This window comes from Sarcophilus harrisii, chromosome 6 (assembly GCF_902635505.1).
Source record: "Sarcophilus harrisii chromosome 6, mSarHar1.11, whole genome shotgun sequence".
Lineage (NCBI taxonomy): Eukaryota > Metazoa > Chordata > Mammalia > Dasyuromorphia > Dasyuridae > Sarcophilus > Sarcophilus harrisii.
This window is the reverse complement of record NC_045431.1, coordinates 173,214,692-173,503,049: the sequence shown is the minus strand read 5'-3', so window position 1 is coordinate 173,503,049 and position 288,358 is coordinate 173,214,692. Positions and strand designations below refer to the sequence as shown.

At 37.6% G+C, this 288,358-nt stretch overlaps 1 protein-coding gene and 1 long non-coding RNA gene across 2 annotated transcripts; one reads left to right on the top strand and one right to left on the bottom strand.

The window, feature by feature from the left end:
• Positions 1-11,997: 11,997 nt before the first annotated feature.
• On the bottom strand, positions 11,998-22,048 carry LOC111721284. Its single transcript, XR_002770563.2, has 3 exons — positions 21,599-22,048; positions 21,085-21,087; positions 11,998-12,008 (listed from the first exon to the last, which is right to left on the bottom strand). It is a non-coding gene; the product is annotated as an uncharacterized LOC111721284 (long non-coding RNA).
• A 26,021-nt stretch (positions 22,049-48,069) lies between these two features.
• Positions 48,070-256,663, top strand: SYNPO2 (synaptopodin 2). The gene is made up of 5 exons (XM_003772778.3): positions 48,070-48,338; positions 205,091-205,242; positions 218,092-218,861; positions 224,648-226,818; positions 252,276-256,663. Exons 1-5 carry the CDS (start codon positions 48,096-48,098, stop codon positions 252,828-252,830), a joined length of 3,891 nt encoding a protein of 1,296 aa, XP_003772826.2. The 5' UTR covers positions 48,070-48,095; the 3' UTR covers positions 252,831-256,663.
• Positions 256,664-288,358: the final 31,695 nt, after the last annotated feature.

Below are 288,358 nucleotides of genomic sequence, written 5' to 3'. Positions count from 1 at the left end.
GACCCAAGCCTTAAGATCGCCTTTTCACTGGGACCAGCAGTAAAATTTGGCAGCCTCAGGGTGTCTGAGCAGCCTTTTAAGGATTTCATTGCCCACCACCAGGTGTGAGGAAGGGACTAGAAAAGATGCCATAAAAATTATCAGTTTACCTAACTTTACCACTGTAGGTGGAAATCCCATCCTGGGGTTGAAACAAAAATTGTATAAAAACTTCTGCAAAGTTGATTCTGCTCACCATCAGCACATGGAGTGTGTGCACACTTGTAGACAACACAAAATCCAGTAGATCTGAAAGACAAACATCTCTTGGGAGAGAACTCAACAGATATCACGAAGACTAGTTTACTGAAACAAGAGCTGGATACACATTTTTCTAGAGTGGCTGCAATGAAAGGAGTGCTTTGAAGATGGTATAGGTTTTGTAATAAAAACTAATCTAGGAAATAAAATTTTAAAATAATAATAATAAATCATAATAAATCTTCTAAAAGGAATAAATGATAAGTTCATGACAATGTGATTGCCACATGCAAGAAAATGCCATGCCACCATTATCAAGCCTATGCTTCTACCATGATGAACCCCAATGAGGTCAAAGGAAAATTTTATGAAGACTGAAAGACCGTTATTGTCAATGTGCTGAAAGACAACAAGCTTTTAATTCTGGAAGATTTTAATGCTAGAATAGGCTGAGATTACCAGACATGGAAAGGAGTTCTTGGGAGAAATGGAGCAAATACTGTCATTTTTTCCATTGGTAAGGCCAATGACAAGCCTATTGTCTTCTAACCTAATGCCTTCTAACCAATTTTATGAAGGTATATTTACTTCAAAGATATAGCAAGACCAAATGTCCAAACCTTTTCTTCACTACTTGAGGAGTATACTCTCCTCTACATTTCAATCTTGCTGGAGAAAGGTAAGGGAGAGAGGATGTAATGAACTCAATTTAGCTAAATTTGCTCCCACCAAATTTATGTCCTAAGGTAGCAGTGCTGCTGGTTTTTTCCTGGTCTCAACCACTGCTGGGCTAGAATCCTAAAGGTCACTTCCAGATCTCCAGTACCACATATCTGGCCTCTGAAAGGCTGAGGTGCCCTTCTGACCTTTCAAAACGCACAAAATTGGAAGAATTGATAAAAATTAATCCCTAAGGCAAGGAGGGAGAAAGTTCTTACAGAGATCAGTTTAGCTCTATGGTCCCATCCTCTGGAGACATGGTCTAGTCTCAAATCCAACTTATATCAGACTCCCACCTTCTATAGAGATCTTGAGCAGTCTCACTTTGCCATGCCCTATCAGAAATTCCAGTTATGTCCCTGAGGTTAAATTTTCCCTGTAAAATCTACTTATGGGCCATCCCATGGCTGTTGCCTTCCTTTGGGTCAGTCTGCCATGGTGTCTTTCTCCTTTCTCTTCCCCTATGGCACATAGTATATCTCTTAACTACACTATGTTTCTCAAACCCTCTTCTCTTCCTTACAGTTAAGTAGGTCTTTTAGGGTGCCAAGTCCCTTTCAGGATTTAGCCTACTAACTAAGGGTATGCCCCAACATCATGAGGTGCTCCCTTTCAACTGGGTAATCGGGGGTTCCACTGAGGAGCTTATCTTTCATATACTCTCCCACTCTATTTCATATATATCTCTTCATTTTGTTTGTAACCTCTTCCCCTAAATAAATCTACCTTTTGTCAAAGAGAATAGCTATTGTGAATTCTTCACATGACTGAATCCCAGCTTTGGGTGCCTACCATCATCTGGTGCCTTTATCATCCACATCATTTTGGTACAAAACTGATATACATCATTTCTGCTATTTTAACAACCTGTTCTAACACTACCTTCTGCCCATTTTGAGAACTATACTCTTATTTCTATCCTTCTCTTTTTTAAAAAAATAAAAGATATATTTTGGCTGTATATCATATTCGTTTTTGAATAGATTTCTCCCCCAATCCTTTTAACAAAGATTTAAAATGAAAGAAAGACAGGACAGTTCAACAAAACCAAACATTCTATCTGTATTCCAACCAATCCAACTGCATCTCAAGTATATGAAATACTTCATATCAATAGTTTCCTGCTTCTGTTAAACAGGGAGGGATGTACATTTTTTCAGTTTATTATCTTAATCACTTTAATTTCATAACATTCAGTTTTACTTTATTGTGTAAAACTTCCTTCCTTCCTTCCTTCCTTTCTTCCTTCTTTCCTTCCTTCCTTCCTTCCTTCTTTCCTTCTTTCTTTCCTTCCTTCCTTCTTACTTTCCTTCCTTCCTTCCTTCTTTCTTTCCTTCCTTCTTTCTTTCCTTCCTTCCTTCTTTCTTTCCTTCCTTCCTTCCTTCCTTCCTTCCTTCCTTCCTTCCTTCCTTCCTTCCTTCCTTCCTTCTTTCTTTCCTTCCTTCCTTCATTCTTTCCTACCTTCCTTCCTTCCATTTTTAAAGATTGCTATAATCATGCATTTTGTTTCTCTGATTCTGCTTCCTTTTCACCAATGTTGATTCCAATTATTTGCGATCAAAAGAAGAGTTGTCATGAGTATTTTGGCACAAAAATGGGACCTTTCTTTTCTCTCTTTGATTGCCTGGGGGGAAATGGGATCTTCGAAGTGAGATCTCTGGATTAAAAGAAATGACTATTTTTAGTCCCCTCCCCCCTTCCAGATTCTATTCCAGAATTTTTGAACAAAATCCCAGAATATATTAGCATGCTGGCTTTCCTCCCAAGTATGAACATTTCCATCTTTTCTTATCTTTGCCAATTTGATGAAACTTCATACTTATTTTAATATCTATTTATTATTAGTGATTTGGAACTACCTTTAATATGGCTTGTAACTCTTCTCTTGAAAACCACTTATATCTTTGTTCAATTAGAAATTGGAGAATGACTATTTTAGTTATTTGTCATAATTTTGTATTTTTTTCAGATATCAGATCTTTATCAGTAAATATTTTATGCAGATTTTTTTCTCAGTGGGTAGTTGTCCTTATTACACTAGTTACATTAATTTTTAGGCAAAAGCTTTTTAATTTCATGTAACCGAAATTATCTGTTTTATCTCTTGAGATCTCTATTTTGTTTAAGAATTGTTTCCTAAATATAATAATAAAAGAGTCATATATAATGGGAAAACTGGCCAATGAAAGCCCAGTCCTTAGAAGATGCTCAGACTTTCTCTTCCTACCCAACATATGAAATTTGAGTAGCCAGTTTCCAGTCATGAATGACTTAGATGCTTTGTTTTGATGAGCAGTTTTACAGATGAGAGGACTATGATGGAGCTGGGATTGAGTTCACAAACAAAGAAGCCAATTTGTGCTGGGGTAGGATGGGGAGAGGGTGTGCTTCTTCCTAATGACTGATGGAGGATGGGATGAGCAAATAGCAGAAGTCGTGTATCCCACATGGTTGCCATGTGATCATGATTGCATGACACTTTTATTTCTTTTGTCTCTATAGTGGTTTTTTTTCCCCACCTAATCTTAGTCAAATGAATATTTTGAGATGGCTGTATCTTGGTGGTAGTAATCCTAGAAGATCAAAGCTATCTCTGGTTTCATCCACAACCATAGTTCTAGAACTAGAGACAGCAATAGCTGAAGTCAGTGGGGAAACATTCCTGAAGATCAGCCTACTTGATTCAGACAAGTAAAGATTGACCAAATAGTTGAGATGCCAAAGGAGTTAGCCTAAGTGAGCAAGATAACAATTCATCCATCAGCTATGCCACATTTAGAAATAAAATTTGAGAAGCCTTTAGAAAAGGAGAAAAGAAATTCCAGGTCCAGGAGGAACACCTAGGCCACATATGTTCCATGTGTAGATTTTGGGCTTTAAGTTTGAATGTACTTTCCCCAGGCAATGAGCATGTACTTCAAAAAAAAGTTCCTTTCAGTTTGGCAGATTTTAAAAAATAATTTTTTGTCCTCATTATTTCTTTTTAGTAGTTATCCCTGTGTAGAAATTAATTGATTCAGCTGTTTTCTAAGGATTCAATTTGCTAGTCTAATGGGAGTTGGTTATATGAGTCCTAAGGGTATGTGACACAAATATCCATTTTCTTCCACAAAACTGTAATATTTTATTTAATTGTACTTTATATTTAACAAAATAAAATTCAAGTTATATTATACATTTTGAGCTTATTGTGATATATGGTATAAGATGCTGGTTCAAATATATTTTTGACAAATTGCTTTAGATGCTTATCAGTAGTTCTTATAAAATAGAGGGTCCTTTTCCAAAAGTTTATATCCTGAGATTTATTAAATAATAGGTTCCTGGATTTTATTCCTTATTGTTCTTGCATATTTATCGAGTTTCAGATAGCTATATTTCTATTTTTTAAAACAATATCACAATAATTAATGCCTTACAATATAATTTGAGATCTGGAAGTTATATTACCCCTTTATTCCTCCTTGATTTTTTTTTTTTTGACATTCTAGATTTTTTTTCTTCCAAATTAATGTTATTATTTTATCTTGTTTTACATGGTAAAACCTTGTTAGCTTGATTATATTAGCATTAAATCTATTATATTAGTTCAGTTCAATCATGAGTAAGAACTTTCCATCTACTTATTTAATGCTTTCTTTGATTAGTGTGTTATAATCATATTTATCTAAGTCTTGAATGTGTTTGGGTAAATTAACTACATTATATTTTATGCACTTAGTAGTTATTTCTACTTTCTTCATTCTGGGTTGCTCTGCAGAAATGGTGGTTTTGAAATTTTATTTTGCATCCTGCTACCTTAATAAAGTTATGTCCATTCATTTCTTTGCTGATTCCTTAGAGTTTTCTAAGTAAATTATCCAAATAGGGATATTCTTTATCTTCTCTCAATATTGATAACTTTGACCCATATTTTTTATCTTATTGCTCTCATTAATAATTCTTGAACTATGTCAACTAACAGCAGGAAAAAGAAGCATGTTTTCCTTTCTTCTTTATTTTTTAGGAAAACTTTTAGTATTTTCCATTGGAAAAAAATGGTAACATGATTTTAACTATAGCATTTTCATAATATTAAAAATTGTACTTTCTATATGTATGCTTTAAATATTTTGGTATAACTATCATTTTTAGTTTGTCAAAGGCTTACAATTATGTAGATTTGGTTACAAGCATAAAATAATTAATTAGGTTATCTATTTTCTTAATGTTGAATTAAGCTTTCATCATTTATATGAATTAAAATTGGTCATAACAAAGGAAAGAAACTCTAGGACCTCTGTCACATGTGTTCATTAAGCCCACTTTTCTCTGCTTCTACATGTGCTGCAGATATAGGGGAACTCTGGGTAAAGTATAAGATCCTTCAGCCCAGAGGGAACCTGCTGACAATGTCTGGTTTGGCTCCCCATCTCCCCAAGGGCTCTCATCCTTCCTGAGAAGTCAAGAGGGGCATGACCACCTGTGTTCTATTTGAAGCAAGGGATACTTACAGTAAAGAGAGACATTTACATATCAATAGCAGGGTGCTAATAGTTAGTACTTGTACAGTGTGCTGTGGTGATGTAATGGTTCTCTAGTTGGCACATGCTCAGTATGCTGTAGTGATGTAATCATACTAAGGTATTTAGGGGCTGCTAGGATTGGAAATAAATGGACTCCATCTTTTATTATCCTTGAGAAGCTCCTGCCTTCTTCACTCTTGCAGCCCAGCGTGGGTGCTCTAGAAAGCATAGTATATTTTGGCAACCCAATTTGGGGGCTCTAGAAAGCACACTATATTTTAGCGCCTAAATGTGGGACCTAGACATGAGGCTCTGGACATGAGGCCCTACACTCAGCAGCTCAACTGACCAATTGACGAGTTCAGTGGAGAAGTCCTCCTGACTGGAAATAAGATAAGTATAAAAATAGGCAAGTGGGAAGATTAGGTAAGGACTAAATTAATCACTTTCGTTTTTCAGCTGAAATGGGGCAAATACTAAGAAAAGAGCCTTCCCCACACTGAGGAAAGTATGAAGCATGTGTAGATAGTTAATAGAGAAGCAAGGTTTGTTGATAACTCAGAAGCAGACCACTGGGCTCTTAAATGTATTAGAGCGCATGTCTCCTTGGCTTTCTAAGGAAGAAAAATTAGACCCAGAGATGTGGAAAATAGTGGGAGAGCAACTAATTGAATATTACAAAGCTATGGGTCCTGATTCAATTCCTGAGAAAACATCCCTTATGTACAATATAATACAATTGGCTTTAAAGAATCCCACAAGTTTTAAAACAAGGAAATATTTTAATGTAGATGGCCAGACAAGGAAGTATGAGGAGAAAAAGCAGGAGGAGGATGGTACTGACAATGCAGCTGGAGCTGCCAGTTGGGTCAAGTTAAGTTTATCTTAAATACCATGCAGATAAGCTTAAAGGAAATAGAGCTTTTCATTTTCACAGCTCAGTTTCATTTCCCCTACACTCAAGTACGCACCATTAGGGCATTCCTCATCTCCTGATTGTCCTCCCTCAACTCTACCTTTGTGGAGAGAGGAGGGGTAGTGACACTATCAGCACCACCCGTGAAGCAGTTTTGCCCACTCATCCCCATGATGACATGGGTATTAGTTAAAGCTAAAGAGGAAGGACAGGATACATCTAATTTGAAAATAGAAGCATACCCTGTGATTGAAGAGCTTGACTCTTCAAGTCAAGTCAGGAGAAGATATACTTCTTTTAATATGGAAATTATCAAAGATATATGCACTCTTTATGTGTCTACATCATCTTATGTTAAGGTGCTACTAGAGAATTTGGTTTATGAAATTTTAATCCCTAATGACTGTAAATCTATAGCAAGAACAAGTTTAGAACCTGGACAAAATTTGTTGTGACTTTCTGTGTATAGTGAATTCTATAGAATACAAGCCCAATGAAATAGGCAACCTAGAGTTAATATAACAGTCACCTTTGACCCACTAGCAGGTGTAGTTCCTTATGCAGACACATTAACACAGATTAATTACCCTTGGCAGTGTATGAGCAAATTGCTTCTGCAGCTATCAAAGCATAGGGCACCCTTCCAGCAAGACAAGATAGAGGGGAAGACTTCACAAAAATAGTGCAAAGTCCAAATGAACCATTTGCTGATTGCATGAGACATCTGCAGGCAACTGTCACATGAACTATTGGTGAAAATGTAGCAACAGAACTACTGGGCTTATATCCCAAAGAAATACTAAAGAAGGGAAAGGGACCTGTATGTGCCAAAATGTTTGTGGCAGCCCTTTTTGTAGTGGCTAGAAACAAGAAAATGAATGAATGCCCATCAATTGGAGAATGGTTGGGTAATTGTGGTATAGGAATGTTATGGAATATTGTTGTTCTGTAAGAAATGACCAGCAGGATAAACACAGAAAGGCTTAGAGAGACTTACATGAACTGATGCTAAGTGAAAAGAGCAGAACTACAAGATTATATACTTCAACAACGATACTGTATGAGGATGTATTCTGGTGGAAGTGGATATCTTCAACAAAGAGATCTAACTCAGTTCCAATTGATCAATGATGAACAGAAGCAGCTACATCCAGAGAAGGAACATCGGGAAACGAATGTAAACTGTTTGCATTTTTGTTTTTCTTCCCAGGTTATTTTTACCTTCTGAATCCAATTCTCCCTGTGCAACAAGAGAACTGTTCAGTTCTGCACACATATATTGTATCTAGGATATACTATAACATATTTAACATGTATAAGACTGTTTGCAATCTAGGGGAAGGGGTGGAAGGAGGGAAGAACAAAATCGGAACAGAAGTGAGTGCAAGGGATAATGTTGTAAAAAATTACCCAGGCATATGTTCTGTCAATAAAAAGTAAAAAAAAAAATTAGGAGAAATCAATTGTCATAAGCTTTATGTAACTTCACAATATTATTACTATAGTAATTTTTGGAAAGTTAGTATGTTAAAAAATTTTTGAATGATATTAATTTTTTCCTGTCACAATTATCCATGTTCAATCATTGTGTGTGTGTGTGTGTGTGTGTGTGTGTATGTGTGTGTGTGTTTCATAGCAGAGTATATTTTTGCTATGGATTTCAAAGTGTACATCTTGAAATGATAAATATTCAATTAAAAGACATCACATTTACAAAAACAAACAAACAAAAATGAAAATGTAGCAACAGAAATGATGATAAAACAACTTGCTAGAGAAAATGCTTGAGGATTGTAGAAGAATTATATTAGGACCAAAAAAGGATGCTCCTTTAGATGAGATCATAAGACGCTGTGCCACAGTGGGCACAAATGCCTTTTATGCCCAAACTATGATGCTGTTTTTTCAAAATCTGAATATGGAAAAAAGGGACCCTCTTGGAAAGGGACTTTCAAAGAGACTTGTCAGTGCTTTCAATGTGGTAAAGCAGGACATCTGAAAACTCAATGTTGGCAAAAACATAAAGTGAAAGAACAGGGAGGCAGAATAAGACCCCAAACCCCATGTCCAAAATGCAACAAGAGCTTTCACTGGGCATCAGAATGCAGAGTGACTCAGGGAAATGGGAAGTAAGGCTCAATTCCAGGGCCCCAAGCAGAAAACACTTGGGGCATGATGGCAGCCACTGTTACACCTAGAGAGTCTTTAAAAGTTCAGTATTCCAAGATGATCAGTCAACTGAGAAGCAACCTGATGGGGGAAGGAGGTTGCAATTAGGGAGAATAGAGCTGTATGCTGCTGGGACTACTGAGATCCCATGGAGAGGTGAAATCTCTCCCTGTCTGGCCAATAGACCCCTTACCTCCAGGAACAGTAGGCTTGGCCATTTCACCTTCTGAGAATGCTTACAAAACAGTGTCTATCCCTACACTGATTTGGGAAACCGGGGAATATGTAGCTAATATCCCAGTCATTAATATAGGTAGGCAATGTGTGATCTATCACCCAGGAGAAGTAGTAGCATCAGGTTTCCTTATACATACTCCTGATATACAATTTGGTGATATTTAATATCTTTAATTAATCACCAAGTGATGTGGAGAGATCCAGAAAGTGATGAATGAAAGGGACCAGATAGGTTAACTCTTGGGGGAGAGGGTTTGCTTGTATCTCTACAGATGGAGAAGGAATCAGATGGGTGCCAACAAGCCATATTCACCTTGTCCATCAGAGAGAGACAAAAAAAGAGAAGACCCTTGAAATGAAGGAGAAGACCTAAGAAACATGTGGTGGTTCCATCTCTGACTACATATGCCATTGAAAGAGCATGGCTGTTAACCCAATGTTTATAGCAATTGACTCATGAACATCAAAAATTGTATGAGATGGTTGTAGGACTTCAAAACCTGTAGGAATCATTGGATTCCCTGACATGTGAAGTAATGGACAATGGAATGCTTTTGGACTACCTCTTGGCTGCTGAAGGGTGTGTATGTGTGATTATTATTTATATACCCTCCTTCTAGGACTCATGGAAATCTTTTATAATACCAGGTTGATTCATATTATTTGTTACATTACTACTTGCTTGTGTAATACCTACTATTCTGATGGATTTATGTATACCTGTTACAACTAAAATAAAAGAAAGAGGGAGATATAGAGGGCCACAGATAGTGGGGGAACTCTGGATAAGGTATAAATAAGATCCTTCAGCCCAGAGGGAGCCTGCTGACAATGTCTGGTTTGGCTCCCCACTTCCCTTATGCTCTCACCCTTCCTGAGAAGTCAAAGAGGGTATGAACACCTGTGTTCTACTTGAAGCAAGGGATACTTAAAGAGAGGCATTTATATATAAATAGCAGGACCCTTATATTTAGCACTTGCTCAGTGTGATATGATGATATAATGGTTCTCTAGTTGGCACATACTTAGTATGCTGTAATGATGTAATCATACCAAGGTATTTAAGGGCTGAGAGGACTTGAAATAAGGACACTTCATCTTTGACCATCAAATGAGGAATGAATGCCTGGACACTGAGATTGTGTTCTCAGGACTATGCAAAAGTCAAGTAGAGCAAACACAAAGTTGCTAGAACCATACTGGGGAATCTTCCCTTTCCCTTCCTGTTCTGCTCTCCTGGGGAAAGAAAGGGAGAAGAAATAAGTATGTATTTGCTGTCTACAATGTGCTAGGCATTGTGCTAAGCCCTTTACAAATCTCTTATTTGATATTCATAACAATCCTAGGGAGTTAACCCCATTTTACAAATGAGGAGAGTAAGAAGATAAGTAACTTGGCCAATGTCACATAACTAGTAAATATCTAAGGCTCTATCCACTGAATAACCTATTTGAGGTGTTTTGTTTGTTTGTTTTAGCTGCTGTTTCTTACAACTTTCCTTGATCTTATTTTACTCTTATATTTCCACTAACATAAAAACTAAAACCCAGGTCTTTCTGGATCCAAAGCTTGTCCTCCATTCATTATATTACCTTTTGCCATTGAGAAGGCATACTTATCAATTTTAAAGGTAAATCTGGATGGAGAAGGTCAAGACATGAGATGCTATCCTATTCATTCTCACTTACATTCTCATTTTATTGAAAATGAAGTAGCCAACTAAATGGTGACAACTCCTGTAAGCCTTGTGGGCCAAAGTCTTCTTATGGTGACTTCTAGGGATACTTAGTAATATATCCCACTGTTTTAGCTTAGTCATTGCTTTCAGGATAACTGAGGATCCCATGACATTAGGTTGGGTAAGCTTTTTATCTACAAATTCCCTAAATGCAACTAAGAATCAGCATTAGACTATGGAATATTATTGGAATATAAGAAACGATAAGCAGGACGATTTCAAAGAGGCTTGGAGAGACTTGCATGAACTGATGCTAAGTGGAATGAGCAGAACCAAGAGATCAATGTACATGGCACCAGCAAGATTATATGATGATCAATTCTGATGGATGTGATTCTCTTCAACAATGAGATGATTCAGACCAGTTCCAATAGTCTTGTGATCAAAAGAGCCATGCAGAGAGAGGACTATGGGAATTAAGTGTGGTTCACAACACAGCATTCTCACTCTTTTTGTTGTTGTTTGCTTGCATTTTATTTTCTTCATCATTTTCTTTTCTGGTTTCATTTGATTTTTCTTGTATAGCAAGATAATTGTATAAATATGTATGCACATATTGGATTTAATATATATTTCAACTTGCCATCTAGGGGAGGAGGTAGGGGAAGGGGGAAACTGGAGCACAAGTTTTTGCAAGGGCTAATGTTGCAGAATTATATAATGTAATGGGGAAATACTTTTAAAAATTTAAAAATTACAATAGACTTTAAAAAAAAGATTCAGCTGCCAAGGCTTAAAAAAAAGAATCAGCATTAGAAAATAATGTTTGGAAATCTCTGTTGTAAAATAACTACTGTAGAGATGAAGTTGTGGTATTAGTGATCTGAGATACAACTCAGCACATCTTATGCCATCGGAATGGAATTGCATGGAGCGGTTTATGTAGAATCTTGCCTAAAGCTTCTCAAGTTGTAGGCCTGGCATGTGCAGAGTCAGTCTTTTCAAAATCAGAATCAACATCAAAAGCAATGGGTGTAAAATTTGTTATTAATGAGTTGTTCTTGAATTGTTTTATTTTAGATAATGAGTTGTTTGTAAGCAATAGAGTAATTTGTTTAGATTGTTATGTATTGATTATATGATTGATTGTTATGTGTGATCCAGCATCTCTGGATAAATACATTAAAATGGATTGTGATGGAAGCTCAAAAAACCTACAAAATCAGAATCAACTTTAGGAACCTTAGCCACTATGTATAGTCATATTTTAATGAGAATTATGATCAAATTGCCACACGAGAATACTATGGTCAAGAGAACAGTCATGGTATTAAAATAATCCATTTATTCCAGACTTGGAACTAATCCTCAATGAAGACAAATATTTACCACCAGGTGGTGCTAGTGAACAAGGTAGGCAGAACTGTCAATCACACTAACCAGAGGGTTAGTCAATGCACAAGTTGTTTGAGTAGGTTATTTACTCCTTCCTTTATGGAGTTTAATTGGCTCACGTTTCTTAGCTCTCCCTCTTCCTTTCCTTCTCTTTCTCTCTGTCTCCCTTTTTTCTTTTCCCTCTCTCCCTCTCCCTCTTTTTCTCCTTCCCTTCTTCCCTCCCTCTCTCTTTCTGTCTCTTTCTCCCTGTGTCTGTCTCTCTCTTTCTCTGTCTCTCTCATTCTCTGTCTCTGTCTCTCTCTTTCCCTCTCTCTGTCTCTCTGTCTCTCTCTCTGTCTCTGTCTCTCTATGTCTGTCTCTCTGTCTCTGTCTCTCTCAAGTACGTTTTCCTCTCTATTATATATGTGGATCTGGAATTACTCTTCCCCCCATTATTCCCTTCCCTCCTCCAGGAGCTTACAGTGGCAGCTCCAACTTGAATTTATAAACTCTTCATAAATTTAGACATTCTTCTCCAAGGGTTTAATATCTTCCTTCCAATATCTCTAAATATGCAGAATTGACATGGATTCAATTAGCTACCTGGCTTTAATACAATTTAAAATGCTTCACAGGAAACCCCTAAATCCTTGCCCCCCAAAAGATAACATTAGACCTGTTATTACTCCTCCAATTAGACCCCCCACAAAGATAATAGATCTAATGTTAGCCCTTGTTCTGTGTTTTTTTTCTTTCTGTATACTCCCTTCTCTGACACTGGCAAATGTTGTTTGTCCTTTGTTCTGGAAGAGGTCCAAGGCATCAGGGAGGTGTTACCATGACATGCAGGTGAATTGGATTTGAGTAAGGGAGAGCTGTGCAAAGTCATCAGCCTCATTTTCTCCTCCAGAGCCATCTGGTTCTGGTGGCAAGTTATAGGAAGTAAAAAAAGGTAAATAAAAAGATAATGCGACTCCTTCAGACATACAGGAGCAGGTGTTGTGTGCTATCCTTTCCTCACAGTGGCAGTATGGTGCCCTAACCCCTAGCTATCTCCAATTAGAAAAATTCTGCATTCAGGACAGGGGCTACAGTTATCATTATCAGTGTTCCCTTCTGCTTTTCAGTCAAAGGTCCTCTTCTTGACACAGAGTTGTATCCTCTTCCCCAGGCCATGAGAAGTGGAAGCCCCTCCAGATAAAAATTACTATCAGTCTGGCTAAATTTCTTGATGGTCTCTGGGAGACCATTAAAGGAAAAAAAGAAAAGAAAAATTGTTTACATTCTAAAGTGTGTGTGTGTGTGTGTGTGTGTGTGTGTGTGTGTTTTGGGGTGTGGATAGAGGGCCTAGACCTGTAATTTTGTTGGAATAGGAAATTTCTGATGAGGAAGTACTCTATATCCATTCAGGTCAACATTTTCTCTGCCCTTTATAGTCTTAGAAAATGACCTGGAGCACAGAGAGGTTGTGACTTCTCCAGGGTCACATAGCCCATATGTATCAGAGGTAGGATATGAAAACAGGTCTTCTGCGTTTTGAGTATGGCTTTCTTTATACACTGAGGTATGCTGATAAATATTTAATAACTAGCTTTTTGGAAAATTTTTTTAAAAAAGATTATAACTAAGTTTAATCTGAATTATTTATGTTTTATAATATCAGTAATAATTATACCTTCTTCATTGCTTTCTTAAGACTAGACAATTAGTAAAAGACTAAACTAAATTTTAATTTGTAGCTTTGCCAATTTCCAAAGAATAAATATTCACATTGAAAATTTAACAACCGACTCTCAAAAAAAGATGGCTTTAACATATGCTGACACCATGTTGCCATTTATCACTTTAATTATTTTTTGTCGTCTTTTCTTTGCCTTCTTCCCTTAATTTTTCTTTCTTGCTAAATTATTGTAGATCAAATTTCATAAGTCATATCCAATAACAATGTTGAAAATAGGATACCCTTATTAGCTTTCTAAGTGGAAGAGCCTTTTATTCATGTCTCTATTATATGTAATGTTGATTCTTGGCTTTCAATAAGTATTTTTAAAAATCATAAATCTACATTTTTGAGTATTGTAATGCATAGTAGATCTTTTATGTATCTATTAATTTAATCACATGATTTTGTATTGTTCTTATTAATATCATATTGAACTAATTTTCCCTAAATATTTAAATATATTTATATTCTTGGCTATTCTGAGCTCCAAGAATGTTCCAATTGTATCATAATGAATCATTTTAAGTATACTGTTCTATTCTGTTAGCCAGAATTTTTTTTTTATTTTTGCATTGATGTTGATTAAGGATACCTGTCTACAATTTTCTTTTGCTTTGCCAAACTTAAAGGTCAGAATTACATTTGCCTCATAGAAATAATTGGGTAGAATGTCATGAATATCCATTTTTGAAAATAGTTTCTGTTATTCTTTGTTGAGTGATAATATTTGCTCATGAATCTGTCTGGTTTGGTAGTTCCTTATAGAATATCTTATTAATGGCCTGTTTCACTTTTCCTCTCATTGTTGATTTATTTAGGTTAACTGTTTCTCATTTTTTGATAGTTTAGATATTTTATGTTTGTAAAAGTATTCATCTACTGCTTTTCCCTTCTTAGTTTGGGAGGCATTTAAAGTCTCTGATGGTTTTTGTCTTTTTCTTCTACATTTGTTGTAGTATTTACTACAGTTTCCTTGGCCTTTAGTGTTTTTACTAATTTTATTTACTAATTAGGTTATTTAGTTTTTTACCCTTTTCCTTTTGAGAGAATTTGCTATTTGAATATCAGAATCTGAGAACTGGAAGGGAGTTCAGAAGGCATTTAGTCCAACTCATCTATTTAAGCAATCTTTTTAAAAAAAATTACAGCTTTTGCATTATTTGGTATTTATTTATCATATTGTTTTCTATTTTGTTGATTTCTTCTTTGACTTTAGCATTTTTTTTTTGATCTTTACTTTTAGTGCATTAGCATTTTCATTTTCTAATTTATGCAACTTCAACTGCAACTCATTTTTTCCTTTTTAAATCACTTAGTAACATAAATCATAGTTACAGCTTTAGATCATTAGTTCATTATTTAGCTTACATGTTATAAATTTAGATGTGTTGATATTTTTATCTTAAATAAAATATTTGCTTCTATAATTTTTTCTTAACTCAGACATTATTAATGTTACTAGGTTATATTAAGACTTAATACAGGCCTACAGAATTTCCCTATAAATGCCTACCCCAACTTTTAGTCTCTCTAGCAACTTGAGTCTTCAGAGAATAGTTTGATCCTTTCCCTTCTCAAAGTTCTAGGGATAATTCGAGTGGAGTGATTCTTATAGTATTATTAGCTCAAGTCCTTATTTTAATGTGTTTGTCCCAATAGCAATTGCCATTTAATATCTCTTCAATATAATCAATATCAGTTACAGTTAATATTTCTCCTATATAATAATATCTAGCATTTATGGAGTCTGTTAATATTTGTAATTTACTTTGAAATAATTTTTCATTTTATCTTCACAACAGTGCTAAGAATAAATACAATTATTATCTCTACAGGTGAGAAAACTGGACAGAGGTTAAGTGACATATCCACAGTCACACAGCTAGTAAGTATATGAGACAGGATTTAAATTTTTTTCTTTCTTACTCCAAGTGCTCTATCCACTAAGTCATTTATCTACCTTTATCTGTGATTATCTTTATTACTAATTGAGCCTGTAATTAATGCCCCAGTGTAATTTTAGCCAATGAACTTAAGTTATTAAAATAAAAGAATATTTATTAGAAGAAAATAGTAGGAACAGAAATTACAAAGTACTTTCCCTGGAACACTGGGGTTATATTCTCTCCTCTACCACCTCCATCCCAGGGGAGAATGGGCTCAAATCTAAAGTAATTCCCATGAAGCATTGCTCCCACCAATTTTGCTTCTGAATACCAACGTTGATACATGGGAATGTACCCTTGCTAAGTAGGTCATGATGTCAAGCTATTGAGTCACTGCTGAGCTAAGCCAAGAAGGTAGCTCCTTAGCACCATATAGGGGTCTACTTGGGGTGTAGATGCTGGCAAATTCTGATATAGTTTTCAGATTGTGGACCTCTTGCTAGTGGTTTTTCCAGATCTTTTAAATTTAGGAGATCCTTGACAGATCCATTCTGTCTTCAATATTCTGTTGCCAAGAGCAGGAAAGAATAGATATAACAAAGATTTTTTTTAAAAGCATATTCTTCATGTTCTTGACCACGTTAGCCCACATGTGAAGAGTGAGTCTCTGGAGCTACTTTTCTCTTCTCATCTTGACGCTTACAGCTGACATCAACTCAATCATCAAGAAAGGAAAATTGATTTGATCAATTAATGCTATCAATGTGCAAACTCACTTCTAGCTTAGAAGTCAACCAAAGAACAATTATTGTTTGTTTATTTTTGCTATGAGAGGACAGGAAATGAGTATAGAATATATGCATATTCATTGGTTAATTAAAAGTACCTTTTAGATAACTTGGCAAAGTCCTGGTGACTTGCCTTTAGCATTCTGAATTGGCATAGCTAGCACCAGTATAGACAATGGGCTAAGAAAAGAACACTAGTTTTGAAGTTAGGTGATCTAGATTTGTTCCTCCCATTTGCCCCAGGACACTTTTTTTATTTAAAAGAAAATCCTTTCTTCGGTATTTAAAATTCTTCATTATCTGGTTCTGACTTGCCTTTCTGGATGGATTTTTCATTATTCCCTTTTTTGAACACTAAAGGCCAAGGAAACTGGTATACTTGCTTTTCCTCACATAACACTGCCTTGGAGCTCACTCATTCAATTCACAATGTCACTGACTGATTGAGTCTCCAAAAGGATGGTTATTACTGCTCCTATGATTCTAGGGGATAGTCTACAAACCCTGAGTGCAGCTAATATAACACTCCATTTTCCTTTGTTGTAAGTATTGATGATGATGATGCAGCTATTGATAGTTAATGAGCTCCCAACCATATGCTTTCCCTTAACCAGTCAGTTGTCTCAATTCTTTAACTAAGGTGTTTTCTCAAATGGTATATCTAGAAAAGTAGTTAGAAAGCATTTTGCCTAAATGCCAGAAACACTCTTTCCTTAGGAGCATACTCTCTCACAAACCCAAAGGCCCAAGAGGGAGGAAAAGAGATATGAACTTATGATTTAATAGTTATTGGACACACATAGCAGAGTATACATATGGTTGAGATGATTTAACCTTGATGAATTTTCTCCAGAATCCTCAAAAGTTCAAATTTCTGGCTTATTTTCAATGAGTAGCTGTTTTCTTTCTTTCTTTCCAAAAAATGGGGCAAGGATAAGATTAATCTTTTTAAAAATATTGTTAGTTATTTTCTTTAGTATTACCAGAAGCTGATATCATTTGATTTTCTTAAAATATTTCTCCTGAACTTGTCACATTTTGACTAGAGAAGGGAGAAGGCTTTCCTCTCCTTTCAACAAATATTTTATCCTTCAAAAGTCCCTTCCCTACTTAAGCCATTCCTTTTTGTCTTAGGGTGATTAGTTTCAGTTTAGTCATCTTCACCCCTTGATACTCCCCTTATTAAGACAGAAAAAAAGTTTTTCTTTCTAGTCTTTACCCTTTACTTTCAACTACTCTTTCTTTTAACCCTTCCAGATCTTTAACTTTTGCTGAAATCTCATTAAATCACACATATACTTTTTTCTGTTCTTATTTCAAGTCTTTGTCCAATTCCAGAGCTGTCTCAAGACCTCCCCAGTTCTTAGTGCTCGCCAAATTCCTTTTTTCTTTGTATATATTTTATATTTGGTTGAGAGGCACTAAGCATGTAAATAGCTAGTCTTATAGTGAAGAATCCCTGAAGTCAAGTTTCACCTCTGACATCCTGCCTATGTGACTTTGAGCAAAATCACTAAATCTTTTGGCTTTCCAAGCAGTTCTCTAGGAATCTGAGTTGTGAAGTAAATATAGATCTTCATTGGTAGAATACATTTCACAGTCTCTCTCCCTTCCCAAGTTTAGTATTTGCTTATACGTGCACATGGAGCTTCCTCCCATAGAATGTAAATGTCTTGAAGTCAGGGACTTTTAAATTTTTATCTCTATAGCATTCGCGCTTTGCAGTGTACTGGGCACATTGTAGGTGCTTTAGAAAAGTGATTGTTTAATGACAAGGAATGAATGGGAATGAATTCTGACTCCAATACTTGTCAGTATAACCATAGATTGGCCTCCTAACCACTCTGAGCATCATTTCTTTGAAATGCTCATACAGGACAAAGTGTTTCAGCATCCCTTCTCCTCTCCTTTTTAGAACTATAATCTGTAAGTCACAAACTCCCCCAAGTCAGGAATCAGTGGTATTTGAACTCTATATCTCCTTCAAAGGTCAGTAGCCTGCTCTCCCCAAAGCAGATACTTAATGTTTGTTGAACAGGATTTTTCTCCCAACTTCATGATTCTTCTCTATTTTCTCAGGTGAGGATGACTAAATCTCAAGTTTATTCTTAGAACTAATGTGTAGGATGGAATTTCTATGATGGGGTTAAATGCTTTTTTCCCCCTTGGTTTAAGAATAAAAAAATGCCCAGAACATTTTTTTCTTTTTTTCTTCTCAAGTTTAATACCTTTTTTTTTTTAATACCACAGATATTTTTTAAATAGATACTCTCCTCTAGCCTCTCCTTAATAAACCTTTCCTTGAAATAAAGAAAAGGCAAAGTAACACATCTGAATAAAGGGGTTCCCTCTAATAGCCTATGCGGCATTCTGCATCTGGGGTATTTTCCCCTTCTAACAAAAGGAGGGATGAATTATTTCCTCACTTCTTCTCTGGAGCCAATATTGGTCATTATAATGGGGTATATCAAATTATATTTCTATTCACAAAATCTAGCAGTTTTGACGAGACATTTCTATCTCCTTATCTAACAAAAATTCCTCTTGTTTTTGGACACTTCAACAAAACAGCTTTTCTACCTTCCTCTTTTGATACCCACTATGGTTTTACAACTTGTACATAGTCATATAAACCTCTAGGTAGCAGTATTCTTTCCTTAATGGAACATCACACAATGAATCTGGCACAGAATGTGGAGCCAGGTAGACCTGAGTTCAAATGGTTTCTCCAACTCATACTAGCTGTGTGACTATATATAAATCATTTAAACTCTATTTGCCCCTCCTCACCAAATGAGATTAAACCTGATGTCCTAGGGTACCCCCCTAGAGTCTCTAAAGCAATGTTTCCTCCAAATATTATTTTCCAAATGCTTTGTATATACTTATGTTCATTTAGCTCCTCTTCCATCCTCCAGGAAGACACCATTTTCTTTCTTTTTTTTTTTGTCTTGCTTTTTGTTTTGTTTTGTTTAGTGTCCTCAGCATTCCTTGTGTAGTGCTTTGCACATAGCAGGAACTTTGATATTTGCTTAGTCCAATGCAGAAGAAATAGTAGCCTAGTAGAAGATTTACTGACTGTGGAGGTTTCCTCCAAGCTCTTGAACACCATGAAAATAACATCCTCTGTTTCCCTGTTGATGATAACAGCTAGCTAAAATTTATATAGTGCTTTAAAATTTATAAAATAGGTTTATATATTGTGTTATCTTGTTTGATCCTTACAACAATCCTTGGAGTAATTATGATTAAACTTCTCTCCACTTCCACCCCTGCCCCCTTTACAGATGAGGAAACTGAGGTTGGGAGAGATTCAATGACTTGCCTAGAATCATAATAAATAGTAAGCCTTAAGGATGGATTTGAATTCATATTTTCCTGACTATAGCCTGGTGTTCTTTCTGTAGTAAAATTCTGTTTATAGAATTTTTTTCTGAGTCCTATTGGGAAGAATCTGGTTTGCTGAAAAGCCAGATTACCTCACATTAAGTACTAGGTAAAGACAAATCAGTTGGCAGTGGTGGGATAGGGAGCTGTTCTCTCTAGTAGAAAATGTATCCCATTTGTTTCCAATTGACCTCATGTATTTTTACACCCCAGCGAGTTTCTGCATTCTTCAGAAGGAGCTACAAGATCAACATTCCAGCTGATAGTAGGCATCCTTGCCTAAGCTGGAAAAGGACATGGGCTAATAAGAGCTGCAACTTTGAGACTATTTGGATTCAGGAACCTGAGATTACTGCTGAGACTTGCTGCTGATTAATTTGATTTCTTTTACAGACTAGCTGGGGACATCCCATGACTTTGAAGTAGTTGATTCTCTCTCTCTTTCTGTCTCTCTGTCTCTCTGTCTCTCTGTCTCTGTCTCTCTCTCTCTCTCTCTCTCTCTCTCTCTCACACACACACACACACACACACACACACACACACATACACATACACACATGTGACCAAATACCTCTACAGTGACCACAGCCAATACCACGTGATTCAAAGAAATGTCTCCATAGTCATTTTGGACAGCCTATGAAAGGGAAATACACCAGGAAAATGAAATTGATTTTAAAATATACTTAGGGCTACTACCAGCTAGGAAATCTTTTAAGAGGAAAGGACTCAAGAAGGAAAATTGTGATAAACTTGTGCAGTTTCCTTCATTATTTTTTGTTGGATTTTAAAAAGAAGTTTGCATTTTCTTGTCAGCAAAGGTAACTGGGCATTTATTGTGAGGCAAATGTTTTGGAAATCTTGAAGGTACAGGTAATGAACTCTGATCAGAGAGCTTGGGGATGAGTCAAAGATAAAAGATGGCCATGAGGGAGAAATGAGATCTTGCTCCAGGATCTTAGGAATTAGGACTAGAAAAGACCCTGGTGATCACTTAATTCAACTTCTCATTTTACATATGGCTCCCTGGGAGCCAAAGTGGGAGAGGTCTTTCGACTCCAAATTTAGAACCCTTTTCAGCAGACCATTATAAGAAAGGAAAAGATAAGGAGTGAGGAGAAGAAAGGAAGGGACTAAATTTTGAAGCAATGGAGGCCCTTGCTTCAGGTTATGCTTCAGGTTATGCTTCCAGTGTCTATACACAGTGGGACATCTCTACCTCTATCTTCCCTTACAAAATCCTACATTTTACCCACAATTCCTCAACCCTCCAATCCCTTGACCCCTATATTCTCTTCTAGGCCACCTCTCTTAAACTTTGCACTATTTCTTCCCCACCCACCATCTTAACCTTTTTCTGAACTAATTCAACTCTATACTATCCTCTTCTCTTGAATCTTAAGCCCTTTTATCATATTATCAATTACTTGCTGCTAAGCCTCAGTTTTGGATCACTCTCACTTCCTATACATGTTCTTCTCAATGAATGTGAAGAAAATTATACAACTGTTCTGACTGGGTTAATTACATATTTGTAATATACAATGTCAAATGGGTCCTCATTGCTACTAGGCAATATAATTATATCTCCCTTATCAGTTCATTATCCTAGTCGCCACAGCAGCTTTTACAAACTTTTCATCCCTCCTCAAACCTCTCTTAGTTTCCCCTCTTCCATCCTCTCATCTGAGATACTTGCATCATATTTTATAGAAAAAACTGAGGTCATTTCCTATGAGCATCTTGTTCTCCCCTCTTCCTCATCTCCTAGCACTCAAATGCCTTCTGCCATTTTCTCCTCCTTCATTCCTGTCTCATGTGATAAAGTGGCCTAACTCTTTACTAAGGCTAAACCCTGCCATCTTTCAAGTGATCCCTTTCCAACTTGTTTCCGCCAACAGATTGCCCTTGCTGTCCTCCCCATTCTATTACCTTCAGTATCTCCCTGTCAACTGGTTGTTTTCTTGATGCCTACTTTCTTTTTCATCTTGCAGTGAGGTACCAAGCTTTTTGATGAGGACTGAGAGAACCTTATCCAATGGGTCCATGACTCCTCTTTGAAGCCATTTAGGAATAGTGGTTCTGGCATGATGAAAGCCCAATTTTTGAAGAATATAATCAACACCTACTGGATCAATTTTTCTTCCAGTCCAGGAAATTAGCCGTAGTGTAGGCTCTAGATGCCAAGTATTGCACATAAAATCTCTCCAGTCTACAGTAGTATATGAGATGCTTTCTTCTCTGTCCTTCTCAGAGGAATTATCATCATGAATGATGATTGGACTTTTTTGTCCTGGTCGAGTAGATAACAGTCGAGATGGGAAAATAGCTTTTTCTTTTTCTTTAAGGTAAGCTGACACTAAGTCATGAAGAAACATAATTAGCTCAGCATCCATAGTCACACAAATGTGGTCAGTGAATTCTGTTACCATACTACAGCCTACAAACATACCCATATCTGTCATCTTGGAAAAACCTCACTTTATTCTTCCAATCCTTCTATTATCCTATATTTTTTCTGCCCTTTGTAGTAAAACTTCTTGAAAAGGCTATCTATGTTAGGTGTCTCCCCTTTTTCTCTTCTCATTCTCTTCTTAGCTTCTCATGATCTGGCTTTATCATTTCACTGAAACTTCTCTTTCCAAAGTTGCCAAAAACCTCTTAGTTGCCTTTCTCAATCCTCATTCCACTTGGCCTTTCAGCAGCCTTCAAATTTTTAATCATTCTCTCTCTGATACTCTCTTATCTTTAGATTTCAGGAGCTCTTTCTTCTTGTTCTCCTTCTACCTATCTGACTGTTCTCATTCTCTTTTGCTGGACCTTCTTCCAGATCATTATCTCTAACTGTAGCTGTCCTACATGGGCCCTTTTCTCTTCTTCATCTAATGCTCCTAATACTGTTGATCTCATTGTATCCTATGGATTTTTTTTACCATCTCTATTCTGATTGTCAAATCTACCTGTCTTCCTCCAACCACTTTGCTGACCTCTAATCTCACAACTCTGTTGACCTTTAATCTCATCTCACATCTCTAATGATTTTTCAGACTTCAAAATGTATGTCTACTAGACATCCTAAACTGAATACCTAGTAGACAACTTAAACTCAATATATGTAAAACTTAACTCATTATCTTTCCTCCAAGCTCATCTGTCTCTTCTCTCATCTTCCTCATTATAATAAAGGATAGTACTATCCTTTTAGTCCCTCAGGTTCAGAACTGAGGAATCATCCTATATTTTTCACTATCTCTCATTTCCCATATCCAATCTATTGATTTTACCTTTGCAACATTTGTTATACATGCCCCCTTCTCTCTTCTGACAATGGTAACATTATTATAGTAACTATACCATTACTCTTCTGAGTAATGGTAACATTACTCTAATGCAGACCTTCATCACTTCAAGTCTGCACTATTACCATCATATGTAATGGTGATAAACTGGAACCATTTCCAATAAAATCAGGAGTGAAACAAAGTTGCCTACTATCACCATTACTATTCAATATTGTGTTAAAAATGCTATATTTGGCAATAAGAGATGAAAAAGAAATTAAAGGAATTAGAGTAGGTAATGAGGAAACCAAATTATCACTCTTTGCAGATGATATGATGGTATACTTAGAGAACTCTAGAGATTCAACTAAAAAACTACTAGAAACAATTCACAACTTTAGCAAAGTTGCAGGATATAAAATAAACCCACATGATTCATCAGCATTCTTATATGTCACTAACAAAATCCAACAGCTAGAGATACAAAGAGAAATTCAATTTAAAATAACTGTCAATAGCATAAAATATTTAGGAATCTATCTGCCAAAAGAAAGTCAGGAACTATGTGAGCAAAACTACAAAACACTTCCCACACAAATAACTAACCAATTAGAAAAATATTAAATGCTCTTGGATAGGCTGAGTGGATATAATAAAGATGACAATACTACCTAAACTAATCTATTTATTTAGTGCTATACCAATCAGACTCCCAAGAAACTATTTTAATGACATAGAAAAAATAACAACAAAATTCATCTGGAAAAACAAAAGGTCAAGAATTTCAAGGGAATTAATGAAAAAAAAAAGCAAATGAAGGTGGTCTAGCTGTACCTGATCTGAAACTATACTATAGAGTAGTGATCACCAAAACCATTTGGTATTGGCTAAAAAATAGACTACTTGATCAGTGGAATTGGTTAGGTTCACAGGACAAAATAGTCAATAACTACAGCAATGTAGTGTTTGACAAACCCAAAGACCCCAACTTTTGGGATAAGAATTCACTATTTGACAAAAACTGCTAGGAAAATTGGAAACTAGTATGGCAGAAACTAGGCATGGACCCACACTTAACACCATACACCAAGATAAGATCAAAATGGGTTCATGATCAAGACATAAAGAATTATATTTTAAATAAATTAGAAGAACATAGCATAGTTTACCCCTCAGACTTGTGGAGGAGGAAAGAACTTTTGACCAAAGAAAAAGTAGAGATCATCATTGATCATGAAATAGAAAATTTTGATTATATCAAGTTAAAAAGCTTTTGTACAAACAAAACTAATGCAGACAAGATTAGAAGGGAAGTAATAAACTGGGAAAATATTTTTACAGTTAAAGGTTCTGATAAAGGCTTCATTTCCAAAATATATAGAGAATTGACTCTAATTAATAAGAAATTGAGGCATTCTCCAATTGATAAATGGTCAAAGGCTATAAATAGACAAATTTTCAGATGATGAAATAGAAACTATTTTTACTCATATGAAAAGGTGTTCCAAATCATTGTTGATCAGAGAAATGCAAATTAAGATAACTCTGAGATACCACTACACATTTGTCAGATTGACTAAGATGACAGAAAAAGATAATGATGAATGTTGGAGGGGATGTGGAAAAACTGGTACACTGATGCATTGTTGGTGGAGTTGTGAATGGATCCAACCATTCTGGAGAGCAATTTGGAACTATACTCAAAAAGTTATCAAACTGTGCATACCTTTTGATTCAGAAGTGTTACTACTGGGCTTATATCCCAAAGAGATACTAAAGAAGGGAAAGGGACCTGTATGTGCAAAATGGTTGTTGTGGCCCTTTGCATAGTGGCTAGAAACTGGAAATTGAATGGATGCCCATCAATTGGAGAATGGCTGAGTAAATTATGGTATATGAATGTTATGGAATATTATTGTTCTGTAAGAAATGACCAGCGAAATGAATACAGAGAGACTTGGAGAGACTTACATGAACTAAATGAAATGAGCAGAAGCAGAAGATCATTATACGCTTCAACAACAATATTATATGAAGATCAATTCTGATGGAAGTGGCTATCTTTGGCAATGAGAGGATCCAATTCAATTCCAATTGACCAGTGATGAATAGAACCAGCTATACCCAGTAAAAGAAAACTGGGAAATGAGTATGGACCACAACATAACATTCACATTCTCTCTGTTGTTGTTTGCTTGCATTTTTGTTTTTCTTCCTAGGTTAATTTTACCTTTCTAAATCCAATTTTTCTTGTGTAACAAGAGAACTGTATAAATATGTACATATGTATTGTATTTAAGATATACTTTAACATGTTTAACATGTATGAGACTGCCTGACATCTAGGGGAGGGGGTGGAGGGAAGAAGGGGAAAAGTTGGAACAGAAATATTTGCAAAGATCAATGTTGAAAAATTACCCGTGCTTATGTTCTGTCAATAAAAAGTTATAATAATAATAATAATAATAATAAAAAGAAGATCAAGTGAAATTATAGTGTAAAAGTACTAACTGTATTAAACGAGTGAGTGTAAAGGTCTTTTGTTAATTCGGAAGCAAAGTAGGGAATTCAGAGTTTACCTATACCTATTGTATTTAATAAATTGAATTCTTAATATATAAATTGCCTTTTCTTAAACATTTTCTTAAAAAAAATAAAAGTCTGCACTATTACAATAACCTTCTAGTGGGTTTGCCTGTCTCTATTCTCTCCCCACTCCACTTCATCCTCCATTCAGCCATCAAAGTGAATTTCTAAAAGTGCAGTAACAATGTCCCCTCACCCCAATATACTCCAATGCCTCCTTATTACCTCCAAGATCAAATGCAGTATGTTTGGTTTAGCATTCAAAGCCCTTCATAATTTGACCGTTTCCTTCCTTTTCATTCTTCTTATACCTTATTCCCTATATGCTTGCATACTTTTCAAGTTAGTGACATCTGGTTGTTCCAGATACTTCATCTCTTGACTTCAACCATTTTCTCTGGTTGTTCCTCCATGCCTGGAATACTCTCCCTCTTCATCTTCCCGCACTGGTGTCTTTTGTTCCCTTGCTTCTTAAATTTCTTTTACAGAAAATCTTTTCCCATCCCTGTTAATTCTAGTGCTTTTCCCTCTCTTAATTATTTTGTATTTATCCTAAATATAGTTTGCTTTGTGTCTATTTGTTCTCTCCCTCATTGGATTGTGAGCTCCTTGGGTTAGGGAGTGTCTTATTCCTTTTTGTTTCTTTAGCTTGTAGTATAGTGCCTGGCACATAATAGTTGCTTAATAAACTTTATTGGTTAGTTTCTTTGAAGATAAGGGTATTTACTACTAGGAAGATTTTACAGGTGAAAGGACTAAAGAATCTTGTTTGTCTAGCCAGGAAGATAGGGATTTGTGAGTTGTCTGGACATAGAGATCCAAAGTGAATGTGTGTTCTCTGTTGAATAGTTCTACAATGCTTCTTTGTTGGAATCTTTACAAAGTGTTAAGCCATTGGAGTTGATTTGATCTTAGAAAGAGATATTTTGGGCCAGAACTTGAAACAAGGTACTAGGTGGAATTGATAGAAACAATGCTTGTGTTCACACCTCTAGAGAGCTCATAAGTATCTAAGTGCTCAATGGAGTTCATACGTTTGGGAGAATGCAGGGCTTAGTAGGACTTAGTCCAAATTCACACCTCCCTTAGGGCCAGAGAACACTCTGGGAGATAACCCAGAATCCCTCTCCCTCCAGAAGGCGGAGTTAACCTTTGGGAAATCACATATATAGGGAGCTCTTGGAGCTTGGGTTTTAGTTCTTCTTGTGGAACTGACCGAGTTAGTTACTTAAGGGAGTTTCTTGGAGCGTTTTCTTGTGAACATCGACTGGGGTGGGAGACAGAGCACTCTAGAAGAAAGCCTACAAGCCCTGTCTTCGAGGTAAGAGATTCATTGCATCTTCTACCTTGGTGTTGGCTGGAGGCTGAAAAAAGCAGAGGCAGAAGCCAAGGACAAAGCTGCAAGATCTCTTGGAACCAAGAAGATAGGGCTTGTGGGTTCCAAGAGCTCTCTCCGACTCCAAGTAAATCTCTCTCGAGCTCCCAGAGTTTCTATTAACTCCTCAAGTAACTAACTCCAGTTAACACTTGGTAAAGATTCCAACACTTCTTGGTTTCCTGGGAGAATATAATGAGAGTGATGGTTGCTGCTTCATGTTTTTACCATTTGCCAATGAGAACTTATGACATTTTTATGCTTTAAGTGTTCCTTTTGTAATGGAGGAAATAAGTAGTTGTCCTATACCTAAAATATGTGTGGCTGACTACAGGGGTGGTGGTGCAGGGAGGGGAAGCTAATGTATTCATGGGCTCCATTAAGAAGGGTCTAGTTTCCAGGAAGATGGAAATGAATTCCCACATTGGACCTTATCTAGGATATTTTCTTCAGATTTGGAGGATGCAATTTAAGGAATTTATTGATAAATTGGAGAACATCAAGGAAGAGCAATCAGGAGAAAGGTGCTCATGCCCATGTCATATGAAGATTAATTACAAGTCCTGAGGATATTTGTTGTAGAAAAAAGAAGATTGAATGGAGATGTTATAGCTATGTTTAAATATGTAGAAGGCTAACGTGGTAAAGAGTATCCATTTGTTCTGCTTGGCTCTAGAGATCAGAATCAGGTGACCAGAAGTTACAACAAGGCAATTTAGGCTTGATGTTAGGAGAAAACTCTTTAACAATTAAAGTTGCTTGGAAATTAAATGGACTGCTTTGAGAAATGGCGGGTTATTTAATCCTGAAGTCTTCAGAGGCTAAAAAGACCAATTGGTAGGTTATTGATGGTGGAAATTTCTTTGGGGTATTGGGTTGGACTCAGGGACATCAAAGTCTGCTATACTGGCTCAAAAGAACCAATTGGTAATTTTTCAGGTTAAACATGTACACTTTGGAAATTGCCCGTCATTCAAATAATTTCATGAACTGGTTAGATTTAGGAAAGTGATGGAGAAAATGTTAATAATGAAGATTAAACTTAAATATGTGACTTTTTCTCTTTTGAAAGTCAACTATTAAATTTTTTTTACCAGTGTGCCTCTGTTTGAATGAGATAGCTGCTAAATCTACCTTTTTACTTTTCAGATTCTATGAAACTATAGAATCGACTACTTCTTGTATTGGGAACCATTCCAGAAATATTCCATCTTATTTCCATTTGGGAAGACCATACATATATGCCACCTTAATATTTATTCTCTTAAATAAATATTAAGGTGGCATATATGTATGGTCTTCCCAAATGGAAATAAGAGAATTTCTCTGGGATAAGCTGAGGTGGAGTCAAGTATGGAGGAGAGGAGTGCAAGAAAAAGCTTGTATCCTTCTTTGGGGGGTTATATTTTCTATGTCTTCAAGAAACCCAGTTTGCATGAATTTAGGTATGAAGGAGCCCTTTTGTGGAAAGGGGAAACTTCTGGACTTGTGAGTGATATACTATCTGTTGTATTTACTATCTTTGGAGGAATATATGTGAGTTCCTTCAGGGCAGAAACTGTCTTAGAATCTTTAACATCCTGATGTTACATAGTAGGCATTCAATAAATTTCAGTTGAATTGAATAATAGAAACATCACTAGTCAGAAAACTTGAGTTTAAATCTGTCTCTGATTCTGACCTTAGGGAAGTCACTCACCTCCCTGAACCTAAATTTCCTAATTTATAAAGTAAGGTGGTTTAATTAAATGGTCTGTGAGATCCATTCCAGCTCTGGAGTTATGTTCTAGAAAATATCCACAATTCAGCTTTATGTGTCAACTCTTATCATTGTTATGAACTTCTTTCCCTTTAGTCAAAAACTTACCGAACTCATACTTGAAAGAGATAGACATGGGTGTTTAGGCAAGCATTTTTCATTGATGCCATTCTGGATAATTTAATACATCAAGGACAACCAAAGACTAGAAGAGGAGGGGGGTGGCAACTGCAAGTCAAAGAATTGTTTCAGTGTCATTTGTGCAGTGGAGAGACAGGTTAGAGACAAATACACACCAGCCTTTCTGGAACTCCTCCTTCCTCAGGAAACTGGTGGAAATGGTAACCAGATGGAAATAGTGAACAGACAAGTAGTGGTCCCTAGGAATAAAGCACAATAAACAAATAAATGGTAATCCAAGATGCATGGTGGGGCAAAGTGCCCTCATTTCTTCTAAGTAACCAGAGGGAATTGATCTGCATTCATTTACCTACCAGAAAGAAGCCGTCCCTGAAAACTGCTAAACTGACTTTTGTGGAACTCTTTCAAGCATTTGGTTTGCTAAAATAGAGTAAGGTTTAAAAAACAGAGTTCTATCTGAGAGAATTTCAGACTCAGAAATTTCTTGGAACAATGCAAAATGGAGTCAATGACCAAAGTGAGTTTGGAAGTCGTCAGACTTTATTTTTCAGTGAAGTCAAAAGGCTATATATAGCTCAACAAAACCATCCAGGTTTTCATAGAAAAACCCACTTCTTTATGAATATTGTTTCTTATTAAATCAAAACTAAACATCATCTTAGTGTTTGTTTTTTGTTTTTTGTTTTTTTACTGATAAAAGGAAAGAATAGCCTGATACTTACTTTTTGTTAAAGATCAACCATTGGGTTAAAAAGAAAGAGACTTGACTTTCAAAGTACTTATGCTTGAGTTTGGGAATGGACAAGTCACTTCCATTCTCTGGGTTTCAATTTTCACATCTGTAAACTGAGGAGATTGGATTCAATGTTTCCTTACAACTCTAAGACCAGAGCCTTCAGTAGATTTATTGGTTCTTAAACTTTATAGCTTTTATTCTGGCCAAATACATGCATCTAGGTATGCTTCATTTTGCTAAGATCTAGGTCTGTTTAGTTTATATAGTATCTTTATATTTCAAGCTTAGCCAGATCTGAAGGTCAACGGAAGATTCCCTTTCCTGGGGATGAATTAATTTTGAATCAATGGGGACTATCTTTGTTAAAACCAGGCAGCTGCCTTTTCTGACCAGTCAACATGAGCTAAGAGGTAGAAGGATCAGTTTTGCCATTACAAATAGCTAAAAGGTGTACACTGATAATTAGAATTTGAATACTCTCCCTATCTCATTTGGTCTCACTCTCCCCATCTGCACCAACACTGGTAAGTTAGATTCCAGTGTAATGGATGCTACGAATTTCAAGGTATTTATCCGATTCACCAGCCCCCTAAAACTTATGTGTGAGACTCCTACCTACCAGTGTACTTTTTCTTTGCAATCAGCCAGTAGACTAAATTCTTTAGCAAAGGCATTAACTCAAATAGCAAAGCAAGAATAGCATTTATATAGCATTCCCCACTCCCAATATAAAGGGCAAACTCTCCCAGAAGAACACTCAAAGTTCAGAAGGTGGGGAGAATGGTCATGAACTTAAAATACAATATTAGTGAGTAATATCTATAGAGAACATGTGTGGCCAAGGTAAGTCACAACTCTAAGATATCCTCATGATGTTTACTCTCACATGCAGTGTTGACTATGGAAGACATGTTCTACTGCTTAACTGGACAGCCTTTTCTAAGAGCATAATATCTTGGCTCAGGTCAATGCACTGATGGCCTGGGTTATCAACAGGCTTGGCCATTACTGAACTGAGCCAGGAAGGCAGCTTTGCTTTTGGCTACTGAGTTGATGGATAATGATGAGCTGTCCTCATTGTCAATGGGCTGCAACTTCCCATTGGGGGACAATGGGGACAGTCCCCCCAATGGGGGACAAGGAAAGCTACTCTGCCCCTGGGAAGCTGGTGTCAAGCTTGATCAGACTGGCAGCTCAGCCACTAGGCTCTTCTTAGGGTGAAGTGGCTTTGCTGGATAGAATCTCAAAATGCTTTCTTTAGACAAAACAAATAACAAAAAGATAAGAAAGAAATCAAAGGCCTAAATAGAATTTTACAAAAGGTAGATATGATAGATATTTGGCAATTATTGAATGGAAATAGAAAAAATATATACTTCTTTCTCAACTATGCATGATATCTCTGTAAAAGCTGACCATGTGCTGGGGCAACCCCCCCCCCCATAAATACAGAAAAGTAGAAATATTAAATACATTCTTGAGTGATTCATAGTCCAATAAAATTATAATTAATAAAGGGGATTTGAAGAAAGGATTCCAATATAAATGGAACCTAAATAATATTAAAGAATATAGAAATAATAGGCAATTTCATTAAAGAAAAGGATAATAATAAAACATAACCTTCTCTCCTCTCCTTGTTATCATATAGCACTCTCCTCTCATTCATTTATGACAGGAATAAATTTCACAAGCTTCCAGGTGTTAATTTGAAACAAATTGGGAACTACAGAACCTATTCCTATTTAAAACATTACATAGCATAAGAATAGAGTCAATGTTCTTTAAAATGATAAACAGTATCTATTTGAAACAATCAGGGAACATTGCACATGCTCTTTATAACCCACCAAAGAAAATTTATTGTGTATTCCGTAAGGTCAGGGAGCCAATGCAGCATTTTAAAAAGGAAGAAAATATTCTGTGTTTATAGGGCATGATTCGTATTTCTAAAAATACATAACTTCCCAGTTTTCTTATATTTTTTCTTCCAGTAACTCATAAATTCTAGTCTATTTTGATAGTTTGAATAAATAAATACATAAAATAATCTTGAAACCAGTAAAACCCCAACAAAACCCAAATTAATCAATGTCGTTGATCAACTTCCTACAAAAATGGTAGGGATTTAACCAATTCATTTACTCTCTGTAGTGAAAATGAACTGTTATTTTTGAAGGTGACAAATTACAGAAATGCCTCACAAATTTCATGTATTAGCACACAAGTTTTGTCTATGCTTGTAAAACACAGGAACCCTGGAGAATAATAAACACTTCTTTGTAAGATGTGTGTTAACCTTTTCTTATTCACTCTTCCCCTAAGCAGAGAATACAAAACATGTCCAGAGCAGCTTCAAAAGACTAAGACTTATGAAGCATGAAGCATGAAGACTAGGGGCTTGAATTCCAATTTGACCTTTGACACTTGTAGCTTTGTCATTGTGAATGACTCACTTTGCCTGCCTCAGTTCCTCTGTAAATTAGAGATGACAGTATACTTAAACAATGTACTTCTCAGGGTCTCTCTGAGACTCAGTTGAGATAATAAACATAAGTGCTATTATCATTATTATGGTCTGAGACTAGATATTGGGAGACTGTGCTTTGGGAGAGAGAATAATTTCAGCAAATGATGATGATCAGGTGGTATAGTGAACAGAATGATGAATTGTAGGCCTCAAGTTCAAAGGCAAACAGATGGAGCTCTTTCCAATTAAGTGTTGATGATGAGATCTTAACTTGAACCTTGGCAATCACTCTTGTGTTAAATGTCACATGTCCTGAAGGATTTGGGGGCAGGTAGTTATTATTATCTACTATTTAAATATGGAAAGATAAGGATCAGACCAGGACAGGCAAAAAATGACAACAGATCCAGGCTTCCCCATTGGTTTACAAGACCAGAACTAGACTGGTTGTCTCCCTACCCACTGGTTTTTTGGAGAGTTGATGCTTTCCTGTTTGCTTTCCCAATGCTTTCAAGAGGCTCCTAAGCACATCTGGTCTTCATTGCCACCTTTGAACAGTGTCAGTATCCTCTGGTTCTGCTGAATTTATAATGTTCTCTCATTTGGATGGTGAAATGGGTAAATTGTTAAACTTGGAGTCTTATGTCTGGGCTTAAGTCTTAACCAAGTTGTTTAGTTATATGGTTTTGGGCCAAGTCACTTGGGCTCTCTAAGCCTCTAAGTGGCTCTTCAGTGGATAGAACACCAGTACTGGAGGCAGGAGGACTTAAATTCAAATCTAATCTCAGACACTTATAAGCTAGGCAAGTCATTTAACTCTGTTTGCCTCAGTTTCCTCATCTATAAAATAGGCTGAGGAAGAAAATGCAACATTCTAGTATCTCTGTCAAGAAAAGTCCAAATAGGGCCACAAAGTGTTGAACATGCCTGAAACGATTGAACAAAAGTGAGGGATGATGACCTTTTTAATGTCTCTTATAGCTTTAAATGTATGATCTATGTGCTAATTAGAATTTGGAGCAGATAAGGTTTTTTTTTTAAAGCTTAGCCCAATGTACTTTTACACTAAAGAATGCTTATGTACACCTTCCCCACAAACCCCAATTAAAATGCAACCAACTTTTCACCTAAACTTTAAGCAAAGGTTACTTAAAGTTCTGAAATATTGGCATTTGCTTCTTTAGTAGTTGTTAATGAATTGCAGGGTCAGAAGTGGATTTTTATTTTTATCTCTGCATGGCTGATTATAAAATGTTTTTGTCTTTTAGACCCTACCTTTTATTCTACCCATACAAAACAACAATAATAACAACAACCAACTCCTCCCCATTCTCCTTCCTGGATCTGGAAGGATCATCCCTAAGAACAAGTGACCTGATTGGCATCCTTCTTGGAAAGTGATCCTAACCTTAAAATAGAGACTTGCTCATCATTCTCACATCTGGATTCCATTGATTTCTGGGGCAGGATCAAATAGATTCCAAAAGAAGCCAAGTAAAACCAGGCTTGTTAGAGTTTAGTTAGTTTAGAAAATGCTCTCCATGTCTTTGAGCAGCTTCTGCCATGTTTGACTTTGGGAAGGAGCTAAGTTTTGGCCTTGGTGCTATTTGCAAAATGAAAAAAAAAATGCTAACATGTTTCCATAGATACCTTATTACAGGAAGAATTGTTAGTGCCCATTGTAGCATGGGGCATAGTAGAAAGATCAGTCGGAGGACCTGCATCCAAATCCCTTCTGGTTGACTACCAACGTGACCTTTAATTTAATTTAACCTTTCTGGGCTTTAGTTTCTGAACCTGTCAAAAGGAAAGGCCTAGATGGCCTCAAGGCCCCTTTTCTAGCTCTAAATTGGTGATCATAGTCTTTCTGTTTAGGTTTACCGAGGAAATGAATTTGTTAGTGCTCTCAAAGGGCAAAAATGAGATTTCACTAGAATTAAATGTTTCTTGTTTGTCATTTGCATTTATTAAAAACAAACAAACAAAAATTGATCTTCCAGTGACTTGCAGAGTCAGATTACTTTCACAGTTTTTAGATTTAGTTCTTAAATGAATAATAATGTCACATTCACATTGCAACGTTTCCATTACTTTTGTCTTCATCTTCTTAACATCTAGCACACTGCCTGGCACATAGTAGGAAGTTAGTCATGTTGAATGATTGATATAACACTTAAAGGTTTATTAAGGACTTTCCTCATCTACTGCTTTTGAGGTTCATGCTACGGAGTCTTATTTCCCCCATTTTATAGAAAAGAGGAAATTGAGGGTCAGAGAAGCAATGTCTTGCCCAGCTATTCCCTTTTTGAGTTTAGCATCAAACCCAGGTCTCTTTATGCTAACCCTAGCATAACACCATATTGCATTTATAACCATTTTAAGAAGTAAATTTTTATTGATGAATTTAGTTTTTATAAAAATAACCATTTTTGAGTACTAATTCCCTGTGCTCTTAGAGATTGAAGGCTCCCTTGCAACAAAGAAGCTGAGTAAAAATCGCCAATTCTAAGATCTTGCCTGTCCTTATATCACTACCTTTATATTGACATAAGAGAAATTGTTTCATTAACTGTTTTTTTAGGACCATTTCTCCTCTTTTGCCCTTGCCCCTCCCCCACAAGTAACTCAGACTTTGACAAACCCTTAGTGAACTTTTCGTTTGTTTTTGCTCTCATGTGGTCATTGTGCCCACCATTCTACCCATTTCATTCTATATCAGTTCATACTAATCTTCCTAAAATTCTTGGAATTCCTTCTATTTGTCTTGGCCATTTAAAAAAATTTTCCAAAAGTAAAATATTCTATGAGGGGGAAAATGGAGCTTCCACTCATGTGCATAGTTATTGAATGAAGATCGGATCTGAGGATACTTTATATAAGTGGCTGCTCCTTCTCAAATATCAAACTTTCCTTATGTTTCTATAAAATCTGGTGGAACTTAGCCAAGCAGCTGTATTTCCTGAATAACATCATTTCCGGATATTCTTACAAGTAAATCCATCTATCAGTTTGAGAGGGAAAGCAAAATAGTTTTTGAATGATTGCCCAGGCACTCATTGGAGAGAGAGAGAATCCCTCAGGCCCAGTGGGTCTTGATCGCAATCATCTTTTATCCAAACGAGGGAATTAGCAATGGAACCCTTGAGAAAGGGAGGGACCAGAAAGAAAAATTGGAAGAGATTTGGGAGCTATGCGCTATTAGAAAAAATATTTTTGGTGGTAAAAATCAATGAACCATTGGCAGAATTACTTATGCTAGAAAGAAGAAAAATGACAGGAAATTTCTCCTCTTGGGGCATTTAAAAACAAGGTGCTAGGAAACAAGATACATGGAAAAGCTTCCAGAATATCATCTGGGTAAGCTTCAAGTAACTTTTCCTTCATGTTGAGGTTAAGTGTACTCTTGAGCTCTTTCTGGTATCAAGCACAGCGTGATACCAGTTTCTTTGTTTTTTCTTTAACTACAATATGACACTCTGTCATAAGATTTAATGTGTAGAAAGAACTTTAATCAGTTATAACACTTGTTGAACAGGACACACATGAATCTGACCTTTGTACTTCTAGGTGACATATGCCTGACTAAGTTGAGGAGAGTTGTCACATTGAGATTATGAGAATATCTCCTGATTGGTTGCTAATTAGGAAAAGCTGATGACTCAGTGGATATTTAAAAAAAATGGCTCTGTTCTTTGAATTTTCTTCCCTTTTGGTTTCAGATCATATTAAATCACTTTTCAAGAGCAGTAGGAGACAAGTGGCTTGCCTTGCCTCCCACCCCAGTCACTATGTGGCCATGAGCACATGGTTTCAAAAAGATACGTCCTGTCTTGACAAACTTAACACTGGGTTTGGGCTTCCTTTTTTATTTTATTTTATTTTTTTCTCAATAGTATTTTATTTTTCCAAATATTTATAAAGATAGTTTTTAACATTTTTTTTGTAAGACACTGTGTTCTAAAATTTTCTCCCTTCCTCCCTTGCCTTCCTCCCCTCCACCCCTAAAGACAGAAAACAAGCTGATATATGCTAAACATGCACAATCCTTTTAAACATATTGGGCTGCCTCTTTGTAATTTATCCTTTTCTGGTCTTAAGTTAACAGCTACCTGTGTTGGGATGGATTTGTTCAATGAGGCAACTTTGTGAGTTTGAGGCTCAGAGATCCAAGTTATTTTGGGATCAGAAGTAGCAGAGGGAGGAAGTTCTAGCACTTGTATACAGAAGACTAGCACCAACAAGAGAGTTCATCCAAGTGGACCCTGTTTCATTAGAATACATGTATTAGAAGTTGTTTGGACAGGGGAAAGCCAAAGTCAGATGAGGAATATTTAGTTGTGCTACAAAATATTTAATGTTCTGAAGTTTAAATATCATCCTCTTGAGATTGTGTAACTATATTATAAGCAAAACATTGAATCCTATTTTAAGTATATTTATGATATGTGTTGTGAATCTTTTTCTGTCTTTCATAATTAATTTTGCACAGAGGAGAGAAATACATGTTCCTTACCTGGTACATTCAGTAACCTATTAAAGGAATCCCTAGATGTGAGTCACTAATGCTTGAATAGTACTTATTGGAGCTATGACTATGAGAACTCCCTTCCCATTGTCATTGTAGGGGCCACTATTCAGAGATCACTGTACAGTGCGTTACTACTCTTATAGAGCTGTCATGGGTCAGAGAACCTATCATTTGGGCTCTATGAGTTGATCAACTGATTTGTAGAGTGTAGGAGTGAATAAACAAAATTGGTTTTTAAGAAAAAAACTTTTTTTCCATTGTAGGAAGGTAGAATCAAGATGGTGGAATGAGAGAAAGCAGTACAAGCATTCTCCCATTTTCTAAACAGATCTAGAAAATGTCCTGAATAGAATCCTGATAAGGAAATCCAGAGAAAGATACAGTGAGTTATTTAACTAGCACAGGTTAACATAAAGGGAGGTCTGGAGATGCTGGGGATAAGGAGGCTGAAAATGGGGTACAGAGAACGCTAACATCAGGGAAGAGAATGTGCACCAGAGCAAGATATCATCTCATATAGGAACAGAACTGCTTCTAGATCCGTACTGGGCCATTGTGATAGAGATAGGTGGAAAATGGCAGCTTGATTTCCCATTATCCAGTTCCAGGTCACAGATCCATTGTAGAGTGAGAAGAGCACCTCTGAAGGAGAATGACATTCCATGGTAGACTGGGCCATGGATCAGGTCAGGAATTTGCAGAGTTCAGACCAGGAAAGCAGCAATCAGACTTTACTTTGGATCAGACCCAGTGGGGAATACGAAAGCTTGCATTCAGTCTGTCTCTGAGACCCTGGAATAACATAACACTCCAGCCTATAACTTCCCTCCAGAAGTGTGGCTGAGCCTGACCCTAAGCATCAAGTATCAAGTCGTGTGTGTGTGTGTGTGTGTGTGTGTGTGTGTGTGTGTGAATTAGGATTAAGTGACTTGTCCAGTCCACACAGATAGTAAATGTCTGAGGCTGGATTTGAACTCAGAGCCAGTACTCTATCCACTGCACCACCTAGTTACTCCTAGCATTAAATTTTAAGTAGAAAGTTGGCTGGGAGAACGGGGGAAAATATTCCATCTTAATGAGTCATTATGGTAGCAGGAATACTCAAAGCACAAATATAGAAGAGAATGACTCTAAAAATAAGCTCAAACTCCACTCGAATTCTGTAAGAAAGAATTAAAGAAAGAGATAAAGTGCTTTTAAATGGAATAAGAGATCTTAAGGGATAAAATAGAAAAGAAGTGAGAACTATGAAACAAAGAATTGTAAAGGGAATTAATAGCTTGGCACAAGAGGTACAAAACCTTCCCAAGCAACAACTCTCTGAGAATTTGAATGAGACAATAGAAGCCGATGTTTCCATGCATCAACAAGAGATGCAATGTCATTAGGCTGAAAAAAAATAAAAGAAAATACATCTCATGCTAAAACAACTGGCCCAGAAAATAGATTAAGGAAAAAAGTATTTTAGCATCATTGGACTATCTGAATGTCATGTCTAAAAAAGTACCTTGGTATTATATTTCAAGAAATTTTAAGAGAAAATTGTTCAGAACTCTTGGAACCAGAAGGCTATGTATAAGGAGAAATAGTTCATCTGTCACATTGAGAAAGAAACTCTGCAATGAAAACTCCCAGAAATATTAGTCAAAATCTAAAGCTGCCATATCATAGAAAAAAATAATTATTGCAGGCAGTCAGAAAGAAAGACTTCAAGTATTGAGGAGCCACAGTCAGGATTACACACAATTGGCAGCCACCAGTGTTGGAATATAATATTCTAGAAGACAAAGGACATGAGTTTACAACAGAGAATAACTTACACAGCATAATTGAATATAATCCCATAATGCATAAAGATGAATCTTAAATGAAATAGAAGACTTCCAAGAATTCCTGATGAAAAGATCAGAGCTGCAGAGAAACTTTGAATTGCAAATACAGGATTGCAGAGAAATATAAAAAAGGTAAATATAAATGAACAACCCTATCATCGCTAACTTTCATAAGGGCAATCTGATTAGACAACCTGGGTTATGTATGGTATGTAATTCTGTAATATCTCTATGATCTTTTTTAAAAATGGAAAGAAGGAAGAAAAGCAAGGTGGAGGGAGAGAATTAGGGGAAACTCTCATATAATCACAATGTACAAATAGACATCTATACAAATAAGGAGGGTGGAGAGGAGAGCTGGCACTTGAATTTCACTCTTATATGAACTAGTCAAAAGAAGGAAAAATATGCACACACACACACACACACACACACACAGAGTTGGGTACAGAAAAACATTCCAATATAAGAAAATAGGAGGGAAAGAGGTGGGAGGTGGAAATTAGAGGAAGTAAAACAAACTCTAAATGAAAAAAAAAAGTTTATTCCTCCCACATTATGTGGGTTAGGGGTTCAGTTTCCTCCCACAATTTGAAAAATCCATGTAAATTTTTTTTGGCTCTACCTTTGCACCAAAGAAGAAATCTGACTTTTTTCTTTTATGGTGTTTTTACAGTACCGTACTGTAAAATTTGGGTTAAGTATTTAATCACAGGCTCGGTGTCATCTGCTGGTCTTCACACATTGTCTGTAGCGTCTGCAAAACTCCCCAAAATATTCCCATTTAATTTCTTATGCTGCTCTGTGAAATATCAAAGCCATGATGGGGGAAGTAACAATGTGGAAGGGATAACTGTATTGTTTTTTTCTGAAGTGGCAAAGAATGGGCATCTGAGGAGGTGATCAGAAATTGGGAAATGCATGTACAAATTGTGGTATATAAATGAGATCCAATATTATCGTACCAAACTCTTTTCAGCATAATGACCATTCATGATAATGATGAAACATGCTCCCCACCCCCCCGACTGAGAGAAGGATTCAGTATGTCAGAAAGTTTTTTGGATGTAATCAATATGGAAATTTGTTTTGTTTGAATATATATGTCAGAAAAGGCTTTTGTTTTTCTTCAGATCTTAATGATGGGGAGGAGAAGCAGGATTGGGGAAAGCAGATCTTGACCTGCAAAAACAAACAACACACACACACACACACACACATACACACGTATATATATATATATATATGTGTGTGTGTGTGTATATGTATATATGTTATATATATATGTATATATATACACATACACATATATATGCATTATGGTTACATATATAAACATATTTATGTACATTATATATGTGTTCATTGTTTGTTTTGGATAGATATGACTATATTTCTCTCTTTCTGTCTCTGTTTCTCTCTGTCCTCTCTGTGTCTCTCTGTGTCTCTCTTTCTGTATCTCTGTCTCTGTCGTTTCCCCCACCACTACTCCCATGTGGTGTGTGTGTGTGTGTGTGTGTGTGTGTGTTGTCTTTATGAAATCTTAGGAACTCTGATCAACACAGTGACCAACCACAATTCTCTAGGACTCATAATAAAACATGATGCTCATTTCCTGACAGAGAGATAGAAAATGCAGATTGAGATTTTTTTAGACAGGGCTAATGAAGAATTCCATTTTGCTTGACTATATATGCTTATAACAGGGGTTCACTGTTCATTGTTTGTTCATTGAGGGTGGGATTAGAGAGTGAAGGGGGAAAATTGATTTTTGTTTGAAAATAAAATAAAATTTAGTTTTTCTTTAAATCACCATCATCTACTATGCCTGTGTGCGTGGCCCACAATAGACATTTAATTATAGATTTGGAAATGGAAAAGATTTTAAAAAGTTATCTATCATGATCCTCTCATTTTACAGATAAAGAAACTGAGGCACAGAGCAGTTAAGTGACTTCCTTATAGTTACACAGGAAGTAAGTTCCATATGTGGGATTTTAACCCTAATCTTTCTTATTTCAGGCCTATAACAGGTGTTGCTGATTGATTCAAGTATGACGAGAGATTAAAAAAATAAATGAGATTTTTAGATAGGGCATTCTTGGAAAAAACAGCTGTCAAAAAGCATAAATATCTCTTTCACCTTGACTAGTAGTTCTTTGATTATTCTTACTCAATTTAATGCAATAGTAAACATATATAGATATTTGAGGTTTGCAAAGTATTTGACAAATATCACTCTGGGAGGTAGATCATACTAAACCCAATTTACACATACAAAACTGAGGCAGACAGAGGTGGGTTTTGTTTTGTTTGATTTAGTGACTTCCCAGTGGTCACACTTGGACTGGAATGGAATTCAGATCTTCTTGATTTCAGGACCAGCGCTCTCCTCACTGTGTCACTTAGAGCAAAGCTTCTTAAACCATTGGTCTTGACCCCATAAAGAGTCACATAACTGAATGTGGGGGGTCACGAAAAATTTGGCAACAGTAAAAGGCATCAAATATTCCACGAAGATTTAATTCTTTATGTAAAAATAAACAAGCACATCCATTTCATTAGTATGCAAATTTGCTTTCCTCATTAAAATGGTAAAATTATTTGTATAGCAAATTTTTTTAAAAAATAAATTTCTTTATGACTTAGTATCATTAAATGTTTGATTTATAGACCTATTTTATACACATATATCTGGGATTTTGTAAAAAATTCCTCAGGGGAAAAATGGGTTCTTTAGTGGCAAAAAATTTAAGAAGCTCTGACTTAGAGCTCTTTTTTTTTTCTGGGAATGAAACCTACTAAATAGGGACTAAATTGGGGCTCAGTTTTATTATTTATTTGAATTTGTGGAATTTCCTCTCCTCAAAATTCATTACTATGGCTTTTGATAATTCATACTTCTAGAGTGCCTTAGAAGCCTACAAAGCAATGCCCTTTCTTCCCTACCTCCTCAGCAACCTAGTGAATTAGGTAATGTAAATATTATTACCTGAATTTTACAGAGAGAGATGGAACTGGATTTCAAACTCTGGTCTTCTGGTCTTAAGTCCAGCATGCCTCCCATGGTTCTCATGGGTCAGTTCCATTACTATAGACATCACTCTTACCATATGCCTTTTTTTAATGGTGGAAAATCATCAAAAGCAAGAGAATCTATATTTTAACATCAAATCTAATCTATCCATAAATTGTTTGATTATTTGTATTTTTATCCTCAGCATCCAATACATAATAGGTGCTTAATACGTACTTATTAATTGATTGCCTGGGGTCACTCTTTTCACTTTCCTTTTGCTCTTGAAGGAGCAGTGTGCTGCTGGATAGTGTGCTGGCCTTGGAGGTGGAAAACAGGGTCTGGATCCACCTTGGATGATTCCTTTCTCTGTTACCACTGACAAATATTTTGAGCCTTGGTTTCCTCATCTGTAAAGTGATGATAATGATGATTATACTTCCTATCTCACAAGACAGAAATGCATAGCTTTTGTTAATATTTAAGTAAGGGCTTGAAATACCAGGAAAATTGGAGTTGGGTTCATTGCTCCAAAGCTCTTGTTTGTTACAACAGCTTGTGTGTGAATGAGTGGATAGCTTGACTCTTACCCATTGGTCAATCAGAGAAAAGCATATCTTTTCTCTGATTGTTACTATGGCTGGAAAGACTTCAGAGGTGCTCGGTGTACACAGGTGGCACCTGAAGCCCACAGAGATAAAGTGATATATCTAGAGTCATACAGGTAATCAGTGATTAGCTGGGGTTCTAGTTCACTCCCTCTGACTCCAAATCCAGAACACTTTTCTTTACTCTTGCTTTGCTCTTTTCAGGTGATGAGATAGATGCAAAGTCTTGCGATGCCTCCTGAAATATGGCAGGGGGAGAAAGGCCTTTTCTTTTTAAACAACAGATTCAAACCAATACTTGCATTTGTCATGCACAGCTAGGGAACTGTAGAATGGGCACTGGTCCTGAAAACAAGCTCGTCCCTTTGCAGTCCAGCTTCCAGCATCATCCAATTGACACTGCTCTCTCCAAGTTCCTGACCTCTTCATGGCCAAAGCTGATGGTGTTTTTCCCAGTCCTCATTCTTCCTGACCAGTCTGTAGGACTTCAAGCTGTAGGACATCCCTTTCTTCATTCCTTTTTCCTCTAGATTTTTATAACACTGCTGTGCCAGGTTTTCCTCCTCCTGCTCTGGCGACTCCTCAGTCTCCTGGTTGGATTATCTTCCATATTGTGTTCCATGATCATTGATGTTTTCTAAGGCTCTGTTTTGGGTCTTCCTCTCTTCTTTTTGCATCTTCTTCCTTCCTTACCTCCCTTCTCTTTCTCTATCTCTCCCTCTTTCCCTCCCTCTCTCTTTCTTTTTTTCCTGAGGCAATTGGGGTTAAATGACTTGCTCACAGTCACACAGTCAGGAAGTGTCAAATGAGGCCAAATTTGAACTCAGGTCCTCCTGACTTCAAGGCTGGTGCTCTCTCTATCTACTACACCAACTGGCTGCCCCTCCCTCCCCTTTTAATTGGCCTTCATGGTATTGAATTATCATCTCTATGCAAATGACTCTGTTCCTGCATCAGCTACACTTTTTTCTTTTTATTTTGGACTGTGGTATCTTTGTTTTAAAAAAAATTAATAATAGCTTTTTATTTTCAAAATATATGGCAAAGATAGTTTTCAACATCCACCCTGGCAAAATCTTGTATTCCAAATTTTTCTCCCTCCTCCTAGACAGCAAGTAGTCTAGTATAGGTTAAATACGTGCAATTCTTCTATACATATTTCTACATTTACATTGAACCAAATACTCTTTATTGGACATTTCCATTTGATTATCTTATGCCCCATTCTCTTTCCAGAGGCAGTTAAGTGGTACAGTGAATAGAGAATTGGGCCTAGAATCAGGACAAATTGCATTGAAATCTAGATTCAGACACTTGCTAGTTGTGTAACCCTGGGCAAGTCACTTTACTTCTGTCTATCTCAGTTTCCTGAAACATAAAATGAGAATAAAAATGGCAATTACCTTGCAGGGTTGTTGTGAAGGTAAAATGAGATAGTATTTGTAAAGTGCTAAGCCCAGTCCTGGCATACAGTAGGAGCTTAATAAATGCTTATTTTCTTCCTTCCATTCAGTTTGATAACTTTGGCATAATTCTCAGGGCCTCACTCTTCCTCATTCCAAATATTCATTGAGTTGGCAATTCTGGAAGATTCCCTCCCCTTTGTATCTTTAGTATCTCTTTTTTTTTTTCTACTCACATATTCAAGATTCTAGTTTATGCCTTTATCACCTCTTCTAGGATATTGTAATAATCTCTTAATTGGTCTCTGCAACTTCATTCTTTCTCCTCCTCCTTCCATCCTCCACACAGCTGCCAAAGTGATTTCCTTAAAGCATAGTTTTGACATGGTTACTCTCTGCTCCATAGGCTTTGATGACTTCCCATTACCTCTAAAGTTAAATACAAACTCTTCCACTTGGCATTTATTTATTTTTTAAAGCTCATTGCTTTCTGTCTCTGTCTCTGCCTCTCTCTGTCTCTTTTTCTCTCTGTCTCTGTTTCTCTTTGTCTCTCTCTGTCTCCATTTCTCTTTGATTTTCTCTGTTTCTCTGTCTCTGTCTCTGTTTATCTCCCTCTCTCCCTCCTCCTTTCTTTCTCTCACTTCCTCTTCTTCCTTTTCTCTAATTCTCTCTCCTTTCTTTCTTCTCCTCCTCCTTTTTCTTCCTCTCACTATCTCTCCTTCTCTGTTTTCTTCTTGCTCTCTATATATCTTTGTCTGCATCTGTCTGTCTCTTCCTTTCTTCCATCTCCCTCACCTTTTCTTTCTCCTCCCTCCTTTCTTCTCTCTATTTCTCTATCTCTGTCCTTCCTTCCCCCATTTTCTCTCTCTCCCCTATTTCTTTAATTTCCCCTCCTTCCTTCCCTCTCTCCATCTCTCTCTTTCTCTTGCTCTTTCTGTTTGTCGCTGCTTCTGTGTCTGTCTGTCTCTGTCTCTTCATGTCTAAACCAAGGTAAATTTCCCTGTAATGTGTTGTGATTTGGGGTTAGTAGTGCCCTATGAACATGAAGACTGTTCTGAACACTGTTAGCCTCAAACTGGCAGGTGCCCTGGGTAGTCCTTTCATTTGGCCTGTCATGGAATGCAGTTCAGCTATTCCTGGATCTCTTTTATGAAGCTGGATTTTATGTGGATGAAGGTTTTAAAAACTCAAAGAGTGACTGGGACATAAAAATGTCCCATTTGCCCAGTCCATGGTCCATCGTGTGTATACAGAGTGAAAATACCACAGAACTTTGGCCATGTTTCAAACCCACCCTCTGATGTTTGACTATTCAGGAGTGTGCTTGCTGATTCCTTTTGCAGGGAAGAAGGTGACTTTATAGGCAATATTCCAAAGATCAAAAGAAAGAAAGGAAAATGAAACACTTCTTTGAATTTCAAATATCTCAAACCATATAGCGGTCATGGTTGCAAGATGATATACAACCTCCTGCCCAATACATTTTCTCTTCCCTCTCATAAATATATTTTAAGCTGGAGGTGAAGGATGGGGTCTTTCCTTTCTGCTTGTGGGATTCTGTATGTCCACAGCAGTTGTAAATACAGAAAAATGCTTCTTATTTTTTCTCTTCATATTAGTTTACAATACATTATTTTGATTTAGTAAGATGAGGGATGTAGGGGCAATGAGTTGTAATCCCTGTTCCATTCTTTACCAGCTGTGTGACTCTGCACAAAGACTCTGATTCTCACTTTATTCCTCCACAAAATGGGAAAAATACAATGTTCATAAATTTCTTTGTAGCTTTGAATGTGAGTTGTTACTCTTAATACTCTACTTGAGAGCTCTGTTTATAGGATTATAGATTCAGAGACATCTTGGAGGTCATGAGAAAGGCCTTAAGTGAAGAAGCAGAGAAGAGACAGAGACAGAGAGAGAGATTCAGAGACACAAACACAGACAGAGATAGAGAGACAGAAACAAACAGAATATACATACAAAGAGTTAGAGACAAGGAAAGACAGAGATGGACAGAGATAGGGATAGACAAAGACAGACAGAGATACAGAGAGAAAGAGCGAGAGTGAGACAGAGAGAGAGAAAAGGAAGAGTAGTGAGAGGAAGAGTGAGGAGGAGGAGAAGAAAAGAGGAAGAAAGAGAGACAGAGAGAGGAAAGGAGAGGAAGTGAGAGAAAAGGGGAGGCAAAGAGGAAGGGATAGCAAGACAGAGACACACAAACAGACAGAAACAGAGAGAGACAAAGAGAAACACGGTCAAAAAGAGATAGAGAGACAAAAATAGATACACACAGAGAGAGAGAGAGACAGAGAGAGAAGAAGGAGAGGAAGGGAGGAAGAAAGAGAGAGACTTAGAGAGAGACAGAAACAGAAAGATAGACAGAGAGAGAAAGAAAGCAGAGAGAGAGGGAAGAAGGGAAAGCAAAAGAAAGAGAGGGGAGGAAAGATAGAAAGCGAGAGACAGAGAGGTAGACAGAGAGAAGGGGGAGAGAAGGAAAGAGAGAGAGAGACAGAGAGGTGGGAAGGAGAAGGAGGGAAGGACAGAGAGAGAGAGAGGGAGAGAGAAGCAGGCAAACTCCCACCACCATCTTGACTATAATCTTCCCTCATACTTGTATGAAAGAAGTATACAACACCCTGAATCCAAAAACCTTGAGAATATCTATGTCCTCCAAACAGGCATCAATAAGGAAAGAAATCATGGTGGAGAAACGCCTACCTTTCTATCCCTAGGAGCCATACCTGCTTTCTAACTATTATCAAATGGTAGATGAGCTCTGGAGTCCAGGGATTGTCATCACCTGTCAGACCATCAGTCCTGTTTCCAATCCAGTCCTATGGAGAAAGGTCCAACCATCTCCATCAATTGTCAGTCAACTGCCACTCACAGGGCAGTTAAATCAGCCTAGGGGAGGCATCTAAGGCATCCTGAGGATATTTGGGAAAACAGCACAGAGGCTTTTTCTCCAGGAAATCATACCCTCACTACATCTCCCCTCAGATCCTGCATCTAAAGGCCCTCAGTGATCATACTGGGCAGCAGCTCCGGGAGAATGCACCCTGGTATTAGGCTGAAGCCACACTTACTGAAGACCCCAAAAATAAGGTTCTTACCACTGCCCTTGGCACTGTCCAATGGTCCCAGACCAGAAAGTGTTTTGATTTGACCAGCAGAAAAGCACCATCAGCCCCCCCCAGGAGACTTTTCCATCTGACTTGCAGCTAAAGCCTTCCCTGTGTGATGTCATACATACTTCCTTGGAATGTGAGCTCCTCAAAAGCAGGGACTTTCTGCCTTTTCTTTTTGTATCTCTAGTTTTAGCACAATGCCCCTTCTCCCCCTCCACCCCCTAGTAAATACTTATAAATTCCTTATGTTCACTCATTCAGCTCCCCTCTCTTCTTTGGACAGGGGCAGTACAGGAACTGAATAGAGAGCATCTTGCGGTCACACACACAATATCAAGATTTCAATCCATATCTCCCGATTCCAACCTAATTCCTTTTGCTCTGCACTTACATGTTTGCAAGAAAGGTGCTCTGGGAATCCTGATGTCTCTGGAGACATGAGCTTTTTCTAGAAATATTGTTATTCCTTTAGAACCCTCCATCTAGAGCTGGAAATGACGTGGGAGACCATCTCATCCAAGTCCCTCATTCTGTAGATGAGGAAAGTGAGATTTGAATCCAAATCTTCTGACTTCAAAGTCAATGTTCTTCCCTGGTCCTATGCTGCCTCCCCCTCCCAATACTTAGTGCCATGGCTGACTCTTCCCTTTTTGCCCAGTTTGTGCTGAGAGTATTCTACAGAAAGTAGAAACTGGAATGGGTGGGCTCTTTCTGGGTATGCATATCAATGGTCTGAGATCCTGGGTTTTGATGGATTTCAGGATTACAGAGTCATTTTCCCCTTTCCATCAGATCAAGAGAGCCCGGGGATTCCGACTATTTTTGTCTCTCCCTTTTCTATCTCTGTTCTTCCCCCAGCCCTCCATAGTTTTTGTCTTTCCCTCTTCTATTTCTGCCCATTATTTTATATATCTGACTCTCCTTCCTTCTCTCCATCCCCCCTTCTCTCTTTCTTTCTCTCCTCATCTCCCTCTCCCCTGTCTCTCTCTCTTTCTCTGTCTCTCTCAGTCTTTGTCTCTCTGTGTATCTGTGCCTGTCTCTCTGTCTCTGTCTCTGTGCCTCTCCTGTGCTCTCTTTCATGCTTTCTTTCTCTGTCTTTTTTTTTTTTTTTTTTTTTACATAGCTTTTTATTTACAAGACATATGCATGGGTAATTTTTCAGCATTGACAATTGCAAAACATTTTGTTCCAACTTTTCCCTTCTTTCTCTCCATCCCCTCCCCCAGATAGCAGGTAGACCACCAATACATGTTAAATATGTTAAAGTATATGTTAAATACAATATATGTATACATGTCCATTCTGTCTCTGCCTTTGTGTTTGCGTGTCTCTGTCTCTCTCTCTCATTCTCTTTCTGTTTCTCTCATGCTCTCTGTTTCTCTGCCTCTCTCTTTCTCTGTCTGTCTCTGTGTCTGTCTGTCTGTCTCTGTCTCTCTCTGTGTGTCTCTGTCTCTGTCTCTCTCTCTGTCTCTGTCTCTCTGTCTTTTTCTCTCTCTCATAAACATATTCATGAGCTACAGCCCAGAGGGCGGCAAGCAAGGAGGGACTCAGAGATAGAGCGAGGGAGGGAGAGGAGGAAAGAGGGGAGGGAGATGAGGGAGGGCGCTCCATGCCTGCCCGCTCAGCTGATCCCTCTTTGGCAACAGCCCCGAAGCCGAAGCCAGAGCACATCTCCCGCGGCACCCATCGGGACTGCTGCCTCTTGTTCTCGGCTCTTCCTGCTACTTGGCCCCCCGAGTGGAGCACCATGGGCACGGGGGATTTTGTCTGCATCTCCATGACCGGAGGGGCCCCCTGGGGCTTCCGCCTGCACGGTGGCAAGGAGCAGAACCATCCTCTACAAGTGGCCAAGGTAGGCAGTGCCCTGCCCTGCGAAAGAGCAGGGAACAGGCAGGGGAGCCGTGGCCTGGGGCGCAGAAGGAGATGTTTGCCCCGCAGCTCCTGGAGCCTTTGGAGGGTAGATTCCCAACTCGCTGTTGGGCTGGGCTGGGCTGCTTCCATCCGGAGTGCCTAGGAACGCTTGAAACAGTGGCGGGACAGGAGGCGTAAACACTGATTTGTGCACAAAAGTACAACCCCACTCGAGTGTGTGTTGGGGTTTCAAGCCAGTTGAGAATAATGCATTGCCTCCAACGAGAGACAGGAAAAGATTGATTGGGGTCATCTTCCATCAATCATATTGGAAGGGTTTAAGATTCTGAGGTTCAGAAGCTCAGTTTAGCTCATTCTTGACCAGGACCAGGATCAGGACCAGGACCATCTCGGTCCTGGAAGGAGAAAAGGCATTGCTGTTGGACACAAACCATTGACTGGGTGACCCGGGATCTCTAGGGAGATGCCTGTAGTGGCACCCATTCTTCAACAGTCAGCCACAGACCAGTTTGGGGCAGGGGTATAAAGGGCTCTGAGCACAGGCTGTCAGAATGCTTCTTTCTTTCTTTCTTTCTTTCTTAATTTCTTTCTTTCTTTCTTTCTTTCTTTCTTTCTTTCTTTCTTTCTTTCTTTCTTTCTTTCTTTCTTTCTTTCTTTCTTAATTTCTTTCTTTCTTTCTTTCTTTCTTTCTTTCTTTCTTTCTTTCTTTCTTTCTTTCTTTCTTTCTTTCTTTCTTTCAGCTGATAGGTATTGAATACATTAGCAAACAGCCCATTTGTCCAATTACACAGGGTAGAACTGCACTAAGACTTATGGGCCACCCTATATGTAGATGAAATCAAATTATTAATGGAAAGATATCTATAGTAACCCAAAGTTCATTTACGACACTGAAAGTTTCATTTTCAGCTTTTAAAATTTGTATTTGTTTACTCCTTAGATTAGAACATAATCTTGGAGAATTTATTCATGCCCAAGTTAATGTAGCCTTCTTTTTGGATAACCAGGTTTCAGCTATACTAGGACAATAAAAGCTGAACTTCTGTTTGCAGAACTTTAAAAGGGTTTAAAAAATAGAATCATTTTACTATAGAAAAGGATGGCCTTCATTATGCGTTCTTATTGTCATTGAAATTATTTTTAACAGCCATCAGTATAGGATATATAGCTTTATCTAGTAGATAGCCACTATACTTGGCTATCTGCTCCTCCTTCACTTTACCTTGTAAAAACTGGCAGCAAGAAGAAAATACAGTTTTGCTATACTTGAAAAGGCGGGGGAGATGGCTTTAAGAAACAATGGTGGAATTCTGCCACCTAGTGGAAATTGTAGCATGACCTCGAGGAAAATAATGTTTTCACATTTTTGCCCATATACCATTGTCATATAGTAAAAAAGTTTGATCTATATTTCAAATATGTGCACATTTATTTATTTGTAAACTATGTAATTTGCTTCTATACTTATAACTGTGTTCATTATATAAACATTTACATTACATAATTAGGTATTCATTATACATACAGAAAGATATTTTTAAAGGACAAAATAAAGATGAAATAATGTTTTATCCTAGAGGCCACAGAGAGTTATTTGTTGAGTCAATGAGGAGTATATTGAGCTGGGGAGTAACTTCATGAGACCTATATGTGAGGAATATAACTTTATAGCTGTGTGGAATATGAATTCTAAGAGAAGAGAGACTGGAAATAAGCAAAAACATGAGGAAGCAATAATATATTGGTCAGGAGGGAAGCAATAAGGCCCTGTATTAGGGTGGTAACTGTATGAGTCGAGAAAGTAGAACAGATGTGAAAAATCTTAAGGATATAAATGGTAAAACTGGGTGAGGTATTAAGATTGTGGGGTCGGGATGAGTGAGGGGTCAAGAATAGCTTCAAGTTTGCCAATCCTGGTGATGATAAAAATGGTGATGATCTTGAAAAGAAAAAAAAAAAGAGTTTGGAATAGGAGTAGGCTTAGGGGGGAAGATAATGTAATGTGATCCACGATCCAAAGTGTCACTCATGTTTGATTGTCTTGTATGACTCATTCCATCCCACCAAAAATGAAAAATTTGGAATGGGGATGGTCTTAATCTTTGGCCACTGCCTGCCAAGGAGCTCCTGCCAAAGTCTTGAGGTGATCTGGGAAGGCAGGATATGGAGGGATTTTAGCTGTTAAATTGCTGGTACAAACAAATATGTTTATTATTGTTCTACCATTTAATTGCATTCTGTGCCACCTAGTTATATTAAAATTAAATAGTTAACCATGTTATAACCAGTCTGAGGGGCTGATAACTAGGGTAGAGGCAGAGAGGCCAGCCAAGTGCTAGCCCAGGATAGAAGGTTTGCTGGGGCAGAGCTGGGGCAGCGTTGTTGGAGAAAGTTGGAAGATAATGAGTGAAGTTGGCAGTTAAAAGGTGACGTATTGGGGATGAGTGTCACCTCTTCCCCTGAAGCTCTTGTGGCAGGATTGGAGTGTTACCCATCTTTCTACTTTCTATCAGATTTGGTCATGTCACATCCCTGTTGGGCCATGCTACAGATGCCCCTCTGTGGGTGAAGGGTCCCACTTTGGAGACTGGACCGTGAGATTTAGAGCTGGAAATGTCTTACAGATTATTAAGTCCAATCATTCCATTTTATAAAAGAGGAAACAGGAGCCCAAAGAGGTAAAAGGAATTAGCTATGGTCACACAGGATGCTAGCTAGTGAATTCAGTCCCAGGATTTCTGACTAAAATACAGCATTTGATCCCATAGACCATATCATCTTTATTATTTATTTTCCTTTCTTTTAGTGAGAAATGACACACAGTGATAAAAGATACACTATAACCCGAGGTTAGTTACAAAAAAAATTGTTTTTTCAGAGCTCAGAATAAAATCAAAGGTGCTCTACCTTGCCTTTGCCAGGTGGGGTCACTACTGACCCTTAGCTGCCAATATTCAGTGATTGGTTGATATAAAGCCATTCTGAGGGGAGTGCACTCTTCACATAGTTGTTCAAAAATGGCACCATGCATGCTGGTTAAGTGGAACAGAGGTGGGAGAAAGCATTGTGGAGAGGGAATCCTGAGGAAAGTCTGTATGTCACTGTAGCGATATCTGGGTGCTCAGAGAAAAATGAGCAACTGATAAAACTCACATCATCCAAGAAAGAAAAAATGCCCTTGGTCACAAACATCCAAAGCAAATGATTACTTGCTTGCATTTTCCCGATACTTGCCTCCAACCTGCAGTTACCCTATGTTACCTTAATGAGTAGATTGAAAGCTAAGGTAACTCAGGCTCTTAGATTGTTAGAAAAGATCAATATATGTCTCTTCTTATCATCTATTTTTGTATTTCTGATTTATCATTCCATTCAATTTCTTAATCTTGAACACTAAATTTATTATTTTTCCAAGAAGTTTTCATATTTAATTATTTTATGAACTTATACACACATTTCTCTATAGATAGTAGAAGACAAAAAATAGATTATATATTAAACCACAAATCTTTCTCACATATTGGTTTTTATTTTAAAAGGATATAAATTAATCATGTAATTTTCAAAACTGCTCTATATTTGCTTTTTCCTGAACTTTTTTGTGTTCTCTGTGTAATTTTAAATTTTCATTTTTTTCCCACCTTCTCCTTTTTTTCTCCTCCTCCTCCTCGTTTCTCTTCTTCTTTTTTCTTTTTCCTCCTCCTCCTCCTCATCATCCTCCTCCTCCTTCTTCTTCCTTCTCCTCTTCCTCCTCCTCCTCCTCCTCCTCCTCCTCCTCCTCCTCCTCTCTTCTTCTTCTTCTTCTTCTTCTTCTTCTTCTTCTTCTTCTTCTTCTTCTTCTTCTTCTTCTTCTTCTTCTTCTTCTTCTTCCTTCTCCTTCTCCTCCTCCTCCTTCTTCTTCTTCCTTTTTCCTTCACCATCACTCTGTGCCCTTGATCATAACTCCTAAGTTATGATCCTCTGACTGTGACTACATCCTCTTTAGCAGCATGGATAACTAGAAAATTAGGAAGACACTTTTTACTCAAGCACCAACTTTTCTTCTATCTTGTCTAAGGGTCCAACCTGTTCTTGGGCTAGACTGCTTTGGCCATCTGGTGAAGCCTGTGCAGCCCTTCTCAGAATTATGTTTATAAACACATTAAATAAAACACAGAGGATTATAAAGAAAGCTGATTACATTGAAACACAGTTTAAAAATATTTTTTTAAAGAACAATTTAATGGATCACAGATTAAGAACCCTGGAAAGACTCACAGTAATTTTTTAGAACCAAGTCCCATTCAGTCTATACTTTACCTAAACAGAGGGAAGATCGTGTGCTACATATAGCCTTCAGTATAAATCAGCAGTTACCTGCTATGTGCTGTGCAGAGTTAGGCATTGTGGGTACAAAGACAGTGAATGAAACAGTTCTTACTCAAAAGGAACTTATGCTTTAACAATTACTTTAGGGGTGTGTGTGTGTGTGTGTGTGTGTGTTGGGGTTGGGGTCTTCTGAATTTGGAGCAGGAAGTGATCAAAGCCATGTAAAATGTACCAGCCTCCAGGCCTTGTGAAATGTGAAATGGGGCTGGTGATTTCTAATGAATAGCTCATTCGTTGTTGGAGAGTAGCAGGAAACAAGTCCCTCATTCTGCTTTTGTTCTGGAACCCTAGCAGGCTTCAAAGCAGGCTAGTAGAATGGGAGATACTTGACCAGTAAGTTCTCATTGGGAGCATCAAAAGCAAACATGGGGGTCTGAAATAACCAGTTATAGGGCTCCCTCTCCCTTCTAATTTCTTGGAAGAATGTCAATCTACAGAAAAGTGAACCAGCAGAGAGAGACTTGTCTTTTGTCCCTTAATCTGGGTCCCACCCATGAGCCCCTGAAGCTTCACTGTAAATTCTCTCCTGATGACATCTCAGAGCCTAGTCCCATGGAGATGTGCTCAGGCAAACATCCCACTCATCTGGTGGCCTCAAGGAGTTGCTGCCAAATCCCCTCTTTTGAGGATCACTCGTCCCTGATATTAATATCCACAGAACTTCTCATCAGTCAGTGAGCTCAAGGTCTGTTTATGAAATCCTTTGGATTTGTTTTCAAGAGTAAACTGCAAGAGGCCCAGCCCCCCACCCAGCAGACTCTGTGGCTTCCAGGGGCTGTGGTGCTATTTAGGGTCTTTTCAGGCAGTCGATCTGATGGAACATGAGACAGACATACAAACCCGGGGTTGTTAAGATTCACAGGATCATAGATATAGGATCACAAATTTAGAGGTGAGCAGAACGTGGGAAGCCATTGAGTGGAGTCTGACAATAGGACTTAGCAGCTGGGATTTCTGGGAGCTTGCTATTAGATAAGGCTCTTCAGCTTTGGAAATTACTTTCAATCATTAGGTGAATTTCACTAGGCACGGTCCCAAACATGAGATTTCATCTTGTGGTCACAGACATCCTTTTCAAGGTGGGGCAGCATTTTCATTGGAAAACTCTCTTTTTAAGGACTTCTACTTGAATAGAAGGGCTTTCTTTGAACAGAATCTTAATCTTGCTTTTTACAAATGCCTGGGAATATTCTGAATCTGAAGAGCTTGGGGTTCAGTGGCAGCAATGGGGTGTGTATATAGGCATTTTAGCAGTCTAAAAAAGTTATTTCCGCCCCTCCCCAACAATGCACATGCTGAAAGAAGAAAGTTTGTAACTAGTTTATTCCTTGCACCTTTTTATATAATGAATAGGATTCAAGCAGTTTCTCTCCCCCTCCACCAATCCTCTAAAGCTCCCAAGTGTTTATTCTTAAACACAAAAGATGTTTGGCCAGATAATCTTTGCGGTCTGACTCTGTTCCAGAGCTATGATCCTATAATCTATCCCCTCTACCTTTATAAAAAAAGATTCTGTGATGTCTTTGTTCACATAAGATTCATCTCCTATCCTATGACCATGATTAAAGTCTCCTTCATAGACAAAATCCTCCATCAGAATTGATCAAAGCAATCATTCTATTTAGCAGCATATCTGGTTAACTGAAATTTCATTGAAAAATATTTTCAAAAAGTATTTGTTGATACATTGAAAATTCCATGAAAGCAAATTCAATTTTATCTCTGCTGTATACAGCATAGTATGTTGGAGTTAAAAAAAAAATGAAAAGCTTTCCTCATTTATAAAGTGAAAGCACAGGACATGATCAGTTGCCTCAAAGGACCCTTCCAAATGAGAATCTTAGTCTGATCCAGAGACCCTGCCCTCCAAGAACTTACCTTCTCCTGGGTTTAGGCAGATATGATCACAGACAATTATTTACAAAAGAATCTCAAGAGGGAGTGGGTGCTAATAATAACTGAGGGGATCAGGCACGGCTTGTTGTAGGAGGTGATACCTGAGCTATCTTTTTGGGCAGCCAGGAATTCTAAGAGGCAAAGGGGAGATTAATTATAACCATTCTTTTTAGGAGGCTCCAATAAGTCTAATCCACCATGGGGCTATGTCCTTAACATGCTGAACAACTACATTACTTCCCCAAAGTTATTTGTCCCAAAGGATTTCAGTGAGTACATAGGAGGCTTAGCATTATCTGCCAGCCGCCTAAGAATTTCAAATAAAGCCAGATCAGGCATCAGCTAGGCCTAAGGGGCAGAAAAAAGGCGAGATGGACAATATGATCGGATAGGGAATGAGTCACCTTTCCAACTATCCAAAGGATGGCATAAACTTCAGGGTAGACACGCTTTGGGGAAAGAGGTGCCTGATTGATTTTGTATGTGTGTGTGTGTGTGTGTGTGTGTGTGTGTGTGTGTGCTTTATGTAAAACTTTTAAGCACTTTCTGAAAGCAGGTTTCTGTTTTAGAATCCAAACTATACCAGTTCAATGTATGTATATATGTATGATGTACACATTCATATATTCATACGTGGATTTGCAAGTGTATTCTAGGATTAGTGTGACATAGTGAAAAGAAGTCATTAGTTTTAGAGTATCTGGGTGAATCTCAGTTTCCTCATTTCTGAAACAAAGCAGATTGCATCAGATGACCTCTGAAGTCCATCTATAATTCTATCATTCAAACCCTCTACTTTAAAAAAAAAAAGATTCAAGCATGCCCTTTTTTTTTACACCATAGCCATCTTCTGACCCACGACCACAATTAAACCCTTCCTCACAACAGACTAAGCTAGTTCATCAAAACTAATCAAAGGAATGATGCTGGCAGCAGATCCTACATTCATCCTGCTCCTGGAATCTCCCCATATAGCTTTACAGGAGAAGACATTGTTTTTCATCATCCTTTCTCTGCAACTAAGCTGATTTATTGTGATTAATATGAGTTTGGGTACTTTTCAGTGGTGTTTCCATTCATATTATTGTAATCATTGTGCGTTCTTGTACCAGCATCCTTCACTCTGCTTCAGTTCACATGAACCTTTTAATAGTTCTTTAAATTTTTTTTAGTTATCATTTCTTAAGAAATTATAATAGTCTATCAATCCAATTATCAGGATGTGTTCCAGAAAAAAAATCTATTTAGAGGAAGGGGAAGGAAGAGAGAGAAAAAAAAAAGAAAGAGAGGAATTTATTAAGTGCTAACTATGTGTCAAACATTATGGTAAACACAAGAGATGCAAGTAGAAAATCAAGGCAGTCTAGACCTCAGGGAGCTCCCATTTTCAATAAGGGTAGGCTCCATTGAGAAGGCTTCAGATTCAAATCAAATGGAAAACTGCAAGGTTTTTAATAAGCAGCAGCAGCAGCAGCAGCAGCAAGGCGGACAAATGTTCTTTTTGTTGGTTTGGTATCCAGATGCAAAGAACCTTCTTCACTTCTTAGGAAAAGGCCAATTCTTTGGGAGGCAGAGCCCTGTTCTGCAACAATAGACTCATATGCTCTATAGCCACTTTCTCCCTCTTCCTTTTTTTATATTTTGAGTACTGCCTCCTTGGAATTAATGGCCCCAAAGCTGTTCCAGGAGCTATTCTTTCCCAACAACCTTTGCTGGGAGCTTTTTATGAAAGGTCAAACTTGGCCAATACATCAAGAGGACAGCTACCAACACAGTGAAAGGCCCCAAGTTCATAAGGTGGGAGGAGCAGTTGAAAGAACTAGGGGTGTTTAGCTTGGCAAAAAGAAACCTCTAAGGCAGAAGATTTTCCAATTTTGAAATTATAAAATTCTATGATTCTTTTCCATAAGCCCCCACAAATCCTCCATAGAAAACATATCCAAAGTACCTTTTCCAGATCTTTTAATATTTAGTGAATGTCAGTGTAAATAGTCAGGCTAGCTGTCTGCTATCCATTACCTCTCAGCCCATTATTTTTGGCCCATATTTTTCCTTATAGATAAATAAAAATGTATTATACATATTTTCTTTATATTTATTCAGCATATACTTATATGAGAAGTTGTACTAACATTTAGTGGATAGAGAGTTCACATACAAAAACAGGCAGACCTGGGTTAAAGTTCTGCCCATTGACTGTGTGATCCTGTCACCTTTTAGAAGACTAGAAAACCCTCAAAGACTAAAGATTTCAAAGATTCTGATCTACCTTGGTAGATGCACTTTATTCACCTGAGAGTTCTTTTTGCCAATGAAATCACAGGTTGAATTCTTATGTGCATGTCTGCCTGTCTGTCTGTCAATCTATCTATCTATCCATCTGTCCTGTCTTTTTATATTTCTACAGAGGCATAGATCAGTACAAAGATATCAACAGATTTCTCTCTTTTTATTCCTCTTTATGTCTGTCTACCTATTTGTCTATCAAATCCTACTTTGTATATAGATTAGAGAGGTATAGGTAGATACATGGATAGAAAGAGCATTTATTAAGCTTTTATTATGTGACAGGTATTGTACCAAAATTCTATAGCTATAAATAGAAGGAAAAAAAAGAAAAAGAGTCCCTGCCCTCAAGTAGCTTATATTCTAAGTGGGAAGAAAACACAAAAGAGAGTTGAAAAAATAATAGGGGAAATAAGGAAAGGTTCCCAAGCTGGAATCAGGTTAGAGAGGTTTCCTTGGCTGGTCCCTGTTTGAAGAGGTCATGATGGCTTACCTAGATGTTCCCTCAAATAAAAGATTGGAGGGATTCACCAAACTGAGAAAAGGAAGAACATCCTTTGCACTTGGTAGCCACTGTGTCTCTTATAGGCAAGCAAGAGATTTATAGAATTCTTTAAAGAGTTAATGTTCTCCCCATTATTCTAGACTGTGACCCCTGAAGGTCTGTTTCCCTCAGTTTGTAAGGTTAGTGTTTTGGCAACATTAACAAATGGGGATTGTTAGAGACAAACCTCCTTCATTGAAGATCATCAGGGGAAAATTCTGTAACAAGAATGTTTCCAAGCTCCAGGCAGGGGATCCACCTACTCCTTTCAACAAGGATTTGGAACAACAATATTCCAATGAGGTGCCTGCTTTTGTATTGCTCATTGTGAATGAGTGACTTAGAAGACTCCTGTACCCTCACCACTGGGCCAATAGTTGTGGCCTCCAGGGGGCATCATGGCTGCAGAAAGCCTGGATGTTTTGTTGCCTTCTCCTTCTGAACATTCCCATTCTTGGTCCCTGAAGAATATGGCACCAGAGTGTGTGTGGGAGCTTCACCATGGAGCAAATTCTTAGCTAGCCCAAGACCAGATGTGAGAATGGCCAGAGGAGCAAGGACAGGATCTGGGCAGAGGCTGCCATGAGTGACATGCAATAATTTTTCTTCCTTTAAGGCCCTTAGAAGCCAGTTCTCCCATGTAGCTCTATATAGTTCTTCCCTTCTCGTGCTTCCCAATTGAAAGTATTCTCACGCTCTTAAGCATTCCTAGAACACTTTACAACTAGCCCTTCTACCTTATATTCTTCTCTCTGCATGTCATGTTCCCCAGTTTACCATAAGCTCCCTCAAGCTAAGTCTTTGCATCCCCCAGCACCTAGCACAGCCAGTAGGCTAGGTCCTAGGCCCAGTATTTCATTGGCAAAGGAAACCCCCAGACGAGGACACATGCTCTCTCCATGAAGTGACACCATCTTGAAATTTACATTCTTAGAAAGTTTCTAAAATGCTGGGAGGGGAAGTGGAATGGTCAGGCATTCAGCCAGTATGTGTCAGAGGCCAGACACGGAACCCCGATCTTGCTAATGCCAAGACCAATTCTATCTACTCTGTCACACCCAGATTATAGAAGGTGCTTAATAAGTGCTTGTGGAGTTGAATTTTTGTATCATACTCTTCAACACTGTGGTTAAATGATTTCCAGTCCTCTCAGCATTGCCTTCTCCAATGATACCCTTAGTCCTACCAAAAGAAAACTGGTTTTTTACTTTTGTTTTTTTAAGCAAGGGGCATATGCTCTGGACTCTTTCTATTGAGATAATGAAGACATAGAATAGAAAGACTCATCTTCCTAAGTTCAACTCTGCCCTCAGATACTTACTAGCTGTGGATCCTGAGCAAATCATTAGCCTCAAAGTGTCTCTGTTTTTACCAATTATAAAATGGGAATAAAAATAGCATCCACCTTCCAGGATTGTTTTGTGTGTGTGTGGGGGGGGGGTGAGGTAATATTTATGGAGTGCTTAGCTCCTAGTAGGTGATTAAGAAATGCTTGTTTCCTTCCTTGATGGTTTAAAACTAGTGTATTTCTCTCCAGGAAAGCCCTCTTTACTTTTTGATGCTAGGTTTTAATGAATAGTTATCTTAAGAGTTATTTAATCACTTATTGGTCATGTGATCATAGATATGGAAGTGATCAGGTTTCCATTACATGTTATATAGACTTATAGATTTAGAAATGAAGGGAACTTAGAGTTTATTTAATTCAGCCTCTGATTTTACAGATAAGGAAACAGGTCCAAAGAAGTTAAATGATTACCTAAATAATTATCCAAGTTCCTAAATAGCTATATAGGTCAGAAATGGAGGAGCCAGAATTCAAAATCAGGACCTCTTTGAAGCACTGAACCATATTTGCCCACTCTTACCTCATATCCAACACCAGGAGGGTAGTTCTTATGGTACATCCAGTATGGTGGATATCCATAATGGGGGAGTCTTAAAATCCACAGGAACCTGGGTTCAAACCACAGCTTGGGTCCTTCCACGCTGAGTGACTTTGGGCAAGTCCCTTCACCTCACTGAGCTTCAGTTTCTTCATCTATAAAGTGGAGGCATCAATGCCAGTACTACTCACCTCATACATGATGGTGAGGGTCACATGAAACTACATATATAAATAAGGAATATATGAAAGTCAGACAGCGTTTAAGTGCTTACTATGTGTCAGACATTGTGTTAAGTTCTGGACATATGAAGCAAGACAAAAATAATTAGTAACAGTAATGGTCCCTTTCCTTAAGGAGCCCATATTCTAATGGAGGAAGACAACATGTAAATAACTAGGTATAGACAATGGAAGTAGAAGATAATTTTAAAAGGAAGGCTCTGGGAGATTGGGCAAGGGTAATGGAGTAAGGACTGATCAGGAAAGGCTTCCTATGGAAAGTGAGATTTGATTAGAATTGGGAAATATTGGACTAGATAACTGAGAAGCAACATGAAACAATGGGGACAACACTTGTTTTGAACCAGTCAACATGGCTTTGAATCCTATGTCTCTCATTGCTTTAGGCAAATTCCTTAACATGTAAGGTGAGTGGACAAATTAGATTACCTCTTAGGTGCTTTACAGCTTGAATCCTATGATTCCTAAGTCCTAAAGAAAGAATAATTTCAAATGTCTCTTTTTCCCTTGCTACCAGTTGTTATGATATGTTCTATCTTGAAAATCTTTCCATATTGGTCTATCGAGTCTATAACTCAAATGGTCTTCATGTTTTTCTTCTAGCTCTACAATACCAGAATTGGGATAGTTCTTTAAATTTTGTAAAAATTCTTTCTTATGCACTATCTCATTGCAATTTTATTACTACCCTGCGAAATGGGTTGGGTAAGAATGATATCTCCACTTTACAGATAGAAAAACTGAGCAAACTCTAGTTAAAGAATTGAAATCTTTAAAAATATGATCTTTTCTTTGGAGCTTTCATGTCCTCACTTCCTCTAATTAGCTTAAATGGTTGGGCCATAACTGATGTCAACATCTTATCTTGGTACATCCTTCACAAAAATTCTATCCATTGTCTCCAGATGGTATGAAAATAACCCTGAGCTCTCTCTCGGAATTTGTGCTAGTCAGACACATAATCTGGCATGGCCTAATGAGATAGGAAAGCTTCAAGTCTGGGCCTGGGAACAGAGACCAGGATCCAGTTAGGTGGACACACAAGGAGCCATTATTGAAGTGACTGTAGCCTCAACTTCAGCTTCAGCCACTGCCACTTTAACTGATGCTGAAGTGCAAAAGAATGGTAGCTAGGTGGCACTGTGGGTAGAGTGGTGGGAAACCTGAGCAGAAAGCCTTGAGTTCAAATCCAGCCTCAGACACTTATTAACTGTGTCACCCTAGACAAGTCATCTAATCCTGTTTGCTTCAGTTTCCTCATTCATCATATGAATTAGAGAAATAAATGGCAAGCCACTCTAGTATTTTTGCCAAGAAAGTCTCAAATGAGGTCACAAAGAGTTGGACAATTCTGAACAATAACAAAATATGAAAAGGGCTGTGATCCCACAACATTGATCAAATCTGAGAACTTGGATGATTCAGAAGACCAGAATTTGAATCTTGCCTCTTCGGCTGGTTGTTTCTGTGACTCTGGGGAAAAAAAATGCTTAATCTCTCAGTGTTCTGGAAAATTTGAAGTTGTAGAGAAGTTGCTGATCAGAATAGGGAGAAGACATTCACTCAGTTGGGGTGTTCCCTAGACCAATGACATTATAGCTTGTCTCTTTGCTATGCTATTCCTTAGAAGATCCTCAGAACACCAAATGTGTGTTTTTTAAAAAGAAAAAAAATGTTGACAAGTGCTAATAAACATCATAAGAGAGTATTATAAATGACTTTCTGAAGTAAAAAGCTCCCCAGAGAAACTCAAGGACACTATATCTTTTGTATATATTTCAATTATAGGCTCCCTCCCAGGGGAAACATTTTTCAGAATATTATGTTTGTTACCTTCGGCATTTTCTTGGTCTGTCTTATCTCCCATTCTTTTCTTTTTACGAAAATGCAGATCTGGCCAAAGCCACAAAGGAGGAAGCTGGCTTTAAACCACTTCTGACATTTATCAGGGGCTGTCAGATTGAGAGGGAGATAGGACCCTTATTCCTGCTTGGGGTCCTTTTGGGTTGGACCCTAGCCTGCTCTGCTGAGATGGAAATCAGATGTTGTTTTAGAGGGGCCTCCTCAAAGCCAAGTGGTTAAGGGAGGACAGAAAAGCTACTCCCTGAAGGATTTTCCAAGAAAGATAATATGTCTAGGTTATGTAACCAAGTCTTGCTATCCCTCTTCACTGGCCTCTCTGGTGGCTCTCCTCCTCTATTTCTCATGATCCTTTTCTACATTCAGATCCAGAACTTAGCAGGGAATCTTCCTGGATTTGGAGGCATCAAGAGAATGGAAGTAGAATCCTAGTTTTGACCTTCAATGACTGCAGGACCCTGGGAAAATCAATTACCCATTTTGATGGGTAGATCATTGTATAAGAATAGAATTGTGGATCCCTTAAAGAGCTCTCAGAGTTGGAGTCATTATTCATTTTCTCCCCATCTTAACTCACAGAAATAAACATGTACAAAATCACTGAATTTCAGAGTCACAAGGGACCCTGAAAAATATCTAAGTCTAATCCATAACAGAAAACCTGCAATGGCTAGATTTATAGACAGGAATAATAATAATGCTGATAATAACAACAGTAACTTGAATTACATAGCACTTTAAGGTTTGTAAAATAATTAAAAATAGCTGGCATTTATATAATGCCTGCATGTGCTAAGCTCTTTACAGATATCATCTTGCTTAGTCCTGATAATAATTATTGGGTACTGTTATTATCCTCTTTTGCAGATGAGGAAACAGAGAAGCAGGTAGAGATTAAGTGACTTGCTCAGGGTTACACAGCCAGTAAGTATCCGAGACTGGATTTGAACCCAGAGTCTTCATCTGACTCCAGGTCCAGCACTCTATGTACTATGGCACCCCTAGCTGCAGAAGTTCAAGTCCCATTGATGTTGGCTTTGTGACCCCTGGGTCACTTAATCTCTCTAAAGTCTCAGTTTCTGCATCTGTGAAATTAAAGAGCAAGACTCAGTGGTCTCTTACATTTCTTTCAGCTCTTGATCAGTGGATTGTCTAGCTGTCAGGATACTTGCTTCAGCATCTAGGCTCTAACTTTTACAGTAGCTATGCAGCCATGGACAAATCTCTTAACTATCTTCAGTCTTATTTTTCCCATCTGTAAAATGAGAATAGAAATACACATGGTTATCTGGAAACACAGAGTAGGAGGAAGGTTGGAGGAAAGGTTGGTCCAGGCTCCTGGGCTAATTCTGTTGGGGTCTAAAGGGAGGCAGTTGGTGGTGATAATAGGTCATTTGCTTCTATGAGGAAGGCATCACAGACCCTTTAATGCACTATTTTATAATTATTTTATATCTTTCTTGCATTTCTTAAATGCTTACGATGTGCTAGCCAGACCCTGAGGGTACAAAAACACAAATGAAGCCATTTCTAACCTCAAGTAATTTACATTCTGCAGGGAATGGAGTAGGTGATGCAGTATGTATACTGAAGGAGTTAGGGCAGAGAGATTGGACTTGTGAGTTCACTGGGCAGGGAATTTCTGGAGATGAAACCCCACTAATGGAGGGTGGGACGTTCCCTCCCTCTTTTGGTCTTCGAGAGTTGCGTAGAGTGCTAATTAGGCAGGTTACTTTTTCAGAGTAGGGAAGTGACTTACCCTAACATACTGTCATTATATGCCTCAGGTAGGACTGGAACCTGACTATGCTATAATATCCGTTTCTTTTTAGATATAAGCCAATTCAGTATATCTTTCATGTTAATTCCTATCCAGCTTAGAAATACAATTAATATTCTAGATAACAAAAATGTATGTTAAGAAAATTTTAATGAAAATGCACTATAGGAAGTTTCTTCTTCTTCTTCTTCTTCTTCATCATCATCTTCTTCTTCTTCTTCTTCTTCTTTTTAAGATTTGATGGATGATTTCATTGGCATAAGAATATTCCCTACAAATACTAACCAGTATTCCTTAAAGATACTGAAATGTCAAATGACTTGCCCAGGATCAAACAACCAGTAACAATCTGTTACAAGGCAGATCTTGAATCCCCATTTTCCTGACCCTCCAGTTTGACTCTCTTTATGCTATGCTATGAACTATCTCTAATACAAAATATGGATAAAATTTTTGAGCAAGACACTTTCATCTGAGCCAGTAAATATTCTTCTTCTGGCTCAGGAAGCTTTGTCTTGGATCTTTCTCTTCTTCATTTCTTGCAGCCTGACCTTGAGAAATATAAAGGGAAATTCTTGTCTAGAATGCCCCAGGTTCCTAATGGATAGCAGTACCAATCACTGACCAACTGTTAGCATTCTAGAGCTGATTTTATGTCTTCCTTGCTGAAAGGCCTATATCTGGGTTCTAAATCATTCTATTTCAGTATCAGGTTAGCTCCGACTGCCCCAATCAGCTCCACAACTGCTTTGTTTATAAGTGTCTCATCTGGGGAGACTTAAGTATTCCTAGGTCTACTAATATACTAGTCCACAATAACCCCTATGGATAAGGGGATTGTCATTCCCACCAAATGCTGACAAGCTATCATGGACAAGGTAGAAAAAGCCAGTCAGCCTAACAGAAGAGTCAGCCTGAAATATAGGAAGTGGCACACTACCACTGGTTCCCTTTAGACCCTAACATTTTTAGCCCAGAAGCCTGGATCAAGATCCTGGATTGTAGCTTTTCAGCAACCTCCTTTCCCCTCAACTCATCTTGTTTTTGGATAACCATCCAGAGAATAAGACCTTAGAGACATGTATCCTGGCAAATGCTCTTATAGGTATTTCTGTCCCTATGTCCTCAGATGCTCCAAAAGATCCAGAAAGAAAGTTCTCACTACTGAAACCCTTGCTATTGTCAAGTGGCTCAACATTAGAAAGGGAGATGGCTTTATCAATGGAAATAATAGCAAAGAATATACATAACCATCTGTTTTACTGATGTGCGCCAAAGACTTGGCACTTCCAATCTGACTTGCAGCTAAAGCCTATGTGTGTTGTGTCCCTCAGGTAGAGGGTGAAATCTCTGAAAGAAAGGATCTCTTGGCTTTTCTGTGTGTATCCCCAACACTTAGCACAGTTCTGTGTACATTGTAAGTACTTTAATAATTAAAAATATGGTTTAATTCATGCATTCACTGTATTTTTCTACATGTTGTATCTCCCAACTTTCTTTAAACCACTATGTGAATTCTTTGAGGGGAGAGATTATTTTGCAGATGTATCATTAGCACTTAGCACAGTGCCTTGTGTAAACACTTAATACTTACCAGATTGGGGTTTTCTTTATCCCAGCTTCTTACTATGTTTATCATTTGGGGGGGGGGTGTTGAAAAGTCAAGGTCATATATCATAGGCTTTAGGAGAGTCCTTAGAAATAATCTCCTCTTACCCCTTAATTTTATGGGTGATAAAACTGAGTTCTACAGCTAAGAAGTGATCTCATTGTCACTTAGATGGTAACATGTCAGAACTGGGGGTTCTCTTCACTCTTCCCCATAATGTCTTTTACTGGTAACTCCAGTGTTACTCTCTTTTTGGAATAATTTTGAGTTTTGCCCTACAGGAAAGGGCTAAGACTGCATGTAAGTGCTTCCTCACTTTCCTAATGGGAAGGAGGGATTTCCATACAAGTCTGAAGTCAATTTAATGTGTAAAATGTTACATTAGGGGTTTTGCCTTTCCTTAGGATTTTGTCTTTCCAAATAGTGGTAATTACCTTGCATCAATGATGACTCAGTTGTGATGCATCCCAACATCTGAAAAATGCCTGGGCCTGTGGATTAGACAGATCTAGAAAAATCCTATCCAAATGTCCCTTTCACCTCCTATTCAAAGGAAATCATAACATGGCCCATTAGATCATACTTCAAATGAGTGATGGAAGCTTGACTGTATCAGTGAACAGAGTCACTTTGGGTTTACCCTTCCTTAATCCAGAGAGTGGGATTTGGAACTATTTGTTTTCCCTCAGACTTTGTGAGTTCCTGTCAACAAGGAATGTTGATGACCAAGAAGACTTCAAGAAGTCACCCCAAATGAAGTAATCTAGACTAGTGAGGCAGAGAGGCAAACATGGTGGTTGAGCATGGTCCCAGTATCTGATTCTTCTCTTCACAGAAATGACCTTATAGATGGAACCTCTCCAAACTAGAAGATAAAGGAATCAGAGGTGACCTCAGTAGCAAGGCCAGGATGGAGCAGAGTCAGGATCAGTCCTTCTTCTCCTGACTTCTAACTACTTAATTCACTCTTCTTTGCCTCTTACTCTTTCTTCCATATTGTTTTTTTCATTTATATACCAGCTTTCCTAGTTTTAGCATCAGAGTATCATAGCTCTGGAGCTAGGGATCCCAGAGGCCAACAAGTCCAATGCTCTCATTTTACAGATGAGGAAACTTAGACTCAAGGAGAAATGATTGCCCAATACCACAGTTTTAGGATAACTAGAAGGGATGCCAGAGGCCCGCTAGTCCATTCATTGTAGATTCTGAACAGACTTGTCCAAGTTCACAGGCATCAGTGACAGGATTTAAACACAAATTCTCTGATTTCAGAATTAGAACACTTCTGTCTCAGCCTCTTTTGATAGCTACCATTAATGATAGCATCATAATTTTTATGTCTGACTTATTCCAAGCTTTCTTCTTATCAAGTCCACAAGAGGTATGAAGTATCATTAATCCATATTTCAGAGATTCAATTCAATTCAACAAGGTGCCTTTCACTGTTCTAGGATCAAGGGATATAATGACAAATAGGGAATATTTCCTAGCCTCAAGAAACTTCCATTATGTACACAGAAGGAAGCAAATACACTCACACATATACATGTATACTTAAGTATATATAAAGCAATTTTAAGGTTGATAAAGTGTTAATAATGGATAGGAAAGATAATAAAGAAAAGAATCTCATAGGATACATTGTCCCTGAATCACTTTTGGAAGAAATCAGGGATTCTAGGTGGTAGTAGAGGGAAAGGAGTGCATTCTGGACAAGAGGAGGGAGAGTGAGGGAGCAACATATATAAAGCCTGAAGGTAGGAAATAGAATAATATATGGTGATCAGCTCATAGCCATTTTGGCTGCATAAAGAGCAACAATATGAGAATCCAGCTAATTGCACGGCAAGGCTACAGAGCTGGTTCATCCACGTCTTGGACAGATGCTGCTCATGAGTAATGGGTTGGCTCCACAGCTAGAAGAGAGAAAGTGGGCATGATTGCCTTTGGGAAATTTCATAAGGCTTGGAAGATTCCTGCTCTTCTCTTTATATATCTTTTTTTACACCAGTATTGTTCTAATGGTGCTCTCTATGCCTGGCAAAACATATCCATGAAGAAGTCAAATAGGGGCCAACCAAAGGGCAATGGAAAGGCACATAGTGGGAATAAACAGCATGCAGCAGATTCCTAGTGAAGAAGAATCATGAAGCAAAAGGGCCATGAAATGGACAATGCATTTCATTTCTTTTGACCTCATTTTCCTTCTTTGTAGAATGAAGTAAGCATAAGGTTCTCTTCTAGCTTTAAATTTAAACCTAATGATTGGCTAGAATTGTCTGCCTCCAGGAGGGTGACCTTGGAGAAGAAATGTCTTTGGACTTGATTTCTCAAACATAAAAGGAGGGGATGGCTTTCATGATATCACAAATGCCTTCCAAATGTTTTCCCCAATTTTTGAAAAATAAAATTTCTTTAATGAATTCAATGAACATTAACAAATAGAATCAATTCAATATATAAAGAAAAAAATGGATATTGGATAAGAATCTGTGTTATGTATTAGTTGTTTTTTTCTCCTCACCCACCTGCCCCTGTCTAAATAGAGTTGCTTATTTGAGGGTAGTAGTGTATAACTCAAATTTAGCATGTTAATTTCAATGTGCTCAGCTTCTCTGTATTCTCTATAAACTCCTTCCACTCTCTTCTATTCATTTTTAAAATGCTTCATTGACCCTCTTTTCTTTCTTTCCTTTTTTAATTGTCACTATTACTATTCTCACTTCTTTCCTGCTCTCCCCCACAAAAAAAACAAAGAAAAGGAAAAGCCCTACCTTGAAATAATTAAATGATTCAAATGATTCAGGTTGAGCAAAGGTACAGATTGTCTGTGTCTGAACATGTCTGTCTCATCCTAGCACTGTAGTTCATACTTCCCTGCCAAGAGCTGAAAAACATACTTGGTCATCACTTTTCTGGCTATTCCTTTGAAAGCTAAGTCTATAATTCTAGGTCTTATAAAGCTTCAACTTGCCATTTATTAACTATTACTTCAGCCATGACATTCACTGTCCATTTTTCCAATGGGAAGTAGAGTCTATTTCTCTATCAGTATAGTGGTGTGTAGGTAGTCTAGGTTTGTGTGTAGAAAGGTCAATATGGTGTAGTGAAAAGGGTCCTGGATTTGGAGTCAGTATAGACAAGTACAAATCTCCCCTTAGTATTTAAAAGCTGTGTTAGTTTGGACAAGTTATTCAATCTCTTTGTACCTCTGTGTATTCATTTGGAGCCATAAGAAGATAATGATCCTATAAGATTAATCAATCCCTCATTTAACATTTGGGCCCAAATGAGGGAGTTGTTTTCAACTGATTTAGGTTCTTTTTACCTCTAAATCTATGATTGTGTGGCCCACCAACACCTCCCTACAGAGATATAATGAGGTTTGGAAGAAGAGAGGAGATGGCAGAAAGGCCAAGATGTCCAAGAAAGGTCTCTAGCTTAGGCTGCTGCATGATGGAGAAGAAAGTACTTTTTACTAAGGAGGAGGAGGAAGAGGAGAAAAAGGAGAAGGAGGAAGAGGAGGAGGAGAAAGAGGAGGAGGAAGATTCTGTCCTATTCTGAGGAAATGATGCTGACTTTATTTGTTCCCATTTATCATTTGTGTACCATGTTTTAAAGAAAGCATTCAATCTGATGAATAGATCCCTACTTTAGAGGGACATCCCATTAGACTGTGAGCTTTTTTTTTCCTTTTTGTTAAATCCAATATATGTATACATATTTATACAATTGTCTTGCTGTACAAGAAAAATCAGGTCAAAAAGAGAAAAAAATGGGAAAGAAAATAAAATGCAAGCAAACAACAATAAATAAGGTGAAAATACTATATTGTGATCCACACTCAGTTCCCACAGTCCTCTCTCTGGGTGTAGATAGCTCTCTTCATCACAAGATCATTGGAACTGTCCTCAATTGTTGGAAAGAATCATGTCCATCAGAATTGAGCATTGTATAATGTTTTCATTGCCATGTATAATGATCAGACTATGAGCTTGTTGAAGACAGAACCTATCTTTTTTGCCTTTTTTTGTAGTCCTAGTGCTTAGTGTCTGAGGCATATCTATTGACTAAATGACATCATAAATGAAAATCTCACATCCTAAAGAGTCATGTTTTCTCAGCATGAGACCTTTCCCATTCCAGGTTCACCAGAATTTGTATTAACCAATGCTTACCATTTTTGACATTTTATTCTGAAATGCTATTTTGCCATGAGAAACCATAAGGAAATGTTGAGGCAAGATTTGGGATGAAAAGGGACATTAGAAATCCTTTCTCTTCTACAGACAGAGGTAAAGTGACTTGTCCAGAGTTATACTGCCACTAAGTGCCTGAGGCAGCCTTCAAACCCACATCTTCCTGGGTTGAAATCCATGTTTCAACCTGTAATTTTACACTCCCTCTCAATTCCTCAGAAGAATGTTATGAGCAACTCTGGCTTTAGTTCATGAACCCCATCTGAAGCAAGCTAAGCAGAAAGGGCCCTAAACTTCCTTCTAAAGATATATTAAGCAAAGGTTAAAGTCAGAGGAAAACCTCAGGGAGAGACCTCAGACCTTAGCTCACAAGACCCTGTGAGAAACTCTGAGAGAAATTCTGAGATGCTTTCTCATGGGTAGAGTCAGGGGAAGAAGCCAGAATATCAGTTGTCCCTGGACAACATAAATTCAGCACTGAAAAGGCAATAACCAGGAGGGGAAAGGGCTGGGAAGCAGCTTGACTGGAGTTTGGCCATACATAAATTCAAGTGCTTCCTGTCTGAACTGTCTGTCTAATTGGTCTTGCTAGAGAGGTAGCTGCCATTGTCCTTTAATCAATCAAACCCTACCAGTTCTCAACCCCATTTGGACTCTTCTACTCCTAAGATGCTGAATGCTGCTGGAAGAAGCCACACACCTATGCTGACATAGGTTCATTCCAAATTCATCTTTTCTAATCTTAACTTACTCCTGTTAGAGGGCGATCATTTTATTCCATGATTGATTTTTTATTATGAATCCACCATTGACTACTCCAAACCTTTTCTTTCCTTCAGCCCCGACCCTATCATTTAGTAAATGACCTTGCCTCTTTACTGAGAAAATTGAAGACTCTGTAGTGTGCTCCTCATCTTCCTCATTCCACACTTTGAAATTTCTCTATATCTTCTTTCATCTTTTCATTTACTTATGCTTTTAAGAAAATGAGAAAAAGGTGACTCTTTTCCTTGTCAAAGTTATCCCTTGTGCCTTTTGCTCAATTCCTGTACTTCCTTTAAGAGTTCATTTCTATGTCTGGCTGTTGGTTTCTCCCTGTTCATTGCATGTGTTTCTAAAGTCTGCATTCTGACTTTGATGCTCATATTGTCATACAGCAGGAATTTTTAACTTGCAGTCTGTGAACTTAAAAAAAAATCAACAATGACATTTTATTGTAATTTATTTCCTTTATGATCCTGTGTATTTTACTTTGTTCATTTAAAGACATGATTCCTACAGAAGGTGTTCATTGATCTCCCCCGGCTGTCAGAGGGTTTCCATAGCACACAAAAGGTTAAGAATCCCTGAGCCAGTAGAAAGAGAAATGGATTTGGAATTAAAGGATCTGGTCTCAAATCTCATCTCTATCAATTACTGCCTGTTTGACCTGAAGCCTTCATCTGCTCAGTATATTCATTGGAACATGAAAGGGTTGAATTAGATGATCACTTGAAGTCCCTTCTAGTTTTAAATCTGTGATTACTGAACCATTCCAAACTGATATTTCTCTGTCTTTCTCTGTCTCTCTGTCTCTCTCTCCCTGTCTCTGTCTCTGTCTTTGTCTCTTTCTTTGTCTCTTTTCTCTTCTTTTCCTTCTCCCTTCCTTCTTCCCCCATCTCTGTCTCTTTGTCTCACTGTTTCTCTCTCTGTATCTTTGTGTCTCTCTCTGTGTCTCTCTGCTTATCTCTCTTTGCTTCTTTCTGTCTCTGTGTGTCTGTCTGTCTCTGCCTCTCTTTGTGTCTCTGTGTCTGTGTCTGTCTCTCTGGCTCTGCGTCTTCTGTCTCTTTGTCTCTGTCTTTCTCTCTCCCTCTCCTTCTCCCTCTTTCTTTCTCTCTCCTTTTTTTCTCTTTTCCTCTCTCTTCTTCTACATTGATGTCTCTGCTTGTCTATTCATAGAGTACCCACCATGCCTAGAATACAAAGGCAACTTATTCATCTTGTATGAACCTCGGCTTGCTCATTTTCAAAACGGGGATAACTATAATTAAAGAATCTATTATAATAACCATCAGCAAGCCTAGACCAAGGATTTCTTTACCATTTTGGGGATCATGGACCTCATAAATGAATCCTATAGACCCATTCTCTGAATTATGCTTTTTATGCATAAATTAAAATATACAGGATGGCAAAGGAAACTGATTATAGTGAAAAGGCAGTTCTTACTTATTGAAAGTAACTTACTTAAAATCTTACAAAATTAGTGTTGAAAACAATTTTTACATATAACTGGAAAAATAAAATACTATTGGAATAAAATTTAAAAAGAAATCATTTTAATAAAAAGTTGATGGGATGTTGGGTGATCCCAAACATACATGGCACAAAAGTTTTATAGAAGGTATTTCTGGAATTATAGGTCCCTTGTGTCTTAGATCATCAATATAGATCAGAGAGGGATCTCAGAAACCATCTAGTTCAACCCCCTCATTTTGCAGATGAGGAAACTGAGTCCGTTCTCTGAATATGATCCCTGTGTTGGCATAGTGGAAAGAATTCTAAATCTAGAGGCAAAAGATATGAATTTAAACCTCACCTCTATTATTGTCTGTGTGACCTGAGGCCAGTTTCTTCTCTGGGCCTCAGTTTCTTTATCTGTAACATAAGGAAGTTGGTATAAATTATCTTTAAAATCCCTTCTATCCCCAATCCTATGATCATTAGCTAAACTCAAATATTTTGTTAGTTTGCTCTTTCCAGGTGGGGATTTTCCAAGCCTGTTCACCTGGAAACTCTGGTTCTGTTTTTGCTGAGGGGCATGTTATGATCCTACTTCCCTTCCTGGAGGCTGCTCCAGGTACAAAGTATGACAGGAATCCCTCTCCCTTTGTCTGTACCCACCATGACCTTCCTAGCTGGTGGGATGTCTCAGTTTTGAACCTCTCCTCCAGACTGTATTTTCTCTTCCTTGAGGGAGAACATGTGGGGAAAAATGAAGAAGTTTAAGCTGTCCATTCTGTCTGTTATATTTGTTTTTCTCCTTGAACTTGCTTCTAACTTTGGCTTTGGGTTGTTTATAACTCAAATTCAAAAGGCAAGTTTTGTATGAGGCATTTCCATTGTTGCAGTGTTCAATTCCTGAACCATCTCTGGCTCAAGGATTTGCAGGCTAATTTGTGAACTCGCTGTGTGGGTGACATCCCATTTTAAGACCGTTCCATCTTTTACCCTTTCTAAGATGGACAGTTTTGAAAACCGGCCAACTCAAGCATCAGGCAAAGAGACACTTTAGGGCTTGTCATGGTTAGTTTGACCAGATGACATCTGTGAACATTTTCAAAATTGTTTCCAAGTTGAACAGATTTCATATAAGACAATTCTTTTTGAACAGTGACAAGGGTAGCTGCCCATGAGCAAAACAATTTATTTCCTGTACCATGCAGCCAACTTTTAATGATTCACAGATTGAGTATATTCCCATGCCTGTCCCTCCTTTCAAAGGCTATCTCTTTCCTGACACATGCCTCAGCTCCAGTAGCTCACAGTGATTTCTCTGACCTTGGAACTTCTAGAAGACTCACCTGTCACTTAATCACATGCTCCTTTGTGTTATTATTTAACTTTTCCTATTAAAATATAGGGTCAAGTAATTTAGATTCCAAATGGCTCATTGTGCAGAAGATGGAACTTAGTGCCACAGAGAAGCAAGTAACCTGTTCTAAGTCATGATGATTACAGCTCCTCCATTAGAGTTTCCAGAAGAAAGGTATGAATGTCACTTCCAAGTATGAGTTCTTAGTGACTCAATAAAAAGGTCTGATGAGACAAGTTGAAATTTGAACCAACTGGAGGAGCAAAAACAGTCTTCAAACTCATGTACCTATTTTGTCTCTAATGAGAATAGAATGCTCAAATCCTAGGATTCTAGAGTTTAAAGGAACTAGAATGATCATCAGGACCAACCTTTGGATTATATTGTAAGCACATAATAGTTTATCCAAGACTATTTTTTCCAGAGGATGGTTCTCTAAATATTTGTTGATGATGATCACAACTCCTCTTGTCAGAGGCAAGAATGAAATCTTCTATTCCTTTATATTTCCTAAAATTAGGCTCATTATAGATACACCATTCATATTTGGTGAACTAATTTCTCATTCTTCTCTCACTTCTGGACATTTGAATACTTCTTAGAAACATATAATCCTGGATCTAGAGATAGAAGAAATCTTGGAAGCCACCTACTCCTGTCCCTTCATTTTACCAGTGAGGAAACTATGACTTAAAGAGATTAGGTGATTTGCCTAAGTCACAAAATATTGCCACCATCATTAGAAAGTTATCAATCAATCATTCAATAAAGATTTAATAAGCATCAGGATACAAAGTCCTAAGCATAAGGATACAAAGAAAAGAAGTTGTCTTGACCAAAACAACCTGTTCACATCATTCATGTAAGATATATATAGAGAAGAATGGTAATTTCAGATGTCAGTTTTATTAATTGTGGTGACCCTAATAAAGTTTGCTGGGCTGGAAGCTGAAACTTCACCAAGACACAAAGTGCTAAGCATTAGGATACAAAGAAAGAGAGAAAAAAGGTCCCTGTTCTTGAGCAGCAGAAGACAACATATAAGACATTATTCATGTATATGTAGAGAAAATGTCAATTTCATATGTCAGTTTTGTTAATTGTGGTGACCCTAATAAAAATGGTGCTGGGGCTAGAAGTTGAAACTTTGAGCAAATTACAATCCATTTATGGATTATATTTATCTATTCTAGATTTCTCTGGGCAGCTAGGTGGCACAGCAGATAGAGTAACAAACCTGAAATAAAGAAGACTCCTCTTCCTGAGTTCAATTCTATCGTCAGACACTTACTAGCTGTGTGACTCTGGGCAAGTCACTTAACCCTGTTTGCTCAGTTTCCTCATTTGTAAAATAAGCTGGAGAAGGACATGACAAACCATTCCAGTATCTTTGCCAAGAAAATGCCAAATGGGATCACAAAAAGTTGGACATAACTGAAAAATGACTGAACACTAAACTGAAACTAGTTTCATTTACTGTAGATAACTCACTCAACAATTACTTACTGGGCATCTATTTTTTTTAAACACCATGGGCTACAAAGATGAGGAAGACAGGGTCTTGGCCCTTAGGTATTTGGCATCCAATAGGAGATGTAAGACAGTGAGATAAGTAGTGTGAATACAAAATAGATTGTGCTAATCCCAATAAGAGAGGTTTGCATAAAGTAAATGGGGAGAAGAGGTCAGAGGAAGGAGAAATTACTTCCAGCTGAGGGTATCCTTTGTGGAGAAGGTGGGCACTCTGGAATTTGAAGGAATAGTAGAATCTTAACATTTGATCACTGAAGACATTCACTGGTTTCTCTGGAGTTGTTAAAGTGCTTTAAACAAAGTAGTCTGTGTTAATGGAATGAACACATTCTATGTGGAGAGATATGAATGAACCTTCTTGTTAGTTCTCAGAATCAGACCAGCAACATGATGCATCTTGATGTTCTCCTAAAGGTCAGCTGTAGGTTAGAGACAACAAGCATTGCAGCATTTTTTCTTCTTCTTTTGTGCTTCTGTTTAGGCTCATCACTGCTCAAGCAGCTCTAGTGTAAACATTGGGAGTCCCTGGGATTTTCCATTGGGGCCTCTTTGTTGCCAGGGTTTTCTCCATTTCATCCTTTTACCAATCTTTGAAGACCCACACATCATAAGCCAAGTGTCCTTGTCCTGTTCCTGCATCCAAAGACTAGGCATTTTTCTTTTTGGTTTGCATGGAGTTTGTTTTGCAGAAACAGTTCCTGGGAAGGTAGGCCATGATACCTCCCAGCAGTGACAGTTTTTTAGTCATTTTTAAAGAATCTAATATTTGAAAAGTCCTGTGATTCAGAGATGGCCCTGCATTTCTGGAACTTCCGTTCTAGAGGTACATATAAATATCCATGATTCTGAATAGAATGTGAGATGTGCCAAAGAGATATACAAAACAGAATATTCAGACCATCTCTTTGGCTAGATCTTTTCCTAAAGGAAAAAAAGGGTAATTTTGCAGATGTTTTTAGCATCAGAAGTCCATAATTCTAATATCTAGATCATTTCTGAATTTATTTACCATAGAGAAAAGAAATAGTGTTCTAGGAAATCACTAGTATGATAAAAGAGAGTTAATAAGCTTGCAATCTGGAGGACTTGGGCTGCTACCCTTTAACTTCCTAAACATACACTGAAGTTTCCCATCTGGCTCCTAAAATGACTTTTCTTCTTTCTTCCTTGAGTCATTTTAAGATCATTTCCTTATTTGAAAAACAGTGAGACCTTGCTGAAATCATTTTACTTTTCCTCCAAAGGGAGCTTAGCCTGCAGTTTGCAGTTATTTGGCCATTTTTTGTCTATGACAAGTCAAAGACTGGGCACTGCATGCAATTCCTTGCTTAACTACTCTGTGATATTTTGTTTATAATCATTTTTAGTCTTTGTTATAACATTTTGGAACAGTTGGCATGGCAAAACCAGGTAACAAATTTCCCTTCTAAGTCACACTGCTAGCCTTGATGGGGTTCCAGAACATAGCTATATATCTTTCTAACATTCTTCCTGCTTTTCTCTTGAAATAGGCTAGTTTTGAATTAATTGTCAATAAATAGCCTCCTGTCAAAGGCCCAGTAGCCATTTTTGTAGTTAAGAAAGATTAGTCTGATAGCATGTGTGTGGGAAAGATTGGCCCAGGGAGAGAAGAGAGACCAGAACACCTGTTAATGGGCTCTTGTCAGTGATACTAAGAATCTGGCTTAGGGTGCTGGAAGAGAGAGCAGGGGATAAAACTGTGGAGATGAGTTATTAGCTTTGGTAACTAATTGGAAATGAAAGGGGAGGGAGAAAGAAGAGTTGAAGTTAGCTCCAAGGTCATAAACATGGGATTCTGGGTGAATGGTGGCACTGTAGATAGACACAGAAATATCAGAAAGAGAAATAGTTTTACTATTTTTTATTTTTTTTTAAAGATAATTCAATCTGGGGGCCATTGAGTTTGAGTTGCTTGGTTGTACTCTTTGGTGAAGATGACTTAAAGACAATTGGAAAGAGTGTATGCCATTAAAACTCATGCAGTCACAAAGTTCATTAGATCACATAATCACAAAGTGAAAAGTAACTTTACAGATCAAAATGTAAGCCTTATGAAATTCATGGCATATTGTTAGCCTCAGTTCCTCATCTGTGAAATGAAAGAGTTGGTCTAGTTGATTTCTGAGGTCTAGATCTGAAATATTATGATCCTAATAGGGTTTAGGCTAGAAACACAGCTTTGTAAAATATGGGGGCTGATCTCTTAAGATTCCGCCTAGCTCTGGATCATGATCCTAAATCTCCCTCCAGCAGGAGTACTTAACCTCTTTTGTATTGTGGACCAGTTTGGCAGTCTGGTGAAATCTATGGATCTCTTCTCAAAATAATATCTTTAAATAATTAAAGAATATATTAAATTTTAAAATGAAGTTTGTGAAAATCAAGATATAACTTTTTCTGCCTTCCAGTCATTAACCCCCTGAACTCTGTAAATTCTAGGTTAAGAACCACTGCTTTAGAGACATGGGCCAGATATGTGATTTCATTGCAACTCCATCAATGCAAGTTCTCCTTTGCTCTTCAATTTATAGTGTAGTGCACTTAGAGATCAATGACTTCCCAAAGTACATAGCCACTATATGTTAAAGACAGGACTTGAACCCAGGATTGCATGGCCCCGAGGCCAACTTTTTATTCACTCTGTATCTTTAAATCTCTCTTTTAAAAAATCATGTTCCTGGGAACATGACATTTGTTCGTTGGTGTCTAACCTTTGTTCTCAAAGAGGACCATGACATCAGGAAAGAGATGTCATGACTTACAAGTGAATTGGATTTAAGTGAGGGAGGGCAGTGCAAAGTCACCAACCTCTCTCTTGTGGGTTTGGTGCCAAGATAAAGATTAGGATGACTGGAGATGGCTCCAGATGACATGACATTTAGAAATATTGATAGAATCATTTGACCACAAGTGATCCACATTTGACCAGCCTTTTATGTAGAAAGCAGTCACAAAAAATAGAGGAATGGAGAAATAAGAGGTCCAAAGAGGAGGTCTACCCAGATCATTGTTTTTGTAATATTCTTACCAGGTGGTCTTCTAACCTCAACTTGAAAACTTAACAACTTTGGTTGTTATTACACAATTCTTCCTTACAGTGAGGCACAATCAACTTTTCTATAATTTCAACTTATTGATTCAAATCTTAACCCTTAGAATGAGTCTATTTTTTGTTGACAATGATCATGTATCATCTTAACCATCTTCTCATGCTTAATATTCCTAAAGTCTTCACTTGCTTCCTCACGATATCAAGCCTGACAAAATTTGTAGATGGTTTCCTCTCTTTGTACATGTTCCTTTTTATAAATGGTTCTCTCAACATCAGGGCTTAGATTTCAACTTAGAATACAGTAAGACCTTGTTCTAGGTGTCAATTAAATTTCCCTGGGCCTCAGTTTTCCCAGTTATAAAATGAAGAGGATTTCTATGGACCTTTCTGTGTTAGGTCTTTGATCCAAAGAGGGACTAAGACCAATGACACACATGGTTGATATGGAAGGTTCCTTATTCTTATCTTTCTGGTACTTTACTTTGAGATTTGCTCAGTGAAAAGTGATGTAGAGGTAACTTTGCTGACCTTGGAGTCTGGAAATTTGAGTCCTGCAGATTTAGTGTCTGATTAGACACTTAATAGTTGTGTGATCCTGGGCAAGTCACCACTGAACGTTTCCCAGAGTCACTTTCTTCATCTTTAAAAAATGATAATCATAATATGTGCCTCACAGGACTATTGGGATGAATGAATAACATGGGTAAAGTCCTTAATTATTATCAGTGATTATTATCACATCAGTGAATAGGTGGTGTAGTACGTAGAATACCAGGCCTGGAATAAAATCTGGATTTGAACACTTAGTAGCTGTGTGACACTCAGCAAGTTACTTAACCCTGTTTGCCTCAGTTTTCTCATCTGTAAAACAAGCTGGAGAAAGAAATAGCAAAACACTCTAGGATCTTTGCCAAGAAAATCCCAAATGGGAGTACAAAGAGTTGGACATGATTGAAAGGGCTGAACAAGAGCAATTATTTATCAACTATCTACTATATGCCAGGTGTTGTACTAGTTGTTGGGGAAAAAATGAAAGAGTCCCTGCCCAGAAGAGCTTCCATTTGATGAAAGGAAAAGACATACATACATACATACATATATATATATGCAAGACATATTCAAAATAAATACAAAGCAATAGTAATTTATATAGCACTTTAAGGTTTACATGGAATAGTGACCCTGTAAGGTAGATGCTTTTATTGTTTGCATTTTACAGCTAAGGAAACTGAGACTGACTAAAGTTAAATGGAATGCCCAGGATCGCATAAGTATGATATATCCAGGGCTGGATTCAAATTCTTGTCTTCTTGATTTCAAGTTCAGTATTCTTTCCACTAAGCCAGCCATCTTCCTGAGGCCAGTGAAGGGTGAAGTGATTCTTCAAATACACCAACTAGTTAGTGGTAGATAATACAAAGGTGAATAAGATATTGCCCAACACTCAAGACAGTGTTTACAGATGCTGCTGTTGCTATACTTTAGACTGTTATTTAAAAGGTATCCAGGATGAGAAATCCTTGAAAATAAAGCCAAAGTTCCAGAATCTTACTGTTACAAGAGTCACTAGTGCTTCTTTGGGGCTCAAAGGTTTGCAAGATGCTTTGACCACAAGAGCAGCTAAATGGAGAAGGAGGAGCTCTGGCACCTCCATTAATAAGGCAAAAATGGGAGTTCAGCCAGCTGAACTAGCTCACCTCACATAAGTCATAGACTATTTAGTAACAGTCACCACTTAAACCCAACTCTTTAGATCCTTCAAGGTAGTATACTTTCCACTATACAAGTCTGTCTTAAAACTAAAAAAGTGGACTATGGTTTTGGAGTCCCCAAAGTTTTCATGCAGTTTTAAATTTTCATAGCTTAAAACTACATAAAGATTTTAAAGATAGCTTTTTTTTTTAATTTTTGGAAAGCCACTAGGTTTTCCAGTCCTGCTGTTCAAAGAAGTGAAGCTGGAACTTTTATTGAGCAGATAGAGCAGCTAAACACATGTGCATATGAAAACACACACACACACACACACACACACACACACACACCGCCTAATTCCTAGCTTTGACCTCTAGGTAGCAAATATAATGGAAGGAATGATTTCAATGTCACAGTTGATGAGTTTTCTAAAATCTTCCAGAGGTATATACATTTCTTTGGTACTTTTTACTAGCTGGGAGATGTGGCAATTCAATTCAATTCAATAAACATTTATTGAGTGCTTAGTATGTGTCAGGCTCTGTGCTAAGCACAGTGGGGATACAAAAAAAAAAGACTTCCATGAGAAAACTTGGGATAATTTGATAGTGTGATGTTAGAAGGAGCTAGTTTTTGCTCCGATTTCCTTCTTGGTTTCCTCCCTTCCCCTTTTAGAGCATTTTGCTTTGTATTCCCTTTATTATAATATTATCAAATTATTAGAACATTTTAGTGACTTACACAGCTAGCAAGTAAGTATCTAAGGAAGGATTTGAACTTAAGTCTTGCTGATTACAATCCAGTATTTCTCCACTATATTACATTGCCTTGGAAGTTTATTGCTTTCCAATGATTAAAATATAGCTTTAGCAAAGAATCCTAGAGAATAGCTGGAAGGGGGTTCTGGGAGCTAGTTGAACCCAAGGGAATGTTGTTGCATCAGAATGTGGAGACAGGCTCCCTGGTTCGTGATCAGAGAAGGTTAAGAATAACTGTAGGGAAAGCCTTGCTACACAGTTTCCTAAATTCCCTGAAGACTGGAAGCTTTTATTTTAAACACATATTTCTTTACATAGGACAACAAGTATCCAAAGTGTATCCAGATGTAGTCTGGATGTTTGTAGCAAATGAAATAAATGTACAGTGACTTCTCGTTCCACATGGTGAGGGGTGGGTGAATGTGCACGATCCTTTTATTTAGAATTTGTTCTGCTATGGGACAGTGGGGCTAAACATCTCAGCTGAGATCACAGGCTGGGTGGTTCAGTGGGCCAGGCACATATTTAGTTCTCTGTTCTCTGCTTATGGAGAATGTCTTCAAATAGACATGGGGAGAGGTTTATCACTAGAAACAGGTTTATTCCCTTAAAAGGAAGTTGTTTCTTTTTCTTATGCTTCTCTGGAGAATTGGCTCCAAACTGGGAATTGTTATCCCATGACTCACATAATGAGCAGGAGGCCACAAATTGAGCTTGGAGAAGATCGTAATGACATGGACCCCAAAGAACTGACTGTGAAGAGCAGCTTCTAAAAAGGAAACACTCAAACGTGACCGATTGCCTTTTCATTTTCTTCAGTTAGAGATGAAAGTGAAAGATGATGATGGTTTTTTTTTCTGTTTTTAAAAATAGCAGCCCATCAGAATCCAGGGCCTAGGCTTTTGCTCTGTGTACCTCATCTGGGAAGTATTCCAACAGTCCAAGGAGCAGTTGTTTGAGATAATGCTAACTTCGGCACCAAGGGGTGGGAGAGTCTATGGGTGCCTGACAAACAGCCTGCAGTAAGAGAGCTTTGAGTCTATTTTTAGCCTTTGAGAACTGGCAGGTACAACCGCCATCACCAAAGTCCAGCTGAAATGCCTCTGCCAACCAGTCTCCACATCCCGTCAATTGCTTTGCTGTAATGTTGCTCCCATCCACCCCCATTGTTGCACTCTCACAGTCCCGATTCTGGTTCAAACCCTAAGTAACTAACTCTCTTCAACAAGTTAAAGAATCTCTGAACCATTCTTTGCCAGTGTCTTTTTTTTTCCAGTTCATCTTCCATACCACTGCCAGAGAATTCTTTTGAATGCATGCTTTTGATAGTTGTGTGACCCTAGGCATGTCACTTAAGTTCTTGGTGCTTCAGTTTCCTCATCTGTTAAAAAAAAAAGGAGGTTGGATTTGATGGTTTTTTATGCCCTTTTCAGCTCCGAAACTGAATTTTTAATTATGTCGATCCTTTTCTTAACAATGCCCAGTGCTATTTAAATCCAAATTTCTTCATCTGGTAATTAAATTTATTCATAGGGATTTAAGTTATGAATGTTTTGATAGAGAGATAGTGATTCTATTTCTTACATAGGGAATTCTGTGGTGAAAAAATTACAGAACTGATTCCTGGCACTGATACTTACCTACTATATGATTTGGGGCAAGATATTCCATTCTCTAAGTCTTCATTTTCTCCTCTTTAAAATCAGATAATATTTTATTATTATTATTATAGCTTTTTATTTACAGGTTATATGCATGGGTAATTTTTCAGCATTGACAATTGCAAAACTTTTTGTTCCAACTTTTCCCCTCCTTCCCCTTATCCCCTCCCTCAGATGGCAGGTTGACCAATACATGTTAAATATGTTAGAGTATAGGTTAAATATATGTATACATGTCCATATGGTTATTTTGCTGTACAAAAAGAATCAGACTTTGAAATAGTGTACAATTAGCCTGTGAAGGAAATAAAAAATGCAGGCGGACAAAAATAGAGGGATTGGGAATTCTATATAGTGGTTCATAGTCATCTCCCTGAGTTCTTTCCCTGGATATAGCTGGTTCAATTCATTACTGCTCTATTGGAATTGATTTGGTTCATCTCATTGTTGAAGAGGGCCACGTCCATCAGAATTGATCATCATATAGTATTGTTGTTGAAGTATATAATGAACTTCTGGTCCTGCTCATTTCACTCAGCATCAGTTCAGTCTCTCCAGGCCTTTCTGAAATCATTCTGCTGGTCATAAAATCAGATAATCTTTAAGGTACCTTCTGTCTCTGAGATCTTTTGTATGTATTGCACTTTAATATTCTCTCTCTATATATAATCTATATATATATATATGTGTGTGTGTGTGTGTGTGTGTGTGTGTACATATAAACACATAATCATTATAATTGTTTGATTACATTTTCCCATATAGTGCCTAAGTACTTGTTCCTGAAATGACATATATGTCTTGTCATCTGATTTTCACACTTCATAGGCTCAACTTTTATGTAGTTTTCTGACCAAGCTTCCAAGATATTGCAATGCACAGAAATAGTTCTTGGCACTGATAATCTAGGGAATCACCAGGTACATGCCTTGTCTTGGAGTGCAAGCTCATAGAATGACACAATTCCTTGGAAGAGAGGAAAGTAGCTCATTTCCAAAGGTCTGCTAAAGATGCCAACATTACTAAACCATTACCAACATCCTTTCCAATTTTGGTGAAATCTGAATGAAGATATTGATCAAGAACTGCAGGACAAGTTTAGGATGAACTTTTCCAGATTAATTAAAAAAAACTGCAGATAGACTTCTGGGTCTGTATCCCAAAGAGACTATAAAAGAGGGAAAAGGACCCTATATGCAAAAATGTTTGTAGCGGGTTTTTTTGTGGTGACAAGGAATTGGAAATTGAATGGATGCCCATCATTTGGAGAATGGCTGAATGAGTTTATGATATATGAATGGAATGAAATATTATTGTTCTATAAGAAATATTGAGCACATGGATTTCAGAAAAACCTGGAAAAATTTATATGAACTGATGCTGAGTGAAATGAACAGAACCAGGAGAACCTTGTACGTAGTAACAGCAAGATTATGTGCTAATCAACTATGATAGACTTAACTTTTCTCAGCAATACAATGATCCAAAACAATTCCATATAGACTTGGGAGGGAAAAATGCCAATTACATCCTGAGAGAGAACTATGAAGACTAAATATGAATCGAAGAATACTATTTTCACCTTTTTTCTAGCCTGCTTCTTCTTTCTCATATTTTTTTTTCTTTTTTGTTCTAAATTTTCCTTTACAACATGACTTACATGGAAATATGTTTTAAATGATTGTATACGTATAACATATATCAGATTGCTTTCTGTCTTGAGGAGTGGGAATTTAAAGAGGGGAGAGAAAATTTGGAACTCAAAATCTTACAAAAATATATGTTGAAAGCTATCTTTACATATAAATGGAAAAATAAAATACTATTGAGAAAAAAGTAGAGATAAAAACCCTCAAGAAAAAGAAAGCAAAAAACAAAAACAAAAAACAAGTTACAGCCTGGTATGATTTTGCTGAACTAGAGTTAAAGGTTAGAAATTTTAATGATACATAGATATGCAAACTGGGAGGTGGCATGATGCAGGTGTTGCTAATTCTCTCTACTTGGCGACAGTACAACTCTTTCCTCACTTTTTCCTGGGTTCTTTTGGCTTCCTCATTTTTAAAATATCTATTAAATTTCTGTAGTTCATGCTTATTAGATCCTTTCTTTTATCCATTTCTTCTTTTTGTGTAACAGTAGCTTGTTTGAATAGGTTAGATTATAGATGTCATATTTGGACATCATATCTTCTCTTGTTTATATTGTATCTTAAATAGGGCTGATTTTTCCCTTTGCTGAAACAAATTAGTCATCTGAAGATTCATAGACAGCTGATTCTGAAATGATTCTGACAGTAGTAACTAGCCACTTTCTATATATTAAGATATAGTTAAGTTCTTTGGGAGAGGGGGTGGAATGTTCAGTGATTATCGTATTTATTGCTTGCTCATCTTTCTGCAGAAACTATTCATAACATATAAGTACCATGGGAAAGGTTTCTATATAGTCTACAAACCATTTCTTTTTAAATTCTAAATGGTATTTTTCAACTTTTGTGTGTGTGTGTGTGTGTGTGTGTGTGTGTGTGTGTGTAGTACCATATTCTTTCTACTTGCTTTCATATTGAAGTCATGGAGTATTGAGGTATGTGATATATATTGAGTTTTCTTGGAAAGTTTTGTCAAGTTCTTCATAGCATTATTCTACCTCATTATCCTCTACAACAGATGTTGTGCATGAGTGGAAATTATCATGAAATGATATTCTTTTTGCTTCTGTTCATTCTAATCACTACAAGTCAAGATGGTCAAGAACACATAGCATGGTCTTTCTATTGCCTTTGGGTAGACAATAAAAATGACTAAGCAAAATATTTCATTTGCCACTTCAAATTGAACTTTGGAACTACCGTTATTTCTGGCTCCAATTTTCTTATGTCTTCTGGAAACTTAAAGTAAGAATACTGATAGCTATCATGGATTCCATTTTTCTAGGATCATATTAACTCATTGATTGTTGTACAATGCCTTCCATTTTAGAAGACCAGATCTTAAATTAATGTTGATAGATGGTCTAAAAATTGATTATTAGCCCTTCTTTCTCCTTTCTGTTGCTCTTTCACAGTCCCTATCAAAGCAGAAAGGGAACTGAATAAAATAATCATTTTTATACAGGACTAATATTCTATTTCCAATATCCCATCATAGTGTAGATAGAATCTTGAAAGCTGTGCCAGAGAAGCATAGTTAAGAGAGCTACTGTCAATATTGAAAGGTTTCAAAAACAGTTCTAGCAATAGATGCTATCTAGAGTGGAAAAATACAGATAATCACAGTTTGGATTAGAACAGAAAATCCATTAAGAATGGGTTGGCTCTCATCTATTTCTTAGGTATAATATTATAGATTAAGAACTGGAAAGGATCTCAGAAACCAACTAGTATAAACATCTCATTTTTTAGATGAGGAAAGCTAACTTGGGAAAAGTTAAATAACTTTCCCATAGTCACCCTATTAGTAACTATAAAAGCCGAATTTGAAACCAGGTTTTCTGATTCCATGGCTCTGTCCATTAAAGTATGATGCCCCTCAAAATTTCCTCATGTAAAAGAAACAGAATAAATAAAAAGTTGGTGATGTGGGCAGAACTATATTGTACAGAGTTATGTGAAGAAATCAAGAAAACCAGTGTAAGAAATATGTTGGAATGGATTTGGATGTGGATTAACAAAAGCAAAAACAGAATTAATATCATCACCCTTGGATCTTCTTTCTCCTTTGTTCACTCATATATGCTGTCTTGTTGGTTTTAGCATCTCTGAACACTACCACCTTCTTTCTATTCACACAACTGCTATTGTAATTGAAGCCCTCGGCATCTATTAATTGAGTTTTATCCTCTATCATTTGTCACAAAATTCTTGGAATTCCTACTTTGATATTTCCACCTTGTATGTTAGAATCAACCAAGTACAGAATTAAAATTATATGAGATCATAAATTTGAGAAATGGAGGAGACATTGGAAGAAGATGTTCAATGCTTTCATTTTATAGGTGAAGAAATCGAGACTTAGGGAAGCTAAGTTACTTGTCTAAGTGTTAGAATCAGAATTTGAACCTGGATGCTAGTGCAGGTAGATGGTACAATGGATAGAGAATGGGATGGTGTTAGGAAGATTCAACTTTGTAAATTCAAATCTGGTCTCAAACATTTACTAGCCATGTGACCCTGAGCAAATCACTAAACCCCATTCATCCCAGTTTTATTATCTTCGAAATTATCTGAGTTGAAGAAAGAAATGACAAACCACTGCAGCATCTCTGCCAAGAAGATCCCCAATGAGGTAAAAAAAGAGTCAGACATAAGTGAAAATGACTGAACAACAACCGCAAAACTCTTATTATAGATGCTTTCGTGCCATGTTTGCGATCAGTTTCCCAAAGCATTCATCTATAGGATTAAATTCATGTGCAAAGGATTTTGAGAGAATAGATTTCCAAGGGTTCAAATAAAGGCTAGACAAGATCCAAAGGTCTTGTGTTTTGCAGAGGAAATTGGTACAAGAGGGATATGGGACTCCCAAGGAGGATGTAATAAAGACATAAAGAGACCTATTCAGTCTGGTTAACTTTGATCATCATCTTTGAATAGATCATCTCTGGGAGGTAGGTGCTCTTATCAGCCCAGTTTTATAGATGAGGAAACTAAGGCTGAGAAAGCATAAATTATTACTTTACCTTTATATATCTCATGTGTAAAATCACCTGGATGTATTCAATGACCTTTCAAGCTCTTTTTGACCTCAAAATCTGTGGTCCTATGATCCTAAACAAAGCTGTTTGGAAAGAGGTAGAGAGAGGAATTTTTCCAGAAATTATAAACAAAAGACATCACATACAACTTTAAAATATACAAATTAAACTAGATTAGAATAAATTCATAATCCTAATGGCTGAATGCCATCCACAATTTGTAACTTCCCAAAGCCAGTGTCAAATTACTTTCTATGAGCAGCTTGCTTTCTCATTAGAGCCATGCTGAGAGATTGTCCCCTGGAAGTTCTCCATCTCCATGCTTGGGGAAATATGTAAAATCTTTCTTGAGTCTATAGGCTCTCAGAATAAGGGTTTGCCCATGACAAACAAGCTTGCTCTTTCTATACATGTCTCTGCACCCCGACACTGGTTTATGCCTTTGACGAGTATCTCCAACCCACACAAAGCCCACACAATAGCTCTTCCATTTTCATCTTTGACTTGATGACAGATGAGGAGAATCTGATGATTCCGTTGATTATAGCTGTGTTGAGGCATTAAATTGCATGAAAGTTCGAACTCCTACAGCTGAGGTCAATGTTAACTGAAGTCTTAAAAAAAAAAAAAAAGGGAGGCCCTTTGTTCTTACATGAGCTGAATTCATTTTATATGACAACAATGGTGATGTCAGGCCCCTTCTAGTTCATGGCTTCCTTGAGGAGATGCTGTATATGGAAAATCTAGATAAAAGATCACAAAAATCATGGGGATTATAGATATCAGATTCAGATTGGGACATTGAGCTGAATGGGACATTGTACGCCATCTAGTTCATAGGTTTCAAATTCTACTTGAGCCTACAAAATTCCCAGTATGTCCAGAACCAGATTAAAATAGAATTTGGGGATGTTCAACAAAATAAAAATACAGTATAATGTAGATAATGTTAATTAGTGGTTTTCTAAGCCAATATGTGGCCTCAGGTATCCATCTCTATGTGACTTTGACAGCACTGCTTTAGTTCAACCCTCTTATTTTATAGTTGAGGAAACTGAGGTCCAAGGATTTTCTTGACACTGAACTGGCAGTTCACTGCCACTGACACTAAATAGCAAATGTGAGGTTCAAATTCAGGATCTCAGATGCCAAATTCATGACTTTCTGTAGGAAGGTACCAGCTGCAAGGGCCCAAGTGTGCAGAGACTTAATGAGACCTGATTGTTATAGGGATAAAAAGTAGTCTCCCCACTACTGGGATAGAGATAGATTGCTCTATCTCTACCTAAACCCTCTTCTCTAAATGAGATCTGCCTCTCCCACACTTCTCATGCCTAATCTATCACCACTTTTGCCTCCAAATTTTTACTGTCAACTGTCACTACTTTTCCTAATTGCCCTTGATTGCACTCTAATACAGGTCTCCAATCACCACCTGCCTGGATGATTGCAGTAATCTTCTAACTGGTGTTTCTGTCTATTCTCTCATTCCTCTTATCCATCCCTTCTTTTATTTTCAGAATAATCTTTGTTATGTATTGATAGGGTCATGTTATTTCTCAAAAACTTTCAGTGACTCCCTATGTTGATGAGTTAAGAAACATTTATTAAGTACCTACTGAGTGCAAGGCATTTTTGTGCTAATCACTAGATAGGCACCTTTGCTTCCTGAAATTCAATTCAATTCAATCTATTACATGTTTATTATATATGGATTACTGGTTAAGTCCTAGATCTGGATGGACACAATCAATCATTTAATAGATAGTTATTAAATCCCCTTAAATTATCTGCCAAGAACCATGTTGGGTGATGGGAATATAGAAAAAAAATTAAGCAACCTGCCTGCAAGAGGGTTATATTCTATGGGAAAATGTAGCATAATCTCATAATAGTAAATGTTAAATATAGATATAAATAATATATTATAAATAAAATATAGATATAAATAAGGAAGCATTTTTGAGTCCCTACTGTGTGCCAGGCACTGTGTTACGTATTGGGGACACAATTACAAGCATGAGTAAAAACTGTCCCTACCATTGAAAATGGGGATGGATGGGAATGAAGGTACCCAGTTGAAATGAAGGAAGCCTGTCAAGGCCCCAGGAGGCAGGAGGAGGGAGAGGCTCTTCTGGAGGAATAGTTCAGGGAGATTTCATAGAAGACAATGCCCCAGGCACTGAAGAAAGGATGAGAAAGCTGCAGAGATCTGCTCTGAAGTCCAGGAGATCCTGGATGTGACCCTAGATGTAACCTCTTAATAATTCTCAGTGAAACTCTCTAAGATACAGATGCCCAGTCTTGGACTGGGTTGTTTAAAAGAAAAATTATCTTTCCTGCATTCATCAGTGAGTTAATGAAGTTCTTGGTAAGATATTTTATTTCTTACATTTTGATAATTATATCTCAACATATTTCATTTATTTTGTGATCTTGTGTATTTTATTTTATATATTTAAGAACATTATTCTGAGAAAGGGGGCAGAGGTTTCCCCAGACTGCCAGAGGGCTCTGTGACACAGAAAAGGAAGAATTTTTGCTCTAAGACATTAAATTTCAGAGACCTGCAATGGTGGAGAGAGTTCTGAGAGTTCTCTGTATCATGAAATTGTAGGTCTAATTCCTAGGCTAATTTTCTGATGTTTTTTGTTTTTCATTTTGTCTTCCTTTTTGAATATATCATTCCCAGTCCTCTCCCCACAGTGAGTTATCCTTGGTAACAATAGAAAAAAATATAGATAGAGAAATAAAGAGAAGACAGAGAGATAGAAATAGAGATCCATCCATCCATCCATCCATAGGATAGATAAACCAAATGAGTAGATAGATAGCCAGCCAGACAGATAGATAGTATATTGAAAGATGATACAGACAGTCACATGAATAATGAACAACAAAATAAAAAGAATGAGAAAAGCAATAGTTTAGTCAAGCTAACCAATAACATATGCATTGACACTTGTGTTACCCACTTTTTTGAAGAACACAGAGAAGTGTTACCCCCTTTTTCTTCATTGGCAATAATCTTGGTCATTTCAATTATATGAGATCAGTTTCTTTTTTGCTGTTTCTATTTCCATTACTATAGTCATTGCCAATCATAAAAATTCAACAGATATTTGTTAAGTACCTACTGTGTGCCAGGTACTGTGCTAGGTGCTGGGGATAAAAAGCCAAAAAAAAAAAACCAACAGTTTTTGCTCCATAAGGAGTTTACATTCCACTGGGGAAAACAATGAATTCACAGAAGAAGATTTACAGAATAAAACCAAAGTGAGGGGATGGGACCAATAAGCAGTGATGACCAGGAGAGACAGAGAAAGAAACAGAGACAGAGATAAGGAGACAGAGAGAGATAGAGAAAGAATAGTGACAGAGACAGGGACAGAGATAGAGATGGAGAAAGAGAGGGATAGACAGAGAGAGAGAGAGAAAAGACACGTAGAGATGGGAGAGAAATAGCTACAGAGGAATAGAGGCAGAGACAGAAATAGAGAAACAGACACACACAGAGAGAGACAGAGGGAGACAGAGAGACCCACACAGAGAAAATATGTATATAATTGTGTGTGACTCTGTGTGTAACTGTGTGTGAGAATGTGAAATGAGATCCCACCATTTCAGTCTCTAATTATGTATTAAGTATACATCATTAAGAGGCATCTTTGCTAATTTCTTACGTGATTTTTCATTGTCTCAAATGTCCAAATAGGATTAACTTTGTTGTTTTGGAACACTTCTGAAAACTAAGATCCTGTCTCCAGCTTGATAAGTTTATTGTACTGGAATCCTCTCACATCACCTACATCATGGCTGAAGTCAACATGGCATGGATCATTACCAAGAAATAGCATGGAAAGAGCCCAGGGCTTGGGGTCAGGAGCCTGGACTTCTCTCCCTTACTCCTTTATTTATGACTCTGTGGCCGCAGGCAAATTATTTGATCCCTGTGAGCCTCCATTCCTTCAACTATAAAATGAGGATAGTAGTATTTCCATGTCTTGCTTCAAAGGGTCACTTTGAAAATCAGATAAAGTAGAGCAGAGGACACCACCTAAGGGATACCTCTACCCACTAAGGATCCCAGTTTTGGACTTTGGTTCTGTCCTGGGTGACACTGACTTCTAATTGAAAGGCGGGAATCAGGCTGTCTCCTCCTCATCCTAAAAATGCAGTTTCTATCATTGCTTCAATTTTGGTGCCCTGGAAAAAATCTTGTAAATAAAGTTTAGAGATGCCTCATTTCTAGGATCCCCAAAAAGGTCCCAACAATATTCTTTCTAGAAAAGATACTGCTGTTCAGTTTTTCGTATTTTTATTGCTTTCCTGTTGTTTTACTAAAATTGTTCCTATCAGAGAGGGTACCATCTCACATAGTGATGAAAACCTTTGGTAACTGTGGACCAGTCACAAAATGAATATACACATGAGATGTTTTGGTTGCCCTCTTCTGTAACTTGGAAACCATGCTTAGTTTTATTTAGGACAAATGATGATGAATTTAGGGCTAGGCAAAAATCATCATGGACTTGAGTATCTCCATGAATACCATATTTTGTATTATGTTTTTAACATTTAACATTTAACATTCTGTTGGTGATGTGCTTTACACAAAGATAAGTGGATATCAAATACTTTATCATTCTCACATTCTTGGGCTTGTTTAATATATTTGCAGTATATGAATAAGTCATGAATGGGTAACTGAGTCAAAAGTCTTAATGATAATCAACAACATAAACAGTACAATGCCTTTTATCTAGTGTTTTCCATAAGTGCTGATTCAATAAAAATAAAATAAAAAACAAGAACTTTTTATATCCTAGGACTTTTTGGAGCATCCTATTTGTTCCTCAACTAATATATATTTTTTCTTGTGTTCATAGAGATTTTTCTAATAACCTGTGAATACTTTGTATGAACTATATAAGCGTATTATTGATTTGGTTTTGGAGTGATCATTGGTGTTCTCATCTTTTGGTAGTTGATTTATGGTCCCTTCTGTTAAGAAAGGTGGGATCAGGTTTGCACTTGAGAGGAAAGTAGGAAGGTGCTTTACAAGTAGTTAATCCAATGGCATGTAGCATCCAAACAAATAATCAAGGATCTTTTCTGTCTGACTTGGCAGCTAGACTTGTAAACAACTTTCTGCCACTGTATTAATATAGTGTAAGCTTTTTGTTCCTTTTTTGACCCAACTTTTGTTTTCCTTGTGTTCAATAATGGAAATGATAAAATGAGATATTTGTACATTTTGCAAAACTTAAAGCACTATTTATTTATAAATTTACAAATACCTATTTATAAATATATAATTATTATGAATTTATGAATACAAATTTATAAATCTTCGTAAATTTATTCATAATTACAAAAATTTATTATTACTGTTATTGTGATTACAATGATGACCAGAAATTTTCCTCATCTTCCTTTCTTAGTGATTTTCTCATTTCACATTCTCTTATTTCTTAAGCCTTTGTAGTAAAGTTTTTTTGAGTGATGTTGAATATTTTGTTTGTCATTTGAGCTGTTCTGACTCCTTGTATCACCTTGACCTATTGATTTTTTTATTTCAGTTGCTGGTAAAAGAAATCAAGAATTTTGATATGCTTTTGTTTCAGGGTTCTTTTTTGCATAGTTCCTTGTTGTTAACATTAATTGGATAATGTAATATGTAAGTTTTCTATTGTAGTTATTAACTAGATTAGAATCGTAGAGGTCATGGTCTTCAGGCTGTATGGGAGCCAGGAGACTCCTAATTAAGCCCCAATTAGATTTCAAATATAGTTCCTATCTGATTCTGATGCATTGATATCTTCATAAAAAGGAATGTATAAACACATTTGATTTTTTAAGTTAATATGTGGCCCATAAAGATTCTTATGTACAATCTAGTGGCCACCATTTCTATTTGAGCTTGATACTATTGAGCTAGTGTTTATATAATCTGCCAGTGATAGCTCTTCAGTATAGGCAGATCTCAATTAGTGAAAATAACAAATCCTATGAAATAGTGTGTTTTCGAATTGGCACTATTCAAAGTAATAATTATAGCAAACATGGTCAGTGGTTCTAATGGAAATATGCAGTGTGAAGGTGACCACTTCATGGGACTGGGACCTAGATACAGCTTTTTTAAGAACCTTCTGCCATGGTGGTGTTTGATGTCTGGCCCTAGAATACTCCTTGATGGCTCCACTTTTCCTAATATGGTTATTACTATTTCAATCAACATTCATTCCCATATGTGCTGCTGTGTATAAGTCTTGAAATGTTTTTACAAACTTTCTGTCCAATACTATGGGAGAATGTGTTCATGGTGATAGCAAACATCAGACTTTTTGGTATTTTAGTTGAAGCATAGCCATCTCCTTTTTGAAATGATCTGAAGTACCAATATTTTTTGGTTATCTATTTCATTACAGGTATAATTTCTTCAAGTAGAGATTTTTTATGATCTTGAGATATTCTCCTTTTGTATCTTCAGATTTTTGTAGCTTCTTGATGTGTGATTTCATGTCTTGTTTCATCTAATTTAGGCTTAGGAATGAAGGCTTTTTTGAAAGATTAAGTTAATTTTTTTAAATGATTGTCCTATACTAGTTGATAATGTTGTATGACTTACTGCTAAAGTTAAAATCGATTGATAGTAATATAAAGACTTTTGTGAGGGTTTTTTTTCAGTTTTGTATGATTTATTATTGAATGATGAAAATATTTATGTTTTCAGTCTATTTCATGTACACTGTAGTTTGCCTCAGTTAGTGCTGAGAGCTAAAGAGCTAATTGAATTGAGGGGTATTAAGATTTCTGATGGGTTCTTCTGGATCTTGCCTTCATGTGGTACCAGAATATGAAGGAACACCATCCAGTTGGCTATTGTGGCAAGCTGATCATTATATGATTTCAAGTAAAACCAACCACCAATCATATGTGATCTCATCTTCTTCTTAGATTCATAGAAGCAATTTTAGTATGCCAGCTGGAATACTCACATAAACAGTACTATCACAGTACCAATTTTAGGGTTCTTGACAGGTCTTCATAGCTACTGTAACAGTGTGTTGGCACAGACTATCTACTGCCCACCAGTCTGACTAGCATTCCCTAACTTTGCCATTATGTGCCTTTTCTCTCCCATGACAACATGAACAGTTAGTTGGGTTTTTTTAAGGGTACAGAAATGCAATAGAATGTAATTAATGGTTTATCAGTTATACTAATTTTTAGGGAAAAAACAAAGAACATCTGAGTCAGATTACAATTTATTGAAAATAGACTATTTCATCAAAGAAAATTAGAGTTAAGAGACAATACAGCAAAACTTTTAGGACCTAGACAAAGAAATTCTTAATGTATTTTTTTAAATCTCTAAATAGTTAAATCAATAAATGATAAAAAGGGGGGAGCAATGATCTGGACAGACAACTTTAAAAAAACACTAGAAAAATAACAAATTAAAAAAAATCCTCAAGAAGACAAGAGAAAGTCTGAAAAATTTAAATTCTGAAAAAAATTAGAGAAAATTTAAAATAAAATAATTGAATTAAGAAATAAAACTCTAAGCTAATTTTTGAATGACAATATCGAAAATAAAATGAAAAATAGATGAATAAGAAATAAAGAAAACTGTTAGAGATTATTTTTCCCAATTACATGTCAGAAGCATTACTAGCTTAAATTAGATGATATGTGTATATGTACATATATGTATGTATTATATGTATGTATATGTATGTATGTGTGTATATGTGTGTGGACACATAAAGTACCTCAGATTAACAGAACAAGAAATAAAGAATGTAAATTATCTAGTTCTAGAAACAAACCACAAGTGAACATTTAAAGGGAAAAACAAGTCAGGAAAAGTTGTTTGCAAAAAAAGAAAAGTAAGAAAGGAAGCATTATTAGCAAACTCCTTTTATGAGATAAATACAGTTTGAAATGTTATATCAGGGAGAGATAAAACAAAGAAAGAAAAATATAGGTCACTATCTCTACTGAATACCACTGCAAAAATATTGAATCTAACACTGATAAAGAGGCTTTATCAATATATTTTTAAAAGCATGTTCAAAGATTGGATTTATACTAGGAATGAAGGGTTAATATAGGTTGGTTTAGAAAAGATGCAAGTTTCTTAATATGTCTAGCTCAAACCAAGAACTAGTATAATCTGTAAGGGTAAACTCTATAGACTGTTTCTTTTAGATCGTAGGTATAGCAAAGACATCTGTTATCTTCATTATTATTTGATATAATTTTAGAAAGGTTAATTACAGAAATAAAATACAGAAGAATAATAATACTTCCTAAATTAATTTATAGATTTGGTGTCATACCAATCAACGTCTTAAGAATGTGTCTTATTATCTTTTGTCTCTTACAGCCCACTTACTTTTAAAACTAATCCTTACTTGTAACATGTTGTTTAAATTTTTTTTTTATATCTGGTTTTTGTCATCTACATTTCCTAATGTATCACTCCTTCCTTTTCTCTTCTATAGGGTCATCCCTTAACACATAATTTTTTAAGAGAGGAAAAGCAATTAAGCAAAACTAATCTACATTTTGAAAAAAAATATGACATCTATTCCCCACATAGTCCCTTACCTTTAAAAAAAAGAGAGTGATGTGCTTTCTCTTATTCTTCTTTGGGACCACATTTACTCATTATTATCTCAGCCATTCCTGATTATTTTTTTTCTTTTTCTGTTGTTGTAGTCATTATGGATCTTTCCTAGTTTTGCTTACTTCACTTACTTTGCATCAATTCATAAAAATCCTCCTATACTTTTCCTTATTGATCATAATCATTGTTTCTTACAGCACAGTTCCAGTCCATTATATTCTACAACTTTATATACTACAACTTGAGCCATCCCTAGTTGATCAGTTTCTATTGTGTTTTTTATTTCTTGTTCCTTCCCAAGGTGTTGCTACAAATATTTAGGTCAATTTCTTTTTCTATTGGTGTCTTTCAGTTATATGAATAGGAATGGAATCTCTAGATCAAGCCATATGGATATCTTTGCCACTTTCTTAGCATGATACCAATTGCTTTCAACAAGGTTAAATCCACTCATAGTTCTACAAAGAGTACAGCAATGTGCATATCTTTTTTCATTCTTAAAACTGACTGTTCTTATCTTTTATCTTAATTTGTGGCACCTAAAGTTTTAAAAAAAATATTCTTCCACTCCTCTCCTTACTCTATCTCATCAGTTTCCCAGATAAACTAGCATTATTAATTTTTTTCAGAAGATTCTTCTTTCCAATCCCTATCTTGGAAAAAAAATCCCAGTGATCTTTATTTGAGGTATTAAATGAGACAATACAATAGATTTAACATCTTCTTATGTCATGTTGATATTGAGTCATCCTATACTCTTTACTCGCATTTTGAGGAGGACATTTGTCACTCCTGTGACTTTGGACAAGACACCTTGGTTTTTCAGGGCCTCATTTTTACTATCTGGGAAAAAAAGTGGGGAGATGAACTAAATAGCCTCTCAGGTCCACATTCAATCTGTGATCTATGTATAAGAAAGGACAAATATGAAAAATTCAGAGAATTCTCATGGGGAATTTTTTTTTAATTGATGAAGAATAAAAGACTATTATATAGTTTATATAAAATAAAATATAAACCAAAGACTATTATAAATGATGAGTTGAGCAATGTAAGTGATAAAGCCACTCAGAGGAAGCCAAAATCGACATAACTGGAAAACCAAAAAGGAAACCTGGAGAACAGACAAAGCAATTCAATATACCACAGAGATACTAATGCAGAATGTTGTATACATTGATTGTCAGGCTAAGCTGTTATATCAAATTTTTTGGTTAACTTTTTTTCTTTGTTGTAAGGATTGGTTAAATTACAGATGTAAGGGGAACAAGAATACTGATTATTTCCTGAAATAACCGTTATGGAAAAACAGAAGGCATCAACAATACTTATTAAACAAACACAAAAAAAAAGACTTTGCCTAGGACCGTTCTATACAAGGGTGGAGGAAGCAGACATGTCAGACCAATGATTTATTTTCAGCTGCATAAAAATAGAAATGTTATATAAAATCTCCATCATCAGGTGAGAGGGTATGACAGCTTATTATCAACAGGAGCATGTGACTAAGCCCATCCAGCAGGGTGCTTCTTCACCAGCTCCCCAGGTCCCAAAGACAGCACATACCACAGTGCTTCCCACTCTTTCACCTCTTGATTCAAGGAATCTTGCCCAAGAGAGAGCAAGGAGCTTAGGCCCTCATTTCTGCAGCTCTCACCACCTCACCAACTCACTGCTTTATTTTTAAAACTGAACAAGCTGACAGCCATTTTTGTCAGAAGAACCCTGGATAGCAACAGAGCACACAGAACAATTTTCAGGGCAGAGAGCCCAGTGAAAATGGGTTGGCTCAAATTCTGGAAATAAAAATCAAATTGGAATTAGGACCAGTTTCTTGCTTTCATGTGATCCCAGAATTTGAGAGCTAAGATCATTGATGTAGACCTGGAACAAATCCCCAAAATCAGCATATCCAGACTGTTGATTTTAAAGATGGGGAAATTGAGGTCCTGAGAAAAAGGTAACTTGTCTTTGGTTACATAGATTTAAAGTGGGAGAGCTGAGTTATAACTTACACCTATAAAGGCCCTTAAGAGAAAGGAAAGCTTCAAGGACTTGAGCAGCTCTCTCAACTGTGGTCTGGGACTGAGGCACTTTTCAAGACCAGGTCCCCTGATGCCAAATCTTGTACCAAGCTTCCTCTTTGGGTTGTCCCTTCTCCATATTGATGCATTTGTGTGTATCTATGTATATAGACATATATGTATATATTTACATATACATATTCATATATATGTATATATATATGAGAAAATACTCTACAAAGCACAAAGGAAAGGTTATTATGATGTATCTTGTTGTTTAGTCATTCAGCCTTGCCTGACTCTTCAGTAATGACCCTGTGAACTATAGCAGGCTAGAACTGCCCATGGAGTTTTCTTGGCAAAGATTTTCCCATTTCTTTCTCCAGTGTATTGAAGCAAATAGAGATTAAATAACTTGCCCCGTGTCATACAGCTAGTAAGTGTCTGAGGCCAGATTTGAGCTCAGACCCAGAGTGCTATCCACTGAGCCATCTAGCTGTCTGTAAGATGTGTCTACAGAGGCTTATCAATTACAAATATATCAATACAAACCAAGCCAGTAGGATCTTCCATAAGCACCAACTATCCAAAAGTTTCAGGATCACCCAGGACTGTGCTCTTTAGTTTCATGTGTGTATTGTGTGAATGTATGCTTATGTGTGTGTGTATATTGTGGTTTTCTATATTTTCCTTCTCTCCAAAGCAATATAGGGAATAGTTATTAAATAAGAAAGACTTTAGATTTGGGTCATTGGACATGATCTAATAACAACTGGTTCAATGTGAACATCTGTCCTTCAGGCCACTTCTGTCCCCCCAAATGTACCAAAATATATGTCCTATACAATGTGCTATTTGTTGTTATTTCTGATCAGTTGAGAGTAAGTTCCTTGAGGGCAGGGACTGTTCCGCTTTTTATCTCTGTACATCCCATGCCTGGCAGTATCTAGGTGATGGAGTTTAATTCATACTTGGTGAATTGAATTGAATTGAATCAATATATGTTTGAGAGAAAGATTTTGTTGAAATATGCTCTAAAGAAAATCTAGGTTTAACATCATATCTGTGTACACTGCAGATTCTTTCTGAAATATTGTTCAGAGGGAGCCCAATTTAGAAAGTAGGTTCCCAATGTGAACCCATTCAATTTTTTGAGGAGGAAGAAATTGAATCCCAGCATTCAATTCAATTCAAAATATATGGATGAAGCAGTCACTATGTGCTAGACTCTGAGATGGACAGTGGGGATAGTAAAATAAACTGAACAATCCCCACCCTCATGAAGCTTACATTTTTATTTAGAGGATACAACATGTTACCAGACACAAATTTAATACAAATTGGGGATTAAAGAAGGAATGAGAGAGATCAGACTAAATAATGTTTGTTGAAGAAGAGAGATTTAATATCTATAGGGATTAGGCATCTATCAAGATGATAGCAACTAAGCCTTGAAGTAAGCTCAGGATTCAGAAAGATAAAGAGGAGGTAAGGATTAGACTTTACAATACGGTGGATAGAGCTCTAGACCTTGAGTCATAAAGATTTGAATTAAAATCTGACTACCTAGTTCTGTGACCTTGGACAAGTCACTTCACCTCTGTCTGCCTCAGATTTCATCAGCTGCGGAATGGGGATAATCTTAACACTTACAAGGTTATCATGAGGATCAAATGAGATAATTTTTATAAAGCGCTTACTCAGTGCCTGGCACATAGTAGACACTATATAAATGCTTATTATTTTATTTTATTTTTACAATAGCTTTTTATTTCCCCAAATATAGTTTATAATATCCACCTTTGCAAAATCTTGTGTTCCAAATTTTTCTTCTTCCCTCCTCCTTTTCCCCCTCCCCTATACAGAAAGCAATCCAATACAGATTAAGCATGTGCAATTTTTCTAAACATATTTCCATATTCATCACACTGCATAACAAAAAAATCAAATCAAAAGGGGAAAAAACACAAGACAGAAAAAAACCCCAAGGAAAACAACAACAACAACAACAAAAAAGTGACTCACATTCAGTCTCCATTGTTCTCTCTCTGGATACAGAAGGCTCCTTCCATCACACATCTCTTGGAATTGCCGGGAATTTGCTCATTACTGAAAAGAGATAAGTTCATCAGAGTTGATCATCACATAATATTTGATTCTGCACATTTCACTTAGCATGTAAGTCTTTTTAGGCTTTTTTGAAATCAGCCTGCTGATGGTTTCTTAAAAAACAATAATATTCCACAACATTCATATACCATAATTTATTCAGCCATTCCCCAATTGATGGGTATTCACTCAATTTCTAGTTCCTTGACACTATAAAAAAGACTTTTACAAACAATAAATGTTTATTCTTTTTCCCTGTTACAAGTATGAGAGATAGATTGTGTGCTCAATAATAATGAGGAGAAGCTGTTTGGCTGAAGAAGAAAATGAGCTATCCTTTTTTGTTGTTGTTGTTGTTCATCATCTTTGTTTGGGCAAAGTCACTATTTCTAGTACTCCTTTTCAAAGTATTACTTCCTCTCTGTCCAAAGCCCTGAGTTTCATTTTGCTTGGGTAGTTATTCCCTAGAACCTGCTTAAGAATAGAACAAAAAAACGAGCCATTTGCTTTCTCCTCTTTTCCTTACTAAAATCTCCTTCCATCATAGCACTGCTGATTCATTTGTGTTTAAGCAAAAATCAAGATTCATTTAATTTTTTCCTTACTTTTAGAAAGCTATAATAATACATGTCAATAAAATTTCTTTTGTTTAACTCAAGTCCCCAGTTGGAGACAATTCCAGAGATTAGAAACAGAATCTCTCTCATTCTCTTTCTCTGTGTGTTGAATGATCATATCCTCCCATATAGCTGCTTTTACTCTCCTAAGACAGACCACATAAGGAATTATAATTCTTTTTTTCTAATAATTATTAGAGAAATTATTTTCTTTTGAGAATGTATGACAGATTTAGAAAATGAACACTCTTAAATGAGGAATGAGATAAAGAGGAGCTGAGAGGCTTAGTAAGAAAAGGATCAAGGTGTGTGTGTATGGGGGGGGGGAAGGGATTCCATCAGTTTCAGCATCATAGACAGTCACCACCATTTTCTATTGGTTCTAACTTTTCATAGTCTCTTCCTATCCCCCAGCCTCTAAATCATGGCATCAGTAGTGATAATGGTCTTGGTCATTCACTGAGGGCATTGGTTTCTCATCCTCTCTTTTTATTTCTTTGGTTGTACAATCCATGCTCCTAGAAGCTCTACTATCTTCTCTAGTTGCTTGTAGACCAACAATACTTGAAGAGCTACCCATATTTTATTCCTCAGTTCTTATGAGATTACTGCTCCTCTCTTCCTTCAGGATAAGAGGAGGAAGATACTGGATTTTTAGGCACAGTCAGAGCCTTGAGACTTTAGATACATTAAAGATTTCCATCCTTTCTCCTGCAGCCATCTATCTCCCCTACAAATCATTTCCTTGGATAAGAGGGTGCCCCATATGAACCCATTTAGTTTGGGGAATATTTTACTAGCTTTGGGTGGAAAATAGAATTGATGATAAACTATGAAATGAAATGTCTGGAGAGATTCTTTGGAACAAGACTGTGAAGCAGTTGAGATGTCAAGCTAAGAAGTACATATTTTATTTTAGAAATTGACAATATCTTAGAATCAAAGGACTCTAATAATTCTAATATGTAGAGTTAACAATGGTGGCCATATCCTCTGTGAGGTTTGATAGAAAATGACCAAAGGTCCTATTATGGCAGGGTCTAACAGCTTGGTTCCCCATGATCTTAGATGTAAATGAGACACTTATAGGTCATTTAACAGTTAACAAAAGGGAATTTACTTAGCTATCACATAGAAAGGACTCCACAACCTTGGTTGGACCATTTCCTCTGAACTTCATAAAGAGGGGATGTATCTGGTCAATAGGACAGAGGGTGATGCTGGGATATCAGCTAGATCTGAAGGGCTTCAACTCTACAGTGATTGAACTTTTTAGGCCTTTTAGTAGCCCCAAAGCCACATCAATATAGGCAAGGGTCACTAGGAAGCCATGAAAGGGGAGGTTCACAAGCCATTCTCCAATTGACAAATGGTCAAAGGATATGAACAGACAATTTTCAGATGATGAAATTGAAATTATTACCACTCATATGAAAGAGTGTTCCAAATCATTATTAATGAGAGAAATGCAAGTTAAGACAACTCTGAAATACCACTACACACCTGTCAGATTGGCTAAGATGACAGGAAAAAATAATGATGATTGTTGGAGGAGATGCGGGAAAACTGGGACACTGATACATTGTTGGTGGAGTTGTGAACGAATCCAACCATTCTGGAGAGTAATCTGGAATTATGTCCCAAAAGTTATCAAACTGTGCATACCCTTTGATCCAGCAGTGTTTCTACTGGGCTTATACCCCAAGGAGATACTAAAGAAGGGAAAGGGACCAGTATGTGCCAAAATGTTTGTGGCAGCCCTGTTTGTAGTGGCTAGAAGCTGGAAACTGAGTGGATGCCCATCAACTGAAGAATGATTGGGTAAATTGTGGTATATGAATGTTATGGAATATTATTTTTCTGCAAGAAATGACCTGCAGGATGAATACAGAGAGGCTTGGAGAGAATTACATGAACTGATGCTAAGTGAAATGAGCAGAACCAAGAGATCGTTATATACGTCAACAAAGATACTGTATGAAGATGTAATCTGATGGAAGTGGATTTCTTTGACAAAGGGACCTAATTCAGTTTCAATTGATCAATGATGGACAGAAGCAGCTACACCCAAAGAAAAAACACTAGGAAATGAATGTAAACTGTTTGCATTTTTGTTTTTCTTCCTGGGTTATTTTTACCTTCTGAATCCAATTCTCCCTGTGCAACAAGAAAACTGTTTGGATCTGCACACATACATTGTATCTAGGATATACTAGGACATATTCAACATATATAGGACTGCTTGCCATCTAGGGGAGGGGGTGGAGGGTGGGAGGGAAAAATCGGAACAGAAGTGAGTGCAAGGGATAATGTTGTAAAAAAAAATTACCCTGACATGGATTCTGTCAATAAAAAGTTACTATAATAAAAAAAAAAGAAAAGAAAAGGGAGGTTCAGTTTGGGCCTTTGCCTCCTGAGCCAGTCCAGTCTCTGGGATGATTCTGTCATCTTTCATGACAAAACTAACCTAACATGGAGGGAGTAAGTGGGAAAGAAAACCTGGTAAGCAGTGAGCCCCCCACAAATCAATAAATTCAGAAAGAAGAACATGTACTACATAATCTCTCAGGGTCCTTCCAATCTTCAAATTTCTGTTATCCAATTGTTGTTATTATTTTCATTAATATAATCATCATTCTTATAACCAGTAATGTGTCTAACGTATAAAACCACTGTTGAACATATCATACATCTCAATTTACCATTTTACAAGTAACAATGTGAACTCACCATTTTGATTTGAATCGAGTTTTTTTTTTAAATTGTTATTGCATGAGACAGTTTTAACACTTCATCAATTTCACTCAGCACAAGGTGATGTGTCATTGGGATATGGGTACAAAGACTTGGCTCCCGAGATGCTTTGATCTTAGTTCTGCTTGTCAGAAATGTGAGTGTTTATTAAACTAGTTCAGTCTTGCCCAGATCAAGATGTTTTCTGGTGACTGTAATTTCTGGCTGAGTCCCTTGGAGTCAGAGGACCCAGCTCTGATACTTCACAGTAGTGTAGCAAGTCATATTCTTTGTAAGCCTCAGTTTATCTATCTGGGAAGTAGGTGTGTATATAATAATATTTGAAACTCTTTTCTCCTAAGGTCCTTGTAAGGATTAATGAGATCATGTGACTTGAGACTTGTGAATCCTAGAGTGTCATATGAATGACAGTTGTCCTTTGGATTATACCCAAACTTGTGGCCTGAAGTTAGATGGGATGTTCCTTGAGAGCAGCAACTAGTTCAGTCTTGGTCTCTGAGTCTCCAGTGCCCTGCATAGTACTTGAATAATTTCATATAATAAATACTTATTGAATTGAATTAAGGAAGTCCTGAGTTATCCTGGGTTGTCTATGCCAGCTCAGCTCACCTTCATTCCTTCTCCTTCAAAATGGAGTGGTGGTCTCCTTGTATTCATTGTCCATGCCCAATGATAAGCTTTCATTGCTACTCACTCACCCATTGTTATATCTCCCCCCTGGATCCACCAATAGCACTTTTCATCTATTCTTCCCCATCCTTCCTGTTACAGTGTCTACCTTAGATCTTGTCATGTATCTCCCTCGAAAGCATGAAGTGGTTCAGACTATCACTACTCAATCAAGTAAATTTTTGTCCCTGGTATGTAACCTGATCACTTACCCCCCATCCCCAGCTCTTCCCACCCTTGCCTTCTCTGCCCAGCTCTTTCAGCTTATCTCATACACTGTACTCTAAACCCTCTGGGACCTCAACAAACTTCAGTCCTCTCTCCTCTTTGAAAATCCTTTGCACTCTTCCTGCCCCCCACCCAGCCCATTTTGGGTTGCTCCTTTAAGCTCATAATGCTCTCCCTTTCTCTTGGTTCATTCCTATCAGTACTTTACAATCTGCATGTTTCTTCCTCCAAAAAGCTTTCCTTGATGTTTTCCCCTTTGAACTTTGGTCCTCTATTTCTACTAGTCTAATATTTCCAAGCATTTAAGTGGTCCAGAGGATATAATACAAGACCTGGAATTAGGGAGATCTATATTCAAATCTGGCCTCAGACCCTTACTAGTTGTACGACTCTGGGCAAGTTATAACCTCTCTCTGCCTCAGTTTCTTAATTTGTAAAATGGGGATAATAATAGAACCTACCTTTCAGGGTTGTTATGATAAAATGGGATCATATTTGTAAACTGCTTTGCAGACTTTAAAGTGCTATGTAAAAGCTAGCTATGACCAGTGCACTAATCCAGATTGGTAGAGGAAGTTTCCTCACCAGAAGTTCCTTACAGCAAAGAAATTAAAGTTTTGGACCCCAAATTAATTCAGTAATCACATCAGTTTGTTCATTATAACAATCTCTGTTGACATCTTATCCCTCTATTAGACCATCAGATTGGGATCAAGTACAAAAATAGTGTCTGGCCTCAAAGAGCTCACAATCCAATGAGAGAGGGACTGAAATGGGAAGATGAAGGTATCTGGTTGGAGTGGAGCAGTGAAAATTTAGAGAGCCAAGATCAAGACTGGTAGGGAAATAAGGCAGTCTGACCTAGATTCTTTTGGGAACTTTCCGATATAAGGAGACTGGCCTTGTGTAGGAATATTCAAGAAGAACAGGTTCCTGGGTACAAAGAGAAGTTTCCAGAATGAGACAGTAGCTGGGTAGGGTTTTGAAGACTAGAAAATCAACAACAGTACTGACTGAGGGGAAAGATTTCAACAGAAATTTCAACATTTCAACAGAAATGTATATAAATTCTGGACTTTAAAATGCATGTGTTTATGAACTACAAAATAGAAATGACTTTTTCTAAGTAATTTAAAACTTAAATTAAAAATTTTAAAAATTTAAAATTTCTAAGTAATCTAAAAGTTTTATCCTTGATACAGTTTTTGAAAGAGAGAATCACCGATTATTTTCTGCGTGCTGGTTATTTCTAGATTTTGATTTAACTGAGAACAACACAAATTCAGAGAGAGAAGCTATTAGTCAAGAGCCTGGTCATTTAGGCTCTGGAAAGAGCCAATTGTTAAGTGTTCAGGGTGAGCAGTTTCTCTGGAAATTAGCTAATGCAACAAATCAGGGCTTGATTCACTGTTGTATTGATTGTCTAGATTTAAGAAAGTGATGGAGATAATATTAATAGTGCAGATTCAACTTAAAAGTGTATTCTGTATATATCCCTCTTCCATACCTGAAATAGTTATTAAACATTTAGTAGTACACTACTGCCCCACACATCTCACTTTTTCTCCCCTTAGTGGGGAAATGTTTCAATAGGTTAATATAATTATTTAACAAATAATTCCCCATGCTTCTTCTATCTCCAGAAGATATAGGTCCCCAAAGGTCTCTTACAGATCTGGCATTTTGTAATTGTTGTGTGTGGTTTCCAAAAAGGCAGCACATTATAGATATTTGGTAATTCTTTATGCCTATGGCAAGGCACACTAAGTGATTCCTACCTTCTAATGAGGACCACAGAGTCCCTTTTATCATTGTTCTTGAGAGGTAACTTAGGAGAATGTGTTTTTGATTGAAGTGATTGAACTGTTTATTCCAAACACTTGGAAAATCACTGTGGCTTTCAGTCTGACAGCTCTTGATATGGAAATTAACTCCAAAGGAACATGACATTTTATTTCTTTAACCTTCCAGCTATGATGAAATGATCTGATCTTTCTCCCTTCTTTTCCCTCTCTTCCTTTAAGAACAACTTCTCAAAGTCCTAGTTTCCATGGGATTTGGGGGTGAGAGCAGTATTAGTCTCCCCTTAGGAATATGTCTTTAAACAAAGAATGCCTTGGTACAGTGAAAAGAATACTACCTCTGACACACTACAATTCTGTCTTTGACACTTCATGGGTCACCTTGGGCAAACTATTTATGCTTCCTGGGCCTCCGTTTCCTCGTCTGTAAATTGAGGGGTTGATCAAAAGGGACTCTAAGGTCCTTCCCTAAGTTTAGTGCTAGGATCCTACTTGCCTTCTGGCAAATGTTTATGGGAAATAGAAGACAGAATTAAAATTAGCCCCCTTGGAAAGAAACTACATTCTGTCCTTGAGATACACATGTATGTTTGATTTAACAGTCTGGAAGAGGGAAAAAATATTCTTTGGCTTTGAAATATTTGTAGTTATGGTCCATGCAAGCTTCTTGCCCTATTTAGGAATTTTTTAAAGTGAGCTTGGTCTGTTGGAAAGATAACTATCATCAGCTGACCTTAATCTTGGCACAGAAATCTCTGGCAGGAAGGCTGACACTGGCCTGACCCAGGCACGAGATGCCATCATGTCACTCCACTGGGGGCTTAGACCCCATTGTGTGTGTGTTTGTGTGTGTGTGTGTGTGTGTGTGTGTGTGTGTGTGTGTGTGTTAAGCTGAGTTGTTTTATTTATATTTGAGTCAACCAGGAAAAAAAAACCGGAGAAATGATTTCAAGGTCTTTGGACTATCAGCTCCAGACTTGAAAAATGTCGATGTTAGTGAGGTGGCAGTGAGGAAGTTTAAAAGGCTTCCTACTCTCCTGAGAAATCTTGAAAGTTCCTGAGTGTCAGGCTGGTTAGGGCAAAGAGCAGTGGCTTCCATGATATAATCATTGACATAGATATAGATAGGGATCTTGGTAGCTATCTAGTCTAATTTTTTTCATTTTACAGATAAGGAAACTGAAACCCAGGGTAGTTAAGTGACTTCTTAATATCATCAGGCAGTTACTGCTTAGTAATTTCAGGATGTTCCTATTGAGACACTTTGGGTTGTATATCTCCATGCCCCAGAATTGCTGTGCTTGAGATAGTGTGGAACTCCACTCTCATGAATACACTGACCATTGTTACCTCTTGCTGGTATAGCCTAGTATTCACATAGCAGCACTGCTTCTTACTTCCTTCTAATTCCCTGCAGCTAATAAACTATGGTCTGGGAATAAGATAAATAAATGTATTAGTATTGTGTTCAAATAGGCTTGGAGTGAAATAAAGGACAGGGATGAACTGGGTATCTCTGAAGGAAGCTTTATATTATTCTTGATAAACATAGGATATGTGTCACTATTCCTCCTTAGATACTTACTGCCCATGTGATCCTGGGCAAGTTACCTAACTTCACTGTACTTCATTTTCCTCATTTGCAAAATTAGGCATGGGTGGTATTGGATTAGGTGACTAGGGAAGTCTCTTCCAGCTCAAAGTCTATAGCATAATCCTATGAATATTTGGTTTATCTGATTTTAAAACAGAATGAAGACAACTACTGCCTTCTGTTGGCCTCTCCAGCATAGGCATGGATTTTATGCTTAGTTACATTTTTTAAAAATTGGTTTTTACATCATCATAATTTTCCCCAGTATCCTTCCCTTTCCCCTCTCCAAGCACTATCCCAATACAAATGCTATTTTAGAAGAGAAATTAAATCAGCATTGATCAATTTATTGAAAAAAAATAAAACTACATATACTACACCACAGCCATCAACCTTCCATGTCTACCAAGACAGAGAATGGGAGATCTCCTCCATTCTCCTCTGAACTATGCTTCTTTTTGGTCATTTGGCAACATTCCTTTCTGACTATTTTGTTGTGGTATTTTTCCTTTACATCATTGCGATCATTGTATACATTGTTTTCTTACCTCTGCTTCTTTCACTCTGCATAGGTTCATGTAGATTTTATTCTGTATTCATCATATATGTCATTTCTTATATCAAAAAGGGTCTGCTTTACTGACTTTCTGGCTCACCAGTATATCAGTCAATAAACATTTTTAGTGCTACAAGCTAAAAATTTATTAAGTGCCTAATATATTATCAGGCATTGTGTCCAGTGTGTATGTGTGTGTGTGTATGTGTGTGTGTGTGTGTATGTGTGTGTAATGGGGAACATAACACATGCTGGACTTGGAAAGAGCAAAACTACCTCAGTGCTCACTAAGAGAGAGAAGGCAACTCATATGATCTCTTGATAAAAACATTTCTAAGCAATTCTCCATGCCTCTGTTTCCTTGACTGTAAAATGAAAATAATAATTACTCTCCAAACTTCACATGAAAAGTGTGGGGAAAATGTTTCACAGAAAGTTCTATATAACTGGGTACAGCTCTGACTGATTACTCCAAGCACTAGTGAATGAGACTGTCATTAGGTTGGAAACTGAGTCGAAGGGACCTCAGCGGCAGCATCTTGTCTTCCAATTTTGAAAATGAGAATTTGAGGTCCAGAGAGGGGAGAAAGCAAATTATCTAAGATCAGCATAATAATAGTAACAATTATAATAATGATGATAGCTTATATTCATACAGCAACTTGGTGGCCTGTGGATGGATAGCATGTGGTCTTGGAGTCAGGAAGAGATGAGTTCAAATTTGGCTTCGGATATTTATTGGTTGTATGGCTCTGTGCAAGTCTGCGTCTGAGTATCTTAGTTTTCTCATCTGTATGTAGGAATAATGATAGCACTTATCTCCTAGGAGTGTTATAAGGCTCAAATGAAATAATATTTGTAAAGTGTTATAGAAATTCTAGCTCTGAGTTAAGTTTTGCAAAGCTCTTTAACTATGTGATTTTATTTTACCATCCCACCAATCTTGTAGTTTTACAGATGAGAACACTGAGACTGAGAGAGAGCAGATGACTTATTCAGGGTAATACATACAGCAGTGTATGCTGTGTCTGAGATTTTAATTCAAGCTCTCTGATTCTATATCCTTCTGCTTCTTTAGCATTCCAAGCAGAAGTAGTCTCTCACCTGTCTTTGTGAGCAGGATTTAGAATCATTTTATGAAAGATTATAAGGTAGCCAGCAGACCTCAAAGAGGAAGAAGGTGGGAGAGAGTGTACTGCTTCAGGCTGCCTCTCTGCCAAGGCAGCTTCCACACTTGGGCTGCTGGGGAGGAGAAAGCTTTCTAATAAGGCTGATTGTCATTATATGTCATTTAAGTATTTTTCAGTCTTTTTTTCTCTTTTATAAGTTGAGACATCATCCTCACAAACTTGGGAATTATTGATTTCCCCAGAGGTGCAGATATCATGATCTGATCTTCTTCAAGATCTATTTTCCTCTAACTGAAGGGCATCTTTTGGAAAGCTTTTTCAGTAATTCTCCATGAATGAATGAATTAAAAATAATTTATTTACACTCCCAATATGCCAAGTAGTAGAGATACAAATACACAAATCAAGTTAAGCCCTTCCTTTGAGGAGTTTATATTCTAGTAAGGGAAGATCCATACAGGCTAGATGGAAAGTAATCTGAGAAGGGAAAGCATTAGCAGCTGAGTGAGTCAGGAATGCCTCCTGCAAAGGGGAAGATTTGATTAGAGTCTTGAAGTAAGCCAAATAAAGCACTATAAATAATTATTAGCTATTATTATCAGATGTAAACAAAGCAAATTGCTTTGTGAGGTGCAAGGGATGAAGATTATTACTCACTTGGCACACAGTAGGTCTTTAAAGAATAGTGTTGACATTCTGATTGTCTAAAAGGTCAGGGGCTTTTTGTAAAAAAAATTGTTAACTAAGCTGGACTTTAAATCATAGATAGAAATTTAGCAGATGGAAAGAGGGATGGAGGAAGGAAGGGAGGGCATTCCAATTATGGAGAACACTATGAACAAAGGCATGGACTTGTGAGAGTCCTCAACTTCTTTGGAACAAGGGTAGAGGACAGTGATTTGGCTGGAGTAGTAAGAACATAATATGAAATATTATGGGCCAAATTCTGCAGATGCAGAATGCAGATTGCAATCTGCTATGTCAGAGAGGTTTGAACTTTGCTTGGCATATAATAGGGAGCCACTGAAGATTGTTGAACAGAAAAACGGTAGAATTATTTTTGGTTCAGCTTCTGGTTTACTAAAAAAAAGGCAGAATATCCTGCTATTACAGCTGCCTGAAGATCTATCTAAACAAATAAATATTACCATCTAGAAAGTTCAGTGTGTTAAAATAACTATGTCCAGATGCTGCAAACTTAAAAATTGTTCTGTCATTGTGCCCTGTATTTTCTACATGAAACCTAAGGAGAGTGGGAAAATGTTGATCTATACCCATCATTTGCCTTCTGCTAATATGTCTCATGATAGCTTTCTTAAATGCATCAAGGCAATTTTTAGGAGTAATGGCAGAATAAAAATAGTGGCTTTTTCCCTTCTGTGACACAGCTTTAAATATTTGAGATCCATATGGACATGGCAGTTATTGGAGAATGAAGCATTGTTCAGTTGTGTTTCAGCTCTTGATTAAGGGAGAATTATTTGAATAAAGGACAACCTTAAATATTATCTCCTTGAGGTGAGCCTCATTTGTGGTCTAGGCATCATGGGATGAGGATGGGGAAGGAGAATTTCTTTAACTGGTTCTAAGCTCAAGTTTAAAGTTCGTTTTTTGTCAATTTCTATATAACCCATCCTCTGTTGGTTGTATTGTTAGCCTGAATATACCTGAGACTGACTCTCTCTCTCTCTCTCTTTCTCTCTCTCTCTCTCTCTCTCTCTCTCTCTCTCTCTCTCTCTCTCTCTCTCTCTCTCTCTCTGTGTGTGTGTGTGTGTGTGTGTGTGTGTGTGTATGTGTGTGTGTGTGTGTGGAGAGAGAGAGAGAGAGATAGACATAAACAAAATTCTAGTGTTCATAGGTTCAAGGTTTGTGGTCAGTCCTGACTGCCTTTCAATAATGACATCTCTTTGTCTTATGCCTTCAGCCAGGGTTGTATCTGGGAACATTAGAATTTGGCTCATGCTTAAAGTTCTTACCAAAAAAGGAGAGCCTCAGCTCATTAAGCACTAAGGGCACTAAGTAATTGACTCAAAGATGGCCTTTATTTAACCAAACCTCCTTTCCCTCCCCTAAATGCAAAAGACTCACATCAGAGATCACAAACAGATGATGGTAGATTTCTTCTATCTCTAAAATTATCATGCCCTCAGTCTCTAGATGTCCTTCTATATAATTTTATATAAATTTCATTTTTACTTATACACATATGTTGTTTCCCTCAATAGAATATTGTCATTATTCCTTTGTTCTTGAAGATGACCAATGACATCACAAAGGTGATGCACAGAAATGAATTTAAATGAGGCAAAACTGTGTAAAGTTTTCTTCTTGAGGACCAGAATTGTTTCTTTTCTTTTTTAAAAAAATCTCTCTATCTTTATCTTTATCGCTGAAAAGAGTGACCAAACCTTGATAAATGTCCATTAAATGAATAAATCTCCTTATCCCAGTGATGAGTTAACCAAGGTCCAAAGAGGCTATAATTTCTTCTTTCTCACACATGCAGCCATAAACTAAGTCTACTCAAGATTTTTAGATCAACTCTTTTGTTTGCATTGACCCCTGATATGTAGAAAAAGCCTTTAATCAATTGGAAAGGATTGATGTGTGTCAAATGTGTGTCAAAAAAATCCTTAGTGATTATTGAAGAGGTCAGATAAAACTTTTCATTGTTGTTGAGTCATTTCAGTCATGTCTGACTTTTTGTGACTTCATTTTGGGCTTTCTGAGCAAAAATTCTGGAGTGGTTTGCCATTTCCTTCTCCAGCTCTTTTTACAGGTGAGGAAACTGGGGCAAAGAGGGTGAAGTGACTTGCCCAGGATCACATACCTAATAAGTATCTAAGGCTACATTTAAACTCAGGTTTTCCTGAGTTTATCACCTACCTGCCTTGAAAGGCAATTGCCTTTCAGTTACATATAAAAACAGAAAATCAAATAGGGAACTAATTAATTTGTGGAGAATTCAAATTTGGGAGTTGAGGATTCCAGAATCATGAAAGGAATTTTTCCCCCCTCAGGAGATGCTAGAGTTCCTCTGCCCCTCCTCATTGGCCAAGTTATGAGAGAGTCTAGACCAGTAAGAGGCAATAGTTGTTCAGGAACAAAAACAGACCCATGAAGGAAAATGGGAAGGAAAAATTGAAAAATATGGAGTCCTTAATACTGAAGGGTAAATATCTGGAGGAAGAAGTAGCTTCAAAGAGAATGATCCCTCATCAAATGTCATCTATCAACTCTGATTTTCCTGTAGGGGTAGGGATTATTTCCACATTTTCCCCTAAAATATCAAAGAAATTTTGAATTGTGTTCAGAATCATCTGTAACTTGCAAACAAAAATAGGTTTTTGAAGACCAGCAATTGACTTATTGAAAAAAGCTTCACAACTTATATGAAAAGAGTTCTTTTCTTAACCAAGGAAAAGTATTTGTGGGGAAATTCCAGAACATGAGCCCATGGAAGACAACCTATTGCACAAAGCCCTTTTATCTTGGTGCATCTTCATTCTTTAGGCTAACATACCTAAAGAGCCAAGTCCAATAGGCCTTTCTGTTCTAGTAGCATTCATAATAGAACGTGAGTAAGCAACCTGTCTTCCTGTGCTAGAAACAGTCATGTGTAGATCAGAGGAAGAATAGCTGTAAGAGGCATAAAAGCTTTTATTTTTGAAAGGCATAAAACCTAGATGTAGAAGGAAGGTAAAAAAAAAATCTTATTTTTGTCCTTAAATATTCTTGTCATGTTTTTCTAAAATCCAGTCTTTCTTACCAAGATCTAGAATGTTGACCCCAACTATTCTGAAACAAACATGAATTTGTATTATTTACTTATTCATTTTAGAGGTGTTTATTACATACCTAGCAACATGTTGGTGAGGATTACAAAGAAATCCTCATCAATATACTTATTGTCAAAGAGTTCATAATGATTAAGGAGGGGAGACTGGATATTTACACATGAAAAGTTAAATAATAATGTGAGAATTAGATGATGACACAAGACAATAACATAAGAAATCAGAGCCTTGGAGCTGGATCTAGTCCATCTAGTCCAATTGCCTCAGCCTCAGACTTAAGAAACTCTAGTAGTTTGAATGAAATCACACAAACTAGAATGTAGGAGAAATGGGATTACAACTTGAGTTATCTGACTCCAAATCCAGCACTTTCTCCACATAATTAAGAGGTTTGGAACTGGGAAAGATCACAGTGGAATGAGATAAAGAATCCTGGGACATTATTCTCTTTCTCTTGCAATGAATCCCCTTCTTCCTGGAAGAAGGAAAAAACACCTAAGTACTCAGCAATAGGTAAATATTTGATAAATTGTGTGTGTGTGTGTGTGTGTGTGTGTGTGTGTGTGTGTGTTATACATGTGTAAATTCTAGGATAGTGGGAAAATTTGATCAAATATATAGAGGAAGGGATTCCTGTAGCTATTGGGGAACAGTGAATAAGCCTATGTTCATATAATGGAGCAGGGGAGAAGAGATTCAAAACCCAGTGTCCTTTCAACTCTAAGACTCCTTTGTATGGACAGATAAAGTTTCCCCTATGTCCATCCTAAAATTCCTAATGTATGTCAATTCCCAATATATACTGATGAGTCAGGCCATTCCCTCAAGGCTTTAGGGTTATCTCTAAGAGATTAGGGAGTGATGCCTTTTCTTAGGCTAGATAGCTCATAATCCCCCATTATTGTGCCTCTTGCCATGGTTATCAGCTTAAAATGATATATTTACTAAGGTGGCACTGATGATACCCCCCACCCCAAAGTCTGTAACATATTCTTTAACAAGTACTCCAGCCAGGGGAGAGTGGGCTCAAGTTTAGAAATCAGATATGGTATAGGGATTAGTCATAGCTCTTGGTTTCTTTTCTCTTATTTGTGGGATACTCAGGAAGTTCACCTTAGGTATGGTCTAAAATTATTTCCTACTCTGCCCCCCCCACTTTAAGATTCTTTCTTACTGGCAAGCTCTCTCTCCCCTCTGCCACTAGACACTTACTGACCTCTAAAGCTCTCTCAGGCAGAATAAACTTTTTTTTTTTTTTAATAGCCTTTTATTTACAGGATATATACATGGGTAACTTTACAGGATTAACAATTGCCAAACCTCTTGTTCCAATTTTTCACCTCTTACCCTCCCCCCCACCCCCTCCCCTAGATGGCAGGATGACCAGTAGATGTTAAATATATTAAAATATAACTTAGATACACAATAAGTATACATGACCAAAACGTTATTTTGCTGTACAAAAAGAATCAGACTCTGAATTATTGTACAATTAGCTTGTGAAGGAAATCAAAAATGCATGTGTGCATAAATATAGGGATTGGGAATTCAATGTAATGGTTTTTAGTCATCTCCCAGAGTTCTTTTTCTGGGCATAGCTAGTTCAGTTCATTACTGCTCCATTAGAAATGATTTGGTTGATCTCGTTGCTGAGGATGGCCTGATCCATCAGAACTGGTCATCATCTAGTATTGTTGTTGAAGTATATAATGATCTCCTGGTCCTGCTCATTTCACTCAGCATCAGTTCGTGTAAGTCTCTCCAGGCCTTTCTGAAATCATCCTGTTGGTCATTTCTTACAGAACAGTAATATTCCATAATTTTCATATACCACAATTTATTCAGCCATTCTCCAACTGATGGACATCCATTCAGTTTCCAGTTTCTAGCCACTACAAAAAGGGCAGGCAGAATAAACTTAATATTTTATAGATGACTGCAAAGGCTTGGATAGTTCATACCCTTTTCTTTAACTCCTCCACTCTATTTTTTCACACAAGAATATTTGGATAAAGATCAACAAAATAGAAATTCCCTCCTCTCCATAGGTACATCTATAGAGATTTTTTTTGATGGAGGGAAAACCTCTTTCTGATTAGATTGGGGTAAAGGAAGGAGGGGGGGGCAATTCCCTGTTTTCCAAGATCATGAATTCAAGTTTATTCTTTTAAAAATTTGATTCATACATATTCTAATAGGTATTGTAGCTATAGTCCCAGACTTGAGATCAGCCCAATCTAAATCCTACTCCAGATCTTACCTGCCATGTGACCCTGGAACCTCTCTCAGTTTCCTTATCTGTAAAATGAAGGTAAGACTAACATTTATTTCACAGGGTTCGTGAGAAGAGCCACTTGATCTATTCTGCGCTAAAAGAAAATTCCTTTGGTAGCAGCATGGAAAATGGACTAGAGTGATGAAGAGACCTAAGGCAGGAGGACCAATTAGGCAAATTTCAATAATCTATTATGAGGATTTCATGCTTTAACATGTAAGATGCTTTGCAAACCTAGAGTACAAGGTAATTACTAGTAATAAAAATCCTTACATATTTAACAGATCACTATTTCTTCAGTAGTTGAGCTAAAGCTGGGTCACTCAAAAGGACACACAACATTTCAAAGTTTACAAAACTTTACCGACATCTCATTTGACAGATGAGAAAACTGAGATTTATTAAATGAAGTTAAATGATTTATCATACAGCCAGATAGCTTCAGGGACAGAATTCAAATCTGGGTCATCTAGCAATCTCTCTGCTGCACCAAATACTGAGTTAGCAGAATTTTGGGCTGCCTAGGATCATCTTCATTCTATAAAGAAATATGAGGTTTTACTGAATATGAGTAAAAACATTGGTGCTTAAGGGCCTGATTTTATTTTAAAAATTTTGATACAGATACCACCATAGTTCAGACACACCCCTATCACTTCTCAACTAAATTATTACAATATGCTTATTTGGCCTCCTATCACCTCAGTCCCTCCTGTACACTGTTGCCAAGGTCATTTTTTTAAAGTGCTGTTCAAACAAGTGACTTTTCTCGTTGATTGATTTCAAGGGTTTCCTATTCTTGATAAAATAAGCCATAAACAAATCCCCCTGTTTATATGCTAAGGCCTTTCTTAACTTCCTTTTCCAGGCTCCATAGCCATTATTCTCTCTCCTGTACTTTGTGGTCCAGCCCAACTGACTGTCTCTTTTTTCCTCATGAAGGATGTTCTATCTCCCATATTGGGGCCTTTGTACTTCTATTCCCATACATGGAAGGCTTTCCTTCCTTACTTCTGATTCACAGAGATCCTCTGTTATTTTAAGACTGCTCAAGACCACCATCTGTCTAAAGGCCTTCCTGATTCATCCACTCCCAGCCTACAATGGTTAGCATCTTCCCTCTCAAATTGCCTCGCATATAGCTACTTTGTATATATGTATATTTTCACTTTGTATCTCTAGTGTATTTTTTAAAGTAAATATATAGGTATTTCTTACTAAAATATAGTTTCTTTTTGAGTAGAATTTGTTTCATCTTTTGTATTTATATTATCCCTGGTGCCTAGTAGAAGACTGGCCAAGAGTGGATACTTAATAAATTCCTATGAATTAATTGATTGATTCAGCTACAATTACTTTGGGGCTGTGATACTTTAAGCAACAAAGAAACACATTAAATCTGTCTGGAGCCAGCAGCTTTTCTTGTCCATATGAGGGTAGCAGAGAGGAGTGAAGTTGGTTGGTACATTATTCATACCTTTAGAGCAAGCCTTGGACTCTGCTTCTTTTACTGCCCTGGCCAATCAGACATGTTGGGCTTCCAAATTGAACTTGGACATTTGCCGCCTCTTCCAAAGAATTTCCTCACTACAAATTTCAAATGGTTCCCCTTGGTAATCTTAGGGGAGAAGGGTGAGTCTTACTGTAATCATTCATAATGAAATAGGAGTCCTGGCTTTCCTTTTCCATATTCTTACTTACCTACAGCACACTGACAGTGGGTGGTCACTGTTGATCTCCAACATTCCCAGAGCAACAAGGTCTCTGGACTGTGTGCTCACTCCCAGGGATACTGAGCCAACTTTGAACGAATTTCAAATTTGCAGAGTATGGAGCTGGGGCCAAGTCTTTGGCTAGGAACTGTGTGGGACAAAAAGCAGAAGGACAGGTCTCTGTTCTGCTCTTAAGGAGTTTGAAATCCTGTTAGAAAGACAAAATATAAGACCATTTAGCCACAGAAGATGAATATCTAAAAGGCTGAATTGTGGAAGAGTCCCAAATCGCCTCAGGAAAGAAAACTGAACCAGGAATGATCAGTGGGAGTTGAGAAGAAGCAGATTTATCTTGAATGTTGGGAGGAATATTTTAGCAAATGGAGCTGTCCAAAAGTCAAGATAGAGTCCTTCCCCTTCCTGAAGGTCTTTAGGGACAGGTTGGATGAACCCTTGCCCATGGGTCATGGTGGGACTTCTCGGGCAGAGATGAGTTAGAACCAATGGCCCTTTCAGGTTTGAAAGTCTGTGGTTCTATGAAAACAAATAGAAATATCACATGAAAGCATGAGATACCTTCAGTAAGGGCTTAAAGAGGCAGCAATGTTAGACTAGAGCCTGGAGGATCTGGGTTCAAACTCTATCTCAGATCTTAACAGCTGTGTATTCCTGGGCAGATTCCTTAGCCCCTCTGTGCCTTCGTTTCCTGAATTTTAAAATGGGGATATTGGATTAAATGGCCTAAAAGGTCTGTTTTAGCTCTAAATGTTGTCCTTTTTTTGGAGGGGGGTAGTCACTAAAGGAAGAGATCAGTGTAGACTAGAGTTTTTAAGGAAGCCTTCAAGGAGGAGAGAAGACTTTTATTTTTTAACTTTGGACACATATTTATGGGCCTTGGTTTCTTCATTTGTAAAATTAAAAAATCCTTTCTAGCTCTAAAACATATTATCTTAGAATAACTGGCCCAATAAGGAAAGGTCAGTGTGCTGTAGGGGCAGGAACATTGGCCCTGAAGTCAGGTTTTCAAATTCCAGCTTGGATGTTGATCAGCTGTGTGCTCCGGGCTTATCTCACCACCCCTCTCTGACTCTCAGGTGGGGAATTCTGAGGAGAATATTTGCCTTGACTAAAGTGCTTTGTAAACTTGAGAGTGCCAAAGATGCACAAACTTTGATAAGTGAAGTTTCATTTATATCAGCCACAAAGACCCTGGATCTCAGATATAGTTCTGATATCTCCCTCTAGCTAGCTTCTCCAGCATTTGCTATAGCCAACTTCTGAACTTGGGAACAGTACAGGGATGGAAAGATCCCTTCACTTCAGTGGGGATTAAAAAAAGGGGAAAAAATGACACACACATATGTGTATATATACATATGGAGAAAGACGGACAGACAGATAGAGACAGACACAAAGAGAAAGAGATGGAGACAGAGACAAAGACAGAGTGAATAAAGTGCTGGGTATGAAATCCTGGGTGGGAAAATTCATCCTAAGGAGTTAAAATCTGGTCTCAGACATTTACTAAATGTGCGACTCTGAGCAATTCACTTCACTCTGTTTGCCTCAGTTTTTTCCTCTGTAAAATAAGCAAGAGAAGGAAATGATAAACTATTCCCACATCAAGAAAACCTTAAATGGGGGTCAGAAAGAGTCAGACATGACTAAAACTTCTGAACAATATATATATGTATATATTTGTTATTGTTGTGTTATTCGGTTGTGTCTGACTCTATGTGATTACATAGATACAGGAGTGCTTTGCTATTTCCTTCTCCAGTATGTCGCATTATATAGACAAGGAACTGAGGCAAATAGGGATTATGTAACTAGTCTAGGGTCGCACAGCTAGTAAGTGTCTGAGGCTAAATTTGAACTTGGGTCTTCTTTACTCCAAGTCTAATGCTTTATCCACTGTAGTACCTGGGTACCTCCCATATTTCTTCTCTTCCTCACTGGTAGCAGTGATACTGCTGAGCCCTCTGATACTGATAGCCCTGACCTTGGCAAGACCTCACAAATAAGGGTAGAGATTGGATTGGCCTGAGAATTCATCATCAGCATAAGGAACTACCAGAGAAGTACTCCATTTATACCAATGTCCTTGGCAACGTTTCTTTTTTTTCAATTTACTGTCTTAGAGTTATCTCAAGCATGGGAAAATTAAGTGACTTACCCAAGGTCACAGAATTTGGCACCCAAGGTGAGATTTGATTGGGGGTCTTTTTGGCTTTGAGGCTCCCTTTGTACTCATCAGAGACTTAATTAATTCTTATTTCTTCAGATTAGATTCTCATTTTTCTTAGCCTTTTGCTTCTTTGGGCATTGCTATCATTACTCACACTTTGGAAAGAGAAGCCAGTCCATTATCTTGACATCACCAGGCTAAGCAACTGCGAGAACATCCATGGAGACGGACAAAATAAGGAGCAACGAAAGCCTTCCTCTCCCCCAAACTGCCCAATTCTGTTTCCATGTTTGGGAATTAGGGTTATTTGAGCTTATCCAAAATCCTTTGAATGCATTCCATTGACAGGTCAGACCTTTGGAAAACAACTGGGGCTGCTCCCCTCAACTGCCATTCATTAGCAGTTACCGTGTCTTGGAGAAGGCTATCCGGAAATCTTTAAAGTCAAGGAGGTACCTGGTGGGTGCATTTAGAAAGCCCTTCAAGTGCATAAACTACAGGAAAATATCGTTTTTTTCTCAAGTTTTCCTCTTATTAATAGAAAAAAGATCATCAAGGCTGTGTATGCCTGGAAAGGAAGTAAGCTAGTCATATCGCAAGAGCCCAGGAGAACAGATGGACATCCTGAGTGCAGGACCAAGATTCATAGATTTTATCTTGGTTTTTTTAAATTAAATTTTATTTTTATATCCACATCCCCCACCTCCACTTGAGAAGGCAAGAAAAACATAACCCTTGTTTCTAACAAGAACAGTCAAGCAAAACAAATTCTCAAATTCTCCCTCTCTCTGTCTCTCTATCTCTCTCTATCTCTGTCTGTCTCTGTCTCTCTCTATATACATATATATGTTTGTGTGTATAAATACATATATGTCTTCTCCCTCTCTCCCGCCCTCTTTTCCTCTTTTTCTCTCTCTTTGTCTCTATCTCTGTCTCTGTCAGTCTCCCTGTCTGTTTTCCTCTCCCCTTGTTTCCCTCTCTCCTTCTCCTTTTCTCTCTCCTCTCTCTCTCCCTCCCCCCTTTCTCTTTATGTCCTTCCCCCTTCTCTCCCTTCCTTTTTGGCCTCAATATGTTCTGAATTCATCACTTCTCTGTCAGGAGCTGAATAGCCATAGCCCATTTCATCATGAGTTCCTGGAATTAAGATTGATCATTGTGTTGAAGATTCATAATCTTTAAAAGTCAGAAAAGAAAGTCCCCCTAACATTGGGTAACTCTTCTCTAAAAGATTAATGTGAAGACATGGGCAAAAATTATATAGGCTGAAAAGGTATGAATGGATTGCAATTAGATCAGGAGACTGCTCAATTGAATACTAGTTCTTTATTTCTTAATAACAGAGAGGGGAAAAGGAGTAGGAGAAATGAACACCTCTAAAAGCCTAATAGAAAATTGCAGTGAGATATTGATGCCAATTGAAAGGAAGAGAAGGATCTTTTCTATGCTACTCTTTTCCCCTATCCCCTTCCCCCCCATACACAATGGCCATACTATCGCTCAGTCATAGACATATTCCACTAAGAACAGAATATTTCCAAGATAGCTGCCCCTCAGAAGAGCTCTCCTTTTCTTCTGCCCCACCCAGAACTTCTAGAAAAACTGATTTTTCCCTTCTTCTCTTCTTCCTCTTTGAAACAATCAGTGGTCCATTTTTTTTTTCTCTTTGAGGATGCTACTGTTCAATTTGTTAGCAATACAGTGAAAAGAACAACAAACCCACTCAATTTCTACTACCTTGTTTCTTGAATTGTGTTCCATGGAGCTTTCAAACCAAGGGATTCTAGGAAGTCAAAAATGTATAATGGTAGAAAAACATACTCAATAAACCCATGCACTTTGATATCTATATTGTGACACATTTGTTGACTGATCTCAAGAATATTGGCAATTGTGCTATGGACACAGATATTGAGTTGGAAAAGAGTAGCATAGAAAAGATCTTTCTCATCCTTACAATTGGCATCAATATCTAACTGCAATTTTCTATTAGGCTTTTAGAGATGATCATTTCTCCTACTCCTCCCCCCCTCTTTATTATTAAGAAATAAAGAACTAGTATTCAATTGAGCAGTCTCCTGGTCTTCAGAAGCTTTCTAGTCCAATCCTATTATCAGATGGGAAACTGAGGCCCAGGAAAGTTGCTTCTTGCCCAAGCTCACATGTAAGTACTAAGTATCAAAGGCAAGATTTGAGCCAGGTCATCAAACTCCCCAGTCAATGCTCCTAGAAATCAATCACATGATAGAAAATTTTACTTCTAGTATCAGTCACTGAAGCTGTCCAATATTCTAAAACAGCATATCTAGTAAACATAAATTTGTCTGGACAAAGGACAGGAAGAAGAAAATCACTGTCTACACAGTTTTTTTAAGCTACAAGTTATTTGGGGAATATGTGTGTGTGTGTGTGTGTGTGTGTGTGTGTGTGTGTGTGTAGAATTGATTAGGATTGGGAGTTTATAAAGACAATTCAATCCAATTCTATCCAGCAAACATTTATTAAATAGTGATTATTTGATAGATACTATGCTGGCACTGGGGATGCAACATGAATCCTACTCTTAAGGATTTTCCAATCTAATAGAGAGGGAGTAAGATATGTAAAAATAACAAATACATGGGACAGGGAGATAGGACAGAAGAGAGACTTAGGCAAAGTACTATGAAATATTTGAGGAGAGGCCACTTCAGAGGGATAGTGGTGAATATTTAACAACTGGTTCTCTGTGAAGAGAATGAATGACTAATTTATTTATATTATTTACTTTTTCTCTCTCATTCTCTTGTCTACATGATAAATATAACAATAAGCCAAATCCTGATTCGTAGCATTTGTTGTTACTCAAGCATAAATGCTCATACTGAAAATTTAACAATTAGCTTTCTAAAGATCTGATTTAGCATACAGGACATTTTCACTCAGGTAGAGGGGTTAGAGAGGAAGAATAGGAAAGGTTTAAAAGTTTAAGTAATACTGGAATTGTGTCTTGGGGGAATGAAGAATTGGAAAAAGATGGCGATGGGGAGGAGTCCATTCCACGCATGATAGAAATGGAAAGGGCAGGATCGGAAATGAGAAGAGATTGGCAGTTCATTTTGCCTGATCTGTAGAGTATATGAAGAGGGAGTATAAAGAGATATGTTTGAAAAGCAAGCTTGGGAGAGCTTTGCATGCTGGAATCAGGAGACTGGCACACAATGGGAAGCCAATGAAAATTTTTAAATAGAGAATGCTCTGATTGGAAAAGGGGTTTAGGAAGATGATGTGGACAACATTGGAAGAGATAGATTATAGATCCATCAGGACTTCCTAGGAAGCTACTGTAGTAATCTAGGTGAGAAGAATTAAGCTACCAATGGAAGGTACAGAGGGACACATGAGTGCACAGGATGTAGAGAAGATCAGATTATTGTCACTTAGCAACTGTCAGGATGTGAGAGCATGAGGGAAAGGAAAGAGCCTGGAGATGACTGAGATTTCAATCTTCAGAGTCCAGGAGACTGCTATCATCAAAAAAGATTAATTTTTGGGAAGGAGGCATATTTTGGGAAAAGTTCAAATTTTGAATGTATTAAATTTGAAGTGACAGCTGGGAATCCAAATCACGCACTGTATAGCTTTTGTCCTGGCCCTCTCCTTTTTTCCTTTTTTTCTCTCCATTAGCTCATCTACATCACCGATTAGTCACTTCTATACAAATGACTCTCAAATCTCTATCCACTGCCAATATTTCAGAACTACAGTCCCATTTTTTCTAGATCTCCATGTCAAAGCCATTGTTTTAGGTGAAGTTCTGATAATTTTCTCCTCCTCCCCCACTCAGCAAACTCCTGTGCTTTTCCATTGACTCAAGGAACAATGTAACAATGTAAAGGCTATTTGATATTTAAAATATTCCACAACCTGGTTCCTTCCTACTTTCCCAGTCTCCTTACAATTCACCTACTTCTCTATATTCAATCTTCTAGCTCTCCTGGTCTATGTGCTATTTCTCACATATTATATTCCATCTCTCATCTCCATGTCTTTGCACTCATTATTGCCCATGGCAGGAATTCTCTACTGAATCACCTCTACTTTAGTTTTCCTGACTCCCTTCAAGACTTATTTCCATCTTCTGTAAGAGGCCTCTTCCATCCTCCCCATTTACCACAGCATTCTGCTCTTGCTTTGCCTCCAAGGTGATCACTTCCCATTTACATCGCATATATCACTTGCCAACATGTGCATTAGTTCTGACATTGTATGCAGTTTCCCAGAACAACATCTATAATGAAAGAGGGAAAGTAAATTTTCTCCCATCTTTTTGGGGACAAACCTTAAATCATTACTGCCATTCAGCTTTCAGTTTCAGAGTATTTTTGTGGTGATTATTCTTTCTATTTACAATACTGTCCTTGTTTTTGGTTCTGCTTTAAAAAAAAAACTATATCAATTCATATAGATTGTTGCATATTTGCATATTTTTCTCTATTCTTCATATTCAGTGTTTATTATAGGACAATAATATTATTATATTCATGTATTATAATTTCTTTACTTATTTCCTAATTAATTTCCTAATCAATAGGCATCTGCTTTGTTTCTAGCCTTTTATTATTGTATTAAAAAAAGCCACTGCTCTAAATATTGTGTTGCAGACAGATCTTTTCTAGCTTTGGTCTTTTGGGGAGTTAAGCACTGATTGGCTGGAAGAATTCGAGGTCAAGGAGTATGGATATTTTAATTATTTTCTTTGTATAATTTGAAATTGGTTTCCAAAATGGATTGATTGATTCACAGCTTCACCAGTTGTCTTAATTTGTCTCTTCAAAACCCTTCTGACATTGACCATTCCCTTCTTTTGTCATCTTCACTATTTTGAGAGCTAAAAGATGAAACTTTAAAGTTGTTTTGATTGGCATTTTTCATATTTAGTGATTTGTGGCAGTCTTGTTTGTGTATAGTCTGCAATTCTTCTGAGAATTGCCAGTTCACATGCATTGGTGTCTAATCCTTTGAGGAATAACTATGTTGGATATTTGAGATAGTTCTTTCATATAACCTGGATGGATATCTAACCCTTATCAAAGATATGTGATTCAAAGATTTTTTCCCCAAATATCAACTTCCCCTCTAATTCTAGTTTTACTGATTTTATTCATGAAAAAGTTTTCCAATTTTATGTTGTTAAAATTGCTTATTTTTTGTCTTTTGTGATCACTTTTATCTTTTATTTGCTTAACAATTCTTTACTAAGATATAGCTGTAAAAGATGGCTGATCTGTTTTGTTCTAATTTTTTTTGTGTGGAATTTTGAATTCCTTCAATATTAAGATCACAGATCCATTTTGAGCATATTATGATATATGATATCAATTTCTTCCAAATTGCTCTCCAATTTCCCAGTGACCATTATGAAACAGTCAGTTCTTCTCTGAGTAATTTATGTTCTTAAGTTTATAAAACATAGATTATTACCTTCAATTGTTTCAATTTTTCTTTATTCAGCCTGTTTCCCTGATATACTTTTCTGTTTTTCAACCAAATAGTTTTGAAAATTATTGCTTCATGGTATAATTTGAGGTCTAGAAATGTTATTCCCCCATTCATTACAATTTTTCCTTATTTCCCATAAGATTCCAGAGTTTTTGTTCTGCCAAATAAATTGTTAGTTTTTAATATGACTTTATGAAAAATGTCCTTCGTAGTTTGAGTAATTTAGGTACTATTATTCCATGAACGGGACACTCCATCTCTCAGCTCTGGGCATTTTTCTCTGGATATCCATCCCCTTTCCTGGGAATGCTCTCCCACTTCAATTACACCTGTTTCATTGGCTTCCTTTAAGTCCCAATTAAAACCCCATCATTTATAGGAAGTCTTTCCCAATCTCTCTTAATTCCAGTGTCTTCCTCTTTTAATCATTTCTGCTTTATTCTGTTAATAGCTTTGTATATATTTGTTTGAAATATTAGATTGTAAGCTCCTTAAAGGCAGATCTGCTTTTTTTGCCTCTTTTTGTACTTAGCATGGTGTCTAGTATATAGCAGATGCTTAATAAATGTTTATTGATTGAGCTGTCTCTGAATCTTCAGACCATCAACTTGTTTGAGAAAAGGTTAAAAACCAACTCTAACTTAGAAGGAAGAGTAAAGATGTAACATCCAATTACCATTACTACAATCTCAGCATTCAAATAACTCATTGCTATTAAAAAGTGGAAATGGTTAAAGGGCTATAGAAGTTTAATAACAGCACCATTAGCACTATTCTTTAAAACTTCTCTTTAATTGAAGAGAATTGATTCTAGTCCATTGCATTGTCTACTCCTTCTTTTCCATGCTCCTTTGATTTTTTTCTTTAGAGAACTTTGAGAGAATCTGAATAATTTTCTCAGGGCCCATAGCCTAGTGTCCTATATTAATTAATTACCAGGCAATGTTTTTCCTTGATGCTTCTAATGAGTAAGCCCAATTGTCACCTTGACAGCTGGAACCAGTCCATTCATCTTTCTGAGAGATCTTTCTGCAGGGATTCCCAAGGGATTTACTCCTCTTGAAAATGGCAGGATTATAAGCTAATAGATTTAAAGCTGGAAGAGATTTTAGGGGCCATCTGGTCCAAATCCAAAATTCGTTTTAAATTGGCCAAGATTAAGCTAACTCTTATCTTCCAAATCTAGGACAGAACTGCTTTGGAATAAGCAGGGAGAGTAGAATTTATCTGGAACTCTAAAAAGAATCATGAAGTAAATATCAAATAGTTCAGTAAATCAAATCAAAACATATATCTAATGTATAATAGATAGATCTGGGAAGGTCCCATCCTTCATCTTGGGGAGATTGGCATCCCACTTTTAACGGGAGGATAGTTGGGGCAGAGCAATGACTTTCATTTTCCTTTCTCCAAGATGGACATAGGGCCTGGAATTAAAACATGGGAAGAAGAGGGTAGTAACTAGACCATTCACTGGGGATAGGAGCTGATCAGAATAGTGAGGGTAAAATAGTCAGATATGTTTAATTTCAGAGAACAGGAGAAACTTCTTGCTTGATATAGTGGGGAAAATAATTCATTGATTCATTAGGTGATCAAAGAGGAAGGAATGATGTGTCCCTTTGCCAACAGGACTCTGAGCTCATCGGTTCTCATAGTCCCTCTGGATATGGATACTAGAGAGGAAGCAAGTCCCTCTACACATTCTTCTTTCTCAAAATGGAGAAAGACTGTCTCTTTAGAACTCACAACCTTCTTTCCTGTATTTTCTCTAGAATTCCCTACAGACCCATGCACTGCCTTTTGAAGTTTTCTCTTGGAAAGCCTTCATTGCTATGTATCCTGGGATTGAATGACTCATTTTACAGGTAAAGAAATGGGGACTCTCCAAGTTGCAGTGATGTGCAGAATATATACAGGTGCTAAGTATCAAAGGCAGGATTTGAATCCAAGTTATAGAACTCCAGATCCTTTCCATTTTAAGTCAAGTCAAAAAACATCAATTAAGTGCCTACTGTGTGCCAGGCACTGTGCTAAGCATTGAGAATGCAAATAAAGGTAAAAAACAGAATTTACCCTTGAAGAACTCACTATCTAATGGAGGAGAAAACATGCAAACAACTGTGTAAAATGAGGTGCATACAGTATAAATGAAAAATAATATCATTTAGGGATGATTCCTAAAGTATAAGACTAACCGAGTCACTGTACTATTCAATCAATTCCAGTGTTTTCTTTTTATCTCCAGGATCAAATAGAAATTTTTTGGTTTGGTTTTTTAAAGCATTACATAATCTGATTCTTTTGATTCTCTTTGTCTTTCTCAAATCACACATACACAGACAGATATACATTCACTTACATACACACACGCTCTCAATACATATATAGGATATATATATATATATATATATATATATATATATATATACGCCCTCTGTCTCTCTGTTTCTCTCTCTCTCTGTTTCTCTCTCTCTCTGTTTCTCTCTCTCTCTCTCTCTCTCTCTCTCTCTCTCTCTCTCTCTCTGTATGTGTGTATATATGTACACACCCACATATATATATAAAATTTATGCATAGCTCCTTGCATTTGTTTCCCTTTTTTACAGAGTGAGCTCTTAAGAATGGGGAGTATCTTGTCTTCTTGTGTTTTCTCCCTCCCTCCCAGCACATAGTAGGTGCTTAGTAAATGCTAGTTGACTGATTGGTTGGAGGATGGGTAGGGGCAGGGAAAGAGGAGGTATAAGAACCCTGGAAAGATTAGAGGTTGAGGCAGGTGGTAAAGAGTTTTAAAAGCCACACAAATGATTTCATATTTGATTCAGGAAGTGATAGGGAGCCACTGGAGTTTATTGAGAAGTAAGGTGGCATGCTCAGATGTGTGTTTTAGCATAATTTCTTTAAGTGCAGAGTGGAGAATGGACTAGGGTCGGGGAGGCTTGGGATAGAGGATCAACCTATAAAGAGATTAGATAATTAAAGAGCAAAGTAGAAATAACCAGGCTCCTTTGGCAACTCTCATTTCTCTTCACACTGCATTGGGAGGGACCTTTTAAGAACATCATGTACATGTGGAATCTGCAGATAAACACAAGGGAAGGTCATTGAAGAAAGGTGTCAGAAGGATTAAAAGCTGGCAGGACCTTTGGAGGCCATCTCATATTAAAGTCATAAACTTAGATCTGGAAAGAACCTAGTTCAGCCATCTTGTTTTACAATAGAGTAGAGCAAGATCCAGAGGGGCAAGTCACTTGCTCAAGGATGGACAGGATTCGATGCCAGGTCTTTTAAATCCAGATGCTACTACCTTTCTCTATAGATCACACTGTTTTCTCTCATAAAGTCTTTACCTTCTTTGCTGCCAGACCTTGCAAGGATCACTTCATGCCAGTGGCCACTTTTTCAAAGGGTTGCCAGGTTAGATGAAGTGAAGAAGCACCTGGTCCTTCTTTATGCTAGGAAAATGTCTGGGCAAGTATACAAAACCAAAGGATCTTATGAGTAAAATGGACAGGGTATTTTTTGTATTTCCTTTTCAATTTAATTAGAATGTTTTTCATTAAGACATAAAAGAAGATCTATAGCAAAAATGTGGTCAATCCAAACATAGGAGATCATTAATAGAAATCATTGTACAAGAGAAATTTGGAACTATGCCCAGAGGGTTATCAAACTGTACTTATCCTTTGATCCAGCAGTATCTCTACTGGGTTTATATTCCAAAGAGATCATAAAAAAGGGAAAAGGACTCACATGTAGCAGCCCATTTTGTAGTGACAAGGAAATGGAAACTGAGTGGATGTCTTTCAGCTGGGGAATGGCTGAATAAGTTATGGCATATGAATGTTATGGAATATTATTATTCTATAATAAATGATGAGCAGACTGATTTCAGAAAGACCTGGAGAGACTTACATGAACTGATGCTAACTGAAGTGAACAGAATCAAGAGAACATTGTACACAGTAAGAACAAGATTATGTGATGATCAACTCTGACTCTAATGGATGTAGCTCTTTTCAACAATGAGGTGATTCAGGTCAGTTCCAATAATCTTGTGATGGAGAAAGCCATCTTCACCCATAGAGAGGAATGTGGGGACTGAATGTGGATCACAACATAATATTTTCACCTTTTTGCTCTTGTTTACTTGCTTTCCTTTTTCTTTCCCATTTCTTTTTCCTTTTTGATCAGATTTTTTCTTGTGCAGCGTGATAAATATGGAAATATGTGTAGAAAAATGCACATTTAACATATATTTGATTACTTGCTGTCTAGGGGAGAGGGTGGGAAGAAGGGAGGGAGAAAAATTTGGAACACAAGGTTTTACAGGGGTGAATGTTGAAAACTATCTTTGAATATATTTTGAAAATAAAAACCTATTATTAATTTAAAAAAAGAATTCCCCTATACTTCTCTTAGTTACTTATCATATTCTATTTGCTAATGTCACAGTCTTTGATTTGAGGGAGCTTAGGATCTATGTTGTGATAAGAAAAGTGTTTATGTATAAATATCTATGTTTTGAGATTTTTTTGAGACAATATTTACCATCACGTATCATGTATCACTCCAGATTCTCATTACCGTCTTTGAGTACTATAGCACTCTTAATTTCTGCAATAGAAAATGGGTAACTTTCTTTGTTTTTAAGATTAAATTATTTTGAATATTTGCTTAAAATAAAAATTTAAAAATAAGTAATTTCATAAAATTAGTATCTATCAAAAACAACAACAACAACAATAACAAACCAAAAAACAAGCTAAATTATATGGAGTAATGGTCTTGATTTTGTCATAATTTTCTCCTGCATTGGGAGAGATGAGCTATCCAGACCTGTGATTTCATTAGTGTGGAGAATGTCAAGTGAAAAAAATCCCTTCCACTGTTGCAAGACAACAACTCTTCTGTGACTTAAAGTCTTGAGGAGTTGTCCTGGGGGGACTGAGAGGTCAATTAATAATGATGATGGTGATGACTAACATATATTTTACAAATATTTTGTCTTATCCTCCCAATAACCCTAGGAAATAGGTACTATTATTATTATCCCAATTTAACAGATGGGGAAATTGAGGCACAAAGAGGCTAAGAAGTAATAGCTAATGTTAATGTATCACTTTTCAAACGTATCATTTGATCCTCACAAACCCCTTGGGAAGTATGTGTTGGTATTCTGATTTTACAGGTGAAGAAACTGAAGTTAGTTAGGAAGTGCTTGGTTCAGATTTGAACGCAGGTCTTTTTCACTTGCGGTCCAGCACTTTATACATTGTGCCAGATGGTTAAGTGATTTACCCATGATTACACAATTTGTGAGTATCTGAGACAGGTCTGGAGTCAGGTTTCCCTGACACTTAAGGCAGCCCACACTCACTTCACTCTGATGCTCCTGCATTAGAAATAAATTCAATTGGATTCTAAATGCACCCCCATGTTGTTCAAAATGGTTTCTTTCAGAGGCCACAAACTTAAGTAGCAGGGAGATTCCTGTAAGTCACTAAATTTGGGGAAATCACCTCAGCCTATTTCAATACTAGCCACTGCACAACAGTATATCCAATATCAAGGGATTTCAACATAGAATGTTAAGATCCCCCAGCACATCCCATTCATTTTGTAAAGGACAAAAATGAGATTCAGAGAGGAGAAAAACCTGGCTCAATATAACTTAATGTATGGCAGAGACAAGATTTAAATGAAGGTCTAATTCAGGGTTCAATCACTGTAGCCCAAATCTAGTATTTACTTAGTGATTGGGCAGTGACTGGAAAGAAAGATGATTTAGCTCTGTTGAGATTAGAGCCAGAATGGGTTGATAACTGACTGGAGACATTTCTAAATATCCTAGGATCAAAACTCTAGAATTAGAGGGGTCTTAGAACAAGGAATGTTCTAAGGGAGGGACCCGAGAACAGGGTCAGATGGGGGAAGGATATTCAGAATCTTCTTTAATAGATAATCCTAATCAAAACTAATTTTTTCCACCCACTTCTTCTGATTCCAGATCCAGAATACTTTCACTACTTAGACCGGAGGTTTATTACTTTTTTTATGTCTTGGATGCTTTTGGCAGTCTGTTGGCTCCAACATGGAAACATGTTTTGGTGCCTATTTTTATAGCTGAAGCAAATGTAACATTGTTTAGGGGTAATGAAAAATAGTGATTTCTATTTCTGTCCCTTTCAACTCATCAATACCTTCAATTCTATCCATTGTGCTTTTGGAGGCCTGGGTTGAGAACCTTGACTATAGAGCTTGGTTTGTGGCATAATACAAACAAAGGTATTATTTAGGCTCGTCTATATGGGGAACAACACCTTAGCCAGCTTAGCTATCTAGAATGGAAAGGGCTACTTTGGAAGGGGGTGGGCTGCTCATCCCTAGAGGTCTACAAACATAGGCTATAGAACTGCTGGGTAAAGAGGGCATTCTTCTCCAGGTACATTTGATTAAGTGGCTTCTGAATTCTCTTCCCAGCTTTAGATTTAAGCCCTTCTATGTTTAATGAACAGGATTTCATGCTTCCCACATGGCCTGTTTCTGTGGCTTTTAAGAAATTGGGCTCATCCCTGAGCCTTTATTTTTAGGTAGGTAACACCTCCTAAATAAAAGGTCTCCCTAAGTAACCGGGGACTGCAGTACAATGAAACCACTCAGCAAATCCCAACTATGTGTGGACATCCAGTAAGAGGAGCTGGGGATTGGGGAGATTTGTCTCTAAAGACTAGTCAAGCATTTCCTTGTTTGGCATTGGGAAAGATCACTGTGGCATTTCAGCTTGGCCTTTGACTGCTGAAAGCCTCTACACTGTGGACAAAACAAACTGGCTATGGAAACCAGGCAGAGAAAATAAAAGTGAGAAGAGCCTGGCCGGAGGCTTGCTGAGCTCTTTTTCATCTCCAGCAAACACAGCTGGGTCAGGAGAATGTTACTTATGGATCTGCAAGTCATTTTCCCTAAAAAAAAAAATGAAGGCCAAGGTTTAAAGTTTCAGGGTCGTTCCCTTTGACTTTAACCTCTCAGAAATGCTCTTTTCTCTAGGTAGCCAGGTGATGTAGTGGATAGAGATCTGGGTCTGGAATAAAGAAATCCTTCATTTAAATGTTACCTAAAATATTAGCTGTGTAATCCTGGCAAGTCCTTTAACTTTTGCTTGACTCAGTTTCCTCAACTGTAAAATGGGGATGATAATAATAGCCAGGGTTGTTGTGAAGATCCAGTGAGATAATATTTATAAAGTGTCTGGCACATAGTACATGCTTAACAGAGACTTGTTTCCTTCCTTCTTTCTGTACCAATTTACCCTCCAGTGAGGCTGCAATAAATATTTTGCCTTAGTTTATAGGATTGTGAAGTATGATATTCCATCTGAATCAGATGTGGTCCGCCTTTCTAGGGGCTATCACTGATCATGCCATCTCCCAACCTCTACCTCAGTTGGTTGGAACAAAAAAAAATGTGATTTTGGTTGATAAGTTTGGGAAGGCAAATGATAATGGATCGAGCATTGGGCTTGGAGTCAGAAAGACCTGAATCTGACTCATGTAAGATTTCTGCTGTGTTACTCCAGATAATTTACTTAGTTGCTCTTTGCCTCAGTTTCCTCATCTGTAAGATTTGGGGATTGAACAGAGTGGTCTCTAAGATCCCTGTCAGCTCTAAATCTATGATCCTAAGAATAGGGAAGGGGGAGGCAGGGCAGGTTTCTATCAAAGATAGACTTCGAAGCTGTTTCCAGTTTCCTCCAAGTTCTTGAAAATGTCTTGGTAATTTCAGAATTACAAAGTAATTCTGAAGCAATAGTAGGAAAAAAAGAAAATGAGGAATTAATATATGTCAGTTTCTATGGGGAAGGAGGGAGGAGAGAAGAAGGATGGAGGTAAAGAAAGAAGGAAAGAGGAGACAGAAAGGACAGAAAGGGAGAAGAAGGAAAGAAAAGGAGAAAGAGAAGAAAGAAAAAGGAGAAGGGAGAGAAAAGGGGAGAGTGAGAACAGAGAAAAGGAAAGGAGAAGAAAGGAGAAGAGGCCTTAACCTTATTTGGTGGCATGGACCCCCTGGGAGAAGGAGGAGAAGAGAGAAGAGAGAAAGAGGGTTTGCAGGGGGTGGCAATACTATTGCCTTGATTTCTTCATGAAAGTTTTTCTGTAAAAATGGCAAACATCACAGCTTCCCACTAGGAAGAGAAATTAAGACATTTGCGTTTTTATAGTATTTTATTTTTCCAAATACATGCAAAGATAGTTTTCAACATTTGTCTTTGCAAAGAAAAAAAATTGTTCCAAATTTTTCTCCCTCTTTTTCTCCCTGTCACTTCCCCAAGATAGCAAGCAGGCTAATATAGATTAAACATGTGCAATATTAAGACATTTTTAATGCATAATTCTCCTGTGTTTACTATCCCCTCATTCAAAGAGGTCTCACACTTAAGACAGTGTTGAAAACCTTATTTTTAAAAAAGAAAAGGCTAGATCCCCAAAGCTAGCTTGGACTTATTTTGAGCACTCCTACATAGACTAGCTGAACTTAGACTTAGCTACTGGAATCTTAGGAAGGGCATTGATAAACTGGAGGAAGATGTCAGGCTAAAGAAACATTCAGCACTTCATGAGGATTGTTAAAAGAAGTACAAGCAGGAGACCTAACTATCTTCCTGAATTTAAAGTTCTATTATGTGGAAGAGGCATTATAACTAATGGCTAACATTTTCAGGGTGTTTTAAAATTGACAACACACTTTGTATTCATCATGATGCTTGATCTTCACTACAAATCTGGAAAACAGGTGAAACTGAGGTAAGAGTAGCTAAATGACTAGTCCAAGAGTCACACAACTGCTAAGATAGGATACAGGCTCAGGTCTCCCCAATCCCAAACTCAATACTCTGTCCTCTGGGCCATCCAGCTTCCCAAGATTAGACTTCTTTCAGTTTGGCACTAGAAGTAAGGACAAGGACAAAAAGACTTCCAAGAGGCACATTTAGGCATAGTGTAAGATGGGGACATCATCTAACAATTAGAGCCGTTGCAAATTGGAAATGGCTCTCTTGGGAAATGATGGTAAACTTTAAACAAGGTTGAGTGACTTTAAACACAGTTGTATGTTGTAGACATACATGTTCAGATGAGTTCTACTAGCTGATGTCTGGGGTTGTTTTCAACTCCGAGATTCTCTTGATTCTTATGTCTTTGTACCCTGAGAAGTAAAATTTTAAAATGTGATGTTCACTATTAAAGACCTACAGAATACAGAATAGCCTTCTTTTTATTGCAAAGAAATTAGAATAGAATCAGGAATCTTGTTTGGTGGCATGAGTCCTTTTGGGAAATTGGTCAAGCCTAATAGAACCCTTCTCAGAAATCAAGTTTTTAACTATCTGAGATAAAAGACACAAGATTACAAAGGAAACCAGTTATTTTTGAAGTTACTGGAATATTTAAAAAGAAAGAAAGAAACAAAAAGTTCATTGACCCCAGATTAATAATTTCTGGCAGATAAATCCTTTCCAAGTCTATATCCAATGATGCTATTGCTCTAACTTCCGTAGCTTTCAGTTACCTCATCTCTGAAAAGATGGCGGTCGCCTGGGTAATTATAATCTCTCTCTCTCTCTCTCTCTCTCTCTCTCTCTCTCTCTCTCTCTCTCTCTCTCTCTCTTTCTCTGTGTGTGTGTGTGTCTCTATCTGTCTCTCTCTTTCTCTGTGTGTGTGTCTCTCTCTGTCTCTGTCTGTCTGTATCTCTCTCTGCATCGCTCTCTGTCTCTGTCTCTCTGTGTGTCTCTGTTTCTGTCTCTCTGTCTGTGTTTGTCTCTTTTTGTCTCTCTCTCTGTCTCGGTCTCTCTGTCTCTGTCTCTGTCTCTGTCTCTCTGTCTCTGTCTCTCTTCCCCTCCTCCACCCCCCACCCCCCAAGTTCTGGTTCTATTCTCATATAAACACAGGAATGTGTTTCTGGCGTGCTGCCTTTATTTACTGTCTCCCAGCGCTGGAAGGTAATTACTAATGATCTCCAGCAATGGTCGGTCCCATGTAACATGCTTCTTTCTGACAAATCCAAATTCGCAGTGCCCAACGGCCTTTGTCCAGGACTTCCGCTGCACTTGGTAAAAGTTCAGGATGGACTCTCGGGACTGCATCTGAACTTGACTTTCTACTGTATTCTCCGCCCCCCTCCAAAAAAAAAAAAACAAAAAAAAAACCGCTTATCGTATAATCTAGGCTTAAAATGGAAAACGACTGGAAATCGTGGTTGTAAGGAAATACGCTTCTCCCCCGGCGGTGATGAACTCCCCTCCTTCTCGACAAACGGCGCATTTGCCGCCCTCTGCTGCCCTCGCGGAGCATCGGTGAAGGGGAGGCAGCCTTCGATGGCGAGCCAGGAATTGTTATCGCTAATTTCTTCTGGCAGGTTGCAAGTGAAAAGCGGTCTGATCTGGCGCCGGGCCCGTGGTGAAATGGACAGCAGGGCCGAAAGCGACTCAGCGATTGATTCCTCTCTCCATTCCACTGGGTCTTTCTTTAATACCTCTGATCCTCTTCTTCTAACTCTTTCCCCCACAGCTGGTATTAACGGATACTTTGCTTAGGAATGGTTGCAAAGGTTTAAAATGTCAATCATTTCTAAAAAAGAACTAAAGTGAGGAAAAGTGAAAGACTGAGAATACAGTAAGCTATAGCATCACATATTTATTAAATACCTACTGCGTGCAGAGCCTTGGGCTTAGGGGAAATTAATAGCTTTATATGGAGTGTTCCAAAAATCTTAGTACATTTTTAAGCTATTAAAAATCCTTCCTTCCTATCTAGTACATATAGACTACTATATCTGTATTTTTAAATTAAAAAATGTTAACCTCTACTAGTCTGTGTTAGTAGAGTGTTGCATCAGGTACAGAAGGGTTAAATAATTTTCCCAATGTGAATCAGCTAACAAATATCAGAGAATGATGAGGATTTTTCCAATTCCAAACCTAACATATTTCATTCTCTCTTGTCATAGGCTAATTCCATAGTATTATGTGAAAAGTGATCGTCTTTTAGAGAAAATACCCAAATCTATCATGTCTAAACTCTATAGAAACATAAGCCTAATTTCTCAATGATCATTTTTCCAGGTATAGGGGACACTTTGTAATACACTCTCTCTCTGTTCCTTTGAAATCCTACTTATCTTATAAAGTAGAATGAATTTAAATCAGCCATCTAGAGGAAGTATCATATAATCGATAGAGTGCTGGTTCTGGAGTAAGAGAGCATCTGATTTGTCCCCGAGGCTGACTAGTTATGTGACTGGAGGCAAGTCACTTCAATTCATGGATCTGTTTTCTCATCTGTAAAAGAGAGGATTGGACTTAATTGCCTCTGAGATTTCTTTCAGTTCTACATCTGTGATACTATGGTCTTTCCCTGATGTCTCTCGTCTAGCTAACATCTTCTCCAGAGACCTCACTTAGTACTGTGTTTTGTAACTCTCCAACAGATCCATTTCATCTTTGAGGCTATAGTTTCCTCCTCTGGGTGATGAGTGCTTTGAACCTGAGGATCTCTTGGGTCCCTTCCCTTTATAGATTAGTGATCCATTCATTTGTCTACAAAAATAGGTTTTATAAAAGAGGCTATATCATGCAGCAGGCAAACATTCTCTCTGGGTACACATAAAAATTTTAAAGAAAGATTGAAACCCGAATCTGAGAAAATTTAAGAGTAGTGTGTGTGTGTGTGTGTGTGTGTGTGTGTGTGAATGTGTGTGTGTGAAAGAGAGAGAGAGAGAAGCAAAAGAAAAAGAACAGAATGAGAAGAGAAGAGAAAGAGAGAGAAGAGAGAAGAGCGCAGAGAGAGACACAGAGAGGAGAGACACAGAAAGAGAGAGGGGAGAGAGACAGAGACAAAGAGAGACAGGGAGACAGAGAGAAGGGAAAGGAAGAGAAGAGAGGAGAAGAGAAGAGAAAAACAGAATGAAAAGAGAGAAAGAAAAGAGAGAGAGAAGAGGGGAGAGAGAGAGAGATAAAGAGAGAGAGATTGAGATTTATTTTAGAATACTCTATGTGTAAGGTTTTTAACATCTGCATCCTTAAAGCTATCTTCTTTGTTGTGTCTGATTTTACATGCTCCATAGACTTTGTCCAAGGGTTTTTCTTGGCAGATATTCTAGAATGGCTTGCCATTTCTTTCTCTGGTGTGTCTTGATTTTTCAGATGAGGAAACTGAGACAAACAGGGGTAAGTGATCGATCACACAGCTAGTAAGTGTCTGAGGCCAGACTCAAGTTCTTCTGTCTCAAAAGTTGAGGCTCTATCCACTGCCCTACCTAGCTGCCCTCTATTTGAACACCAGAGAATAGGATAATAGATTTAGAACTGAAATGGACCTTGAGCATCATTCAGTTCAGTCAGGACCTACTCCAATGTTTTTATTTAATTAAGAGGAAGGAATGATAAAGAGCTTAATTTATTCAAACATGGAGTGGCAGAGCCAGGATTTGAATCCAGGTCTTTTAGCTCCAAAGCTAGCACATTTTCCATTACTCTCCACCCTGATGCATGCTAAAGAAGCAGTGGAAGTAGTGATGACTCTAAAATCAGGGATTTGGATATAAGCTCAGGGTCTATCACTCACCACCTCTGTCAGTCTTGGGCAAGTCATTAAATGTGCTGGGCCAAAGTTTCCTCTTCTTTGAAATTAGAGGGATGGGCTCTATGATCTTCAAGGTTTGTTTCATCTTTAACTTTTTATGATTTTTCTGGAATGGCAAACTGGGCCCTGAGCCAAGGAAGCTGAGTTGTCTTTCTTTCTCAGGAAAGAAGGGTTTTGGCTGTGGAATTCTGATGCTAGAATTTCATCACTGGTATGGATCTCAGGGGTTGTGTGAGCCACTCCACAGTTGACTAATAATCCGATCTCCAGTATCCTTCCCTGAGGAATCTTCATGCTGGTCTTTGTTCAGCAAATCTAAATCAAAGCTTAGGGTTCAGATTGTGGGGGAAAGAAAAATCCCAGAGGTCAGAATGAGTCTGAAGAGTCTCCCAACTCAAACCTCAATAAATAAAAGCCTCAATGACTGAAAACAATTGGAAAAGAAAAGAAGCCAGTCCAGAGAAACATTGAAATATTTGTTTTGGGATTCCTGTGGCCATAGGAACATTTAACACCTTATTTTCAAATCAGTCCAACAAATAATTATTAAACTTAGTAATAGAAGTAGACAGCTAAAATCTGGTGTTTGGAGAGCTGACCTCCAAATCAGAAAGACGAGTTCAAATTCTGTCTTTGACACATAATGGCTATGTTGCCCTGGACAAGTTACTTAAACTCTCAGAGCCCATAACACTTCCTAGAACTGTAAGTACAGAGCAGGTGTTGATTTTCATTTGTAGAGGGAGTATTTTCTTTTCCCCAAACACCAATGAAATTTTTGTGACTTACAGAACTTCACTAAGGAGGCCCCAGTGGAATAAACCAGGAGTGTCCTTTTCAATCTTTTTCTGCTCTCTGCCAACTATAATGGAAGTAATCACCCCTCCCCCCCCCCCGTTATTTTTTTCTTCTTCTATCTTTCCATGCTCCATGTTTCTCCAGAGGTGTTGAGTGAGGTTTTTCAAATTACACCCCCGCCCCCCACCAGCTGCTTTTCAAGCGATCTCTAAATAAATGAGAATGAAAACTTATTGCCCTTGGTGATGAGATGAAGATGGATATAATAGCACATAGTAATAATGTGCATAATAGATAGCCAATTGGTCTGGATTCAAGTCTTATCTTTGATACACATTGGCTGAGTGACCCTTGGCCACTTGGTCAAAAGTAAATTAGCTTTTTTTTTTTTTTGCTGAGACAATTAGGGTTAAGTGACTTGTCCAGGGTCACACAGCTGGAAGTGTTATTTGAACTCAGGTTTTTCTTGACTTCAGAACTGGGGCTTTATCTACTGTGCTACCTAGCTACCCCAGGAAATTAACTTTTAGTGCTTTTATATGTAAGTTGAACTCGAAGGATGACAAGGTTTCTTCCAACTTTCAAATTCTGTGATACTATTCAGCATCTCTCTATAGGATTGTAAGTTATAGAGAGAGTACATTGGTAGAAGACATTTTCTCTCTTTGGAGTTCCCAATATCATGAAGCAACAGTTCTAGTTTCCATCCCTATTTCTATATTGTAAAATCTGTATTTAGGGATCCTAAATTTAGCCTTAAAGATGATTTAGCCCAACCCTGCCATTTAATAGATGAGATTACTAAGGCTCAGAAAAGTTAATGAACTTGACCAAAATTATATTTTAAGTGGCAGGTATAGGGTTTGTACCCTGGTCCTTTGACCCTATGTCTAGTGTATTTTCTGTTACATGATAGTAGGAAGAGATAGGTGGAGTGGATGGATAATTGGGGAATATGCATGGAGAGAGCCTGCACATTGATAAGAGCAAATACAGTAGGATAGAGATAATAACCAGTTTCTGTTCAGAGCTAAGCAAAGGGAATATTGTTGCTTCTCAGATTTGGCCAAATCTCTCAAAAAGTCCTCTAGGCCAAATGTCAGTATAATACTTGCCAAGTACTTTTTTTTTACTTTGAATGTTTCATGAATTTTATGGGAAATGCAACCCATGAAGCCAAGATTATTTACTTAAACTTATCACAGTGTTTTTGAGCAAATGCTGTTTCATAATCATTCCCCACCTTTTTTGTAACCATATATGGATTAGTGCAATGAGGGGAAGTTTGTAAATAACAAATCTCTATTTTCTCCTCTACCAGTTAGTAGGGATTTAGGGTCAATCAATAAGCATTTCTTAAACATCTACTGTGAGCCACTCTGCTAAGTTCTGGGAATACAAAAAGAGGCAAAAGACAATCTCTGTCCTCAAGAAGCTCACAATCTAATGGAGGAGACAACAAGCAAACAAATATGACCAAACAATCAATAGATAGGATAAAAGGAAATAATTTAAAGAGAAAAGCACTAGGATTCTTATTTAATTTATAAAGATGTTTCAAATTATTTATTTGTTTGTTTAGTTTTGGTTCCAAATTCTCTCCCTGACTCCACTCCTCCCCCCATCCATTGAGAAGGAAAGAAATATAATCCCCATTATACACATACAGGTCAAGTAAAACATGTTTCACATAATTAGCCATTGAATGACTAATTAATTTATGAAATTAAAAAATGGGGGTAGACACACCTGGTTCACTAGGTACTCTCTGGAAAAGATCACAGTAGCATTGGGAAGAGAGACTATAATCACACTTTAATAAGGCACAAAGGGTTCAGGGGAGAACAGGCCTAGAAATAGAAACAAGTGATGAAAACGGGGAAAGATATAGAGGTTGACATTGTGGTGATGGGGATAGGGTAGGAAAGGCAGACAGCAATGAGGAAGAGGTTGGGAAGGGGAAGAAGCACAGATAATCATTCATAAAACCATGGATTAGAATTGGGAGTACTTTGGCAGCATAGATTCCAATGAAGGTAGAGGAGTAGGCTTCGGGGACAGGAAGTTGATTCATTTTATAGGTTTTTTTGGGGGGGAAGCAACTAACTTTTATTGGTGCTACTTTGCGATTAGTTCATTAACATGTACATCATCTCAAAATTGCCAGTAAAACTTTAAAATTAACATCCACATCATCTCAAAATTCTTGGTGTCACTTGATGTTCTGCTGGTTTTACCACAAATGTCTGGAACTTGTCTGGAATTTATATATCATAGGACTAAATGGCCTTGACAGTAGAGCTTAGATAGCTTTTCTTAATTTTAGCACATATCACCAAAATTTGATTTTTGATTATTATATGATACAGTTTACAAATTGTGCTCCTTTAATCTTTGGAACAGTTTGTATTGACTTCAAGGTTTTGCTTTGCAATCTTAATCCCAACTGTTGCTATATTATATTTGCTATTTATAAACTTACTCTATTAACTAGAATCTGTGGGGGGTGATCAGGGGGAATCAGAACAAGATACAATTTTAACACAACCATGTTCCAAACACACATACATACAAACACAAAATATAAAGAAAAAATGCTTTGATCTGTACGCTGAATCTATCAGTTCTCTATCTGAAGGTGGAGAATATGTTATATCAAGAGTCCTTTGGAGTTATGATACATCATGGTATTGATCAGAATTACTAAATCTTTCATAGTTGATTTTCCTTACACTATTGCTGTTACTGTGCTTTTCTGATTCTGACTCTTCACGTAGGTCTTTCCAGGTTTTTCTGAGACCATTCCCTAGATCTTTTCTTATAGCATAAGAATATTTCATTAGATTAATATACAACTTATTCAGCCATTTCCCAACTAATGGCCATCCCTGCAATTTCTAGTTTTTGCTACCACAACAAGATCTGCCACAAATATTTTTGTACGTATAGGTCCTTTTTCTTTGATTTTCCTGGAGCACAAACCCAGTAAGATCCCATAATGGTATTAATGGGTAAAAAAAATCTGCACAGTTTTGCAGCCCTTTAGACATAGTTTCAAATTGTTTTCTAGAATGATTGGAACAGTTTACAATTCTACCAACTTTATATTTGTGTTCCAATTTTTCCACATCCTCTCCAGCTTTTGTTATTTCCCCCGCTTTGGTCATCTTATCCAGTCTGATGGATATGAGATGATATCTGAAGTTGTTTTAATTTGCATCCTCTAATGATTAGTGATTTAGAGCTTTACACACACACACACACAAACCATTGATTGCTTTGATTATTTTGAAAATTGCCTGTTCAAATCATTTGACCACTAATCAACTGGGAATGACTTTCATTTTTATAAATTTAGCTCCTTTCTCTATATATTTGAGAATGAGATCTTTTATTGGAGAAATTTTGCCAATCTCCTGCTTTTCTTTCAATTTTGTATTAGTTTTGCCTGTCCAAAAACTTTCTAATTTTATCTAATCAAAATTAGCTATTTCACTTCTTGTTAATCCTTCTGTTTCTTGAGTGGTCATTAGCTCTTCCTCTGTCTATAGATCTGGCAGGTATTTTTGCCACACTCCCCTAATTTGCTAATGATATTACCCATTTTAAGCTTATCTTGGTAAATAGTGCAAGATCTTGGTCTATGCCTAGTCTCTGTCAAACTCTTTTCTAGTTTTTCTAGAAGTTTTTGTATAATAATGCATTCTTGCCCCAATCATTGGAATTTATCAAACAGAAGGCTTTTGTGGTTACTTGGCTCTATATTTTTATAACTATTCTGTTCCATTGATCAACTTCTCTGTTTCTTATCCAATATCAGACTATTTTGATGATTAGTACGTTGTAACATAGTTTGAGATTGACACTGCTAGGTTCTCTTCCTTCACATTTTTGTTATTGATTCCCCTGATATTCTTTATCTTTTGTTATTCCAGATAAATTTTATTATTTTTTCTAACTCTATTAGGCAATTCATTAGTAGTTTGAGTGTCATGGCCCTAAATAATTAAATTACTTTAGTAGTATTGTCTTTTTTGTCATATTGACTTAGTCTACCCCCCCATGAGCTATTGTTATTTCTCCAATAATTTAGAGATGTTTTTATTTGTATGGAGTGTTATATAATTGTGTTTGTATAATTTCTGTTTGGTGTCTTGGCAGGTGGACTTCCAAATATATTATACCATATGCGTTTATTTTTAATAAAATTTCATTTTCCTATTGAAAGAAGTGATCCCAGAGTCCATCTAGTTCAGCCTGTAGCCGAAAAAGAATAATCTCAAAAATATTCCCAATAGGAATTCTTCGTATGAAGACCATGTCGATTTTGGCCTCTGTGACTGGTCCAATGGATCCCTTAGAACTTGAGAGCTTAGATAATCGCTTTAATAAAAATATACAACAATCTTCAAGCAAAAAAGCAGTTTTTGAAAGTGAAAACAGGTTACACTCCTTTTCCTCCATCTCTAACAAGGAAAATTAAAAAATCTTCACTTATCTTGAAAAATAAAACTAATATCAGTTAGACCTCTCTCTTCACATGTTTCTCTCCTATCTTCGGTTACCAAGTTCCTGGGATATGCTTCTGGTGGTTGATTCCCTTTTCTACCTCTCAATCGTGATGTCAACAACTTGTAGTCTAGCTTCTGAGATGGCCACTCTGATTAAATCTATCTCCAGGAGTAACCAGTATTCTTCTTCAGGTCAGTCTTTTGCTTTGTCTCCAATGGTTTTTTCATCTTTTTAACTCCTTGCAGCACCTTGAATTCTTCTTTTCTCTTCTCTTCTTCTCTCCTCTCCTCTCCTCTCCTCTCCTCCTTTCTTCTCTTCTCTTCTCTTCTCTTCTCTTCTCTTCTCTTCTCTTCTCTTCTCCTCTCTTCTCTTCTCTTCTTCTCTTTTCTCTCTCTCTCTCTCTCTCTCTCTCTCTCTCTCTCTCTCTCTCTTTCCTTCTCTCTCTCCCCTCTTCCTTTCTCTCTCATTTTCTCTTTTCTCCATCCTCCTCCTTCTCTCTTCTTCCTCTTTCTCTTCATCTTCTTCTTCCTCTCCTTCTCTCTCCTCCTTCTTCTTCCTCTTCTACTCACTCTCACTCTGTCTCTCTATCTATCTCTGTCTCTGTCTCTCCCTCTCACACCATTTCAACTGGCCTGTAAGATCCTTTCAAGGCACAAATCCTGGGTCCTAGTTGGTCACTGAGCCAAAGTTCCACTTTTCTCTTTTTCAATTAAGCTATCTCTTAACTCGCTGCCTTTATTATGGCTACCTGTATACAAGGAGCTATGATTTTAATAGCAAGGGAAACTCCCAGTGTAGGGATCTCTCTAAGGCAGCTAGCTCCATGATTAGGTCTATGAACTCCTAAAGAAATCCTAGGGAATTATTCATTGGATTACAAATGGTCACACAGGGATGAAGTATCATGTTGGGAGCTGACTCTCTCCAGTTTGGTACTGTGCATTGCTCCTTGATGCTATTGGTATGTATTGGAAACCAGCCCTGCATGCTCTTGTGTATCTGATCCAGCACATTTAATTTGAAGTTTAAGTTTTCTTTCTGTAAGAACTTGGGGAAATTGCTTTTCTTTCTCTGAGCTTTGGCTTCTTCTTCTGTCCAATTAAGTATTTGGATTAGATGACTGCTAAATTTTCTTTTTGTTCTAAATTGATTATCCTATGGAGAGCTCCAGTCAAAGAAGACAAAATCAGAGGGAGATATCATTCATAGACGTCATAGAAGTTTCAGACCACTAGAGGACAGCACAACCTCACTCTTGAATGATCTGGGAATCCTTGATCCTAGAGTAGAAGCTCCATCTGAAAATGAAAGAATAAACCTATAAACAAGATGGAAAATAGTTCTTTAAACTCCCCACTAAGGTTGGTCCAAAAACATTAAGTGATTTTTGATCAGAGTTGAAACGTCTACTGTTTTAAAACAACAAATTCCATCACTCTGGGATAAGTGGGGTGTCTGAACCAATGCTCAGTGAGTGTTTAATCCAGAAGGAGACCTAGACTTCTTGTATAGCCTGTGAAAACTTTTGTGCCTTGGGCCACTGAGCTACAGAATAATAGCTGACATTTGGTAGCTCCAATGTCTTTCATATTTCCAATAGACTGATAAATGTGGAAATATGTTTAGAAGAATTGTACCTATTTAACTTATATTGGATTACTTCCTCTTTAGGGGGGAAAGGGGAAAAATTTGGAACACAAGATTTTGTTCAAATAATCCCTTTAATAAAAATATACAACAATCTTCAAGCAAAAAAAGCACTTTTTGAAAGTGAAAACAGGTTAGGCTCCTTTTCCTCTACCTCTAACAAATAAACAAGAAACACAAGGATGTTGAAGACTGTCTTTGCATGTATTTGAAAAACAAAAAGCTATTATTATTTTTAAAAAGATATTTGCAATACACTCTACAACGCACTACTTTAGTGGAAACTGCTAACAAGCTCATGGGCCACACAGCTAGTAAGGATCACAGGCCAGACTCAAACTCAAAGCTTCCTGATTGAGGGAATAATTTCAAATTCCTAGTGCAGAATGAACAAATCCTCAAAGCAACTTATTCCCTCCACCATGTTATCTTTCAGAAGTGAAAATAAAGACAAGGAGAGATAAAGAGGATTGTGATGGTTGCTCTCATGTGCCATGTCCCTCAGCAGCTCTGGCAGTCATGCCTCTGGGTGTAATTGGTCCTCAAAGAATCATAGATTATAGATTTAAAGCAGGAAGAATCTTTAGAGGGCCCTTCATTTTATAAATGTAAAGACCAAGGCCCAATTTTGCTAACTGGCTAGCCTTATAGCTAGTAAGGATGTAAGGCAGAATTTGAACTCAGAGCTTCCTAACTCCAAATTTGATATTCTTTCTGCTACAATACATTGTCCTGTGTGGGCCATTTTACCACTACATAAATAGACTGGGATTCCTTGTGCCTTCTGGATCATTCTCCAATCTATTTGGGTATAAATCTAAGTGGCCAAGAGAAAACATGGCATTTGAGAGATGAAGAATGATAGGGCTTTGGCCATTTACTCGTCTTAAAAGAGATAGCTCCATTAGAAGAGGTAACTATTGGTTCCTTCCAAAGGAAACCAACTTCTAAATCACAGGGAGGGGGCTTATGCTGATCTTCCTTCCCTCTCCAGCAATTTGCGTGCACTCTTAGAGTTTCTCAAAGATTCCAGTACATTTACATTTGACTGAAATGGATTACAATTACTCTGAGGGGACTATTCCCCCAGATGATTAGATAATGGACCCCACTGGATCATTTCTGGAGACCAGATATAGGTTTTAGTTCTAAGGAAACCTTAAGGGCGTATCCTCTACTTTCTGTCTCTCTGATGATCATAATGAGGAAATAAATAGATGTAATTCAGACTAAGCAAGGCTGAGTTTTCAGGGAAAGAGGTTAGTTTCATTCACGAGTGAAGGCCAGTGCCAAGAACTTAGCTCTTGAAAGCTGTGTGTCTAGTGGGGCAAGTAGAACTATTGCGATCCAGGAATGTCCATAGGTGAATTTGAAATTGGAAGACCTGAGATCCTGCTCTGGCTTTTCCATTCATTTAATCTTTCACCCTATTCAAGCCACCATCCTCAGGTTTTTCATCTGTAAAAAAGATTGGGGTAGAGGGCTCTAAAGCTCAAAGGAATTGCTCTGATATTATATGGGTCTATAATCCTTTGGCCACTCTGATTAAATCTGTCTCCAGGAGTAACCAGTATTCTTCTTTGGGGCAGTCTTTTGCTTTGTCTCCACTGGTTTTTCATCTTTTTAACTCCTTGCAACCCCTTGAATTCTCTTCTCTTCTCTTCTCTTCTCTTCTCTTCTCTTCTCTTCTCTTCTCTTCCCTTCTCTTCCCTTCTCTTCTCTTCTCTTCTCTTCTCTTCTCTTCTCTTCTCTTCTCTTCTCTTCTCTTCTCTTCTCTTCTCTTCCCTTCTCTTCTCTTCTCTTCCCTTCTCTTCTCTTCTCTTCTCTCTATAATCCTCTTTCTCTCTTCTTCTTCTTGCTCTTCATCTTCTTCTTCCTCTTCCTCTCCCTACTCCTTCTTCTTCCTCTTCTTCTCTCTCTCTCTCTCTCTCTCTCTCTCTCTCTCTCTCTCTCTCTCTCTCCCCCTACACACCATTTCAAATGGTTTGTAAGATCCTTTCTAGCACTAAATCCTAGATCCTAGTTGGTCACTGAGCCAAACTTCCACCTTTCTCTTTTTCAATCAGCCTTATCAGCCTCTTACTAGCCCTCTTACCAGCCTTGTCCAGAATCAGGAAGAACATATGGTGTGGCAGAAAGAACACCAGCCTAGGACAGGTACATTCACCTTCCTGGAATGAGAGGGATAGAGTCAATGGCTTTGGGAGCCCCTTATAACTCTGAATCTAAGAGTTTATGAACAAAGAGTCCTCTCCCTTCATTTTATAAAGGAGGAAACAGAATCAGAGAACAGTTACTTGCCAAAGATCATACAGATGGCTGAGCAAGGTGATGTGCCTAGGTTTTCTGACTTCAATTTTTATTTGAATATTATATGAGTTTAGCTCTAAAAAGCCATACTGGTTCCCTCTACCCCTCCCCAATAGTCTTTCTATTTTTATTATTATTTTAAACTTAACAAACATCAACAAATATAAGCATTTCCCAATACAAAGAGGATTGCATATGATAGTCTGTCTTTGAGATAACTTTAAAAAACCCCAACATATTGATTAAATTTCACTTAGTAGTTTCAACACAACCCTGCTTTTTTCCTCAATGGCATTTTATATTTCCAATTATAAGTAAAGATAGTTTTCAACATTCATGCCAAGAAAACCTCCAAAAGGGGTCACAAAGAATCAAACACTACTAGAAACAATTTAACAGCAACAAAATGTAATATTTATTTCCCATTACATTCATACGTTGTAACTTATTCAGCCTTCCCCTAGTTCATGAGCAACCATTTTTGTTTCTAGTTCTTTGCTCTAAGAAAAAGTGCTATTGTAATACTTTTGTGCATTTGGATGCTTTCCCTATTTCTTTGACCTCTTTGGGGGTACAAACTGAGTAGTGGTATTGTTGAATCAAAGAATATGCACAGTTTAATGACTTTAAGGGAATAATTTCAAATTGCTTTGCAGAATGAACAAATCAGTTCATAGCTCTAACAAGAGGGCATTAGTGAGTCTTTCTCATAAAATTTTTCTTTTATAAATTTTTTTTCTTTATAAATTTTTTCTTTTTTTATAATTTTTTCTTCATATTTTTTCTTTATAAAATTTTTTTCTTTTTTCTTTATAAAAATAATTTTAAATGAAGTAGAACTTCAGCATTGTTTTAACATGCATTTCTCTTATCATTAAGTGATTAATAATATTTTTCATGTTGTTGATAGCTTGAATTTCTTTTGAAAATTGCTTTTTCAGGCTAATGCAGAAAAATAATTAGATGACTGTGTGTATACATATGTATAACACCCACACACACCCCCTACACACATATATATAACATTTTTTGCCTTTTTAATAAGTAGGGGGGAGACTAGATGAAGGGAGAGAATATAAAACTGAAAAAAATTAAATTTTTGAAAAAGAGAATTGCTTATTCATATTTTATATATATATATATATATATATTTTTTTTTTACCATTTATCAACTTAGTAAGGTTCTTGTTTTTACACTTACGTAATAATTTCTTATATAACTGGAATTTTCAATCTTTTTTCAATTTGCTATAAATATTTTTTCACATTTAACTTTTTCCCTTCTAATTCTAACTACATTGATTTATTGATGCAAAACCTTTTCAATTCTATGTATTGAAAATTGTCTATATTCCTTGTTTGGTCAACAAGTCTTGCCCCTTTCTGAGGGGGGAAAGTATCTCTTTTTCTTCTAACCTGTTTATGATATAACATATTAATAGAAGCTATGGATGTATTGAAGCTTATTATGTTATGTGGTATAGATTTTTGTTCTAAATCCAGTTTCTGCCAGAATGCTTTTCAATTTTTCCAGCAGGTTTTTATGAAATAATGAATCCCACTAGTGATTGATTTTTGGGGGTTTTTCAAACTAACTACTATTACTACTACAACTATTACTACACATACTAGCATACCACTGCTATACTTTCATTTGTTTTTATACATTGCATACCCAATCTCTTCCACTGATCAACCTAATTTTTTTTTAACAAATACCAGTTTTGAGGATTACTACTTTGAAATATTGTTTGAGATCTAGAGCTGATATTGCTCCCCTTTGCTTCCTCCCAATTATTTCCTTTAAGATTCTTAGCACTTTGTTCCTCCAGATGAATTTTGTTATTATTTTGTCTAGTTCTATAAAATAACACTTTGGCAGTCTGATTAGTGTCTCATTAAATGTATACCTTAATTTAGGGAGTATTGTCATTTTTACTATAGTGGGATACCTAACGCAGAGTAATGAATACCTCATATTATTTAGTTGTCTTTATTTAATAATAATAATTAACATTTACATAATCCCTACTATGTGCCAAGCACTATATTAAGTGCTTTACAAATAATATCTCATCTGATCCTCATGATAACCCTGGGAGTAGGTTCTATTATTATTCTTGCAGGTGGAAAAACTGAGATAAAGTGACTTGCCCAAGATAACACAGCTGGTAACTGTTTGTGGTAGGATTTGAACTCAAATCTTCTTGACAGCAGACCCAGTGTTCTAGCCACTGTGGTGCCTTATGTGGGCAAAGTGTGCTTTTTGATTGTATTTATATAAATCCTGAGAGTGTCTTGATAGGTGAACTACACACACACACACACACACACACACACACACACACAATTCAAAAACTCAGTCCTAAGGGTCAGTTGGAAGTAGGAAACTCCCAGGTTTTTCTCCTTTACATCTCCTCTACTCACATGTTTCAAAAGTCTTGCCAGCATTTTGGATCTGCCCAGGCTGAGCTTCCTCGTGCTCCTGGAACATGGACATCCTCATCCTGTTTGCAGGATCTCACCCTCCGTCTCACCTTTCAAGAGACTGACAGCTGAGCCAATCCAACTTTCTTTAATCAAAGAGCAAGTTCTGGCATTTTTTATATCCCTCCCAGAGGAGCAGAAGTTCAGGCCTTAATAGTGATTTTGGTTTTTCACCCTTTCCATAATTCAGTGGAGAAGAGTTCATTTCCATTTTCTAGATCCTGAGACATAAAAAAGAACATAAAAAGTTGTATGTCACAAGTCACAAGCTGTGTAACAGGATCACAGATAATCATAGATTTAAAGTGGAAGGTCATTTTGCCCAATCCTCTCATTTGACAGATAAGGAAACTGGGGCCCAGAGAAATTAAATGACTGCCTGTGGTTAAACAACATCCATTGAAGCTGGAGGCAGACTTTGATCCCACATCTCCCAGATTTCTAGGCTGACATTTGCTAACCACCATCATAACTGATATTGCTATAGTGCTTTGAGGTTTGCAAAGTACCTTAAATGTGTGTGTTGAATGGATTCTCTTGGCAAGCCTGTGGAGCAGATGCTGTTGTGATCCCTACTATACAGATGAAGAAACAGAGACAGAGACATTAAATGTCCTGTGCAGGACCAATCACTCAGTTTCAGATACATGAAGTGGAATCTGAACTCATCTCTTCTTGATGCCCAGGCTAGTGCTGTGGTCACTGATCTAGTGGTTGTTGTTTAGTTGTTTTCAGTTATGTTTGGCAAAGATACTGAAATGATTTGCAATTTCCTTCTCCAGCTCATTTTTGCAGATGAGGAAACTGAGGCAAACAGTAATAAGTGATTTGCTCAGAGATACACGACTGATAAGTTTCTAAAGCTGGATTTGAATTCACAGAACTGACTCTTCCTGACTCCAGGCCCAGCTCTCTATATACTATGGCATCACTTAGCTGCCCTTGACTTGCTGCCTTCTTTTATCATGGTCTTTAAGAGTTTGAAAGGTCCTCAGAAACCATCACAAGCCCTTTATTCGAAAAAGGAGGGAACTGAAGCTCAGAGAAGTTTAAAACAAGTGACAAAGCAAAACATGGAGTAAGCTTCCAGGACCAAATATAAAGCTCTGTTTGGCTTTAAAGTCCTCCATACCCTGATTCCCACTCTTACAGTTTAATCCTCTCTATATTCTCTACCATCTAGTGACTCTGGTCTCTTATCTGGCCTTGGCACATGAGCCTTGATTTCCCACTCCATTGCCTTTGCTCAGGCTGTGCCCTCTGCCTGAAATATCCTCCCTCCCCATCTGTCTCCTGGATTCCCTGTCTTGCTTCAAGCCACAGCTAAATCCCCACTTTCCCAATCACCCTCAGTGCTAATGCCTTCTCTGTTGATTGTGTCCCAATTACCCATATATCATGAATGCACAAAACTGTTTGCATATGGTCTTCTCCATCAGACTGATCTCCCTCAGGGTAGAAACCCAGGCTTGGTCTTTCTCTGCATCCCTAATGATTATTACAATATATGACATAGAGTAGATACTGAAGTAATCAGTGTTTTTTGATTGACCAAACAGCAAGGATTTGAAGCCAGATCCTTGGATTCTAGTTCTACAAGCATTTCTTAAACACCTACTCTGTTCTGGGGAAGGTATTATGCCAGATGCAGGACATAAAAAGACAAAAACAGACCAAAAAAAAAAAAATCCTTGCCCATAATTCTACTTGAGGAATGTGATCCAGAGACAGGCTCCTTTTCTTTCCACTATATAGGCTAATGGCATTAGCATTCAAAAGTTCTGCCAACTCTGAATTGTGGCCAGCCCAGGGCCACAGAAAACTGCTGCCGGTTTGTTAATTAGCCTAATTAATATGTTATGCAGTGAGTGTTTATTGACTGTAGTCCCTGCCTAGTTCCATTTATTGTCTTCTGGCTCCTAAGGCTCCTAAGGGTGCAGCCCTTCCTTCAGTGTCCTCAGAGTATCTCTGATCTCAGAGCTAATTCAGCTGCATACCATGCATTGTCAACTGCCTTCTTGGAGATGACAGAGTGAAATGGGATCCAAACCCCACCCCTCATTCCTTTCCCGAAGCAGCTCCTAATGAAGTCAAGAGAAGCCTGGGTGAACCATGAGCCCCTAGTTTGGTTATGTCACACATACTTTGTTTTGTGGCTGTCTCTGACCCTAATGAGGTATTCTCTGTTCCTTGAACATGCCTTAGAATCCATCATAGTGAGCCTTCTGGTTGGCGCTCTGCAAAATAATTGGAATTTCATGCTTTTGGAGGTTTCATAAAGTTTACAAAACATCTCTTTACCCCACTTCTGTGAACTAGAAAGTGAAAGCATTATTATCCCTATTTTGCAGCTGAGAAAACTGAGTCACAGAGCAATTAAATGACTTGTTCAGGGTGATACATCTAGTATCAACATGGGGATAGGTCTTCTGACTCCAGAACCAGGGCTGTTGTCCCTCCGTATTACACTGTCTCCCTCCCCATTTTGCAGATCCCTTATACAAACAAACAACACTGGGGGTCAACAATGAATCACTTACTGTTAATGGGACTGGCCCAGTCTACCTCATAGGCCCAGTGAAGGCTCTTCCTATTACCCATCAGAAGGGATGCATCTGGAATGAAAGCTACCTCTGAAAGCAGGAAGACCCTGGGATTGAGTTACATCCTGTTTTTGTGACCCTGGGATATCACTTTACCACCACCACCAGTGGTGTTTACCTATGTTTTAGGTTAACTCTCAAGAACAGTAAATTACAGAGTAGGGGTTTGCTTTCATTGATAGAAAGAATTTCCTCACCTGGGAGGTCTCCATTCCTGATGCAGCCAGTGTGACCCCTGGCCTGCCCATCAAAACACCCCAAAGGCCTTAGGTGAGATGGATCCTGGCTCCATTCGGCATACAATCTATGACCTAGGCCTGAAGTTGAGTTTACATGGACCTGGTTCAGGTTGAGGACTCTTGATGATCAAAGTGTCTTTGGTGGGATAGTCACCCCTCAACCCAGGATTTCTGCCAGGAAAATACAACTTTACTTTGTGTTTACATCTCTCCAAAAAAGGGAGGGCCCTTAGCCATTAGGTGTCTCTCAAATGGAGGCAAAGCTTTATTTGACTTGAGGTAAGTGTGAAGGCCTCATAGATGAGGGCTTGTATCACATGGTGGGGAAAGGGTCACAGATTTGGAGTCAAAGAAGCTGAGTTCAAATCCCTGCTCTGCCACTTTATAATCATGTGACCTTAAACAATATTAAACGTTCTGTGACATTGTTTCTGCCACTGTAAAATGAAGAGTTTAGACTCAATGATCCCTAATGTCATTTTGACTTTTAATTCATGATCCTGTGTGCCCAGGATCCTTTTTTTCTGCAGATCTCTACTTCCTCCAGAATCCCCAAGACTTGTGGTGCCAGCCTCAGTGGGATTCCCTAAAGGAAAAAGGACTTCAGGTTACTGCAGAGAAGACCAGGTCTTTTCTCCCACGAGCCTTGCTCCTAGGGACCTTTGCAGTCCTTCATACTGATAGTTCTGCCCCAGAAGCCCCCTCCCTGTCTTCAGATGGAAAATACTCATGGTCTACAATTACTGAACTCTCCTTCCAGGTCTAGCTGCCCCTGTTCATATAACGCACCATCCCAGTGAAGGCCAAGTCTGGCCAGCCCTATTCATCCAAGGCTTTGTCCCAGAGAAAGCCAAGTCTGGCTGATGAGTTCTGACCCCTTACAGCATCTCCACCCATCCTGCTTGATCCTAGGAGTTACCTTTGCACTCCTGGCACTGACTCATGCTCCTGCACTCTCAGCAGGGCCCAGCAGCTTCTTCCTCCCCAGTCACTGACCCTACCTTTGTGTCCCCAGTGCTTAGTACCCAGGACACATGTAATTCATGCTTATTAAAAACTAACAGGCAAAGGAACATTTACCAATAAGAATCCACGCCTACGTTTTCCTTTTCTGAAGTTTTTGAAAAGTCCATGAATTAAATTCAACAGATGCCCTTGTTCCACCATCACACTCAAACCAATCCAGAGCCTAGAGCAGCAAATTCAACCTAGTGAGTCATACAATGTATTGGTACCCTAAACTTAGGCATCCTGAGGGCTCAGAGAGAATATGGCAACTAGCACAGTGCCTTTCTTGTGCATGCTCTGGGCTACCTGATTATAAAGGTGCCAGCCTTTGTGCAAATCACCAGACTCCACAGGGAGCGTGTTCCTTTCACAGAATTAGAGCTGAAAGGGACCGTATAAGTCATCAACTTCAGACCCATCATTTTACATATGGGGAAAATGAGGCAGGATGACTTGTTCAGGGTCACACTGCTAGGAAATCATTCCTGATTTGAATCCAGATCTTCTTGACTCCAACTCCAATGAGTTGGAAGAGAATCTAACCACTTTTTTCTTCTGGAGCTGTAATGGTCTCATTCTGTATTAGCAAAAGATTCCCATGAGCTGTTGAGAATGCCATGGATAGGTATGCTTACTCTCTTCACCTGAATCAGAGATGATCCAAGTAGCACACAATTTATAAACTTTAGAACCGGAACGGAACCAAGAATTACCTAAACAATTACCTCTCAACTAAGGTTGAGAAAGGGTGAATAATCTCCCAAGGTCACACAGATCATAAATAGCAGAAATTGGATTTCTAATCAGACTTTCTGGCAGCAAATGGACTGTTCTTTACAGGAATCAAACATGGGGTTGAGAGAAGGTAAATGGTAAAGATGCTCTGGGTTACCTGACTAAAAAGGTCAGATGGCTCCAACCTTTGTGCAAACTTTCAGATTCCACAGGGAGCATGTTCCCTTCACATGAGAGGTGGGAACCTTGTTGGGTCATCCCTCTATGGATGGGTGTCTCCTAAGTTTTTGCTTCCATGGATAATCATAATCTCCACGTTACTATATGCCATTTGGATAATTCCAACTGGATGTCCCATTGACATCTTAAAACTCAATATGTATAACTCTGCCTTCCAGTAAGTCACTTAGCTCTGTTTCAGTTTCTTCAGCTGTAAAATGGGAACAATAGTATTACCCATCTCCCAGGGTTGTTATGAAGATCAAATGAGATTTTATTTGTGATAGATATTTAATAAATTCTTGTTTCCTTCATATCTTCTTCATTCTGTTTTATCTATCCTGTCACCCAGGCAGATTTACACAATTCTTTGCATCATCCCTGAAACTTTTCTGTTCAATTAGTTCATTTTTTGCCACCATTTCCCTTTTCTGTGTCTCACTTTCCTCACTTTCACAACCCAGGCTCTTACCACCTCTCAGGTAGACTATTGTAATAGCCTCCTAATTGGGCTCCATTGGGCTCCCTTCCTCTTGTCCTTCTCCACTTTCCTTTCATCCTCTATGCAACAACTTCTTCTCCTAATCCATTTTAGAGCTTGCTAAGGCTGATCCCTTCTCCATGTCCCATTTCTACCTTAGTGAGAGTCTTTGAAGGTGAAAGAATACCTGGAAGGATCAGATGCAAAGAAATGTGAAGCTTCATATTATTGTTATGGTTCCTCAAGGCTTCACTGCACAGTCTGATCAAAGCCACAAAGGACTGTCATCCATTTCTGTGTGCTCTAGGGAAGTGTGTGTGTGTGTGTATGTGTGTGTGTGTGTGTACTGTGCAATACCTGCTACTTCAAAACGCATCTAGGACATTTGTTGGGTGAATAAGTAATAATGAGATAAGGGATGATGGCCTGCCTGGTCAATGATAAGTGGGGGAATGACCCAAATTCAAATGAAAACAAAATCAGTCTATATCAAACACACCATTCAAGTGTAAGGATTTAGGAATACAAAGACCTAAAATAAAGCAGACAGCCTAAGCATTGTAATGTCTTTTTTATATTTTTATTTTTATATTTATATAAAATATATAACATATAATAATAAACCTTATTATAAGCTTAGAGCTGGAGGCTGTATTAGAGGCCATCCGGTCCAAACTTCTCATTGTTTGGAGGAGGAGTCTAAGACCCAGAGAAGTTGTTATTGTGGTTATAGTTGTTGTTGTTGATGTCTGACTCTTTGTGACCCTATTTGGGATTTTCTTTGCAAAGACACTGTAGTATTTACCATTTCCTTTTCCAACCTATTTTATAGATGAGAAAACTGAGGCAAACAGGGTTAAGTGACTTGTCCAGGGTCTAAGGCCAGATTTCAACTCAGGAAGATGAATCTTCCTGACTCCAAATCTGTATTCTGTGCTCTATGGTGCTGCTTAGCTGTCTCTGTGTTGTTGAGACTTACCCAAAGACACAAGTAGTAAATGAAAAAAAAATAGAATTTGAACTCAGCTAAAAGGATCATAGAGTTAGAGCTGGAAAAGATTTCACAGGACATCTAAAACAGTGGGGTCAAACTCAGATAGAAACTGAGGGTCATTAAACTGTAAGAGTTCCTAGTGGCTGAATATTGAACCAAAAAAGCACATAGTAACATTATCTATGTTCTATTGTATTTTTATATTTTTTGTGAAATGTTTCCCAAATCCATTTAAAAAAAAATTTGTTTTCCCCACTTCCATTGTTTTGATTATATGTGTACATTCACTTTCTTAAAAACATTTCCTTATGAATCACATTGGGAGAGAAAAATCAGAAGAAAAGGGAAAAGCCACGAGAGAAAAAAAAAAAACAGAAGAGGAAAAAAAAAAACAAGAGAAAAAAGTGAACATAGAATTCTTGATTTACATTTAGCCACCATAGTTCTCTCTCTGGATGCAAATGGTGTTTTCAATCCAAAATTTATTGGGATTGTTTTGGATCATTGAACTACTGACAAGAACCAAGTCTGATCATTGCACAATTTTGCTGTTGCTGTGTTTTCTTGGTTCTGCTTCTTTCACTCAGCATCAGTTTATGTAAATCTTTACAGGCCTCTCTAAAATCAACCTGTTCGTTATTTTTATAAAACAATAATATTCCATCATTTTCATATACCTTGACTTATTCAGCCATTTCCCAATTGATGGGCATCTACCCATTTTTCAATTCTTTGCCATGATAAAAAAGAGCTACTACAAACATTTTTGCACATATGGATCCTTTTTCCTCTTTTATGATTTCTTTCCCAATTCCATTTTATTATTCTTGATTCCACTGCATTCTGGAGGGCTATGTTTGGCCTCTTTGATTTAAATCAGCCTCTTTCTTTCATTGATAGGGAAATTGAGGATTAGAAAGGTCCAGTGAGTTGGCTCACACAGGGAGCATATATCAGAGGTGACATTTGATCCCAGGTCTTCTGACTCCAAAGCCAATCACAGGCTCTAAAATGAGATGGATCCTTATTTATCAGCTAGTCCAAATTTCTCATTTTTTTCTGAGAAAAAAAAAATTGAAAACCAGAGAAAGGAGTTGGCTTGTCCAGAGCCCCAGAGATAATAAGTAACTAAGCTGGCTTCCACCATAATATCTGACTACAGTAGGAGATCTCATTAATCTTTACCCCAGTGCTGTGGACAATTTGCAAATAAATAAAATGTGTTCTCATCACTTGACAGATGGGAAAACGAACTGAGGAGTGGTATATGGCTTGAGCCAAATCCTAGTGTCAGCTGGGAAAGGGATGAGAACCAAGAAGAGACCAGAGAGTTCCGAAATTCATGGGCCTCTGTCTAGTGTCATCCAATAAAATGCCTTTTTATATCAGGATACAGAATGTTCTGTCCAGGGGGCACAAGAACAAATTAAAGAATGCCCTTTGTGATTCTCGGCATCTCCCCTTAATTCTGTGACAGGAGGAAAAGTGTGCCTCTTATTTTGATGGATAGCCTGCTTGTGCCCCCCAATCTCAGAAGGGCATCAGTCAGGAGAGACCATCCGCTTTCATCCCCTCACTGGGCAGCAAAGAAAAATATACTACACAAGCAAGGTCTTGCCATCTCTGCATCAGCAATCCCTATACATGAATGAACTTTGAAGCACAACTTACTAACTTGGGCTCAGAGAATTTTTTGAGATTTAGAGACTTAGCGTGTGATATGGGATTTGAACTCCCATCTTCGAAATGCCAGTGCTCCATCCACCACATCAAGTTGCCATCTTTCCTTCCCTTTCATGCTCTGCTCCTCAAGGCCCCTCATCCCACACCAATCTGCCTTGAGGGCCCCCTTTTCAGACCTGTCCTCTTTCATGGTACCATTGAAAAAAGTTGTTTCTTTGCATTAAAAACCTCTCCTATGGGGCAGCTAGGTGGTGCAGTGGATAGAGCACCAGTCCTGAAGTCAGGAGGACCTGAGTTCAAATTTGATTTCAGACACTTAACACTTCCTAGCTGTGTGACCCTAGGCAAGTTATTTAACACCAATTGCTGCTGCTGCAGCAGCAGCAGCAAAAACAAAACAAAACAAAGCAACAAACAAAACAAAATAAATATTTCCTTCATACCCTAATGCCTTTGATGTCCAGAAATGTCATTGACTCAAAAAGTGAGTTCACTTATTGTTGAGAAGAATTTGTGCATCTAGGTGGCCAAGTCAGAAAGACCTGAGTCAGAAAAGACATTTAACTAGCTGTATGACTCTGGGTGAGTTACATCATCTATTTGCCACTGCCTTCCCAATCACAAAATGGGGATAATATTAATAACTTCTGCCTCCCTGAAACAAATGAAATGATATTTGTAAAGTTCTATATATGAGATGATATTTGTAAAGTTCTATATAATTATCAACTATGAATATTAGGTTGGCTTTTAAAGAGAGGTTCATAGCTGTAGATCTTGTGAGAATTCCAAAGTTTACCTTTTGGAACTCTCTGAGGCCCCCAGAGGTAAAATGACTTGCTAAGAGTTCTATCAGTTTAATATGCATGAAGAGTTGGGATTTGAACCTGAGATCTGTGACAGCACTTGCCTTTCCACTGTGCCATGATGCTTTATTGCCAAGTTGGGACAAAAAAGGGTGCTTAACTCTAAGGGGTTTAGTTTCTTGGAAGGGGGTGAGGGGAAATGGAAGGAAAAAAGGAGTCTCCTATCTGGACACATTTTTTTTTTTTCCTCCTGTAATTTCATCATTCTAGTTCACTCTAGGTGTGGTGACTTAATTCACTGCTACAGATACACAGCTCATCTGCCATTTAGGGCTTTAAAGATTTGCCTGCAACACTGAGGGTAATATAACTAGTGGAGGACAGAACAGGTCTTAAATCCGGGTATTCTGGACAGTGATGACCAGCCCGTTAATCCATGATTGGAAGCTACCTTTTTGTTTCTGTGTGTAGGCGTACATGCACGTACACGTACACACACACTCAGGGACACACAAACAGAAATAATCTGATTTATTACAGGAGGGCTGGATTTGGAATCAGAAGGCCTGGACTAAAATCCTAACTCAGCCCCCTGTGTGACTTGGCGCAAGCTTTCAAATGTCTCCGGGGCTCAGTTTCTTCTTCTAAGAAAAGAGCGGGATTTTAACCTTTTCTTTGGTCCTAGACCTTTTTGGTAAATGAACAAAGCCTATGCTCCCTTCTCAGAAAAAGATTTTTAAATACACAAAATAAAATACATAGGATGACAAAAGAAATGTTTTAAGTACAGATGTCAAAATATGATTTTAAAAATCCATAGATCCTAAGTTAAGAAATCCTGGATTAAATGAACTCTTGAGATTCCTTCCTTCTAGCCCTAATTCAAGATTGCTACAATTTTTAGATTAAGAATTATTTATTATATGATATTAACATTATTAATGCCATTAATGAATAAATAATAAAATTTAATGGACAATAAATTTAATAAAACTAATAAATATTATTAATTATGGTAAATATATTAACATTTTATATTAAAATTTTAATTCTTTTTCTTCAACATTTCTATGTTGAATATGATATAGAATGAATTATATAAAACCACATAATTATTACTAATTCACATTTCGATATTACTTTTTATTTGGTATATAGGACTTTGAGGTTTGAGTCTGGAGTTGGAGGATGGAGGTGTGGGTTCCACCTTTCCCACAGGTTAGTCATGAGCTGTCTCTCTGGTTCATTTCTTCCTCCAGCAAATGAGAAGGTTGGATTCATCCTCTGAAGTGCTCTCCAGCTGTCAGCCCACGATCTAATCTCTCAGACCCCTTCCAGATTTGATGCCTCTGATTCCAAGTGCTATAAATTTTACAGGCACAGGGCCCCTGCCCTTAGAAAGAACTGCCCTCCCTGTTATCCCCCCTGACAACTAGGACGCCTTGATCTGCCCAGCCCGGCTTCATGTAGCATGTAGGGTGAAACACCACTCTAAAAATAGAGCGCCCTTTGGCACAACAGGGATGGACATTAGAAACTCCTATGTCTCTCATGGAAGATTTGGAAGGGGCATCCTGAATTAGGTCTCCAAGAGCAGTTTTTCTAAGTTTCTAAAGAGATAACATGATTGCAACGATAAACTTGTGTTATTGTGCATTGGTACTCAATTCAAAAATAAACAATGGATAGAATGTCAGGACAAGAGCCAGAAGACCTATCTTCCTGAATTCAAATGTGATCTCAGATATTTACTAGCTATGTGACTCTGGTCAAGTCACTTATCCCAGTTAGCTCCGTTTCCTTATCTGTCAAGTAAGTTGGAGAAGGAAATGGCAAACCAATTTTTTTGGCATCTTTGCCAAGAAAATCCCAAATGTGGTCACGATAAAGAGTCAGACACAAGTACAAAACAAAACAAAAATTTGGACAATAACAGAAGCCTAGCAGTTAAAGCCCACCACAGCACTGTCCCCCTTACTTCCTTGTAGCAATATTGATTTATTTCATATTGCTGTTCTTTTTCCTGGACTTCTCCTCTAGTCAAACGACCTCTGGCCTCTGAGACACTGATCCTATATTCCATGAATTCTCTCCCATCTTATGTTTGGCTTGTAGCTTTCTTCTAAGCATGTCTGGGTGCCATCTTCTGCATGAACCTTCCTTCCCCCTGCTTCCAGGATCTCCAGTCAACTAGATTCTGCTTTTTACTTTGTATGTAATCTCTCCAGTAGGATGTAAGTTTCTTGAGGGCACAAACCGGTTTTTGCTGGGAACACTTGAATCTAGGAATACAAGTACCTGCTAAAAGGCCTGGTGCCTAATTCAGGGCTTAATATAATTGCTTGTTGAATTGAATGGCCTCATAATGGACTTCCAGAGAGGGAAAGAAGAAGGACTGCATTGTATTTCTTACTGAAAGGTGGCTGTCAACTCCCTCAAACCCATTATGCTCAGTGCATGACTGAGAGATGTCACTGTATATGTTCCTTGTCCTTGGCTCTCTGAACCATATCTTGAAATCTCAGTGAATAAGAAACTTGAAAAATAGAGATGAAATGGAGCCTGACATCCAAAGGGAAATATTTCCAAACTTTGGTGATAACCAGAAGCAACAGCTTACACTCAATATTTTGTTTTTCAAAAGAAAGTGGAATTGTTGCTGCAAAAGATGGCATGCCAGCCAGGTCCCTCCTTGGCCAAAGAATGAGGAAAGGCTCACACAGAAGCAATAAGGAATTAGGGGAGAAGAAGAATCAGCATTTCAGAGTTGGAAGAAAACTTCCCGTTATAAGGCATTTTGCCTAACTCATATCTAAAATAAAAAATCCCCTCTCTGGGAATCCAGTGTGGAGCTAATGTCTTTCCTGACCATTTTTATTATTGATTGAAGGAACAGTGATTTTACTCACCTCCAGCTACACTAGACGTTTTGTCCTCTTCTCTCCATGTTTTTGTTCAGGTGGTTCCCCAGGAATGCTCTTTCTTCTTAACCTTTCCCTCCTGACTTTTCTGACTTCTTTCAAGATTGAGCTTTTCCCAGTCTCCTCCTTTCCCCCTCTTCCACCCTATGCTTTCCTTCTGAGACCACCTTCCATCTTCTCTAAATGTTATATGTACATAGTAAATTGCATGTTATCTCCTTTTTAGCAAGTGAACTTAACCAAAGGCAGTGACAGTGCATTTAATTCTCTTTGTAGCCTCAATACTTAGCACAGTGCCTGACACATAATAAGTGTAATAGTGTTTGTTGGGCTGTTTTCCTATCTTGCCCTTGCTTCCTCATCTCTGACCTTTAGAGTAGCTACAGCAGAGTCTGGAAGTTTCCCCAAAGAGAATCCAAAGAGAAGAGATCACTTGTGTGATCATTCAGTCCTGTTTCAGAGTGAATGACATTCACGTCTCTTCTTCCAAGATCAGAATTGAAACTTGAGTCGATAAGCAGAGAATACCAAATCATTTAAAAACCATAGTAGTGGTACTAACAACAACAAATATTGCTTGCATTTATTTTTGCATTTTTAAAAAGCTTTGCAAAGAGCAATAGTGTGGCTGAGTAGAAAAAGCATCAGAGCTAGAGTCAGGGAGATCTGGATGAAAATTCTATCTCTATAATTTTTACAGATTTGTAGGCAATCACTTACTGTCTCTGAGCCTGTTTCCTCATCTGTGGAATGAAGGGGTTGGACTCAAAGATCTCCAAGGCCTTTTTCATCTCTGAATATATGATCCTATGAACACTGTGAGGGAGTAGATAGTTCAGGAATAATTCTCCCCATTTTACAAATGAGAAAAATGAGACTCTGAGCAGTTCAGAATCTAGGGGCTTAGGAGCACTTCATTTTCACCCAGGAATTGTTCTGCCCCCCGTTCTTCATAAACATCCCTGAATAACTGGTGCATGAACATGTAAGGGCCCTGTTCTTGCTCCGGTGCCTTGGTCTGGACTGCAGCAGCGTCCCAGGTTGTTTTTAGCTTCAGACTCATGCCAGGAAATTCTGACTGCTGGGGAAAGTGTCAGAACCCCCTAGACAAGGCTGGCAGCCAAGGTAAGGCTATGGCTCTGCTGCGGAGGTGAGGGGCAGTTCTAGTGGAAGCCCAGGTCGATATCTGGGAAATGGGATCAGAAGACCTAGACCAATCCAGGTAACAGTGATAATCAGACACTCCTCTGAAACTCAGGTTCAGTCTTCAGTTCTTAGTTCTGATTGTGCCTACCCAAATGGGCATTTGTGTCCCCAGAAAATTTATGTCAAATTACCACACATTTAAGTACCTACTAAGAACCCCCTCTCCAGATGAGGCAGTGCTATATTAGAGAGAGCACTAACTTTGAGCTTCAAATTCCTTAAAAACTGCGTGGTGTTGGACAAAATATTCATCATTAACGAATCTCAGTTTTCCCATCTATAAAATGAAGGAGTTGGACTAGACATCTGTCATCTAAGGTCCTCTTAATCTATTATGAAGATAATTGAATGGGAAAGCATTTATTAAGTACTTACTGTACACTCTCAAAATGTCAGTCTTTGCTTATAGTCAAATAGAAAAATGAAGGGGAAAGAGAGGGTTACAGGTGGGGAAAGGAAAAGTAGTTCTCTGAAAGCAAAATGGGCTGTGTCAGGAAGGAAACAAGCATTTGTTAAGCACTTACTGTGTACCAGTCACTGTACTAAATGCTTTGCAAATACTATCTCCTTTGATCCTCACAACATCCATAGGAGAAAAATGTCTCCAGACCTTCTGACTCCAGAGATAGTGGATTTTCTGACTCCAAAGATAGCACTTTCTCAGTGTTTGAGCATAGGAATAACATGATTCAGCCTATATCTTAGAAATAAGAATTTGGTTGATATATGGGGGCTGGGCTGGAGAGTGGAGGGACTGAAGTCTGGCAGACCAATTGGGAAGCTATGAGAGCCATCTAAAAGGGAGGGTAGTAGGGCCTGACTTTGGGTGCCATTTTGTGAGTGGAGAGAAGATTCTGTGACAGGTAGACTTGGCACCCGACTTCCCACAGAAGGTGCCTAGTGGAGATTAGTCAAGGAATATGCTGGCATCCTCAGTGCATACTGGTGCCCAATACATACCTGCTGATAGATTGATTGACTTGGGTAACAGGGACATAGCAGCTGCAGAAAATGAAAGAATGACCTTAGGATCAGAAAAGCTAGTCAGCAGGCACCTTAGAGGTCACCTCATCCAAAGAATCCCAGGGAGGACAAGGTTTTTGCCAAGGGATTTGTCACACTGGGGAAGAGAGCTTTTATTGGACTAGCCAATGATAAGTCCCCCCCTGCAGGGGACAAGGTTCTGCTGTGCAGTATTTCTTTATTAGGTGTTAGACAACCAACAATATTTATAGCTGCCATTTCTCTGGCACTTTATATATACATTTTTATACAGTTATCTTGCTGCACAAGAAAAAATCAGATCTACAAGGAGGAAAAAAACCTGCAAAAGAAAACAAAATGCAAGCAAACATCAACAGAGAGAGTGAAAATGCTATGCTGTGTTCCACACTCTTCTGAGTTCCCACAGTCCTCTCTCTGGGTGTAGATGGCTCTCTTCATCACAAGATCATTGGAACTGGTTTGAATCATCTCATTACTGAAAAGAACCACGTCCTTCAGAAATGATCATCATATAGTCTTGTTGTTGCCATGTATAATGATCTCCTGGTTTGGCTCATTTCACTCGGCATCAGTTTGTGTCTCCAGGACTCTCTGCTGGTCCTTTCTTACAGAACAATAATATTCCATAACATTCATATACCATAATTTATTCAGCCATTCTCCAATTGATGGGCATCCATTCAGTTTCCAGTTTCTTGACACTACGAAAAGGGCTGCCACAAACATTTTTGCACATGTGGGTCCCTTTGCCTTCTTTAAGATCTCTTTGGGATATAAGTCCAATAGAAACACTGCTGGATCAAAGGGTATGCACAGTTTGATAACTTTTTGAGCATAGTTCCAAATTGCTCTCCAGAATTGTTGGATCCATTGTTCCACCAACAATGTATCAGGGTCCCAGTTTTCTCACATCCCCTCTGTAATGTAAAGATAATGACATTTGTCATTATCTTTTCCTCTGAGAGGTGTGTAGTGGTATCTCAGAGTTGTCTTAATTTTCCTTTCTCTGATCAATAGTGATTTAGAGCACCTTTTCATATGACTAGAAATAGTTTCAATTTCTTCATCTGAAAATTGTCTGTTCATATCCTTTGACCATTTATCAATTGGAGAATGGCTTAAATTCTTATAAATTTGAATTCTCTATATATTTTAGAAATGAGACCTTGGATAAGGTAAATTCAATGGTATGAGATAATGTTATATTGTAAGATCCCTGAAGACAAGAAATATCTTTTTACCATTTTTCCCTCTCCCCAGTGTTTAACACAGTGCTGTAAATAGTAGGTGCTCAATCAACATTTACTGATTAATAAAGGGACACAGACTTTTTCAATCCTGTCACTCTCTATTTCTCTTCTATCTCTCCCCATTTAGCATCCTCTCCAGCTCCTGCCATCACCCTCAGAAGATTAGAATCAGTCGTGTTGACTAGGTACACAACTTGACCCATGGATAAAAAGCTGAACTTGGACTCAGAAAGACTGGTTCAGGTTCTGCTGCTTTGGGACTCTAGACAAATCATTGAACTTTTCCATATTCTGGGTAAATTTCTAAAACTATTAGCTATGAAGAAAAATGCTGCTCTGCATAGAGAGAGCTTTCCCTCATATAAGAGTCCCTTGTTCCCATGAAATCCCAGGTCTCATTCTAATCCCTATTATATGAACATCTGGCTTGATTTCAGAAGCTGTCTTACAGCCCCCACTCTCCATGTTCTTATCTGCTTGCCGATGCCTTAACAAACCTTAACAAGGAGCAATGCCTTTTTTTTGCAAGATTAGTGATAATCTTAACATGATGCAATACTTATTAAAGAAATAATATATTATTAAAAACCAGCCAATTATTAATAAATGCAAAGGACTTTTGTCCAGAACAAGACAGTGGCATAGTCAGAAATGGACTTTCAGGAGATCACTTAGGCAAAATGAATTTTTAAGTGTCACAGAGATTGAAGGCCTGAACTAGGGTAGTAGTCATGTTAGTGGAGAGAAAGGGATTGAGAGAAATTTCAGAAGCAGAATTGATAAATGATTGAATATAAGAGGGGTTATGGAGATTAGAAGGTAACTGAAAACTCTTGGTGCCTTCAGTAGGTATGGGGAAGTTCAGATATGGAGGGATTTGGACATAATGAATTTGCATTTGTACATGTTGATTCTGAGACATCTACAGATGTTTTCTAGGTGTTTGGTGATGTGAGATTAGAGCTTGAGAAAGAGGCCATGGCTGAATGAAGAGATCAACATAGTAATGATGATTTTTGAGGAGGTACAGAAAGTGGGGGCAGAAAGTAGACCAGTTTGATTGAAGCATCATATGGAAGGGCATCATGGAAATTGATTGGAAAGAGAAGTGATATCAAGGCTATATGTTAGTGGAGTAGGGGACATTTAAGGGAGGAGGAATGAAGTGCTAGGAAAGAGAACTTCTGTATAAAGTGTTTAAAATAAATCTTTCCAATAAATCAATGTGCAAGGTGATTGTGGTGTTACAGAGGGTAGGAGTCTCTTGCCTTAAGAAGTTTACAAGATTAGAGAGAAGTAAACACTTGTGAAAACATTAGTAAATAATTGAAGGGTAAATTGTATGATGGCACATACATTTAGAGAAAGGAGAGATGATAGATTCATGTGTCCTGCAATAACCAGGAAAGACTTCTTGGAAGTGTAGGTTTTAGGCTTGGTCTTGATAGATCCTTTGGTTTTTTGATGGATATGTTAGGATAGAGCCTAGAGCTGTTAAATGAGGATATGCCCTCTATCAATGTAAGTTATCACCTTTTCTGCTACTTCTTGTCTTAGTTTCCTAAAACACTTAGGGATTAAGTGACTTACCTAGAGTCACAGAGTCAATTTTTCAGAAGTAGGACAGGTGAGCAAATATGTTGAAGAGAAGAGAAATGACATTCCAAGCATGGGAGATGTTTGCAACAAGGGGATGAATTTGGGAGTGAACATGTATTCAAGGGAAGGATTGTGAAAAGAATGGCAAAACTGGAGTGGAGGGTGAATATTGGGAAGTGGCATAATTTCTGGCATATTTAGAACTTAATGAATGCTTGTTGACCAATGGAAAAAAATTCAGAGAAGCAGAATATAACCAACTTCTGAGTTCAATATATGATTTTGGTTTTGATGTGGGAGGCAATAGGTGAGCGTTAAGAAATTCTTGTTCATAAGGTTGATGGAATGAAAATGATGTGTGAGGATGTCGAGTCTAAGGGCGATCTGCATGCAGAATGAATTGGAGAGGGACAAACAGAAGATTCCAGGCTTCCTGTTATAGAAATGAAAGCACAGAGACTAAGTGCTTTAGTATCACACAACAAAGCAAAACCTACCAATCTTAAAGTGTAGTTGTAAGAAAAGTGTTATATGACCTCAAAGATCAAATTTGTGAAGGATTTCTGGTTTTTTTATTATAGGGATCTTCCGGTGTGGGAGCACTTTCAACTAATGTGGACCATAGTTTATCCTATGTTGTGTTAATATTATTAGTTTTACTGGAAGCAGTGGCAATCAAATCTGGAGCTGCTGCTGACTAATTCTATGCTGACTAATACCTTAGAACATCCTTTCCTCTGATATTGTTGGACTTAATTTTTTAGGGGAATTGGTATCAGCTTTTACATCACCTCTAAACTCTATGATCTCACAATCCATTTTAGGCCATTGGCTGACAAGAAGTTCCTTTTCCTCTAGGGAATGAAAATGGCTTCTTTGTGTGATCCAATTGGATCTTTGGGCCATTTGAGTGTTTCCTGAACTGTCCAGATGGTGAGAAAGGTAGCCAAAAATATATCCCATGGTGGTATGAAATGCTGATATCACTGAGAGTATGACCAGATCTTCCTAGACACAACACAACCTATAAACACCCTTATTACTCAGGGCAGTTCCTCTCCCATTCCAGTCTGGGAGCTGGGCATGTGGCCCGTGTAAATATCTAGCAAAGGATATGTATCCTGCACTTGCAGGAGGAGTTTAAATAAGAAGGTTCTGCATCGACAGCCCTGAATTTTGGACTATGGAGTCCACTGGAAATGAGAGTTCAGTCACACTAGTAGAATGTAGCTTGTTGGGGAATGGAGGGAAATTTGGATTAAAGAGATTGGCATAATGTAAATAGCCTATGGTAACTGAAAATCACAAATATGTGACTATTTATTGATTGAAGAAAGGCTTTTAAAAGCGCTACTAGTGCAAGTCAACCAGCATTTATTAAGTGCCCACTATGTATCAGGCAGTGTGCTAAATGCTGGAGGATACAAAGAAAGGTAAAAACCAATTCTTGCTCTTAGGAAGTATATGTATTAATGGAGGAGAAAGCATGAAAATCGCAAACAAACAAAATAAATGCAGAATGAATTGGGAATAATCTCAGAGAAGGCACTAGCATTTGGAGGAATTAGGAAAAGCTACTAAGGTGATAGTGAATATTTATGTAGCTTTCTATTTTTCTAAGGTTTGTCTGATTTTCACAAAAATCCTGTGATGTGATATGTTTTGCAAAAGAGAAAACGGATTCAGAGTGGGCAAGAGACTATGTGTCTGAAGTTACATAGCACTAATAGTAAAATAAACCAATCCACAAGCAAGTATTAAGTGCCTTCTATATTCCAGATACTGGGCTAGGTTTTAAGGATATAAACACAAACACAAACAAAAAAACAAAAAAACAATTCCTACCCTCAAGGAGTTGATATTTAGAGGAGACAACATGTAGGAAAAGGTCATTCAGTAGACAGAGACCTGGATCTGGAGTCAGCAAGACCTGAATTAAAATTCAGTCTCAGATATTTACTAGTTGTGTGACTTTGGACAAGTCTATTAACATCTATCTGTTTCAATTTCCACAACTATAAAATGGGAGTAATCATAGAACCTACATCCCAGAATCATATAAGGACCAAATGAGATGATATTTTAAACCTTAAAGTGCTATGTAAATGCTAATATTATAATATACGTGAGTTGTTCAATTGTGTTTAATTCTCCAAGATATAAGATACAAGGCTATATTTGAACTCAGGTCTTCTTTACTCCAGGTCCAGTACTGTCTACATTGTGCTGCCTAGTTGTCCCACATACATCAGTAAATATATACAAAATACAAAATAAAAGCCTGGTATTTGGGGGACAGGTACAGAGATCAAGGTACATAATCCAGGAGATCAAGAAAATCTTCATATAGAATAAGATGGTTCTTGGGCTGGAAAGAAAGTAGGGATTCTAAGACGCAGAGGTAAGGAGGTGGTTCATTCCAGGCATAGGAGCTGCCTACACAAAGGCAAGGAGATGGAGAGAGACCATCTTGTAGGGGAGATAATATGAAGGTTACTTTGACTGGACTATGGAGTGGGATGAGCTCACCGTAACAAGGCCGTGTTGAGAGCTATCCCTCTCATTAATTATTCTGACACCATTCTACAAAACCTTCCATAAAAAGCCTGCTCAGATACTTCCTGTTACCTTATATTCATTCATGCAATCACCTAGCATTTATCAAGCACTTACTATATGCCAGGCACTATACTAAGCACTGGGGGATATAAGGAAAGGCAAAAGATAATCAGCTCCAGTCACCAAAACCATTTGGTACTGGCTAAGAAACAGATTAATTGATCAGTGGAATAGGTTAGGTTCACAAGACAAAATAGTCAATAACTATAGCACTCTAGTGTTTGACAAACCCAAAGATCCCAACTTTTGGGATAAGAATTCATTATTTGACAAAAACTGCTGGGAAAACTGGAAATTAGTATGGCAGAAATTAGGCATGAACCCACACTTAACACCATACACCAAGATAAGATCAAAATGGGTCCATGATTTAGGCATAAAGAACGAGATTATAAACAAATTAGAAGAGCATAGGATAGTTTATCTCTCAGACTTGTGGAGGAGGAAGGAATTTGTGACCAAAGATGAACTAGAGACTGATCACAAAATAGAAAATTTTGATTATATCAAATCAAAAAGCCTTTGTACAAACAACTAATGCAAACAATATTAGAAGGGAAGCAACAAACTGGAAAAACATCGTCACAGTTAAAGGTTCTAATAAAGGCCTCATTTCCAAAATATATAGAGATTTGACTCTATATGAAATCAAGCCATTCTCCAATTGATAAATGGTCAAAGGATATGAACAGACAATTTTCAGATGATGAAATTGAAACTATTTCCATTCATATGAAAGTGTTCCAAATCACTACTCATCAGAGAAATGCAAATTAAGACAACTCTGAGATACCACTACATACCTGTCAGATTGGCTAAGATGACAGGAAAAAATAATGATGAATGTTGGAGGGGATGCGGGAAAACTGGGACACTGATGCATTGTTGGTGGACTTGTGAACAAATCCAACCATTCTGGAGAGCAATCTGGAATTATGCCCAAAAAGTTTTCTTTTTTAATTATAGTAACTTTTTATTGACAGAATCCACGCCAGGGTAATTTTTTTTTTTTACAACATTATCCCTTGCACTCACTTCTGTTCTGATTTTTCCCTCCCACCCTCCACCCCCTCCCCTAGATGTATGCCCAAAAAGTTATCAAACTGTGCATATCCTTTGATCCAGCAGTGCTACTACTGGGCTTATATCCCAAAGAGATACTAAAAAAGAGAAAGGGACCTGTATGTGCCAAAATGTTTGTGACAGCCCTGTTTGTAGTGGCTAGAAACTGGAAAATGAATGAATGCCCATCAATTGGAGAATGGTTGAATAAATTGTGGTATATGAATGTTATGGAATGTTATTGTTCTGTAAGAAATGACCAGAAGGATGAATACAGAGAGGCTTGGAGAGACTTATGTGAACTGATGCTAAGTGAAATGAGCAGAACCAGGAGATCATTATATACCTCAACAACGATACTGTATGAGGATGTATTCTGATCAAAAGTGGATTTCTTCAACAAAGAGAAGATCTAACTCAGTTTCAATTGATCAATGATGGACAGAAGCAGCTATACCCAAAGAAAGAACGCTGGGAAATGAATGTAAATTGCTTGCATTTTTGTTTTTCTTCCCGGGTTATTTTTTACCTTCTGAATCCAATTCTCCCTGTGCAACAAGAGAACTGTTCAGTTTTGCACACATATATTGTACCTAGGATATAATGTGCCATATTTAACATGTATAGGACTGTTTACCATCTGGGGGAAGGGGCGGAGGGAGGGGGGAAAAGTCAGAACAGAAGTAAGTGCAAGGGATAATGTTGTAAAAAAATTACCCAGGCATGGGTTCTGTCAATAAAAAGTTATAATTATTCGAAAAAAAGATAATATAAAAACCTTGTAACTCAGATGAGAATGGAAGAAAATATGTGCTTATGGTACATCTGAGAGACTGAATTTTTTGCGGGGAGGGACTGGTGCTCATTAGACAAATAAAGAGATATTAAAGGATTATCGCATAGAATTAAACATAGTATTCTAAAAAAAATGAACAGACTCAGATCAAATGTCTACTCATGGTCACATCTTTAATAAAGGTTAGGGTAGGATTTATATGTAGGTTTCCCTGAAGCAAACTCCAGTACTCTAACATGCCATGCTTTCTTTTTATTATGTACAAAAAGGGTTTTTCTGATTTTCATTCAACTTAGTCCTAGAGAAACAAAATAAAGTCACAAATGAAAGTTAAAAAAAAAGATAATTGGCTCTCAAAGCATGCAATTTAATGGAAGAGAACATGAAAACTGCTACATATAAGCAAAGAACTACATAGGGCATAAATAGAGATTAATTCCAGAGAAATACTCAAACATTAAAAAGAGCTGGTAATGGCTTCTCTGTTGATTATTTCCTATTTTGCATGGTTTGCATGGTGTCTCCCCCCAGTAGATTGTAAGCTTTCTGAGGGCAGGGACTGTCTTGGGCATTTCTTTGTTCCCCATTGCTTAGCACAGTGCTTAGCCCAGTAGGATGACTAAATGTCTGAATGAAGCCAGAGAAGTTAGGTGATATTTCAGGCAGGAATAAAATGTCCAGTTTCCCTCCTTATCTGTGTGAGAAATATAGCATGTTCTGAGGTAACAACATCTCAGTGGTTCTCAGACCCTCGTGATCTTTTCAGTATGTATCTTTTTCACCATGCTGGTGAATATGAAGGCTACCTGGCCTTAGGGACCAGTTTTGGTGTTTATTATCCCACAGAAAAAGAAACCAATGGGGAAGCCTTCTCACTGAGTGCTGTTATCATGTGGTCAGTCTGGCCTACCTCCTTGACAATGGATTCATTCTTTCACTATCTCTGACAACTCAATACCATGGTGGCCACTTTGACCTGTGGGTAGCCTTGGTATGTGGTGGGCTTCTGTCCATTTCTGTTTCCACAGTGACATAACTTGGTCCAGCCTGTCCCTCCATGGCAATTGTGGCAGTGATTGGGTTGTGGGGTACCCAGTTTCTGTAACTTCACTGTCTTAATTTCTGGTATCTCTCCCAGTCTTTTCCCTCAGTGCCTGGATAGACAGTCTCTAAATATCCTCTAATGTTCTCTTCAATACAGAATTTCTCTAATTCTGGAATTCAAATCCAGCTCTAACTTTAGGATTCTTTCTTCCACAGCCTACGCCCTTCCTAGGAAGGTGGTTAAATCTAGAACCAGCATCTCATCCACTCAAAAAAGACAAAATATCTGTTTCACCCATTGCAAGTGGAATGAAGTGGTAACTATAGTTTACCTGGTCATACACTTATGGGAAAGAGCCTGTCAACACAAAGGCATTTGAGAAACACAAAATGAGGTTAGGAACAGGGATTCAAATGCCTTTCCCATGAACCAATGGAGCTATTTGAATAAAAAAGGGTGACTCTTTCAGGTTCTATAATTACAATTCTTGGTTGCTCTCCCTTCATGGGTGGAGGGTCAGCTGTTCATTTTGGTAATATATATTCATCGGTTGTATATGTGCATACACATAGACACCCACCTCCAGAAGCTGGCCACACTAGTGCCCTCTCTCCCCATTACACATGGGGGTGACATCTGATCCTTCTGGAAAGCCCCTCCTAGATTTGGAGGCTTTGCACCTTCTGTCTTTTACTCACTGGCTCATTAGGAATATTCTATCATAGTTTCTTTGTTTAAACTTCTTACACTGAAGGGTACTTGCCAGAACCCAGGGTCTCTGAGGAGTAGCGAACATGTCAGCACATCTTGACAACATTCTTTTGCTGAGATGCAAAAGTTAGTTTGATCAGAGAGAGCTCTGAGCGCTGAATGGATATATATTATATGACTCACACCTCATTCACTTCTGGGTCATACTCTTAGCTTGATACTAACTGACATTTGGGTTTGCAGACTATTATGTGTATGCATGTATGTGTATTCTATATGGTAGAAATAGATATACTGTATATATTCTATTAGTATAGTATTACATTTATGTATAATATAAATGTATCTCTATTATATCTAATGTCTAATATTATATATACTATATGTAGTATATACTAGATATAAAATAATATTATACATGGTGGAGACAGATGTACTATATCTTATAATGTATATGCCATATAGACACATGTACAATGTATTTTATATTAGAATAGAATTAAGCTAATATATAATACATGTATCTATTCTTTATTTTATATATATACAGATTTTTATATAGATATGCATGAGTAAATATGGAAAAGGAATTATTTTCATACAATTAGTATCTGAAGCAGGATTTGAACTCATTAGCATTAACATCATGAATTCTGCCTCTATCCAGCTAAATCTGGGAATTTGGGAATTTGGCTTACATCTTGAATATTTCAGCCAATTTACCTCCCAGTTGCCTAGGGTAGCACAGTAAGAACTTGGAACATCAACATATCAATTACAAAACATATGTTGTACATAAGATTTGGACCTGAGTCTAATAGTACAGAACAAACCCTAACACCAGTGGAGAAGTCCCTGCAGTGAGAGGACATAAAGTTGATGAAGCGGAGTACATTGGAGTGACTGTGGAGCATGTATAGACTTTCTGTAACTGGATCTGGTCTGCTAATGCATCACTGAGAGTAATCTTTTTCTATTGGATGCTTAACTAGAACTGGAGAGATAGAAAAAGACTTTCAGATTCAACTTATTCTCTTTATCTCAGTGCTCTTGCGGAATTTCAGTACATTATTCAGTTATAGTATTTTTTGAGAGACTATACCTTAAAGGAAAGCCTATGGGTCTTTTCCCACACGAGGCCAAGCAACCCTGGGAAATCGGCCTTATTCCTTGGCCAGTATCCTTTCTATCTTAGATGAAAGGATGTGGAGACCCTTATAGTGAGTTTCAAAAGATCAGAAGAACACCTCAGTGTCCTAGCATTGCATTGATACCCTGAGACACAACGTTAACTTGAAATCTTGACCCAGGTCAATGGTAATTGAAACAAAGAAAACTCAAAACTCAAACTATGATTGAGTGTGAACTTGGTGAGACCAGTGTTATATAACTAAGAGTAGATCCCTGAGATCTTTGCAAGGTGTTTGTATGTTTATTCTTAATGAATCTTTGAAGCAACTATCACTTTGTAAAAGGTAATTGGTATTAAGTGATTAAATAAACTGGGACACTTCTTATTTATGCCTACCAGTGGTAGACACAGGGCTGATAAAGGTTTAAACCTATAGCAACTGAACCTATAGTCACCTAAATACTCCTTCACAGATGTAAAATAGAATACAACAAACCTCTTTAAAAATCCCTAATTCATGCAGGTTTTTTGAAACTAATGGAAGAGAATTTCTATCTTCTTTGGGTCAACACTTACTTGATGAGACACTACATCATCTCCATACTTGACCAAGGCTTGACAAAACTGGTATTTGTCAAGGGTCCACTTAACCTCAGCTTCCTTTCATGAATTTCTTCTCATTTTATTCTAGACTTTTTCTAAAAGATAAGATTAACCACTTTCAATTGGCTCTACACTTCTATGTAGATCATATCACAAACTTCTCCATAACTTCTGAAAAATTTTGAAAAGTGGCAGGTACTTCTGAGATAACCTGAGGGATACACTCGAACTGGTAAACTCCTACAGAGCAGCAGAAGACTGTCTTTTTTTGTCCTCTCTCAAAAGAATCACTGGTAAATCTAAAACTGAGAACTCCTGAGTGTTTAGTAAGCAGTCCAAAGCTTGAATTCTTGGTAGGATGTACTTGTCTACTTTAGTCCTTTTGATTAGATCAATAATCTACACTCATCTTGATCTTCCTGGTCTCTCTCTCTCTCTCTCTCTCTCTCTGTGTGTGTGTGTGTATGTCTGTCTCTGTCTCTGTCTCTTTGTCTCTGTCTCTCCTTCGTTCTCTGTCTCTGTACACACAGTGTGTGATGAATATAGATTGTTGAACTCAATGACAATAATGGTGATAGATACTTTTCAGAAGATTTTGAAGATCTTTTATCACAGATAGAGGGATCAGCTGAGACTACTTAACAAAAGGTCTAGAGTGCATTCTGTCTATTGTTCCTCAAAGATATCACATGCCTCACTAAAGTCTTAACCCCAGATTTATAATTGGATTGTGCTACAATACACCATGTACTTTATGAAGCGTGGCATTATGTCAACATCTGGAACTGCTTCTGATAGCTCAGATGTTGTTTTCCTTCCAGGTCAGTTCTTATAATCTGCTTCCAGATATGCCCTTATATTAAATGTAGTTTTAATCCTATACCATATCTTTTTATCTTCTATGAGAGGCCAGATAACTAGGCTCCAAAGTATTTTTTGACACCTACATCTTTTAGAAGGGTCATTTTTTTCAGATTAACTTACAGAAAACATACAAGCATTCCCCCCTTCCCCCATTTTGCTTTGTCTTTTGAATATCCCTGAAGGATCATCATTTGAAAATGCTATCACTATCTTTTAGTCTCTAAAGTCACATGCTGACTTTATCTAGGAATCTTCTGTGTAGCTCTCTCTGTATAATGAGAAACACTAGACCTGACAGAGTCAATGACTGTATTCATTGTGCCACAGATGATTTGTAAGTTTTTTTATCTTAGAAACTGCATCGTGTGTCTTTTCTTGGATTTTGCTAGTCCATATATGAGTTGAGATCTTAGTTTTAGTCAGCGATGAATCTTCCTCTGCAAATTCTTCTTTGCAAATTCTACTCTGTTTCTCTTATGTGTTACTACTGTATCTAACTCTGTAGAGCTGATTCTATCCTCTTACACAGATAAATCATCTCTTTCTACTTTTGGAAACCTAGCTGTGATTTTTCTCACAGCTGAGCTGGCCCTTTAGTATGTGTAGGAGGCCTAGTTTCTGTCTTACTCAGAAGTGATCTGTCTCTGTTCAGATATTCTTTTTACCCTCCTCAGTGTCAAGTTCTTTTTTGCCTACAGCCTCTGCTCCCTTAACCAATTCTACCTTTTTCAAAAGGGAATGTGTAAATCAGTTTCGTTTTCAGTTTTATTTTATTTTTCTTAGCTTTTATAAATCAGTTTACAATTATTATTTCCTGCTGTTCAAGTACCTGACATTTTCATATGAGTTTGGGTAAAATACTGGGTGAATATTCCATATCTTATTTTATTCTGAATTGCCTCATAATGTAATAAGTCTTTAACATTTATTTCCTGTATCTTTATAATGTTTTCATTTTTCTAGGTCTATTCCTAAAACTGAGAAAACTTCATTCTTTCTATTTCATAAATATAACATGTATTCAACATATCAACATCCATTTTTAAAAGGGACAATATACAATATATGTATAGGTGGACATATATGCATGTATAACAAACCAACATATCTAAATTAATTATTTAACATACACGTTATCGTTCTTAATTGTCAACATTGTTCAACACTTTGCATTTAGATTATATATGAGAAATAACTGTGTGTTGTCTTACAATTACATATAATACAGGTTGTTTAGTCCAATGTTACTCATGGTAGATCACATGACCTCAGCCTGCCTCTTGATTTATTGCTATATATTTAATTTATTAACCCCAAGTTTTCTTGTGATCTAGGGGAATGTCAGATTTCTTCCTCACTTATAAATTTATAATCTTTTCTCATTAGCTATCAGTGTAAAGCACTTAGCACAGTGCCTGACACATAGTAAGCATTATATAAATGTTAGCTCTCAGTGGTACTATTAACAAATTAGTTCAAGCTACCACTTCAATTGCTTAAATTTTAATTGTTCAATGAACTAGAAAACCTATTTTCTCTCTAGTAATTAGTCATTTAACTATATTAAAAATTACAAAATCTATTATATAAATGGCTAAAAAGGAGCAATAAGAAAACATTTGTATATGTAATGATTTATAATATTTTTCTAGGACTGGTGTCATCACCAGTCATGCCAAACAGTCAAAACACTAGTAGCTGACTCCTCTTTACATATCTGGAAATTCTATTCTCAAACATTCAATCCACTTCGGGCAATGCTTAAATTCTCTTTAGCATCTTCTTAATATTTTATCTCAGGATAAATCCTTTATCTCTGTACCACCTCTTCAGCAAATCACTGGAAAGAGTCTTTTAGCTTTACTCTTTATAGATTTCTCATTATAAACTTCTATCTATGGGATTTCCTTAAATGTGGCAATAAGATATTCTTAAAAGTAAGTCCTCTCTCTCTAAAAAAAAAAAAAAAAAAAAAAAATGGAGATATCTAATGGAACAGCCAAATTCAGGGGAAACATCTCTTGGACTAATTTGACTAGAATATTGATAGAGCAGACCAAGGGGGGTAAGATAAAATCTAGAAAATCTAAAAAAATCTAGAAAAATAAACTGAAACAGATGTTGAGAGACCTTAAATGCCAAACCGAGAAATTTGCATTAAAGATTGCTTATTAACTGATCATCTCATAGTTGTCAATAGTCTTCCAAGAAGTAAATACCCACTTCCATCATTAGACATGAATAGCCTCTGTAATGCAGTGCTAAGACTTCCCCCCCACAGGGGATTGATGTCTCCCCAACTTTATCCCCAAATGTTCTGCTTAGGAATGAAAAGTGATCCCCCAGGAATGAACAGTTTTCTTTCATTTCTTTCAATTTCTTTCCTTTCTTTAATTTCTTTCAATAAGTGGTGGTTCCAGGGCATGCTCCTTATTTTGAAAAGGACTTTAAACTCAAAAAATTATTTTAATGCACAAGGATTAGTCACTGCAAGGAAATATCATCCTTAGCAGAATTTCCTTTGAATAAATGGCCACCAGAAGCAGGTCTGGAAAAGGGAAAGGAAGGAGAAGCACATCTGGGACACAATTATGGGAAAATTAGAACAAAACTGTGGTCCAGAAGAGTTCCCTCTTCTAAAGGCTTCTGCCTTTAAGGAAACAAATAGGTGCTTAATAACCAAAGGTTAGAAAGGGGCAAGAATGTATGTAAATGAGGTGGTCCTTCTCCCATGTTTACTTCCATGAACCCATCCAGCTCTATTCACTGTGCCATCTACCTGCCCCATGATAATTTCTACTTCTGAAGCAGTATCACCTGGGCTAAATTTTCATGTCCCTATTCCCCCTTTTCACTCTGCCCAGGACAGCCCCAACTAAGGAATTCTTCTTGGGAAACTTCCCTCCTACCCCATCTCAAGCCATGATGCTCTAATCAGTTTCCTATTGCATTACTGTAAAATGGCTGAGCCTCCAGATAGGAGGCTGCTCCTAATACCAGGTAGCTTCCTTCATGGTACCCAGTGATAAATGCTGTCCTGCATGGGGGAGGGAAATGATCCCTCCTGCTTACATGCCAGGACCACATTTGGAAACTTGACCTCATCTTTTCCTGGGCTGCCAGGATTTGACTTTCATCAGAACTCGGGTGGGGGGAGGGAGAATGAGGAAGCAAAGATGAAGAAATAGACAAAAGTAGAACAGTGCAATCACTTTATTAGTAACAGTCTCCAAGAACAGAAAGATCTGAGCTTGATTCCAATCAGGTTACTTCTTAACTGTGGGAACTTGTCCCTGGGCCTCAGCTTCCATTTGTGGATGAAGGACGTGGACTCTAGGTCCCTTCTAGGTCTAGATCTAAGAATTCTAATATACTCAGTTTTCGTTGATTCTTTTTCTCTTCTAAATCACAAGATTAGTGATTTAGAGATGAAATTGACCTTATAGGACAGTGAACCCAACTCCTCTTTTTTTTCATATAAAGGAACTGAAGAAGAGAGGCCAAATGATGTGCCCAGGGTCACACAGCTAAGGTGAGGTTTAGACCCAGATATTCTTGCCTCTAAACATAGTACCTATCCAGTACACCCACCACACCAGGATCTTGCTTCCCACTTCAGCCTGGACAAATTTATAAACTCACAAATCTTAAAATCATTCCCTGTCACACAAGTTTAATTTTGGAGGTCTAGAATTTGAAGCTGGGAGTATTAAGGTCAAATTTTGTTCCAAATCTGAAGGACTCAAATTTCAATCCAGTACTTCCTGAGGGAAGGGGAGAGTAGCAAATGGAGTTCTTTGGTTTTCCCCAACTCCTTGATTTATTCTTGCTTTGGTTATCCTTCTTTTCTCCCTCCATGTAGGGAAAGGGAAGGGAACAAGGACCAAAAAAGCATCTACTGTGTGCCAGACATTGTGCTAAGCACATTACTAAAATCATTTCTCTTGATCTTATAACAACCCTGGGAAATAGGTGCTATTAAGATTTCTATTTTTCACTTGAGGACACTGAAGTAGTCAGACTTTCCAAAAGTCATATAGCTAGTGAATGTGTGAAGCTAGATTTGAAATCAGGTTTTCTTCACTCTTAGCCTATTGCTTTATCCATTCACCCTCTCGAGAGAAGGAAGAGCTGGTGAGGATGAGCAGAGTGAATGGGAGGAGAAGGAGAATGTGTGGCTTTTCTATAATTAAGCCTTCCACATATATTTACACATACTTATACATATACATATATACATGTTAAGTCATTTTCCATTCATATTGATCTCTTTGTGACCCAGTTTGGGGTTCTCTTGTCAGTGATGCTTTTCATTTCTCTCTCTAATTCTTTTTATAAATCAGGAAACTGAAGCAAACAAGATTAACTGTCTTGCCCAGAGTCACATAGCCAGTAAATGTCTGAGATCAAATTTGAACCCAGGAAGATGTGTCTTCCTGATTCAAAACCCATTACTCTATCCACTGAACCATGTAGCTTAATTAATATGTACATACATAGACATAAATAAAGATTAGCACCCCCCCCAAGTTTTTCTTCATGTTTCCTCCTTGCAGCTGACATAAAATCAAATTAACAAACATTCATTAAATGCTTAGTTTATTCCAGTATTGTACTAAATGCTGGGGTTCCAAATATAGGCAGAAACAAAGACAGACCCTTCCCCCCAGGATGCTTACATTCTAATGGGGAAAGACAACATGTAAAAGGGAGTCAGGGAGGGACAATGAACTAAACCTATGTGGAGGCACAGGACATAAAGACAGGAATGGAACCAAGGGAAGAATGAAGAGATGGCTGGTGTGGTACTTTCTTTAAAATGGAGATTCTGGGAAGAACTAACCCATCATTAGAAGGAGAGGCAGGGGTAGAGTATATTGTCAGTATGAGCAAAATCTGGGCTCTCTGGATAGATGAACTATCTGTCCTGGATCAATGAATGAGTAAAAAAAGCATTCATGAAGTGCTTACGTGTGCAAAATATTAAGAACGGAGAATAAATAGTAAAGAAAGTCCCTCACTCTCAAAAAGCTTCCATTCTAATGACAACTCATATAGGAGACCTCAGCTGCAACTCAAATGGATAAAGGATAGCACCAAGGCAGATGATGATACTTACTACCAGATCACACTGTTAAAACTGGAACTCCAGAGTGGTGAAATGACATACATAGGGACACACAGTAATAAAGTGTTGGAATCTTTACAAAGTGTTAAGACATTGGAGTTGACAGAGACAATAGTTATCTGGTTTGGCATGGTTCAGTGTGATTGATTTGATCTTAGAAAAATAAAGCTACAACTGGAGTTCAGATCCTCTGTCTCCAAAGCCAATATTCTTTCCACTAGATCTGACTTTCACCCCCTTAAAGGCTCCCAGTAGAATTCTAGCTCAATATTATACTTCCAGAAGCCTTCTAGAGCATTTTGCACTCATCTACTGAATCCAAATAGCCTTTATTCTCCTATTCATTCATGAAGCAGAAGCTAGTCATATTAGACTGGGACCTAGCAATTAGTGTTGCCAATGGGTAGAAGAGAGGGATTCACAGCAAATTATTTGGGGCTATGGTTTCCTATCAGAGACAATCCTCCCTCAGTAGTTCTTCTAATGGATAATTGGGCATCTGCCTCAGGATCTAGAGGGTAATTTGTACTTTTTTTTTCAATTAGGAGTAGAAACTCTCTGAGTGGCTAAGTATACTGGGAATTGGGTAGCCATGATTCCACCTGGCTTTTCCCTATTACAAAGATGCTCTAAAATTAGTGTCAAATTTCTTTCATGTAAAGAAATATATGTTGAGGATCCTAAGAATAAGCAGAATAGTATTAAGGATCCAATTCAAAGATAGATCTTGATTTGAATTCTGATTCTTCTACTTAATACTTGAGATTTAGCTGGGAAAAGTCAATTTGTTTCTGGGAAAGTCAATTTCTTTATAGGTAAAGTGGATCATTTGGACTCAAAGATTTTTTCTATCTTTTCTAGCACTAAATCTATCATTTGGTGACCAAATAGTTGCCATACAATGTTTTAAGACAAGGGAATTTAACAACCAGATCTTTCTGAAGAAAAAAAAATCTATATGTGACATACCTTGAGCTCTAATTTGCAATCCTGACATTTTTCTCCATAACTTTCTTAAGTTTAGAAACCAACAAGACAATAAGTCAAGTCCTGATTTATAGCATTTCATGATTTCAGAGATATAAATGCTCATATTTTAAATTTAACAATCAGTTCACCTGAGTGAGTTGGAGCTAAGCTCCTGCTTCAAGATTTGCTAATTACTTTGCAGACATGATCTTATTTTGACCTGCAAAGTAGTCTAGCAATTTTGTTATTGTTGTTGTTTTTCTTCTTATCTGGATCTGTGATTTCATGAAGTAGAAATAAATGAATACTTTTTAATTGATTACAGGGAAGCTCTCAGAAATTTCTTATAACAGTGAAAATTGGAAATGCTAATATTTAGGCTCATAGGACCATAGATTCAAATCTTGAAGGAATCTTAAAGGCTATCTAGTCTAATTATTTTTCTTTACAAGTGAGGAAACTGAGTTCCAGAGAGATTGTGATTTGCCCAAAATTGCACCATTAGTGCATGACTAGGCTAGGATTTGAATGTAAGTTTTCTGTATACATGTCCCACTGTACCAAACTGCTTCTGGCATTTAGAATATTAGAGAGCTGGATGAATCACTGAGAGGAAAAGCAATTTGCCTAGAGTCACACAACTAGGAGGTATCGTAGACAAGGCTTACATTCATGACTTTCTAATTTCAAGGTCAGCTCTTTATCTGCTTTGTATGTTGCTTCTTGACATATTATTTTCCCCATTTTTCTCCTTAGAGGAAAAATGACTTGCATAAAGGTCACATAATCTTTGCATGTTGAAGATGGAATTTAACCCAAATCTGACTTTAGTTTCAGAACTCTAGCCATTGAACCATGGTGCCATTGCAAAATAGTGTGGCCCCCAAATTGTCTTAGATAGCCATAAATCAGATGGGAACATTCAGTAAATATTCTATTACATCCCACAAGGTGATCATATTGCACAGAGAACCATTGCTTCACCAATGGTTCAGCTGGTGGTGACGTAAAGGTATCATCTTGTGTCCAAGACAAAGATAGGATGACCATTGACCATTTGCTACCTGGAGACAAATTGAGAGGTCATCTCTTTGGTGGACTACTTCCTTCAGAATCTCTCACCTGTCTGTTTCATTGGCTTAGAATCTTCCATATTACTTTTCATTATTTTAATAACTTCCCTGAATCTAATGATAGATTATTATATTGATATAAGAATTCTTCATCTTTTTGTATCACAGAGTCCTTTGACCGTCAAGAAAAGTCTAACAAATCCTTCTCAGAATCATGTTTTATATGCAAAAAATAAAATAATAAGGATTCCCAAAAAGATCAGGGGTGAAACAAGGTTACTCACTATCACCATTACTATTTAATAGTGTATTAGAAATGTAGCTTTAATAATAAGAGAAGAAAAATAAATTAAAGGAATTAGAGGAAACAAAATTATCACTCCCTGCAGATGATTTGATGATATACTTAGAAAATCTTAGAGAATCAACTAAAAAACAAAATAATCAAGATTACAACAGGAACCAATTATATTGAAATGGTTATATATATTTTTAAAAATCCCTCAAGTACACAGATCCCAGATTAAGAACCTATTCTCTAATGACTGGCATATTACATCTAAAAAAGTGTCATTTTATAACTTATTGCAGCACAGCATACCATGAGGATAGGAAACCTTTCCAACAACAGTCAATTGCTTGCTCTTTAAGCCAATAACTAGAATGTATTAGAGATTTTTAACTATCTCACTTTGTAAATTTCCTTTTTAGTTTTCAAATATTATTAATTTGTATTGTAGTGTGATGTCAGCTTAAAAAACCCCCACAGTTGAAGAACCAGAAAGGTTTACCAGAAAAGAAAGAAGAATAAACATTTATTAAGTACCTACTAGGTGTGAAGCACTGTGCTAAATACTTTAAGAAATGTTATCTCATTTGACACTAGATTGGCAGAAATCCTAGATTCTAATGCTATTTCACACTAGCTATATGATCTTCAGCAAATCCTATAACCTTCCTAAACTTCAGTTTTCCCATCTGTAATATGGGGATAGTAGTACTTAGGACCAATTACTCAAGTAATTAGTAAGCTTAAATTTGGCCTCATCCACTAGTTGTGTGATCCTGAGCAAGTCACTTAACTCTAATTGCCTCAGTTTCTTCATGCATCAAATGAGTTGGAAAAAGAAATAGCAAATTTCACCAAGAAAACCCCAAATGGAGTAACTAGGAGTCAAACACTATTTAAATGATTGAATAACAACAACAAAAACATCTGTTCAGCAACTCTGGTGTTGGGACTCTGGATGGGACTCTGGTGGCACTGTGCCAAGTGCTGGAGAAAGAGACAAAAATAGTCTCAAGGAATTTACATTATTTCAGGGAAGATAAATATATTTGTAAGGAAATGCAAAACATCTCCTAGTAGAATACAAGTCAATTGGAAATACTACAGGCTGGGGGAGAGGGGGATCAAGGCAAGTCCCTCCTTCTGCAGGAATTGCCTTCAAAACTGAGCTTTGAAGGGAGAGAAGAGTGATTCTAGGAGAAAGAGAGGAAGAAGGAAGGCATTTCATATACAGGGAATAGTCAGTGCACAGGCCTAGAGATGAAATATTGACTTTCATATGTGAAGAGTGGCAAGTAAGCCAGTTTGGCTAGGGACTAGACAGCACGAAGGAAAGTAATGTATAATAAGAAACTTGGAAAGGTCTGCTGGAGCCAGACTGGGAAGGGCTTTCAATGCCTGACAGAGACTTTTGAATTTGATATTTGAGTCACCAGAAAGCCACTGAAACTTTGCTTTAAGAATATAAATTTAGAAGCCTTATGAAGGAAGGACTGAATGGGTATAGGGAAATCTGGAGGCAAGGAGATCACTTAAGAAGAACAATTTAGTGCAGAAGTGATGTACTCCTGAACTGATGTGGTGGACATGAGAGTGGAGAAGAGGGGACATACGTGGAGGTAGAAAAGATAAAATTTGGTAATATAGATTTGGTCAGAGGGTTGAGTAAAAGTGAGGGCTCAAGGGTTCTATTGGAATTGTGAGCCTGGGTTCCTGGAAAATTGGTGGTACTCTAGACAAACAGAACACTTGGGAAGAGGGAAGAACTTTGGGGAAAAGATAAATCTTGTTTTGGACATATTGAGTTTAGGATGTCTGCTGCACATCTAACTGGGAAAAACCAGTAGATAGTCAATGATGTAGGGGTAGAATTTGTGAGAAAGAATGTGGTAGGTTGTATAAACATGGGAGTCATCTGCATAGAAATGTGAAATTAATTTATAAGATCTGAGATCACCAAGCTAGAAAATATAGGGAGAGAAGAGACCAGTCCAGAGGGCATTCCTGTATAATTAAGAAAGGCTGAGTAGGAATGGTAAAAATAAGTAGGAGGAGAACCAAGAGCTTAAGGAAAATCCAGAAAGCTGGAAGTACCCAGGAGGGTGGCCACAATGTCCAGTGCTTCAGAGAAGTCAAAAAGAGTGACAGTTAAGGAAAGGCTAACAGAGCTGGCAATTAGGAGATTGTTGAGGCCTTCTGAGAGGACCATTCCAGTTGAATGGTGAGGTCATAAGTCAAACTGCAAAGGGCTGAGGAGAGAATGAGAGGAGAGCAAAGCAAGGCCATGAGTGAAAACTGGGCTTTTGACTTCGAATGACTTAAAGAATGATTAAGACAAGAGGAGATGACTTTTATTTGTTTGTTTTTAGGATGGGATTCTTCTGGGCATGTTTGGAGGAAGCAAGGAAGGAACCAAGAGATAGGTTTAGAGAATTTAAACCTGTAAGTGATACTAGTGAATATCTGGCTTAATCTCATTGTTTAAAAATGTTGATAATGGCTGACTTTCAATTACTACTTTCAAGTTTATGTACTTGATCATTTGAGCCTCACAAGAGCCCTGTGAATTAAGTGCTATTATCATCCCCCTGTAACCAATGAAAGTACTAAAGCTTAATAGAGATTCAGTGACTTATCTATGCTTACCTCGCTAACAAATGAAAAAGGTGGCTTTCAAACTCAGCTCTTCCTAATTCCATGTTCATCAATGTATATCACGAAGATGGGGAAACTAAAGCCCAACTGGGGAAGCAACCTGCCCTAGATCACATAGGTAATGAGTAATAGAGGCATCTAAGACTAGGTCCTCCACATTCAGTGCTTTTCCTACTAGACTACACTTTCTCCCTATTAGCACTGACAAAAGTCTTTTGTAAAAAGAATAAATATATGCACAATTATCACTTGAAAGCTAATGTCTGGCACATCACCTTACAACTGATAGTGTCAGTAAGCACCAGTAGGCATGGCATTAGGGAGAGAAGAGAGAGATGGAAGACATTTTCCTAAGACTTGTTCAACAATCTTGTCAATGAATACTCTTCTATCTTCATTATCAAGTGTGTGCTCCATTGTGGGGAGAGGTATAATCATGCCAGAATCCCTGCAATGGTGTCTCCAACAAGCAGTCACTTTTCAATGGAAACACCTCTAGTGAGGGAGAGTCCAACACATTCAAGGTGCATCCATTTTTTCTTTTGGATAGCTTTCATTATTTAGAACATTTTCCCAAAGTGGATCCTAAATTTGCTGATCTACAGTTCTTTTCATTGCTCTGAGATCTGTCCTCTGGGGCTGAGCTGGATCAGTCTAATCCTATATCCACATACAACATTTCAAATGCTTGAACAGAGCTATCAGATCTTCCCAAGTCCAGTTCCTTCATGTATTGTGTATTCAGCCTTCCCCATCCTGATCACTCTTCTCTGGACATTTGCCAGTAGAACAAAATGGTTCCCAGAACTGAACATAATATCTAATGAATAGGGTACTTGACTGGGAGCCAGGGAGGATTGGGTTCAAGTCCTGTCTTAGATATTTATTTGTTGTGTGGTTCTGGGCATTTGACTTTCATGTGACTCAGTTCTCTCATTTCCAAATTGGAGCAAGAACACTGCCCAATAAGCCCTAGGAGTCTTTCCAGCTCTACATCCATAAATCTATGATTTATATACATAACATTTTTAATTGTACCATTTACCTCATTGAGAATTGCTCTGAACATGTTCTGAATTCAAATAATATTCCAAGGTTTGTCATCTTCACCATGATTCTCATCATTTCCTTATAAGGGTCCATTCTGAGAAAGCTGGAAGCACAGGACTTTCTAAAACTGAGTTTCATCTCTCCTGCTTAATTCTATTTGATCAAAAAAGTCTCATTCACCCAAACAGAAATCAAAACAAAAAACAACTCTGAAATCCTAGAATTATAAGCAAAAAAGAAAAGACAGATTATTTGCATTGCCTAACAAGTGCAAAATACTTTGACTTCATGAATGCCAAGCCTGGAGTCAGGAAGATCTGAATTCAAATCCAACCTCAGACACTAACTGTGTGATTGTAAGTCATTTAACCCTGATTATCTCAATTTCTTCATCTGTAAAATGAGCTGGAGAAAGAAATGGCAAGCCAGTATCTTTGCCAAGAAAACCCCAAATAGGGACACAAATTGTCAGACACAGCCAAAACAGCTGGACAACAAATCTTACCTATTATATGGAGAGATTGGACTAGAAGACATTGGATGTCCTTTCCAACTCCAACAACCCTTGTAGCATCTCCCTGCTGTTGATCATCTCCAATTTAGCTTCTCTACATTTTGCTTGCACACAGTTGCTTTTATGTTATCTCCCCCATTAAAGTGTGCAGACATAGAGAAAGAAAAAAGGCAAATCTTTCCCCAAAGACACATTGCAAGTAACACTTGAAGAATGTTGCTGTTAAAAATGAATTTTTGTTTCATACATAAGCTTAAGGTCAATGATTACATTGTAATTTTTCCAAATGGAATCCAACCCCCTCTCTTTTTTCCTCATGTTCAATTCTGGGACTGGTTTAGTGCTCATCTATAGTGTCTCTGCAAGATAAATACATTGATGGGCCAGTTCAATGGATTGTCAGTCTAATTATATAGCTCAGTCTGTACCATATCTAGTCTTTATCCATTTGGTTTTGCCCTTTTGGAGGGTTAGATTTAAATCTTTTAGGGAATTATAGTCTCACTTTAGGAATCGTGGAATTTTTCATGCTATGAATGAATGAATGAATGAATGAAAAAAGCATTTATGAGGCACTTAGGATGCTTCAGGAAACATGCTAAATCTGGCTATACAAATTAAACAAGGTAACTTCTGACCTCCAGGAATATACATTCTCATGAGGTAAATGAAGGATCACATGAATAGGGAAGGGCTAGCCAGGAAAGAATGTTGATCTGGACAGCCAGTAGGATGAGTTGATCCATAAGGAAGATCCTCAGTTGTCTCACCCTTTCTAGAAATAGTAGTAATGTTGACTTAAATACTATGCTCAGAATAAGAGAGACTTGGGTGTGTTTCATAAATGGGGACAGGAAAGATTGTAGGATGGACCAGGTGGATAATGGGATATAATGTGAAGTATGGCATAATCTGGGATCAAGTTGATCCAGTTGGTTAGGTGAGTTAGCACTCACTCGTTAATTGAAACAATATAGTTGCTGGGTAGGGATTCCAAAGTTGAATGGATTAACTGATCCAAGACTGGGGGGTTGTAATTTTAGGAGGTATAGTATGAAGATGCCTCTTCGGATTGGTTGTAAGAAATATTGGTTGGTGGTTGACAAGACGGCTTTGGTGAATGATTGTATAGAATGTGAAATGCTCAAAGTGATATGGGTACATTGTTATCTGCAAACTGAAGCACTGTGGAACTACATTATCTGTTGAAAATGAAAATCTTTTATCCATTTGGAACTTATATACAAAGCCTTCTACAATAGGAGACAAATAACCTTTGCTAGAAGACATCTCTCTGTTTTGTGCCTTGCTTGATATTAATAACAAGACAATCATCAATGTTATTGATATGGCATCTTTTAAGGAATCTCATTATTTTAATATATCTATGAGAAATATATTATTCTAGGATAGCCTTTAAAACTATACATTGCTCTACGGAATAAACTTTTTTTTACAGTTAAAAAATAAACACAGTGAGTTTCTGTGTTCAGTGAATTATATAATTGTATAGACGTGATTGCAAGATATTTAACAAAACTTGTCTATTCCCTTCTCATATTTTGATCAAAGAGGTTCTTAATATTGTATGGGTTGTTATAATGAAGATTTTGTATAGCTTAGTCTGGTCAAGTTGCTCTTTCCATCTTTCTTTAAGTGTCCAAATATGGTAGCTTCATCATCATTTATGAAAAAAAAAACTTGTTATATAAATATCAATAAATATAAATATCAAATACCCTCCCTATTATCCCTACTTTTGTACATATCTTCAATCTCTCTCTGCCTACTTGCTCATTTCTCTGGCTCTAGGACTATAAACAATACTTATATCTCTCCAAGCTAAAAAAAAACTTCATGTGATCCATCCATCTCCCCAGTCACTCTATATCTTTCCTGCCTTTTGTGACCAAATCATCAGTGATTTGGGGCTTCTGCTTCTTCTCTTACTCTCTTCTTAATTTTCTTCTGACCTCATTATCCAACCAAAACTGCTCTCTCCATATTTTAACAATGATCTCTTAATTTCCAAAAATCTTTTCTCAATCTTCATCTTTCTTGGTCTCTATGTAGCCTTTGATGCTATTGGTTATTCTTCACTTTAATACCCTCGTTTCTCTAGGTTTTCAGAACATCACTCCTTCCTCATTCTTTTCCTATCTATTTGACTTTTTCTCAAGCCTGTTGCTGGGTCTTCATGCAAGTCATACCTACTAACTATGGATATCCCATGCAGCTGTCCTGAGCTCTGTTCTCTCTTTATGTAATTTCTCTTAGTGATTTCATAAATTCCCTTGAATTAAATGAGCACCTCCACGCTGATGATTCTTAAATCTTCTTATCAAGTCCTAACATTTTTGCTGACCTCTCTAACTCCATGCCTCTCCAATTGCCTCTTCAATACATTGAACTGGAGTCCTGTGGACATCTTAAACTCAACATATCTGAAGATGAACTCATAATGTTTTCTTCTAAGCCCACCCCATCTTCCAACTGAGTTCAAATCTTTCTGTTCCTTCATCTCTCCTGCTGCCTTATTTAAAGGTGAAGACACAGAGGTGGACAGATTCTAAATGACTTCCCCAGACCGCATAGATGACAAGAGTCCGAGATAAAATTTTGAATGGAAATTCTAAAATGTTATCAAAATTTTCAAAATCAAAATACCTTCAAATCTTGAAGGTATTCTGTGGGAGCCCACGACATAGCTTTCTCTCCTCTTCACCTCTTCTCACTCCTCACCAAAATATCACCAGTTGCTTTCTTGCAAGATCCACCTTCCAATTAATATACTCAGGGACAAAGATCAGACTACTTTCTTTCTCAGAAAGATTGTACCCAAAGATGGAATGTTCTTAACACTTCTTCCCTACCTCTCATACCCTCTGCATAGACTCAGCTATTTTTGCTCATGGTAAAAATATTCCTAAGTATGGCTCCATCTAAGTTTCTCCCTGGAAATTTTTTTCTCTCACACGGGGACAAATGGGTTCGTAAGTGTATCAATCAGATATTAATATCTTCCAGAGGCTGGTTACTAGTGATGCTCCCCAATGCTTCTATTGCTTCGTGAGGATCAACACAGGACCCAGAACTCAGAAGCTCTCCAGGCTGGTTATAAAGCTTTTTCATGGCCCAGGTATCCATGGAGTTAGCGCTGAGGATTCACATCCAGAAGGCTTTCACCTTATATCCTAAGACTGTAGGTGCTCATTCAATGGCTTTTTCTTCTTTAAACTCACTCCACAACACCAATTGACCATCCTGCAATTACAGGACTATAGCAATCCCCTAATTTTATAGATGAGTAGACTAAGACACAGAGTTTCACTGACTTGCCCAGAGTCACAGAGCCAGTAAGTATGTGAAAAATTTGAACCCCAGTTCTCCTGACTCCAAGTCCAGTGATTTGTCCATATTGTCTCCCTGAACCAAGTCTTTTATTCTCCTTCACTGTCTTGGGTCACTTCCTTCTTCACTCCCTCAGCCTCAAGTCCTCCATCCCCTGACACACCCATATTTGCTTTCCTTACATTTCCTACATTTCCATTATAACTCTTCTTCTGCTATGCTTAACATCCCAATCCCCTTCTAGAACCTGGCAAAAATCATTAATGATGGTGGATAGTGGTTTGAATATGGAGTCTGGCCTTCCTGTTGTTTGTCTGCCTTCTCTAAGGATTTGGAATCTTGGTTGAATGATTGTAATTTTCCAAATCATCACTGGGTCTTCGGCCCTTGGTGATGAGCCTCTCTGAATTCAGCTAGACTGGTTTTAGGAAAGCAAAAACACAGTCACCAATCCATTATCAAGCTTTGTTGTTGTTAAGTCATTTTTCAGTTGTGTCCAAGTCTTCATGTCCCCATGTAGGGTTTTCTTAGCAAAGATACTGGAGTAATTTTGTCATTTTCTTCTCCAGTTCATTTTATAATTAAGGAAATTGAGGCAAACAGAGTTAACTGATTTGCCCAGATTAACACAGGAAATGCCTGGGGCCAGATCTGAACTCAAGAAGATGAGTCTTCCTGATCCCAGGCTCCAGTGCCCGATCCCCCTAGTTGTCTTTATTTTCAAACTAATTCCACCCAAAATTTTGATAACATTTTAGAATCTCCATTTAAGAAAAGGGCAGAATTCAAAATTTTATCTCGGACTCTTGTCATCTATGTGGTCTGGGGTAGTCATTTAGAATCTGTCCACCTCTGTGTCTTCACCTTTAAATAAGGCAGCAGGAGAGATGAGTTCTGAGGAACATATTATCCCTACACCTACTATCCTTTGATCACAATGAGACATTGGAGGAGGCCTTCTATAGAGATTTCATCTTTTGCATCACCAGATACTATGATAGGGCTAATAATACCTGCTCTATAGTACAGTAAAGTCAATAAATCAGGAGAATCAAAGTAAGGCTGTGCTTACTTGTTGCAAACACATGCTAAGTGACCTTATTAATTCAGCTGAGAACATCTTTCCCACAAAATTTTTTGTTGTCTACATGTCAAGCAATGAATCCAGATGTTTGGGGTCACTAATATCACACCATCCACCCCATGCTGTTCTAGAAAGTGTCTGATAGGCCTTTAAATATGGGGCTAGAGCTATCAGTTCCTGACTCTGGGAATTTATGGGACAGATTTAGGAGGTGAAGAAGGTTCTGGGATGTGACTTTTCCTGTATCCTTAGGCTACTTATCATCATGGAAGATATTCTTATAGATTCATGCTTGTCCTTTCTTCCATACCAGGACTATCAGTATTTCTCAGAGTACTGTGGTAGAAGAATATACATATCTTCCTCTAAACAGCCCTGGATCATCCAAATGTCAGATATGGCAAGAACACAAGAGCATGAGAAATGTCATACTGGGTCAGACTCATGTGTGGTTGTCCTCCATGATGTCAGCCTCAAAAATTCAGCAGACATATTTCTGAATCCCTAAATCCCTATGATTGCCCAATGGAGATTTCTGCTTCATTCCATTGGTTTGTATTTATCTGAATTCTCCTTGAACCTTTTTGTAGTTTCAATCCATGATACTCATGAAAACATGAATTTAAATATGGAAGAGACCTTAGATGGCATCACAGTCAATCAATTTATTTTAAAATGAAGAAAGGGAGCCTTAAAGGGGTGAAAAGACTTGCACAGAGAACTACTAATAGAAAGAGATAGAGTTAGGATTTGAACCAAGACCTCTCATTCCAAAGCCAATTGAAGATGATCAACTCTATAATTTGACTTTCCATTAATAAAGCAAAACTGTCAGTCATTGTCTTAAAATTACCTCTTTGAAATACCAAAGAAGCACCCTTTATTCTATTACTCCAGCACTAAATACCTGGTCCCATGTTCTCTCTATACTTTTTATAATTTTTTTTAACTTAGCAGTTAAGAGGATGATGAACCTAGTTTTTCCTAGGTATGTTCATGTGCAATAGGATTCCTTGTTTCCATGGTATGCTGGCTGTCCTCAAACCCCAAGGTGTTTCCCCTTGAACTTGAGGACTCTTGCCACCACTCTGCTTGCCATGCTACCACTCAATAATACTCTTAAATTTGAAATAAAAAGGAGAACAGGATTAGGACCAGGGCAAGGGCTCCACAAGCCCCTTCGATGGACACAAAGGGGAACTTGATCTAGGCCTGTTTCTGTTACTAGAGCTTCCTTCGATAACCTAGACCTGTAGGAATTGTCCTGCCAAGTCACTCAGGGCACGTTTGAATTAAAACAAGAGAGAAATTGCAGGGCTTTGGTGGGACAGAGCCAAGCTGGTGGCTAGGGAGAGTCAGCTGCTGACATGACTGCACAGATTAGGATCCGGCCTGCTCTTGTGAGATGTAGGTTTTTTTTAAGTTTGCTAAACGTGTTGGGATATTAACTTGCATGGGACCAGAGGCCTTTTGGGGTGAGGAACTGAGTGACAGGTGCAGCTGTTGCCTCCTTCACCCAAAGTGTGTGTGTGTGTGTGTGTGTGTGTGTGTGTGTGTGTGCATGTGGATGCATGGCCCTCTTTGGGGAAACACCTTGGGGCTTGAGGACAGCCAGCATACCATGGAAACAAGGAATCCTATTGCACATGAACAAAGAATCCTTCACCTACCTCACATGACCTTCCCTCACCACTTCTTGTGCAATCTTGGATATGTCACTTTTCTCTAGACCCCAGTTAATTCAATTGTAAAATGATAGAATTGGACAAGATAATCTCTAAGGTGATTCATTCTAGCTCCCAATCCATGATCTCTGATTTGGATCCATAAGAATATGTGGCCTAGTTAAAGAAAACATCTAGAAATGCTTTAAAGCAGGATTTGGAGGGGATATATAGCAACAGAAGTAGGAAGGGACTTAGAAATTAATACTCCCCACCCTTAACCCATTTTACAGATGAGAAAACTGGCCCATAGTGGTGGCTACTTTCTCAAAGGGAGAAACTAGAATTTTTCACCATGCCATGTCACACCACTAGATTTTATCTACATATTTGTCATCTTTTATATTTATAGAATGGCTATTGCATAAAAACACTAGAAGAAAGAATTCATATATTGGGAATAGACCTGTGTAGTATTTTTATTTGTCTTTGGCATTTTAACATTTTTTAAGAGTTGGAAATATATTGCCACAAAAGTTATCCCAGGTATTTTCTTCCCTGTCCTTCCATTATCACCATTTTCACTTTTTTCCATTATCACATGTTGAAAACCTGGAAGTTTTCAGTGGTGTAACAAGGGACACCATAGCAATCCTTGAAAGGCATTGGAATTTTAGGTAATCATTGCTAGCAGGATGAAGTAGTTACATGAAGCTCATTGCATCCAAAGGCCAAGAAATCTCAGGTCTTATCTTTATACAAGTCACTCATTCGTATGTAGAAAAAGACTGCCCATATGAATGAATGAGAAAGCAATAATTAAATACTTAATCTGTACTAAGCACTGTACTATGCAATGGGATATAACAAAACCAAAAATATCCCCTACCCACAAGGAACTTATATTCTAATAAGAAGAGAAAACATCTGTAGGGAAGTAATAGTTTGGGAAGGAATACTTTGGTCCTGAGAGTTTCAGAAAGGGTGAGTAGGACCAGGAGTGCAGACTGACACACCCTTTGTAATTCCAATGTTTAGAGTATGTTCATGTTTGTATTATGAGTTGTTGTCTAAATCTAGATAAAGATATTCTAGACAAGTCTTGAGACATTATCCCATTAGTAATTCAGCTGAATGGAGTCCTGTGGTTAAGCATGAAATAACATGTCAGATGGTTAGAAATATGACAAGTCCTATTGTCAATGCATGATAGTTTTGGAGTCAGAACTATCTTTTGACCCTGATCTAATGGCTCATGAGATGCTATGTTGAAAGCTTAGTTAAAGGTTTCAGACAACAAAATTATTAAATGTAGAATCATCCAATCAATCAATAAACATTTCATAAGCACCTGTTATGTTCTAGATACTGTACTAGATGTTGGAAAGGAAAACTTCAATGAATAAAATAATTCCTCTCAAAGAGTTTACATCCTAATTGGGAGATGGAGGGAGCAATAAATACCTACATATGTACACATAAAATATTTATATACATAACATATATATATACAAACTTATTTATATGTAGGTGTATGTAAACTTACTTATGTGTATATATGTATATATATACATATATATGTGTACAAAATCAAAAAACAAAGAAAAAGGAGCTGCTAGATGGTATAATGGATAAGACACCAGCCCTGGAATCAGGAGGACCTGAGTTCAAATCTAAGCTCAGATACTTAATATTTAATAGCTGTGTAACCCTGCTCAAGTCATTTAATTCTAATTGCATTACAAAAAAAGTATTAAAAAAAAAACAAAGAATAAATCCAAAGTAGTTTGTGTTTTGTTTTGTATATGTTGAGTTTGATATATAACCAGAATATTCAGGTTGAAATGTCCAATAGATAGCTACTAAGGAGGGACTAAATCTCAGGGAAGAGGCTGAGATTGTGTGTGTGTGTGTGTGTGTGTGTGTGTGTGTGTGTGTGTGTGTGTGAAAGCCATCTACATAGAGATGGTCATTAAATCCATGGGATTACTAAAAGAGAGAATGTAGTGAGAAAGGAGCAGATTAGCCGGGAGAGAGTTTTGGGGAATACCCACAGTTAACAGGGACATATAATGTGACTAGGGCAATTTCATAGAGGGACACACATGTGGCTCAGGCACACAACCAGGTACAGTGGAGGTTTAACTCATACTTCTGATCCTAGAGAGCTATTGCCCTTTTCAGGATGCCATCACATCTTTCCTGTCAGTCTCACAGTCTTTATTGTATATTTCTTGGCTAGGACATGTTACCACTGCCAAATACCGTTCTGGTATGTGATCTCCAGGTTAGGGCTCAGCTGAGTCTTTTTTTTTTTTTTTTTAACAATTCAAAGGAAGGAAAAGGGCTACTATTTTCATTCAACTAACAAAATCATTCTCCCTTTTTTATAGCTCTTTATAGCTTTCTGGGGATCAGCAAAAAGTCTCTCTTCAGTTCTCTTTGCTTATTCCCTCCAAGTTTTGACTAGAGAGCCCTTCGGTCTCTATAGCAGAGGGGGCTCTGCCTCAAATGGTTAGCTGCAATTTTTGTTTATTGTTGTTCAGTTATTTTGACTCTTCACAACACATTTGGTGTCTTTTGGCAAAGATACTGGATTAGTTTGCCATTTTCTTCTCTGGCTCATTTTATAGATGAGGAAATTGAGGCAAACAGGGTTAAGTGACTTGCCCAGATAGTAAATATCTAGGCTCAGATTTGAACTCAGGTTTTCCTGATGCCCGATCCAATACTCTATCCAATGTATCACATAGCTGCCTTCAGGTTGAATCTTTTCTTTTGATTCCTCCTACTAGTCCAAGCACTTGCATTCTTCTAGCTGGACTCACCCCAGCTTATGGTAACCATTCCATATACCTCCTAATTTTAATCTCTGAAGCCTGGATGAAAAGTTGATAAGTCCTGAAAAGACTATATGCTTGATAACTCTTAAATATCTCTGAGAGCTCCACAATTGTGAGAATTCCACAATTTTGAATTCTAAGTTCCCCTTCTTCTCTGACATAGATGACTTTTTGGGGGAAAGGTGGAGAGACAAACTAAACCCAGGGAACACGTTTATAGTCTGTGCTACCTATTTAATTATATCCCTAGCCTTTTGAATGCAAGTGTGGCCAATAAAGGTTAAAAAACAATTTGTAGCTTCACTTTAGAGCCAAGAATTTTTTCCTCTCTACCTTGGAATCTTCCATGAAGGAGTTAGCCTGTATTTTCTGTGACAGAGACACCTTGAAGAAGAGTGCATTGTAGCTTCCATACTTCAGAAAGTGGACCATGGGGAAAAGTATCCCTGGGAATCTAATAATTAATCATAGCTACTTATTACTATGCCCCAACCAGGGAACTGTCCATCTTATAGTATCCTGAAATTCAAGATCACCTACATCAAATAACATGATGAATGGTTGTGCCAGGTTCTAAGCTTGTTTCTAGTCTGAGAAAAATCACTTAAACTTTCATGGCCTGGAATTTCTCATTCTTAAAAGTTGAAAGCAATTTGTTAATTTGCTTAAAACCTCAGTAGTGTACACAGATGGAACAATGGCTCTGGAGTCAAAGGACTTGGGTTCAAATCTTGCATTCTTTGGACACTTTGGACACTGTTCTTTGGACCAGTTTCTTAATTTCTGAATCTTAGTTTCTTCATCTGTGAAATAAAGTGAATTAGACAAGATGACCCCTGAGGTCCATTTCAGCTCTAAATCTGGGGTCCTATCATCTTCATTTTCATAATCAGTAAATGGTCACAGGGTAGGTCCTGGGAGTCTACTAAAGAGTGTAAATAAGAAATGACAGGGGAAATAATATAAAGGAGTAACCAAAAATGGAATAAAAGTGGGACCAGTCATGTAGTGAATGCAAAGAATTAACTAATGGATATCTTGCATATCTCATTAGTATCCATGCAATGTCATCAGAATGAAAGAAAAGCTTCCTGTACATTGAATGGAGTCCCTTTGGTGATCATATAGATCATATATGAAGAAGAGGAGACAGAAAGGAAGACACGAATGTGCAGGATGAATTGCAAACTCCATTTCTGAAGGGAATGCCTACGTGAATGAGCTCACAGATAGAGTTTTGGCATGAATGACTCTTGAGAAATTATTAGGAAATACCCAATTCAACAGACGGCTATGCCCTTTGCATCCAAAGAGTTCTTACCCAGAGTCCTCAATTTCCTTTGGCCTTATTTCAAAGAAAACAACAATCTCTTCTTTTCTCCAGGGGAACTATGTGACATTTAGCCCATTTGGCTGAATTTTGCTTATGCTTTTATGAGATTCAAAAAAGACTGTCTAATTATCTCCCATTCTCTCACAATATTCACAAAAAGTTCTACTGATGGAATTCAAAGAGCTTCATGAAATGTCTTCTATATTAAAAATAAACCAGTAACAGGGAAAGAAAAGTATACAGGGAAACATTCTTGTGAGTTTCAGGGAAATCTCAATCTCTCTGTGTGATTCTTTCTCTCTGTATCTCTCTTTGTATCTCTGTCTGTCTCTTGTTCGCTCCCTCGCTCTTTCTGATTTTTTTTTTCTGAAAGTGCTTAGAGGTTTACATTCTTGAGAAGGAAACATCAGCAGAGCATACATACCACTCCATATTTGTCAATGTTCCCCTCCAGCAGAACAGCACTGGAGGCTGCTAGCATGATTTTCATACCCTTATTATGACAGTATTATCTCTACTTGTGGAAACACATTCAACTCTAGGTATTCCAAAGTGCCAGACCAAAGGAATGAACTATAGCTCCTTTGGGAAATCAAATCTCTAAATTCCTTTTAGCTACAGATATATTTTTTTCTGGGACTCTTAGAAATGGTTTTTCTAATTGTCACTTTTCTTCTAAGAGGAAAATCATACAAAGGGGGAGAAACACCAAAATTTTTAGTTCAGTGGTCAGATCTGATGATGGTTAGACCCTTTGACAGAGTCCAGCATAAAAATGGGCCACTTGGCATAAATTAAACTAATAACCTTGGACACCCAGCTACAGACTTCCAATCCACAGTATCCTTGATGAAAATAGCTTTGCAAAACAATGACAAATTTAATTACAGGTTGTGGAAAACCCACTCCTTTCTTGCTTATTCACGCATAGGATCCATGCTTGAATTTAGTGGTTGAGGAGGGCCAAAGGGGGGAGAAAATGGCTAGATCTGAAGGAACAGGATATAATCTGCTTCTTGTTTAGGAGGGTCTAAAATGATTTTACTGATTTTCAGTAGTGTTGCTTTAAAGACTTTTCTCTAATCTAGGTAAAGCTTAAGGTATATTGTTTGGTTTTTTGTTTGGTTTTCTTTTAAAAAAAAAAAGTCATTCATAACATTGCAGATTTAGTCCTGAAAGGGATCTCAGAGATCATCTAAGTCCAATTCTCTTCTTTAAGAGATGAGGCTCAGGGAAATAAAGTGACTTGTTCAAAGTCACACAGTGTCAGAGATCAAACCAAAGGGTTCTTGACACTTTATCAATCCAATCTAAAATTTATTTAAGTACATACTATGTGGTAGGTGATTTGTCAAGTGCTGGAGATGGAAAGAAAGAAAGGAAAACAATCCCAGACATTAAGAAGCATTTATTCTACTGGGGTCAGGCAGCATGTAAGCAGATAAATATATGCATGATAATCTGAGAAAGGGAGAGTCAAAATAATTATTTAGAGGATGAGGAGACCTTAGATATCATCTAGTTTCTTTTTTTAGTTTCACAGATGAGGAAACTGAGGCCCAGAGAGGTAATTTACCAATGAATTAATCAATCCATTAACTGATGACATTCCTTAAATGGTGATTGTATTCCAGGTGCTATGCTAGATACTGGAGATATCAGTACAAATGCTAGGAGTATGAAAAATTAGATTTACACAGATATTGTCAAAACAGGATGAAGCGGGGGTGAAGTATCTTGTTAAGATATCTCCAACCATTCACAGAGTGACTCAAGGAACTGGCCAAACAACAAAGATTAAACAAAAGTTAAAAGCAGCCCAAACCTGCTCTTGTCAATGTCTGGACATTAGCCTTTTAACATATGGAATGGGTGAATAAAGAGAACTGTAAATCCAACCTAATTGTAATTTGCACTGTAAAGCTGAATTGCAACTAATTCTGATTACAAATCTGACCAATCTGAATCATGAAGGGAGGGATAAGGAACTGAACTAATAATCTAAAGTGTGTTCCTAATTCTGTATTTGGTGTGTCCTCCTTGGAAGTACACCAGCTTCTCAAGAGAATAGAATAAAGGATTCTTCTTTCACTCTAAAAGAGTGTTGGTTCTAACACTACTCCTGGACTAGCTTTCAATGGGGGAAGCAGTGGGCAGAGGCAGCCCATCCTGGGCTCATTACCCAGTCCTGCTAAATTCTATGGAGTCTTTTGATAACACCAAGAATGAATTAGAATTTGTATCCAGGTCCTGATTCTTAATCCTGTGTTCTTGGTGTATAAGTATTGAGTGACTTCTATATGCAAGACTCAAAATAAAATTCTATTCTATTTTAATCAAATCTGTTCTTCATCACAACCTTAGGAAATCAGTAGTGTGGGTATTATCTCATTTTACAGACTTTATTATTATTGAACCTCTGAGAGGTTCCTTGACTTGCTCACAACCAGATAGCTAAGAAAGAGCAAAACCATTAACCAGACCCAAGTTCTGTGCCTCTCCATGTTTCAGTCTTCTTTCCTGAAATGTAGTCCAATTCAATCCAATGAACAATTACTAAAGGTGTACTGTTAGGAGGCAGACAGGTGGTGCTTCATTGGATAGGTTACTTTACCTAGAGTCACAAAGATCTGAATCCAAATCCAATCTCAGACACATTTATGATCCTGAGCTAGTCACTTAACTTGCTTCATTTCTTCATCTGTAAAATGGAGATAATTACTGCACCCATCTAGATCCTTCCTATCTCTAAGACTAACACTCAGTTCTACATATTTCATAGTGGCTAGAATGCTGGACTTGGAGAAAAGAAGATCTGAATTCTAATCCTGCCTCAAACTGTTATCAACTGTATGACTGTGCGCAAATCATTCAACTTTTCTCAGCCTCAGTTTCCTTCTCTTTAATATAGGGAATATATTAGTATCTAACTCAGTGAGTTATTATGAATTTAAAATAAGATAACATGTAAAACACATTGCAAACCTTAAACTGTCATTGAAATTAAGTCCCACACATTGAGGTGTGAATTGATAAAATTCTGGATTATATATCCAACAATTCTCCAGCCCCTAGTAGAAAAGCTTTCCTTGTTCTTAAGGATAAATAACATAAGAATTAATTCAGACAAAAAGGAATGATTTCCTCTATGCTGTTTATGCAGCTAAACCTCATGCTCATATTTAGCCTGGATGAACTCCTGTATTCACATGACACGACACCATGAGGTGGAAGAACTGGATAATTAAGTCAAGGACTTCAGTCAAAGATCCAATCATTCAGAGGTTTTGATGCCTTCAGAGAAATAGTTTTGAAAATCTTCATCTCTGTTCAACGTGACTTTCACAAAAATCAGATTGGCTGATTCCTACTATCCTAAGACATCCAGCTTGTCTTTTTTATAAATTGATCTTGGAAGAGACTGTGGAATTGTTCCATCATGAAAGATTAAAATGATATTTTTCCAAATAATAAAGCATATTAAATCACATTTTTCTCACTAAAATATTGTTAATAATATAAATATTAATTGCCTCATCTCCTGCCTATTTGGCCATTGACCTCCATTCTGACTGGAACTTCTTGTCCTTCCACCCCACTTTATATTAGCCTAGGCCAACTCAGTTTCCAAAGATGGTTATTATTATCCTTTCTGTGTTTTTTCCTTTACTTTTCTTTTTGTTTTTTAATTATTATTCTGAATCCAGAAGATAGCAGGTAGTGGGATGGAGCCCAAAGCATGTGTGGTCTGAGATCACCAAGAGGTCCCCGAGAATTTTTCAAGGTAGTCATGATGTCCACACTATTTTCATCATCACCATGGCTACTATTTTATAGTACTTACTATGTGCCAAGCACTGTGCTATATTATCTTATTTGATCTTCACAACAATTCTGGAAGATATATGCTGTTATTATTATTATTTTACATACAAAGAAACTGAGGCAAACATGTTGAGTGATTTGCACAGTATCACACAGCTAGTAAGTATTTAGGGTTAGATTTCAACTCAAATCTTCCTGACTCCAGAACCATATCCTATATCTTATATATCCACATGATACATAATATAAGGAGAGGTTTTGTTTCTAATGTGATAAATATTGATAGCTATAACCCACACAAACAAAATCTAGTTGGAGGATCTTTAAGAATTTTTAAGAGCACAAAAGAAATTGTGCCATTCTCACAAATATAAAAGCATAAATAATATGTATTTTCAATAATAAACAGCATTTCGGAAGGGTAGTTAAAGTTACCTCTTTACAACTTTGGTATAGCCTTTCTTGTATTTCCCCCCTCTCTCCCCTTAATTATGTCAATAAGTACTGAAGTAAAAACATACAGATTGTTTTGAAACACACACACACACACACACACACACACAAAATCCATGAGAATAAAAAATGTAGTTAGTAAACTAACAATTATTTTAAAATATTTTTCTTTCATTTTTATCTTATCTTAAAATTATTATACCACAGGTTTTATAATTTACATAATCATTAAATAATAGGATATACATAATTTTATATAATTATATATAAATTGGGGGCATGTTTAAACATTTTAATAATAGTATCATGACTAAAAAAAAAAGTTCTCCTTTTGAATAAAGCTTATTAATAAAAGTTAAACAAAGATCTGATATGGCCCCAGAACATGTATCCAGATTGTGAAAGAGCACCTCCCAAGCTGCCCTAGATTTATCAACCTAATGGCTATTATCCAATTTGAATGAATCACTTAGGGACAAACAATTTGGCCAGAGCGAGAAAGCAATCCTAAATCCTAAATTTTAGACACAAAATTGGTGTTTTCATTTCCATGGCCAATCAGAGGTAAGAATTTTAGAAGAGAAAGGCAAATTTTGGAAGTGAACAGCTGGCTAAAGAGATGTCTGGAATATTTGGCCTTTTGGGACCATAGCTTAAAATATAGCAATGATGACTCTTGCACAGTGATGGGATGCACTTATAAAAGTTAACAAAAGCAATACAAAACCAAGAATCTTACAAATCTCTACAAAAGTTCTTAAGCTAAAAGGGACAATAGGGCCTAGATACATCAGGAAAGATACTCAACAATTCTCAGCAGATAAAATTTAATCAAAGAAAGACCAATAAAACCTACAGCATTAAAACATTTATGGGTAAAAAACAAAGAGAACTGGAGACCCAAATGCAAAGAGGCACATTTTAACACACTGGAGTCAGCAGGGGTTTGATCTGATTGGAAAATGCCTTTGGGAGAGTATACCTAATTTAAAAGGAAGACATTAGATAAAGAAGGCAAAGAGTCATATATATTAAGGTTATATGAAGGGAGTTGAAAACATTTTGGTAAAATTCAACAGAAGGAAAAGCAGAAACTTTATAGAACCATGCTAATGACCACTAGGGCTAAGGAATCAGTGAGGAGTTAAGCAAGATCCCAAACTGACAAAGAAGCATGACATACTAATGAGTCTGGGGTTGAGAATAGGGATCAGTGGCCAAAAAGGCAGAAGAGGAAGCAGTTAATATTTATATTAACAATATTTTAGTGAGAAAAATGTAATTGAATATGTTTGATTCTTTTGAAAAATCTCAGTTTAACTTTTTGTGAGTTATCTCTGAGAACCTCAGTTACTCAACAAATACTGGAACTCTCTCTGATGAAAACAGAACAGGTGATCATTTGTTACATAGCCAAGATAAAAAAGATGATGACAACTTAGGATGTAGCCCTGATTCCCTGACAAAGAGGAACTTGTTACTGATATGGAAACACTAAGAGCCTTGTATAAAGCAACTGTTTAATCCTTGAATTTATGATAGAGAAAAGACATTATCTATCCTGTACCCTGATTATAGGAGAGAAAGTTTTAAAAGGATTAAGGAAAGAATGGTGTGATCTCTTGGCCTGACATCTATAATCAGTTAAGGAAGGATGGGATGCTTCTGACGATGGACTTCAGAAGGCATAAAAAGTAACAATTTTAGTAAAGAGAAAAGGCACAAAAGAAATAATTTTAGTAAAGAGAAAGAGTGCAGATTTAAAGATACTGATGTGGATATACAGGAAATGCCTGGGTAATTTTTTACATCATTAGCCCTTGCACTCACTTCTGTTCCGACTTTTCCCTTCCCTCCCTCCACCCCCTCCCTTAAATGGCAGGCAGTCTTACACATGTTAAATATGTCACAATATATCCTAGATACAATATATGTGTGCAGAACCGAACAGTTCTCTTGTTGCACAGGAAGAATTGGATTTAGAAGGTAAAAATAACCTGGGAAAAAAACAAAAATGCAAACAGTTTACACTAATTTCCCAATGTTCCTTCTCTGGGTGTTCTTTCTTTGGGTGTAGCTGCTTCTGTCCATCATTGATCAATTGGAACTGAGTTAGATCTCTTTGTTGAAGAAATCCACTTCCATCAGAATACATCCTCATACAGTATTGTTGTTGAAGTATATAATGATCTCCTGGTTTTGCTCATTTCACTCAGCATCAGTTCATGTAAGTCTCTCCAAGCCTCTCTGTATTCGTCCTGCTGGTCATTTCTTACCAAACAATAATATTCCATAACATTCATATACCACAATTTACCCAACCATTCTCCAATTGATGGGCATCCATTCATTTTCCAGGTTCTAGCCACTACAAACAGTGCTGCCACAAACATTTTGGCACATACAGGTCCCTTTCCCTTCTTTAGTATTTCTTTGGGATATAAGCCCAGTTGTAGCACTGCTGATCAAAGGGTATGCACAGTTTGATAACTTTTTGGGCATAATTCCAGATTGCTCTCCAGAATGGTTGGATTTGTTCACAACTCCACCAACAATGCATCGATGTCCCAGTTTTCCTGCATCCCCTCCAACATTCATCATTATTTTTTCCTGTCATCTTAGTCAATCTGAGAAGTATGTAGTGGTATCTCAGAGTTGCTTAATTTGCATTTCTCTGATCCAAAGTGATTTGGACCACTTTCATATGGGTGGAAATAGTTTCAATTTCATCATCTGAAAATTGTCTATTTGGGATATGCAGGAAATGAAATGAGACTTTACAAAGACATGTTTGGGACTTGAGCATGTAACAAAGTTTGAATATCAAATTGTGACAGTCATTCACAAGAAGGACCAGACAGATATATTACATCTGGGAATGAGTGCAGCCTAATGAGGAATACCAAGGGCCACAGAAGACTTTTCTTTAACTATACCAAGGGAAAAAGAGCAGTCAGAGAAATTGCTTGTGTGACCTGGAGTGAATGAGATAAAGATATTGCACAAAGAAAAGAATACAGAAAAGTCATCTCTCAAGTCCCATCTAAGGCTGAAAGAGAAGGTTCTTTGAACTGGAAAGGGTCAAATAATCTTGTTTAAAATTGATACCCATGGAGAATTGACTCTAATTTATAAGAAATCAAGCCATTCTCCAATTGATAAATGGTCAAAGGATATGAACAGACAATTCTCAGATAAAGAAATTGAAACTATTTCTAGCCATATGAAAAGATGCTCCAAGTCATTATTAATCAGAGAAATGCAAATTAAGACAACTCTGAGATACCACTACACACCTGTCAGACTGGCTAGAATGACAGGGAAAGATAATACGAAATGTTGGAGGGGATGTGGGAAAACTGGGACACTGATACATTGTTGGTGGAATTGTGAATACATCCAACCATTCTGGAGAGCAATTTGGAACTATGCTCAAAGGGCTAGCAAACTGTGCATACCCTTTGACCCAGCAGTGTTACTACTGGGCTTATATCCCAAAGAGATCTTAAAGAAGGGAAAGGGACCTGTATGTGCAAGAATGTTTGTGGCACCCCTCTTTGTAGTGACCAGAAACTGGAAACTGAGTAGATGCCCATCAATTGGAGAATGGCTAAATAAATTGTGGCATGTGAATGTTATGGAATATTATTGTTCGGTAAGAAATGACCAGCAGGATGATTTCAGAAAGATCTGAAGAGACTTACATGCACTGATGCTAAGTGAAAAGAGCAGAACCAGTAGATCATTGTACACTTCAACAACAATACCATATGGTGATCAATTCTGATGGACGTGGCCCTCTTCAACAATGAGATGAATCAAATCAGTTCCAATGGAGCAGTAATGAACTGAATCAGCTACACCCAGCAAAAGAACTCTGGGAGATCACTATGAGCCACTACATAGATCCTAATCCCTCTATTTTTGCCCACCTATATTTTTGATTTCCTTCACAGGCTAATTGTCAATATTTCAGAGTCCGATTCTTTTCGTACAGCAAAATAACTGTTTGGACATGTATATTTATTTTTTATTTAATTTATACTTTAACATATTTATGTATTGGTCTACTTGCCATCTAGGGAAGGGGGCAGGGGGAAGAAGGGGGAAAATTGGAAAAAAGGTTTGGCAATTGTCAATGCTGTAAAATTACCCATGCATATAACTTGTAAATAAAAAGCTATTAAAAATTAAAAAATAATAAAAATAATAAAATAAAATAAAATTGATAGCCATGATATGACAAGGATGTAGTAAGGGAGCACCTGGTTCCTGTTTCTCAGGAGACCGAGTCTCAAGTCTCCTCCAAAACTATGTAGCAGAATAATGATGGTCAGAAATTTACATGTATTGGATGGTTGCAAAATACTCTGTGTACATTATCTCAATTTGAACACAGTCATACCTTCATCACCTCTCACCTGGGTAAATGCAATAATCTTCTTTTCATGGAGGTCTCAAGGGTTCAATTATCCCACTCCGGTCTACCCTTACCCAAACTGCCAAAGTCAACTTTCTGAAGCATAGCTCTATGTCACCTGCCTGCTCAGTGAGTTCTAGTGACTTCCTGTTTCCCTCAAGATCAAATATAAAAACTTTGTCAGACATTTAGAAATTTTTCCTGATTTGTCCCTTCCTATCTTTCCAGTCTTCTTACACTTTGCTTCTTTCCCAGTGCTCTGTGATCCAACTATACAGACCTACTGGCTAGTCCTTGGATGAGCACCCCATTTCTTATTTCCCTGCCTTGCTCCTGCAATGTTTTCTCCCCTTCAGCTTTTGTCTCATAGCTTTCTAGATTTCTTTAAGACTTGGCACAAGCTTTGCCTTATGTAGGGGGCCTTTCTCAATTCCCCCCTGTCAGTACTCTCAAATTGTGTTCCATCTGCCCTTTATGTATCATATCTATATTGTTGTTTGTTTCCCATTAGAATGTAAGCTATTTGGGGCAGCTAGGTGATGCAGTGAATAGAGCACCAGCCCTGAAGTTAGGAGGACCTGAGTTCAAATTTGGCATCAGACACTTAACACTTCTTGGCTGTGTGACCCTGGGCAAGTCACAACCCCAATTACCTCAAAAAAAAATGTAAGCTACCTGAGAGCCAGAGGCATTTTTTGCCTTTCTTTATATGCCAGTACTTAGCACACTGCGGGTTATACAGTGCTTGTTAAATGCTTATTGACCACCTGACTCTTTCTACTCTTCTACATTGTTGAATAAACACATGACCCCTCTTCCTATAGAAAGATAGCATTTTTAAAATTATTAGATTGTGAATGTTCTCTTCCTTTTTTAAAACCCCTTAGATTCGTGGCAAGAGCAAAGCCTCAAGATCTGGTTTACAAGAAGGGGATGAAGTGGTCTCTATCAATGGCACCCCATGTGCAGATCTCACCTACTCAGAAGTCATCAAACTTATGGAAAGCATCACTGATTCTCTCCAAATACTTATTAAAAGGTAAGGGCAGGCTTTGATTCTTGGCAATACTCAAATGAGCAACAGATCATTTATGAGCTGGAGTAGGTTAGGGTGATTTGGAACTAAAGAAGCATCCAGTCATTTCAATAAAAGCCATTGTAAATGGGAGAGCTCACCTATTTCCAGATATTTCATATTACTTCACATGGCATTTCATCAAAACTGACCAGCTCTCTGGTCTTCTACTTTGTCTCTCTATGTCTTCACACAGACTTTGTCCCATATCTGGGAAACATTTCTCTCTACCCCATACTTCTTAAAAGTCTATGTTCTTTCCAACCTCTTGTCAGGAAGCACTTTCTCCTTGAAGGCCTTTCCTGACTTTCTCTCTCCACCTGGTGTTATGTCAGATAACACTTTGTAAACTTTAGAATGTTTTAGAAATGCTGTTTACTCTTGTTATTGTTCATTGACATGTGTCTAGTACATCTTATGTCCCATTGGTCTAGAGTTCTTAGTGTTTTTGTGTGTCATGGACCCATTTTTGGCTTCTGATTGTATCATTTTAAATCATTTAAAAAATAGTTGAAGGAAATGCTGTATTTTCTTCTTCAGGGCATCATGTTTTGTCAGAACTCTCCATTATCTGTCCCCTTGGATAATCTTTCATGGCTCATAGTTCCATTGAAGTATACATGGCAAGGCAGTGATACCGGAGGGCAATGGATAGAATTAGATTGAAATTGATTGATTACTCTGGTTAATTGAAAAGCTCTCTCTTCTTTGGTTTTCATCTCCTTCACTCTAGTGTCTGATAACAAAGTTGTCCTACTTTACACCAAGGCCAAGGCTTCATAGTTTATTTTTGATTCCATCCCTTTGCTCCTAATTTTCAACCTCTCTCTATGAGGTTTTCTACCACCTTCAAATATACCCAAGTTTCCCATCTAGAAAAACCTTTACTAGATGTTCCCTTCCTCTCAATCAATCTTGTATCTCTCCTCCCTCACTCAGGCAAACTCCTTGGAAAACCTATTGGCCTTGGTCACCTCCAATCCTTTCTTGCCACACATTTCTCAACCTTTTCCAATCAATCTTCTGCTCTAATCTCTCACCTCAAACTGCTCTGTCTAAAGTTATCAATGATTCCTTAATTGCCCAATCTAATCAGCTTTTCAGTCTTCATCCTTCTCAAACTCTGTGTCTTTAACCCTATTTTTCTAACACTTCTGTCCCCTGTCTTCCCATCTATCTGACTGCCTTGTTGTAAGTTCCTTTACATCATCCATATCACATCCTCTAATTGTGGGAGTGCTCCAGAGCTCCATTCTTATCTCTCTTCTCTCTCTACACAATGGACATCATCCATTCCCATAAATTTAATGTTCATTTCCATGCAGATGAATTACAGTTCCCTCTCCCCACTTCTACTCTCTCTCCCAAGCTTTAGTCCAGACTGGCGTCTGACCCTTTAATTGTGATTACCTCTTAGACATGTCTTTTTTTTTTTCATTTAAAATATTTTATTGATGTGTTTTGTTTTTACATTACAAAAATTTGCAGATCACATTCACTCCCTGGGAGAGTTCTTGTAACAAAGTAAAACAAAAAGTAGGCAGCAGGTGGCACTGCAGTAGATAAAGTGCCGAGTCTAGAGTCAGGAAGTTCTCCTCTGCCTGAGTTCAAATCTGACCTTAGATACTTACTAATTTTTTGACCCTGGGCAAGCCCCTTAACCCTGTTTGCCCCAGTTTCCTCATCTTTAAAATGAGCTGGAGAAGGAAATGACAACCCTCTCTAGTATCATTTACAAGAAAACCCCAAATGAGGTCATTAAGAGTAGGACAGGATTGAAATGAGCAAACAATAAAAACAAAAGTAAAGCTAATACCACAATGACTTCATTTGAAAGTAAATATGATATCCCACGTTATTAGCACCACTCCATCTCTCTATTAAAAAAAAAAAACCTAACAGAAATGTATTTTTTTCTCCCTTCAATTCCCCCCTAGGAAAAAAAGGGAAAAGAAAAATAAATTCCTTTTAAGAAATATACAAAGTCAAGCAAAATGAATTTAATCTGGATATCCAGGATATATCTCAAACTGAACATATTTAAAATAGAACTGACTATCTTATCACTTAAATTCTTCTTTCTTATAAATTTCCCTATTTGTTTTTTGTTTGTTTGTTTGTTCTTGTTGTTGGTAAATTCTAAAAAGAATTTTCTTCCCACTTCATATCTTTTTCCTTCTTGAATTCACTGCTACCAAAATGATTTTCCTTAAATACAGACCTAACCATGTCACTCCCTAAGTCAATAAACTCCTTGTTGCTTTGCTGTCATTTCAGTCATGTTGAATGCTTTGTGACCCCGTTTGGGATTTTTTTTTTTTTTGCAAAGATACTGGGGTGATTTGCCATTTTCTTCTCAGGTTCATTTGACACATAAAGAAACTGAGGCAAATAGGGTTAAATGACTTACCCGGAATCAAAAAGTTAGTAAGTACCTGAGATCAGATTTGAATTTAGAAAGAGAAGTCTTCCTGGCTCCAAGCCCAAAACTCTATTTATCTGGCTGCTAGTAGGAAATGTAAGTAATGTTAAAACAAAAGATGTCTATCATAATATTTTTAAAAGATCTTGGCTATCAACCTCTCTTTTCAGCCAAATTGTATATTACTCCACTTTTCACTGCTGAAGGCAAACAATACTCTCTCTCTTTTTCATTGTACTGGTTGTTTTCCATTCCTAGAGGGCCTTCCCTGCTTGCCTCTACTTCATAGAGGCCTTCTTCTCCTGCAAGATACATTTTAAGACCTATCTTCTGCATAAAGCCTATCCTGTTTTCACAACTGCCACCCCTCTCCCCTTTGTATTTGCTCTTTATACACTTATATATGTGCATGGTATCTTCCCCTTGCCTAGACTGCACTCAAAACCAAAAGCTTCAAGACAACAGGGATTAGGTTGGTTTGTTTGTTTTGGGGGAAAGAGTTGTCTTTGGTTTCTGTCTTTATTCTTCAGTACTATAAACCCAGGGTTTATAGAGATAGCTAGACAGTAGGCCCTGTAGATAAGAGATAAAGAAGACCTGAATTCAAATGTAGCCTTAGACACTTAAATAGCTGTATTACTTGGGGCAGGTAACCTCACTGCTGTCTACTTCCATTTCCCACCTGTAAAATGTGTATATTAATTGTACCAACCTTTTAGGGTTGCTGTGAGAATAAGATGTAAAGTACTTTGAAAACTTTAAAGCACTATATACAAGATAGCCATATATGTATATAAAGACATAGTAGGTGCTTAATAAATGATCAGTGACTGAAATTTCAAATGAACAAAAGATTTGCCTGAAAAATCTTTATTCCCACTTTCCTTGAAAAGCTTTCTCAATTCATTTGTCTACTTCCTGAGTAAATACAGCCTGCTCAGGATCACTTTCCTGGTCTTGGAGAAGCCCCAGCCTTGCAGAGTACACAATATTATAAATGTCAAAGCTGTTGGTCATTGGGAAAGATCCCTTGTGACTCCCAGAACTTATGATGAAAGTCATGTGTTTTCATTTATTTGTTTGTCCAGTGAATTATTTACTGCAGCTATTTGCAGGAAGAGAAGAGGGGATGATATGGGTCACTGGACTCTTTTTACTGAGAAGAAATTGCAGCAAGGACAACAGCAACACAATCCTTTTATCCAAGGTTCACTGGGATGAGACATTTAAAGCCTTAGAAGTGGATCCAACCACTTCATTTTACAAATAAGGAGACTGAGGACCAGAAAGGTTGGGCTACTCGCCCAGTCACATAGGTGTCTGAGGCCTGTAGGATTTACACCCTGCTCTTCTGACTCCAAATCCAATCTCCTATTCACTAAGGCATGCTGCCTCTTTTGATTTTTTAAAATTTGTATTCCACTTAATCTTTGTTTACCCAACCTGTTTCTGGCTAGTTGGACTCATGTTCCTTGAGATTTTCCTATCCTTTTGAGGGATACATTGTTATCTCTTTTTTCCTTCAAAATGGCAGCTTGAATAACACCAGTGGTATTTTCATCTAATCAGAATAAGGCTGAAGAATTTAGGGATCATAAGGCTAGGGCCAGGACCCTGCTTAACTGGACTTTTTGTCTTATGCTGACCAGCTTGTAATCAGTTGTGGATTTTGACTAAAATCTATAGGAATGCAAACACCACATTGTTATCTAAATTGATGACATTCACCCCTCTAGACACAGCATAAAAGGGGCTCTGTTCAGAGGGTTTTAGTCACAACTTCTTCTCCAATCATTTTGTTTTGGATCATGTCATTACTTCTTAACTTTTTAAAATAAGTTTTTGTTGATATTTTCTGGGGTTTCTTCCCTTATCGTATCACTCTACCTGCCAGAAATCCATCCTATATAACAAATAGCATTTTTTAGAAAAGAAATAAAAGTCAGTGCAACTGATTCATATACTAGGAAAAGTCTAAGATTGTGTATAACATATAATTCTGGAGGAGCCCTCACCTCCACAAATATCTGATTTGGGAGTGATTTTCTATATCTCTTCATTCAAATTCTGCTGGATCTTTATACTTTTTTACATTCATTTTTGATGTTTTGGTGTCATTGATTTTTCATTTACATTGCTGTAGTTACTGTGTATATTTTTTTCCTTGGCTCTACCTGGGACAGTATGCATTAATTCATGTAGATCTTCTAATGCTTCTCTGTATTCCATCATACACATTTCTACTTCTTCTTCTTCTTCTTCTTCTTCTTCTTCTTCTTCTTCTTCTTCTTCTTCTTCTTCTTCTTCTTCTTCTTTTTCTTCTTCTTCTTCTGAGGCAATTGAGGTTAGTGACTTGCCCACGGCCACATAGCTAGAAAGTATTAAATGTCTGAAGCCGAATTTGAACTCAGGTCCTCCTGACTTCAGGACCAGCATTCTATCCACTGTGTCATCTAGCTGCCCCCACATTGCTTCTTATAACAGAACTATTCTATTACATTCGTGTATCATAATTCATTTAGCCATTCCCTAAATGATGGAGATGTACTTTGTTTTCAATTCTTAGCTATTATGAAAAGTGATGCTATAAATATTTTGGAATATGTGGGAACTTTCTTCTTATTGATGGCTTCTTTGAGATATAAGCTCAGTAATGGAGTATCAGGTTCAAAGGATATGGACATTTAATCACTTTATTTGTAGAATTCCAAGTTTCTTTCTAAAACAGTTGTATCATCTCATTGCTTCACCAAGAATGCATTAGTATGCTTTTTGTTGTTTGATTAATTTGCTTTGTCTGACATTTTGTGACTCCATTTGGGGTTTTCTTAGAAAAGATACTAGAGTAGTTTGCCGTTTCCTTCTCCAGTTCATTTTATAGATGAGAAAACTGAGGCAATAGGACTTGCCCATAATAAAGTAGGTGAAAAGGCTGAGATTGGATTCGAGCTCAAGTTCTCTTGACTAGAGGCCCAGTGTTCTATCCATTATGCTATGTAGCTTTCTTGTTATGGTGCCTTTTTTCCACAATTTTTCCAACATTAACTATTGCTTTTTTGGTCATTTTTTTTCTAATTTGAAAGGTGTGAGGTGAAACCTTAAGATTGTTTTTATTTGAATTTCTCTTATTATTATTAGTTAGAAGCATTCTGTAACATGGTTGTGAATATTTTGCAATTCTTTTTTGTTTCTTTTTTTATTTTTTTAATAGTATTTTATTTTTCCGAATACATATATAGTTTTCAACATTCATTTTTTGTGGAAATATGTTTAGAAAAATGACACTTTTTGATTACTTGCTGTCTAAATGAAGGGAGAGAAGGGAAGGGAGGGAGGAAAATTTGGAACACAAGTTTTTACAAGGGTGAATGTTGAAAACTATCATTGCATGTATTCTGAAAAATAAAAAATTATTATTTTTTAAAAATCATTTTTGAAAAACTTTGAATTCTAAATTTTTTGCCCTCCTTCCCTTACTTTCCTCCCACCCAAGACACCAATCAAACTGATATAGGTTAAACATGTGCAGTTCTTTTAAACATATTTCCATATTTGTCATGTTGTACAAGAAAAATCATTCCCAAAGGGAAGAAAAAACATAAGAAAGGAAAAATAAACAAAAAGGTGAAAACATCATTCTTCAATCCACATTCAGTTTCCATCTCATGCCAATTCTACTGGAATTGCTATCAATCACCACTTTAACAAGAAGAGCCAAGTCCATCACAGTTGGTTATCATATGATATTGTTGTTACTGTGTATAATGTTCTCCTGGCTTTGCTCACTTCACTCTACGTGAGTTCACGTAGGTCTTTCCAAGCTTTTCTGAAAACAGCCTGCGCTTCATTGCCTACAGAACAATAATATTGCACTATCTTTATATATCATAACTTATCTTGACATTCCCTAACTGATGGGTATCCACTCAATTTCTAATTCTTTCCCACTACAAAAAAGGACTGCTACAAACATTTTTGCACATGCAGTTTCTTTCCCTTTCTTGTTATCTTTTTGGGATACAGATCCAGGAAAGAAATTGCTGGATCAAATGGTATATACAATTTTGTAGCCCTTCGGGCATAGTTCCAAATTGCTCTCCAGAATGGTTAAATCTTTTTACAACTCCACCAACAATGTATTAGTGTTCCAGTTTTCCCACATCTCCTACAATGTTTATCATCTTTTTTTTCCCGTCATCGTAGCTAGCAATTCTTCTTTTAAGAAGAATTTGTTCATATTCTTTGAATTCTTATGTATTGGAGAATGGCTGTTAGTCATATACATACATACACATATGTTTGCATATATGCAAATGATTACATATATAGTTGGTATTTCTTAAATACCAAATTCTTCTGGGACAAATCTGATGCAAAGATTTTCTTTCCATTTGACCATTTCACTCATTACTTCTTAAAAGAAAATGATTACAGAAAGAAAGGGAATATGAGATTTGGTCAATAAATAAGCAATTATTAAGTCCTTACTACATTCCATTATTTTACTCGAAATACAAAAAAAAAAAAATGCAAAACAATCCCTTCCCATCAAGGAGTTTACATTCTAATGGGGGAGACAACATATAAATAATATATGCATATAAGAATTTGATTGATCACCTTTGAAAGAAAGTCTCTAGTAGTCTTGTGGACTGGGAAAGATCTCCTGAAGAAGATAGTGCTTGAGTTGAGTCTAAAAGCAAGCTGGGAATTCTAAGAGATGATGGTGAGGAGAATGAGAATTCCAAGCATGGGGGACAGCCCATCCAAAGACTGGAATGTAAGAGACAGCAAATAGACCAGAGTAGCTGGATCACAGAGTATGTGGAGGGGGAATAAAATATAATCCCATCTGATAAGAAAGAGGTGATGGTCATTTTGCTAATTATGAAAAATCTGCTAAGCTATAGAATGTTTTCCATGCTCCTACCTACTTGTAGAATATAATCCTCTCCCCACCCTTCATCTCCTATCTCTACACTGCAGGGCTGTGGCTTTCTGGAGAATGTCTGCCAAGAATATCTACTGGGTCTCCCAACTAGACAACTTTTAAGCTATCCATAATTATAATCCATAGCTCATAGGTTCCCAGAATTACACAATCATAGATGTAGAGTTGGAAGTAAACTTTATGTTCAAGTCCAGCTGATTTTACAAATGAAGAAACTGAGGCCCAGAGAGGTTCTGGGACTTGTTCAGGGTCACCCAGCTAGTAAAGGTCAGGAATGTAATTCAAACCCAGGCTTTCCTTCCTCCACACCCAGCATTTTGTTCAAGTGCTCTGTTGTTGGTCTGTGAGTTTTGTTTAAATATCAGCAGGTATGTTCTGCCTATTTCAGATTACTTATCACAGAAATGGGTGAAGGTCAGGATTTTTTCTAGAGGTGTCAAGAATTCTAGGATCTTCAATTTTATTCCTCATTCTATCACTACAGATCACAGCTCCTTTGTAGTTATAAACGTGATCAGTGCATATAGTCAATTTGGTCCACACAACAAATCTTCCATGACAGTGCCACATGGATGTAGAATAGAAAAAAGAAAAGAACTCCCTCTGAGACCAGAAGTCTTAGGTTTAAATCCTACCTCTTACAACTAAATGGTTCAGTTGCAGTGGATAGAACATCACTGAGTTAAAATCTGGCCTCAGACACTTACTAAGTGACCCCAGGAAAGTCACTTAACTCTTTTTGCCTCAGTTTCATCATCTATAAAATGAATTGAAGAAGGAAATGGCAAACCACTCCAGTATCTTTGCCAAAACAAACAAACAAAATACAAGAACAATAAAACAACAACCACCCAAAATGGGGTCATAAAGAGTTGGACATGACTGAAATGATTGAATACTAACACCAAAGTTGCTTATGTTCCCTGGATTTCGATTTCCTCGATTGTAAAAGATAGCTCTAAGGTCCTTTCCAGCTCCAATCTCTGAACCTCAGTTTCCTCATCTATAAAGTGAGGAGAATTGGACTAGATAGCCTTTGAGATCCCCTTCTAGTTTTCAAGCTATGATATCATGATGCTTTCTATCTTGGTGGTATCTGCCAAAGATGATGCCTTTGAGAATCCAAATAGAGAGGCATCAGAGAAGGATTTTCTTTTTCTTTTTTGCTGAGGCAATTGGGGTTAAGTGACTTGCCCAGGGTCACACACCTAGGTGGTATTAAGTGTCTGAGGCCTGATTTGAACTCAGATCTTTCTGATTTCAGGGCCGGTGCTCTATCCACTGTGCCATCTAACTGCCCCTAGAGAAGGATTTTCATCAATATTCTATTTAAACTTGGCTCATATCCAAGTGAAGCAAGTGCCTGAGGATTAGTAGAGACTTAGTAAGGATGTTATTGCCTGTAATTTCTGCTTGAAATCACCAGGGCTAAGACTTTCAGGGCCATCTTTGGGTACTTTTTTTCCCCTCAAGAAGAGAAGCTCTCTCTACTTGTTTCTCTCCTTTTTAGGCTATTGGAGGAGTAATTCCTTCACTGGTTTAATGAGTTATATTCTTTCACAACTCACTTGTAATTTGGGACGCCCTCTTCTAGGTCCTGTTTTGATCACAATGGATTCTTAATCCTAAAAGTTTTAGGCTGACTTTCATATTCCAACTAGTGAAAGGTTATAATAATAATCTCCAAATGGATACCAGTGAACAGCTTAATGATTCTTATATTATTTTTATTTTTCATTTGTTATTCTTAATACTGTTTACTGCTTTTTTAAAATTTATTTTTATCCATTAGTTGGATAAGGTTATATCCAAGGATGTTAAATCAAAATAAAGCTAAAATTAATCATGTTTTATGAAATCAAATAGTTCTCTTTCCCTCATGCCCATACTATTTCTCAACAGAGAATAAGGACTACAGTTAGGATTTCACTGGAATAGGATTATTCTTGATAAATGGCCACCTTCAATCAATGCCAGTCAGCATCTTCTGTGTAAATCAGAATTGGAAAGAATTAGATAGAGAACACTTTGAGTTGAAGTGAATTGGCCAGGGTTACACAATCCAAATATGTCTAAGGTAGATCTTGAACTCAGATCTTTCTGGCTCCATGGTCAGCAACTATATCAAACTGACTCACATTAGAAGATGACTCTTTTCCCCCCAATTGCCACATAAGGATTCAAAAATTGTCAATGGGTCAATAAGTCTTTAAGTATATTTGTAAGTTAGCAATCGGACCTAAAAGCATGAAACATTATAGAGTTGATTTTTTTTGTGGTGATGGAAGTGATAAATAACCTTTTAAGGGATATGAATTCTCTCATTCTCTCTATGATTTAAAAAAAAAAGCTTGACTTTTTATGCATATATTCTATACTCCTAGCCGCAGCTACCAGTAAAGGCTAACATTTCTCTGGCTTGTCCCCAAATGGAAATGTTTATGCATTCAAGCTACTATATCCGTATGTACTCAGTGGAGGACTCTCATAACTCAGAGAGATGCAATCCAGAACCTATCCTGAACCTGGATAAATTACAAACCTCCTGACTTGACAGTAGCCTCCAGTAGAATATGATTAATGTAGCACATTGTCTCAAAGAAATCCAGTTTGATGTAATGAGCTATAACCAGAGATATTAAGGTGATATTAAGAAGTCTTCATTTCTCTTTCTCATTTTACTTTTATCCTTTCTCAGTATAACCTTTGGCCTTACTACCTTTATAGACCTAACATGCTGCTTTTAAAATAGTATTGCCAAGTATGCATCAAAGACCTTATACAAAGAAAAATGGTGGACATTTGGCATGGCAGAGACTACAATTCAATTCAATGGACACTTATTTTTGGATAAAATTTCATTTTCTCCTAGTTACATGTAAAAACAATTTTAAAAAATGGAGCTCCACATTTTCTCCTTCCCTCCTGCAGCTCTGTCTTCCATAAAACAATAAACAATTTGATAGGTTATGCATGTTCAATCATGCAAAACATCATATTTGTCATATTGTTAAAAAAAAAAGACACAGACCAAAAGTGGGGAAAAACCATGAGAAAATATAAAAATGTATTCTTCAATCCACATTCAGACTCTATCAGTTCTTTCTCTGGAGGTGGATGGCATTTTTCCATCTTGAAACCCTTGGGATTATCTTGGATAATTGGATTGCTGAGGAGAGATAAATCATTCATAGTTGATCACCATACTGTACATCTGTTACTATATTCTCCTGTTTCTGTTCAATTCTCTTTGCTATAAGTCTCTCTAGGTTTTTCTGAAATAAGCCTGCCCATCATTTTTTACAGCACAGTAATATTTCATTACATTCATATACAACAACTTTTTAGCCATTCCCCATTTGATGGACAGGTCCGCAATGTCCAGCTCTTTGCCACCACATACATACACACACACACAAAACTGTTATAAATTTTTTTGTATAGATGGATCCTTTCCTTCTAACATCTTCCCCTTTTAATGTCTTTGATATATAGATGTAGTGGTATTCCTGGATCAAAGGACATGCATAGTGTTATAGCCTTTTAGACATAATTCCAAATTGCTCTCCATGATGATAAAATCAGTTCACAACTCTACCAACAATGCCTTAATATCCCAATTTTCCCACATTTCCTCAAACATTTATTATTTACCTTTTCTGTCATGTTAACCAATTTGTTAGGTAAAGCGTGGTACCACAGAGTTGTTTTATTTTGTGGGGTTTTTTTTCAATAGGTATTGATTAAGTATTTTTTTAATAATGGGCTTGTGTGAGGAAGGAATCCTATCCATCACTCTTTAGAATGAAGGTTCTTAACTTGGAATCCATGAACTTGTCTTTAAAAACATATACATAATCATATTTTGATGTAATCCTTTGTAATCCTATACAAATTTTTATGCAATTGAAAACTTTATTCTGAAAAGGGGTCCACAGATCTTATCAAATTGCCAGTTAATTGGTCCATAATACACAAAAAGATTGAGATCTCCTATTTCATTGAGAAGCAGTCAGCATCGCAGATAGAGAACTGGCCTTAAAGCCAGAAAAACTGGGTTCAAATTCCTACTGTGACACATGCTGTGACACATATCACTGGAGGCAAGTCATGCTATTTTTCAGGCTTGAGGCAATTCTCTACAGCTATGAATGACAGAAGATGCCAGCCTATTTTGCTAGTTTATTTAATAACTGTCTGCCTCAGTTTCCTCAAGTATAAAATAGGGATAATAATACTTGCGAAGGTCAAAAGGTTCATAAAAGTTCATAAAGCATACAAAAATAATAGCTAACATTTATATAACATTGTTATTACTCTCCCAATATTGGGAGAGATTCACTTCAATACTCCTTTGTATGACTGAGATAGGAAAGGAGCAAAAAAGAAATTCATTAGCAACTGAAAAATCCAAATTCATATAGTAGCTTTTTTTTTTTACAATTAGAACTTGAGAAAGTTTTTGTTTGTTTTAAACAACTTTTAACCTACACTTCCTTATTAGTAAGAACAAAAGGTATAGAATCCAAAAAGAATGAGAGGGACAGAGGCAAAAAACTGGAATAAGAAACTTGGTCCTCTGAGCATGAGCTATTCAAATGTCTTTTCTTCTAGGGAATTCCCAAAGAGAAGATGTGATCAAAAATGTAAATGAGCTGGTCAACCCGCTTCAGTGGGAGAGGCAACCAAATTCCAATCATAAATATCTCCATGATCTCACAAATCAAGCAGCGTGGAAAAGGATATTTATTCTCAAGACCAAATATTCCCTGTGGTCAGAGATATTGCTTTCAATTTCATTCCATCCAAAAAGGTTATTAGATCCCTTTTATCTGGGAGCTCTTGGCCCAGTCTGGGAAGAGCTGAGTTTTGTTTATGTGACATCAAACATCTGGATGGAAACTGAAAAACACTGTTAACCCCTCATCCAGATGGGTTAGTGGCTTCATGCCAAATATGTGGATCTAAGAGATGGTTCTGACATCCCTCCCCCAGTTCTTGGAGACAAATTCAAGATGGATACTGGAAATCAAAGTGTTAAGGAGGGTGTCTCTTTTGCTATAGGGCCAACTAAGATCATCAATCATATAGTGGAAGGAATCTTAGAGGTCCTTGTGTTCAGCCCACTCACTTTACAGATGAAGAAACTAAGTTTAGAGAGCTTAAATGACTTACCTAGGATCACACTGATAGTAAGAGTCTGAAGTAGTATTTGTGCTCAAGTTGTCCACTACAGCATGCTATCTCTCAAGGGGGTGGAGGGAAAGGGGACATACCACCAACCTCATTCCTCCCAGTCACTGCTGTAAACATTTAGGCAGAAACAGACTGACCTTGTACTACATTTGTCAGCCCTCATAAAAGTGTCAGAAATTCTTTGGCTAGCCCCTCAAACAAACACCCATGAATTTAACTGTCTGGAATTATCTTTTATGTGCAGACCATCAAGTGGAATAAATGAGACCTATATCCCTGAAACTGAAAACAAAGATCATGACCACCTTGTACATGAGGACCATGTGGAGAGTACCAGTCTACATATTTGGCCCCACTGCACCCAATCCCAGAGGGCATTTCCTGGCCAGAAAGATGAAAGCAACCCTGATTTTTCAGGAGAAACCAAGCCAAGCTCCCAAATAGTTTCGAACCCTCTGAGAAGACCCTGGGCTGAGCCAATAGCCTTGGGGGAGACAGAAGAAGGCAGGCTGGGAGCTGTGGTGGAATTGCAATTGTCCCTCTCACCTGACAGACACAAGGACCCTGGGGCTTTGGTGGGGACTGTTCCAGGAGGAGCTGAAAACCATCCCTCCCCTGACCCCTACCCTAACCAGTTGCAGGGAGGGTTTGGCCAAGGAACGTCTGCCTTCTCTGATGAGAAAGAGGATTCCGGTCAGAGGCCCAGAGACAAGCTAATTCAGCTCTCTAGTGGCAGAGAGTTACAAGGCACCCAGGGGAGAGAGGCAGGAGCCCCTCATCTCTCCAGAGCTGAAGTCATCATCAGTTACTCCTACGACAGAGAGAAGGCAGAAGGGTCCAACTGGGCAGGAAGAAAGGGGTGTGGTGATTTTCAAGTGGAAGGAGGGCGGGCTGAAGCACCTCCTTCTGTGGTCTCCTTTCCGATCTCCTCGGAAGGCATTGAGCAGGGAGAAGATCAGCAGATCTCAGAAAGGGATCACCGACGGCCCCACAAGCACCGAGCTCGGCACGCCCGTAAGTACCTCCTGCACCCTGCTCTGGCCTTCCTTCACAAGGGGCTATTTCACCTGGCTCATCACCTTAATACTTCTCCTTTCCCGCGCCACTCCATTTCTGTTTTTCAGGAGGATTTCTCCCGGATTGTCAACTTACTCTCTCTGCTTTTTGGCGATCCTTTTCACTCTCCCTGTAGGCAGGTACCAAGGGCCAACAGTGTCAGCCCCTTGGAACAGAGATGAGACTCAGTTAGCAGAGTAGAAAGTATCTTGCTTGCTTGCTTCTCTGTTCCCTTACCAGAGAGAAGGATTATCCACTTGGGTTTTGTTTTCAAATTCCAAAAAATGAACTGTTACTGTTAAGACAGCCCAGAAACATATTTGAAATCGCCAAATTGAGTTTAAGTGCTCAAAGCCACTGATTCTGCTGCTGTTGCTATTGCTAGGGTATCTTTCAGAGTCAGGCTATAATAAGGACATTAAAAAGAAGCTTCAGATTTAAAGGAGAAAGAAAGAAACAGAGAGAGTGAAGCAGAAAGAGTGAAACATAGAAAAAGTGAGGAGAGACAGAGAGAGACAGAGAGACAGAGACAGAGAGAGACAGAGACAGAGAAAGACAGAGACAGAGAGACAGAAAGAGAGACATAGAGAAAGAGACAGAGAGAGAGACACAAAGAGAGACACAGAGAAAGAGACAGAGAGAGAGACACAGAGAGAGAAAGTTTGCAGCTTGATGATGCTTGCAGAAGTCTGTTTGACAGACACCAGCATGTGGGATACTTGATCCCAGCAGCTCAGTGATTCTGCATGAGACTGCACAGTGCCCTGGCTGGTTGGTCTACTCCCTTGACACAGAGGTCAGACTTTCAGCCCAGGAGGTAGGGGTGCTCAATGGGGAATATGATGACATCTCAGGCTGGATAGTGAAAGAAAGGGGATTCTCAGGAAGAAGGGTAGAAAAGGCAAGACAAATTTCAGTACTTTCCCTGTGAAAGGGGGTTGGGGAGGAGATGGTCCATGACTATTCTTGAGACTTCCTTTGTGGATTCTGTCAAGAATCTTGATAAGAGATTTGAGGACTGTCTTCAAAGGGTCTGGAATCAGGGATGGTGGTAGCCAATCCCAGTACCCAATTTTAATGCCTTCCATGGCATATTTTTAGCAGAGCCACCTGTGTCCTCAGTGGCATGTGGAGCCGGCTGTGGCTTGTGCTGTAAGCGTCTATATGTAATCAGCCCATTTATAATGCATTAAAGGGGCGTCAGAGAGGAGTTCACATGCTTTAAATTTTGGCACCCAAGAACGTAACAACTGGGCAACTAGGGCTCCAGTTTCCACAAGACCGGAGACAGGAATCCTGCATGAGCTCAGCCTTCCCAGCTTCTCTCTCCCTTCATAAAATGGGAACACTAGAGAATCTCAGCAACTTGATTTTGTAAAATCATTGTGTCATAATGACAGAATTATTTCTGGTAAGCTCTTAGGTCTGTCTGGCATGTTCCTTCTATTCCTGGTGAGAGCTAAGTACAATTTTTCTTTGACTTTTCAAAAGTAATACCTCTTTTGTGGAAATTTAAAATCATTTTAATTTCTTTCTAGTTTATGAAAAATACTTATTAGATCCCTAAAAAAGAATTAAACAAATGAGGTAAGAAATCAAACTGTTGCTAAATCATTTTGTCAATACCAGTAATTGATATCTAACAAAAGAAACTTTGAGAAAAGTAGTTTAGGTTTCCAAATTTTGAAATATCGAAGCGCTATATCCCAATAGAATTTTAAAATCACAATCATTTGTATGCCTTATAAAATTTTTTATAGCTAAAATTTACTTTTGTTAGAGTTGAAGGAGTAATTGAAATATAAGCTAAAATTTATGTAGATAAGTAACATTAGTTTATGTATCAGGAGGCATCTTGATATTGTGGATAGAACAGATAGAGAGATGCCTCTGAATCAGAAAAATCTGGATTCAATTTTTGATTGATTTTTTTGGTCTTTGATACATTTTTGGTCTGAGACCCAGAGTAAGTTGCTTAAGAAACTTAACTATACATTCAGTATTTTGTGCTACCCTCCCAGACTTTTAATTTGCAGAGATGCTGAACTGCCCTCATAGCCAGAATCAGTGAAACCCTAAGATTTGCAAATTAATTAACCAATTAGTGGTTGTTGGATTGGTCTGTAACCATCTGGGGCCAAACTTTCTTAAACAAATTGATGTTATCTGCTTTAAGGATGCTGAGTTAGTAGTTGCTTTAGTGACTTTGGAAATGGTTACAACAAAAATGAAATTCTAGCTCCTAGATTTGGAGGTAGAAAAGAATGGAGATTTATATGCTCAGATATTTTGAAACTGGCAAGGACTTTAGATGTTGTTTAATACAGAAGTTCTTAACCTGGGATCTTTAAACTTGTTTGTTTGTTTGTAATGCTTTGATTACTGCATTTCAATAGAATTTGTAATATCATTTTATACATTTAAAAACATTTTTCTGAGAAGGGACCCATAGGCTTCATCTGATAGCCAAAGGGGTCTGTGGCATTGAACAGGTGGACAATCCTTGATTGAATCTATTTCACTATTAAGAAAGTAAAGGTAGATTTTAAAGTGTCGTGTTTAAAGTTACACAGATAAGAAATAGCCAATCTGGGATTTGAATTCAGGTCTTGTAGATCAGGGCTCTTTCTATGAGTTATGTGAGGGCAGTTTTGATACTGAAATCTGCTTAAAAATCTTCATTTGAAAGACATTTAGGAAGTGTAGTGTGAGGAAATTTAAATATCTGTGTGTGAAAGTGTGGTACTAGCAACAGGAAGATGTGGATTGAAATCCTGCCTTTGATTTTAGGAGCTTTAGGAAATCACTTAACTCCGTTATCCCCTCTCAGCTTGAAAATTGACATAATATCACCATATCTACCTCATGAGGCTATTGTGAAGTTCAAAGAAGATAATTCACATCAGTTATTATTATGGTTTACAAATAAGTCAAGCAGAGTCATGGATTTGGCATCTGAAGTCCTGGGTTCAAATCCTGTCATTTACTATTTATGTTAACTTTCATCAGGCTATATTACTTTCTCTGGCCTTTTCCCCCCTCATTTATTTGAGAGTATAAGGCCTAATAGCTTTTAAGGTTCTCTGTGGTTACAAATCTGTGATACCTCTATGAGGAAGGCTCTAAGATTTCCACGCTCTAGCTGAGACAGATCGCAACCAGTCTATAATTCATAAAATAACAACAATAATAAGTGGTTATACATCACTTTTTAAGGTTTGCAGAACCCTTTGTATATGTTAATTCCTTTGAGCCACACAGTGTTGTCTGACTTTTTATGACCCTTTTGTTTGTTTGCTTTCTTGGCAGAGATATTGGAATGGTTCACCATTTCCTTCTTTAGCTCTTTTTAAAGATGAGGAAACTGAGGCAAACAGGTTAGGTGACTTGTCCAAGGTCATATAGCTTATAAGTGTCTCAAGTAGGATTTGAACTGATGAAGATGAGTCTCCTTATCTCCAGGTCTGGCCCTCTATCCACTATATTATCTAGCTATCCCCATGCTTTATGTATCATATAAACAATAACAAATGATGTTTCTTCATTATTTGATTTGATCCAGTACTTTTATCTGCAGCCCTTAGTATCATTCCTGGCCAACAAAGTCTTTAAGGATGGTGCTACTCATTTTGGCTATTTTACAGATGGAAATTGAAATGTAGATAAGATAAAAGGACTTACTCTTGGGGGAACACAGCCAGTGTCTGAGACTGGCCTAAAATCATTCAGTACACAATCAATAATATCACCATCCCTACTTCATGAGGCTATTGTGAGGTTCAAAGGAGATAATTCATGTAAATTATTTAGTCAATCAATATTTATGAAGCCCCTACTATGTGCAAGATGTGTTAAGTGCTGAGACTTAGGTCTTCTTGACACCAAGATCACCACTATATATCACCTTTGCCAGATTTATGATGCTTCTATGAGGAAGGATCTGAGATTTCAGCACTCTGCTGTCGCAACAAGTCTGTGAGTTATTAAATAACAGCAATAATAATAGTTAGCATTTATAAATCACCTTAAAGTTTGTAAAGCCAACTCTCATTCCTTGTAAAATATAAATCTAAATTGATTAATGAGTCCCAACATTTAATGCCTTTGTTGCTCCTAAACTTGGGATTACTTCTTTTTAAAATTGTTTTTGTTTTGACAATAATTATCAACAGATATAAATATTTCAACCAAATATAATGCTTTGGCTACTTATACTAGGTATCCCAAAACACTTAGTGAAATTATTTATATTTGTATTGGAGTAAAGTGAGAATAGTGTAGTTACCATTCAGAATATTTGAGGCTCGATGAAATGAAAATATTCAGAACGATTTTATCCTGAAGCACAAAACAGGATGAAATCTATGTAGTCAGTCTGCCCTGAAGAGAAATGACTGTTTTATCAATTATTTAATATTACTTTTTGTTTTGTTATTTTAAAAATAAATGTATAATGCTAAATGTGACTGTGTTTACATAAATGCAGTAGAATCAGTTACATGGGAAAGATTGAATCTTCACTGAGGGTTGCCTTGAAAGGAGAAGATATAGCTATTTTTAGGTTTTCTGTTTCCCATAGGTCTATCTAGATTGGCTAAAGTAAATGAAACTAACCAAATGTTTCATTTGCATCCAATTCTGTTTACATCTGCAGAATTGTCTCTTCCCAAATAATACGATTAGGAAACCAGGATTATACTAAATTGCTCACCCTAATACTTTGTCATATCAATCAGTAATTAATCAGTGAGGAGTTAGACCATCTCTCTTTCCTTTATTAGCTATTGTTAATGTTCAGGAATTGTATTGTGGTACTTGTGCTGATTAAGTCACTGTTATAAAATGAATTTTCTTTCATTTCCTCTAATATTGTGATCAAGTATTTTCTTTTTGTTTTTTTCTTTAGTAAATTTATTTGAATAAATATTAATTTATTAAATTGATATCTATATTTTAATCTTCATAAAATTTAATCAATCAATACATTTAATTAATAGACTTAAATAAAAGTTGAAACCAAGTAATAAAGATTAATTTGCTTTATGAATGATGTTGGAGAGAAAAATCAGAACAAGAGGGGAAAACCAGGGGAGAGAGAAAACAACAGAAAAAAAAAATGACAATAGCATGTGTTGATTTAATTTTAATCTCCTTAGTTCTTTCCGGATGGCGTTTTCTGCCCAGTCTGTTGGAATCACTCCCTTGAATCGCAGAACTGCTGAAAAGAACCAAGTCTTTCATAGTTGATGTAATCAAGTATTTTCACATGTTGCAAGTTGCATTGATGTATCACACAATAAACACATTTAAGGAAGGAAAAAGAATTGTACATGAAACCAGCAACCATTGTTATATAGTTTCTTTTGTTATGGTTCTATAAAATTTAACAAGGCAGTAAGTAGCAAGACTGTAAGTAACAAGATTGCCCTGTTTGTTCTCTTATGAACTTTTTGTTTCCTTCTCTGCATTTTTTTTTTTTACATGTTTTGTTTTGCTGCTCTTTTCTTTTTCCTTTTTTTTGTGTCCATATTAGTACTGGCCGACTTGCCTCCTTTTTGTAACAAATAAGTAACCAAGCCAGACTCCCGATCTTTTACCTTCCTCGCGGTCCAGGTGGAGCTTTCCGAGGGAGGAGCAGCATTGTCTTGTAACTGAGAAGGAGCCCTCGCCTCCAGGGACTCAGGGCAGATTTCGTTCCCTTGACCTCGGGCATTTCCATAACGCTCTCTGTCCTTCTCTTCCAGGGTTCAGGAGGAGCGAAAGCTTGTCCGAGAAACAGGTGAAAGAAGCCAAGTCCAAGTGTAAGAGCATTGCCCTCCTCCTTACAAATGCGCTCAACCCCAACTCCAAGGGGGTTTTGATGTTTAAGAAACGCCGCCGGAGGGCGAAGAAGTATACCTTGGTCAGTTACGGCACCGGGGAGCTTCAGCGGGAAGCAGACACCGAAGAAGAAAGCGAAAAAGACGGGGTTGTGGAAGTCAAGTTCACGAGCGAGTCGGAGGTGGATGAAGAGATCGTCTCGGACGCTGACGACGAAGAAGCCCCGGTGCGGACCTCAGCCTGGGACTCTGGCCCGGTAGACGCTGAGAAGAAGCTGAAAAGTGGAGACAAGATGCAGATGTTGCCAGACAGCTCCGGGAAGGGCGTCCTCATGTTTGCCAAGAGGAGGGAGAGGATGGACCAGATCACCGCTCAGCAAGAGGAGATGAAGGCAGAGGGAGTGGCCCGCCGGGAATTCGAGGATGGCCAAGCAGATGGGCTGAGAACAGTCACTTCCTACCAGAGGAGAGAAGAAGAAAGCGTGAGGATGCAGAGCAACTTGTGTAAAAGCTACCTTGAAGGAGGCCACATAGCTCAACAGAATGGTTTCAGTGGAGCCCCGGAGCTGCCAGAGGCCCACAGATTGACCTCCTCCAACAGGACGGCTAAGCCCTTCCCAGGGTCAATAAACCAGACGGCCGTGCCATTTTCCCCAACCAGAAACCTAGCAAGTCCTCTGTATGATTTTCCTGCTCCGCCCCCTTACTCCGCAGTCACCCCTCCTCCGGAAGTATTGTCCAGAGAGGCGACCAGCCCCTTAGCTGCCCCGGCCCAACCACCTCCATGGCCCCAGCCAGCCCCGTGGGCCCAGCAGGCTTTCTACGAGCCAACCGAACAGATCGCTTCCCGGGATGAGAGAATTGCCGTTCCAGCCAAGAGAACGGGCATATTGCAGGAGGCCAGGCGGAGGGGCACCTCGAAGCCCATGTTTACCTTCAAAGAGGCGCCCAAGGTCAGCCCTAACCCTGAACTGCTGTCACTTGTGCAAAACGCAGAGGGCAAGAAAGGCACCGGGGCCGGGTTTGAGTCGGGACCCGAAGAAGACTACCTCAGCCTTGGAGCAGAGGCTTGCAATTTCATGCAAGGCCACTTTTCGAAGCAGAAGACCCCACCTCCCGTCGCCCCCAAACCGTCGGCCAAACCCTCCCCCTCTCAGCCAGTCACTCCCATCTCCCCCGTCTGGTCTCCGTCGACCGCAGCTCCTAGCCAACCTCCCGCATTCCCTGTCTCAAACCAGGCCCAGGGAATCGTCGCATCTGCCATTAAAATAGCTCGACCTGCTTCGACCACTTACCAGCCCCCAAGCACTCCGAATGTGGCGGGTCCCTTCAAAGGACCTCAAGCAGCGGTGGCCAGTGTCAACTACGCACCTAAGGTGACGCCTGCAGGAAACGCTGCGCCAGTCTCTGGGACGGGACCATCCAGCGAATTGCCACAAATGAGCGGCAAAGGGGCCCAGCTCTTTGCTAAGAGGCAGTCTCGGATGGAGAAGTACGTGGTAGACTCAGAAAAAGTACAGGCCCACATGGCGCGGGCTCAGTCTCCCACTCCATCTTTACCAGCTTCTTGGAAATATTCCTCCAATGTTCGAGCCCCTCCACCCGTCGCTTACAATCCAATCCACTCTCCGGCCTACCCTCCAGCTGCAATCAAGCAACAGTCTGGAGCTCCAGCGGCCTCCAAACCAACCAAGAAAAAGGGGAAGAAGCCTCTCAATGCTTTAGATGTCATGAAACACCAACCGTATCAGCTCAATGCGTCTCTCTTTACTTTCCAACCTCCAGACGCCAAGGACGGCCTTGTCCCAAAGCCACTGGCCAAGCATGGTCCAGTCCCAGTCTTGAAGCCGACTTCTCCTTCCTCACAGCCGGTCAATGCTAGCTCACCCACCACCTTCCGAGCTTCCTCAGTGTGCTCTGTGCCAGCCTACAGTTCTCAACCTATCTTCCATTCGGAGGCTGCTGCCACACCAGTTAGCCCATCCCCGGTGCCCATAGGCCTACCCACCTCTCCCAAGCCCGATTCCGCCCCTGCAACTTACTTTGTGGCTCCGAGGCCCAAGTTTTCAGCCAAGAAAAGCGGCATCACAGTTCAGGTGTGGAAACCATCTTGTGGAAACCATATGGCAGAAGAGTAATCGCCAAGCGGCCAATTGGCTCGCAAGGGTTCGTTTGCAGTGTGCTCGGGCACTCCATGTGCCCTGCAGAGTCCTTAGTGTATTTAATCACACCAGATGGGCCAGCTCACAGCTGTGTCCAAAGTGTTTACCAATTTTAAATGAGTCAAAGATGGACACAGCATTGATCTGAGGCACATTTTTCCTTTTATACACCTCGAATCCATGAGAGCCCCAGTAGACAGAAGCCATTCTGCTAAGTAAGCAGGACTCATAGATTTTATGCTTTAGTCCAGAGAAAGTGTGTGATATCTTATTAAGAATTAGGACATGGCCTTTCTTTAACGTGATGTCTCTGCCCTTTCGGGGGAATGGGTTTGGATACAAGGAAAACCTAACATGCTTTAAAAAAAAAAAAAAAAAAAAAAAAAAAAAAAAAAAAAGGGAAAAAAAAGGGCTTTACTTCTGATGCTGTAGTAAGGGAATGTTGAATCCCTATACACAAGCAGCTCCGATCTCATTTGGACCCCTCAGTCACCTGGTTGTCATAGGTCATACCATAGCATACCATAGACCTGGAGACAAGACTTGGGTTCAAATCATGCCTCTGGCACCTTCTTGCCTGGGCAAGTCACTTAAGCTCTCTGGGCCTCAATTTGAAAAATGAAGGGGATTGGTCTAGGTCAACCTTTCCAATTTTAAATTTGTGATCCTATGATCCTCTGAATGTGAGTTGGAGGGATGATGGCCACAATGGTGGCCCTTGGGGGAGCAACACAAAATATGGCATTTTTAAAAAGACAAATTCTTTTTGGAAAAAAAGAAGGCAGGAAGAGGGGAGGGCAGAGCAGGGTCTGGCTGAGGAGGAGCTCACCTGAGGTGTAGTTGCCAAGTTTCCCTTACTACAGCAAGAAGTGCTAAAAATAGCTTCCTATTATAACAAATTAGTGTTAAGAGTCCAGCTTTGTGTTTCTTAAACTCTGGAAGAGTGTGATTCTTATCACTGTCAGCTCTCTCTAAACTTCAGTCAGAAGGTCCATCTGCTCTGCCCCGCCTTGCCTTGCTCTCCTCAGGGCTCTGGCCACTGGGCTACATTTGGCACAGAGAGAAAGTAGAGGGAGAAAGGCCAGAAATCAGGGCTCTTGATGAAGTTCAAGGTCAAGTGTGAAAGAGAAATTCACAAACCCACCAGAAATTGCTTTTTCTTTTCCCCCTCTTTTTGTCTTCTTTTGCTTACACGGTGTACTCTACCAGTGCCACTGGCCATGGGCACATCCATGTATTTTATTAAGGCAGGGAACAGAAGACAGGGATGGATTTGTGCAAAAAGACTGCACAGATCTAATTCTATTGGGGGGGAGGGGAGTCTGGTCATTGTCAGTGGGAACCAAAGGTAGCAGGAGTGAGGTTGGAGAGGTGGCTGTACCACATGAAGGATCCCTGTATCCATAGGTATGAATGTGTTTGGAGGCCACACAAGGAGAGGATGCAATGAGCACGGCCATTTCTGGGCAACCACTAGACTCCTTTTCCTTTCTGACCATTGGCTTCTTCCACTGTTCTCTCCTATTGTACTCTTGCACAGTCTCTCTCTTACTCCTCTTGGATGGACCAGAAGGAGCCAGGCAAGTTGACCAAGGTTGGTCACATGCTATGCCATCCTCCCTTTGACCTGGAGGTAGTGAATGGATTGCTAACACACTGAAGACCTTTCTTATACCTACTGTAAGCCCCTAAATTCTCTGGCCAGCAACAGACAATCCAGAGTAAAAATGGAAATCAGTTGACATTAAAGCAGAAAATGATAAACTGCTTCTGAAAACTCAAGAGAAAACTCAGCTATTCTGCCTAGGAGAATCTAGAGACCTCACCAGAAACTTGCCTGGTCCCATTCTACTTCTTTAGCACTCTGATTTTTTGTCCTTTCCCCTCCAGTCACAGGCAACTGACTGTATTCTTCACTTGACCACTACAAAGATTCCTTCCTTCTTTACTCATTTACTAGAGATACCTTGCTCATTTTGCTTTCCTTTGCATGAACTTCTCTGTCCTTGGTTCCTTCTGTGGTGTTTTCCTTCCAGCTTGAGAAGGCTGCCCTTCCATTTTGCTCACTTCCTTGCCTTTTTATGTAGAAGCAAATTGAATACTACCACTGCTATCCTGAGAATGAGAACGTAACCAATAAACCGGACATCTGAATATCTGAATTTGCTACAAGACAATGGGTCTGATTCTTCAGCCTTTTCTCTGGCAGATTATGCCTATTGCTTTTAAGGCAGCATTGGTGGAATAGCCACAGGATGGAGGCCCCATCCCACAACCCATCTTTTTTTTTTTTTTTTTTTTTTTTTTTTTTTTTTTTTTTTTTTTAGTAAGTCAGTAATGGAGAAACACAGATTAAACTCACACTCTCTCTGAAGATTCCCTATGGTTGGGTTCTGGAGATAGTTCAGAAAGAAAAGTCTCCTTGAAGTCAGCTGATCAGTGAGTCAGTGCTGTTGACTGAGATTTAGCAGGAATGGGGCCCAACCTTGTCCTTTAACCATAATTTCAAAAGGAAGAAGCAAATAACTTGGGGATGGCTAGGAGCCATATCTCAAGACCAAGTCCTTGGAGAGCAGTTGATCAAATGTATGTGGATCTCCTGCTAATTAAGGGCCATCAGTGCTTTAGGGCTGAGTTGTGTGTAAGAAGGAGGAGGCTGTCTATGGACTCATATAGAAAGGAAAGACTTAACAGAGCCATGATATGGAGCTAATGATGGCAGATTGTTAATCACTATGCCTCTGGGTCCAAGTCACCATAACCGGGGCACTCTTCCCAAGGGTCATGGAATCTGATAGATACCTTTGAGGCAACTTGAGGGACCATTTGGTCCAATCTCTTCATTTTAGAGAAGAGAAAACTCCTCTACACTATATGTTGTTTCTCTACTAAATTAAATCAGCCTATAATCAATGATATAAATGAAATTTAGAAATATTAGTGGAAAAAGAAACAATTCTATTTTCCTGATGGAGCATAGATAACTCTATCATAAGATCCAGCCTCAGATCTCTTCAATTCACACACTGAGTTAACAGAAACCCCTGCCATCTAGTTTAATTTCCACATAGTCTTTGTGAATCTAAGGGAGTTATTCCATTTCTCTAGACCTTATTTTGCCCATCAGTAAAATGGGGATAGTATTTGTGGGGGACACAGGAATTTGATTCTCAGAAGGCCTTTCCAGGCTTCAGTTTCTGGGATTCTGGACCAAAAGCCACAATCATTTTTTGTTGTTTAAAAAGCTTTGAAATTGGTAATTAGTCTACTTAGCCCTGGCTGCCTTCTTCCAAGAGGCTGACTCATTAAGATAGCTGAGTTTAGGGGCAGCTAGGTTGCACAGTGGATGGAGCACCAGCCCTGAAATCAGGAAAACCTGAGTTCAAATTTGACCTTAGACACTTAACACTTCCTAGCTGTGTGACCATTTATATATATATATATATATATATATATAACTGAGTTTGAGTTTGGCCAGAAAAGCTGCTTCAGGACCTGGAAAGGATGTCATTTAGATTGGAGTCACCAGGAGAGCAAATATTCAATATTTAAAGGAGGTTGTTGAATTTATTAGGATATATTTTTTTCTCCAAGAGGTAAAGTGCTAGGAGTATTTTGCTGCTGAAAGAATGCCAAGCACTCCAATGAGGTCTCACTTTCCCAGGGTGGCCTCAAAAGGTGACCAAAGGCCATTTGGTGGAGATTGGCTTAGTTAATTCTTGACCTTCCAGCCAAAGACTCTTTGTTCTTCTTTCTGGTTTAGCCACCCACTAAAGAAACTGACAGATTCTGATTCTGCTGTAAATTTCCCTGAATTTCCCTCTTACTTTCAGGTGTTCCCAACCGACATGAGAGGAAAAGAAATGATAAAACAGTGGGGTTGTTTCTGGAAAGGCCAAATACTACTAGAGGAAAAAAATGGAATGCCCTCCTCCTTCCTCTCCTTTCCAAGGCCTCTCAATGTCATTTTGTCATCAATTAAACATTTTTTGAGATCATAAGGGGACAAGTAATATTGCATAATGGATAGAGAAGGGCCAAGAAGCCCTGGGTTCAGATTTTACCCCTAACACATAGTGGTTGTTGATGCTGGACAATTTACTTCTAAATAACACTTTATAAAACTATAAATTGCATTAAGGTGGTTATTTATATTGGTAGAGGAACTTTCTTCATTTAGGAGTTCCTTGTGCCAATTAAGGCACATTTTCCATCCCTGTCCCTGAGTTCAAAAAGTAACTGAACTACTATGTCTTAAGGATTAATTTTTCATAAAATACTCCCTTACTTTTTATACTCTGCCCATGGAAAAGAGCCTGAAAAAAAAAAAAAGCCTTTGTATGGTTTTTATTAGTGGGGAGGAGTGAAAAGAGGAGGAAAATTATCCAGTATTTTCCCTTGGAAGAAGTGAAGGGAGAAAAAAAGATTTCCCAACATTTTGCCATTGCCATGTACCAGTATCCTAGACTTAGATCTTCGAGGGATTTTAGGGGTTATCTAGATCAGACCCTCAAGTTTATAATAGAGGAGACAAAGTTCAAGGAAGTTAAAAGAAAGCCAAGGTGCTCTCTTTTAGGCAGGATGTGGCAAGAATGAAATTCAAACCCACGCCTTCCAAACACAAATGCAGCAGAATCCTATTCACTCAATTCCATTGGCTCCAGGTGGGGAAGAAGCCAGTTCTATAAACTTCCTGCCTACCCCAGTTGGATGATTGCCATGATACAGGCTTAGGGAGTTTCTGAGATGCCTGAAGAGTGGGGAGGGTCTTTAAGGATATTAGATGGCACTAACTCTTGTCCCCCAACCTGAGGAAAATCTACAGTTTCCAAGTCTCCCTAGATTAGTGGGTTCTTAACCCACATAATAGATAACATGGACTCCTCTGGCAGCCTGGGAAAGCTTATTCTCAGAATCATGTTTTTAAATGCATGAAATAAAACACATAGGATTGCAAAAGAAATGCAATAAGGTTGAAATGCAATTATAAGGTTTTTTTTTTTTTTTTTAAGTGCACAGATCCTAGGTTAAAAACTCTTGATTTAGAACACAATAGCAAAAAGTCCAAATGTCCTCTGGAGTAGACCAATTCAGCTTTTCATCTCATCAACTATGTATAAAATGATCCTTAGAAAAGTCCTTGTGTTTCCCTGGCATCTGCTCACAGACCATGTTTTGGCTCTCGAGAGGAATCCGAGACTTTAAAAAGACCTGGAGCCAGCTGAATGCAGAGAAATAGAAGTAAATGCCATCTCTAGCTGCTGTTTTTCTGATTGCTGAAGTTGTACACAGCTTTATGAGTCACTATAATCATTCTATTAGGAAGGTTTATAAAGAAATGTACAAATATTATGTTACTTAAGCCAGTGAGATAGGTAAATAGACAAGTGTCATAACCCCCATTTTATAGATGAGTAAATGGAAGTTGAGAGAGGTAATGTGCCTGAGATCATAGAACTAATAAATGTCCAACCCTAGACACCACCTCTTTCCTTTTGAAACCAAATCGATACCACCAGCAATGCTATTCCCAGACATGCAAATTCCAATATGCTGTTTCTCTACCTATCAATGTCACTGGTTGAGTAAGCTATCAATCATAATGGGGTTGGCTAGCTCCATCTCTCATTGGATGGCATGCCAGTTCCTTGATTATCCTGATCAGATATTTATATTGACGAATTTGAAGTCACAGTCCCTTTCTCATCTCTGCTCCTGAACCCCACACAAAAGAAATCTAAGGGCAGAAGGCTTAGTATTCCATACTGTCCTGGAACAATAAGGTAAAGAGTTAAAAAGGAAAACCAAGCCCATCAAATCATAACAACCTAAATTTTGAGCTCTAAAGTATCTTTGAGATCATCTAGTCCTAACCTCTCATTCTACAGAGGAGTAAGCCAGAGGACACACTGAACTTTAGTCACCTGCCCAAAGTCACATAGCTAATAAGTGTCTGGTGCAGGCTTTCAACTCAGTCCTTCGTAACTCCAAGTCCAGCATGCTGTCTTAGTAGATAACACTACCTTGCTTCTCCAGTTTGGAACTAGCCCCATTTTTCATTTTAGATAAAAGGAAATGGGAGATTAGAAAGGAAAAATAAATGACTTATCTATAATCACATGAGGATTAAGTGGCAAAGACTGATGGGAACCTTACTGTGTTCTACCATTATAGTTTTAGGTATAGTTCAAGGTATTGAATAGACCTTGAAGTCCTACCTTTGACTTCTACTGATTGGGTGACTTTGGGCAAATTACTTAACTTCTCAGTGTTGTAATTCTCTACAATTGTCAATTACAGGAAAGGCAGCAATCAGCACTAGTGGAGGGAGTTTCCTCATTAAGAGTTCTCCCTCCACTAAAGTGAAATCACAGGAAGTTCAAATTAATACCATCAAACAGCAATAATGATGATGATGAAAACAAAGCTCTGATGATGGTAGCACATACCTCACAGAAGTAATTAAAGCCATTTGGGAAAAAGTGCAAGGCAGCTGGCATCATGTCTGCTGTGAACATTGTCTTGAAGACAGTTTCAAAGAATGTCTAAAGTAGAGGTTCTTAATTGGGGAGTTTGTCTATGGATTGATTTCAGGGGGGAGGGGTGTTGAACTGGAATGGAGGAAATGACACCTTTTTTCACTAATCTCTACTTGAAATTGAACACTTCCTTCAATTATGAAAATATGCAACAAAGCATTAATCTGAGAAGGAACCCATAAGCTTCACTGAACTCCCCAAAGGACCCATGATATAAAAAATTTTTAAATTTCTGCTCTAGAAAATAAGCTTACACAATAAACACTTTAATTCAGTTACAGAAATCAGTTATTTAACCTTCCTGTACAAATGTTTACAGAATATTAAGTGGAAAACAATAATATCAAGATAAGGACCTATCCTGATACTTTCTGTCTAAACTCCAAATAAGATAAAAATATGCTAATTAACAGTAAAAACAATAAGACTCTAGTAAATGATGGATCCATTATTTCATTGATTTAAATAGTCCTTCTAATGATATGCATCATAATCCACCCATGCTTACCCATTTAAAAAAATTAATAACATCAATACTTTAAGCATCAGTGTTTCCCTAAGTTTGGCTATTTTTTCCTATTGATATAGAACATAAATTCTCTTTACAACTTAGTAGAAAGTCTTTGAGAATTTGTGTGGCTAAAACCTCTGATCATCTATTGGTAAGTTTCTCACATTTGGTTGAGTTAGTCCCAGGGTGTAGAGAATAGAAATTATGGCCCATTTTCAAGCTTGCAAAACTGCTTGATTTCCTGAACCCTCTGAGGTAGGCAGTTAAGTACCCATAAGTGTCCCAGGTCAATCCTACCAGATCTGGCCAGACCAGCTTCTGCAGAGAATAGCAAACAGAGAGATGTCCTCATGCTCCTTGCTCACTGTCATTGTGGGCCAGAGGCTCGGTGCTCCCTTTGAAGTCATCTATTCCTTGGGACTAGGATCAGTTGCTAAATGAAAACTGTGAAGAGTCAGCCTGCACTGAGCTGGTAGCTGCCTTTGGGACAAGGGTTGACAGATGGTTCTCAGATGGCTCAAAGTCTGATTCCAGAAAGCACATATGACTTCAGATGTTTCTTAAGCCCAGGGATTTTCTGTTTGTGTTGGTGACAGAGGAAGGACAAGGGAGATTCTGAGATTTATGAAATCCTGTTAAGCTCAAAGTGGAGATTGACCCTACCCTGGAAATCATAAGATCATATAATCCAACTTCTTCATTCTTCAGATGGGGAAACAAAGACCCATACAGGGGAAGGACCTTGATCATAGTAATATGCTAGTAGGGATGAAGGGAAGCTCAAATATACTCTCCTTTAACTGAAATCAGCTCTCCTTTCACAACTCTATGTGGTCTCCTCAGTGTAGGCTGACTTCCTAAAGGCAGTAGTTTCCAAACTTTGTGAAGCAATGCACCATTTTCCTCACTGTGTCCTACTCAGTGTGCTTTATTTTTTCATCAAAGCTTATTTTGCAAAAAAATAATTGATTTTCTCTCTCTCCTTATCTCCCTCTCCCACAATTGAAAAAAAAAAAAAGAGAGAATCTCATCTAAGAAATAATTTCATCCAATTACAAAACATAGTCTCCTAATAAATTTGCATAGTCAAGTAAGGAAAATTCTGATATTGACCATATCTAATGATGCCCCCTTTAGTTCAAAAAAAATTGTGGCCCTTCCTCTTGCTGATTAGTTATATCCAACTCTTTGTGACCCCATGGACCATAGCACACCAACACTGTCCTCGAGGTTTTCTTGGAAAGGATACTGGAGTGGTTTCTTGGCAAGGAATTCCAGTGGATTAAGGCAAACAGAGGTTAGGTGATCTGCCCGGGTTCACAAAGCTAGAAAATATCTGAGGATTCATGATGCAGTGGATAGAACACTGGGCTTAGAATCAGGAAGCCATCTTTATTTCCTTAAATTTAGCCTCAGACACTAGTTGTGTCTAGAATGTCATCACACTAGTTGTGTGATCCTGGGCAAGTCACTTAACCCTGTATGGCTCAGTTCATTATTTGTACAATGAACTGGAGAAAGAAATGGCAAATCATTCCACTATCTTTACCAAGAAAATCCCAAATGAGGTCAGGAAGAGTCAGACATGACTGAAAAACAACCGAACATCTTTCTGACTTGGCCCAGAACTCTACTCGCTGAGCTGCTTAGCTGCCTCCAAATCCTGGGCCCTTCCTCTATTTTAATAAATATATATAATATAATAATATTATATATGTATAATTTCTTTAGCTCATCTTTGATTCATATAAAATTGAGAATTTATGACTTTTTATAGCCTATAGTAACACTGAAATTAACTAGTTAAATAATACAAATAAAGAGTTTTGCTCCATTTGTTCTCACAGTATCATAGATTTAGAGCTGGGAAGGTCCTTAATGACCATCTTGTCTAACTCCTCATGAGGAGGTAGTGACTTATAGCCAGTAAGCAGCACATGTACAGTTTGAACAAATGTCCTATGACTTCGATTCCAATTTCTCTTTCCATTCACTGCTGCCCCCAAAAGTAAACAGGGAAACAAAAGGCAAATGGACAGTCTTCCATCCCCTTAAAACTATTGGTATTGTAGCCAAATAAAGCTAAAGCCAGGCTGAGGGGAAGTGGCTTGGAGCCGTCACCTCTCCATTAAAAAAGCCTTCCTTCTCTTGTGAGCCTCGTTCATCTCTGGAGAGGGCATGGGGTCCAGTCCTGGAGACTTCTGTGGAGCAGTGTCATCTCTCTGATCTCTAGATATTCCATGTGGCTCCTCTGTCTTCACAAGGTGGCCAGAGCTCTCTATTCCCTTCCTTGCTACTGCATGGCACGGCTAGTGGGAGAGGTATCCCTGATGCTCTAAATCCCCTCCATCTGGCATGAAGACTTGAGTCTACCTGCTGTAGTAAGACTTTTCCCACCAAGAGGGAAAGTCATATGCTTGCTTCTGCTATTTCTTACCATTTGAGAGTAATTAAGCTGGTTGGTTTGGTGTTTGTTGACATGTATTTGAACTTCTGTTTTTCTTTTAAAAGTGGGTGTATTGCTGAGACATAGACTTGAAAGTGCCCAGTTATTTGGGCCATTGCTTTGCACTATTCTTAAAAGGATCTCTTCCATCACCTTTCCCCTCCCTGTGCCCCATAATTCACAAAATTCTGTCTTGTTACTATTCCCACTACACATGGGAGAGATAGTGCATCATAATGAATGGAGAACTGGCCACGGAGCCTGGATAGACCTGGATTTAAGTCCCATCTCTGACACACAGTAGCTATGTTGTCCTAGGTAAGCTACTTAACCCTCTGTGTTCTTGGTAACTTGTTAACATTGCACCCATAAAGTCATTTCTCAAGAGAAAGGTGGCAAAAAGGAATCTCCTCATCCCTGTTCCTAAAGTCAATCAATCAGTCAGTCAACAAACAACTATGCTAAGTACTAGGGGGTTCAAAGACCAAGGAGTTCCCATTGTAAAGAAGAAGAAAGCATGGAATTAATGATATACATCAAAGAGTAGATGGGGAAGGTATTAGAGGGGGAAGAATAAGAAAAGGTTTCCTGCAGGAAATCATGAGGGAAGCTCAGGCTGGATTGCCTTTTATCTAACCAATAATTCTTTCTGATGACCACAGGCATGTTCCCCCTCCATCACACTTTTAAGAATCAATCAGGACAGGTTCTCATTTCTTTTGTTGTATTTTTCAGTTCTTTCAGTTGTGTTGAACTCTTTCAATTCCCATTGGGATTTTTCTTGGCAAAAATACTGGAGTACTTTGTCATCCATTTTTCCAGATCATTTTACAGATGAGTAAACTGAAGCACACAGGGTGAAGTGACTTGCTCAGGGTCACATGACTAGTAAGTGTCTGAACCTGGATTTGAACTCAGGTTTTCCTGATTCTAGACCCAGTGCTCTATACACTATGCCACTTAACTGCCTTAAAAATAATTAAAAACCTTAGTCCTAATCTATTCTCCCCATACCTTCTCACTTGATGATCCCATCATTTTTTCAGGTCTTCACTTATCTTTTTCTTGTTTTTCAGTTGTGTCTAATTCTTCTTGAGCCGATTTGAGGTTTTCTTGGCAAAGATAGTAGAATGGTTTGCCACTTCCTTCTTCAGCTCATTTTACAGATGAGGAAATTGAGACAAACAGGATTAAGTGACTTGTGTAGGGTCACATAGCTAGTGTCTCTTGAACTCAGGAAGATGAATCTTCCTGACTCCATGCCTAATACTCCATCCAATGAACTTCCTAGAGTACTTCAAAGTTTATAAACATAGCAACCTTATTTTGTAGATGTGGAAAACTGATATTGAGACAGGTTAAATGACCTGTGCAGGATCACACAGCTAGTGAATTTCTGAGGTAGGATTTGAACACAGGTTTTCCAGAGGGCAATTCACTGCCAAATGATAGGGTAGTTTGATGTAGGTAAAAGATCAATGGACCTGTAACTAGGAAGACCTGATATAGATCCTACTTCAGACACTTGTCAGCTATGTATCCCTGAGCAAATCACTTAATTTTTCTGAGCCTCTATTTCCTCATTTGTAAAATGAGTGGGCTAGACTCTGTCATGCCTTCTAGCTCTCAATCTATGATGCTGATCCTGTGACTGCCTGAACACTATGAGCCAACAGTGTAACATCATAGCTTCAACAGGCCAATATGATCACAGAAAGTATTTGTAGAGGCAGCCTAAACAGAATGTGGGAGGTCATAGCTCATTTATACTTGCTTTCTCCTGGTCAAATCACAAATCAAGCATTCTATCCGTTTCTTGATACCACATCTCAGGAAGGATACTGATAAGTAGAACATCACCTAAGGGATAGTGACTAGGATACCGAAGAGCTTTGATGAGAAGCTCAACTGAAGGAATGGGGAGCTTTGAATCCATAGGGCAGAACAATGAAAAATGGCCAGGAGCTGCAAGGGAGGAAGATTTGGTCTTGATAGAAGGATAAAATTTTCCCAAATTAGGCTTTCCTAAAGAGGAATGGATTACCTCAAGAGCAGGAGAGGCTCCCTCCTCACTGGAAATCTTTTAGCAAAGGCTCAATGACCAAGTGGATGTGTTTAGTTGCTAGGCAGACAACATAGTCGTCCCTGAGAACCCTGGAAAAGTTGAGATTCTGAATGCAGTTGATTGTCTATCAGGCAATGCTACCCCTTCTTCCCATGCTAACATTTGGTGCTGAAATGCTTTAGGATTCTGTGTTATTAGCTATTTTATTAAGTCCCTTATCATATCACTTTCCTGATTACCTCCTTGTTCCTTCCAAGTCGTGTATTTGAAATCAAATTTTCCATTCAGTTCTGGTCTTTTCATCATGAATGTTTGAAAATCTTCTATTTCATTGAGTATCTATCTTTTACTCTGAAGGATTATACTCAGTTTTGCTGGGTAGGTGATTCTTGGTTACTTTCTTAACTCCATTGCTCTCCAGAATATCATATTCCAAGCTTTCAACCTTTAGTGTAAAAGCTGCTAAATCTTGTGTTAGCCTGATTGTGACTCCACTATACTTGAATTGTTTCTTTCTGGATGCTTGCAATATTTTCTCCTTAACCTGAGAGTTCTGCAATTTGGATATAATATTACTGATAGTTTTCATTTGGAGTTCTCTTTCAGCAGGTGATTGGCAAATTCTTCAGTTTCTATTTTAACCTCTGGTTCTAGAATATGAGGACAGTTTTTCTTGATAATTTCTTGAAAAATGATGTCCAGGCTCCTTTTTTGATCATGACTTCCTATTTTTTGGTTTTGCTTTATTGTATCTTGATTTTTCATAATAAAGTCATTAGTTTCTATTAGTTCAATTCTAATTTTTAAGGGATTATTTTCCTCAGTTAACTTTTATATCTCCTTTCCCAATTGACCAATTTTATTTTTTAAGGCATTCTTCTCCTCACTAGCTTTTTGTATTTCCTTTTGCAGCATTCTTAGTTCTTTCCCTAATTTTCCTTTTATCTCTTTTACTTGATTTTCAAAATCCCTTTTGAGTTCTTCCATGGCCTGAGCCTAATTCTTATTTTTCTCGGAGGCTTTGAATGTAGGAGCTTTGACTTTGTTATCTTCTTCTTAGTATGTGTTTTGATCTTTCTTGTCACTATAATAACTTTCTATGGTCAGAAGCATTTTTTTGTTGTTGTTGCCTGCTCGTTTTCTAAGCCTATTACTCAACTTTTAATTCTTTGTTAAAGTGGGGCTCTGTTTCCAGGGTGGAGGGTGCATTATCCCAAGCTTCAGATATTTTGTACAGATATTTTATTTTCAGATATCCTTCTAAGATCTCTTTTCTGCCCTGAAATTGTTAGGAGTGTCCCCACCCCACTGCGGTTATAAGATTACTGGGTTAAAATAAGAGTGCTTCTTTGCTAACACCAGGACAAGGGCTGGTGGGTCTGCGCTGGGACTGCACGCCTGTGTCCCACGTCCCTGGCACAGACCCTCTCCACTGACTTTCCAAGTCCTCTTCGGGGGCTGAGAAGTTCAAAAGCCACCAATACTAGTACTGATTCAGAGGTCTTGCCTTGTTGATACTGGGGCCAAAGCTAGAACCAGGGCCAGGACTATTCTGACATAGCCTGCACTGGGACTACATGCTGAACTCCCACTCTGGTATTACAGACCTTTTCTGCTGACCTAAGTTGCCTTTGGCTGGAAAATATTCTACTCTGTCTTTTCGGTCCTTCTGATGCTCTGGAATTTGTTTAGAGTCGTTGTTTAAAGGAATTTGGAGCAGTTTTGGGGAGAGGCTGAGCAAGTTCTTGCCTTTATTCCACCAGATTGGCTCTGTCTCTGTATTATGAGATATCAATGAAGAGTCATACCATGGTCATGGACTGCTGGTAAATGTCTAACAACCAGTCCTAGAAGGTACACTTTTCAGTTTAATCTGCATTATTAACATTTTCTCCATCACTTCCTTAAGTCTTTTGTTTTTGTTCAATCCTGTCTGAGTCTTTGTGTCCCCATTTGTGGTTTTTTTGGCAAAGATACTGGAGTGGCTTGCCATTTCTGTCACCCATTTTGCAGATGAGAAATTGAGGTCTTGCTCAGGATGACATAGCTAGTAATTGTCTGAAGCCAGGTTTGAACTCAGGAACAAGAGTCTTTCTGACTTCAGGCCTGGAGCTCTCTCCACTGTGTCACCTAGCTGCTCCCTCCTTAAGTCTGGGAATCAAGAAAAAAAAATCAACCAAGCCTTTATTTGTAGCATTTTGCCAATTTACAGTTGACTGTCATGAGGTTTTAAAACACTGTTAAACTCTTACTATCCTACCAAAAGTGAATGTGGGGCAATGAAAGAGAGTCCAGAATGTGGAGTTTGCCCTCAGTTCTGATTCTTATTACCTGTGGACGTTGGTCAAATTCCTTTATTTTTTGATTTCCTCCTTTATAAAATGAAGGAATGCAATGGATGGCTTCTGAGATCCCTTCCAACTCTAACCCTAGGAATAAACTGAGGCCCAGAAGAAGGAAAGGGATTGAGCAAGGAGGCAAAATGTGTGGAGCTTTTTTAGAACTCTTTCTTTGATCTTTAAATGTTTTATCTTACCCTTTAGATCATTAAGAGATGAGAGAGATTTCCCTCCCTGCAAGTATATCCTGTTTGTAGCCAAGCTGTGTCTTCATAGCATCTTAAATCCATAAGCCCATTAGTCAGTTTCGGTCTTCTGTAAGGCTGTGGCTGGCTTGGCAGGCCAGCTCACCCAGACTTAGCCATCTTTATCAATTGCACCTGTTTCCAAATGATCTTGGCTGTTGAGATTTCTTTCAGCTCTGAATCTGTGCTCCTATGGGCCCATGACTCCTTCCCAGCTTGCCCTGGCTGGAGGAAGGAATGATTTTTGGTCCAAGCCTCTGCAGAATGGCCAGAAGGTGGCAGCAAGTGCCCTTTACACAATAACATCAGGAAAGGCTTTAATTAAGGAAGCTGAACCTCAACATCAGATAGAGATTCTAAGAGGTGGCAATTAGGAGAGATCTGAATTTTTGTCTTGGGGTGGACTTTTGCAGAGGCATGGAGATAAATTTCACTCCGCCATTTACTGTGTGACTTTGAATTTAACCTCTCTGGCTCTCAGATTTTTATTTCATTTAGTGTGAGTTTCTTAAGGACAGGGACTGTTTCCCCCCCCAATATTTCTTTGTATCCCCAGTGCTTAGCCCAGTGCCTGGCACATAGTAAGCACTTAATAAATGTTTATTGACTTAGAAATAATTAAAAATTCTACATTTGTATTACTCCACTCTTGATGTCCCATTAAGAGATAGGGATTACGGGTATCATTATACCCATTTCATAGGTGAGAAAAAAGAATAGTTTGCTCATGACCCCATAGATTGAAATATCAGAGGCTGGTTTTGAACAAAGATTTATCTGGTTCTAAATCTAATACCTTTTCAGTAGAAAGCTAAATTAGACTAAGCTGAGTTTTTGTTAGGCAGGAATAGCCTCCAAGAAGGAAAGAAAAAAAGGAAACAAACATTTATTGAGCACCTACTATATTCCAGGCACTGTACTATGCACTTTGCAAATATTCCATTTGTTCTTTACAACAATTTTTAGAAATAGATCCCATCATAATCTTTATTTTACAGTTGAAGAAATTGAGGCAGAGTTTAAGTGGCTTGCTCATGATCACACAACTAGTAAGTGAAATTGAATTTGAACTCAGATCTTCCTGACTCCGGGCCTAGTGCTCTATCCACTCACTGAACCAACAAGTTGCCTCAAAACTGCAGTTACCTCCACAATGAACAGTGGTTTGGGCAATTCACTTTTATCTTTTTGGGTCTCAGTTTCCCTCTGAAGAAATTGGACCAGATAAAAGTCTAAGGTCCCAAATTGTTCTAAATCTATGATCCTATCATGCTAAGACTACAGTGGAATTTTTTAAAATTATGAATCATTATTCTTAAGAAGACACCATAGAAGGATTTGGAATATTTAGGCACCACCAGAAAAATTGGTTTTTGGTCTGAGTCTATCCTAAGGTCGATAGAAGATGGATTGAGGGCTATACCCCTCTAGGCCTCAGTTCCTTCACTTGTAGAATGGATGATTTCAGCTCTACACTTTTGATTAAGATGTTGATGTTACTTGGATAATGTAGCGTTTGGTTCATCTCTCTTCTATAAGGCTAACATAACAAAAAAGATACTCCCCAGATTGTGTTTTATGCAAAAGTCCTACACAGAACAGTCCAGAACTCCCAAGGGACAAAGTTTTCCATATCTGGAATGGCTAATAGTAAAGGAGTGAGATGTACTATACCAGGGTAAGACACTTCCCTTCCCCTCCTTCCCCCCAGGATGGAACATATAGAATGTCCCCATGGAAACAGCTGCAACAACAGTACTGTAGCCTCCGATACCTAAAGCTAAAATGTTTGATCTCTTAATGGGAAAATATGATAGGAAGGACAAGAGATTGAGCATCTGTCACCACACACAGCTGCTTGACAAGCAATCATAACATCTGAGAATTAGGAGGAGTCTTAGCTCCCATCCAGGGAATGATTAGTCTTGTCAACACCATCTCTGTTAAGTGATTACTGAATTTCTAAAGAGGCAACCTGGTGCAGAAGACGTAGGTTCTCATTAAGAATTAGGTTGGACTTTGGATTCAATCTATAATGTCCCATGACCTTGGTTAAGTGACTTCACTCCTCTAAAGCTCCGTTTCTTCAATTGTTAAATGAGGAGGGTTGGATTAGATAACAATCCACTTGAAGAAATATTCAAGGATCCCATGCCTTTTGCAAGACACTTTGGTGATTAGGAAGTTTTTTTTGTTTCTTTGTTTATATTCTGCCTCTTTATTCCCATTTCTTCTCTCCTGAGATGAAAAATACTCCAACTGGAGAGTATAGAACTCACATACAAAAAGTAGTTCACCAGGAATTAGGACCCAAGATAAATGAGGAGCAAGTGAGAGAATGCCAGTAACTCTCACTGAGCTCTTGTCACCAGGCTTGGATGGACTCCATCCCAGGGTGCTGAAGTCACTTGCAGATGAGATCATAGAGCTACCGTTGTCAGGGATCTGGGAAACTCTAAGCAGATTGATTCAATGTCATTTTAATTTGGAGGATTTTGTCATTTCCCATCAATTATAAAATTAATAGAGAAATCAGTCAATGGTCAGTCCCCTTCTGAAGGTGTGTTGTTCTTAGTTGTAGTAGAGAAATGTCAGTTACATTTTTTTAGCCTGGAGAAGAGAGTACTCTGAAATCTTCAGGTATTGTCTTTAAGCTGACATCTAGAAGGCAAATTAGCTTTTTTTTCCTTGACTCCAGATAGAAAAACTAGGAGCAAAGTAAAGTAGGAATAGGTTGGGAGATGTAGGCTAAACATGCTAAAAATTCAAGCTATTTATATTTGTATATTTATGTGCATATATTAAATATGTACATATACAAATCATGTATACATATAAACACATATATAAACATGTACAAACATACACACACACACACATACACACACACACACCCCATCAGTTATAGCTATCCCAAAGTGGAATGGGGCATCTTCATTGAAAGCTGCATTACCCTTTTCTTGTTAATGTTGTAGAATTCTGGCCTCAGCATGGGAGACCTCTGATGTCCCTCAGAATTCTAAGATTCTAGAATTCTCTCCTTCTAGAAACTCTGCCTTCCCAGAACATTTATCTACTGACCCTGTGCTGCCTCCTCAGAACAAACAAAACCACTACCTTGTGATAGCCCTTCATCACACAAATAGAATTATTTCCCCCTTAACCTTGGTGTTTTTTGTCTCCATATTAAACATTACCAGTCTCATCCTGGATGGCAAGAACTGAACAATGCAACACTCCACATACCTACTGATCAAATTTTGTTGTGGTTGCTCAATTGTTTTTTGATCATGACCCACTTGAGGTTTTCTTGGCAAAGATATTAGAGTGGTTTGCCATTTTCTTCTCTAGCTCATTTTATACATGAGAAAATTGAGGCAAAGAGTGTTATGTGACTTATCCAGGATCTCATAGGTAGTAAGTTTCTGAGGCTGATTTGGCCTCAAGTCTTCCTGACTCCATGTTCAATGCTCTAACCACTGTTCCACCTAGTCGCCTGTCCTGATCAAATACCTACCTCCAAATGTAAATGACAGAATGAGGAAAATTTGAATGGCCAGAAAGACATTTTTGGTATTGCTTTCTTGAGTTCTGATCACTTTGTTTTTAAAACTGAAAAGCTCTTTTACTCCATATTTTTCCTAGTTCCTTCTCAAAAGTCTCATGAAAAAATATTCACAGATTTGAGGGGAAGCAATATATGAAAAAAAGTTTGGAGAGAATATCCATGTAAAATGTTGTCGTTTAGTGGAGAAGGAACAAATCAGTCTGCTATAGAACTTTGCTGAAAAAATAGACTAGTCATATAGGAACCAGTGTGGTAGGACTGAAAAATCACTGCAGTTGGAGACTAAAGCCCTAGATCTGAAATCTAGATATCCCATATACTGCCTTGGCCACCTCCCATAACCTTTCTGAACCTCACTTTTCTCATCCCTCAACTGAGCAGGTAGAATAAGGTGATTTCTCATGTCCCTTCCAACTCTAGATCCTTTGAGCTCATGAAATATGACAGTCATTTCCTCTGACCAGTTCTCTATGGTCTCAAGCATGTCTCAAGGTCAGGAAATGACTCCAAGGAGCTTAGCCCTCTGGGAGAACTAAATAGCATGACAGGAGACTCCAGCCATGGGGAAACCTTCACATTGTTTCCTGGAATTGGACAAGTGATATATTTAAGGGGATTTGGAAGCCAAGCTGAGCTCATCACCCTTTAGTAATGAGCTGCTTTAAATATAGAGAGACTCAGTGTTCCCCCTATAGCATTCCAATACCACAGGTCATCTACCAGCTGTGGCTGCCCCTCAAGCCAAACTCCTTGCCTTTTTCCACCAGCTCAGGGACAGCTCATTAAGGGATAGGTCATTTTCTTCTTATTTCTGGAAAAGAATATGAAGTGTGCATATTTCTCCACTATATAAGTTTATAGGCAACACTTGAAAAGACAAAATAAATCAATAGATGGCAACAATACTATTTTGCAATGATTTGAAATCTCTGGAAAATTTTTATCATGCTAATTAGAACTTAGATACAGTGTTGACAATTATTTCATCTGAAGGTGACATAATTATTCAATCCAATGTTAAGTCTCCCATTAAAGTATAAATTTGTTGAGGTCAGGGATTATTTCATTTTCTTGTAAATACAAGGTAGTACAAGTATTTCCAATACTTTTAAATACAAGGAAATATGTTTCCAATGCTTAACATCTTGCCTGACACATTTTGCTGTTGTTATTGTTATTCTGGCATTTGTTGCATCCAACTCTCTACAACCCCTTTCAGATATTTCTTGGATAATACTGCTATTTCCTTCTCCATATCATTTTACAGATGGGGAAACTGAGGAAAAATAAGATTAAGTGATTTGTCCAGGGTCACATGACTAGTAAGCATCTGAGGCCAGATTTGAAGTCAGCTAGATAAATCTTCCTAACTCCCAAACTAGCACTCTACCCACTGTGCCATCTATTTACTTTCTGGTACATAGCATCATTCATTGAATTCAATATAACAAATACTTAATAAGCATCTTTTATATTCAAAACAAAGGCAAAAATACTAATTATTTAAAGCTAACATTTAGCTTTAAAGTTTTCAAAGTGCTTTACTATGAAAATACTGATAATAACAGCTAAAATGTATAACATGCTTTAAGGTTTCCAAAGCACTTTACATATATTATCTCATGAGATCCTCACAATAAAATTGTGAGGTAGGTACTATTGTTATGCCCAATTTATAGATAAGCAAACTGAGGCTGAAAGAGGTTCACTGGCTTTCCCTAAGCCACATGTCTATTAATTAAATGACTCCTTTTGTCCATTGATCTCTCCTTTGAATACCTGCCTGCCTCAGAAATGAAGTGGCCCCTTCCCTCAAAAAACTTACATTGTTAAGACATGAAATGAATGCGAATAAGAGCCATACAACAAATCTGAAGGAAAAGAGAGAGAACACCAATCACTGAAGTGGGGGTAGAGGGAGAATCAGGGAAAGCTTCATGTTGGAAGTAACAGCTGAGATGACCCATGAAGGATTCCTAGAGGTGGAGAGACTGGAATTGAGGAGAGAATATGTTCCAAATAGTCCATACAAGCATGGAGATGGGAATGAAGAATTACACAGGAGTACTGAGTTATAGGTTTGGCTACAGCAGGGACTGGGTGTTGGGGTTCCTTCTGAAAAAAAAAAAAGCCAGAGACAGATTGGCATTTGATTGAAAGAGTTTAAATACCCATCTCAGGAATTTGATTTCTATTCCTAAAGCAACAGGGAGATGCTAAAGGTTTTTGATCAGAGAAGTACATGGTAGATGATTTGGGAAACTATATAGGGAATGAATTGGAAAAAGGAGAGTCTGAAAATGGGGAGGATAGTTGGGAGGCTACCATAATAGGCCAGGGTAGAGATGGTGAAATCTAGGGCTACACAGGTGGTCCTGGGTGGGGACACAAGGGGATGGATGCAAGAAATATTGTGGAAGTGAAATCAGAAAAAAAAAAAAAAACTGGCAATTGGATGAATATGGGGTAGGGGTGGAGATAAAAGACAAGAGAGTTAAAAATGACACAGAATTTGAGTCTGGGTGACTAGAAATGTCATGGTCCCTGCAGCCAAAAGGGACGAGCATGGAGGAGGATAGTGTTTATGGAGGAAGATGATGACTTTTTGCTTTGGGTATAATGGAGATGGAAGCCTCAGGATGATATGTCCAGCTGTCAGTTGGCATTATGAAATTGAAGCTAAAGATAGAGGCTGGGGCTGGATAGCTAGACTGAGGAGTCATCTGCCTGGAGATAATAACTGAACCTATGGAAATTAATGAGATTGCAAGGAATGAGTGCAGAAACAGAAGTAGGTCTAGGACAGGGATTTGAGTGATAACCATAATTAGGAGCAGAAGAAGGATCACAGAAAGATGATAGAGAAAGTGAAAGGAAGTGTTAAAATACATATGAAAGAACCAGAAGAGAGACTTTTCACAAAAGTTAAAGGAGGAGAAAATACCCAGGAACACAGCATAATAAACAATGTCAAAATTTGCAGAGAGGATGAGGATGAAGATGGAAAGGGGGCTCTTGGATATATCAGTAGTGATATTATTTGCTATCCTTGGATGGATGGGCTTTAGTTGAGTAGAGGGAACAGAAGCCAAAGAACAAGAGTTTGAGAATTGGGTGGAAGATGAGGAAGTAAATTAAACCGTATGACTTTGGCCATAAAAGGGAAGAGATGAATCTGAGGAGGTGGTAGAATCAACTCAAGACTTCTTGACAATGAAATCTGGGAGAGCCCAGAACATATCTGTAGGCAGCAAGGAAGGAACCAGGAGATAAGGGAAGTTTCTCTGTGAGCTGAAATATTATCTGTCTCTGACAATATTGAAACACTAATATTAACATATAACTCTTGGAGGTTTAAATAGACTTCTGTGGCCTAAAATAAACTGAGAAAAATATGTGGAGTGGAAACAATGATAGTCTTGGATCCCTCTTGGCTGAAAGACACTATTATATGATTCTCTATGCAAAACCTAAAACAGAAGCTCTATTTGTCTCCAATCCTTTGGACCACATCTGGATTCTAAGTGTAATATTTGATATCATTGGACATTTCTAGATACAGAGACCAGCCAGAAGCTTAGGGCAGATGCATTGTAGGATTATAGAGTTAAATCTAGACCTCAGAGGCCATGGAGTCCAACCTGCTCATTTTTACACATGAGAAAACTGAGAACCAGAGATGTGAAATCACTTGTCCAAAATCATACAGCTAGTAAATGGTAGAACTAGAATTTGAACCCAAGTTTTCTGACTTCAGATGCTAAGTGTATTCTGCAACAGAAGCAAATACAAAATGTGAAGACTGGAGGGAACTCCTTAGAATCAAAGAAATATGAAAAAGAAAAGATTGGAGATTATTTTTCATCAAATCATGGATTTAGAGTTTTATGGATCATAGTAATTAGGTAGTTCTTTTCCAAGCTCCCCCATTTGGTTTGCAAGGACCATGACCAGTCACCCAGAATCAGATTCTGCCAGTCATTTTTAACTCTCCTCTGTCTCTCACTCTTCCCCTCCATCTTCAATTAATTGTCGAATCTTATAGATTTCATCTTCACAATATTTCTTGCATCCATCTTCTTGTTTCCTCACTTAAAACTACCTAACTCTAGTCCTCATCATCTCCATCCTGAACTATTGTAGTAGTTTCCTATCTGTTCTCCCTACTTTCAGGCTTTCCTTTTACAATTCGTTCCTCATACAATTTCCCAAATAATTTGCCTTGGTCAACCAGTTCACAGCCAGATTAAGTTTGACCATGTCACTGTTCTTATCAAAAATCCTCAGTGGCTCCCTGATGCCCTCAGATAAGGAAACTGAGGCCTGGATTAAATGACTTACCTTAAGTTACATGGGCAATGAGTGATAGGACCAGGATTCAAACCCAAATTGACTCTAAACTTTGAATTCTATGCCACTGCCACTCCATGCTTTCTTCATTCTGTGAAATCTCTTTGCTTTGTTTTATTCATTATAGAAGTAGCTGACTGTAGGTCTCAGAGTCAGGAAGACCTAAGTTCAAATTCCACTCCCAGAGATTATTTACTGAGTGACTATGGATATCTCTGAGTCTTTTTTCCCTTTATTTCTAAAATAAGGGTGATGGTTGCCATTTCATTGAGTTGCTAATAGCATCAACCACAAAACAGTTTGTTAACCTTCATGTGTTTTCTAAATATTGGTTATTATCATTGTTCTATATCAGAAATATTACTGATGAGTTGTTTATTTGGAGGTTGAGTTTTTTGGGATGTAAGCCTAGACTTTTATTGGTGAAGGGACTCTTGAGAGTGAAAGCTTTTTTGATTGATTCTGTAATTTTCAGTCTTCAGTATCTATCCTATATCAGATACCTTGCAAAGTTTTTAACAAATTTAATTTCATTTGCTCCTTACAATAACCCAGAAAGGTAGCTACTATTATTATCATTCCCATTTTACAAATGAAGAAACTGAAGCAGAGAGAAGTTAAATAATTTGCCCAGGGTCATACAGCTAGTAAGTTTCTGAGATTGACTTTGAATTCCCATTTTCCACTCCCAGCCCAGCTTTCTATGCACGATGGAGCTTTTTGGCTGGCTCTGGGCATAACCACTTCAGGATTGTCAGATGAATAAGTGAAATCAATATGATCGTTATTAAAAGTATTGGGTCCAAATTAAGTTGATTATTTTAAAGCACAGGGGAAGCTAGAGGTGCCCCTATTGCATGCATTTAGAACCACAAAAAATCTTGGAGTCCATTGAGTCTGATGCTTTTATTTTATATGTTATTCAAACCCAAATCTTGTGACTCCTGACCCATTGTTTTTTGTGTGTGTGTGGATTCCAGTGAAAGTGCTTTGTAAATATAAGGTTATAGCAGTGTAAAATGATGTGATAGTGATTGCTAATTTTGGTTTGGATGTGCTGTGAACAAATCTGTGTTCTTTTCAAAACCTATTCTTGAAGACTAAAGTCTTTGGTCTTTCAGGACACAGATTCTCTAATTGTTTGACTCCAGTGTGATTACTCCTCACAATAGTTCTTGACCCAGAATTCAAAAGTCTGGTGCTGTCTTTGGGAAAACTCTTACCTTTGCCAATAAGGAAATTAAGAGGCTAAAGAAAGAACCAGGCAGGGACATAAAAGAAGAGGAAAACAATTGAATAAGACTTCAGAGACTATAAGAGAGAACCAATCAATCAAAAAGTATTTAAAATCCTTAGAAAGATGAGCAGAAAAAGGATTCTGTCAGCAGAAGCCAACTAAGCATTTTCATCATTTTTTCCATTTTGTATAATTATCTTTTAGATATTTTTATCTTTCATTTTATTTTTTAATTAGTGGACATTTTCCCCCTCTTTCCCATCTTCCTTGCTCCTATCCCCAACAATTTAAAAGAAAAAAGAAAAACAAAACTTTTTATTAAAATATGCATAGTAAAGGAAATTCCTACAGTAGTCATGTCAATTATGCATCTTGATCATAATCCCTAGATCTGGAGGTAGATAGCATGTATCATCATAGACCCGTTAAAATTACAACTGATCATTTTCTTCATCAAAATTCCTAAGTCCTACAAAATTCAAAGGTTTTCATTTTTACAATATTGTTTATTGCTGAAATTGTGTTTTTTTTTCAATTCTGCTCACTTTATTCTGCATTAGCTCAAATAAGTCTTTCCAGATTCCTTTGAAAGCTTTCCTTTTGTAATTTCTTAATATCCAATATTACATTGCATTTATATGCTACAATTTATCCAGCCTTTCCCCAATTAATGTTCACCCTCTTAGTTTCTATGCTACTACTAACAGAGCTGCTATCGATATTTTTGTACATATGGTCTTTTTTCTTCTTATTTTGATCTCTTTGGAGCATAGGCTTGGTAATTTATTAGGTCAAAGTTATAAACAATTCAGTAACTTTCATCATTGTATGATATGATCACATTGCATAGATTGCAAGTGGCAGAGATGGGATTTGAATTCAGGTCCTCTGACTTCAAACTCAATGCTGGTTCCTTTTTCAAAAACATATTTTTATTTAATTAAATATATTCCAATTACATGTAAAAATTTAAAATTTTTAAAAACATTTCTTTCCCTCCTCTCACTTTATTTCTTAAGAAAGTAAGCACTTTTATAACAATTATATATGTGACATTATACAAAACTTCCATGTTAGCCATATTGCAAAAGAAAAAAGGATAAAAAAAAGAGAAAGCAAAATAGTATGCTTTAGTCTTCATTCAGAGTTTATCAGTTCTATCTCTGGAGGTGGATCCTTTGGAATTATGGATCATTCTAATCAGAGTAGCTAAACCTTTCACAATTGGTCATTGTTGTAATATTGATGTTACTGTGCACAATGTTTTGTTTCTAGTTCTCTTCACTTTGCATCCGTTCATATACATCTTCCTAGATCTTTCCGAAACCATCCTGCTCATCATTTCTTATAGCACAATAGTATTCCATCACAATCATATACCACAACTTGTTCAGCCTTTCCCCATTTGATGGGTACCCTTCCTTTTTTTTTTTATAATTCTTTGCCACCACAAAAAGAATTGCTATAAATATTTTTGTACATATAAGTTGTTTTTCTTTTCTTTGATCCAGACCCAGTAGTGGTATTGGTGGATTAAAGTATATATATACAGTTTTACAGTCCTTTAGGCATGGTTTCTAATTGTTGTCCAGAATGATTAGAGTACTTTACAACTCAACCAACTGACCATTAGTGTCCCAGGTTTTCCTCATCCCCACCAGCATTTGTTATTTTTCCTTTCCTGTCACATTAGCCTATCTGATAGGTATGAGGTGGTACCTCAGACTTGTTTCAATTTGTATTTCTTTAATCATTCATTATAAGAGCATTTTTTAAATGTGACTATCGATGTTCTTTTCAAGAGATATGCCATTCAACTTCCCCAGGATGTGTGGGGGAAACAGGCAATGTCATATAGATGTGAATAGGAATAGTTTTGGAAGAAAGTCTAAAAAGAAAGAAATCTAAAAAAAAAAAAAAAAAAGAAAGAAATCTAAAGTCACAGCACCAGGATTGGAGTACTGAGAAAGATTGGCTACCACATATGTTGGGGTAGGATTAAATATTAGCCCCTCATCTATGGGGTGCCCTTCTCACTGATTATTTTTGACAACAGTTGATGTAGTTTATTAACAATTTTTCTATTTCTAGGATGGTGGACAATCCTTACCACATTTTGGAAGACCTGTTGCAACCACCACATCTCCCACTTCTTTGATGTTCCAACCTTCCTATATTAATGCTAGCAAACCAGCTGGTGAGCGTGCAAAAGTCAACAAGAGACTCACACCTTGGGAAGCAGCTGCTAAGTCACCCTTTGGCCTTGTGGATGATGCCTTTGGCCCCAGAAACATCCAGGAATCTATCATGGCCAATGTAGTCTCTGCTGCCCATAGGAAGAGCTTTCCAGAGCCATTTGAGGACTGGAAACTAAGAGTTTCCTATGCACCTCAGGCTCAGAAAACAAACCTGGGTCCACTCCACAGAAGGGAGAATGGCATCATCCCCAACTTACCAAAAAACACCAGGGCAATCTCTTATGCCAACAGCCAGTATGATGCCCCATTGCCATATTTCACCTACTATGGGAAGCCCTCTAGGACTGGGTTTGAAAGAATGACCATGGAGACCAAGTCTGAGTATGGCCTCTCCTTCAGTGATGGGAACTACAATCCACATCCAAGAGGATGGAAGCGTGAGACCTGAGAATTCTCCAGGTTACAGAGTAGAGAAATCCTCCCATTCTGTGCTTAACACATCTATCTTTTCAAATAGCTTACTACAGTGCTTACTACATCTACCACTTCTAATGGCTAAGTCATGGAACAAATCAAGAGATCTTTGCTTGATTCAACCAATTCTGTAGGACATGAAAATATTTTATTCTCCACAAAAGCAATAGATTTGGACTTGCATGGCTCTGAGAATCTTCTTTATGAGAAATATGCTTATTCTTTTGGTCTTACTCTTCCCTACCACTCACTCAAGAAAGGGATGGAGGAAAAGAGATACTATTTGTGAGGAAAAAATGCAATTGTCTGAATTTGTTTCTGGAGTCCTCAACCTAATTTTCTTTATGTCACCAACATATTTCCCAGCAGGGCTAGCAATTCATCTCTGTGAGAATTGGAAGGGACGGTGTTCAGGCACCATATGTTGGAATACACAGGAGCTCTTGGAATACACGGGAGCCACCTGACAGTGGCTGCTAGAGATCCAACCCAGACCTGCAGAATGGATCTCCTCTTGTGAGAGGATGCTACAAGGAGACTGAGAAGCAGTTGCTATTTTCTGATCTCTCTGATTGAAAGACCATTGCATTGTATGACCTTTCTCCTCTTCCCTCTGCTGCCAATTTATCTCATTCCCAGTCTGCAACACCTGTGTCAGCAAAGGCTGCCTTGCAACTCCTTCAGATGTTATGATCCACAGCTGTGGAGACTCTCGGAGAATTGACCTGTCCCTTAACAGGACTAGTTCTTCCATCTGACCTTTGTTCTACCATGAGTTAAGAAAGGAAGAAATATCCTGGTATTTCTAGATCTGTCATTGGAGATCCACAACAAGGAACCTAATTTGGGGGAGGCTTTCAAAAGCAATACATCAGTGTAGTTTGTACATGAACAATTCCCTGGGGATAATTTGTAAAAAATATTTTGATAGATTAATAGCTAATTAAATTAAATTTTCTTTTAAAAACTGGTAGTAGTTACAGTCTGTGAAAGAGACTAATGAAATGGACATTTTTGGATAAAGTCACTAAGAATGCCAGAATTATTTTTGAAATCAATAGAATAATATACCTGAAGTAGGGAAAGATTTGCAAATTGTATTATTTCTAATTAATTTGTATTTAACCTTCTAAGAATGAAATAGGTATAAGGATAGGGACTGATTACATTGATATAAAGGGCTTCTCAGGGAGTCAATTCCCTCTACAAAGTAAGTTGGAAACTTATTTGCAATTAATAGCTTTAGAGAGCTGTCTGAGACAATGAAAGGCTGTGACTTGTCCAGGATCATACAGTCTACATCTGTCAGAGAGTAGACTGGAACTCAAGACTTCTCATCACCTAAGCTGACTCTAGCTATTACCTCATGCTGCCTCTAAAGAATGAAAGCAACTCTAGCAAAATAAATATGATGGGTTATTCATGTCTTTTACTCATGATATAGATATGTTTTAATCTCAAGGTTAGTGAGGCCATGAATGTCATGACATGCTTCTTTCTCTTTACCCAAAAGAATTATGAAATGGAGGTTTTTTGTTATGTGCTATAGGGTGTGAGTGCTGATGTGATGGAGAAGAAAAGATCCTAGGGGAGTTGTCATGTATTTTAAGAGGGCTAGGAAAATAGCCAATTATAATTGTTTGTCACTGTCCATGGTAGCCAGTCACTGAGATTAGAGAAAGTTGTTGACCAACAAATCAACCAGCTACAAATCAATCAACTAACTCCTAACAGCTAATAACTTGGATAAATTGATAGATGGTAGACAGGTAGATGATAGATAAATAGACAGATGGTAGAAAGATGATAGACAAGTAACTAATAGATACAGATAATAGATGATAAATAGAAAAACAACTAGCTAGATGGATAGACTGATAGAACATTTATTAAGTGCTTACTCTGCACCAGACACTACATGAAGTACTAGGGATGCAAATCAAAGAGAATAAGATAGGCTGGGCTTGCAAGGAGCAGGATACAGGATCAGAAATTTTGAGAATGAAGGGATCTTAGAGGTAATTTAATCCAAACACTTATTTTTCACAGGCATAAAGTGAGATCTAGAGAAGCAAAGTAACTTATTTTCTCAAGACCAAAAAGTCAGTTGGAGGAAAAGATTTGTTCCAGGATCCCTGACTCCCAGTGCATTCATTGCCTTTTTTTTTAACCACACCAAGAAACTGAAGCCCTAGTTCATAAATTATAAAGTAATCAATGTGACTCTGGAATTATTCATTAAATATGAGAGAGGAATGGCATCATTGGGAGAGATTCTTAAAGAAGACTGACAGAGCCCAGGATCCCTGATGAGATCCCTGTCAGCTTGAGTAGCAGAAAACAAGGTACAAATCTGACTCAATGTCTCAGTTTGAATTTTTTTAACTATGAATTTAAAAAACACTCGGATGATAAGAAATTGAGGATTTTTGTTGTTGTTGTTGTTATACATAAGTGCTTAGGAAGCTAAGTCACTGTAGTGAACTTTTCGTCTAAAAAATGTCATTTTCACTGGTCTCTTTCACTGAATGTAAGTTTTAAAGGGAAAGGGAAAAGCCAATCCTAATGCTTGACCTGCAGAAATGTAACATTGGCAACATCTTTGCTATCATCACCCAAAAAATATAGTGATCAAATGGGGGTGGTGGTGAGTTTTATTTTTAAAAAGATGTTAATTGCTGAGAAGAAAGATGATATAGCACAAAATCTACCAAATACAGAAACACAGCATAATAATGGGGAATTCTTGAGAAATTCTCAGTATGGTGACTGCCAGCTCCATTTGTCAGCCCTTCTTCCATTGGCAACCCTTCTCTATACTCATCATGACCATCACAATATCATTTAGCTGTTCACTGACTCAGTTTGGTGTGAGGATATTACGAGTTTAGTCAAAAAGACTGTGCTCCCCAACCTGCATGTTTTGCTTAGCTACTAAATAAATGCTACCACTTTTGTCCTTTAATCACTGATAGTAGTTATATTAGCCACTGGAGCCATGATTGTCCCTGTAGTGTGCTTGAGGAAGACACAACCATTTACAATGTCGTTTCATTTTTCTCAGTTTCCAGAATGAAATAGATTCACTCACTCACTCAAAAGCCCCATTATTGATGTTTTAAAATTTCAATTTAATGAGCCTTTTTAAAAGTCTTGAGGTTGGGTATTGAGTATACAAGAGAATAAATAAAATAATCACCATCTTCCAAGATCTTATATTCTATGGGGGGAAATTGCACATATATAGATTAGATCAGGAAATGTAAGGTCAAGACAAAGAAAAATAAAGTTATTTCAAAAGGAATAGAGTCCTGATAATGGAAAGAATCAGAAAAGGATTCAGGTGAGAAGTCAAAAGGATTGTGCTTTGAAGGCTATTGAGGTTTCCAAGAGGCAGAAGTGAGAAGGGAACGAATTCCAAAGTTTACTTCCTTTTAACATTATCCTCCACCCAAAGCCTTCTTTGCTATAAAGAAAAAAAAATAATCAGAGCCTAATTTTATATTGCATATTCTCCACCATTCTATTGGGGGGAGAGAGCACATTTTACTTTTAAGTATCATTACAGAATTCTGCTGTCTTTGTCCAACTTAGTTTAAGATCATTAACAATAATTATCTGGTTATCAGTCTTCAAACTTTAAGAAAAGAACAATACTTGAGAAGCAAAGAATTCCATCTTTACCAGAGAGAATGGACACACTTATTGGATTTCTGTTAAAAGAAGACTTTAGGGGCATCTAGGTGATACAGTGGATAGAGCACCAGTCCTGAAGTTAGGAGGACCTGAGTTCAAATATGACCTCAGACACTTAACAGTATGTGACTCTGGGCAAGTCACTTAACAACCAGTTGCCTCAGAAAAAAAAAAGGCAAAAAATAAAATAAAAATAAAAGGAGACTTGATAGAAAGTCATATATACTTGACGGAGATGACTCCAAAATGGAAAATGGCTCAAAGTAAGCAGCACTGGACCCTTCTGAGATCTAAAGATCTATTTGGTGAGCAAGAAATTCATTCTACCTAATTGTTCCATTAGAATTATTAAATCAAAGCTTGAGAAATGGAAGAGGTATATATTGAAACCCCCTGATTTTAGGGAGGGAAAAATTGAGATTCAGAGTGGGAGCATAACTTTTGAGCTGGAAGGAGGATCATCCACTACAAACTCCTTTTATATAGGAAGTTGAGGTTCACCTGGAGAAAAGAAATGATTTAACAAGGTCACTCAGAGAGTAAATAGTGGAGCTGGGATTTGAAATGTTATTTTCAGAATCCAGTCTAATACTCTTTCTACTTCCACAAGTTGAAGAATGATCTTAGGAAAGAAGTGGAAACTGACATACTGAACTAATATACTTTCCCTGGGACCTATGGCTTTGTAAGGACAGTGCCCTCTTGTGGTAGGACCAGCTTCTTCCATGTCCTCCCAGAGCTAGAGAAAAATTCAGCTTCCCAGAAGCAAGGCAAGTACTCATTCAGAAGCATTGTGTGCTAATTCTAGAGATGCTATTCTTCCATCTTCAACTTCAACACCAAACTGAATCCCACGTGGCTATCTGGGAAGTCTATTGAATTATTACATGTTTAACTTTTTCTTTCCTTGTGTGTTTTATGAATGTACAAATCTATTCGTAGGTTCACAGATTATAAGCTGGAAAAGGCCTGCAAGGTCATCTAGTGCAACCTCCTCATTTTATAAGTGAAGAAACTGAATCAGAGGGAAGGAATGGGACTTGGCCAACATCCTCTGGCTGTCAGCAGCAGAGCAGAGATTTGAATCCCTATTTGAATCCCCTTTCTCTGAAAATAAATTCAGCACTCTTTCTAATCCACACTACTTTATTCCTTAGAAGCATCTCAGTTATATCCACAAAGCACGTTTTAGCTTTCAGAAGAGCATTCACCTACACACCCACTCCCCACCCTCACACACCACACAAAGGTATAGATATATATATATATATATATAGCCTGAACAAATACCAACTTGCACACAGATACATTGCATGAAATGGGATCAGGTGGCTGCAGATTCAGCACTAATTAAAGCAAAGGAAATTATGCAAAGGCTTGCTTGTTGTGAGGGCTTACTGCTCAGGTTTAGTTTCTGAACAATGTTCATCACACTGGTTTCCATTGTAAGAGATTCCTTACCATCTAAATGTCTGAATCTTACCTAAATCTAATTGTGATTTTCACTTACATTGATTTATCACCAATGACTGGGTTTGAAAGGTGCATGTTGATGATGAAAGTTGCATTAATAAAAATTATCTTGCCAAAATTAAATAAAAGACTTGTTTTTCCTTATCTAAGATCATAGTGTTTAGGGTTGAATGGGACTTTAGAGGGGTAGCTAAGTGCCACTGCAGTGGATAGAACTTGGGGCTGGAGTCAAGAAGATTCATCTTCCTGAGTTCAAATGTGGCTCAGCAACTTACTAGCTGTGCAATCCCGAGTAAGTCACTTCATCCTGTTTGCCTCAGTTTCCTCATCTAGAAAATGATCTGGAGAAGGAAATGATAAACTACTCTAGTATCTTTGCCAAGAAAATCCCAAACTCGAGAAGAGTCATACATGGCTGTACTGAACAACAGCAACAGAAGGGCCATCTACTTTATTTCTGCCTTTTACAAATGAAGAAATAGAAGCCCAGAAAAAAGTAATATGATCCAAATCATAAAACTAGAAAGTAGCAATCTTGGATTTAAACTTAGATCATCTGTCTGAATCTAGAATCAGAGCACTGGCAACTACAGTCCAAATGTCATATTTGCCATCTAATTTGGTCCTAGAAAAAAAAATCAATATGAATTTTCTAGCCCTCCCAAAGCCCATTCTGTTTACTCCATTCCCACTTTCCATGATGTCAAATTCCAGGAATATTTAAATAATTTCATTTCAGATAGCAACCTTTTACACTGTAATATTTATCCCAAAGTTTTACTGAATAATATCATATTTATGAATATAAAAAGGAAGCTGGGCATCTCACACTGAGTAGTTCTTTTTTTCCCTTCTTTTTCAACAAAATGGGAGGTGGAGACTAAAACATCTATCCATACTATCTTTGCCAACTTCATTCCACTATCATTTGGAGGATTGCCATTACCCTTAGACTATGAGATGTTGTTGTTGTTGTTCAGTCGTTTTCAGTCATGTTTGATTCTTTGTGACCCCCTTTGGGTTTTTAAGCAGAGAAACTGGAATGGTTTGCCATTTCCATCTGTAACTCATTTTACAGATGAGGAGACTATGGGAAATAGGGTTTAAATACTTGCCCAGAATCATATAGCCTATTAATGAATGGGGACATTTTTGAACTCAGGAAGATGGGTCTTCCTGACTCCAGGTCTGGCACTTTACCTACTGGATTACTCGCTGTCTCCATAGTATGAGATCCTTGAGAGAAAAGAGTGCTTTTTATTTATAATACTTGAGTTGATTTTCTAAAAAAGTTTGGGATTTTATGAAGAAGTGAGAAGGCAGGGCAGACTTTGCAGAGAAGGACTTTCATGTATAGAGGAAAACAAGCAGTCAAGTTTGGCTGAACTGCACTGTTTGTGAGGGAAAGTAGAGTCTTATGGGGGACTTTAAATACCAAATGTGGGAGCAGTTCATATGTTTTCCTAAATATAAGAGGAAGACAGTGGATCTGTTTGGCAGAAAGTGGGGGATTCTGTTTTCTAAAATATGAACCATACTAAGAAACATCAATCTGACAATTTTGTAGAGGATAGATTAGAAAGGGAAGAAATTGGAGTCAGGGGGTCCAATTAAGAGATGGTGAGGGGTTTATGGAGAGAAGAGGACCTAAGACAAAGCTTTGTGATATACCCATTTCTCTCTACACTTTCTTTCTTGGTGACATATCAGCTCCCATGGATTCAATTATCCCTTCTTCCAGACAACTCCCATATCCATTTATCCAGCACCTGTCTCTCCTATGAACTATAGTCCTATATCTCCAGTTGCCTATTGGACATCTCTAATTGAATGTTCTTCAGAAATTATTGAGATTCAACAAAGCCAAAATAAGACTCATTTCCTGTCCCCAAACCATTCCTTCTTTCTAATTTCCATGTTTATGGTGAGGTCACCACCACCCCTCCAACCACACAGGTTTACAACCTGAACTATATTCATCTCTTCTCTTTCCCTCATCGCTCATATCTATGTTTGTGACATATAGGTAGCAAAAGTTTAGTTAATATTGAATAACAAAGGAGACAGAAAAAAAGTGTTTAGATACATAGAAAGCTAGTGAGGAGAGAGTAGCACCATGGAAATCCATAGAGAAGAAAGTGTTTAAGAGAAAGGAGTAGTTAATAAGATCCCAAGCTGTACAAAAATCAATAAGGTCAAAAACTAAGGCAAAGCCATGGGAATTGGTAATCAATTGATTGTTGATACTTTGTCTAGAACAGTTTCAAATGAGTGATGGGTTTGAATACCAGACTTGAAGAGACTGGTAGAATAGGATGAAATGTAGAAGGGAGACATCAAGTGTAGATGGCTTCTTCTAGGAATTTGATTATAAAAGAAAGAAGTGACATCTGGGGCTTAACTCTCATAAATCGCATCTCCATTTTTCTCAGCTAGCCACAGGGTGCCAAAAAAAAAAAAGTCTTAGCCCTTTTTTTAGAAGTCAGACTTCCCCAAGATTAAACTTGGCCCAAAGCTAAATTTCTATATGAGGAAGGGTGCTTCCCCGGATGACATGTTGTATCTCCAGTTCATAGTCCCATCTCAGGTTTTAAAATTGGTCTGTTGAATTATATTGCTGTGGGCATCTCTGGAAGATTTAGCATCAATATCATCCATATGCTGAGGCCAATTTTAAGGCATGTTGAAAGAGGCTCAGATTTTTTTTTCCCCTGACCTGAGCAATGCCTTTTGTTGCAATAGAAAAATATGACATATCCTAAGTCTTACAAGGCTCTGTGGAACCTTACATTAATCCCTTATCTGTCAGCATTAGCTTCATTTTGAGAGTCAGGGATTATACTTTTCTTGTTGGCCCACATATCAGAAATGCCAGAACTTCTTGTTGGGTAGGTGATAAAAGTCAAAGGATGAGAGATTAAAGCTGGAAGGTACCTGGGAGGTCATGTGGACCAATGTTTTCATTTTATAAATGAGGAAACTAGAGCCAGGAGTTGTTAAATGACTAGCCCTTGGAGTCACATAGCCAGTAAATGTCTGAGAAGTCATTGAAATGCAATTCTTCCCACCTCTTACTGAGTCTAGCATTTTATTCACAATTAGTACAGTTTTGAAGAGAAGTAAACTTAAACCCTCAAAATTAACAACTGTATTTTTATGCATCAAAATATGTTTCTATCCATAGGTTCCAAAAATCTTGACCAACAAGCTCTTCCCTTTTCTCTAGGTACACTAGGAAGCCTGTTGAGGATGAACTAGTGCCAGACACACAAAATGTCTAGAAATGGCCCAAGAACCACACTATAGGGCCCAAACAAGAAAAGGGGGATTTATTTTGTAATATTGTGGACCTAGGTTAGTCCACCTCCAAGCCAACTTTCAGCTTTGGGGGTCCTTTGGTTAAATATCTCCAAAAATGAAAGATAAGTCAAGGACATGTGGCATTCGAATATCTCAAGGCTAGGATTTAAGTGATCCATCCAAATGGAATAAAGCCAAGTTGGGAATATACCACCACTACTACTATCACCAACATCATATCATTGTTGATATTTTAACTCATTCATCTAAATTCATTCACTTCATTTAAATTCATTAATTCACTTATTTCAGTCAAGTAATCTTATTTAGTCAGGGATTCCATCCCCTTCTTCTACGGATTTAACTGTAATTACTTTATGCCACATATCTAATTCCTTTATTTTGGGGGGGAAGGGAGACATCAGAAGATTGAACTGACCTGAAGGAAGTGGCCAATGCACCACTTATTAGATATCTACTTAGTCTACAGGACAACAAAGCTCCTGCCTTTAAATGGTTTACATTCTGTTAGGAATGCAAGCTTTGAACATTCTTAAGTACTAGATAAATGTGGGTCTTTAATACAATTATGGTGATGATTATAGCAGTGATAATGATGATGATATTTAGTCCCTTTATTTTAAAGAGAAGGAAAATGAAATCCAGACAGGTGAATTCTTTGTCCATAGTCACTCAACTATTAGAAGTAAGAAGTAAGAAGTAAGAATGGAAGTCAAGTCTATCCTGACTCTAAAGTTGATCTCCTATCTATGGCACCATGCTGTCCTCATAAATTTGTAAATTTAAAAATTCATGCAAATGTGTGTTATTATCTAGTCCATCCCTTTCACTTTATTAATGAAGAAAATGAGGTCCAGTGATTGACTTGCCCAGAACCTCACAGTGGCAACAACAGCTTTGGAAGCCAGCTTTCATGACTTCCAGGCCAATGTACATAATTTCATTGTTATTTGGAAATCTAGATAGTATGTCCAACCAGAATAAGACTCCTTAATTTGCTTAAGTAGATAACTCTTCAAAAAGAGAAGAATACAAGATGTCATAGTAACATACACAAAAATTGATTGTCTGATTCCTTGGGCTCTGAAGAAACACTGGAGCATAAAACTCATCCAACTTTAGCCTGGAGAAGAGAACAACATTCATGTATTTATAGAATTGTCCTAGGGAAGGAGGGATGAGACTTTTTCTGCTTGGTCTCTGGGAGCAGAAATATAAGCAATGGGTGGAAATGGAAGAGGTAGATTTTGGCTTGATGTCAGGAAAAATCCCTATCAATTAGAGCTTTCAAAAAAATGGGATGGACTTGCCTGAGAGGTAATGATAAGAACGGTGGAAGTTTGTAGAGCACTTTGAGATTTGCAAGCACTTTATATACATGATCACATTTGATCCTCACAACAACCCTCTGAGGTAGATACTTCTTTAATAATAATTATTACTGTCTCCATTTTACAAATGAGGCAACTGAGGTTCAGCAAGGTTTAGTGACTTGCAACTGTCCCTGGCAGTTGTCAAACATAGAACTGACTCTGAAGCTAGTGTTTCTACTTTTCAAAGGAGAGACTTTCCTTGTTGGAAGTTCCCAAAAGAAAAAAAAAAAAATCCGGGAGAAAAGAATGGAAGGAGAAGGATTAAGCATATCTACAAAAGGCATAAAATGTCTAGGAGTTAATCTGTGATAGCATACTTAATTTCTGCATAATGAAAAGTACAAAAAGGCCTGTAACAACTAGAATGTAACTTAAATAACTGAAGATTAACTCAGTGTTCATAACCGGGCATATACTACTAATGGTATGAACAATGGAACTAGATTTAAAAAAAAAAAAAATTCATTTGGTGAAACAAAAGATCTGCAATGTTCAAGAAAAAAAATGAGGAAAAAAAGTAGAAATGAAGGGAGATTGAACGGTTTTGAGATTTTCTTTCCTTTTCTCTTTTTCTTCTTTTTCTGTTTAAAAACAGAAAGAAAGAAAAAAAACAGACATCTAACAGATACTGTGTCTAAAATGCTGGACCTCAAGTTGAAGAGGTCTGAATTGAAATCCTGCTGCCTCTAGGCAAGTCATTTTTTATTTCAATCTAATTTTTTTCTATCTGTAAAAGGAGCATAATAATAGTGCCTACTTCACATAGGTAGTGTAAATTTCAAATGAGAATATATGTAAAGCCTTTTACAAACCTCAAAATAATATAGAATGATATTATTGTCAATTTTTAAATGAGAACTCATTTATTTCTCTTAACATCCTTGATAGATAATATAAATATCATTTTACAGATAAAAAAGCAAGACATAGGGTGTTTAAGCACTTTTCCCTGAGTGCACACAACTACTAAGAACTGGAGCTATATTTAAGCCATCCTTCTCCTAAACCTAAAGTAAATATATAGTCCATCTTTAACTTTTTCAAGGATAACATTCTTAGAAAATGGCAAAAAAAAAAAAAAAAAAAAAAAAAAATGATTTGAATGTTGACACATTGAACCTATGGAAAATAGGAGACTAGGTTACTATAACCACCAAAAACTATAATCTTTCATTAGAGATTGCTGAAAATACACATTAATTATAGGCATTTTTCCTAACATAGTAATCATGAAATAACTTATAAAATGCAGTACACAAAATAAAATTGGTAACATGTAAAACATTTTTTCTCCCTAGTAATTTCCTAGAATTCTGCGATCTTTTGTATTAACATTTCAACTACAACAAAAACAAAACTTAATTTCAGACAATAATTCGGTTGTCATAAAACATAAAATCTATAATGCTATAAATATATCAAACAAAATTCTTAAAACTAAAACATGTTTTAAACTGAATCTTATCTTCTACCATGTCAGATGGCAGTGTACTGTTAAACACTATACTGCTATAAACCTTGCTACTTTGTCTGTCCTCTGAAAACCAAAGGAGAGTTTTTGGGACTTTAGCCTCTGTTGTCAGAAGATGCCACAACCAGTGAAGTCTCAACCTTACCTCTGATTCTGAGCTTGCAAATGAGTATTAGAGATCATGAAGGATGTACCAGCTTGAAATGATTCATCAGAGACATTCATTTCATGTGTAGTATGGGAGCATAGCAGAGGTAAGTTGACATTTAACCTTGAGATTGTAATTGATGACAGGATCATCAAACATGAAAATATTCAATATTTTTTCAATATATTAGGATCTTTTTATGACAGTAGACCAATGAAATCTCTAGGAGAATACCAGTCACTGTACAAATTTGAGCCCAATATAAGTCTCCTGTTTTTCTCTATTATACATAGCTATAAGCATATGGCTGCCAATATGAAAGTATAAATAAAATCGCATGAATGCTTAAAGTCAGGAAAATTAAACACAGGAATATTGAGGACTGACTGAATTTCCCACTACACCACACTCCTTTATGATTTTGATTTATTTTATTCCCAAACCCCAGGTTCTTTTTGTTTTCCTTTTTCCTTTTTAATGTTTTATTATTTCATTCAGCTGGAAATACCTTCTTTCCATATACTATTCATCTTACTCCCTTAGTATAAATGTCTATAATATGTCTATAACATGCCATTGTTTCCATGAAGATTAACTAGACAGGAAGAGTGAAATTCGGAAAATAATTTCAAATATCTCTCTGAGAACTTTGCCTTTTTTTGTCCTCCATATCCAATTTTTCCGTCAAAAGAAAGGCATGAGGTAAAAGGATGTAATCATATACAGCTTAAATATGAATATATTAGATATGACCTGTATGAATGCTATTATTATTTTTAAAATTTATTTATATGGGATGGAAAGGAAAAGGAGGAGAAGGAAAGGTACAGGTAGAAATCTAAGAGATGTAAAAGAAAATGATAGCAATAAAATTATTTTTAAGAAATGAAGAATTGTGGCATGTCTAAACTTTAAATTATACTATAAATTGGTAATTGTTAAAAACTTTTTGGGCTGTCTAAAAAATATAAAAGTAGATATGTGGGGCAGGTTGCTTAGGGAAGAATCAGAATCAAAAGGGCTTGATAACCCAATGTTCTATAAACTGAAGAATATAAACACCAAATTTCATTCAAACTGCTAAAAAAATAAAATATAGAACAGTATGGCAGAAATTAGGTTTAGATCAACATCCTATAAAATACAACACAAAAATCATCACTTATACAAGTAATATTCAAAGTGGATATGTGAAAATGAATATTAAAGGGCATACCATAAGATAATAAGAGGAGAATCAGATTAGGTGCTTTTCCCCTCCTGTAGCTAGGGAAGAGTTCTTAATTATACAAGAGAGAGATGATCACAAAATAATTTAATAATTTTGATTAGATAAAATTATAAAAACATTGTACTAAGAAAGTTAATTCACACTAGGATAAGAAAGAAAGTTGTTGATTAAGCAGGGGGAAAAATGTTTCTAAATCAAATATCTCTAATAAGGAAAATATACATATAAATAAGGGCAGATAGTTGGCACAGTGGATAGAGGTCTGGGCCTGGAGTCAGGGACACTTATCTTTGTGGGTTTAAATCTGGCCCCAGATACTTACTAGTTGGATGACCCTGGGCAGGTAGCTTATCCCTGTTTGCCTCAGATTTCTCATTTGCAAAATGAGCTGAAGGAGGAAATGGCCAACTACTCTTTGTCAAGAAAACACCAAATGGGGGCATGAAGAATCAGGCATGACTGAAATGACCTATATAGATGTAGATATGTGTGTATTTTAACACCCACATGCACATGTGTTTATATGCATATATGACTATAATGTATATTATATAAATTTTATATGTAATATATATGACCATCATATATATTATGTGTGTATATAATATATTTGACTGGGGTGTGTGTGGGTGTGGGCATGGGTTTGGTTATGTGTTGGTTCTGTTTTCATTGGTTGTGCTGAATCACTTTTTTCATTTTCTTAAATTCTTTGTTCCAAAGTACAAATACTTGCTAATGAGATGGGAAGGGAGATGCAAAACCAATCACATGATGAGATATTAAATAATAGAAGAGATACAAAATAATATTTTTGAAAGGATCCTCTTGTTAAAAAAAATGCTATTACTCAGAAGCATGAATTCACTGATTTTCACACCAAGAACAGCAAAGAAAGGATCATCAATTATGCTTATAGATTGAGTATCAGATTTTCCTCCTAAAGCAGAAAATCCAGTTATCTTATGACTGATCCAGCATCATTGATAAATGTGGTTTAAAAAAAAAAAAAAAAAAAAGAGAAGAAAAAAAAAAAAAAAACACCAGGAAATCAATATGCTTGCAGTCATCTCCCCAAACTAGGTCTTTTCCTATATCAATAACCACACAAGGTGCTGGGAATTATTCAACTTGGAAATTTCCCACATTATCCATCAGAAACTCAGCCAAGTTGGACTGGATCCCTTATTTAAAGCTGTTAACAGCAAAATTTGCCTTTAGTTGGGAAAAAAATCAAAGCTTCTGGGAAATTTTAATCAAAATTGAAAATAGCAGAAGGCCATGCTGATACTGGCCCTGAATGGTTTTTTCCAAAAGAAGCATGCAAACTTGTCAACAAAAGACATCTGTAGGGAAAGTGATGCATCAGTGCAATGGATTCTTTTTCTAGTGGTGATAATGCTACTGAGCCCACCTGGCCTGTGGTTAATTTGTCATTCCCTTTTCCACTAAAGGAATGCTGATTTGAAGTTTGGATTAGATTCAGTTTTGGAGATGTCTGACTCTAATGATGAGACCTGGGTTCCTTGTTTTCATAATTATTATGCCATGCCTGCCCCAGTTCCCTTAGGATGATTTTATTTTTTGGTTCACATCATCCCAAAGGAGGAGGAAGCAAACCAAAACTAAAACCAAATACTCAATGTACAATATAAATCATGTATGGGACAAGTATTTCTACATGCATATACATACAAATGCTAAAAGCATTAAATACTCATAACATGCATTAACAGAATATGATTTGGCAACAACTTGTAAATCCTATTTGTGGGGAGAATGATACATAAAGCAGTTTGTGAGATTGTTGGTTAGATATTTTACATTTCACTTTGGTTCTTCACTCTAATTGTACCTGCTCCAAACTTGGTACTCAGCTGCTTCTGAAGTTTCTGTATCTATAGCAACCAGTCCTTGGACTGAGAACCTCTAGTTATTTTGCCTGAATCTGAATATGTCTTTCTTAAAAACCATCATCAGTTATCTTCTCAGGAAAGGAGAGAAAGTGGGAAAAGTTTGGAAAGAAAAATAAGCTTGCCTAATTGGCTCCATGTCTACTGTGAATAATGGCAGAAGAATGGGGGAAATAAATGCTACCCATCCTTCCTTCCATCTCTTTGCAGGAGTCTGGAGAATGTCTATTTGGCACCAGAAAGAGCAGAAGCCAAGAGAGAGATGAAGGATTGGGCTGCTCCCTTTAGTACTTCCAATGAGTCATCATTAAAGAGGCTTCTTTTCACCTCACAATAAAAGTCCCTTATTGTGAAGTAATTGAGTCACCAATGGTTGGAAGAAACCATTCTTCACTCCCAAAGGTTTCATTTGATCCCTCAGAACCAGGAATGACAATTATGAACATACTCCCAGGAAGAAAAAAGAAATTATCCTCATCCCATTTGTTTTCTGGTCACAAGGCAGAAAACTGGGAGTTACAGTTTAAAGTGGCAACAAGCCCAATTCTTGTTCTTGTGTGGGTAAGTCAACATTTCTGTGTTGCTAGAGCTGTACCCTGAGAGTCAAATTCCAGAGGTATGTGCATAATAGCATGCACTGAAAGAGTGAGCGCCTATGGAATGAATGTTGGGAGTCAGTGACAGATCTACCATTAATTAGACCACTCTCGGGGCTAGAATTTGAATATGGTGTAGGACATAGAGGATGTTTAGGGACTCACAAATATCCTCTTCTGACAGTCATACCAGCCACTGGCCTCTGGGAGAAGAAAGTGCTTTTAATCACTTTAGATGGCAAAAATACCAGCTAAGAGGGAATTCTGGGAAGATGGTAGAGTAGGTCAAGTTAATTTCAAGTTCTCTAGATTTTCCCTACAAACAGAACAAATTTGCACTTCAGGTTGACAAAAGACTGGTGAAACACCAAGAAGACTTGGGACAGAACAGGGGTCCTCCAATGGACAATCCAAAATGATCCAAAGAAAAACCCCAAGCTGGAATTAACTCATGTGAGTGCAAGTACCTCGGGGCTACCTCTACAGGAACACCAAGTGGGGCCCTTTGGAGCTATATGGGTTTGACTGGAGCCTTAGGGGAACCATTGGAACTTTTATCTCCTGGACTTTGTGTAAAGTTGGGGGTCTGAATCTGGGCAGACTGAAGGAACCTTAGCTGATTAGGAACACCAGGCCTAGCTGTGCAAGAAGGACCCAGAACTTGTGAGTGCAGAAGCAGTGGGGCAGGAAAGCTGCTGACTGTGGACACTTGCAGGAGGTAGGAATTCTTGATTTGGGGATCCAGGTCAGAAGGGAGAGCTGAAGTGAAGTTAGAGGTACCATCCCACCAAACCAAGGATTAAAGGCACTTATACTAATACCTCTCATTTAAAAAAAAAAAATAAGCCATCAAAATAAAAAGAACTCTATATAAACTTGCCATGAGAACAGGTAGGACTGGGTTCATCTTCAGAGGATGACGTTGAAGTAAAAAAAGTTTTTATCCCAAAGAGTAATATTAAATGGCTCCCTGTCCAGAGAGAATTTATAGTAGAACTCAAAAAAGAATTTAAAAATCAAATGAGAGACATTGGAAAAAAAAAAACTAAAAAAAAAAAAAAAAATGAAAACCACCCAAGAAAAACAATATTATGAAAAAAAAAAAAAGTTGACCAAGACTTTTACAGAGTCTTAAAGAAGAAAATAATTCTTTGAAAACTAGAACCGAACAAGGGGAAGATATAAGAGACCAAGAAATAACAAAGCAGAATATAAAGAATGGAAAAAAAAAAAAAAAAAAACAGAACAGAATGTGAAATATAAGAAAAACAACAGATCGGAAAAATAGATCAAGAAGAGAAAATATAAAAATAACTGAAGTACTTGAAAGCTGTGACCAAATAAGAACTTGCCACAATAATGCAATAAATAATCCTAGAAGGAAAAATTGTCCTGCAATGATAGAATATGAGGGGAAAGTAGAAAAGAAAAAAATCCATACATCACCTCCTTAAAGAGATCCTTTGTGAAAATGCACAGGAATATTGTTGCCAAATTTTGAAGCCCCCATATCAAAGAGAAAAATTTCCAAGAAAGAAGAAAAAGAGCAATTTAAATATGCTGGCGCTTCAATTAGAATTGTACAAGTCTTATCAGCAGCCCCAACAAAAGACCACAGGACCTAGAATCATATATACTAGCAATCTAAAGAACCAGGTCAGTGGCCAAAAATATCATATTCAGGAAAGTTATCCATAATATTCTTTTTTTTTCTAGATAGAAGAGATATCCCTTCCCAATTTCTTTTTTAAATTTTTTATTTATTATAGCTTTTTATTTACAAAACATATGCATGGGTAATTTTTCAACACTGACCCTTGCAAAACCATCTGTTCCAGACTTTCCCCTCCTTCCCCCACCCCCTCCCCTAGACGGCAGGTAGTCCAATACATGTTAAATATGTTAAATTATGTGTTAAATCTAATATATGTATACATATCCATACAATTATCTTGCTGCACAAGGAAAATCAGATCAAGAAAATAAAAAAAAAAAAAAAAAAAACCTGAGAAGGAAAACAAAAATGCAAGCAAACAACAGAAAGAGTGAAAATGCTATGTTGTGGTCCACACTCTGTTCCCATAGTTCTCTTCTTGGGTGTAGATGGCTCTCTTCATTACTGAACAATTGGAACTAGCCTGAATCAACTCATTGTTGAAGTGAGCCATGTCCATCAGAATTGATCATCATATAGTCTTGTTGTTGCCATGTGTAATGATCTCCTGGTTCTGCTCATTTCACTTAGCATCAGTCCCATGTAAGTCTCTCCAGGCCTCTCTGAAATCATCCTTTCGTACACAACAACAATATTCCATAACATTCATATACCATAATTTATTCAGCCATTCTCCAATTGATGAGCATGCATTCAGTTTCTAGTTTCAATTTCTTCATCTGAAAATTGTCTGTTCATATCCTTTGACCATTTATCAATTGAAGAATGGCTTGATTTCTTATAAATTAGAGTCAATTCTGTATATGTTTTGGAAATAAGCCTTTTATCAGAACTTTTGAATGTAAAAATATTTTTCCAGTTTATTGCTTTCCTTCTAATCTTGTCTGCATTAGTTTTGTTTGTACAAAAACTTTTTAATGTAATATAATCAAAATTATCTATTTTGTGATCAATAATGACCTCTAGTTCTTTTTTGGTCACAAATTCCTTCCTCCTCCACAAGTCTAAGAGGTAAACTATCCTATGTTCTTCTAATTCATTTATTATATCATTCTTTATGCCTAAATCATGGACCCATTTTGACCTTATCTTGGTATATGATGTTAAGTGCTATCCACAACATTCAATGAAAAAAATGGACATTCAGCAAACTATGCAAATTTTCAAGACTTTCAACTTAATAGAAAATTTAATATATAAGAACATATATATGTATATATATATATATATATACATATATATGTATATATATATGGATAGGGTAAGGTAGGGTATAGAAGAAAGTATAGATTTATGGCAGTGGGACAAGGAAGATATATAAATTAATGAGCAAGGAATAAAGATAAATTGGGATACAAAATGGTGTTTAGATTAATGGGAGTAGGATAAAGAGGGAAGGAAAGGGAGGGAGAAGATAAGAAAGAGATCCATGGTGGCAGGGAGGTTAAGTAATTATAAGGCAAGTTAAGGAGCAGAATTAAATAGAAGAGTTTTAAGAGAGAGGAAATAAGAGATATACAGAAATACTATTATGAGGATCTGTAGCAGAATTTACTAGGGAAAAAAAGTAGGACTAGTAATCATTAATCTTAAACAAAGCAAACTTATTCAAGCAAGAGAGAAAACTATATGTCAGGCATATTATTTTAGATGCATATTTACATATGGGTAAATGCATATGTGATATAAATGGTGACCCCTTTAATCATGAGGGGAAGGGTCAGAAAGGAATCTTTGGAGGAAAGGTGCTCCTGACTCTCAAACCCTCCCAGCCTCTGGAAGGAGTCACATCCATTCATGAGAGTAACTCCCAGATAAGTAATCTCATTCAATTGAAAATCTCATCCAAACTGCTCTGCAGCTCAGGGTCAGGACGAACCCAATAAAACTGAAGGCCTGTCAGTCCACCTTTGCTAATTCCTAACAGGAGTTTGCCCACTAAGAAAGCTGTTTTCTTAGCGTAAATAAACCCTTTCTTACCACAAACCTCTGGCCTGTATTTGTTGGGATTTGTGAATTCTTTCACAAAGCCTGCCCCTGGCCAAAGGGAATCCCATTGTTCTCAGGGAATCTCTCAACCCTCAATTCTCACACCTCATCATTTGCATATATATGTATATTAATATATGAGAATATGTATGCATGTAGGTCTATGTATGTGTGTATATAAATTTATGTATGTGTGTGGATCTGTGGATGGGTGTGAATGTATACATGTATATGTGTATATCTATCTCTATGTGTGTACATATTTATACATATATGTGCATGTTGGTGTGGGTTTGTGTATGTGAGCATGCGTGTGTGCTTAACTAGCCCACTTGGGGAAGGTGAAAAAAGAATAAAGTAAAAAGTGCTCATCAAAAAATAAAATAATCTGCAAGGAAGCAAAGATGTTCTGGTGTGCACATGACAATCTTTTGTTTTAATTTTTAATTTTCTTTTCTTTCTTTTTTCTATTTTTTCTTATTTTATATTTAGTTCAATAATTAAAAAAAATTACATTAAAAATGTTAAAATAAAAAAGTAGCAGCTGAGCAAGATCCTTGTGTTCAAATCCCAACCCAACATAGCCTGTGCAAGTCATGCAGATTTCTGAGTCTTGCCTTCTTCTTCTGTAAAAAGGAGTTAATAGTATTTCCATTAACCTATCTTGCAGGAATGTTGTCAAGGAATTACTCTACTAGCTTCAAAGAAGTCAGTCAATAAACATTCATTAAGTGCCTACTATGTGCAAGACACTGGACTAAATTCCATCATTATCATTAATTAACATTTATATAATATGTTCCCTGCCTTCAAAGGAACGTGGACTCTCCTGGAATTTATCCTCCAAAGGGATCTTAGAAATCACCTCATCTAAATCCTCTCTTGTACAGAGAAGGAAACTGAGGTCCAGCCTTTGTTAGCATAACTCCTTCCATCATAATTCCACACAGGCTTCCTCTTTCCAATTCTGTAGGCAGACTTCCGTGCTGGTGAACTAATCTAGAGACTGTATCTCTGTAGGGAAGGATTTGGTATGAATCTCTAAAATCTCACAGAAAACCAGAGTCGAATAAGAATGCATAGATTATTTAGTCTAATTCCTCATTTTACAGAAGAAACAGAGTTTTACGTGAGGGACCACAGTGATGTGGTAGAGCTAGCTCCTAGAGAGGATGTAGCAATAACCCTAAGGTCACCTGGCCTTGGGAGTGTGGAGTTCCACAAACATAGCTAGCTGTCAGATAACAATCAGTAAATCGGTAATTATAATTACAAAGTTTCTGAGACAATAATGAGGTACATACCAGACCACTCCTCAATTCTACCTCAAAGCCATAAAATTAGCATATCCGTGACTTGAAGCACCTGATCTCTCTGTCTTTTCCTAGAAATTTATTATTTTTGCTTCTGGTTTTTTTGCTCACTTCTTTTGGAATCTAGACCTCTTTAATTAATATTACAATTATAAAAAACTTTGCCTTGACTTGGAGATGGGTCCAACCCTGAAAATTCTTTTGAAACACCTTGTAGCACTGATGTGGAACCCCAACTTTTAGGGTCTCCTTTGAACCCCAACAACAGGAATTTGATTTGGAGCTGGAAACTAGAAAAGAGGTCACCTTGTTCAGTCCTCTCATTCTGAAACTGAAGCACAAAGCAGTGACTTGTCCATAATTCCACTGGTTTTAGTCAGTGACAGCCATACATCAAATCCAGGTTCCTTGACCCTAAAGCCTAAAGACCCTCTACCCTATGCACTCTCAGTTTTCCCAGAATCACCCAGCTAGCAAATAGCAGACCAGGAATTCTAATTTATTTTTTGTGCCCTCCGTCTTACTAGGCAGCAGCTCATAGCCTTGCCAAAATGACCTTGTCCCTTTTCCCAGCTCTGCTTCCTTTGTGGTTTACACATATCATTATGAGCCTTAGAGCAGCCTTTTCAAGGGCAATAGGAAGTACAGTACTATTATTACTATTCCCATTCAGCAAATGAGGAAATGGGGCCTCTGAGAAGTATACTTATTAGCTTACAGTTCCGGAGTGACTCAGAGCATCTTGCCCTATAACCTGATGCCTTGGTCTGGTGTCCCCCAAAGGAATTTGGGCATAGGAAGTTACTAGACTTGAAATATATTGACGGAATCCATAACTCCAAAGTTGAAAGAGATTCTAGGGGTGGATGACGTGGATGACATCAGAAATATTTAATCACCACTGTGCAGCAAAGAGCAGAAGTTTGGAGGATGAAAGGATTGGCTTCTACTTTCAGTCTTGCTGCTTATATATATATATATATATATATATATATATATGGCATAGACAGGCATTCTTGGTCTCTGGATTTCAGTTTTCTACTCTGTACACTTTGACAGCTGGATTGATGATTACCAAGGTACACAGGGGCCTGCTGGAATTGACACAGAAGAACCAATTTTTAAATTTCCAGAGTGTGTATTTACACCTTAGAAATCAGCAACTGCTACAAAATACAGTTTGATTATTGTTCCATTGATCATTCAGACTTAAGTGATGAAGAAAATGTTAGTGATGCGGTTTAAATTTAAAGTGTGCCATATATATGAATATTATTGAATCGCAATATGTATTTAACAACCAGTTCTCTGAAATATATACAGAAATATATTTCAGAGAACTGGTTGTTAAAATTTACCAGTATGTCCCTGCTATGGTCCCTTCTTAACTTCAGATCATATGATACCAGTCTATTTGTGATCTAATTTAGTGCCTAGGTTTTAGACTCAGCTCATAGTGGAATTGTGGAAAAGTAGTGATTTGATTAAAAAGGTAAAGGAGCCCAAATCTCTTACAATCACTACAGTAATATTTTTTTTAACTTCCTTTTCCATCTTCAATTTCTTATATCGTTATCATCATCCACAATTATCCTTTCTCCTCTTCCTCCTCCTCCTCCTGCTTCTTTTCCTCCTTCTCCTTCCAAAGAAATATTCCATATAACAATATTTTTTTAAAGAGAGAAAAAAAATTAGCTCCAGTGATAGATATATCCCATCTCTATGAAGAGGTTGGATTGGGGGTTTCTTCTCAAATTTTTTCATTTGAGTCATGCTTGATTTTTTATAATTTGGTTAGGAAGGGAGGGAAAAAGACAAGGATGGAAAGAAAGAAGGGAAAAGAAGGCAGATAAGGAGGGAAGAAAAAGTGGAAGGAAAAAATGAAGGAGGTAGGGAATAAGTAAAAAAAAAAGGAAGGAGGGAGGGAGGGAGAAGAAAAGAAGGGAGAAAATGAGGGAGGTAAGAACAGAAGATGAGATGAAACAAGAAAGAATGGAAGAAAAGAAAGAGGGAACAAAGAAGAAGGAAAGAAAAAAGAAAGGAAGGAAGGAGGGAATAAAGAAGGGAGGGAAAAAGGAAAGAAAGAGAAAGAAGGGAGAAGAAGAGAGAGAGAAAAGTAAAATATATTACTTAAAAATTTTTTTTAAAAAGTCAAAATTCAAGTTTATTGAATTGGGGGAAAGGTGGGGATGTACATCCTAAACAAGGATAAATACAAAATGGATTCAGCATCAACCCAGAGTAAATTCTGGAACTGGGGGTGGCACTGCCTACTCAGAAGCAGGAAAGGCCTTTTGTAGTAATGGGTTGAGCTGAACCTTGGAAAGAACTCCAGAGTCCCAGCAGCCTGAAAGCAAGGAGGCAGGGCATTCCTGACTCCTGCACAAAGGCATGGTAGGAGATGGAACGTCCTGTGGGGGAAGGGGAGAGGGGACAGTAGGGCGGCCAGTTTGGCTGGCACCAGCGTGGGTGAGGCAAGTTAACAGAATCCAGTCTGGAAAGAAAGGCTGGAGTCAGACTGCTTCAAACAGAGGAGTTTGTATCATACTCATAGCAACAGGAAATCATGGGGGAGGAGGGCAGAAAATAAGGGCCTGCTGCTGAGAACTGACAGAGCGACATAGGATACTGGAGTCAACTTGATTTTAAATGAAGCTCACAGAGAGAAAACTGGAGTTTTTCTCCTTTGTTCTCTCTCTTGGAAGAGTCAGGGAATGCTGATTGTCCATCACAAGAATGAGTTGATACACGGGAAGAATCAGGATATGAAAAATGGGGGAGGAAAGTGGGACAGTCTGCTGGAGAGAACCAGACTTCTCTGGAGTTTAATCCTGCTCCTCAAATAAGATCACAGGGGCCCTGTGATATGAAGTACAGAGAACATTCCTCTTCTCACTGTTCAGCTTACTGAACTTACATAGGACTCTGGGTAATGAACTGATGCTTTTGACTTCTGGCACCAATCTGCAGGCAAATAAATAGCCACTTCTATCCACATGTATAGGTTTGGCAGGCAAGTCCCTCTGATTTCTCTGTATAGGTTGACCAACCAGAAGCAAAGTAGACAGCTTCTCTCCTGGGAAAATGTCTCCATCATAGTAATCACTGGCTATTCTGAGGCCAATTGACTAGTCGTTGGAACTAAGTGGAGAACCATAAGTTGAGTCTCAAAAGTATGAAGGACACATTGATTGGCCACCTCTTCTTGTAAATTAGTCATGGCCAGGAAAGGATCAAAAATAGAGGTAGTTACAAGAAATAAGCCTGATGAACCACAAAGTAATTTCCCATGATTTCTTCCTTGTCCCTTACCACAAGACACTCTGTGCTACAGATGGAAGCTGGAAACATAAGTTCACCTGGGATAACACAACCTAGGAATGATCTAGTAGCTGATAACCACATCTTGATCATGGTCTACTCATTTGTAACACATTGAGGGTGGAGCCAGGAGTAGTAACACAGCAATAAGAGAAGGTATGACTTACACCAACAGCAACACCTGTGAATCCTTCCACATACCAAAAATACTGAAGGGCACATGCTTTCCATTTCCAAGGTTTCTGCCTCAATACCCACCCTTGCCTTGGGGCCACATTGAGTGCTTGGTCCAGATTGGTCCCTCAGTGTCTATATGGTTTTAAGTCAAGTTCCTTCCTGTTTCTGAGCTTCAGCTTCCTCCTTAGTTTATGAAAGGAATTTCCAACATGTCCTTCAGCCCTAAATTTTGTAATGCCAAAGAAACTAAGCAAGACAGAGATTAGAGACCAATTCAATAATTTATTAAATGGAGAGAAATACTGGGACTCTGTGTCTGGGTGAGAGTAGTAATAGTTTCAGCTAAGCCACTGGGAGAAGCCCTAATGAATGGATCTGCAAAGGATTTCCAGGAGAAATAAATGTTCACTCTAAACAAGGAACATGTGAGAAACCTTTGATACTCCCTCTGTGAAATTGTGGGACTTAAGACATTTCATTTTCAAATCCAGCCACAGATTTACTGAATATGGGAGCCTAGGCAAGTCTCTTAATGGCAATTGCCTCCAGAAAATTTTATTTCATCAAAAAGCTAAAAGAAAATGTCAAGTATGACTCCACAAGGACTGAGAGGCTCAAAATGAAGGAGCCCTGGATCTGAATTCAGAAAACGGGTCCATATTCACACTAATGCGTAATCTTGGATAAATATCTTTCCCACTCTAGCCCTTGATATGCCATTCCACAAAATGAGTAGACTGCTATAGATGACTTAAGCATCTCTTCTAGCTTCAGATACCTGATATGGGTATGTGGTTTGGCACAGCCTCATGACCCTGGCTTCAGGAGACTAAGCCAGACGGAGTAGGAGTGGGAAAATACCATGCTCTTCCACCCATTCTGCAAGATTCAAGTTCTGTATGCTCCAAGGCAGTGTTGTGCAAACCCTTGAAACTGGCTCCACTCTCCGTTTACCACCCACAGTCACTAACAATAGACATCAACCTTTCTGAGTGTGGGAGGACCCAATGATTTACAGAGACACAGAGGTATGCATGCACAAATAGAAATCTCAGGTTTCCATGATAGCCCACCTCTTCCCCCCCACCCCCAGGCAATTAGGGTTAAATGACTTGCCCAGGGACACACAGCTAGGAAGTGTTAATTGTCTGAGATCAGATTTGAACTCGGGACCTCCTGACTTCAGCACTGGTGCTCTATCCACTGTGCCACCTAGATGTCCCATAGCTCAACTCTTGATACATTTTTGATGACATAGCAGAAAACACTCCGTTGGCCAGGTCAAGGCCATGATCATTCTAAACGTGGATGTCCAGGGAGCAATAGGGAGATGATGAATATCAGGAAAGAGTCCAGTCACCCCTTTGAGTCCTCTTCTAGATTTGTACTTTTAACAGCCTAACGAAAGAGCAGAATTAGAACAATAGAGAATCCCATACCAGAAAAGGACCTCAGGATCTATATGGCCTATACTGCACCTGAGCAGGAAACTCCTAACATGTGGTGAGCTCATCTACTTACCAACTTATAGGGAAATGAATTCACTACCTTTCAAGCAATCTATTGAAGTTTGGGATAGCTCTAATTATTAAAAAGTTTTTCTTGATGTCAAGTGAAAATCTTTCTTGTGTGTTGAGCTACATATAGTCTGTAAAGGTGTGCTCCTTCTACTTAACTTCCCTATTCACTTGCATGTCTCTTTGTGCCCTCCTGGAATTGATGGTACAGAAATGTGTGAAAAAGTGGATTACATATATGCAGAAAGCAGTGTTTCTTGTCACTTAATTTCAATGCTATTTAATCAAATGCATTTTGTTCTAATGTGTTCTTTTTGATTGGCTTAGTGAAAAATAAACATACCACTATGTTTTTAAAAGGGTTGTGATCTACATCCACGAGGTACCTTGTACCTAAACTGACATTGAAGGGGACTCATTTGTGAAAATCTCCTATAGGCTAAACTTGCCAAGTTCTTATGTAGCTCTGTTTGGGGTTTTAGGGACTGTGCTTTCATCAATTAGCTGTGATTAAAGGAAACATTTGTAAATATTTTCCCTGGACTAAACTTTCCAAGTTCCTTTAACTGATCCTTGTATGACATTGTTTTGGGTTATGTTTGCTCTTCTAATTTCATTTATTTAGGGAACTATGGGTTTTAAGATACTTATACTGAAACAGTCGGTCAACTTTTCAGCAAATACAATCTTAGAACATAACCTATGAGACTGCTAAGTTAAGGGACTTGGCCTTGCTCACACTATGACAGCTGTCTGTGTCTGAATTGAGTCAGACAGCTAATATGTGGCAAAGGTAGGTCTAGAATCATGATCATCCTGGCTCAGCCTTCTGTCTTTTACATCAGGCTTCCTCTCAAAACACTCAGTGCTTATTCACACTCTGAAATTTAAATTTTCAAGTGTGAGCAACATCTTTTCCCTTTCTATTTAGTATTAAGCAGTTACATGTTACGACAGAGGAGAAAAGGGAGGAATGAAGGAAGGATTATTACTAAAACCTCTGGAATTTCCTGTTCCTTATTACATTAAAGTATAACAGTTCTGCTTTGTAGGGCACAGGATAAGACTACAGTCTCTTTTGACTGTCCCTGTTAAATATATAATAAATTCTATGTTACTGGCCTTTTTGGTAAAGCTACTTCCCTTCTAATACCTGAATCAGCCTTTAATGATAGATGGGTTGTTATAATTCTTGAAGACAAATCATTTGTTCCTTTTTAGGAAAATAGCAAAAAGGAACAATTGACTGAACAAAGAAATAGTTAAGAATATGTATCTGTTTTTCAATTTTATCTTCTCTCTGGAGAAACACCATAATTTACTAAATTTTGCAAGTCTCCCCAAGGATTCAAAGAGGAAGAGACTTTGGATAATCCTATCATTTAGTCAAATGGTTTTCTTTCTTTCTTTTTTTAAATTATAGCTTTTTATTTACAAGATATATGCATGGGTAATTTTTCAGCCCTGATAGTTGCAAAACCTTTTGTTCCAATTTTCCCCCTCCTTACCCCTACTCGTCCCCCAGATGGCAGGTTGACCAATACATGTTAAATCTGTAAAAGTATATGTTAAATACAATATATGTATACATATCCATACAGTTATTTTGTTGCACAAGAAGAATCAGACTTTGAAATAATGTATAATTAACTTGTGAAGGAAATAAAAAATGTAGGCGGGCAAAAATAGAGGGATTGGGAATGCTATGTAGTGGTTCACACTTATTTCCCAGAGTTCTTTCACCGGGTATATCTGGTTCTATTCATTATTGAACAAATGGAGCTGATTTGGTTCATCTCATTGTTGAAGAGAGCCACGTTCATCAGAATTTATCATCATATAGTATTGTTGTTGAAGTGTATAATGATCTCCTGGTCCTGCTCATTTCACTCAGCATCAGTTCATGTAAGTCTCTCCAGTCCTTTCTGAAATCATCCTACTGGTCATTTCTTACAGAACAATAATAGTCCATAACATTAATATACCACAATTTACCCAGCCATTCTCCAATTGATGGGCACCTACGCAATTTCCAGTTTCTGGCCACTACAAAGAGGACTGCCACAAACATTCTTGCACAGATAGGTCCCTTTCCCTTCTTTAAGATATCTTTGGGATATAAGCCCAGTAATGGCACTGCTGGATAAAAGGGTATGCACAGTTTGATAACTTTTTGAGCATAGTTCCAAATCACTCTCTAGAATGGCTGGATGTATTCACAATCCACCAACAATGTATCAGTGTCCCAGTTTTCCCACATTCCTTCCAACATTCAGCATTATCTTTTCCTGTCATCCTAGCTAATCTGACAGGTGTGTAGTGGTATCTCAGAGTTGTCTTAATTTGCATTTCTCTGATTAATAATGACTTGGAGCATCTTTTCATATAGCTAGAAATAGTTTCAATTTCTTCATCTGAAAATTGTTCATATCCTTTGACCATTTATCAATTGGAGAATGGCTTGATTTCTTATAAATTAGAGTCAATTCTCTATATATTTTGGAAATATATTTTGTTCTTTATCGGAACCTTTGACTGTACAAATGTTTTCCCAGTTTATTGCTTCCTTTCTAATTTTGTCTGCATTAGTTTTGTTTGTACAAAAGCTTTTCAATTTGATATAATCAAAATTTTCTATTTTGTGATCAATAATAATTTCTAGTTCTTCTTGGGTCACAAATTCCTCCCTCATCCACAGGTCTGAGAGGTAAACTACCCTATTTTCTTTTAATTTATTTATAATCCCATTCTTTATGCCGAGATCATGAACCCATTTTGACCTTATCTTGGTGTACAGTGTTAAGTGTGGGTTGATGCCTAGTTTCTGCCATACTAATTTCCAATTTTCTCAGCAGTTTTTGTCAAACAGTGAATTCTTATCCCCAAAGCCTGGGTCTTTGGGTTTGTCAAACACTAGATTATTGAAGTTATTGACTATTTTATGCTATTCCACTGATCAACCAGTCTATTTCTTAGCCAATACCAAATGGTTTTGATAATCACTGCTTTATAATATAATTTTAGATCTGGTACAGCTAGACCACCTTCATTTGATTTTTTTTTCATTAGTTCCCTTGAAAGTTTTGACCTTTTGTTCTTCCAGATGAATTTTGTGGTTATTTTTTCTAAGTCATTAAAATAGTTTTTTGGGAGTCTGATTGGTATAGCACTAAAATAGATTACTTTAGGTAGTATTGTCATCTGTATTATATTTGCTCACCCTATCCAAGAGCACTTAATATTTTTTCCAATTGGTTAGATCTGACTTAATTTGTGCGGAAAGTTTTTTGTAGTTTTGCTCATATAGTGCCTGACTTTGCCTCAGCAGATAGATTCCCATATATTTTATACCATACTCTAACTATTGGATTTTGTTAGTGGTATAGGAGAATTCTGATGTCTTATGTGGGTTTATTTTGTATCCTGCAACTTTGCTAAAGGTGTGGATTATTTCTAATAGCTTTTTAGTAGAATCTCTGGGGTTCTCTAAGTATACCATCATATCATCGGCAAAGAGTGATAATTTGGTTTCCTCATTACCTACTCTAATTCCTTTAATCTATTTCTCAACTCTTATTGCTGAAACTAGCATTTCTAATACAATATTGAATGGTAATGGTAATAGTGGGCAACCTTGTTTCACTCCTGATCTTATTGGGAATGGCTTCAATTTATCTCCATTACATATGATGCTTACTGATGGTTTTAAATAGATGCTACTGATTATTTTAGGGAAAAGTCCATTTATTCCTATACTATCGAGTGTTTTTAATAGGAATGGATGTTGGATTTTATCAAATGCTTTTTCTGAATCTATTGAGATGATCATATGGGTTTTGTTAATTTGGTTATTAATATGGCCAATTATTTACTAATAGTTTTCGTAATATTGAACCAGCCCTGCATTCCTGGTATAAATCCTACTTAGTCGTGGCATATTATTCTGGGGATGATTTTCTTTAGTCTTTTTGCTAATATCTTATTTAAGATTTTAGCATCAATATTCATTAGGGAGATTGGTCTATAATTTTCTTTCTGTTTTCAACCTACCTGCTTTAGGTATCAGTACCATGTCTGTGTCATAAAAGGAATTTGGTAGGAGTCTTTCATTCCCTATTTTTTCAAATAGTTTATATATCATTGGAATTAATTGTTCTTTAAATGTTTGGTAGAATTCACATATAAATCCATCTGGTCCTGGGGATTTTTTCTTACGTAGTTGATTAATAGCTTGTTCTATTTCTTTTTTCTAAAATGGGACATTTTAAGCAATTCCTCCTCTGTTAATCTGGGAAGCCTATATTTTTTAAGGTAGTCACCCATTTCCCTTAGGTTATCAAATTTATTGGAATAAAGTTGGGCAAAGTAATTCCTTATTATTGCTCTGATTTCCTCTTGATTGGTGGAAAGTTCTCCCTTTTCATTTTTAAGATTAACAATTTGATTTTCCTCTTTCCTTTTTCTAATCAGATTTACCAAAGGTTCATCTGTTTTATTGTTTTTTTTATAAAACCAATTCTTAGTTTTATTTATTAATTCAATAGTTTTTTTACTTTCCATTTTATTAATTTCTCCTTTTAATTTTAGAATTTCAAGTTTAATATTTGATTGGGGTTTTTTAATTTGGTCTTTTTCTAGCTTTTTAAGTTGCAAGCCTAATTCACTGATCTTCTCTTTCTCTATTTTATTCAAGTAAGCTTCTAAAGATATAAAATTTCTCTTTATTACCACTTTGGCTGCATCCCACAAATTTTGGTATGATGTCTCATTTTCATTTTCTTGGGTGAAATTATTAATTGTGTCTATGATTTGCTGTTTCACCCAATCATTCTTTAGGATGAGATTATTTAGTTTCCAATTACTTTTTGGTCTATTTACTCCTAGCATTTTGTTGAATGTAGTTTTTATTGCATCATGATCTGAAAAGAATGCATTTACTGTTTCTGCCTTTCTGCATTTAATTTTCAGGTCTTTATGTCCTAATATATGGTCAATTTTGGTATTGCTTCCATGAACTGCTGAGAAGAAAGTGTACTCCTTTCTGTCTCCATTCAGTTTTTACCTCTTTAACTTCTTTCTTATTTGTTTTGTGGTTTGATTTGTCTAATTCTGAGAGTGCATGGTTGAGATCACCCACTATTATAGTTTTGCTGTCTATGTCTTCTTGCAACTCTCTTAACTTCTCCTTTAGGAAGTTAGATACTATAACATTTGGTGCATATATGTTTAGTATTGATATTGCTTCATTATCTATGCTACCCTTTAGCAAGATATAGTTTCCTTCCTTATCTCTTTTAATTAGATCAATTTTTGCTTTTGCTTGATCTGAGATAAGGATGGCTACCCCTGTTTTTTTTTTTTACTTCACCTGAAGCATAATAGATTTTGCTCCAGCCTTTTACCTTTACTGCGCATGTATCTCCCTGCTTTAAATGTGTTTCCTGTAAACAACATTTTGTAGGGTTCTGGCTTTTGATCCAGTTTGATATCCATCTCCACTTTATGGGGGAAGTTCATCTCATTCACATTTATGGTTAAAATTACTAATTCTGTATTTCCTGCCATCTTATTATCCCCAGATTATGCTTTTCTTTTTCTTTCCCCCATTACCCCTCTCCCCAGTATTAAATTTATGGGCACCACTTTCCTCACTCAGCTCTCCCTCTTTAGAATCCCTCCCCTTTGAATCCCTTTCCCTTTCTTATACCTTTCCCTTGTTACTCTTTTCCTTTTCCCTTTTCCTCTCCCACTTTTTAATGAGGTGAGAGAAGTTTCTCTGTAAAGCAAATATGTCAATTATTTTCTCTTTGAGCCAAATCTGATGAGAGTAATATTCATACAATATTCCCCCTCTCTAAATTCCCTCAGATATGATAGGTTTCCTTTGCCTCTTTGTGGGATGTAGTTTCCCTCTTTTTATCTTCCCTTTTCCCTTTTTCTGATACTATCCCCTTTCCATTTCTACTTCCCTTTTTTCTATTATATTAGTAAAATCAAATTATACATGCACTCTTTATGTATGTCCATAATAGAAATACAGTTTTCAAGAGTTCTTTTTACTTTTTCCTGCTTCTCTTGAGTCCTATAGTTGGAGGTCAAATTTTTTGTTTAGCTCTGGTTTTTTCATAAGAAACAAATGGAATTCACCTGTTTCATTAAATGTCCATCTTCTTCCCTGGAAGAAAATGCTCAGCTTAGCTGGGTATTTTATTCTTGGCTGCATTCTAAGTTCTTTTGACTTTTGGAATATCAGATTCCAGGCCCTTCGATCCTTTAATGTGGAAGCAGCTGGATCCTGAGTGATCCTTATTGTGGCTCCTCAGTATTTGAATTGTTTTTTGTTTTGTTTTGTTTTGTTTTTCTGGCTGCTTGTAATTTTTTTTCCCCTTAGTCTGATAGTTCTGAAATTTAGCCACAATATTCCTTAGAGTTTTTATTTTAGGGTCTCTTTCAGAAGGTGTTTGATGAATTCTTTCAATGCCTATTTCACCTTCTGATTCTATTACATCTGGGCAGTTCTCTTTGATGATTTCCTGTAAAATAGTGTCTTAGGCTCTTTTTTTCATTATAATTTTCAGGAAGTCCAATAATCCTCAGATCATCTCTCCTAGATCTGTTTTTTATATCTGTTGCTTTTCCAAATAAATATTTGATTTTTTTTTTTTTTTTTTTTTTTTTGCTTGACTGATTCTTGATGTCTCAATGAATCATTCGTTTCCATTAGTTCAGTTCTGGTTTTTAATGAGTTATTTTCTTCATTAGCTTTTTTTTAAACTTCTTTTTGCATATGTCCAATTGAGTTTTTAAATGAGTTGTTTTGCTCTATGGAATTTTTTCCATTTCACTATTTTTTTTTAACTGAGTTATTTTCTTTTTCCAATTCACAAATCCTACTTTTCTGGGAGTTCTTTATGTTTTCCAATTCACAAATCTTACTTTCCTGGGAGTTCTTTACCTTTTCCAATTCACATTTCAGGAAGTTGTTTTCTTTTTCCACTTTATCAAATTTTTCTTTAAGTGAGTTATATGCCTTTTCTGTACTCTCTTGCATAGTCTCTCTTTTCTTTCCCCATTTTTCTTCTAGCTCTCTTTTAAGATTTTTAATAATTTCTTCTAGGAGAGCGTTGTGTGATGGGGGCCAGTTACAACCCCCTTTAGAGTTTTGTCTGGAGATTGTCTGCTATCAGTCTCCTCGGGGTTGAAAACCTGCTCTTCTATATATAGAAGCTATGGAAGGTTAGTGTTGGCTTGGCCTTCTTACTCATTTTTTTAAAGCCCTTAGGGTCTGCCTTCAGGAAAAGAGGATTACCAGCTTCCTCTGCAGAGCAGGGATAAATATATGGACAGTAGCTGTCCTGCAAACAGGCTGCTAAGAGTGATGGAGCTGTGGAAGTGCTCTGGGAAGAGCCTCACACTGGAAGTGTCTCTGCCTGCAGCTCTGCAGGAGTTCTATTGCCCTGGGCAGAGCCCTTCTGCTGTGCAGATTTGTGACTGCCCTGACCAGAGCTTCCCTTCCCCCACCCCACCCCCAATGTGGATTAGCAACTGCCCTGGGACTAGTGGCTGAGCAGTGAAAGTGTCACTTCCTTGGGCAGAACCCCAAAGTGTTTATCAGCAGCTGCCCTAGGAAGAGCCCACACTGGAAATGTCTCTGCCCTGGGAAGAGAGGCTGCTGCTACAGGAAGTTTTATTGCCTCAGACAGAGTCCCCACCCCCCCACCCCACCCCCATTGTGCAGATTTGTGGCTGCCCCTGGCGGAGTCCCCCTGGTGATCAGAAGTGTGACTGCCCTGAGCAAAAGCCCCCTGCTGCAAAATGCAGCTGCATGGCTGTGCTGTGGTTTGTGCTGATTCACTCACTTCCAGTGCTGGGTGGGTGTAGCCAGATCCTGTTAGATTCTGGTGTTGTTTGGAGTATACTCTACCTTCAGCCTTTTTGTAACTTCTTTGCTGATCTACTGCTTTGCAAACAAAGCAGAGCAGCCAATCTGTGGTAGAGTTCTCCCTGCAAATTCTTCACCCAGGGAGACCACACCCACTCCCTTCTGCTCAGTGTGCTAGCCTCTGTGTTCTGCCTCCTTGCCTGTGCTGGCCTCCTCCTGCTTATCAGAACAAACCTTTTCTGGCAATCTTCCAGATTATTTTAGGCTTGTAATTTGTTGTACTCCCAATATTTGTGGATTTTACCAGTCAAGCACTATTTTTGAGGCTGAATTTGGTAATTAATAGTGAGGGTAGAAGAGGAGTTTAGAATGAAGCATGTGTCTTCTCTGCCATCTTGGATCCCTCGAATAGTTTTCAAAGTTGAGTGTGGAGTCCTTTTTAAGAGAAACATGAGATCAAAACTCATCATAGTAATATTAAGGTGTTTGAATTTAAAATACAGTAAATAGCAATAGCTATAACCCACACAATCAAAGACTCTTTGGGATTCTCAGTAATTTTTAAGAGTGTAAAAATTCCCCAAGATACAAAAGCCTGAGAACCTTTATTCTAGTTTGATGCCCGCCTTCTGAGAGTATGGAACCTGAAACCTATAAAGGAAATGGGATTAGCTCAGCATCATACAATCAGTGAGTGATTTGGCCAGGACTGTAATCCACATCACTAATTCTTTTTCTGTTTCACCATATAGATGTGTTAGAGATAGCTACCATTTGTTATCATCAATTTATTATTTCCAATTACTATTGTTATTTCTAACTAAAGTCAGAAAATAAACACAGAAATCATAGTATTTCATGCATTAGATAGTATTCAGAAGAGAGAAGTAGAAAAACCATTTGGGTTCAAGTTCAAGCTTTGTTAATTACTAGCTATAATAATTTAAGAAAGTAGCTTAATACTTCCTCCCTTCAGATATCATTTTCTTTCTTTTTCTTTTTTTAAGGCAATCAGTATTAAATGACTTGCCCAAGGTCATACAGCTAATAAATGACTGAGGTCAGATTTGAACTCAGTATCCTCCTGACTTCAAGTCCAGTGTTCTATACACTGTGCCGCTGAGCTGCCCCTTTCAATTTCCAGTATTCTAATGGAACTAAGATCTTGTCAGTATGGGTACTCCCTCTTTTCATATACTTCAGGACCCACTCATGCTTGTTTATCCTATATAACTCTTACCCATGTTCCTTTACCAGTTCACAAAAGGAAATGACCCCAATGTGTTTGGGGAGTTTCTTGGGTTCTCTTGACATTGCATCAATAACAAATGGAGTCAGCTGGTTGTAGATAATTATTTTTGCTTTTGCTGCATTTTCCAAATCTTTGAAATGATTGAGCTGGACTAGTTGGCACCTAAGGTCCTTTCTAGCTCTGACATTCTGCATTAAATCTAGGCAACAAAGAAGGAAGAAAGTCAAGAGGACTCAGAAGAATCTGAAATTCAGTATGACATTGGGACAGACACTTTTTCTGTGCCCCAGTTTCCCAACACATTAAGAGGAATAAAACTAGCTTTCACTCCAAGAGTGAATCAGAATCAGGTTAATATTTAATAATAATCACAAATCATTTGTTATTTACATAAATCACACTTGTAATAGATTTTTTTAAAATAATAGATAATAGCAGAACCAAGTTTTCTGACTGAAAGTCCAATTTTTGAAAGCCTAAATAGCTGGCTACTCAGTGGTTAGAGCTCTGAGGCTGTCAGAAAGATCTGAGTTCAAATTCAACCTCACACTTACTAGCTATGCAACCCTGGGCAAGTTGCTTAACCCTGTTTGCCTCAATTTCCTCAAATGTAAAATAAGAATAATAATAGAATCTACCTCTCACTATTCTTTTGAAAATCAAATAACATAAAATCTATAAGAAAGCTGTCACATAACAGGCACTCTATAAATGCTTATTCTCTTCCCCTCCCCTTTGTACCACTACATTGAACTGTCTTTACAATTTGAGATTTAAAAATTATACCAACTTCCTGTAAAATTCTTGGCAGATCACTTCCCCCCTCTCAGTTTCAGTGTCCTTTCTTTTCCTTTTCTTTTTTTTTTCCAGGGGAGGGTGTTAAATAATATTTCATATTTTCTAATTACATGTAAAAATAGTTTTAACATTCATTTTTTAAGATTGAGTTTCAAATTTTTTCCTCCCTGACTCTCATTTTTCCTCCCCCCAAACAGCAAACAAACTATATGTTGTACATGTGCAAACATGTAAAAATATTTCTTTACTGTCCTTTTAAAATATATATATTTCATTTTCCCCTAATTATATGTAAAGACAATTTTTAACATTCAATTTTTTAAAATGTGGGTTTCCTATTTTCTCCCTCATCTCCCTCA

Excerpts from the sequence above, each read along its gene's own strand:
- SYNPO2 (XM_003772778.3), top strand. The coding sequence starts at position 48,096 with ATGCCTGCCCGCTCAGCTGATCCCTCTTTGGCAACAGCCCCGAAGCCG. Across the intron at positions 205,243-218,091 it reads CTCCAAATACTTATTAAAAG|ACCATCAAGTGGAATAAATG; the intron begins GTAAGGGCAGGC and ends TTTTATGTGCAG. Across the intron at positions 226,819-252,275 it reads AAAGCGGCATCACAGTTCAG|GATGGTGGACAATCCTTACC; the intron begins GTGTGGAAACCA and ends TTCTATTTCTAG.